This window comes from Pseudophryne corroboree, chromosome 6, assembly GCF_028390025.1.
Source record: "Pseudophryne corroboree isolate aPseCor3 chromosome 6, aPseCor3.hap2, whole genome shotgun sequence".
Taxonomy (NCBI): Eukaryota; Metazoa; Chordata; class Amphibia; order Anura; family Myobatrachidae; genus Pseudophryne; species Pseudophryne corroboree.
In genome coordinates this window covers 123,985,425-124,273,782 of record NC_086449.1, presented here as the reverse complement: position 1 = coordinate 124,273,782, position 288,358 = coordinate 123,985,425, and the positions used below count along the sequence as shown (strand labels likewise).

Below are 288,358 nucleotides of genomic sequence, written 5' to 3'. Positions count from 1 at the left end.
CTGGAGGGTGCAGGATCACACACACACACACAGCTTGGGGGGGGGGGGCAGATATCGTGACACACCGGGGTCTGGGGGGTACAGGATCACACACACACACACACACACACACACACACACACACACAGATTGGGGAGGGGGATATGGTGATACACTGGGGCCTGGAGGGTACAGGATCACACACACACACACACACACACACACACACACACACAGATTGGGGAGGGGGATAGGGTGATACACTGGGGTTTGGAGGGTGCAGGATCACACACACACAGCTTGGGAGGGGGGCAGATATCGTGACACACCGGGGTCTGGGGGGTACAGGATCACACACACACACACACACACACACACACACACACACACAGATTGGGGAGGGGGATATGGTGATACACTGGGATCTGGAGGGTGCAGGATTGCACACACACACACACACACACACACACACACACACACACACACACAGATTGGGGAGGGGGATATGGTGATACACTGGGGTCTGGAGGGTACAGGATCACATACACACACACAGATTGGGGAGGAGGTTATGGTGACACCCTGGGGACCGGAGGGTACAAGATCTCACACACACAAACACACACAGATTGGGGAGGGGGATATGGTGACACACTGGGGCCTGGAGGGTACAGGATCACACACACACACAGATTGGGGAGGGGGATATGGTGACACACTGGGGTCTGGAGGGTGCAGGATCACACACACACACACCGCTTGGGGGGGGGGCAGATATCGTGACACACCGGGGTCTGGGGGGTACAGGATCACACACACACACAGATTGGGGAGGGGGATATGGTGATACACTGGGGCCTGGAGGGTACAGGATCACACACACACACACACACACACACACAGATTGGGGAGGGGGATATGGTGATACACTGGGGTCTGGAGGGTGCAGGATCACACACACACACACACACACACACACACACAGCTGGGGGGGGGGGCAGATATCGTGACACACCGGGGTCTGGGAGGTACAGGATCACACACACACACACACACACACACACACACACAGATTGGGGAGGGGGATATGGTGATACACTGGGATCTGGAGGGTGCAGGATCGCACAACACACACACACACACACACACACACACACACACACACACACACACAGATTGGGGAGGGGGATATGGTGATACACTGGGGTCTGGAGGGTACAGGATCACATACACACACACAGATTGGGGAGGAGGTTATGGTGACACCCTGGGGACCGGAGGGTACAAGATCTCACACACACAAACACACACAGATTGGGGAGGGGGATATGGTGACACACTGGGGCCTGGAGGGTACAGGATCACACACACAGATTGGGGAGGGGGATATGGTGACACACTGGGGTCTGGAGGGTGCAGGATCACACACACACACAGCTTGGGGGGGGGGGCAGATATCGTGACACACCGGGGTCTGGGGGGTACAGGATCACACACACACACACACAGATTGGGGAGGGGGATATGGTGATACACTGGGGCCTGGAGGGTACAGGATCACACACACACACACACACACACACACACACACAGATTGGGGAGGGGGATATGGTGATACACTGGGGTCTGGAGGGTGCAGGATCACACACACACACACAGCTTGGGGGGGGGGGGGGGCAGATATCGTGACACACCGGGGTCTGGGAGGTACAGGATCACACACACACACACACACACACAGATTGGGGAGGGGGATATGGCGATACACTGGGATCTGGAGGGTGCAGGATCGCACACACACACACACACATACACACACACCTTGGGGGGGGGGGAGATATGGTGACACACCGATGCCTGGAGGGTACAGGATCACACACGCACACACTCACTAAAACAGATTGGGGAGGGGGTTATGGTGACACATTGGGACCTGGATGGTACAGGATCACACACACACACACACAGCTTGGGGGCGGGGGGCAGATATGGTGATACACAGGGGCCTGGAGGGTACAGGATCACACACACACACAGATTGGGGAGGGGGATGTGTTTTTTACATACTGGGGCCTGGAGGGTACAGGATCACACACACACTCACACACACATACAGCTGGGGGGGGGGGGGGGGGGCAGATATGGTGACACACTGGGGCCTGGATGGTACAGTATCACACACACACACATAGTGACACACTGGGAATTGGAGGGTACAGGATCAGACACACACCTTGTGGGGGAGGGGAACATAAAGTGACATATAATTGGGAGAGAAGAGACTGCTGTACAGTGCTATACCGTATTAAGGGCGGGATGTACTAATGTACATCGCCGCCCATCGCCGCCCTGCGCCACGATGCTGATCGCATATGTACTAACATATGCGATCAGCATTGCGGAGGACAGCTCTTCCGATAAGAGCTGTCCTCCGCGATGCGCAGCGGCAGCCTGACTTCCGGGATTCGGCCCCGGGAGTCAGTGTGTGCATGCGCGGGGTGACGGGGGCGGCCGCAGGGCATGCTGGGAGGGATCCGATCGGATCCCTCACACAGCGCCGCGGAGAGAAGCCCAAAGGCTTCTATGGACTATCGCCAGCTAAAGCTGGCGAACCCCGCCGCGGCGCTGACCTGCCGGACGGGGCTTAGTACATCAGGAAAATGCGGTAAACAGGGGGTTTACCGCATTTTCCGCTTAGTACATCCCGCCCTAAAGGAGCAGAGGGCACAGCAGCATTGCAGCTTGTATTGAGTACTCAGTGAAGGACAGGGAACAGTTTGTCCTGGCTCCGAGTCCTGACTCCTGAACATGGGTGGGACGCTACCATTGGCTCCACCCATCCGTTTTCTGTTAGCCAGCGGGACTCGGGCAGCCCTGTTTCCCAATGCCCCAATATACTGTAGGCTGCAGCAGCAGCGCTGAGGAGCTAGAGAAAGGACGGGCAGCAGTGTGTAATCCATCACTGCTGGAGCTCGCACACACATCTCATCGGCATTAGCCACTCGCGGCTCCTGCTCCTCTTGCACACCATACCCCCGCCCCACATGATCGCCATGGTGAGATTGGATATCCGTCATTGGATACGCAGTGATCGGCTGCACTGCCCCACACGCGCCCCGATGCCCGCCCACTTACCGCACAATTATTAATTAAAAAATAAAAGCCTTCAATACAGTTTTCTTGCAGTGAGACCCGGGCTTGGGATGCCCCTTAGCTCTGTGGGGCCCCTCTCAGCTCTGGGCCCCATAGCAGCTGCACTTCCTGCACCTATGGTAGCTACGCCCTTGGCTGTCACATCATTAGGTCCCGCCCCCACTCTGAGAAAAATAGTGTGAATTTCTCCCCATCCTGCCTACTTCACTAGGAAGCGGGTGGGGTACAGGAACTACACCTACTCTCTCATGGGTGCGGGCAGTCTCCCGCAACTTGCAGGAGAGTAGACAATTATGTTTCAAATGCATACAACTCTATCGGACAGTACGTAATGCCATCCGAGTTGGCCGGAGGTGCAGTTTGCTGGATCAACTCAGACAGTTTTTTAAAGTGGCAATCATTTACAAGGCATCCAAGTTCGGCTGGCAACCCGCACCGACAGACAACTCGGACTTCTTTACATCCGGCCCTGTATCTCTTGTAATTGCATACGCTTGGTTCACACCAATTTTGCATTGCCATGCGCTTGTAGAAAGCTAGGGCCACTTGTATTTGTCCCACAGACCAGTGGTTCCCAAATGCGGTTCTCAAGGCACCCCAACACATACTTACCTACATTGTAAGTCTCCTCTCCGTGAGAAGCCCGGAGAGGAGACGCAGCAGGTGTCTTCGGGGGCGGGGCCGGACTGTGACATCACTAAGCCCCGCCCCGCATCGGGAAATGCCGCGATTCGCTGGTCCGCGGGAAGGGGGCGGGGCTAAAATGACGCGATTTGCGTCATTTTAACCCCTTCTCCACCCGACGGACCCGCGAATGCGGGAAGTTATCTCCATCCTGCTCGCATCACTAAGATGCGAGCAGGATGCGGGAGACCTGCCCACTCTTCCGGGGGTGCGGGTGGCTACCCCAAAAAACGGGAGCCTCCCGCAGCTTCCGGGAGAGTAGGTAAGTATGCCCTAACTGTCCAGGTTTTAGGGATATTCCTAATTGTGAACATATGGTATAATCAAACTAACTGAGGTACTAAGTAAGTCATCTGTGCCTAAGCATGGATATTCTTAAAACCTGAACTGTTGGGGGTGCCCTGAGGGCTGCATTCGGGAAACCACTGCCCCAGGCTAAAAGTTGCCAGCCAGCCCCTGTCTACAAGTCAGCAGAAACAGATGGAGCAAGCAAGACGCTTATGTTATGCTTAATTCGGTTTCATCTGCATTTGTTTTCAATTCCGTCAGGTTATTACCTTTTCTGGTGCCAACAAGTGTCTGCCAGATGTATTAGCGCAGGTTTTCCCAAGCTCGGTCCTCAAGGCACTCTAACAGTCCAGGTTTTAAGGCAGGGGTGGGGAACCTCCGGCCCGCGGGCCGTATAAGGCCCGCAAAGCCAACTGATCCGGCCCGGCCACCCGCTGCTGTGTGTGACAGGGGAGGAGAGCACAGCGTGCACCTCTCCTGCCCCTTTGAGCTCAGTCCGGCCGTGGCGGCGTGTGTCATCTGCAGGGAGGAGAGTGCAGCTACAGTATGTCCACTGTCCAGTGGCGGCGTGTAGGATCTCAAACCAGCCGCCGGTTCGTGAGCCAATCAGGAGCCGCGCTGCCGGTCTGTGAGTTCTTATTGGCTTACGAACTGGCGGCTGGTTTGAGATCCTACACGCCGCCGCTGGACAGTGGACATAGCTGCGCTCTCCTCCCTACAGATGACACACACCGCCACGGCTGGACTGAGCTCAAAGGGGCAGGAGAGGTGCACGCTGCGCTCTCCTCCCCTGTCACACACAGCAGCACAAAGGGGCAGGAGAAGGCCAGCAGCAGTGGTGAGCAGGGCGGGGGTATATCTGTATCTGGCACTGTGGGGGCATACTGTATCTGGCACTGTGGGGGCATACTGTATCTGGCACTGTGGGGGCATACTGTATCTGGCACTGTGGGGGCATACTGTATCTGGCACTGTGGGGACATATCTGTATCGGGCACTGTGGGGACATGTGTGTACCTGGCACTATGGGGGCATTTCTGACACTGTGGTGGCATATCTGTATCTGGCACTGTGGGGACATATCTGTATCTGGCACTGTGGGGACATATATGTATCTGGCACTGTGGGGACATATATGTATCTGGCACTGTGGGGACATATATGTACCTGGCACTGTGGTGGCATATCTGTATCTGGCACTGTGGGGACATATCTGTATCTGGCACTGTGGGGACATGTGTGTACCTGGCACTGTGGTGGCATATCTGTATCTGGCACTGTGGTGGCATATCTGTATCTGGCACTGAGGTGGCATATCTGTATCTGGCACTGTGGGGACATGTCTGTATCTGGCACTGTGGGGACATGTGTGTACCTGGCACTATGGGGGCATATCTGTATCTGGCACTGTGGGGACATGTCTGTATCTGGCACTGTGGGGACATGTGTGTACCTGGAACAATGGGGGCATATATGTATCTGGCACTGTGGGGGCATATCTGTATCTGGCACTGAGGTGGCATATCTGTATCTGGCACTATGGGGACATATCTGTATCTGGCACTGTGGGGACATATCTGTATCTGGCACTGTGGTGGCATATCTGTATCTGGCAATGTGGTGGCATATCTGTATCTGGCACTGTGGTGGCATATCTGTATCTGGCACTGTGGGGGCATATGTATATCTGGCACTGTGGGGACATATCTGTATCTGGCACTGTGGTGGCATATCTGTATCTGGCACTGTGGTGGCATATCTGTATCTGGCACTGTGGTGGCATATCTTTATCTGGCACTGTGGGGGCATATGTGTATCTGGCACTATGGGGACATATCTGTATCTGGCACTGTGGGGACATATCTGTATCTGGCACTGTGGTGGCATATCTGTATCTGGCACTGTGGTGGCATATCTGTATGTGGCACTGTGGGGGCATATGTGTATCTGGCACTGTGGGGACATATCTGTATCTGGCACTGTGGTGGCATATCTGTATCTGGCACTGTGGTGGCATATCTGTATCTGGCACTGTGGGGGCATATGTGTACCTGGCACTGTGGGGACATATATGTACCTGGCACTGTGGTGGCATATCTGTATCTGGCACTGTGGGGACATATATGTACCTGGCACTGTGGTGGCATATCTGTATCTGGCACTGTGGGGACATATATGTACCTGGCACTGTGGTGGCATATCTGTATCTGGCAATGTGGGGAAATGTCTGTATCTGGCACTGTGGGGACATGTGTGTACCTGGCACTATGGGGGCATATCTGTATCTGGCACTGAGGTGGCATATCTGTATCTGGCACTGAGGTGGCATATCTGTATCTGGCACTGAAGTGGCATATCTGTATCTGGCACTGTGGTGGCATATCTGTATCTGGCACTGTGGGGGCATATGTGTATCTGGCGGTGCACTACTGGCGGCATATGTGTATCTGGCACTGTGGCGGCATAGGTGTATCTGACACTGTGGCAGCATATGTGTATCTGGCACTGTGGCGGCATAGGTGTATCTGACACTGTGGCAGCATATGTGTATCTGGCGGTGCACTACTGGCGGCATATGTGTATCTGGCACTGTGGTGGCATATCTGTATCTGGCGGTGCACTACTGGCGGCATATGTGTATCTGGCACTGTGGCGGCATAGGTGTATCTGACACTGTGGCAGCATATGTGTATCTGGCGGTGCACTACTGGTGCATATGTGTATCTGGCACTGTGGCGGCATATGTGTATCTGGCAGTGCACTACTGGGGGCATATCTACTGGGGCAGGCTAATTTTAAGTTGATAATTTTTGTATGGCCCCCGAAGGATTTTATAAATGTCTAAATGGCCCTTGGTAGAAAAAAGGTTCCCCACCCCTGTTTTAAGGGTATCCACTATCCATGCTTAAGCACAGATGGTTAAATGAAACTTACTTAGGGACAGAGTAAGTCACTTGTGCATATGCATGGATATCCTTAAAAGCTTGGACTGTTAGGGCTGAAACACACTACACGGCTTTTGCCGGCCGGGAAAAAGCCGGACGGCTTTTTCCCGTGCCGGCATTGTAGTTAACAGTGTGAGGGCTAGGGTGCCTTCACACTGCACGGCCCCGGCCCGGCTGCCGGGTTGCAGCCGGGTCTCACCACTGGAAGGTCCGGCGGCCGGGCGGCCGCCGTGCCGTCTTTGGAGCCAGTAAACCGTGTGTGTGAAGGGGAGCTTTCACACACAACGGTTTTTACTGTAGCCGTGTATGATGCTGCGCATGCGTACAGCATCACACACGGCTAAAAGCCGTCCTGTGTGACAGACACTGCCGGTTTCTCCCGGATGGCAAAAAGCCGGACAAAGTTTGTCCGGCTTTTTGCCATCCGGGAAAAACCGGAGTGTGTGTTACAGCCCTTAGGGCTAAAACACACTACCCGGCTTTTGCCGGCCGGGAAAAAGCTGGACGGCTTTTTCCCGTGCCGGCATTGTAATGAACAGTGTGAGGACTAGTGTCCTTACACACTGCACGACCCCGGCCCGGCTGCCGGGTTGCAGCCGGGTCTCACCACTGGAAGGTCCAGCTGCCGGGCGGGCGCCTGGCCGTCTTTGCAGCCAGTAAACCGTGTGTGTGAAGGGGAGCTTTCACACACAACGGTTTTTTCCCAAGCCGTGTCTAATGCTGCGCATGCGCACAGCATCACACACGGCTCAAAGCCGTCCTGTGTGACAGACTCTGCCGGTTTCTCCCGGATGGCAAAAAGCCGGACAAAGTTTGTCCGGCTTTTTGCCATCCGGGAGAAACCGGCCAGTGTGTTACAGCCCTTAGGGTGCCTTGAGGAACTGCCTTCGTGATTGAAACAACACAGATTACAGGTACTTGTGAACTCGCAGGGTTAAAGATGGGAAAAAAAATACTTAATGCCTAATTGACTTCAGGTGCCTGTCCTCGGTTATATACCCCTCCACCTGCTCTGTCTTTCCTATCATCTGTCTTATTTGGGATTGCTGGTATCCTGTGTGTAGGCTGTGAGAGTAACTTGGTCCCCTGAGTGGTAAGAAAAAATCTTTGTTAAAGCTTTTTGTGTTTCTTTTTCTCTAAAATTCCAGTCTGGCTGTGTGTAGCGTGTGTGCTAGATATACCTGTGTGTGCTGGCTATACCCGTGTGCAGTAGCATGTGTGCTGGCTATACCCGTGTGCAGTAGCATGTGTGCTGGCTATAACTGTGTGCAGTAGCATGTGTGTGCTGGCTATACCCGTGTGCAGTAGCATGTGTGTGCTGGCTATACCCGTGTGCAGTAGCATGTGTGTGCTGGCTATACCCGTGTGCAGTAGCATGTGTGTGCTGGCTATACCCGTGTGCAGTAGCATGTGTGTGCTGGCTATACCCGTGTGCAGTAGCATGTGTGTGCTGGCTATACCCGTGTGCAGTAGCATGTGTGTGCTGGCTATACCCGTGTGCAGTAGCGTGTGTGTGCTGGCTATACCCGTGTGCAGTAGCGTGTGTGTGCTGGCTATACCCGTGTGCAGTAGCGTGTGTGTGCTGGCTATACCCGTGTGCAGTAGCGTGTGTGTGCTGGCTATACCCGTGTGCAGTAGCGTGTGTGCTGGCTATACCCGTGTGCAGTAGCATGTGTGTGCTGGCTATACCCGTGTGCAGTAGCTGTTTGAGTATGAATGTGTTTATAAGGTGACCTTCCCCCTCCCCCCCCCCCCCCCCCCCCTTACTGGCCCTGTACTAGGTGTAACTGTGATCATCTTTGGATCTTGCGTTTTACAGAAGTCTAGATATGGCCTCCACAGCTAGTAACACCAGCAAGGTTGAGAAAACCGTGTCTCTTATATGGGGTAAGTTAAATTGCTCTTCATTCCTTTGGGGTATGGTGTAAAGGCTCCAACTGTCTGACACTGCATTGCTCCCTTACAGTAATCGGTGGTGATGCTGTGAGGTGTAGTGTTCTGATCGTCTCTCTGCCACTAACATACCTTCCAACATGACCCATGCCCCATAGGAGTACTTGGGGATATTGCAATAAGCCTGAGGCTATGCAGTATATCTGTTCCGCGCTGATGTAAAGCATGTAGTGCTACATTGTCATTATGATGGGCATTATTAATTGGTGTTAGTAGGAGAAACAATATGGAGAAGCCCAGTGTTTGCCGCCTCCTATTGGCTTGTGCAGTGTTCCCCCCACATGCAGCTTTCAGATGGCACTATGGGGCAGATTCATTAAGCTCAGTGAAGTGATAAAGGACCAGCCAATCAGATCTTAACTGCCATATCACAGGCTGGGCTTGAAAAATGAGTTAGGAGCTGACTGGCTGGTGTCTTATCACCTTCCACTTTATCACTTCACCAAGCGTAATAAATCTGCCCCTGTGTTCCCAATGACAGAACCCTGGGATAAGTCACTACATGGCACATCTCCTGCAGGATGAACTGAGTGGTAACTATTAGGAGGCTTCCTCCAGATGAGATCACTATGAGCATTTTCAGGGTCAGGTCTGTACTGTGCACAAGGATACATGTGGGAGGGAAATCGTTGCTGGTGGACCAGTGGTCGAAACCACAATGGTAAAGCTACACTGAATCTTGATGGGTTGTGTGTGGTTTTTTTGTTTTGTTTTTTTAATATCTGATATAGTTTGCCATATGCTCAATTTTTCTTAAGTGTAAAGGCCCCCATGCACTAATACGATTTTGGCCCTCTTCTACACTATTTCCATACCCATTGGTATTCCTTCCCTTTCTGATGCGCGGTCCCGTGCACTTCGGATCTGGGATTGTCACTGCTACACCAAGGATACATTGTACCCCAGAGCAGTGAATGGGATTGCATGTGACACATTGTATGCACAATAACCAAATATGATGTATCATGTGCGATATTGCCGCCAGTGGGGAGTTGCCGAGGCATTGCATGCGAGGCTGCGTGTAATAGCTCGGCTTAATGTATGGATACCTTAAGACTTGCCTTGGACAATGGGCATGGACTGCGATGAGGTAAATGGGTGAGGCACTGGCTAGTACCAGACTTACACACTATTTGAGTCAAAGGGTACATGTGGGCATTATACACAGGTGCAGCAGTATATGCATGAGGGCATTATACACAGGTGCAGCAGTATATACTGCTGGAAATTGAGTTTTGACTAGATGTGGGGGGAAAATAGGTACTGCCTCACCTGCCATAGACTGTGTTCAAGAGACTTTTCTATAAAAATGATTAGGATAATACAAAGAATATATTTCTGATTCTTTTCATTTTTCATATATTTCATAAAGTAAAAATTCTGGTGAATTAGTTTGTGTGACTGGAAAGGCTCTGCCTCACCCCACCCCACCGCACGTCACTGAAATGGGCTAGTTAAATCAATGGGGATGAAATAGACCATTACATGGTGCAGTGACTGTATGCCAGACCTGATCAGGAATCGGAGTTACAAAGCTTGGAGAGGTCAGAGGTGATATGATGGGTGCACACTGCTCTGGTTAGGGTCATGTATAGGTCTGTGTAGTCTGTATTTTAACTTCTAATCAATTGTCTATAGAAATGTTCTGTGTTTGTCCTAGAGACCTACCATAAGATATATAAGGAGTCCTACAATGGTTTAAGTGACAACTAAAATAACTTCTAGATTGTATGTAAACAAAACTAGTTTCTGCCCCTGAACAGTTGGATATAAGACTGGTCTTCATACAGTGTTCTCCATCCATAGGGTGTGAGCTGAGTGAGCAGAATAAGACATTTGAGTTTAAAGTGTCAGATGAAGGCAAGACTGAGCATCAGCTGGCCCTGAGAACGGTGAGTATGGCAGCACTGTTGGTATCCTCTAGTATTCTGGCTGGGGCATGTCTTGTACAGTGGTTGCTGTGAGAGAAGGGACAGGCATGTGGCTATTGCTGTAGTGTTGCGGCACTTGCTTGGCGCACACTTGGACCTGCCAAGGGCTGAATGAGTCCTTGAAATGCCTTATGCCTTAGTGAGCACAAGTTAGGCGTTAAGAATGTTCTATTCCATATGTGCCCTACTTCATGCAGCTGTAATATTGTGGCTGTCCCTTAGATATGCCTGGGTGATAAGGTGAAGGATGAGTTTCATATAGTAGAAATAGTTCCTCCTGAACAAGAAGGAAGTGATGCAAAACCCGTTCCAATTGCCACCCTCAAGCCATCTATTCTCCCTATGGTGAGCTCTACCGACAAACCCTAGAAGACATATCTAAATATCTGGTGTTCTGCTCTAATGATGTGTTCTCCCATGCAGGCTACTATGGTTGGCATTGAATTGGCTCCTCCAGTCACTTTCCGGCTGAAATGTGGTTCTGGGCCAGTGTTTATCAGCGGTCAGCACGTTGCATGTGAGTATTGTTCAAGCAATGGCCATCGGCTGATGACTGATTATCACTGTCTGGAAAGATAATATCTCAGACTTTCTTAACACTTCTATCAATCACTCACGGCAAATGCTCATTTTCCTAATGTTAATACTATTGGAGTCAACTTCTGCAGTGGTTTATCTGGGAGTATTTGTAGATATTCAGTAATCTCCAATAGATGGCCTAGTGAAGGGCTTGTATTAAGGGACATTGTTACTCCTGCTACCTTAGTGGAGGACGATTATTCCTGGGCTGAAGAAGAAGTTGAAGAAGAGGTGGAGGAAGAGGAGGATGAAGATCCAGAGTCTCCACCAAAAGCTGTAAAAAGACCAGCAGCCTCCAAGAAAGCTGGCCAGGCAAAGGTACAGCCATAACTAGTTCCCACCATATTATGTGCTAGCCATGGGATTTCTGACTATCTGAGCCTGGGAACAATGAGTTTGAACCCATAATGTAGACATGATCATAATGCGATTTCAAGTACTATTATAGTACTGGCTTTACCATCAAGTTTGATGTTGTTGTTTGAGGGTTTTTTTCTTCTCTTACCCTAGCTATGTCTGAAATGAGCAGAGTAAATATTAATACTTTTTACCATAAAGTTTGGAGTTTAAAAAAAAGATATCTCCAAATTTGACCAGCCCTCCACTTATACAAAGGGGATACCTGGGTGCCATCCCACGATCCATGAGAACATGGGTATACGGGCGGCACTCCTTGGGTCTTCAAAGAAGCAGAATCGCTACAACAGCATATGATCAACATTTCAGATGCATTTATTCAAGCCTCTTTCGTCAGGATACAACAAAGTAACAATTTCTTATTGTATGTAACACCAGGGCACACAAACATTGCCATGGCTTCCCCCTGCACTTCTGGATGTGGGTGTAGCCTGTTACCAAATGAACAAACACCGAAACAATAAGAGGAGTGTAAGAGCTGTTGGTTTTTTAAAATCACAAGTTCAAGTTAAGAGGGATGGAGACACGTACTGTTGATTAGCCCCTAGTATTACCGCATGTAACATCAACTATATGCCTGTTATGGGCAATGGCATAAAGCTACAGCTTATTGGTATAATATCCCCACTCTGCTTCTCCTATATTAGACCTTAAGTACACAAAACTGTCCTAAAACAATATCCAAGTAATGCTGAAGTGATTATGCACACAAGATGGGATTGCACTACCTGATATAGTGTGCTGTTTATAATGTGCATTACCGCCAGCAGCTTACACTCCTCCTGTTATTGTTTAGGTGTTGTTTCACTTGGTAACAGGTCACACCCCTGCCACAGGTCGTGAGACATCATGCCACCCTCATCAGGAAGTGCAGGGGGAAGCCATGGCCACGTTTGTGTGCACTGGTGTTATATAAGGTAAATTACTTTCTGTTGTATCCTGACGAAAGATGCTTAAATAAACGCATCTGAAACATTGATGTATGCTGTTGTAGTGATTCCACTTCTTTGAAAACCTGAGGAGTGTCTCCTATATACACTGTAAAAAAAAAATAATATATATATATATTTTTTTTTTTTTGTAGTAAAATGGGGTGGACAGTTTGCTTTTGTTACAGCTGATGGCCCACTCAAGAGTATAGATCAGCTTAGGGACTTTAGTTTGGTAACGTAGATGTCCATTAGGATGGGGCTAGTGACAATGTTGTGGATCCATTGTGACTTGTGAAACTGTACTAACATGACTGTTTGCCCTAGAAGAAGAAGATGGATGAAGAGTAAGTATTCTGGACTATAGCTGGGAATAAATAGGATCATAGTGTTGCACACTGGTAGTTGCTAAATGAATTGCTCTGGTAACTGGCTTGGTCTCTAACTTCTGTACACTAGGGTGGTTAAGTTCTTTTCCTGCTAGCTTCCTCTTCCTCACATGGTAGCTGGTGCTTTGTTATGGGCATCCTGAATAACTGGGCAGGTAAATGTGTACAATGTCTTCTCTGCAGGAGCTCTGAGGAGGACAGTCCTGTGAAAAAGGTATGTAACCTCGGCTGTGTAGCCAAGCGTACATTAAGTAACCTCCTAAATACACCGCCTCCAGTAGTCTTCCTTTGTCTTCTTGGGCTTGTCTGAGTATATGTTATAGCACTAACTACTGGGGAAGGGGGGTTGTAACACTTCTAATATCTTAATACTACTAAAGTACCTCCTGGACTAATGGTTTTGGTATTTGACTTTCAGGGTAAAGGAGCAGGACGGGGGAGGAAACCAGCTGCCAAGAAATAGATACATGGACTGCCTTCACTTGCCATATGGCCTACAACCTAGCTGTACAAGGACCTATCCAGACTCTCTTCTCCTTGCTGCTATTAGGCTTCCCTGTGACCTGTTCTCTCTGTCCCACCTGATGCATCTGCACCACCTGGAATGTGTTCCACTTGTGGAGGAACAGGAGGATGGAAATTCTCTGTAGTTCAATGTGAATAACATGACACTGTCTGGAAATTTTGTGAAATAAAATCCCTTGTCAATGGGAAGTGAGACATGGCTTGTTTACTTCTGCTAATGCACGCACATATGGCCTAAAAGCTCTGTTTTCTGAATGGCGATGTAGCTAATGTATTTGAGGAAACACTCCTCCATTTTGGCACTTTACGTTCTCTCTAGGGCTGGGTAGTTCTGGTCTTTACACAAAGCCCTATGTAGTAACACAATGGCTGTACATGTCCTGTATGATCCCACCCTGTCTATTGGCTATGTAACTGGGATCTCTCCCACTAAAACCCCTTTAACACCGCAGCTTGTACCCGGTAATTTGCTGTTTTTTTTACTGGCTTCCTAAACGGTTCGAGCTGCGATGTGAAAGGGTCACCTTCAATTTACCGTTTACAAAATACTGGTATGTTGAAACGGTAAAAAAAAAGCAGGGACCTACCCGTTTCAGACACGTTTAATTGTGCAGTGTGAAAGGGTCTGAAACGGTATTTGCAAGCCCCAGAAGGTGATAGGCTGTCTCCATGTGTCTTCTTACCAGGCAGAAGCAGGAAATAAACATTTCAAATGACAACCACTGTTTTGTATGGGTGAAATGGGTTCAGTGTGAAAGGTACCAAAACGGTAATATACTGGTTACAACATGCGATGTGAAGGGGGTTTAACTGCTCAGACCCATTTAAAGAACTGTTTCACATCGCAAAACCTGCTTTTGAAAGCAGCATAATATAGAGTTTCCCAGTATGCCTGATGTACTACGGTTAACAGACTAATAAGCCTCCTTTGGTGTATCCTAATAATGTAGGGTTCCTCACAACATAATCTGCCGTTTAGAATTCGCCTGTAGCCAGGGCCGGTGCAAGGTTTCTCGGCACCCTAGGCAAAACTTCTGCCCCTTCCCCCGGGTGGTCTTCTGGTTGCCGAATGTTGGGATCCTGGCACACAGTATACCGGCGCCGGAATCCTGACACCCGGCCTACCGACACATATTCTCCCTCGTGGGGGTCCACGACCCCCCCCTTGAGGGAGAATAAATAGCGTGGCGTGCTTAGTGTGCCTGCAGCGCGGCGAGCCTGCAAGGGGCTCATTTGCGCTCACCACGCTGTCGGTATGCTGGGAGCCCGGCCGTCGGCATACCATACTACACCCCCTTCCCCCTATCCACCCTTCAGATGAAAGGCATGTTGCTCTCACCCCCTCCCCCCCCCTACTCTGGTAAATGTCTGCTGTTCTATCCCCCCAAAATCTGTGTGCATGCTGCTGCTCATCCCCCCCCCAGACTGTGTGCATGCCTGCTCCTCATCTCCCCCCCCCCTCACCACACTGCTGCTCTCGCCCTCTTTCCTTATCAATGCAGAGAATGCACGGTGCAGCCACCTTACCTGCAGAAACTGAGCATACCCTCCAACTGTACCTTTTTTCATGGTCTGTACTGATTTTTGCCTCTCCAAACTTCCATTGAAAGTATAGGAAAAGGGGTGTGACCACGCCCCCCTTTACACGTGGCCACGCCCCTTTTTCGGATTTGTACCGATTTTTCTGTGTAAAATGTTGGAGGGTATGACTGAGTAGTCTGTGAAAGAGCCTGGAATGAAGAGCAGTGCTGCAAGTCACCCCCAGCCAGGACTCCAGGAGCTGTCAAAGTTACTGCCTGTGCGAGGTGGAGCTAGAGGCTGCAATACGGAAGCTTAGCAGTCACGGCTACTGTAAGATATGCATTCTGGGGGATTGCAGTGGCTGTAAAAGGTAGGGCAGCTGTAGCAGGCCGCCCCCTCAGGTCTCGGCGCCCCTAAGCAGCTGCCTAGTGGAAGCTCCGGCCCTGCCTGTAGCCCTGTACACTGAAGTAGCTGCACTGTCTAAAGGTGGCAAATCTGGTTTAAAAATCAACTTTGAGTACATTGTGACAGAAGAATAATTGCGTCAGGTTTTGGCTACAGGGTGAGACGAACAGGCTCACATATACAATACTGCCACACTGGAGACTATAGAACAGGGGCTCAGATCTATGTACTAAGCCTTGGAGAGAGAAAGTGGATGGAGAGTACCAACCAGCTCCTAACTCTCATTGTACAGGGTGTGTTTGAACAAAAAGGCACTTTGGATCAAATTGGCTGGTACACTTTCTCTCTATACTAAGTACGTAGACCCCTAAAATAAGGGATGAGGCACTGGACTGCTGTGTTGGGGTTTTGTTTGGATCTTGAATGATACTCAGTGACTTCAACCAAACTGCAGCCAGCATTGCATAAGGGCATCTCTTGTATGCCCAGCATAGATGTAGGATCACACAAACAGAATTTGATGACGGTTAAGAACCACTTGGCCCATTTATTTTATTTACCATGTCTCAAACCTTGAGAAAAAATATATCTGCCCCATGATGCAGAGTCTCCCTCCACATCAGCTGCCCATTAATAAACCATTGTGTGTGTGTCTGTAAGGGCACCAAATGTACATTTAACCGTTTGTATTGAAGTCATCAGACAATAAAAGTTCCCATCTACAGTACAACTGGAAAGTGTAAGGTATAGGATGGCACCCCTCCTTAGCCTCAGATGTGGTGGCTTGGTATGTGTGGAATAAGCCCTTTAGGGAGAGGGATGAACATGATGTAGCTCACCTGCCAAAGCAGGAACCTTCCCCTCCTACCAGTCTTTCAAATGGCTTTCTACCGTAAGTAAGGGGGCCTATATATATATATATATATATATATATATACAATGAGTGTCTATTCCTGATTTAAAGTAATCTGACAGCTATTCTGATCTGACTTCCATTAGTATATTAGAACTGTTTTGTATAATGAGGCATTTATAACAGTAAAGATTAAAAGATCCTGAAACTACATTGCCTCTTCTACTTGCTGCTCAAAATATTTGTGCAGTCGTGCTGTGAAACAACACGATCGGCGATTGTGCAGAAACGAGAGTCTGTAAACCAATAAAGAAAATTAAATGTCATACAGGGATTTACAATTGGTAGATAAAGAAAACATGATTGTTACACATATACTCTGGCATTGACAAACTGACCTGCCCTAAGGAGAGGAGTGCTGGACAATGATCTGGTCATATATCTCAGCAGATGGTGGTTAGAGGTGTGGGCACTAACAGAACTTATAACCAGCTGTTCCAACTGCAGAAATGTCCTATTGGACCTGGAATGGGATTGCATAAATTGTACAGTAATCTTCATGTTTGGGTTGAATGACAGGATCAGCAGGTGTTTGGCCTGGTCAAGGCTGAACATGCAAAAAATAAGCACATACGCAGGCTAGAGATTGCAAAGAAACTGGGAAATAAACACAGATTACAAATATGTAATGATGGCACACTGACTATGTTATTCATTGGTGCTGTGCAAACTACAAAAGAGCAGGTGTAAATCATAGGAAGATTGGATGCAGATACAGTATAAAGGGCCCCATACACTACAACAATATGTCAGAGGCGATTTCCCTTGAAGTTTCCCAGGAGTGGTTCCATACGATTCGGTACATTTTACATGCGATATCTCTTATGCGAGCCCAACCATGTCTGTGGGAACCGACATATCACGAGTGCAGCACTAACGATCTAGGGGAGCCGATCCAACCCTCACGGGAACGCGGATCGGAAACACATCCAAAATGCCCGAGTTCACCCGATATATCGGCCCGAATGCTCGAAAATTGGATGAAATCGGGCATTATCGTTCTAGTGTATGGGGCCCTTAAGACAAGCCAGTGTTGCAGAATATTCTTCTCTGAAACATCAACACATGTATGCTTAAGCAAGTCGTGCTTTCTTAAATCTGATGTGGTATTGTTTCCACAGCAGAAATTTCTTAGAGTGGATCTTTTATACAGCTTCTGTAATGCATCCCATGTGCCTTTTGGCGATACTTATGTGATTTAGCTGGCCAATGTCAACTAAAACTTCTAATTGCTTGTGGTTCCTCTGGTCTGTCTGTAGTAATAAAGTCACACAAGCCTTCTCTGGATAGCAGCATTTCAACTGCTGGCCATTTTCTGTTTATTCATTAACAGTTTCTTATATAATGCAGCTTATTCCGTTGCGCTTTACAATTGGAATAACCGTAATAGAACAAATCTGGGAGAAAACAGATGTATGAGATACAGTGATTTGTTCAAATGTACTTTGCAGATTTCTCTGGGCGATTCCTTGTAACTTACGTTATGCTTGGATCAGTAACCTGTTACAAATTGTGTCTCTGTTCAAGCGTCAAAATGCAGGTAAAGCTTGCAGAATAGTTTTAATGGAAATATATGTATTTGGGACATTGTGCCTGATTCATGTTTGTAAGTTGAGCAAATTCTCAACCAACTGGGCAAAACGTTGGTGCACTGCAGGTGGAGCAGATGTAACAAGAAACAGAAACATAGAATGTGACGGCAGATAAGAACCACTTGGAGCATCTAGTCTGCACCTTTTTAAACCTCAAACCTTAATTGATCCTTATTTCTTTGTAAGGATATCCTTATGTCCATCCCATGCATGTTTAAATTACTCTACTGTCTTAGCCTCTACCACCTCTGATGGGAGGCTATTCCACTTGTCCACCACTCTTTCTGGGAAGTGATTTTTCCTCAGATTTTCCCTGAACCTACCTCCCTCCAGTCTCAGTGCCATGGTGCCCACACACAGTGCGATTCTCGCATGCTATGTGATCTTTTTAGTTCAAATAGCATTGCGTCTAGTTCAACGTGTGTGCTGTCTCTTGCAATGCGATGCGCGCTCCTGTCTAGTCCATATCTCAAGGCAAAATAGTTAGTGCAGGCAGGTATATTTGTACAGCATCGCATATAGGGGGTCATTCCGAGTTGCTCGCTAGCAGTTTCTAGCAGCCGTGCAAACGCTATGCCGTCGCCCACTGGGAGTGTATTTTAGCTTAGCAGAAGTGCGAACGAATGTATCGCAGAGCGGCTACAAAGTTTTTTTGTGCAGTTTTAGAGTAGCTCAAAACCTACTCAGCGCTTGCGATCACTTCAGACTGTTCAGTTCCTGTTTTGACGTCACAAACTCGTCCAGCGTTCGCCCAGCCACGCCTGCATTTTTCCTGGCACGCCTGCGGTTTTCTAAACACTGCCTGAAAACGGTCAGTTGACACCCAGAAACGCCCACTTCATGTAAATCACTCTGCGGCCACCAGTGCGACTGAAATGCTTCGCTAGACCCTGTGCAAAACTGCATCGTTCGTTGTGCCAGTACGATGCGCGTGCACATTGCGCCGCATACGCATGCACAGAACTGCCATTTTTTAGCCTGATCGCTGCGCTGCGAACAAATGCAGCTAGCGATCAACTCGGAATGACCCCCATAGTACATTGTAGTGTATTTAAAATTGGATGTAGTTCAAATAGCATACCCACTTAGTCCAAATCGCATAGCACACATTGTATAGGCTCAAATCGCACCTAGCACACATAGCACTGTGAGTGGGCCCCACATGTCTTCATGTTCTAATACTTCTCTTCATTTGAAGACTGTTTCCCTCCTGGACTTTGTTAAAACCGTTGATATATTTGAAAGTTTCTATCATGTCCCCCCTTTCCCTTCTCTGCTCCAAACTATACATGTTGAGATTTTTTTAGTCTTTCTGGGTAAGTTTTGTGATGTAGGCCATGCACCATTTTAGTTGCCCTTCTTTGTACAGTCTCTAATGTATATTAATATATCCTTCTGAAGATATGGCCTCCAGAATTGTACACAGTATTCTAGATGAGGCCGTACCAATGACCTATGCAGTGGCATTATTACTTCTTCCTTTTTGCTGCTGATTCCTCTCCCAATGCAGCCAAGCATCTGACTAGCCTTCTTCATTGCTTACCTGCCTTTAAGTCACCTGAAATAGTGACTCCTAGATCAGGGCCGGTTCTGGGGCTCTGTGCGCCCCGGGCGGCAATAGGGGGCGTGGCTTCGTATAGGGGGCGTGGTCATTTACGCCCCCTGTACAGACTGAAATGATGTGCAGTGCGCGATGACGTCATCGCGCACCGCACAGCAAAGGTCCTCTCCACGAAGAGAAACTAGACGCGTAGCGTCTAGTTCCCTTCGTGGAGAGGACCTTTGCTGTGCGGTGCGCGATGACGTCATCGCGCACCGCACAGTAAAGGACCTCTCCACGAAGGGAAACTAGACACGTACGCATCTAGTTTCCCTTCACAGCGGCAGCGGGGGGCACAGCAGCAGCGGATCTTGCCCTGGTGCGGCGCCCTCCGGATGGCGCCCTGCGCCCTCCGGAAGGCGGCTCCCCGGGCAAAAGTCCTGCTTGCCCGTGGCAAGATCCGCTACTGTCCTAGATCCCTTTCCTCCTCAGTAGTTTCCAGTATAGTGCCATTATTACTATATTTAGCCTTTGGATTTTTGAGACCCAAGTGCATGATTTTGCATTTCTTGGCATTGAACTGTAATTGCCATGTGCAGAGAGATTTGGTTTTACTCAGTTGCTTGATAATTTGCTTTACTTACAAACACAAATCGGGACCATTGTGCTTGATATATTTATATTGTGATATGTATTTCACAGGCATAGGGAATTTAAGAATAGTCACAGCACAAGTGAGGATAATTCTGCAAAATGATTTGTCTTTTAAGACATCTCACTCATAATAAACATAGAAACATAATAAATGCGCTTTTATATCCTCAAGGTGCGTTTAATGTGGGTAGATTAAACGAATATCTGTAATAAAAATCAACACAAGGGAAAGGTTTTCTTATGGTGGGTACACGCTAGGCGACGTGCTCTATGTTTCCCCTCCTGGGCCGGGGAGCTCAGCGGCACGGCATATACACTGAGTGATATGAAGACCATATTGCTCAGTGACGTCACGCCGACACGGAAGACAGCGAGGGTCGTTAATGACCCACGGTACCGCACATCTCTCATCGTCGCCGGCATACACACTTGCCAAGAAAATTAACAATGTTGCTCAGGAAACGTGAAAATGAGCGAAGTTGTTCATTTTCTCAACAAGTGTGTATGCACTTTTACTCTCATCAAGGCCATTTTATGTATGGACACAATGGGCAGCTGCCCAGGGCCCCGTGATTTTAGGGGTCGTCCAGCAGGTTGGTGTGATCAGTTAGCAGAGTGCAGAGGCGGGATACAGGGTTGGGGTATGGCAGACAGGCTGAATTCTGTAAATGATTGACAAGCATATAATAATAATAACTTATTATTATTATTATTTTTATTATTATTATTAAAGCCAATACTAATCAAGAGACATTTACTTATTGCTTGTACAAAAGTTCTTTAATATAAAAACAACTAATCAGCTAATGTCAGCATTATCATTGTACTTAAAATGATCTGTAACAAAACTTCCATTCATATAATGGGACATTTCTGGTTGGTTTTGCAGCTTAATGTTCCTCCCTCCCTTTGCTTTCTCGCTCTCTCTCCCTGGTATTTGCTGACCTTGTGGATCCCAACCTTTCCTTTTAACAATTCCAAATAGTGTTTTTGTATCAGGTTTCTCCCACTGTAAGCACTATTCTAGCAAAGGTTTAAAATAGCCTCTAAAAGGGGTTATACCACATGCATGGAACAAGGTGATATTGTCGGGCACTGCCTTATACAGTGAGTATAGTAACAAACTATTACTGACACAATTTATTTGACTCATGTAGATTTTGCTCTTATTAATTAAGAATAAAATCTACATAAGTTGCCAACATTTTTAAATATTTAACATGTACATTTTAAAACTGAGTAGATGTCAGGCGTTGGGTGGGAAATGCCGGCATCCCGATGCTTAGAATCACGACATGGGGAAGGTAAGTAAACTTACCTTACCCCAATGCCCCCCTAGCCCTAAACCTCCCCCCCCCCCCCCATCCCACACAGTCTGACCCTAACCATCCATGGTGGTGTCTAAACCTAACCCCCCTCCTTTTCGCAGCCTAAATCTAACCCTTCCTCCCCCTCAGCCTAACCCTAATCCTCCCTGGGGTGCATACTGTGAATGCTGATTATTTTACAGGACAAAAGCAATACCTTAATACACTTAAATTCGAGCCGCTGCAGCTGCTGTATGTAATCCTCACCCTATGTACTTTTTACACAGCGTACAAAGGCCCGTACTCTGTACGCACTTTGCGAACTCACGCCGCGATGGACGTACAAAGTACATGCAGTGCATACACACACACGGACACGCTGAGAGCACAATGCAGCTACACGTGTGATAGAAATACACCTTGAACCTTAGCAGGAAAGAAGACACGACACCAATTGTATTTCAAAAACTATGTTGGGGTCCAACCCACCAACGGTTATTTTACTAGCAGGGGGTTACAAGAATAATACAATACAATAAGAGAAAAAGGCTACAGTCAATTGTACATACGTTTGTTCGCCTGTGCTTCCCTGTCTGGTCCTCAGTCATCAAGATAGATGACCTTCAGAGATTGTGTGTGACAGGACCTGCAGCTGGCTTTTTATACATTTGTCCAAAACCTAACACAATGGAAACTGTAATCTCTTTGTCTATTGGTCACTGGGATGGTCATTTACAGTACAGGAGAGGTCATAGGTCGGTTTGAATAGGTGGGCGATGTCTGGTCCAGGTCTACTTGCAGTTGGTCTCCACTGGGTTCCCGCCGAATATCAGGAGTACAGTAAATACAGTTGATATTAATATTCTGCTCCTGCGCATAACTATTCGCAGGAGTGTGCGATCTTCCGCAAACCAACAACGGAATATTGCTCTTAAAATACCCTACGGCTGGATACCAAACACCACCTCCTAACCTAATTCTGTCCCCTCATATCCTGTAAAGGTGAATCCCTTTGTTATTATACCCTTTAAGCAAGTGTAACTCGCTGGTGTGGTGCATGTAGACTATGTGTACATTGTGCACTATGTGGGTTAAATATGTAATGTGTTTTTATGGCTTTTCCATGCGATTACAAATACCACCATAATTACTCATACCACGCGCTAATACGCAGGACCACGGGAGCGGTCATATGCAACTTGCGAATATGTGCACGCACGGCAGAACAAGCACGTGATCGGAGGCCATCTGTGTGTAGTTCGTATGTGATGTGTGTACTGCAATATTTTCAACTTCGACAGTCCACCCTTTGGCAGTCATCAATAACTGCCACACTTTACTACTAAACAGAAAATATTATCTACACAATATATACAAGTTTGGATGATCGGGGGAGAGTTGTAGGTGGGAAATGTATAGCCTAGTGGGATAGTAAAAAAGCATGCATGTATGAATCAATGTCTGAGGGGCATGTATCATCGTGCCGTATATGTTCTAAGTAAGCTTCAAGGTATTGCGAAGTATACATTAAATCCTTCTTATCCCGTATTAAGGGTCTCTACTTGGGCAAACAAACACAACTGAGCTTCTTTCGGGCAAGGGCTTTTAATCCCTCGCCTCTTCGGCTTCTAGTACCAACAAATAGGGAGCACATTTAGTTGATGATACATGGAGGGGGAACATATGTGAGTGCTAGTATATGTGGATAACACCTGTCGACTATGTGTGCCATTAACTGGAGATTGCAGAGATGAAGATAAGACACATATATAAAAATGCATTCACATAAACATTGGGTAGGGCTGACGTCTTTTCCGGTTGGATGTTTTCTGGGTAAAAATGGAAACAGAGAAAAATGGTGAAAGAAACAGGCCATGAAATTCATTTGCAATCCTTATCATAACACTGTCTCTATGGATGGATCATAAATCAAATCTGCTGCTATAGCAACGCCCTCGCTCCTTAGACTCATCAAATTTGTGCTGTGCTTGCGCCGCGTCAGAATTCGAACACACCTAAATACCAAACCAATAATTATGACGACACCCAGGATACAAAAGAGAAACTTTCCTACACTTGCAATTACATTCTGCACCCACTCTCCTAATCCAGAAAACCATTTGAGTGGGATTAACCATGAGACCCAGCCGGTCAATTCATTACCCACAGCTGTCAAGGTAAGATTGTGTCTCCTCCAGAACTTCAACTGCAAGATCTCGTCCATTCTTTGATCGATGATCTCCGTGGGGTCGTCAGAGGTGTTCGTAATGTACGTACAGCACTTCACACAATATTGAGTTGCCAAAGTGACACAGTACCCACCCGTCACAGCCGTGACATAATTCAGGACCATCCTGTGCTGGACCAACTCTGTCTTGTAGGCTTGTAACTCCCTACCCATATACCTAAAGGTGCCATCATACATCTCAGTGATATTATCTATCAAGTTCGCTAGCGCATGGATGTACCTATAATTTATAGTTCCTCTGGCAGTACGGGTGATATCTAATGCGAGAAGGAACTGAATCCCGGTGGATTCATGGATCAAATTAGAGGCTGCATGCTCTGCCCTATCTATGATGTGTCTCTTGATGATGTGTTCATAGTGGGTATGAGTATAAGGAGTCTGAGTGTTGCGGTGAATGTCTTTCATTTTATCGTGCTCTAAGGTCATGACCTCTGGTAGTACTCTTCCAATGTAACACAATCCCTCAGAGCTCGGAGTGAGCCACTTGTACGCTTTCCTCCCACATATGAAATAGGAATCATCTGGGAGAACATAGGGGACAGAATGTAACAACACCATATTGCAAATTTTCCAGGTAATGAAACCAATCCCTAGTTCTCTCATCTGCTCAGTACAAGTATCGGGCTGGATGACATGGGCACAATACCCTGGTGATACTTTTCCAACCCACATGGTCTTGCTCCCACGTGTATACCTATACCAAAAATACCTCCCACTGTTGGCTATCTTGCGTACAAGTTCAGAGTCAATAGGTATCCTATCAGCTCTGTGTGAGAAGGTCATTGTCTCGTTATTCTAGGTTACTTGCCAATTTCCGGGTTTTCGGAAATTGGAGACATTAAAGCATATTAGTGATCTATCTACATGATACTGGTGGAGCTTCAAGCTAGGGGGCCTAGATATATTGAATTTCTTGTCCACCGGTCTCCCACCCCGTAATTCGAGTACCTCATCTAACGTTAAAGGATATGGCACTAATCCCGACTTACTCTGTCCTTGAGGTACTTGGGAGCACACCCAACATTCTGTCTAGTTTAAGACCTTACCCACTAATGAGTGGTAATCTTTCAACGGATGTCGGTCCATGTCGATATTAATGTTGGACTGACATCTCTGGATGCACCCATCTTCGACTATGTTCTCGCAATATCTACAAATACAATATTCATCAGACAATAACCCCTCACATTGTCTCCGAGCTCCATGACTACCAGAGTGCTTACTGATACAAGCCTTTACTCGAGTGATGTGCTGCTCCTGAGATCCTACAAATTCGTACTCGCCATCAGAACCCATTCCAGATCCTTGCTCGACCTCTCTGGGACCCTCACCAAAACAAATTGTCCTGAGCAAAAACAGTATTACTAGCAGAACCCGAAACGTAGTCTCTTGTGATAGATCCATTTCGTTAGGGGAAAGAAGGAAAATAGGGAGGAGAAAAGAAAGGAAAATGCAGGGGGGGGTGAAAAAAGAAAATGGTGCGACAACCGTCCTTGATCTTGTTGCTCTCCGCGCTCAGGTGCCGTTCAACAGTCCTGCCTCTCAACTTTCCCGGAATAGACTCTCTAGTGATATGAGGTTCTCTTCACCTTGCTCTTTGTCACGAGTTTTCTCCGGGTCAGCGACCTTCTTGCAGTGGGACAAGTGGACCCAAGTCTCTCTTTTGGCAACCTTTAATGCAGTTGTGCTGGTTAACAAGACTTGTTACGGTCCTTCCCACCTGTCTATGAGGCAACCTGAGTGTAGAAAATTTCGTATCATCACATAATCCCCAGGCTCAATGTCATAACAATTACTGTTCGGTAGGTCAGGAATCAGCAGTTTTAGATTTCTTTGTTGATTTCTCAGCTGCTGGCTCATCCTAACCAAATATTTCACAGTTATTTCGTTATTGCATTTCAATCATCCTGGGGGTCTATCATTACATGCGGTTGTCGACCAAAAAGAATTTCAAGTTAAGCGGTGACCTGGGAGTGGTTCTGATGCTGTACAACACTAGTGGCAAAGCTTCTGGCCACAACAATCCAGTTTCAGCGATCACTTTGCTCAGCTTGTTCTTAATAGTGGTATTCATTCTCTCCACCTTTGCACTTGCCTGTGGCCGGTATAGAGATTGTAGCTTGCTATTAATTCCCATCAGTTTGCACATGACCTGAAAGACTTCACCTGTAAAATGGGTACCCCTATCACTTTTAATCATTCTAGGGATACCATATCTGCACACAAATTCCTGCACGATTTTCTTTTTAGTGAACGTAGCAGTATTTGTGGCAGCAGGGAACGCTTCTATCCAGTTGGAAAACACATCAGTACATACTAACACATATTTCAAATTCCTACAGGGTGGTAACTGTATGAAGTCGATTTGTATTACCTGAAAAGGTCCGTCTGTAGGAGGGATATGGGATGGCTCTGTTGGTATTGCCTTACCAATATTCTTCCTCAAGCAAGTAAGACATGTCATTGCTCTCTTACCTGCATGAGAAGAGAATCCCGGCACACTCCAGTAGGCTCTTACCAGCTTGCACATACCCTCTTTGCCCAGATGAGTCAGACCGTGTGCCGCCTCAGCTAGACTTGGAAGATATGCTCTGGGGGCCACTGGCTTACCGTGTCCATCTATCCAAAGTCCTGAGGACTCCTGACCATACCCCTTCGCCTTCCAGGCCGCCTTTTCCTGTAGGGAACACAAATTTTGCATTTCAATTTACTGTTGTGTGTTATCAGTTGTGTGAAGTAGAACATCTGTGGAAAGCGAAAAGAGGGGAAATAAAAAAAAAAAGAAGAAATTGTCAGGTTTGTGCTCACCATCAGGCTGTCACACCATCATGCCTATCGGTGTCTGCACACAGTCTCCCTTCACCAGTATTCTCATTCTCCACCCTTTGTGCCTGACCAGGCACACTGGTGGCATTGTGCTGGTGAGATATACTGGGTTTGGGCAGCACTTTGAAGGACCGAGTAGGCATGTGGTGTTTGAACTGTATTCGGGTCCATGTATTGTACCCTCCTGTAGGTGAACGTAAGAGATGAAGAGGAAACTGTGAAGAAAAATCACATAGAGGTTAGTAACAGATAAGTTTGTAGAGGCAAAGAGAATTTAACAACTGGATTGGGCACTGTGGGGAATGACTTCTCTACTTGGTCTACTCCCCTTAAAAAAAAAATATATATGTGTGTTGTATCTCTACTGGGACTATCCCAGCCATCAATCCAGTGTCCTGTCCATCCTAAGTTCATAGGGAACCCGGTATCTGTGAGATAATTTCCTCTACCTGTGATGGGGTGGTCTTCAGCATGCCGAATGTTGGGATCCCGGCGCACAGTATACCGGCGCCGGGATCCCGACACCCAGCATACCGACAGCTATTCTCCCTCGTGAGGCTCCACGACACCCCTGGAGGGAGAATAAATAGTGTGGCGCGCGTAGCGCGCCACCGTGCCCACAGCGTGGCGAGCACAGCGAGCCCGCAAGGGGCTCCTTTGCGCTCGCCACACTGTCGGTATGCTGGCGGTCGGGCTCCCGGCGCCGGTATGCTGTTTGCCGGGAGCCCGGCCGATGGCATACCGTACTACACCCCTGTGATGGACATGAATCTAGAACAGTGAAATGTAACATTAGTCTTCGTGGGTGTCTAACATACTTTGTACTTCCTTAGCGGGAGCACATTATATGTATATTATCTCTTAACAAAGCTCCTGTTAAGTTAATCAGGGGCCATTTCTGCTAGAGAAAGAAGCAAAAGTTTAGAGGCCCCATCTTAACCCCAGCAAGTTTTGTCAAAGGATAACGTTGCATTTATTCCGTTCTTCCCATTAACCGAATCTGTGTTTTCTATATGGCTCGTGATTCCTTACTATATGTCCCTTGGTCCCGTCTATGTGTTTAATAATGTGGCTTGTGTTTTTTTTTCTAGGGGGTCTATATTGACTATGTGTCCTACTACTCCTACAATCTCTGGCAAAATGCCCTTCCTTCCTACAAGTGTAACATATTATTGACCTTGACTTACCATTAGGGGTCTGGGGTTTGGGCTGATAAGTCTTTCCTGTATGTGCCTGTATACTTACCATCCTCAACCTCTCCTCCTGTTGTTCTCTGCGCCTAGCAATATTCTTGTGTTGTTCAATAACGCACTCTCTAAGATAAGCTATTGTGACCCCTCTCCAATTAGGCAAAGATGTTTGCACCCTGTCCCTTAATGCCTTATTGAGCCCGTCCATTAGCACAGAGACAGCCACCTCCCTGTAATTCTCATTGTTCCCTATATCCGATACCCCAGTGTATCTAGCCATTATTTGCAAAGTCCTATGGAAATATTAAGATGTCATTTCATTTTCTCTCTGTTTTATGGAGAAAATTTTGCTCCACTTATCAGCAGTGGGGAAATACAATCCTAGTTGTATGTTAATTCGTTCCACATTGGATTAATCAGTCAGAAGATCGTCTGACTCTATTTTACACTCTGTTATAAAGTTTTGGGTGACAATATTAGGGGGTAGGCACGCTCTCAAAAGTATCCGCCAATCTTTGTTTGCAGGTTCATAGGCATTACCCAGATCCTTTACATACTTCTGACATCTGGCTAAATGCTTCCGGGGATCGGGGAATTCTGAAATGATTGACCACAGCTCTGATCTGGACCACGGGCAATACATTGCATTGTTCCTGGTGAGGATTATTCCCTGACTATCGGTCCTCCTATTGGGAGTTACTATTTCCAAGACGGGATGTAATCCTACCATTCCATTCCTAATCTGCTCACTGTGAGGTGTTAATGTCTCTGTGTAATGAACAGTCTCACACTTACCAATGTCTGTGATCTCACCAGTCCTTTCAGTGGGGGATACTGTTACTGCTCTTACTGGTTGGACAGGGCCCACCTGAATTTCCTGTAAGGTGACTGCCTGGATAAGGGCTGAGAGTGGGATGGATGCATCATTTTCCTCTGACCTATGACCTTGGAGAGAGTTCAAAACAGGATACAACTTGCAAGGGTTAAGGTTAACACATTGATTCTGTATTTTTCTATCATTTACAGATATACCATTGATTGTAGCCATTTTTTCCCCTTCGACCTGTGTCGGTAATGGTGTGTTCGTGCCCACACTCCTGCTATGTTTGGAATTTGCTGTGAGAGCCAATTCCGTCTGCACATTCCCCTCTTGCTGCCACAAGTTTAAACAATCATTATGTCTGATCCTTTGTTTTCTGGATTTTATCAGACATATTCTAATCTTTACGTTCTGCAGTACCTCTGGCTCAAAGCTGCCCATCCTGGGGATTGATGCCCTATCTTCAGCAGTCATACGTACCCATACATCACAATAAGCTTCAGCGTGTGGACCATATTTCCCACACATAATAAACCTCGCTGACCCCTTGGGCAGCGACTCTTCAGCCTGAACCCTGGCTACCATACGTCTCTTACTTGAGCAACTGGCTCCCATTGTGGGTCCTTTCTTACAAACACCACCAAAATACACAATGTAAGCAGATGGTGAGAGTTCTCCGAGCGCTCTTCACCCGCTCTCGCCCACGTTGGCCAGTACTACGATACACTGTTGATAGTGTAAGGCAATGTACCCAACTTAGGGCCCCTAACTGGCTTCTATTCACTGGAAGTTTTTAGGAGTGACTTACCTTTTCCAGTGAATATCTACCGTTGGAGGTTTTCCTGAGAGAGACTAGCAAAAATTCCCTATACACATATACACGAATCATGCTTGTGTATGCTTTACACGGCGCTAATGATACCACGGTTTTGTGCAAAAAGTTCGCACAAGGGTATCAAGTTGCATCACGTATCGCACCCACAAACGCGTGGTCCAATCACACAGCGTATAGGTACTTGTTACCTATCTGCTCTACGACCACTGGAGTCGAATATACAAGCTGGGCTCCTCAGCCGGAGCGTAACAAAAAACCTTTACTTCAATACTACACAATGCACAATTCCCTATTACGCTCCTCTGCAAATCTCCTCACGATTTGCGTACTTCACTATCTGTATTCAGCGTGAGTCAGCCGCCTCATGCCGCCAAGCCTCCACTTACTTGGTGTACCAACGACGGGATCCCAAATTCACAGGGTTCAATACACTCACTCCTACTTTCAGCTCACACAAATACACAGTGTTTTTCTGTACAGAAAAAATTTCCACTCTTTCTGATCGGCAGCTTTACCCCAGAGGCAGTACAGTTTAGACAAAAGTCTTATACTAATCTGCTTTTGAAATCGGATAGTACTGTGCTATTGTATTAACTGTATACTATCCCACCTTTAATTGAACAAACTATCGTGTGATTTGTAGTACTTAGCGTCTGCACTCTTACGCAACCTTGTGTAAACAAGCGACCGTGCGTGCCTTTTACGCCGCGTGTGCGGTCCTGTACTTTGTCCGGCCCACGTGTACAAAACGTGCGTCCGCAATAATACAAACCACACAATCTCTATAAATGTGAGCAATACAAACTATGGGGGTGATTCTGAGTTGTTCGCTCGCTAGCTGCTTTTAGCAGCATTGCACACGCTAAGCCTACGCCTACTGGGAGTGTATCTTAGCATAGCAGAATTGCTAACGAAAGCTTCGCTAATTTTCTCGTAACGATTACCCCGCAGTTTCTGAGTAGCTCCAGACTTACTCAGCCATTGCGACCAGCTCAGTCCTTTTCGTTCCTGGTTTGATGTCACAAACACACCCAGCGTTCGCCCAGCCACTCCCCCGTTTCTCCAGCCACTCCTGCGTTTTGCAACTCGAACGCCTGCGTTTTTCCGCACACTCCAATAAAACGGCCAGTTTCCGCCCAGAAACACCCACTTCCTGTCAATCACACTACGATCAGCACAGCGATGAAAAAGCTCAGTTATGCCGTGAGTAAAATACCTAACTTTTGTGTAAAATAACTAAGCACATGCGCTCTGCGAACCTTGCGCATGCGCAGTAAGCGACTAATCGCAGTATAGCGAAAATCGGCAACGAGCGAACAACTCGGAATGACCCCCTATAATCGCTCACAAACACAACCCACACTTGTTCTGTGTAACCCTTTACAACCAGGCCAGAACTGCGTTTTGTGTTTTTTATAATTACTCCCATAACACACTCATTTAAATTTATCTATATAGCAAACAAATGTATCCGATTTCACACAGATCTAAACTGAACTAAAAATCTATACCTTGTGGCAGCAATATGTGAGAGGGTATGCAAAGTATCGGTACGCCCTGTGTGTGCTATTTCGCGCCAAAAATTACACTGAGATTTTTAAACAGCTTTTTTCCTGTATCCCTCCGGGTTCTTCCAGCACCTTTGCAGACCAGACAGAGCAGACGCAATCTAACAGCACACAAAACAGCAAATTATATTTACGGATAATTTAATTTCTTCAAGATACTTCATGGCAGCCATTACTCTGGGATTGCATCCCATCCACCTAGTTCTAGACAGGAAGTTTTTTTCACACTTCAGGGACCACCCACTTAGAGTATATAGAGCTACTCCTCCTCTTCCTCCTCAGTCTTTTGAGTGTCTCCTCACATTCGGTTCCTGTGAAAAAAAACACACTAAAAAAGGGAGGGATATTATAGGCTACCATGAAGTATCTTGAAGAAATGAAATTATCCGTAAATATAATTTGCTGTTTTCTTCTGCACTACTTCATGGCAGCCATTACTCTGGGATATACCAAAGCATAATATAGGGAGGGTAACAAATAGTCCAGCAAGCAGAAATTCATGCTTAATTACCCAATTTTATTCATTCATCGCAATGCCCCTTCAAAGGACATCACTGTCAAAGTGGGCGCCAGCCAAATCTAGAGCATAGTGACTAGAGAAAGTGTGAACAGACTGCCAGTTGGCTACTGTACATGTCTTTCATTGATACCAAAGCGTCCTTAACCCAGGAAACTGCAACACTGGTTGAGTGTGCCTTCAGATTTTATGACTAATTTCTTCATACACAAAAATAATTAACTCCTTGATCCACCTGGCAAAAGGTTGCTTCATGGGTGCTCCACCTTTCTTTATGCCTACATGTAAAACAAATACTTTGGTTTACCAAAAGTTTTTAACTCCTATCCAAATAGACAAAAAGTGCTTGTCAAGAGTTCTTTCTTCTCACTTTTAGGTTTAATGAAACGCTGCACCATCTTTGGTAAAGAAGCTGTATTTGTTCTTTGAACATCCTTATCTGCAAATATTAAGATATGGGCAGAAAGGCCCATAACACTTGTAATTCACTGACCCTTCTGACTAAAGTTCAGTATCAGATTCAGATCCCATAGGGCTAGGACCTTTTCATAGCTTGACAGAAACCTTTGACAAAATTGTCTTCAGACCGTTTCCTATCCATCAACATGCTCAAGGCTGCTATCTGTATCTTAATGGTTGATACAGTCAGACCCTTCTCAACCCATCATATAGAAACTGTAATATTTGGGGTGTTTCAACTCTCATGACATCAAATTCAGATTCGGCCCATGAGATAAAAGGTATTCCAGATCCTATAATAAATTAGAGGATAACTTCTTTCTTGCTTGAAACTGAACAACTTGTTCAGACAATTCTTTTTCTTAATAATTCATTCAATTTCCATATCAAATGAAAATGTTCAAGTTTAGATAGAATATTGGACCCGGGCATAATAGACCTGGTGTGAGTGGTAACATCCATAGAGTCTCTGCTGCCATACTCACCATTGTTGGTAACCACTCTCCTTGGCCGGTAAGGAGAATTACTTGCTTTTTTTTTTTTTTTTTTTTAAATGACACAAGCAATAGTAGGAATAAAGGAGGGAACATATATTCCAGTGTGAAATTCCATGTTAGGGAGAAACATGTCTAATCCGCTTGTTCACAGCAGGTGGAACCTATAAAAGAGGGTTTTTTGTTTTTGTTTTTTTTTTGGAATGTGTCCATTAGATCCACCTGCGATCATCCAAACCTTATTACAATCTCTTGAAATATCTTTGCGTCCACCTCCTATTCTCCTGGCAACACCTCGTGTCTGCTGAGAAAGTCTACAACGAAGTTGTCTTTCCCTGGTACATACAGAGCTTACAGAGAACAGAGATGACACTCTGCCCAGTTTAAAAATTCTTGTCACTTCTAAAGCATTCGACTCTTGGTGCCGCCTCTTTGATTTAAACACTGTGCCACCGCCACGTTGTCTGAGAATAATTTTAGACAGCTTTATGCGTTCCAAATTGCCCTTATGTCTCGCCGGTTTGAAGTACTCCTCTTCTCCTGACAAGTCCAGAAACCTTGACAACCTTATTGCAATAGACGCACTACCAAACCTGTTGCACTTGCATCGATTGTAAATACCAAGCAGTGGTGTTCTGCCAAGGAAGTTCTAGAATTAGATCCGGACCTGTTTGTCAAGACAAAGTCTCTTGTAGCCTGACATAGCTTTAACTGGTAATTCAGGAAGGTTCCTTCTTGGCTGTACTTCAGCAAGTTCTATTATAACTTTCTCATTCTCCATCGTGCTCAAAGGATAGGTCTATGTTTGAGGATATTAGTCCCAGCAAACGTAGTCCAGTATGTATGTCACATGCTTGTACCAATGCGGCCAGTTCTTGAATCTTTCCACATCTCGTTACAGAGGGACTACTTACTGTAGTATCCACTTGTACACCCAAGAACTGTATTTGTCGAAGTGGATTTAACTGAATTCTCTCCCAGTTTATTATCCTTCTGTAATACTGAGGGATCTGTAAAGTTCTGTACACAGCATAACTCATTGATTATTTTGGACTTTTCAGCAACATAGTAAGTTGTTCAAATACTGTCAAACTTCTATTCCTTTTGTTCTTCTAAGCATTAAGTGACACAAAGGAGCTTTGTAAATGTTCTTGGGGATGTTGTCAACTTTAAAGGGAAGACATGTGAACTGAAGATGTTTTGCCTTGGATGCAGAATCTGAGATATTTATAATATATTCCCTGCATACCAGCACATGAGAACAGGCATCTTTCATATGTATTGATACCATAGAATGCTCCTCTTGATAAATTACTTGATGGGTAATATCCACCCCATCATAAATGATCCCAAGTATATATCATTTTTATTGCACACAAAGTGACTTGTACCACATTTATAACAAACAATAGTAAAGGGAATTGGTACTTTAATTTAGATTTGACATCTTCAGTAAAAACGTCTTAAAACAGTCAAAATAGATTTCAGTGTTTCCATAGGAAACCTTATCTTCACCAAGCTGTATTGAGATCCAGATTAGTTCTGAACCCCCTGTATACTTTTTTTAAAAGAAATATACGAGAGTAAAAACTCTAATTTATCTTGGATGACTTGACAAAATCTCCACAGCCTTTGAGCTAATTTCTGTATACTGTCATAGCACCATGACTTTCAAATTCACAACTGTAACCTCATTTTTCACAAAATGATTCCTACTTAGAACCCCAGCAATTCCATCTGATACCTTTGAGATACTACATCCTGAACTCATCTGTTCTGCACCGATTCCTGCCAATGCCTGACAAATATCAGAAGACTGCCCCCTATTGGCATAGATGCAGGAGACCCATAGTAGTTATCGACTGCTTATTCTGAAGGTTTGGCAAAAGGACTGCCTCAGCATTCATGTAGAATATCTACCACAGTAGTACCATGCTGGCACAAAACATCTGGCTTCTAGAAAAATTGCTGCATAGAAGATGGCATAGGAGACCTACTTCTATCCTGAGGTCACTTTCAGCCTGCTACCAAACAGCAGGGAACTTTCATAAGCTAAGAAAGCAGACTTTCCCTTCTATGTAGATCTGCCCATAAATGCACCACAGCGCTGTAATTCCAACATATTCTATGAGAAAACATACAGCTATTATATATATGTATATAAAGTCCTGAAATTTTCTCTTCCAAGACTGTTCATCATAGTCCAAGTCTCAATGCACTAAACCTACAGCACCTTGTAATTCCCAGATGGTCTCTCATCCAAATACTAACCATGCCCAAAGCTGCTTAGCTGCCAGGAACTGAAGAGATTGGGCATGTGCAGTGTATTGAAGCTGTGACAATGAAGCTTTAGTAACATCAGTTTTAGAAAGAAAACTTGCTGTATACAGTATATGCATACTATAATATTATATATATCCACACTAATATATATATATATATATATATATATTTTTTTTTTTTTTTTTTTTTTATGTTATTGATTGATTTATTTCAATGCTACAATACAGTCCTGCTCTCTGTGGGGGACTGCGAGGACCAGTTGCCGGGATCGGCTCTCCCAGTGGTAGCTTATGAAACAGCCTCTGCTGCTGCAGTATCAGCTCTAGGAATTGTTCATCAGTTTAGGAACTGCTCATCATAAACAGATACACATGATAAATTCTCTTGGCATCACCCAACATTCTGCCATCATAATCAAAGTCCACACTAGCAATGTAGGTTCAGACTTTTTATAATATACACTGCTTAGCTTCAAAGATCAGACAGATTAAGGATATCCAGTTTGGCATATTTTACTTGATGGGCCGAACACATACTGGTGCAGATAAATTTAACAAGTCCAGGGTGTAGCCCACAATTCCTTAATTGGCAATTAGACAACACACAGAATATGAGGTGTGCTGAATGCACTATCAGGAGAGTGACCTTTAACCACTTCAATACAGGTACAGCTTCTTGCATCCTGACAGCACAAATAAATGGGGTTTCTTATAAGTTTTCTTCTTCGTTCCAACGCAGGAGACACAATGCAGCATAGGACTGTAACCAGACTATATCCTGACTAACACTATATTAATAAAGTGCCCTCTATGAGGACTTACCTCTCCTTTTTGGGCACATACAGGCTTTTGGGGAGAAGGCTCTCCTTCATATTGTCAGAGGCTTGTAGCATAAATTGGAGGGACCAGCAGCTCCATTATTTCTCGGTGCACGGCGCCACTCTGCCTCTGACCCCTAGCTTAGGGCGGGCATATGTTCGAACCATCTTCCTGGGACAGCCACCAGCCATCACTCATCACATGCACCTCTGCCGGCTGCTCTGCAGGGCCAGGGAGCATAAAAACACATGTGGCTGCAAATGGAGAGAGGAAAGCCAGCAGCGATCCGGCTTTGTGAAACATACAGACAGGCACTAACTTGACTGGCCGTAAAAACTGCCGTGCACCAGCCTCTCCCCAGGGTGCCACCCCATCCAGATCGCGGCTACACAGAGGCGCATTTACTGGGTATAGATAATGAGGTAAGCCCTTGGAACAAAATAACAAACAACTACACTGTCCTGACTAGGAGACAGGAAAAAAGACTGAGGAGGAAGAGGAGGAGTAGCTCTATATACTCTAAGTGGGCGGTCCCTGAAGTGTGAAAAAAACTTCCTGTCTAGAACTAGGTGGATGGGATGCAATCCCAGAGTAATGGCTGCCATGAAGTAGTGCAGAAGAAATAGGGTTTTAAAACATCCAAGCAACCAGAAAAAGGTTTAACTTAAAGCTGCATTTCCACCCTTTGCTGATAGATTAAAGTCTGCTATGATCTGCTAGCCCTTGAGTGTGTGCAAAACCGGATCGAGCCCCCAATTGTGAATGCTGATTATTTTACAGGACAAAAGCAATACCTCAATACACTTAAATTCGAGCCGCTGCGGCCGCTGTATGTAATCCGTAACCTACGTACTTTTTACACAGTTAGCGTACAAAGGCCCGTTCCCTGTACGCACTTTGTGTACTCACGCCGCGACGGACGTACAAAGTACACGCAGTGCATACACACACACACGGACACGCTGAGAGCACAATGCAGCTACACGTGTGATAGAAATACACCTTAAACTTTAGCAGGAAATGGGACACGACACCAATTGTATTTCAAAAACTATGTTGGGGTTCAACCCACCAACGGTTATTTTACTTAGCAGGGGGTTACAAGAATAATACAATACAATAAGAGAAAAAGGCTACAGTCAATGGTACATACGTTTGTTTGCCTGCGCTTCCCGGTCTGGTCCTCAGTCATCAAGGTAGATGACCTTCAGAGATTGTGTGTGACAGGGCCTGCAGCTGGCTTTTTATACATTTGTCCAAAACCTAACACAATGGAAACTGTAATCTCTTTGTCTATTGGTCACTGGGATGGTCATTTACAGTACAGGAGAGGTCATAGGTCGGTTTGAATAGGTGGGCGATGTCTGGTCCAGGTCTACTTGCAGTTGGTCTCCACTGGGTTCCCGCCGAATATCAGGAGTACAGTAAATACAGTTGATATTAATATTCTGCTCCTGCGCATAACTATTCGCAGCAGCGTGCGATCTTCCGCAAACCAACACCGGAATATTGCTCTTAAAATACCCTATGGCTGGATACCAAACACCACCTCCTAACCTAATTCTGTCCCCTCATATCCTGTAAAGGTGAATCCCTTTGTTATTATACCCTTTAAGCAAGTGTAACTCGCTGGTGTGGTGCATGTAGACTATGTGTACATTGTGCACTATGTGGGTTAAATATGTAATGTGTTTTTATGGCTTTTCCATGCGATTACAAATACCACCATAATTACTCATACCACGCGCTAATACGCAGGACCACGGGAGCGGTCATATGCAACTTGCGAATATGTGCACGCACGGCAGAACAAGCACGTGATCGGAGGCCATCTGTGTGTAGTTCGTATGTGATGTGTGTACTGCAATATTTTCAACTTCGACAGTCCACCCTTTGGCAGTCATCAATAACTGCCACACTTTACTACTAAACAGAAAATATTATCTACACAATATATACAAGTTTGGATGATCGGGGGAGAGTTGTAGGTGGGAAATGTATAGCCTAGTGGGATAGTAAAAAAGCATGCATGTATGAATCAATGTCTGAGGGGCATGTATCATCGTGCCGTATATGTTCTAAGTAAGCTTCAAGGTATTGCGAAGTATACATTAAATCCTTCTTATCCCGTATTAAGGGTCTCTACTTGGGCAAACAAACACAACTGAGCTTCTTTCGGGCAAGGGCTTTTAATCCCTCGCCTCTTCGGCTTCTAGTACCAACAAATAGGGAGCACATTTAGTTGATGATACATGGAGGGGGAACATATGTGAGTGCTAGTATATGTGGATAACACCTGTCGACTATGTGTGCCATTAACTGGAGATTGCAGAGATGAAGATAAGACACATATATAAAAATGCATTCACATAAACATTGGGTAGGGCTGACGTCTTTTCCGGTTGGATGTTTTCTGGGTAAAAATGGAAACAGAGAAAAATGGTGAAAGAAACAGGCCATGAAATTCATTTGCAATCCTTATCATAACACTGTCTCTATGGATGGATCATAAATCAAATCTGCTGCTATAGCAACGCCCTCGCTCCTTAGACTCATCAAATTTGTGCTGTGCTTGCGCCGCGTCAGAATTCGAACACACCTAAATACCAAACCAATAATTATGACGACACCCAGGATACAAAAGAGAAACTTTCCTACACTTGCAATTACATTCTGCACCCACTCTCCTAATCCAGAAAACCATTTGAGTGGGATTAACCATGAGACCCAGCCGGTCAATTCATTACCCACAGCTGTCAAGGTAAGATTGTGTCTCCTCCAGAACTTCAACTGCAAGATCTCGTCCATTCTTTGATCGATGATCTCCGTGGGGTCGTCAGAGGTGTTCGTAATGTACGTACAGCACTTCACACAATATTGAGTTGCCAAAGTGACACAGTACCCACCCGTCACAGCCGTGACATAATTCAGGACCATCCTGTGCTGGACCAACTCTGTCTTGTAGGCTTGTAACTCCCTACCCATATACCTAAAGGTGCCATCATACATCTCAGTGATATTATCTATCAAGTTCGCTAGCGCATGGATGTACCTATAATTTATAGTTCCTCTGGCAGTACGGGTGATATCTAATGCGAGAAGGAACTGAATCCCGGTGGATTCATGGATCAAATTAGAGGCTGCATGCTCTGCCCTATCTATGATGTGTCTCTTGATGATGTGTTCATAGTGGGTATGAGTATAAGGAGTCTGAGTGTTGCGGTGAATGTCTTTCATTTTATCGTGCTCTAAGGTCATGACCTCTGGTAGTACTCTTCCAATGTAACACAATCCCTCAGAGCTCGGAGTGAGCCACTTGTACGCTTTCCTCCCACATATGAAATAGGAATCATCTGGGAGAACATAGGGGACAGAATGTAACAACACCATATTGCAAATTTTCCAGGTAATGAAACCAATCCCTAGTTCTCTCATCTGCTCAGTACAAGTATCGGGCTGGATGACATGGGCACAATACCCTGGTGATACTTTTCCAACCCACATGATCTTGCTCCCACGTGTATACCTATACCAAAAATACCTCCCACTGTTGGCTATCTTGCGTACAAGTTCAGAGTCAATAGGTATCCTATCAGCTCTGTGTGAGAAGGTCATTGTCTCGTTATTCTAGGTTACTTGCCAATTTCCGGGTTTTCGGAAATTGGAGACATTAAAGCATATTAGTGATCTATCTACATGATACTGGTGGAGCTTCAAGCTAGGGGGCCTAGATATATTGAATTTCTTGTCCACCGGTCTCCCACCCCGTAATTCGAGTACCTCATCTAACGTTAAAGGATATGGCACTAATCCCGACTTACTCTGTCCTTGAGGTACTTGGGAGCACACCCAACATTCTGTCTAGTTTAAGACCTTACCCACTAATGAGTGGTAATCTTTCAACGGATGTCGGTCCATGTCGATATTAATGTTGGACTGACATCTCTGGATGCACCCATCTTCGACTATGTTCTCGCAATATCTACAAATACAATATTCATCAGACAATAACCCCTCACATTGTCTCCGAGCTCCATGACTACCAGAGTGCTTACTGATACAAGCCTTTACTCGAGTGATGTGCTGCTCCTGAGATCCTACAAATTCGTACTCGCCATCAGAACCCATTCCAGATCCTTGCTCGACCTCTCTGGGACCCTCACCAAAACAAATTGTCCTGAGCAAAAACAGTATTACTAGCAGAACCCGAAACGTAGTCTCTTGTGATAGATCCATTTCGTTAGGGGAAAGAAGGAAAATAGGGAGGAGAAAAGAAAGGAAAATGCAGGGGGGGGTGAAAAAAGAAAATGGTGCGACAACCGTCCTTGATCTTGTTGCTCTCCGCGCTCAGGTGCCGTTCAACAGTCCTGCCTCTCAACTTTCCCGGAATAGACTCTCTAGTGATATGAGGTTCTCTTCACCTTGCTCTTTGTCACGAGTTTTCTCCGGGTCAGCGACCTTCTTGCAGTGGGACAAGTGGACCCAAGTCTCTCTTTTGGCAACCTTTAATGCAGTTGTGCTGGTTAACAAGACTTGTTACGGTCCTTCCCACCTGTCTATGAGGCAACCTGAGTGTAGAAAATTTCGTATCATCACATAATCCCCAGGCTCAATGTCATAACAATTACTGTTCGGTAGGTCAGGAATCAGCAGTTTTAGATTTCTTTGTTGATTTCTCAGCTGCTGGCTCATCCTAACCAAATATTTCACAGTTATTTCGTTATTGCATTTCAATCATCCTGGGGGTCTATCATTACATGCGGTTGTCGACCAAAAAGAATTTCAAGTTAAGCGGTGACCTGGGAGTGGTTCTGATGCTGTACAACACTAGTGGCAAAGCTTCTGGCCACAACAATCCAGTTTCAGCGATCACTTTGCTCAGCTTGTTCTTAATAGTGGTATTCATTCTCTCCACCTTTGCACTTGCCTGTGGCCGGTATAGAGATTGTAGCTTGCTATTAATTCCCATCAGTTTGCACATGACCTGAAAGACTTCACCTGTAAAATGGGTACCCCTATCACTTTTAATCATTCTAGGGATACCATATCTGCACACAAATTCCTGCACGATTTTCTTTTTAGTGAACGTAGCAGTATTTGTGGCAGCAGGGAACGCTTCTATCCAGTTGGAAAACACATCAGTACATACTAACACATATTTCAAATTCCTACAGGGTGGTAACTGTATGAAGTCGATTTGTATTACCTGAAAAGGTCCGTCTGTAGGAGGGATATGGGATGGCTCTGTTGGTATTGCCTTACCAATATTCTTCCTCAAGCAAGTAAGACATGTCATTGCTCTCTTACCTGCATGAGAAGAGAATCCCGGCACACTCCAGTAGGCTCTTACCAGCTTGCACATACCCTCTTTGCCCAGATGAGTCAGACCGTGTGCCGCCTCAGCTAGACTTGGAAGATATGCTCTGGGGGCCACTGGCTTACCGTGTCCATCTATCCAAAGTCCTGAGGACTCCTGACCATACCCCTTCGCCTTCCAGGCCGCCTTTTCCTGTAGGGAACACAAATTTTGCATTTCAATTTACTGTTGTGTGTTATCAGTTGTGTGAAGTAGAACATCTGTGGAAAGCGAAAAGAGGGGAAATAAAAAAAAAAAGAAGAAATTGTCAGGTTTGTGCTCACCATCAGGCTGTCACACCATCATGCCTATCGGTGTCTGCACACAGTCTCCCTTCACCAGTATTCTCATTCTCCACCCTTTGTGCCTGACCAGGCACACTGGTGGCATTGTGCTGGTGAGATATACTGGGTTTGGGCAGCACTTTGAAGGACCGAGTAGGCATGTGGTGTTTGAACTGTATTCGGGTCCATGTATTGTACCCTCCTGTAGGTGAACGTAAGAGATGAAGAGGAAACTGTGAAGAAAAATCACATAGAGGTTAGTAACAGATAAGTTTGTAGAGGCAAAGAGAATTTAACAACTGGATTGGGCACTGTGGGGAATGACTTCTCTACTTGGTCTACTCCCCTTAAAAAAAAAATATATATGTGTGTTGTATCTCTACTGGGACTATCCCAGCCATCAATCCAGTGTCCTGTCCATCCTAAGTTCATAGGGAACCCGGTATCTGTGAGATAATTTCCTCTACCTGTGATGGGGTGGTCTTCAGCATGCCGAATGTTGGGATCCCGGCGCACAGTATACCGGCGCCGGGATCCCGACACCCAGCATACCGACAGCTATTCTCCCTCGTGAGGCTCCACGACACCCCTGGAGGGAGAATAAATAGTGTGGCGCGCGTAGCGCGCCACCGTGCCCACAGCGTGGCGAGCACAGCGAGCCCGCAAGGGGCTCCTTTGCGCTCGCCACACTGTCGGTATGCTGGCGGTCGGGCTCCCGGCGCCGGTATGCTGTTTGCCGGGAGCCCGGCCGATGGCATACCGTACTACACCCCTGTGATGGACATGAATCTAGAACAGTGAAATGTAACATTAGTCTTCGTGGGTGTCTAACATACTTTGTACTTCCTTAGCGGGAGCACATTATATGTATATTATCTCTTAACAAAGCTCCTGTTAAGTTAATCAGGGGCCATTTCTGCTAGAGAAAGAAGCAAAAGTTTAGAGGCCCCATCTTAAGCCCAGCAAGTTTTGTCAAAGGATAACGTTGCATTTATTCCGTTCTTCCCATTAACCGAATCTGTGTTTTCTATATGGCTCGTGATTCCTTACTATATGTCCCTTGGTCCCGTCTATGTGTTTAATAATGTGGCTTGTGTTTTTTTTTCTAGGGGGTCTATATTGACTATGTGTCCTACTACTCCTACAATCTCTGGCAAAATGCCCTTCCTTCCTACAAGTGTAACATATTATTGACCTTGACTTACCATTAGGGGTCTGGGGTTTGGGCTGATAAGTCTTTCCTGTATGTGCCTGTATACTTACCATCCTCAACCTCTCCTCCTGTTGTTCTCTGCGCCTAGCAATATTCTTGTGTTGTTCAATAACGCACTCTCTAAGATAAGCTATTGTGACCCCTCTCCAATTAGGCAAAGATGTTTGCACCCTGTCCCTTAATGCCTTATTGAGCCCGTCCATTAGCACAGAGACAGCCACCTCCCTGTAATTCTCATTGTTCCCTATATCCGATACCCCAGTGTATCTAGCCATTATTTGCAAAGTCCTATGGAAATATTAAGATGTCATTTCATTTTCTCTCTGTTTTATGGAGAAAATTTTGCTCCACTTATCAGCAGTGGGGAAATACAATCCTAGTTGTATGTTAATTCGTTCCACATTGGATTAATCAGTCAGAAGATCGTCTGACTCTATTTTACACTCTGTTATAAAGTTTTGGGTGACAATATTAGGGGGTAGGCACGCTCTCAAAAGTATCCGCCAATCTTTGTTTGCAGGTTCATAGGCATTACCCAGATCCTTTACATACTTCTGACATCTGGCTAAATGCTTCCGGGGATCGGGGAATTCTGAAATGATTGACCACAGCTCTGATCTGGACCACGGGCAATACATTGCATTGTTCCTGGTGAGGATTATTCCCTGACTATCGGTCCTCCTATTGGGAGTTACTATTTCCAAGACGGGATGTAATCCTACCATTCCATTCCTAATCTGCTCACTGTGAGGTGTTAATGTCTCTGTGTAATGAACAGTCTCACACTTACCAATGTCTGTGATCTCACCAGTCCTTTCAGTGGGGGATACTGTTACTGCTCTTACTGGTTGGACAGGGCCCACCTGAATTTCCTGTAAGGTGACTGCCTGGATAAGGGCTGAGAGTGGGATGGATGCATCATTTTCCTCTGACCTATGACCTTGGAGAGAGTTCAAAACAGGATACAACTTGCAAGGGTTAAGGTTAACACATTGATTCTGTATTTTTCTATCATTTACAGATATACCATTGATTGTAGCCATTTTTTCCCCTTCGACCTGTGTCGGTAATGGTGTGTTCGTGCCCACACTCCTGCTATGTTTGGAATTTGCTGTGAGAGCCAATTCCGTCTGCACATTCCCCTCTTGCTGCCACAAGTTTAAACAATCATTATGTCTGATCCTTTGTTTTCTGGATTTTATCAGACATATTCTAATCTTTACGTTCTGCAGTACCTCTGGCTCAAAGCTGCCCATCCTGGGGATTGATGCCCTATCTTCAGCAGTCATACGTACCCATACATCACAATAAGCTTCAGCGTGTGGACCATATTTCCCACACATAATAAACCTCGCTGACCCCTTGGGCAGCGACTCTTCAGCCTGAACCCTGGCTACCATACGTCTCTTACTTGAGCAACTGGCTCCCATTGTGGGTCCTTTCTTACAAACACCACCAAAATACACAATGTAAGCAGATGGTGAGAGTTCTCCGAGCGCTCTTCACCCGCTCTCGCCCACGTTGGCCAGTACTACGATACACTGTTGATAGTGTAAGGCAATGTACCCAACTTAGGGCCCCTAACTGGCTTCTATTCACTGGAAGTTTTTAGGAGTGACTTACCTTTTCCAGTGAATATCTACCGTTGGAGGTTTTCCTGAGAGAGACTAGCAAAAATTCCCTATACACATATACACGAATCATGCTTGTGTATGCTTTACACGGCGCTAATGATACCACGGTTTTGTGCAAAAAGTTCGCACAAGGGTATCAAGTTGCATCACGTATCGCACCCACAAACGCGTGGTCCAATCACACAGCGTATAGGTACTTGTTACCTATCTGCTCTACGACCACTGGAGTCGAATATACAAGCTGGGCTCCTCAGCCGGAGCGTAACAAAAAACCTTTACTTCAATACTACACAATGCACAATTCCCTATTACGCTCCTCTGCAAATCTCCTCACGATTTGCGTACTTCACTATCTGTATTCAGCGTGAGTCAGCCGCCTCATGCCGCCAAGCCTCCACTTACTTGGTGTACCAACGACGGGATCCCAAATTCACAGGGTTCAATACACTCACTCCTACTTTCAGCTCACACAAATACACAGTGTTTTTCTGTACAGAAAAAATTTCCACTCTTTCTGATCGGCAGCTTTACCCCAGAGGCAGTACAGTTTAGACAAAAGTCTTATACTAATCTGCTTTTGAAATCGGATAGTACTGTGCTATTGTATTAACTGTATACTATCCCACCTTTAATTGAACAAACTATCGTGTGATTTGTAGTACTTAGCGTCTGCACTCTTACGCAACCTTGTGTAAACAAGCGACCGTGCGTGCCTTTTACGCCGCGTGTGCGGTCCTGTACTTTGTCCGGCCCACGTGTACAAAACGTGCGTCCGCAATAATACAAACCACACAATCTCTATAAATGTGAGCAATACAAACTATGGGGGTGATTCTGAGTTGTTCGCTCGCTAGCTGCTTTTAGCAGCATTGCACACGCTAAGCCTACGCCTACTGGGAGTGTATCTTAGCATAGCAGAATTGCTAACGAAAGCTTCGCTAATTTTCTCGTAACGATTACCCCGCAGTTTCTGAGTAGCTCCAGACTTACTCAGCCATTGCGACCAGCTCAGTCCTTTTCGTTCCTGGTTTGATGTCACAAACACACCCAGCGTTCGCCCAGCCACTCCCCCGTTTCTCCAGCCACTCCTGCGTTTTGCAACTCGAACGCCTGCGTTTTTCCGCACACTCCAATAAAACGGCCAGTTTCCGCCCAGAAACACCCACTTCCTGTCAATCACACTACGATCAGCACAGCGATGAAAAAGCTCAGTTATGCCGTGAGTAAAATACCTAACTTTTGTGTAAAATAACTAAGCACATGCGCTCTGCGAACCTTGCGCATGCGCAGTAAGCGACTAATCGCAGTATAGCGAAAATCGGCAACGAGCGAACAACTCGGAATGACCCCCTATAATCGCTCACAAACACAACCCACACTTGTTCTGTGTAACCCTTTACAACCAGGCCAGAACTGCGTTTTGTGTTTTTTATAATTACTCCCATAACACACTCATTTAAATTTATCTATATAGCAAACAAATGTATCCGATTTCACACAGATCTAAACTGAACTAAAAATCTATACCTTGTGGCAGCAATATGTGAGAGGGTATGCAAAGTATCGGTACGCCCTGTGTGTGCTATTTCGCGCCAAAAATTACACTGAGATTTTTAAACAGCTTTTTTCCTGTATCCCTCCGGGTTCTTCCAGCACCTTTGCAGACCAGACAGAGCAGACGCAATCTAACAGCACACAAAACAGCAAATTATATTTACGGATAATTTAATTTCTTCAAGATACTTCATGGCAGCCATTACTCTGGGATTGCATCCCATCCACCTAGTTCTAGACAGGAAGTTTTTTTCACACTTCAGGGACCACCCACTTAGAGTATATAGAGCTACTCCTCCTCTTCCTCCTCAGTCTTTTGAGTGTCTCCTCACATTCGGTTCCTGTGAAAAAAAACACACTAAAAAAGGGAGGGATATTATAGGCTACCATGAAGTATCTTGAAGAAATGAAATTATCCGTAAATATAATTTGCTGTTTTCTTCTGCACTACTTCATGGCAGCCATTACTCTGGGATATACCAAAGCATAATATAGGGAGGGTAACAAATAGTCCAGCAAGCAGAAATTCATGCTTAATTACCCAATTTTATTCATTCATCGCAATGCCCCTTCAAAGGACATCACTGTCAAAGTGGGCGCCAGCCAAATCTAGAGCATAGTGACTAGAGAAAGTGTGAACAGACTGCCAGTTGGCTACTGTACATGTCTTTCATTGATACCAAAGCGTCCTTAACCCAGGAAACTGCAACACTGGTTGAGTGTGCCTTCAGATTTTATGACTAATTTCTTCATACACAAAAATAATTAACTCCTTGATCCACCTGGCAAAAGGTTGCTTCATGGGTGCTCCACCTTTCTTTATGCCTACATGTAAAACAAATACTTTGGTTTACCAAAAGTTTTTAACTCCTATCCAAATAGACAAAAAGTGCTTGTCAAGAGTTCTTTCTTCTCACTTTTAGGTTTAATGAAACGCTGCACCATCTTTGGTAAAGAAGCTGTATTTGTTCTTTGAACATCCTTATCTGCAAATATTAAGATATGGGCAGAAAGGCCCATAACACTTGTAATTCACTGACCCTTCTGACTAAAGTTCAGTATCAGATTCAGATCCCATAGGGCTAGGACCTTTTCATAGCTTGACAGAAACCTTTGACAAAATTGTCTTCAGACCGTTTCCTATCCATCAACATGCTCAAGGCTGCTATCTGTATCTTAATGGTTGATACAGTCAGACCCTTCTCAACCCATCATATAGAAACTGTAATATTTGGGGTGTTTCAACTCTCATGACATCAAATTCAGATTCGGCCCATGAGATAAAAGGTATTCCAGATCCTATAATAAATTAGAGGATAACTTCTTTCTTGCTTGAAACTGAACAACTTGTTCAGACAATTCTTTTTCTTAATAATTCATTCAATTTCCATATCAAATGAAAATGTTCAAGTTTAGATAGAATATTGGACCCGGGCATAATAGACCTGGTGTGAGTGGTAACATCCATAGAGTCTCTGCTGCCATACTCACCATTGTTGGTAACCACTCTCCTTGGCCGGTAAGGAGAATTACTTGCTTTTTTTTTTTTTTTTTTTTAAATGACACAAGCAATAGTAGGAATAAAGGAGGGAACATATATTCCAGTGTGAAATTCCATGTTAGGGAGAAACATGTCTAATCCGCTTGTTCACAGCAGGTGGAACCTATAAAAGAGGGTTTTTTGTTTTTGTTTTTTTTTTGGAATGTGTCCATTAGATCCACCTGCGATCATCCAAACCTTATTACAATCTCTTGAAATATCTTTGCGTCCACCTCCTATTCTCCTGGCAACACCTCGTGTCTGCTGAGAAAGTCTACAACGAAGTTGTCTTTCCCTGGTACATACAGAGCTTACAGAGAACAGAGATGACACTCTGCCCAGTTTAAAAATTCTTGTCACTTCTAAAGCATTCGACTCTTGGTGCCGCCTCTTTGATTTAAACACTGTGCCACCGCCACGTTGTCTGAGAATAATTTTAGACAGCTTTATGCGTTCCAAATTGCCCTTATGTCTCGCCGGTTTGAAGTACTCCTCTTCTCCTGACAAGTCCAGAAACCTTGACAACCTTATTGCAATAGACGCACTACCAAACCTGTTGCACTTGCATCGATTGTAAATACCAAGCAGTGGTGTTCTGCCAAGGAAGTTCTAGAATTAGATCCGGACCTGTTTGTCAAGACAAAGTCTCTTGTAGCCTGACATAGCTTTAACTGGTAATTCAGGAAGGTTCCTTCTTGGCTGTACTTCAGCAAGTTCTATTATAACTTTCTCATTCTCCATCGTGCTCAAAGGATAGGTCTATGTTTGAGGATATTAGTCCCAGCAAACGTAGTCCAGTATGTATGTCACATGCTTGTACCAATGCGGCCAGTTCTTGAATCTTTCCACATCTCGTTACAGAGGGACTACTTACTGTAGTATCCACTTGTACACCCAAGAACTGTATTTGTCGAAGTGGATTTAACTGAATTCTCTCCCAGTTTATTATCCTTCTGTAATACTGAGGGATCTGTAAAGTTCTGTACACAGCATAACTCATTGATTATTTTGGACTTTTCAGCAACATAGTAAGTTGTTCAAATACTGTCAAACTTCTATTCCTTTTGTTCTTCTAAGCATTAAGTGACACAAAGGAGCTTTGTAAATGTTCTTGGGGATGTTGTCAACTTTAAAGGGAAGACATGTGAACTGAAGATGTTTTGCCTTGGATGCAGAATCTGAGATATTTATAATATATTCCCTGCATACCAGCACATGAGAACAGGCATCTTTCATATGTATTGATACCATAGAATGCTCCTCTTGATAAATTACTTGATGGGTAATATCCACCCCATCATAAATGATCCCAAGTATATATCATTTTTATTGCACACAAAGTGACTTGTACCACATTTATAACAAACAATAGTAAAGGGAATTGGTACTTTAATTTAGATTTGACATCTTCAGTAAAAACGTCTTAAAACAGTCAAAATAGATTTCAGTGTTTCCATAGGAAACCTTATCTTCACCAAGCTGTATTGAGATCCAGATTAGTTCTGAACCCCCTGTATACTTTTTTTAAAAGAAATATACGAGAGTAAAAACTCTAATTTATCTTGGATGACTTGACAAAATCTCCACAGCCTTTGAGCTAATTTCTGTATACTGTCATAGCACCATGACTTTCAAATTCACAACTGTAACCTCATTTTTCACAAAATGATTCCTACTTAGAACCCCAGCAATTCCATCTGATACCTTTGAGATACTACATCCTGAACTCATCTGTTCTGCACCGATTCCTGCCAATGCCTGACAAATATCAGAAGACTGCCCCCTATTGGCATAGATGCAGGAGACCCATAGTAGTTATCGACTGCTTATTCTGAAGGTTTGGCAAAAGGACTGCCTCAGCATTCATGTAGAATATCTACCACAGTAGTACCATGCTGGCACAAAACATCTGGCTTCTAGAAAAATTGCTGCATAGAAGATGGCATAGGAGACCTACTTCTATCCTGAGGTCACTTTCAGCCTGCTACCAAACAGCAGGGAACTTTCATAAGCTAAGAAAGCAGACTTTCCCTTCTATGTAGATCTGCCCATAAATGCACCACAGCGCTGTAATTCCAACATATTCTATGAGAAAACATACAGCTATTATATATATGTATATAAAGTCCTGAAATTTTCTCTTCCAAGACTGTTCATCATAGTCCAAGTCTCAATGCACTAAACCTACAGCACCTTGTAATTCCCAGATGGTCTCTCATCCAAATACTAACCATGCCCAAAGCTGCTTAGCTGCCAGGAACTGAAGAGATTGGGCATGTGCAGTGTATTGAAGCTGTGACAATGAAGCTTTAGTAACATCAGTTTTAGAAAGAAAACTTGCTGTATACAGTATATGCATACTATAATATTATATATATCCACACTAATATATATATATATATATATATATATATATATATATATTTTTTTTTTTATTTTTTTTATGTTATTGATTGATTTATTTCAATGCTACAATACAGTCCTGCTCTCTGTGGGGGACTGCGAGGACCAGTTGCCGGGATCGGCTCTCCCAGTGGTAGCTTATGAAACAGCCTCTGCTGCTGCAGTATCAGCTCTAGGAATTGTTCATCAGTTTAGGAACTGCTCATCATAAACAGATACACATGATAAATTCTCTTGGCATCACCCAACATTCTGCCATCATAATCAAAGTCCACACTAGCAATGTAGGTTCAGACTTTTTATAATATACACTGCTTAGCTTCAAAGATCAGACAGATTAAGGATATCCAGTTTGGCATATTTTACTTGATGGGCCGAACACATACTGGTGCAGATAAATTTAACAAGTCCAGGGTGTAGCCCACAATTCCTTAATTGGCAATTAGACAACACACAGAATATGAGGTGTGCTGAATGCACTATCAGGAGAGTGACCTTTAACCACTTCAATACAGGTACAGCTTCTTGCATCCTGACAGCACAAATAAATGGGGTTTCTTATAAGTTTTCTTCTTCGTTCCAACGCAGGAGACACAATGCAGCATAGGACTGTAACCAGACTATATCCTGACTAACACTATATTAATAAAGTGCCCTCTATGAGGACTTACCTCTCCTTTTTGGGCACATACAGGCTTTTGGGGAGAAGGCTCTCCTTCATATTGTCAGAGGCTTGTAGCATAAATTGGAGGGACCAGCAGCTCCATTATTTCTCGGTGCACGGCGCCACTCTGCCTCTGACCCCTAGCTTAGGGCGGGCATATGTTCGAACCATCTTCCTGGGACAGCCACCAGCCATCACTCATCACATGCACCTCTGCCGGCTGCTCTGCAGGGCCAGGGAGCATAAAAACACATGTGGCTGCAAATGGAGAGAGGAAAGCCAGCAGCGATCCGGCTTTGTGAAACATACAGACAGGCACTAACTTGACTGGCCGTAAAAACTGCCGTGCACCAGCCTCTCCCCAGGGTGCCACCCCATCCAGATCGCGGCTACACAGAGGCGCATTTACTGGGTATAGATAATGAGGTAAGCCCTTGGAACAAAATAACAAACAACTACACTGTCCTGACTAGGAGACAGGAAAAAAGACTGAGGAGGAAGAGGAGGAGTAGCTCTATATACTCTAAGTGGGCGGTCCCTGAAGTGTGAAAAAAACTTCCTGTCTAGAACTAGGTGGATGGGATGCAATCCCAGAGTAATGGCTGCCATGAAGTAGTGCAGAAGAAATAGGGTTTTAAAACATCCAAGCAACCAGAAAAAGGTTTAACTTAAAGCTGCATTTCCACCCTTTGCTGATAGATTAAAGTCTGCTATGATCTGCTAGCCCTTGAGTGTGTGCAAAACCGGATCGAGCCCCCAATTGTGAATGCTGATTATTTTACAGGACAAAAGCAATACCTCAATACACTTAAATTCGAGCCGCTGCGGCCGCTGTATGTAATCCGTAACCTACGTACTTTTTACACAGTTAGCGTACAAAGGCCCGTTCCCTGTACGCACTTTGTGTACTCACGCCGCGACGGACGTACAAAGTACACGCAGTGCATACACACACACACGGACACGCTGAGAGCACAATGCAGCTACACGTGTGATAGAAATACACCTTAAACTTTAGCAGGAAATGGGACACGACACCAATTGTATTTCAAAAACTATGTTGGGGTTCAACCCACCAACGGTTATTTTACTTAGCAGGGGGTTACAAGAATAATACAATACAATAAGAGAAAAAGGCTACAGTCAATGGTACATACGTTTGTTTGCCTGCGCTTCCCGGTCTGGTCCTCAGTCATCAAGGTAGATGACCTTCAGAGATTGTGTGTGACAGGGCCTGCAGCTGGCTTTTTATACATTTGTCCAAAACCTAACACAATGGAAACTGTAATCTCTTTGTCTATTGGTCACTGGGATGGTCATTTACAGTACAGGAGAGGTCATAGGTCGGTTTGAATAGGTGGGCGATGTCTGGTCCAGGTCTACTTGCAGTTGGTCTCCACTGGGTTCCCGCCGAATATCAGGAGTACAGTAAATACAGTTGATATTAATATTCTGCTCCTGCGCATAACTATTCGCAGCAGCGTGCGATCTTCCGCAAACCAACACCGGAATATTGCTCTTAAAATACCCTATGGCTGGATACCAAACACCACCTCCTAACCTAATTCTGTCCCCTCATATCCTGTAAAGGTGAATCCCTTTGTTATTATACCCTTTAAGCAAGTGTAACTGTAGCTGGTGTGGTGCATGTAGATTATGTGTACATTGTGCACTATGTGGGTTAAATATGTAATGTGTTTTTATGGCTTTTCCATGCGATTACAAATACTACCGTCATTACTCATACCACGAGCTAATATGCAGGACCGCGGGAGCGGTCATACGCAATTGCGAATATGTGCACGCACGGCAGAACAAGCACGCGCACGGAGGCCATATGTGTGTAGTTTGCACGTGATGTGTGTACTGCAATATTTTCGACTTCGACAATACCCTTAACCCCCCCCCCCCCCCCCCGCAGCACAACCTTCCCTACCTCGCAGCCTAATCCTAACCCTTCCGCTGCGGCTAACCTGCCTGGCGGCCTGGTCTATGCTCGTTCGGGATCCTGGTGGTCGGGATTCCAGCGCTTGATGCTGCTCCTTGTTGGGATGCCACCACCGGATCAGTTTTGGGATTCTGCCTCCAGTTTTTCGACTGCCGAGATCACAACCTGATCCCCATGCCAGGTCCGGTATATGGATGGGCAGGTAGGTAGGGTAATTTTTTGTAGTTCTGTCCTAAAATCCCTCTGTAACAAGGTCCCTCCCATAGCCCTGTACTGTATTTCTGCCCCCAGACTGCTCGTTTCTAGTTCAGGTGTGTGGATGTAGTAAATGTACAAGAGTGCCAGGAGCTGTAGTAAGCAACCAGGAGGTGGCTACTATTAGTATTACTAGCTATAGGTAGTCAGGCCACTTTGTGGCAGCCAGTTGGAGTAAAATATACAAAAAGCTTGGCAGGAGATCATGGATGGCACAACATTTTTATGTTTCGGTGCCCCTAAATTTCTGAATGTTGCCCAGTCAGGCTTACCTGCCACAAAACCTACCTCACAGAGATAGATAGATAGATAGATAGATAGATAGATAGATAGATAGATAGATACAGATAGGAAATACATACAATGTGCTAATATAATACACTAGAATTAGTGTTAAAATCGCAAAAATATAAAGTTCTCTTTCACTCCGGCTGCTTCCCCAGAGGCGGTCCTTTGCCAGCTCTGCACCAATACAAATTGGATGCTACCGAGTTGTTAGGGTGCGCCAGATAATAGTCCTTATATATAAGTCCAGTGACCTTTGTGACACCTTTTTCTCTTTATACTCCTTTTGGTAATAGGCACAATGATGGAGGTTTGTGATTATGTCTTCTTAAATTCTACAATGAGACCCTCATACCAGAGGTCACCCAAAAACATAAACAATCAATATATGTAGTATTTGTTTATAAATGATTTAAAATTATTTAAATACATCAGTAAAATCTATAAAACAGGCCCTGTGAGGTTTGATGTTATAGTCTTGCTGTCCCTCCCCCGTAGTGGTGTGAGCTCATGGACACCAAGGGGCATATGTATGAAGTGTCAATATGGGGGAGAAGTGGTATCAGCTGTATCAAATTCTCCCCCATGTATTACTGTGGTGGTGCTTGCTCAGTGACAGGGGTGCAATGCGCCCCGGTCTAGATCGGCCCTGCTATCTAAAAGATAGCACTCTGATATGCGGGGGCAATGTACAAATGGTCAGTGGACCAATCCGACAACTGCAGCTATCAATTTCGACAGCTGCAGGTCTCATTGCCCATACACCACAGCCAGGGACAGTGTTGTCCCTGGATGTAGCGCGTGTCAGCTCCGGGCTGCATGTCAGATCTCGTGAGACTTGCGAGATCTCACGCATGCACAGTGAGCTGACTGGGGGGAGAGACTGATGCGCTGTGGCCGCTGGCAGGCATCACCGGAGGGCGCCAGAGCTTCCCGCTTTGCCTCGGTAAAGTGGCAAAGCATGAAGAGTGATACCGGCAAAATATGTGTTGGTATCATACATTTTCTCCCAAGTACCAAACCACTTCAGGGGAAAGATGTACTAAGCCTTGGAGAGAAATAAAGTTCCAGCTAGACAGCTCCTAACTGCCATGTTACAGGCTGTGTTTGAAAAAATGACAGGAGCTTTATCACTCTTCAAGGCTACATCTGCCCCAGGTCACAATGGCAATCTCCACCACACACACACACACACACACACACACACACACACAAACACACACACATATATATTAGAGATGTGCGGCGGGCACTTTTCGTGTTTTGTGTTTTGATATTGGTTCTAATTCCACCTTCGTGTTTTGGTTTTGGATCTGGATGATTTTTGAAAAAAACATAAAAACAGCTAAAATCCCAGAATTTGGGGGTAATTTTGCTCCTACAGTATTATTAACCACAATAACATTAATTTCCACTAATTTTCCAGTCTATTCTGAACACCTCACACCTCACAATATTGTTTTTAGGCCTAAAAGTTGCACCGAGGTGGCAGTATGACCAAGCTAAGCGAAACAAGTGTGCGGCACAAACACCTGGCCCATCTAGGAGTGGCACTGCAGTTGCAGACAAGATGGCACTATTCAAAAACTAGTCCCCGAACAGCACATGATGTAAAGAAGAAAAAAAGGTGCACCGAGGCTGCTGTATGACTAAGCTAAGAGACACAACCACCTGGCCCATCTAGTAGTGTCACGCAGTGGCTGAATGTCGAGAGTGGGCCGCAATTGTTCGGTCCACTGACAGCATCTCCAGCACGCCCCTGTCATTTTTAAAAAATTCTGCAATTGGTGGATTTATACGGCAGTACCCCAGGACTAATAGAGCAGTACCCCTGGATTTATACGGCAGTGTCAGACAGGATGGCACTTTTCAAAATCTAGGCCCCAAACAGCACCTCATGCAAAGATGTCGAAGAGGTGTAATGAGGTAGCTGTATGACTAAGCCAAGCAACACAAACAATTACCACTGGAATTATACGTCAAAATCACTGGGATTAAATGGCAAAATCACTGGAATTAAGTGGCAAAATCACTACAATTATACTGCAAAATCACTGGAATTATACGTCCAAATCACTGGAATTAAATGGCAAAATCAGTGGTATTAAATGGCAAAATCACTGGAATTATACGTCCAAATCACTGGAATTAAATGGCAAAATCACTGGAATTATACTGCAAAATCACTGTAATAAATAATACTGCAAAATCACTGAAATTATACGTCCAAATCACTGGAATTATATGTCCAAATCACTGTAATTAAATGGCAAAATCACTGGAATTATACGTCCAAATCACTGGAATTAAATGGCAAAATCTTGGTATCGCCTGCCTAGTGAAGTGGAATCTAGATGGGATTTGGTACCGGGGACACAATACCTCCATCAATTGTCTAAATCCCACTGCACTAATGGCGGACACCGGATGCACATCTAACACCAACATAAGTGTCAAGGCCTCAGTTATGAGGGATTCCATCGTCATGTGAAGCTGAACCACTAGTCATGAACATAGGCCAGGGCCTCAGCCGTTCCTTTCCACTCCGTGTCGTAAATGGCATATTGGCAAGTTTACGTTTCTTCTCAGACGATTTAAATTTATTTTTTGGGGTCTTTTTTTAATTCAAGTGTTTTGTATTGTTTTTCAATAACAGCTTAACAAAAAATAAAATAAAACAAGACATGCAAATAAACAATTGCAACATCAGATTTGTGCCTTTCATGTGTCGTCTTCTAATGTAAGCCAGACTGTACAGTAAAGAGACGTAGCTATATAGTAGGCGTATACAGGCTCGGTGCAACGAACTCAGCAAAGGGATGCAAAGCAGGTAGGCGCCGGGTAGAAGAGGCGCTCTGCCTGCCTTGCATCCCTGTGCTGCGCCTGGGACCCTGTTGCCAGCTGCTGTGCCTGTCACACTGACAGGCAGCGGCGCCGGCATGATGAAGCCTCCTCCTTCCCCTGACAATGTCATGTCACAGTCCACGAGTCAGCCCAAAAAAGGGGCGGAGCTACATGGTGCCGAGGGGCGGAGCTACACAGGACCAGGCTGCACAGGAAGACAGTCAGAAACCGCTACAGATCCTGCCTGCCAGGTGGTAAGTTGGGGGAGAGTGATTGAGAAAGTGTGTGTGTGTATGTGTATGTGTATCTACAGTATGTGTGTGTACAGAAACCATACCACAGACGGGGACCCTTATCCAAGCGCTCAGATGTAAACTGCAGCTGTGTTTTTTTAAGGAACGCTGATCAGCCAATCAGCACCACACCACACCACATGCAAAAAACGAAGAAAAAAAACCCAGAAAAAAACCCTCTACAGCGCTGTTCTTAATCAGCCTTTGTATGATAAATGCAATGTATTCTGAAATGGAATATCTTCTTGCGTCTTTTATATGAAATATGATGTGCAATCCAGCAAAAGTTCAAAGTTAAACACAATTATATTTATTTTAAAATATCACTTAAAACAAAGTACTCCTCCTTGTATGTTCACAACAGAGTTTAGCGTTCTTATAGTTCAGCTTATAGGTGTTAGTGTTAAATCAAGGAATTGTTTCACCGGACCTCTCGGACGCCTATGATGGACACGGTTCTGCCTCTCCACCGTGAATCTTATTACCCGGGGCTGTGCACAAAAGACTTTCTTTACCGCTGGTTGTTCACAGGTCCTTTTTCCTGCACACATCTCCTATGCCGCTGATCCTCCCACTGTGCACTCTGTATAATATGAACGTCTCCCGGTTCTAACACGATCTTGACCAAATCCACCTTGTGCCGCCGATGCGTTTCTAACCTATCAGGGTCTTAGTCATGGCATAGGTGGGCTTGGTCTGGTCACTTAATTTATACTATATCCTCTATATAATTAAGTGACCAGACCAAGCCCACCTATGTCATGACAAAGACCCTGATAGGGTAGAAATGCATCGGCGGCACTAGGTGGATTTGGTCACGATCGTGTTAGAACCGGGAGACGTTCATATTATACAGAGCGAACAGCGGGAGGATCAGCGGCATAGGAGGGTATTATGTGTATAAGCGGCACAACTACCGGGGAGATTATGTGTATAAACAGCACTACTATGCGTGGGGTGAAGTGAATAAGATTGTGCTACTGTGTGGCGTAATTTGAAATTGGTGTACTATTGTGTGGCCACGCCCCTTCTTTGTGAGTACACACCCTTTTTTGACGTGCGCTGTCCCTTTGTAAAATATGGGAGGGCGCAAATTAATAGTTTGCAGGGGGGCGCCGGACACCCTAGCACCGGCCCTGGGCGTAGTATCACAATTTGTAGACAAAGAGTAGTAAAGGGTTTTAAACTATAACAGCCAGCGACAATATAAAAGTGATATTATAACACCAATAAATTGAAAGGATATGTCAATAACGTCCATCAGAATATTAAAAAGAAAAAATAATCAGATTACGTGCTTAGATGCGTCGAGTGGGTGGGGGTGGAGGGGGGTAGGCTGGCCCACGCCGGGAGCTGCTCAGCGTTATATACAACACATCCACATAATATGTAGAGCTAAGGATCAATAAAGTGCCGAGAGTTCTTCCAGGGGCCCCATACCTTATCAAATTTCATTGGACATTTACGTTTAGTGAACATATAACGCACATGGGAGAGAGTAGTATTCACCAGGGCAACCCACTCAGCAGATGACGGAGGGGCACGAGCCATCCAGTTGCGGGCTATACACACTCGAGCTAATGCTAAAGTGTTATTGACATAAAGACTAGAATGAGACCGGAGGGATTCCTGTAAATCAAGACCAAATATACAGATACTTGGGGTCATCAACGGAAACTGTATACCTGTGTGACACACTGAGGCCGTGACATCTTCCCAGAAGACATGCACTCGCGGGCACTGCCAAAGCAAGTGCCAGAACCCAGCAGCTGGAGCGGAACACTTCGGACAGTTAGCAGAAGTCGAGCCTCCAAACTTAAGCAACAAGGAGTCCATTAGACCCTATGTAGAATGTACAGCTGTATTTGCTGGAATCTAGCACTCGCCGTGGCCCCACGTGGGGAAGCCAGGATATGGTCCCAGTCTTCATCATCAATTGTGCCCAGATCTTGTACCTATTTATCTCGGAGGGCGCTCAGCCCATCTGACCCAAAAGAGGAGACAAGGGAGGAGTAGAGAACAGAGACCCTTCCACGAGAAGGTAACGTACAAATTATTGTATGAACAGGGGATTCAGATAATTGTGGAGCAGAGCCCCGCCACTGCGCTGTCAGTGCATGTCGGAGCTGTAAGTACCGAAAAAAATAATGTCTAGGAATGGCATATGTAGTAGGTAAGTAGTCAAAAGTATGGAGCACCCCATCCTAATAAAGTTGTCCCACGGTAGACACCCCATAAGAGGTCCAGCCGGAGCTGCCCTCTAAACCATAAGTTTCAGAAAAAGTTATATTGTTCCATAGTGGAGAGCAGGGGTCTATTGTGGAATCACCCAGCAATTTCTCAGTTGCCAGCCACACTCTACGAGCCTGTAGTAATAATGGGGGAAGAGAGGACAATGAAGTATGTGTCAGTAGAAACTGCAACGGAGAAAATGTTAGGCCAGCTGAATCCAAAAGAGCTACTGGGAGATTCCCATAATCCCCCGGGGCAACCCACTCACAAAGAGGTACTAGCTGGGTAGCTAAATAATTAGAGATGAGCGGGTTCGGTTCCTCGGAATCCGAACCCGCCCGAACTTCATGGTTTTTTTCACGGGTCCGAGCGACTCGGATCTTCCCGCCTTGCTCGGTTAACCCGAGCGCGCCCGAACGTCATCATGACGCTGTCGGATTCTCGCGAGACTCGGATTCTATATAAGGAGCCGCGCGTCGCCGCCATTTTCACACGTGCATTGAGATTGATAGGGAGAGGACGTGGCTGGCGTCCTCTCCATTTAGATTAGAAGAGAGAGAGTGAGATTGATTTGAGACAGAGACACTTGATTTACTGGAGCTTAGGAGTACTGTAGAGAGTGCAGAGTTTAGTAGTGACTGACCACAGTGACCACCAGACAGTGCAGTTTTATTTAATATAATCCGTTCTCTGCCTGAAAAAAACGATACACAGTGACTCAGTCACATACCATATCTGTGTGCACTGCTCAGCCCAGTGTGCTGCATCATCTATGTATATATCTGACTGTGCTCACACAGCTTATAATTGTGGGGGAGACTGGGGAGCAGTGCCAGTTATAGGTTATAGCAGGAGCCAGGAGTACATATTATTAAAATTAAACAGTGCACACTTTTGCTGCAGGAGTGCCACTGCCAGTGTGACTGACCAGTGACCTGACCACACTGACCACCAGTATAGTTAGTAGTATACTATATTGTGATTGCCTGAAAAAGTTAAACACTCGTCGTGTGACTTGTGTGGTGTTTTTTTTTTTATTCTATAAAAAACTCATTCTGCTGACAGACAGTGTCCAGCAGGTCCGTCATTATATAATATATACCTGTCCGGCTGCAGTAGTGATATATATATATTTTTTATATCATTATTTATCATCCAGTCGCAGCAGACACAGTACGGTAGTTCACGGCTGTAGCTACCTCTGTGTCGGCACTCGGCAGTCCATCCATAATTGTATACCACCTACCCATGGTTTTTTTTTCTTTCTTCTTTATACATACATACTACATCTCTTTATCAACCAGTCTATATTAGCAGCAGACACAGTACAGTAGTCCACGGCTGTAGCTACCTCTGTGTCGGCACTCGGCAGTCCATCCATAATTGTATACCACCTACCCGTGGTTTTTTTTTCTTTCTTCTTTATACATACATACTACATCTCTTTATCAACCAGTCTATATTAGCAGCAGACACAGTACAGTACGGTAGTCCACGGCTGTAGCTACCTCTGTGTCGGCACTCGGCAGTCCGTCCATAATTGTATACCACCTACCCGTGGTTTTTTTTTCTTTCTTCTTTATACATACATACTACATCTCTTTATCAACCAGTCTATATTAGCAGCAGACACAGTACAGTAGTCCACGGCTGTAGCTACCTCTGTGTCGGCACTCGGCAGTCCATCCATAATTGTATACCACCTACCCGTGGTTTTTTTTTCTTTCTTCTTTATACATACATACTACATCTCTTTATCAACCAGTCTATATTAGCAGCAGACACAGTACAGTACGGTAGTCCACGGCTGTAGCTACCTCTGTGTCGGCACTCGGCAGTCCGTCCATAATTGTATACCACCTACCCGTGGTTTTTTTTTCTTTCTTCTTTATACATACATACTACATCTCTTTATCAACCAGTCTATACTAGCAGCAGACACAGTACAGTAGTCCACGGCTGTAGCTACCTCTGTGTCGGCACTCGGCAGTCCATCCATAATTGTATACCACCTACCCGTGGTTTTTTTTTCTTTCTTCTTTATACATACATACTACATCTCTTTATCAACCAGTCTATATTAGCAGCAGACACAGTACAGTACGGTAGTCCACGGCTGTAGCTACCTCTGTGTCGGCACTCGGCAGTCCGTCCATAATTGTATACCACCTACCCGTGGTTTTTTTTTCTTTCTTCTTTATACATACTACATCTCATTATCATCCAGTCTATATTAGCAGCAGACACAGTACAGTACGGTAGTCCACGGCTGTAGCTACCTCTGTGTCGGCACTCGGCAGTCCGTCCATAATTGTATACCACCTACCCGTGGTTTTTTTTTTCTTTCTTCTTTATACATACTACATCTCATTATCAACCAGTCTATATTAGCAGCAGACACAGTACGGTAGTCCACGGCTGTAGCTACCTCTGTGTCGGCACTCGGCAGTCCGTCCATAATTGTATACCACCTACCCGTGGTTTTTTTTTTCTTTCTTCTTTATACATACTACATCTCATTATCAACCAGTCTATATTAGCAGCAGACACAGTACGGTAGTCCACGGCTGTAGCTACCTCTGTGTCGGCACTCGGCAGTCCATCCATAATTGTATACCACCTACCCGTGGGTTTTTTTTCTTTCTTCTTTATACATACATACTACATCTCATTATCATCCAGTCTATATTAGCAGCAGACACAGTACAGTACAATAGTCCACGGCTGTAGCTACCTCTGTGTCGGCACTCGGCAGTCCATCCATAATTGTATACTAGTATCCATCCATCTCCATTGTTTACCTGAGGTGCCTTTTAGTTGTGCCTATTAAAATATGGAGAACAAAAATGTTGAGGTTCCAAAATTAGGGAAATATCAAGATCCACTTCCACCTCGTGCTGAAGCTGCTGCCACTAGTCATGGCCGAGACGATGAAATGCCAGCAACGTCGTCTGCCAAGGCCGATGCCCAATGTCATAGTACAGAGCATGTCAAATCCAAAACACCAAATATCAGTAAAAAAAGGACTCCAAAACCTAAAATAAAATTGTCGGAGGAGAAGCGTAAACTTGCCAATATGCCATTTACCACACGGAGTGGCAAGGAACGGCTGAGGCCCTGGCCTATGTTCATGGCTAGTGGTTCAGCTTCACATGAGGATGGAAGCACTCAGCCTCTCGCTAGAAAACTGAAAAGACTCAAGCTGGCAAAAGCACCGCAAAGAACTGTGCGTTCTTCGAAATCCCAAATCCACAAGGAGAGTCCAATTGTGTCGGTTGCGATGCCTGACCTTCCCAACACTGGACGTGAAGAGCATGCGCCTTCCACCATTTGCACGCCCCCTGCAAGTGCTGGAAGGAGCACCCGCAGTCCAGTTCCTGATAGTCAGATTGAAGATGTCAGTGTTGAAGTACACCAGGATGAGGAGGATATGGGTGTTGCTGGCGCAGGGGAGGAAATTGACCAGGAAGATTCTGATGGTGAGGTGGTTTGTTTAAGTCAGGCACCCGGGGAGACACCTGTTGTCCGTGGGAGGAATATGGCCGTTGACATGCCTGGTGAAAATACCAAAAAAATCAGCTCTTCGGTGTGGAAGTATTTCACCAGAAATGCGGACAACATTTGTCAAGCCGTGTGTTCCCTTTGTCAAGCTGTAATAAGTAGGGGTAAGGACGTTAACCACCTCGGAACATCCTCCCTTATACGTCACCTGCAGCGCATTCATAATAAGTCAGTGACAAGTTCAAAAACTTTGGGCGACAGCGGAAGCAGTCCACTGACCAGTAAATCCCTTCCTCTTGTAACCAAGCTCACGCAAACCACCCCACCAACTCCCTCAGTGTCAATTTCCTCCTTCCCCAGGAATGCCAATAGTCCTGCAGGCCATGTCACTGGCAATTCTGACGAGTCCTCTCCTGCCTGGGATTCCTCCGATGCATCCTTGCGTGTAACGCCTACTGCTGCTGGCGCTGCTGTTGTTGCTGCTGGGAGTCGATGGTCATCCCAGAGGGGAAGTCGTAAGCCCACTTGTACTACTTCCAGTAAGCAATTGACTGTCCAACAGTCCTTTGCGAGGAAGATGAAATATCACAGCAGTCATCCTGCTGCAAAGCGGATAACTGAGGCCTTGACAACTATGTTGGTGTTAGACGTGCGTCCGGTATCCGCCGTTAGTTCACAGGGAACTAGACAATTTATTGAGGCAGTGTGCCCCCGTTACCAAATACCATCTAGGTTCCACTTCTGTAGGCAGGTGATACCGAGAATGTACACGGACGTCAGAAAAAGACTCACCAGTGTCCTAAAAAATGCAGTTGTACCCAATGTCCACTTAACCACGGACATGTGGACAAGTGGAGCAGGGCAGGGTCAGGACTATATGACTGTGACAGCCCACTGGGTAGATGTATGGACTCCCGCCGCAAGAACAGCAGCGGCGGCACCAGTAGCAGCATCTCGCAAACGCCAACTCTTTCCTAGGCAGGCTACGCTTTGTATCACCGCTTTCCAGAATACGCACACAGCTAAAAACCTCTTACGGCAACTGAGGAAGATCATCGCAGAATGGCTTACCCCAATTGGACTCTCCTGTGGATTTGTGGCATCGGACAACGCCAGCAATATTGTGTGTGCATTAAATATGGGCAAATTCCAGCACGTCCCATGTTTTGCACATACCTTGAATTTGGTGGTGCAGAATTTTTTAAAAAACGACAGGGGCGTGCAAGAGATGCTGTCGGTGGCCAGAAGAATTGCGGGACACTTTCGGCGTACAGGCACCACGTACAGAAGACTGGAGCACCACCAAAAACTACTGAACCTGCCCTGCCATCATCTGAAGCAAGAAGTGGTAACGAGGTGGAATTCAACCCTCTATATGCTTCAGAGGTTGGAGGAGCAGCAAAAGGCCATTCAAGCCTATACAATTGAGCACGATATAGGAGGTGGAATGCACCTGTCTCAAGTGCAGTGGAGAATGATTTCAACGTTGTGCAAGGTTCTGATGCCCTTTGAACTTGCCACACGTGAAGTCAGTTCAGACACTGCCAGCCTGAGTCAGGTCATTCCCCTCATCAGGCTTTTGCAGAAGAAGCTGGAGACATTGAAGGAGGAGCTAACACGGAGCGATTCCGCTAGGCATGTGGGACTTGTGGATGGAGCCCTTAATTCGCTTAACAAGGATTCACGGGTGGTCAATCTGTTGAAATCAGAGCACTACATTTTGGCCACCGTGCTCGATCCTAGATTTAAAACCTACCTTGGATCTCTCTTTCCGGCAGATACAAGTCTGCTGGGGTTGAAAGACCTGCTGGTGAGAAAATTGTCAAGTCAAGCGGAACGCGACCTGTCAACATCTCCTCCTTCACATTCTCCCGCAACTGGGGGTGCGAGGAAAAGGCTCAGAATTCCGAGCCCACCCGCTGGCGGTGATGCAGGGCAGTCTGGAGCGACTGCTGATGCTGACATCTGGTCCGGACTGAAGGACCTGACAACGATTACGGACATGTCGTCTACTGTCACTGCATATGATTCTCTCAACATTGAAAGAATGGTGGAGGATTATATGAGTGACCGCATCCAAGTAGGCACGTCACACAGTCCGTACTTATACTGGCAGGAAAAAGAGGCAATTTGGAGGCCCTTGCACAAACTGGCTTTATTCTACCTAAGTTGCCCTCCCACAAGTGTGTACTCCGAAAGAGTGTTTAGTGCCGCCGCTCACCTTGTCAGCAATCGGCGTACGAGGTTACATCCAGAAAATGTGGAGAAGATGATGTTCATTAAAATGAATTATAATCAATTCCTCCGCGGAGACATTGACCAGCAGCAATTGCCTCCACAAAGTACACAGGGAGCTGAGATGGTGGATTCCAGTGGGGACGAATTGATAATCTGTGAGGAGGGGGATGTACACGGTGATATATCGGAGGATGATGATGAGGTGGACATCTTGCCTCTGTAGAGCCAGTTTGTGCAAGGAGAGATTAATTGCTTCTTTTTTGGGGGGGGTCCAAACCAACCCGTCATATCAGTCACAGTCGTGTGGCAGACCCTGTCACTGAAATGATGGGTTGGTTAAAGTGTGCATGTCCTGTTTATACAACATAAGGGTGGGTGGGAGGGCCCAAGGACAATTCCATCTTGCACCTCTTTTTTCTTTTATTTTTCTTTGCGTCATGTGCTGTTTGGGGAGGGTTTTTTGGAAGGGCCATCCTGCGTGACACTGCAGTGCCACTCCTAGATGGGCCCGGTGTTTGTGTCGGCCACTAGGGTCGCTTATCTTACTCACACAGTCAGCTACCTCATTGCGCCTCTTTTTTTCTTTGCGTCATGTGCTGTTTGGGGAGGGTTTTTTGGAAGGGCCATCCTGCGTGACACTGCAGTGCCACTCCTAGATTCAACGGAAACACCACTGATTTGTCCCAATTAATACAAATGCCTGAGAAAAAGCCAAACTCCTGTACCAATTCAAGAAGGGCAGGTAATGAATGGGATATATCCTTCAAAAATAGTATCATGTCGTCCGAGTATAAACCAATTTTTTCCTCTCGACCCACAACATGAAGTCCTGTAATATTCACGGCAGCCCTAACAGCACAAGCCAAGGGCTCTATTGCAAGAGCAAAAAGTAGTGGAGACAGAGGGCATCCCTGTCGAGTTCCCCTCCCCAGCAGAAAGGACTCAGTGCTGAAGCCGTTGACAATAACCCTCACAGCTGGACAGGAATACAAGAGCCTAACCCAGGACAGGAAACTCGGGCTTATCCCAAATCTCACAAGAATCTCCCAAAGATACACCCATTCTACAGAATCAAAGGTGCGGGAGGCATCCAATGTCCAACTGCATATATGTAAATAATCGTCTGGGATTAACAGTGGTAGATCTGCCCAGCATAAAGCCCGTTTGGTCAAAATGGACCAGCTCCAGCACCACAGTATTAAGCCGGAGCGCTAAAAGTTTGCCAAGAATTTTAATGTCAGTTGACAGCAAAGAGATAGGACGGTACGAATCTAAGAGAAGGGAGTCTTTACCCGGCTTCGGTATCAACACCACCAGTGCCTCAGCCATAGATGGGGGGAGAGTACCACCCTGCAATAGAGATTCAAAAATCAACAAAAGTTTGGGGGCAAAAAAATCCAGATGTGTTTTAAATAGTTTGATAGGCAGACCATCTACCCCCGGGGCTTTATTACTGGGAAAGGATCTAATGGCATTTTCAACCTCCTCCAACGTGATGGGCGCTTCCAAAAGTTGTTGCGAATCTGGACTCAGGGCAGGAACCTCTATCATGTTCAAATAATCAGATATCGAAGGCGTATACTGCACCCTGGACCTATAAACATCTAAAAAGTGTGCATAAAAACTAGAAGCTATAGAAGGGGTATCTGTACAAATAACACCAGACATGTCCCTTATACTATGCACAGTGGTGAGGGTCAGCTCCTGTCTAACCAAATAGGCCAGGAATTTTCCTGACCGATCTCCCTGAGTATAAAAGTCATGGGCGCGAAACAATAAACATCTCCTCGATTTATCAAAAAGTAGATCCGTCCATTGTTTATGAACAATCAGCCATTCCACTTGATCTACCGGGAGGCCGCTGCGCAAATAAATCTGCTCAAGTTCACCACTCCTCCTCTCTAACTCCTCCACAGATCTCCTATTAAATATCTTCAACTGGGTGACTCTGGAAATTAATGAACCACGCAGAAAAGCCTTATAGGAACCCCACACCAATGGGGCATTATTGCTAATAGGGTTATTAGTAAAGAACTCCTCCCAGAGCACAATTAGTTCAGAGGCAGCACCCATCTGTGTCAACCAAAAAGGGTTAAACTTCCAAAAGGACACCCCTCTAGGTATATCAAAGCCCAGCGATAGCAATATAGGGGAGTGATCAGATATCCCGCGGGAAAATATCCCACTGCGGATACACAGGGAAGTAATGAGCGGGTAAGCAGTGCCATATCTATACGGGAAAATACGCCATGCGAACTTGAAAAACAGGAGAAACAGCTGACAGAGGGGTTTCGTAAACGCCAGATGTCCACAAGTCCTAACTCAGAGATCAGGCGTGCAAAGGGAGAGGGTCCACATTTGCGCTCTGGGTAGCAGGCCTCCACCTATCGGTAGACTCATCCATAACAGCATTAAAGTCACCAATGCATATAGCTGGGACAGAGGGAAATTCCTGCATAAAGGCACACGCCTTCACAAGAATGCCAGAGTTGTGGGGGGGGGGGGGGGGGGGAATATATACAGCAAGCAGTAGAAATGGAGAACTATGAATTGTGCCAGCCAGAAACACGTAACATCCCAACGGGTCGATTTGAACCTTGGTACACACAAAATTCTAATTTTATGTAACAGCAGCAATACGCCCCTAGAGTTAGAATGAAAGGTGGAGTGAAATGCCCATCCCACCCAAGGCTTCTTAAGTGAAAGAACTCGGCCACCAATAAGATGTGTCTCCATAAGGCAAACCAAACCCGGATTTGGGTCTTAATATATTTTAAAACCAGGGAACGCTTGATCCTATCATTAAGGCCACGAACGTTCAAGGAGAGAATGTTTACCATGGTGACGCATAGAATCAGAGTACAGAGACACTAAACCAGCATTGCCCCAGCACGGCAGCAGCCGCCCCCCACGCAAAAAAATCACAAACACAGAGCAGCACGTATAATACAAAACAAACAAAAAACAAAACAAAAAACACATGTAAGAAAAATAACAAAATCCAACCATCCCCACCCCGTATACCAACCCAAACACAGGTACACCTAATCCCGAACAGTACAGAGACTCTAGAAGAGAGTCAGACTATAAAGAAAAATTAACCAACTACGGGGCAACAAAACCCCATAACCTATATGACATGGAGTCCCCAGCCTAACAGCAGAAACCTGCCACTATCAAACATTGAACAGCCCTAGCAAGAAGCAGTACTGCAGGTATCAATCAAAGAGATGCTTTACAATAAATGCTAGAAAAGAAAACCATAAGCAAGGAAGGTACATAAAAGTCTCTCAGGGCGGAGCAGCACGGTGGTGTTGAGGCTGTAGATCAATCCAAGCAAATGCTTCCCGTGGTGTGTCAAAGAAGAATGTGCGGTTGCCAGACACCACCCGAAGCCTCGCAGGGTATAACATGGAATATTGTAACTGAAGATCACGCAGCTTCTGTTTAACCTGTGTGAACTGTGAGCGGGATTTCTGAACCTCAGCCGAAAAGTCCTGAAACACAGCCACCCTCTGATCTCCATGTTCCAGTGGGCCTTTAATCCTAGCAAGAGGCAGAATAGTATCTCTGTCCTTGTAGTGAAGGATCTTAGTGATGAAAGTTCTGGGCTGTGCCCCCTGAGGGAGGGGGCAGGTGGTAACTCTGTGGGCCCGCTCAACGGCAAACTGCGGAGTAAATGAGCCCTTTCCAAATGCGGACAATAACCAGGTTTCCAAAAAGATTTCCGGCTGTGAACCCTCTGCCTTTTCGAGGAGGCCCACAAAGCCCTTGATATCCGTCAATTTGAGTTTACACGCAGACATCTGTGATTCCAGGGAGGTTAGTCGAGCAGGAATAGGTGTATAGGAGTCTTCCAGCGTAGAAATGTGATTCTCCGTCTCCCCAACCCTATCCCTGAGCTTTTGCATATCTTGGCGTATGAAAGAAATGCCAACATGCACCTCTGCCACTTTATCAGTAGGACGCTTCTCAGAATCCGTAATGTAATAGTTGAGACAAAGTGACTTCAGCAGCTTCCGCCATGTTGGGAGATGGGGGAGAGGAGGCAACGTGAGATGGAGATGAAGAGGAAATGCAGAGGAAACAGTAGTCCGTTGTAAACTTTGCCAGGTGGGCAGCAGCAGAGTGGCGGTTACGCTGGATGTAGTATGGCTGACTGGCGGTCAGGAGACTGCCGGTCAGCATACCGAAGCCGGGATCCTGGCAGCATACCGACGCCGGGGTCCCGGCGGGGAGGGGCGAGTGCAGCAAGCCCCTTGCGGGCTCGGTGGCGACCTGCAGTCGCCACGGGATCTATTCCCACTCTATGGGTGTCGACCATCGGGATAGTGAGGGGTCGGGATGCTGGAGGAGGTCATGTGACTGTCGGTCTCCCGACCGCCGGTCACATGAATACCACCCGTTACGCCGGACCATCAAGCTGACTCAGGAAATAGAGGTTATGTTATAAATCTCCCAGCAAGTAGGAATAGGAGGCACAAGTATAGCAGCGTCGGGTCAGTAGCATGTAATAGATCCAGAAAGAATGAAAGGGAGGGGGAATGGAGAGACGGTCCCAGCTCCTGCACAGTCCTTCCCACAAATTAGAGATGTAACAGTGTCCCAATTACAGTGCCTCTCTCAGTGTTAGAGACTCACAAGATATAATATTTTATGGCCACCAACAGCAGTGGGGAGAGTGAGGAGCATCCAGGGCCCATTGCAGGACTAGCAAGTCCAGGGCGCCACAATCCAGGCAGCAGAGGCAGACTCTGTGCACATAGGCAGCCCCAGGGGACAGCAAATGGGAGCAGAGAGGGAGAGGAGCTCCCACAGTGGTGTCAGCGGCAGATAGGACAGGTGGGAGCATCCGAGGAGTGCAGTGAAATCACCAGGGTCCGCAGCCATGTCTCCAAAATGGCGGCCAGCACCCCCACAGATCAGCAGCAGGGGCAGCGCAGCAGCAGAATGGTCACGGAAGGGGGGGGGGTCCCCGGAGCAGTGTCAGTGGCAACCCCACAGCAGATAGACAGCCGGAGTGGACGGGAGAGCCGCCGAAGCCCGCACCCCCGTGTCCAAAATGGCGGCCGGCAGCTCCATAAACCAGCAGCGGGCAGCGGCACGGGCCACAGCAGAGAAGGTGATCTGCTCGAGCAGGCACCAGCAGGGCAGCAGCAGGGGACCCCGAGGAGACACCAACCAAAACAGAAGAGTCGGTGAGTAGGCAAGAAAGGCGGGGAGGGCACCGGATCACGCTGTCTCACCTCCAAAATGGTGCCGGGCACACACGAACGGGACACAGCCTCAGCTTCAAGAGATACTGTGCACCCAGGGAGCACTCCAAACACCCCTTGCTCAGCACAGGGGAGGCTAAAGCACCTCTTGCTTTTGTTTAGGCAGGAGAAATTTGCGTCTCACAGGGCTGCAGGAGAAATAACAGGATTAGTAGGCTGGGGAGCTTTCAGACCCACGTCCTACTCCATGTACAGCTAGGCCATGTTCCCCCATCCCCCCCCCCTTCTCTTTTTGGGTCTTTTTACTTAACTTTGGCTTTTTGGATTTTACATGCCCTCTACTATGATATTGGGCATCGGCCTTGGCAGACGACATTGATGTCATTTCATCGTCTATGTCATGGCTAGTGGCAGCAGCTTCAGCATTAGGAGGAAGTGGTTCTTGATCTTTCCCTATTTTATCCTCCAAATTTTTGTTCTCCATTATGTTTCTGGAGTTATATAACACAATATGCAGCACAGGAATGACTGATGGCTGATGCACAGGACACTACCACTGGTCTGATGCAGCACAACACAGCAACACTGTAAGGGACTTGTTGTTATTATTATACGGCAGCAGTGGACATATAGCAGGAGTGTATACCACTGTGACTGCCTGGTCACTGGAATGACTGATGGCCAGGACACTACCACTGGTCTGATGCAGCACAACACTGCAACACTGTAAGGGACTTGTTGTTGTTATTATTATACGGCAGCAGTGGACATATAGCAGGAGTGTATACCACTGTGACTGCCTGGTCACTGGAATGACTGATGGCCAGGACACTACCACTGGTCTGATGCAGCACAACACAGCAACACTGTAAGGGACTTGTTGTTATTATTATTATACGGCAGCAGTGGACATATGGCTGCAGAGTATACCACTGTGACTCAGTGGCGTAAGTTCGCCCCAGTCGCCCGGAGACATGATAAAATGCTGGTGCCCCCCCCTATACATATAGGAATATATATATATATATATATATATATATATAATGAAGAAGTGGCACTCACGGGACTTGATTGATAAAATAAGACTCAGGACACGGCGGTCTCAGATGAAAGATCTTTCAGCTGAGACCGCCGTGTCCTGAGTCTTATTTTTATCAATCAAGTCCCGTGAGTGCCACTTCATTGATTTAGCTACAAGGTCCCACAGACCTGTTAGGAGGCACCTGGGCATTAACTGGAGGAGGAGAGAGTGCCGGCACTTTTATATATATATATATATATATATATATATATACACACACACCATATGTAGATATCTGGTACTTGGGGTGAACAGTAGCAGCGTACTCACAATAGTACTTTCACAATAGTAGTATAGATACGGGATGCGGTCAAGATGCCGCCGGCCGGAATCCCGGCGGTCGAAATACCGACGCCGGAATCCCAACCGCCACAATCCCGACATATTCTCCCTTCGTGGATGTCCACGACACCCATAGAGGGAGAATATAATAGTGTGCCGAGCGTAGCGAAGCACCGTGCCCGCAGCGTGGCGAGCGAAGCGAGCCCGCAAGGGGCTGCGTTCCGCTCGCCAACCCTGTCGGGATTGTGTGGTCGGGATTCCGGCATCGGTATTTCGACCGCCGGGATTCCGGCCGGCGGCATTTAGTACTGATCCCATAGATACACATACCTCTTTCACTTACACAAACCTCTTTCAATTAAACAGACACACACATGCCTCTTTCAATTACACACACACACACACACACACATGCATCTTTCACTTACACACACACACGCCTTTCACTTACACACACGCATCTTTCACTTACACACACATGCATGTCTTTTACTTACACACACTTACATGCCTCTCACGTAAACCCACACTCACATGCCTCTTTCACTTACACACATATGCATCTTTCAATTACACACACACAATTACACACACACACACGCCTTTTTCAATTACACACACACACACAATTACACAAACACATGCCTCTTTCACTTAAACAGACACACCCATGCCTCTTTCAATTACACACACACAATTACACACACACACACACACACCACGCCTCATTCAATTACACACACACACACTCACATGCCTTTCACTTACACACTCACATGCCTTTCACTTACATACACACACGCCTATTTCAATTACACACAAACACACAGTTACACACCCACAATTACACACACATGCCTCTTTCAATTAAACAGACACACACATGCCTCTTTCAACTACACACACACACACACACACACACACAATTACACACACACACCTCATTTAATTACACACACAATTACACACACACACTTACACACAATTACACACACCACGCCTCATTTAATTACACACACACACACACACACACACGTCTTTTTCACTTAAACACACAACTTTCGTTAAAACACACAGACACACACACACCTCCCTTAAAATTATCAACACACATAAACAGTCAGTGTTGCCAATATTTATTAAAGATACCCCCAGTAATTAACCCCATACACACACATACACCACACACACCACACATACACAGTGCAGCAGCATGAGGCAGGTGGTGCCAGTGCCTACCTTCGGCTAGCAGCAGGATGGAGGAAGAGAGAGCTATAGACGGCCAGCTCTTCTGGAAGTGCCTGTGATCAGCTGTGCGCTGGAGCTCCCCCTAGCTGCAGCCAGCTGCCAGCTCGTCTCTGTGGATACGAGGAGGCAGCTGCTGCAGCCGTGTCACGACACTGACACCGATCCTCCATCCACATTCGGCAGAGCGGCGATTGATTGTCGGGCAGTGGGAGGCAATGGAGGACAGGTGCCCCCTTGAGGTCAGGAGCCCGGCGGCAGCCGACTCCACTGCCTCCCACAGTTCCGCCACTGCTGTGACTGCCTGGTCACTGGAATGACTGATGGCTGATGCACAGGACACTACCACTGGACTGATGCAGCACAATACACCACCACTGAACTGATGCAGCACAACACAGCAGCAATGGACATATGGCAGCAAGAGGACACAAACACTGTGACTGGACAAATACAGCACAAGACACACTGAGGATGGAGACACGTTCTCTCTCTACACTTTCCAATGCCGGAGTGAAAATGGCGGGGACGCGCGGTTCCTTATATGGAATCCAACCCCCGCGAGAATCCGACAGCGGGATGATGACGTTTTGCCTCGTGCTGGTTTCCGAGTCAGGTGGGAAAACCCGAGCCTGGCTCGGAACCGGACTCGAATGGGGAAGTTCGGTATGGTTCAGTTCTCTGAGAACCGAACCCGCTCATCTCTAATATATATATATATATATATATATATATATATATATATATATAAACCCAAAAAAGCAAAAAAGTTATGGCCAATCGTGAATTCAGATATAGAACTACCTTCATTACTAAACACTAAGCTACTTTCCAGTTACACTAGAGGCCCTAACCTTAAGGACATGTTGGTTAGGACTGATGTCACTGGGGTAGGTAATGAAAGGCCACAGCATTTTCTTAGTAGAAAAGGTGGATGCTACCGTTGCACGGGCTGTACAACCTGTAGAGCTTTGATTACTGGGAACAAATTCCCACATCCATACACAGGTAAAATGTACGAAATTAAAATTCCCTTGACATGCACATCCAAGTTTGTGGTTTATCTTCTGTCTTGCCCATGTGGTTTACACTACGTGGGCAAGACAGAGAGACAATTTAAGGAGCATATTGCCCAACACAGGGCAGCTATTAGAGCTGCACTAATATCGGGCAATAGTGATCAAGCAGTAGCCAGGCATTTTGCACAGGCTAGACATAATATGGCAATGCTCAGATACAGAATGATTGCTCAAGTACCTAATTCTTTAAGAAGAGGGAACAGATCAAAAAAATTGCTCCAGTTGGCAGCCAAGTGGATCTTCACCCTGGACACGGTCAGTCCGAGGGGTTTGAATGAATCGCTTGGCTTGACATGTTTTCTTTAAACATGTTTCTTTGAACATGAGACTAACCATCTGTATTTGCATTCAAAGTGTTCTAGTTCTTTATCCATTTGAGATAAGTAATAGAGGGGTACGGTAGTCTCTTGTTTTGGTATTTTTTCAGAGATAATAGCCCTGGACGGAGCTGTATGTTAATATATATTTAGTTGTGACAAGAGGGGTGGCTTAGCAGAAGATTTGGTCACCCAGCATCCTGTGCAGGGTAGTTCTCTATTTATATATGCACTGTGCACTTTATGCCACATTATAGTTTACTAATATTTGTACTGTATAGTATGTCTTATTATGTATGTTATCATTATTATGATTTTTATTCATATCACTTTTTTGACTATGCACTTACAGTATAATATTGATTGCTATGATGTTTTTCCATGATGTTGTCATGGTAACTAGCCCTGTGTTTCCCCCTCCTAGCCCGTTTGCAGTGCTGCTCCTTGGATGACGCCGCTTCCGGTACACGTGACAGGAAGATTGGCAGGGCTCGAGGACGGCGCCCGGTGGTGGCTGGCGGTGCTGTCCATGTGACGACGTCACTTCCGTCAGACGTCACCGGAAGTGCGGCGGAGTCCCGGACCGGCGTGCGGCAGCGGGCTTGTGAGCGCGGGATCTTGTAAGTATAAATTTGTTTGTTGTTTCACCCACTTGTTATCCTGATGATGGGGTGTCATGTCCCGAAACGTTGATACCATGCACTAATTTCTGTGCACTAAAGTTCATTTATTTCTAAGCCTTGGAGTGCCGCCTTCGTTTTTTTGTTTTTGTTTTTTTTTGTATATGGGGTTGCTGTACCCCAGGAGGGCACACAAGCAAATATTCCATTTGGGGGTTCTGCTGCCCTGTAGGAGTGCCAGGTTGGATATACTTTATATATATATATATATATATATATATAAACAAACAGTTTTTAGAACCGCACTCACTGCATATCCTGAATAACTTGCCCCGTTGCTCTCCGTAGATAGGAGCTAGTCAAAGCCAAAAGTCAAAAGGTGCAAAAAAGGCATGGGAAGCCAAGACACCAGCTGAAATCTATGAGTAATTAGAATGCAATCTTGCCTCTTTTCAGTACAAATTAATATAAACTGGTTCAATCCCAACTGATGTCACACAAGAAACATCTCATAATGGGTAAAAGCAAAGAGCTTTCTCAAGACCTTCGCAACCTTATTGTTGCAAAACATACTGGTTACAGAAGGATTGCTAAACTTCTGAATGTTCCAGTGAGCACTGTTGGGGCCATAACCCGGAAGTGGAAAGAACATAATTTCACCATGCACCGACCATGGCCAGGTGCTCCTCCCAAGATTTCTGAGGAGTGAAAAGAATTATCAGAGGAGTTGTCCAAGAGCCAAGGACCATTTGTGGAGAGCTTCAGAAAGACCTGAAATTAGCAGGTACAATTGTTTGGAAAACAATAAGTAATGCACTCAGCCGCCATGGCCTGTACACATGCTCACTACGCAAGACTCCATTGCTGAAGAAAAAGCATGTTGAAGCTCATTTAAAGTTTGCTGCACAATATTTGGACAAGCCTGTGAAATACTGGGAGAATATAGTCTGGTCAGATGAGACCAAAACTGAACTTTTTGGATGCCATAATACACACCATGGGGTATATTTATTTACTAATATTCGTGTTTTTGCCGTTTTTAAGGGTGTTTGAACTCGAATGGTATCGGGTGCATTTTACTGCAACTTTTTGAATCCTGATACGGTCAGTTACTAAGCTGCCGAGTTTTCCACATTCGTCTTTTCCGATGTCGATGTGATTCGTAAATGTCAGGCAGTGTTTTACGGGAGTGATGAGTAAAACACTGCCTAACAAAACACAAGGAATCCCGGCCGGATCTGTGAGATCCGTGCAGGGCTTCATTGTGCACCTTTTAAAAAAAAATTAAAGTGTTAAAAATCAAGAAAAAAATTGCGTGGGGTCCCCCCTCCTAAGCACAACCAGCCTCGGGCTCTTTGAGCCGGTCCTGGTTGCAAAAATATGGGGGAAAAATTGACAGGGGTTCCCCCATATTTTAACAACCAGCACCGGGCTCTGCGCCTGGTCCCAAAAATATGGGGGACAAAAAGCGTAGGGGTCCCCCGTATTTTTAACACCAGCACCGGGCTCCACTAGTCAGAGAGATAATGCCACAGCCGGGGGACACTTTTATATAGGTCCCTGCGGCCCTGGCATTAAATCACTAACTAGTCACCCCTGGCCGGGGTACCCTGGAGGAGTGGGAACCCCTTAAATCAAGGGGTCCCCCCCCTCCAGACACCCAAGGGCCAGGGGTGAAGCCCGAGGCTGTTCCCCCCTGTCCAAGGGCTGCGGATGGGGGGCTGATAGCCTTGTGAAAAAAATAGAATATTGTTTTTTGTAGCAGTACTACAAGTCCCAGCAAGCCTCCCCCGCAAGCTGGTACTTGAAGAACCACAAGTACCAGCATGCGGTGGAAAAATGGGCCCGCTGGTACCTGTAGTACTACTACAAAAACAATACCCAAATAAAAACAGAACTCACACACCTTGAAAGTACAACTTTATTACATACATGCACACCTACATTCACACATACTTACCTATGTTCACACAAGGGTCGGTCCACTTCTCCAAGTAGAATCCACGGGTTACCTGAAATTAAAATTATACTCACAAAAATCCAGTGTAGATCGGTCCTCTTCTGAGCTTGTAATCCACGTACTTGGCAAAAAAACAAACCGGAAACCCGACCACGCACTGAAAGGGGTCCCATGTTTACACATGGGACCCCTTTCCCCGACTGCCAGGACCCCCCTGACTCCTGTCAAAGAGGGTCCCTTCAGCCAATCAGTGAGCGCCACGTCGTGGCACTCTCCTGATTGGCTGTGCGCTCCTGAGCTGTCAGTCAGGCTGCGCACGGCAGAGATACAATGTAGCGCATAGGCGCTACATTGTATCCAATGGTGGGAACTTTGCGGTCAGCGGTGAGGTTACTCGCGGTCAACCACTGACCGCAAAGTTCCCACCATTGGATACAATGTAGCGCCTATGCGCTACATTGTATCTCTGCCGTGCGCAGCCTGACTGACAGCTCAGGAGCGTACAGGCAATCAGGAGAGTGCCACGACGTGGCGCTCCCTGATTGGCTGAAGGGACCCTCTTTGACAGGAGTCATGGGGGGTCTCGGCAGTCGGGGAAAGGGGTCCCATGTGTAAACATGGGACCCCTTCCAGTACGTGGTCGGGTTTCCGGTTTGTTTGTTTTTGCCAAGTACGTGGATTACAAGCTCAGAAGAGGACAGATCTACACTGGATTTTTGTGAGTATAATTTTATTCACAGGTACCCCATGGATTCTACTTGGAGAAGTGGACCGACCCTCGTGTGAACATAGGTAAGTATGTGTGAATGTATGTGTGCATGTATGTAATAAAGTTTTACTTTCAAGGTGTGTGAGTTCTGTATTTATTTGGGTATTTTTTTTGTAGAAGTACTACAGGTACCAGCGCCCCCCCCCCCCCCCCCCCGAATGCTGGTACTTGTGGTTCTCCAAGCACCAGCTTGCGGGGGAGGCTTGCTGGGACTTGTAGTACTGCTACAAAAAAACAATATTCTTTTTTTTACACATGGCTATCAGCCCCCCATCCGCAGCCCTTGGATGGGGGGGACAGCCTCGGGCTTCACCCCTGGCCCTTGGGTGGCTGGAGGGGGGGACCCCTTGATTTAAGGGGTTCCCACTCCTCCAGGGTGCCCCGGCCAGGGGTGACTAGTTAGTGATTTAATGCCAGGGCCGCAGGGACCTATATAAAAGTGTCCCCCGGCTGTGGCATTATCTCTCTGACTAGTGGAGCCCGGTGCTGGTGTTAAAAATACGGGGGACCCCTACGCTTTTTGTCCCCCGTATTTTAGGCACCAGGACCAGGCGCAGAGCCCGGTGCTGGTTGTTCAAATATGGGGGAACCCCTGACAATTTTTTCCCCATATTTTTGCAACCAGGACCGGCTCAAAGAGCCCGAGGCTGGTTTGGCTTAGGAGGGGGGACCCCACGCAATTTTGTTTTTCAAGTTTTTACAGTAAACAGACCCTTTCCCATAGATAACCATGCACAGATCTCACTGATCCATGCATGATTATCCAAACTCGCCTGGAAAAAGCAGGTCTATTTTTTTGCTGCTTTTTTTAACGAATCGCAAAAAAATACACCCGCACTTGAGCACTCAGAGACTAATACGAATGAATAGTGAATACCCGTGTTGTAGGAAATAACAGCCGCGTTTGACCGATGGTCTATTCATTCGTATTTCTGAACTTTGTCATTCAAACCATCACGAATAGTCCAAACACTGCCGAGATTTGTGCTTAGTGAATTCCCGTGTTGGGACTTAGAAAAAAAAACACAAATCGGACAAACTCGATTTTTTAGTACATTTTGGCCCATGTTTGGAGGAGAGCTGGGACTGCACATCATACCATACCAACAGTGACGTTTGGAGGTGGGAACATCATGGTGTGGGGCTGTTTTTCAGCATACAGTACTGGCATACTTCATATAACTGAAGGAAGGATGAATGGAAAAATGTACCCAGATATTCTTGATAAAGATCTGCTGCCATCTACCAAGATTCTGAAGATTAAACGAGGGTGGACAGTTCAGCAAAACAATGATCCCAAACACACAGCCCACACTCTTAATTGGTTTCGGAGAAAGAAAATAAAGCTGCTGGAATGGCCGAGCCAATCACCTGACTTAAATCCAATTGAAAATCTATGGAAAGAACTAAAGATCAAAAATCATAGAAGAGGCCCACGGAACCTCAACATTTGAAGACTGTTTGTGCGGAAGAATGGGCGGCCAAAATCACACCTGGGCTGTGTCGGACTGGGGCATGAAGGGCCCACTGGGGGAATGCTGTTATAGGGGCCCATGCTTAAGGTTGTGGGGGCGTGTCAGCAACTACAAGGTTTGGCTAACCATTAAAGAGTACATGTTCTTTCTCCCTTGGTAAATCTCCTATATAATTGCCCAGATCTGTCACTCTGTCTGTGAGGATAACGCTGGGAGTGGCTAGGAGCTCTCATTGGGTTAACAGCAGGTCTATCACACCCAGTCCACAGCTGATTGGGTGAAAAATGCCCTCCCAAACAGGTTACATCCAATGGGAGGCTCTGCCCTTTGGCTGCTGTGTGTTCCCAGAGTAGGATTAACAATGGGGCTGATTGAGCTGCAGCTCCAGCTCCACACCCCAAAATAGGCCCACTGCATCTGCAGCAACATAGCCTCAAACTATTTACACATAAAAATCGGGACAAATTCGAAAAGGGGGTGTTACCATGGGTACAATGGCGTGGCCACGCCCCTTTCCCTTTCAATGGAAGTTTGATGATGCAGTATAACTACCGTGTGTCTTATTGCTGTGCTCAGTCTTGCCCAGAGGTTAAAGTGAGCCGGAACGGGGCAGAACTGCATTTCGTCAGTTCTATTTGAAGACGGAACCAGTTCCGTCTTCTCCGGCTCACCTAACCTAGTGAGACACCCAGAGCCCAGGGAGATGTCGGCGCCCGCTAAGATTGGGAGTTGGCTCCTTCCCCTCAGCGGCAGCCGGAGGCAAGAGCTCATTCCTGAGCCGCGACTTCCGGCTTAGGCAGTGTGCGGCTGGGCGGCGCTATGGGAGAGACGTCATGACATCTCTCTCATAGTTCCTAGGAGCGGGCGGCCAGGCGGAGGGCAGCGGTCCGGAAACGGGGGGGCTGGTGAGTATTTTTTTTATGTGTGTGTGTGTAAGCGGTGCTACAAGGGGGGGGACCAACTGGGGGCATATATCTACTGGGGGCATAACTTTAAGGGGTATAACTACAGCGGGTATGTATACTGGGGCAGACCTGCAGTGGGCATATCTACTGGGGGCATAACTACAGCGGGCATATCTACTGGGAGCATAACTACAGGGGGCATATATACTGGGGGCATAACTACAGCGGGCATATCTACTAGGGGCATGACTACAGAGGGCATATATACTGGGGGCATATCTACTGGGGGCATAACTACAGGGGGCATATCTACAGGGGGCATATCTACTGCGGGCATAACTATGGGGGCATAACTATGGGGGCATTACTACTGTGGGCAATACTACACGGGGGCATTACTACTGGGGGCACTACTAATGAGGGCATTGCATAGGGGACACTTAATAAGGGGCATCACTCCTGGTGACATAAAGGGCACTACTACTGGGGGCACTATATAAGGGAGCACCAATACTAAGGGCTCCACATATGGGGCACTGCAACTGTGGACACTACCACTACAGTGTGCATTGCATAAGGGGCACTACTACCGAGTGCATTGTATAAGAGGCACTACTGTGGCATACTGGAATGTTAGGAGACAAGAGCTATTGGAAAGTTCCAAAAGCCATTTAATTCTTATCAGTGAGTGGGGGAGTTTTATGGCCCCAAACCAGTTCTGGCAGACCCTGCCACATCTAGGGGGTTAGAAAAGGAAGTGCAGGGGGATTTTAGCAAAAGGAACAAAGCACAGGACAGTGCAGTGTGAGCGGAGGACGGAGGGCACAGGCTAGTGTCCAGGAGAAACGCAGTCTGGGGACTGTGGAACAAGAATGGCACTTCACAGTCCCTGGCATGATGGAGAGAAGAGCAGCGTGTGGGTGTTGCTATGAAGAGAGGGAGAGCCCATATCTGCAGTGTAACAGGAGAGCCAGCAGCTTCAGTGAGAGATGGAGAGTGCAGTGTGAGAGCTACAGTATGCAGAGTACAGTGGAAGGAACCAGGAACAAAGGACCTTCAGGTGTACCCAAGAAGCAGGACGGGAGGTGTGAGTCTGCGGGAGAGGACGAGCTGGGTGAGTGATAGGAAATCACGTTTGGCGGAAGGCCCCCAGTAACGTGTCCATGAGAGATCCCGTTTAGATAGAGCCCCTAGCGAATGGGGGAGAGCACACTGAAATGAATTTCAGTTTGCGGAAGCCGCACTACTGATTCCCAGAGACTGCGCTGGTATGTACTGTACTGTAATGCTGCCACATCACTGTAAATGCTGTTATTGCCAGTGAAGCAAATGAAAGGAGATGTAACCTGATGTAACCCATATGAATATTATGCTGGAGAGAAGAAAAAGAAGTTAAATGTTACTGTCGTGATAACCCTGTCTGAACTGTGAATAAACTGCTTGCTTATGTGATGAGACGGCCTGGCGTGACAATGCTTCTTAAAATCACTGATGGCCCGGCCGCTGCCCGGCTATCACACTACTGCTGTGGGCATTATGTGTATTTGGGGTGCTACTATTGTGAGCTTTGTATAAGGGGCACTAATGTGTGTCATAATATGAATAAGGGACACTACTATGTGGTGTAATGTGAATAAGATTGGGCTACTGTGCGGCTTAATTTGAATTGGGGATACTATTGGGTGTCCACGCCCCTTTCTTTTTGAGACCACGCCCCTTTTGTGTCACGCGTCTGCGTCACACGCAGTCCCTTTATTGCACAAGCATGGGGAGTTGGGGGGGGGGGGGGGGTGAGTTCCACCACCTCTCTAGGACTACTTTAAGCACTGGTCTTGCCATGGTTATGACCTGTGACATGAAACTGTCCTAACCTCACCTTTGTAGCAGAGTTTGTCTGTTCCTCACACCGATTGTGTTTCAACCTACATATTAAACTGATGATCATTATCAATTGTTTGGTATGATTGGTTAATCATACACCTGACTACAGTCCTACAAAATCCCTGACTTTGTGCAAGTGTACCTAGCAGAATTGATGTTGTTTTGAAGGCAAAGGGTGGTCACACCAAATATTGCTTTGATTTAAAATTCAATTCTGTTTATTGACTTTGCATTTTATCCATTGATAAAAATAAACTATTGACACTTCTAATTTTGAAAACATTCTTACTTTGCTGCATTTATTTCACACCTAACTAAAACTTTTGCACAGTATATATATATATATATATATATATATATATATATAAATAAAATACAATTTACTAGTGTAGACTAAGGAATAAAAAAAGTTATTCCAGGTAATACTGAGTAATTATCACAGCATCAGACTGGTCAGGGAGAGATGCCAGCCCCCACTATGCCACGCCGCTGATGTGTGAATGTGCGCGTATGTATACTACAGCTGGAATGTGAATAAATATGTTTGTATTAGTAATAATATTATGTTAGTGACCCCCTCCAGACAGTGTTAGGAGGAGTGCAGTGTGATGCTGGCTGTCAGTAGATGGGGGATGGTATTGTACCACCGGAGTGATTTAATAAGATGAAAGGTCATTTCATTGTGCACTACCGTTAGGCCAGGACATGGGATGTAATGCTCAGCAGTCAATGAGCTTTAAAACAAGTGATTATTTTAATCTTGACATTTCATCTGCCCCGCTTTAATCTAGTAAGTATTGCTGCGGGTGAAATGATAATAGCACAGAGAGAGCGAGAGAGAGAGAGAGAGAGAGAGACAGTCAGCAGGTAAGGTGAAACCACTGATAGGTCTGCTGATGCTCTGCTGACTGGGAGGAAGGGATGGGATGTGCTGCAGGGAGGGGCTGCTGGTGCTCTGCAGGCAGGGAGGGGACCGGCCATGTCCCTGGTGATGCTGAGGATTAGCTGTTACCATAGTTACAGGAATCAGGACCAGCAGATGATGCTGACACTGCCTGTACTGCCCGGGATCCCACGGTAATACAACGGAGGGATGCATGGGGGGAGAGCGGGGGGCTGTTAGGCACGGGGGAGCAGGCAAGGTGAATGGGCAACAGCAAGAGGAGAGTTTAGGGTGTGTAACATGTAGGGGGGAGGGGGGGTTGTGACTGTGCATCTTGTGACTGCGTAACAGGGAGCTGGGCCTGGTTATGCTGTACGTATATATCTATATATATAGGTATCTGTACAGAACTGCATGCATAGTGTGCTGGTACCCCACAGTGGATATTATAAACCATATGTGATTAGTTGTGCTTATATACCTGTATTATAAGAGTATGTTCCACATGTGTGTGATATGCATGTTTATGTAACTATATACAGTATGATGCATGAGCAGATTATAAAATCAGTCTGAGATGGTGTAAGCATATATACAAGGTGGAAACCCCACAAAGCACTCTGTCAATGATTGCTCTTAGATACAGTATGTGCTATTTTGTCCTGGTCTGTGTGCGCTGTGTACAGAGATGGATCCTGCTTATGTCTAGCTGTGATTTATGGGAATCCTCCTCCCTGGTCAGTTCAGGATTTGCAGAATGTGATCAGTTGCAGCAATTGTCATGGTCTGTAATACAGTGTAATCTCTATATAATACTAGACAGAAATGCCTTTATTTGCCCAGCCTGGCAGAGACAAAGGATAGAGGGTACGAGAGGCACATCCATGTAGCGACACACGTGCACGAGGCATGCTTAGAAGTTTTGCAGTATGTGACAGTCCTGCTGGAAAAGCGATTGGAAGAAATAGGAATTGCTGAGTGTGGTGGACGGCTCAGGAGTACCCAGTGTGTGATGCACATACAGCATGTATATTCTGATATTATTGTGTCAGCAGAATTAGTGTACTATTATGTGGATGTTTGTGTAAGCTATAAGTATATACAGTATTCTGTCGGTGTGCTTTGAGCATCCAGTGATGTTGCTATGTGTATATAATGCATGGTACACTGTATATGTGATATACTGTATCAAAATTGATGTAAGGCAAATATAGCAATTGTTTTCTCGCATCCTGAACTGCAAACAAACTAATTCTAGCCAATCAGGGAGCTGCTCCAGGGAGGAAACAAAACATTTACTGGCACCCAGCAGGCAGACAGGGGCATGTCACCAGACTGGCAGACACTGTATGATCATATCTTATAAGCAGTGCACTCAGCACCTACACTGCAAACTGTTTCTACCACTAGTTACACAAATGTAATGAGAAAAATTGTTACTTTTTTCTAAAGCAGATACAGGTTGAGTATCCCATATCCAAATATTACGAAATACGGAATATTCCGAAATACGGACTTATTTGAGTGAGAGTGAGATAGTGAAATCTTTGTTTTCTGATGGTACAATGTACACAAACTTTGTTTAATACAAAAAGTTATTAAAAATATTGTATTTAATGACCTTCAGGCTGTGTGTATAAGGTGTATATGAAACATAAATGCATTCTTTGCTTAGACTTAGGTCCCATCACCATGATATCTCATTATGGTATGCAATTATTCCAAAATACGGAAAAATCCGATATCCAAAATACTTCTGGTCCCAAGCATTTTGGATAAGGGATACTCAACCTGTATACTGTATTTACATCATTCTGTTAACATGTCCATAGCAAATACAGGGCCTGATTCATAGTTACATGGTATGCCGATGTTTCACAGATAAGCGATTATCGTCTGACTGCATGCGTCAAAGTCTAGGAGCGCAGTGGCTCGCAGAGAGGATTAATTCGCAAAGATATACGAAAGGAAGGGACTGCTTGGGGGTGGTAACGGAGAGTGGCAGCAGTAATTCAGGCGTGTTGCGGACGTTTTAGGGGCATGTTGCTGCCTGCGACCCCGAACATATTAAAGGGGATACGGTCGTTAGGTTGACACAGCTTAGGTGCACAGTCATTAAGTCGACCATTGAAGGTCGACATACATTAGGTTGACATGGTCATTAAGTTGACATGTACTGGGCCGACAGGTCAAAAGGTCGACATGAGTTTTTTTTTAAAAAAATCATTTTTTGGATTATTTCATATTTAACGATCCACGTGGACTAATAACTAATAACAATAACCTGTGCCGAGCGAAGCGAGCCACGCGAGGGGACATGGTGCACTCATTTGGATTCCCCGTCACTTTCCGAAGAAAACGACGCCAAAAACAGTCAAAAAACCCATGTCGACCTTTTGACCTGTCGACCTAGTACATGTAGACCTAATGGCCCTCATTCCGAGTTGTTCGCTCGGTAAAAATCTTCGTATCGCAGCGATTTTCCGCTTAATGCGCATGCGCAATGTCCGCACTGCGACTGCGCCAAGTAAATTTGCTATGCAGTTAGGATTTTTACTCACGGCTTTTTCATCGTTCTGGCGATCGTAATGTGATTGACAGGAAAAGGGTGTTACTGGGCGGAAACAGGCCGTTTTATGGGCGTGTGGGAAAAAACGCTACCGTTTCCGGAAAAAACGCAGGAGTGGCCGGAGAAACGGAGGAGTGTCTGGGCGAACGCTGGGTGTGTTTGTGACGTCAAACCAGGAACGACAAGCACTGAACTGATCGCAGATGCCGAGTAAGTCTGAAGCTACTCAGAAACTGCTACGAGGTGTGTAATCGCAATATTGCGAATACATCGTTCGCAATTTTAAGATGCTAAAATTCACTCCCAGTAGGCGGCGGCTTAGCGTGAGCAACTCTGCTAAAATCCACTTGCGAGCGAACAACTCGGAATGAGGGCCAATGTCCATGTCGACCCATTGTCCCTGTCGACCTAATGCATGTCGACCTTCCATGGTTGACCTAATGACTGTCGACTTAAGTTGAGTCGACCCAACGACCCATACCCCATTAAAGATAGCTGAGGCATCTCAGTATACACAGCCATTCTGTGTGACCATAGAGGGACGATTATGGAAGGATCTGCGTCTTTGTACAAAGTTGCTGAGATTAGAAAAGCTGCCGGTGGGTTTCTCAATCCTAGCTGCCGAGACATTTGTATATTTTCTCTCATCCGCTGTGTACAGGGCGGCAGCTGGTAATGCATTAGCGATTTAGCGTACACCATACTTGCCTACTCTCCTGGGAGGTACGGGAGGCTCACGATTTTTGGGGTAGCGCCCCGCACCCCAGGACAGCAGACAGATCTCCAGCATCCTACCTGCACCCTAGTGAAGTGGGCAGGATGTAGAGATACTTTCCGGTATTCGCGGGTCTGTGGGGTGGGGGAGGAGCTAAAATGACACGAATCGCTGCATTTTACCGATGTGAGGAAGGGGGTTGCTACGTTTTCCCGAAGTGGGGGTGAGGCTTGATGATGTCACAGCCCAGCCCATCCCCCAAAGTACCCTGCAGCGTCTCCTTACCGGGCTTCTCCCGGAGAGGAGAAATGTAAAGTAGGTAAGTATGCGTACAACTATGAATCAGGCCCATAGTGCAGTATTAATAAGCAACAAGAGCAATAACAAGAGAGGGATCTGCACTTATACTGTACGATTCTGTCTGTGCAGCCTATGGGGGTGTGACCACAAGTGCCAGAAGGAAGCTATTGGTCTCTTCTGTCACTTGCTGTCAGTATAACAGGGGCTGTTTCCCTGGCTGTGTGGGGTTGGACCCCCTACTTGCTGTACAGAGGAGACATTATTCCCCCCCCCTAGAAATAGTTCTAAAAAAACTGGAAAGTACTTTTCAGACAATCAAAACAATTCCTTATTTGTTTTAAAGGAACCAGCAGTGTGGGGTTCTCTATTATCCTATATTGGGGTAGTTAGCAGGAGTATATTGTATTAAATGCTCTTTTGGTTGGGTTGAGGTTACCAAATGGTAAAAAAGGGGCAGACTAGATGGACCAAGGGGTGCTTATCTGCCTTCAATTTCTATATTTCTTCATTTCTGTGCCACAAGTCAGGGGGCGTGGACTCGCGGTACACCTCAATTTCCATGGAGATGGGCAGGGGGGCGGGGGGAGCGCCAGACTAGAGAGCCAGAGGCTACGCTGCGTGCAGTCTACCCGGCTCTCTGTGTGACAGGACCGGCCTACCAGTCCATCGGTGCCCTGCCCAGCTCCCACACCCCAACCTGCCCAGATACTTCTCCCCGGGCTTCGAGTATAAAAAAGTTGGCAAGTATGAGTATAGGGCTGGTGATAATGGGTATCAGATCAGGGCAGTTTGGCCACACAGATGCATGGAAAGAAATGTTTTGTGTATGCCAGGCCAACCTGCGTTTGACAATGCATCGGCCCTGCATGTGTTAACGTTACAGCGGCCAGGCTATTCATTCATTGTGTAGTCTTATGAAATAATTGCAGTGATATCTGCAGCAATCCCTCCATTCCCGGGAGCAGAAGATGGTGTTAGCCCGTTTCTAACCTATGAGGGGTATTCAATTCTTGTCGGAAACTGCCTTCTTGTCGGAAAGACGTCAGTTTCTGAGAGGTTTAGGTCGGAAGGGGTTCCGACCTATTCAATGCTGCCCCCTTTTTTCCGACAAGTCAAGAAATCTGACTTGTTGGAAGCCTGGCGGAATGCACGCGGATCGGCGGCTTAAGCCGTTGATCCATGTGTATTGTCTGAAGCGCAGCCAAACCCGACAGGTTTTAGCCCCGTTTCCGACAATGTCAATCTGACTTCAAAAAAAGTCGTATAGGCATTATCAAGAATGGGCCAAACCTGTTGAGTTTGGCCGGCCATTGAATACTCATGTCGGAAAGGATCTGACGTGAATTGAATACCCCCCTATGGCCTACACTTGGCAGGAAGCACCAGGAGAGGGTTTATCTGGAACCCTCCCTGGCATTGGCCCTCATTTCGAGTTGATCGCTCGCTAGCTGCTTTTAGCAGCAGTGCACACGCTAGGCCCCCGCCCTCTGGGAGTGTATCTTAGCTTAGAGAAGTGCGAACGAAAGGTTAGCAGAACTGCTCGTAAACATTTTCATGCAGTTTCTGAGCAGCTCCAGACCTACTCCTACCTTGCGATCACTTCAGTCAGTTTAGTTCCTGCTTTGACGTCACAAACACGCCCTGCGTTCGGCCAGCCACTCCCCCGTTTCCCCAGGCACGCCTGCGTTTTCACCTGTCACGGCTGCGTTTTTTAGCACACTCCCGGAAAACGGCCAGTTACCACCCAGAAACACCCACTTCCTCTCAATCACTCACCGATCAGCAGAGCGACAGAAAAGCGTCACTCGACCTTGTGTAAAACTGCATAGTTTTGTGTGAAAGTACTTCACGCGTGCGTACTGCGGCAGAAATGCCGCTTTTTCACCTAATCGTCGCGCTGCGACCGAAAGCAGCTAGCGATCAACTCGGAATGAGGGCCATTGGGCGCTGCAGATGCATGGTCAGCGGGCCGCGCATGTGCAGGAATCCCAGCACTGAAGTGAGCACATCACGGGACGCAGCTGCCACTTCATACATTTGGGCGGTGTAATTACATTTTGGGAGACAATAATCATGCCCAGATCAAATTGCAAACGCGATTATTGATAAATGGGCCCTTCTAGGAGAGACAAGGTATAATACTTGGGTCAGGTTTACAGGGGGTGGCCTAGGGTAGGATACTGGCAAGATCAGTGCTGGTGCTAACAGTTGTCACATGCATTTATGGCTGTGGTGTATTGAATGTAATGTTCCTGAAGTTGTTAGTTATGTTTTTGCGCACGACCTGTGTGACACTGGAGGACAGATTCAGAGGTGGACACAATGGCAAATGTGCGCAGATGATTATTTGCTAGTGCACATGCGCAAAAAGTCCAGAAAACCCCTACAGCGTATGTGTGCCACTGAGTGTAGGCAGACAATGCTGTGGGCTAGGGAGATGTTGTAATACAGCCAGTAGTGCACCACCATGGGCGTTCCAGGGCAGTTACTGGGAGCTGGCCTGAAGTGTTTCGCAAGAAAAGGACATGGGTGTGTTAATGCAAGCGGCTGCATTCCCAAACGCAGGGCCACACCTACAGAGGCCATGTTTAGAGGAATATGAGAAGAGAACTCACAGCAGGCCATAGGTTGTTGTGAGCGATGGTGCACTGATGGTGAAGTGTTCAGAACTGCTATCGCAGTTTCACTGGCCGCTGACACTAAAAATGGGCATCTCAGGGCTTGTACTGTCTGCCGCAGGCTGGTACACAAGGGGAAGGCTGACATATTATTGCTCCCTACAGTCTGACAGTGGCCATTTTTGTGAATGCAGTAGTCGCCACCTCTGAATCCCGCCCAGAGTTATTATGGTTTAGATTAGCCTGATGGAGCTGTGTGGTGAGGTTATAGTGTACATTTTCAATAATGACAGCGATAAATGCATTATGGACAACAAGATTCACTATGGAAATTGTCAGAGCTTCATTAATAAATAAGCATACAAATTGAACGATCAATTTCCCGGCACTGGTTCAGGCCATTATTTTTTTGTATAATCAGTTTTTATTAAGGATTTTAGAAGACGTTAACAAAGAAAGAAAAACACAAATATAATCACAAATATAGAAACACCTATACAAGTAAGTCTACTCCACACAAATCTGTCCGTACAAATGTCTGAGTAACCAGTGGGCAGGCAGATAGAGCGGAACATCCGAGGAGCAAGAGATACTCTAATAAAATAACGCAAGTATGTCAGCAATGAAAGGTGTTTACAAACATATAAAACTATAAGAAAAGCACAACTAGAAAGCCAACTGGCTTCAGGGATAGGAGTTAGAAGCAGAAGGAAGGAAGAAAAGGAGAGAAAGGAGAAGAAGGGAGGGGGGGGGTTAAGAGAAATAAGAGGTACCACTTAGAAAGCAATGGAAACAGAGAAAAAGGGAAACTAACTACTATCCAAGGGAGTGGCCATATAGGCCTGGAAGGCCTTGTATTCTAGCCAGGGGGACCACGTGGCGTTACATTCATGAGATTTGCCTATCGATGAGAGAAACAGGTCTTCCATTCTCATAAAGTAGTCCAGTTTAGTGAACCATGTACGATTCGTGGGAGGGAGGTGGGACCTCCACATGGCCGGGATTACAGCACGCGCTGCGTTACTGAAATGTCGCAGCAATGAATGTGTGTGTTGGGACACTGGAATATTGGAGTGATTAATAAGCCAGAATGCTGGGTCCTGCGGGATTAGAGTTTTTAGAATAACCTGGGAGATGTGTATGACCTCCCGCCAAAAGGGTTGGATCAGGGGGCATGTCCACCAGATATGTATAAGGGTGCCGGATGGGGAAGAGCAGCGCCAGCAATGGGCTGATGAAGAGGGATACATAGCATGGAGGAGGGAGGGGTGTCTGTACCACCGTGTCACCACTTTATATTGAGTCTCCCTGATCTGGACACAAACAGAACTCGTGTGGGCTTTCAAGAAAATTTGTTCCCAGTCCCTAGGTGACAGGGAAGTACCCAAGTCCCTCTCCCAAGCCACAGCAAAGGATGGAGTAGCGAGAGGTTGGGAGTGGCAAACAATTTTGTACAGGGTGGATATGGCGTGGGTCGGGTCAAGGACAGCAATACAGAGTTTCTCAAATAGAGTCAATTCTCTAGCAGCGTTCCGAAGTCTAGAGCCAGTCACCAAGAAGTGTCGTATTTGTAGGAATTTCCAAAAGTCCCGTTGGGGGACGTCCCACCGCTCCCTCAAGTCTGAGAATTGTTTGACTCCAGTCGGTGATACCATCTGACCGACCCTGAACAGTCCCACCACAGCCCAGCGTGAAAAGTGGGCGGGGTTAATACCCGGCACAAAGTCAGGGTTGGCCAGAAAGGAGGTCAAGGGGCCGAATTTGGAAGAGATATAAGGAAGTTCCCTTAGCGATTTCCAGGCGGCATGCGTGGGAGTTATAGTAGGATGGGGAAGAGGCAATTTTGGGGAGGAGGGGAGCCAGGGGAATATCTCCGGGAATTGCTGCACATACAAGCCCTCCAGCTCCACCCATTGTTTATGTTTGCGATATCTTGTCCAGTCTATGATTCTACTCAAAAGAATGGCATGGTAATAACCTTTTATATCAGGAAGTTGGAGGCCTCCATTCTCAATTGATTTAGTCAACTGGGAGCGTTTAAGCCTCGGTCTCTTCCTCTGCCAGACAAACTGCTGGATCAAAAGTGAAATAGATCGGAACCAGGACTCTGGGATGCGGATCGGGAGGGCCTGCATTACATACAATAATCTAGGGAGGGTGTTCATTTTAACTATATTTATCCTCCCAAACCAAGAAAGATATTTCATATTCCATCTAGAGTAGTCATTCCGAATCGTTTGTGGAAGAGGTAAATAATTCAACAGGAACAACCGGGACAGCTTAACACCAAAATAAGTTATGTGAGACGATTGCCATAAGAAAGGGAAAGAACGTTTAAGGGCCGCAACGGATTCTGCAGGGGTGGAAATATTAAGAGCGCTGGATTTAGAATAATTCATTTTGAAATTAGAAAGCTGTCCAAAGAGGTCAAATTCCTTCATTAGGTGCGGTAGAGAGTCGGTGGGATGGGATTCTATGGCCAAGAGGTCGTCGGCAAACAGGGCTAACTTATATTCACCGCCTCCCACGGCAAAACCCCTGATGGCACGGATAGCTCTAGCTAGCGCTTCAATACATAGCACAAAGATCAATGGAGATAGTGGGCAGCCTTGCCTAGTGCCGTTGCTTATGGTAAATGGGACAGATAAAGTGCCATTTACACGCACCTTCGCCGTCGGGGAGTCATAAAGGGCCAGTATCCAAGCAAGTGCATTGGGACCTAAGCCTATATGCTCCAAAAGTGCTTTCATAAATTTCCAACTGACCCTATCAAATGCCTTTTTGGCATCGGTAGATAGTAACATAGTGGGGGTAGAACCGTGGGAAGCTAAATGGATGAGGTTGAGGATTTTGGTTGTGTTGTCTTTAGCCTCTCGGCCAACAACAAATCCCACCTGGTCGTTGTGAACTAAGAGAGGAACCAGCGCACTAAATCTATTTGCCAAAATCTTGGCATAGAGTTTGAGATCCACATTTAGGAGGGAAATGGGTCTGTAGCTGGAGCAGACCGAAGGGTCTTTGCCCTGCTTCGGTATCACCAAAACATGGGCCTCCAGAGAGTCACGGGAGAAATGAGAACCAGAGGCAATTGAATTAAACGCTTGTAGGAGTAAGGGGATTAGCTTGTCCTTAAACACCTTGTAATACGCTATAGTGAATCCGTCAGGGCCCGGGCTCTTCCCAGATGGCATAGAGGAGATGGCCTGATCTAGTTCTTGGGCAGTGAAAGGGGCTTCTAGTAAACCGAGCTTCAAGGGCGGAAGAACGGGATAGTTTATGAACGTCAAATAGTCCCTTATTTTTTGGATTGAAGATGGGGATCCGCATCTGAGGGAGCATTTTCTAGGTTATATAGCAAGGCATAAAATCATGCAAAGCAAGTCCCAATCTCAGGTGATTTAAATTTGGGGATTCCTCTGTCGTCCTTTACTGAGCTAATGAACGAAGCCGAGTGTTGGGCACGTAGCGCATGAGTCAAGACTCGGCCAGGTTTATTGCCCCATTGATAATATTTCAGTTTACATTTACGGATGGAATGGACTATATTATCAGAGAAGAGTTTGTTCAGCTGTGAACGGGCTACCGACAACTCCACAAGGGTCTCCTCTGACAGTGATGCCTTGTGGGAGGTCTCGAGGGCATGGATTTTAAGTAGAAGACCGGAGATCAGGGCTTGCCTCTGTTTCTTTTTGTAAGTGCCTAGTTGTATCAATTTGCCGTGGATTACACATTTATGTGCTTCCCACACAGTTAGGTGGGAGACATCATCTGTGACATTCGTGGCAATGTAATCGTCCAGAGTCTTATCTAAGGCTTCTTTACAAAGTGCATCGTAAAGAAGAGACTCGTTAAGTCTCCAGGTCCATTGTTTGTGGGGGCCGTGAGGGAGGTCTAAAGTCAAAGTCACCGGGGCGTGGTCCGACCATGTGATAGAGCCAATGGTGGCATCTATGAGAAGTGGGAGATGTCTATGGCTAAGGAACAAGTAGTCAATACGGGAGTAAACCCGGTGAGGGTGTGAGTAAAAGGAGTAGTCACGTCCTGAGGGGTTAAGGGTCCTCCAAGAGTCAGCTAAGTGTGGCGTGTGGAGTAAGCGTTTAACACGGCGATACTTGGATGCAATAAATCTAGAGGTTTGGGATGATGTGTCCATGCTGGGGTCTAATGTCCAGTTGAAGTCCCCACCCAGAACAGTGACACCCTGAAATAAAGAGTCCAACTTCGGGAGATGGGAATTGAAGAAAGACAATTGGTCCTGGTTAGGGGCATAGATCACTGCAAAAGTGAACATTTGCTCAAAGATTGTACAGGTCAAGAGGAGGAGCCTACCCGGTACCACCCTGTGTATGGAAACGTCAGAAACGTGCAAGTCTCTGGAGAAGACAATAGCCACTCCCTTGGATTTGCTACCCGGGGTGTTACTATAGTATCTTGTGGGGAAGTAGCGATTCGTAAGAGTAGGGTTACGAATTCCAACCTTAAAATGGGTCTCCTGCACTAGCGCAACATCCGCTCTTTCAGATCTCAGTAGACGTAGAAGGCTAGATCTCTTCTCCGGCGTGTTAAACCACGTGCATTGAGGGACAGCACTTTAATCTTCCCCGGGGGACTCATGGTGGGGTGAAGTAAAACGAATTCACATAAATCTAGAAGTGGACAGAAAGAGGAGGGGGAGAAGGAAGAGCAGGCATGGAAAAGAGACAAAGAAGAAAGGAATACAACAACAATAAAATAACATCAGCAAAAGACCCGCAGGAGAGAGACTGAACCATAACATCGTCAGCCTCCCTACCGGCCTGTAGCCAAAGGCGGGTTTAATGGGGGGGAGCGGGAGTGAACCGCAACAGGAACCATGGTGAAAAACATGTCTGGAACTGACACAAAGATAACCTGTAATAAAAGGAGTAGCCGGTGGGCGACAAGGGCAGCAGAAAATCCACAACCCTCACCACCCAACAACCAGCATTAGCAAACAAGGTAAACAATTATCAAAAACATCCGTTAGCAACTAGAAAATTAACTCAAGGCATATGTGAAAACTCTTCATAAAGGGAAAAAAATACCCTCCAACACTTCAGTAGCAGCATGAGTCCCAAGAAATGTAGAACAAGCAGGGACAACAAAAGTATACAGAAGGGTCCTTCACAGCAAGTCAGTCTTGGAGGGAGAAGCAGTCGACTGGGCTCTTTTCTTGGCGCCCCGAACCTCGTGCCATGGCTGTGAGCTAGGAGCTCGTCTAGGGAGAGGAACATCAGGGAGGGGAAATTCCCAGTCCGGAATGGCCAACGGAGGCAGACCCAGTGAAGAGCAGAATGAGGAGAGGTCCGCGTGGGAAGACAAGACGTACCATTTTCCAGAGGAACAGGCTTGGAGGTTAAAAGGGAAACCCCAACGATTACGAAGCTGACGTTTCCGTAATTCGTCTGTTAGGGGTTTCAAGAATTTCCTTTGCTGGAGCGTGTACCAGGAAAGATTTTGGTATAGGCTTATTGCAGAGCCATTAAAGGTGATACCGTCCAATTGACGGGCTTTGGACATAATTTCCTCTTTCTGGGCGAAATAATGGAGCCGGCAAATAACGTCACGAGGTCGGTCAGTGGCGAGGCCTCTCGGCCTGAGGGCTCTGTGGGCTCTATCAAAAGTTATAACGTTGTCTGAGTCCTTATTCAAGAGTTCGTTAAATATCTTGGTCAGAGCATCCACTAATCCGGATTGGGGAACGTCCTCCGGAAGGCCACGGATGCGAATGTTATTCCGTCTGCCCCTGTTATCGATATCCGACATTCTGGACTGTAAGGCACGGATTTCCTTGGATTGAGCAAGGATGGAGTCTCGCATCACAGACATACAGGAAACGTTAGCCTCCTGGTCTTCTTCCAAATTCACCAAGCGATCAGATAGGTGTGAGATTTCGCTTTTAATGGAGGCAAGTTCAGACCTAATAGTATCTTGAAGGTCTTGCTTGGTAGGAAGGGACCTCATGAAGGTCAGGATTTCCCGGAGATCACGGCCGCCCGTTGACGGAGAGTCGGCCATATCATCAGCCGGATTCGAGATCGAGGAGGCAGAAGGAGATGTCGGAGGACGGGGAGAGGAACGGTTTTCCATCTGTGGGGAGGTCATAGGATGTAGAAAAGGCCTCAGGTCCGTTTGAGACCTCATGACTTTTCGAGATTGGTTGTTATTGCTCCGTCTAGAGGATTTCGAGGTACGCCCCATACTCCGGGGGGGACAGCAGGAAGATGTTTGCAATTAGCTCAGGATGTGTCAGGATCAGTTAGTTACATACAACAGCATAGCTCCTGGGGAGCGGTCACTCCCCGCGACCTGGTCTCAGATGGCCATCAGATGGCTCCAAGCAAAGTAGTAGAGAACAAGAGCTCAGAGCGGTGCATCACTGCAAGAGGCAGCAACGCTAGTAGGTTGTGTTAAGGTTGCAGGGGGCCCCGGAAGGGGACTACACTCCAATCAGTTGAGGGGGAAAAATGGAGGAGGCAGGAGGCCTCTATAACAAAGGAGGGACCTGGCAGCTGGGAGCAAGGGTGGGTGGCGAGCAAATCCTGTCTGGAAAGTCCCTTGTGGGGCCTTATCATAGCCCGGGGAAACAGGATGGTGCTCTATATGAAGCTAAGGGCAGCAGCTGGGAGACCCCTGTCCATGCAGCTCCCAGCACAGAAGGTAGGGGGAGGCTGTGTGGGATGCAGCAGCAGAATAAAAAATAAATATAAATAAAAAATAATAATATAAAGGAAGAAGAGTGAAAGCAAAAGTAACTAGGCGTCAGTGGGAGCCCCCAGGGGCACAGGAGCGCCACTCCAGAGGACCACCAAACCTGGCAGGGGGGGGGCCGCGGCCGACCTGGCGGCCCACCCGTAACGTTAAAGTGCGCTCACCAGCAGTTAGGACTGGCGGGGGGGGGGGGGGGAGCGCGCATTAGGCGGGCCGGAACGGCGTGAGAGAGTAACCTGCGTCCCGAGGAGCACCGCCGCTGGGTTTCCACCTTCACTCCCCCCGCACCCGCAATCAAAGATGGCCGCTGCCGGGACTTCAAATTTCTCCACTCGGCTCCGGCTGGGTCTCCAGATGCCTCCACCGCTCGTCTGTGTTAGCGGTGTGGAGAGGGGTGAGTCCAAGGCAGGGGGGAAGGTCCGGGGGCCTCCTTCAGGCGCTCCGGGGAAGTTCGGAACACAGCAGGGGGACGTTCACTAATTGAGGCCCCGGCTCAGGGCAGTGAGTAGGCCGCAGTCCGCGGGAGCCAGGAGACCGGCTCCCCGACTCCGCAGCACAGGCTCACCGCGATCCCAGGAGGATAATGCAGCAGGGCAGGGCAGGGCAGGGCAGGTAATACTGACAGCTGACGTGGGAAAGCTTTATAAATCAATAAGAACTCCCAGGTCCCTGGGAGCTCATGTGAAATGCTGCCTGCCAGTTCAGCCTCCAGGCCACGCCCCAGGCCATTATTTTAATCTGAAAATAAAAATCCTAGTACAACATAAATCACCATCAGAACACACTGTGCACTGATAGTGCCCATTCCGGTGGGACAATACTGCTTTTCATTAGTGATGAGCGGGTTCGGTTCCTCGGAAACCGAACCTCCCCGAACTTCACCCATTTTACACGGGTCCGAGGCATACTCGGATTCTCCCGTATGGCTCGGTTAACCAGAGCGCGCCCGAACGTCATCATTCCGCTGTCGGATTCTCGCGAGATTCGGATTCTATATAAGGAGCCGCGCGTCGCCACCATTTTCACTCGTGCATTGGAAATGTTAGGGAGAGGACGTGGCTGGCGTCCTCTCCGTTTATTAATGTTGCTGCAAATATTTGTGCTTATTGCTTAATTGTGGGGGCTGGGGAGCAGCTGTATTATATAGGAGGAGTACAGTGCAGAGTTTTGCTGATCAGTGACCACCAGTTTTATCCGTTCTCTGCCTGAAAAACGCTCCATATCTGTGCTCAGTGTGCTGCATATATCTGTGCTCACACTGCTTTATTGTGGGGACTAGGGACCAGCAGTATTATATAGGAGGAGTACAGTGCAGAGTTTTGCTGACCAGTGACCACCAGTATTATACGTTGTCTGCCTGAAAAATGCTCCATATCTGTGCTCGGTGTGCTGCATATATCTGTGCTCACACTGCTTTATTGTGGGGACTGGGGACCAGCAGTATTATATAGGAGGAGTACAGTGCAGAGTTTTGTTGACCAGTGACCACCAGTATTATACGTTGTCTGCCTGAAAAACGCTCCATATCTGTGCTCAGTGTGCTGCATATATCTGTGCTCACACTGCTTTATTGTGCGGACTGGGGACCAGCAGTATTATATAGGAGGAGTACAGTGCAGAGTTTTGCTGACAGTGACCACCAGTATATATAGCAGTACGGTACGGAAGGCCACTGCTCTACCTACCTCTGTGTCGTCAAGTATACTATCCATCTAGATTCTATACCTGTGGTGCATTTTAGTTTTGCAGTTTGCTGACAGTGGCCACCAGTGTATATAGCAGTACGGTACGGAAGGCCACTGCTCTACCTACCTCTGTGTCGACAAGTATACTATCCATCTAGATTCTATACCTGTGGTGCATTTTAGTTTTGCAGTTTGCTGACAGTGACCACCAGTATATATAGCAGTACGGTACGGAAGGCCACTGCTCTACCTACCTCTGTGTCGTCAAGTATACTATCCATCTAGATTCTATACCTGTGGTGCATTTTAGTTTTACAGTTTGCTGACAGTGACCACCAGTATATATAGCAGTACGGTACTGAAGGCCACTGCTCTACCTACCTCTGTGTCATCAAGTATACTATCCATCTAGATTCTATACCTGTGGTGCATTTTAGTTTTGCAGTTTGCTGACAGTGACCACCAGTATATATAGCAGTACGGTACGGAAGGCCACTGCTCTACCTACCTCTGTGCCGTCAAGTATACTATCCATCTAGATTCTATACCTGTGGTGCATTTTAGTTTTGCAGTTTGCTGACAGTGACCACCAGTATATATAGCAGTACGGTACGGAAGGCCACTGCTCTACCTACCTCTGTGTCGTCAAGCATACTATCCATCTAGAGTCTATACCTGTGGTGCATTTTAGTTTTGCAGTTTGCTGACAGTGACCACCAGTATATATAGCAGTACGGTGCGGAAGGCCACTGCTCTACCTACCTCTGTGTCGTCAAGTATACTATATACTATCCATCTAGATTCTATACCTGTGGTGCATTTTAGTTTTGCAGTTTGCTGACAGTGACCACCAGTATATATAGCAGTACGGTACGGAAGGCCACTGCTCTACCTACCTCTGTGTCATCAAGTATACTATCCATCTAGATTCTATACCTGTGGTGCATTTTAGTTTTGCAGTTTGCTGACAGTGACCACCAGTATATATAGCAGTACGGTATGGAAGGCCACTGCTCTACCTACCTCTGTGTCGTCAAGTATACTATCCATCAAGATTCTATACCTGTGGCGCATTTTAGTTTTGCAGTTTGATGACAGTGACCACCAGTATATATAGCAGTACGGTACGGAAGGCCACTGCTCTACCTACCTCTGTGTCGTCAAGTATACTATCCATCTAGATTCTATACCTGTGGTGCATTTTAGTTTTGCAGTTTGCTGACAGTGACCACCAGTATATATAGCAGTACGGTACGGAAGGCCACTGCTCTACCTACCTCTGTGTCGTCAAGTATACTATCCATCTAGATTCTATACCTGTGGTGCATTTTAGTTTTGCAGTTTGCTGACAGTGACCACCAGTATATATAGCAGTACGGTACGGAAGGCCACTGCTCTACCTACCTCTGTGTCGTCAAGTATACTATCCATCTAGATTCTATACCTGTGGTGCATTTTAGTTTTGCAGTTTGCTGACAGTGACCACCAGTATATATAGCAGTACGGTACGGAAGGCCACTGCTCTACCTACCTCTGTGTCGTCAAGTATACTATCCATCTAGATTCTATACCTGTGGTGCATTTTAGTTTTGCAGTTTGCTGACAGTGGCCACCAGTGTATATAGCAGTACGGTACGGAAGGCCACTGCTCTACCTACCTCTGTGTCGACAAGTATACTATCCATCTAGATTCTATACCTGTGGTGCATTTTAGTTTTGCAGTTTGCTGACAGTGACCACCAGTATATATAGCAGTACGGTACGGAAGGCCACTGCTCTACCTACCTCTGTGTCGTCAAGTATACTATCCATCTAGATTCTATACCTGTGGTGCATTTTAGTTTTACAGTTTGCTGACAGTGACCACCAGTATATATAGCAGTACGGTACGGAAGGCCACTGCTCTACCTACCTCTGTGTCATCAAGTATACTATCCATCTAGATTCTATACCTGTGGTGCATTTTAGTTTTGCAGTTTGCTGACAGTGACCACCAGTATATATAGCAGTACGGTACGGAAGGCCACTGCTCTACCTACCTCTGTGTCGTCAAGTATACTATCCATCTAGATTCTATACCTGTGGTGCATTTTAGTTTTGCAGTTTGCTGACAGTGACCACCAGTATATATAGCAGTACGGTACGGAAGGCCACTGCTCTACCTACCTCTGTGTCGTCAAGCATACTATCCATCTAGAGTCTATACCTGTGGTGCATTTTAGTTTTGCAGTTTGCTGACAGTGACCACCAGTATATATAGCAGTACGGTGCGGAAGGCCACTGCTCTACCTACCTCTGTGTCGTCAAGTATACTATATACTATCCATCTAGATTCTATACCTGTGGTGCATTTTAGTTTTGCAGTTTGCTGACAGTGACCACCAGTATATATAGCAGTACGGTACGGAAGGCCACTGCTCTACCTACCTCTGTGTCATCAAGTATACTATCCATCTAGATTCTATACCTGTGGTGCATTTTAGTTTTGCAGTTTGCTGACAGTGACCACCAGTATATATAGCAGTACGGTATGGAAGGCCACTGCTCTACCTACCTCTGTGTCGTCAAGTATACTATCCATCAAGATTCTATACCTGTGGCGCATTTTAGTTTTGCAGTTTGATGACAGTGACCACCAGTATATATAGCAGTACGGTACGGAAGGCCACTGCTCTACCTACCTCTGTGTCGTCAAGTATACTATCCATCTAGATTCTATACCTGTGGTGCATTTTAGTTTTGCAGTTTGCTGACAGTGACCACCAGTATATATAGCAGTACGGTACGGAAGGCCACTGCTCTACCTACCTCTGTGTCGTCAAGTATACTATCCATCTAGATTCTATACCTGTGGTGCATTTTAGTTTTGCAGTTTGCTGACAGTGACCACCAGTATATATAGCAGTACGGTACGGAAGGCCACTGCTCTACCTACCTCTGTGTCGTCAAGTATACTATCCATCTAGATTCTATACCTGTGGTGCATTTTAGTTTTGCAGTTTGCTGACAGTGACCACCAGTATATATAGCAGTACGGTACGGAAGGCCACTGCTCTACCTACCTCTGTGTCGTCAAGTATACTATCCATCTAGATACTATACCTGTGGTGCATTTTAGTTTTGCAGTTTGCTGACAGTGACCACCAGTATATATAGCAGTATGGTACAGAAGGCCATTGCTCTACCTACCTCTGTGCCGTCAAGTATACTATCCATCTAGATTCTATACCTGTGGTGCATTTTAGTTTTGCAGTTTGCTGACAGTGACCACCAGTATATATAGCAGTACGGTACGGAAGGCCACTGCTCTACCTACCTCTGTGTCGTCAAGTATACTATCCATCTAGATTCTATACCTGTGGTGCATTTTAGTTTTACAGTTTGCTGACAGTGACCACCAGTATATATAGCAGTACGGTACGGAAGGCCACTGCTCTACCTACCTCTGTGTCATCAAGTATACTATCCATCTAGATTCTATACCTGTGGTGCATTTTAGTTTTGCAGTTTGCTGACAGTGACCACCAGTATATATAGCAGTACGGTACGGAAGGCCACTGCTCTACCTACCTCTGTGTCGTCAAGTATACTATCCATCTAGATTCTATACCTGTGGTGCATTTTAGTTTTGCAGTTTGCTGACAGTGACCACCAGTATATATAGCAGTACGGTACGGAAGGCCACTGCTCTACCTACCTCTGTGTCGTCAAGCATACTATCCATCTAGAGTCTATACCTGTGGTGCATTTTAGTTTTGCAGTTTGCTGACAGTGACCACCAGTATATATAGCAGTACGGTGCGGAAGGCCACTGCTCTACCTACCTCTGTGTCGTCAAGTATACTATATACTATCCATCTAGATTCTATACCTGTGGTGCATTTTAGTTTTGCAGTTTGCTGACAGTGACCACCAGTATATATAGCAGTACGGTACGGAAGGCCACTGCTCTACCTACCTCTGTGTCATCAAGTATACTATCCATCTAGATTCTATACCTGTGGTGCATTTTAGTTTTGCAGTTTGCTGACAGTGACCACCAGTATATATAGCAGTACGGTATGGAAGGCCACTGCTCTACCTACCTCTGTGTCGTCAAGTATACTATCCATCAAGATTCTATACCTGTGGCGCATTTTAGTTTTGCAGTTTGATGACAGTGACCACCAGTATATATAGCAGTACGGTACGGAAGGCCACTGCTCTACCTACCTCTGTGTCGTCAAGTATACTATCCATCTAGATTCTATACCTGTGGTGCATTTTAGTTTTGCAGTTTGCTGACAGTGACCACCAGTATATATAGCAGTACGGTACGGAAGGCCACTGCTCTACCTACCTCTGTGTCGTCAAGTATACTATCCATCTAGATTCTATACCTGTGGTGCATTTTAGTTTTGCAGTTTGCTGACAGTGACCACCAGTATATATAGCAGTACGGTACGGAAGGCCACTGCTCTACCTACCTCTGTGTCGTCAAGTATACTATCCATCTAGATTCTATACCTGTGGTGCATTTTAGTTTTGCAGTTTGCTGACAGTGACCACCAGTATATATAGCAGTACGGTACGGAAGGCCACTGCTCTACCTACCTCTGTGTCGTCAAGTATACTATCCATCTAGATACTATACCTGTGGTGCATTTTAGTTTTGCAGTTTGCTGACAGTGACCACCAGTATATATAGCAGTACGGTACGGAAGGCCACTGCTCTACCTACCTCTGTGTCGTCAAGTATACTTTCCATGTAGATTCTATACCTGTGGTGCATTTTAGTTTTGCAGTTTGCTGACAGTGACCACCAGTATATATAGCAGTATGGTACAGAAGGCCACTGCTCTACCTACCTCTGTGCCGTCAAGTATACTATCCATCTAGATTCTATACCTGTGGTGCATTGTAGTTTTGCAGTTTGCTGACAGTGACCACCAGTATATATAGCAGTACGGTACGGAAGGCCACTGCTCTACCTACCTCTGTGTCGTCAAGTATACTATCCATCTAGATTCTATACCTGTGGTGCATTTTAGTTTTGCAGTTTGCTGACAGTGACCACCAGTATATATAGCAGTACGGTACGGAAGGCCACTGCTCTACCTACCTCTGTGTCGTCAAGTATACTATCCATCTAGATTCTATACCTGTGGTGCATTTTAGTTTTGCAGTTTGCTGACAGTGACCACCAGTATATATAGCAGTACGGTACGGAAGGCCACTGCTCTACCTACCTCTGTGTCGTCAAGTATACTATCCATCTAGATTCTATACCTGTGGTGCATTTTAGTTTTGCAGTTAGCTGACAGTGACCACCAGTATATATAGCAGTACGGTACGGAAGGCCACTGCTCTACCTACCTCTGTGTCGTCAAGTATACTATCCATCTAGATTCTATACCTGTGGTGCATTTTAGTTTTGCAGTTTGCTGACAGTGACCACCAGTATATATAGCAGTACGGTACGGAAGGCCACTGCTCTACCTACCTCTGTGTCGTCAAGTATACTATCCATCTAGATTCTATACCTGTGGTGCATTTTAGTTTTGCAGTTTGCTGACAGTGACCACCAGTATATATAGCAGTACGGTACGGAAGGCCACTGCTCTACCTACCTCTGTGTCGTCAAGTATACTATCCATCTAGATTCTATACCTGTGGTGCATTTTAGTTTTGCAGTTTGCTGACAGTGACCACCAGTATATATAGCAGTATGGTACGGAAGGCCACTGCTCTACCTACCTCTGTGTCGTCAAGTATACTATCCATCCATACCTGTGGTGCATTTCAGTTGTGCGCAGTATATATAGTAGTAGGCCATTGCTATTGATACTGGCGTATAATTCCACACATTAAAAAATGGAGAACAAAAATGTGGAGGTTAAAATAGGGAAAGATCAAGATCCACTTCCACCTCATGCTGAAGCTGCTGCCACTAGTCATGGCCGTGATGATGAAATGCCATCAACGTCGTCTGCCAAGGCCGATGCCCAATGTCATAGTAGAGAGTATGTAAAATCCAAAAAACAAAAATTCAGTAAAATGACCCAAAAATCAAAATTGAAAGCATCTGATGAGAAGCGTAAACTTGCCAATAGGCCATTTACGACACGGAGTGGCAAGGAACGGCTGAGGCCCTGGCCTATGTTCATGGCTAGTGGTTCAGATTCACATGAGGATGGAAGCACTCATTCTCTCGCTAGAAAAATGAGAAGACTTAAGCTGGCAAAAGCACAGCAAAGAACTGTGCGTTCTTCAAAATCACAAATCCCCAAGGAGAGTCCAATTGTGTCGGTTGCGATGCCTGACCTTCCCAACACTAGACGGGAAGAGCTTGCGCCTTCCACCATTTGCACGCCCCCTGCAAGTGCTGGAAGGAGCACCCGCAGTCCAGTTCCTGATAGTCAAATTGAAGATGTCAGTGTTGAAGTACACCAGGATGAGGATATGGGTGTTGCTGGCGCTGGGGAGGAAATTGACAAGGAGGATTCTGATGGTGAGGTGGTTTGTTTAAGTCAGGCACCCGGGGAGACACCTGTTGTCCGTGGGACGAATATGGCCATTGACATGCCTGGTCAAAATACAAAAAAAATCACCTCTTCGGTGTGGAATTATTTCAACACAAATGCGGACAACAGATGTCAAGCCGTGTGTTGCCTTTGTCAAGCTGTAATAAGTAGGGGTAAGGACGTTAACCACCTAGGAACATCCTCCCTTATACGTCACCTGGACCGCATTCATCAGAAGTCAGTGACAAGTTCAAAAACTTTGGATGACAGCGGAAGCAGTCCACTGACCACTAAATCCCTTCCTCTTGTAACCAAGCTCCTGCAAACCACACCACCAACTCCCTCAGTGTCAATTTCCACCTTACACAGGAAAGCCAATAGTCCTGCAGGCCATGTCACTGGCAAGTCTGACGAGTCCTCTCCTGCCTGGGATTACTCCGATGCATCCTTGAGTGTAAAGCCTACTGCTGCTGGCGCTGCTGTTGTTGCTGCTGGGAGTCGATCGTCATCCCAGAGGGGAAGTCGGAAGACCACTTGTACTACTTCCAGTAAGCAATTGACTGTCCAACAGTCCTTTGCGAGGAAGATGAAATATCACAGCAGTCATCCTGCTGCAAAGCGGATAACTCAGGTCTTGTCAGCCTGGGTGGTGAGAAACGTGTGTCCGGTATCCACCGTTAATTCACAGGCAACTAGAGACTTGATTGAGGTACTGTGTCCCCGGTACCAAATACCATCTAGGTTCCATTTCTCTAGGCAGGCGATTCCGAAAATGTACACAGACGTCAGAAAAAGAGTCACCAGTGTCCTAAAAAATGCAGTTGTACCCAATGTCCACTTAACCACGGACATGTGGACAAGTGGAGCAGGGCAGACTCAGGACTATATGACTGTGACAGCCCACTGGGTAGATGTATTGCCTCCCGCAGCAAGAACAGCAGCGGCGGCACCAGTAGCAGCATCTCGCAAACGCCAACTCGTTCCTAGGCAGGCTACGCTTTGTATCACCGCTTTCCATAAGAGGCACACAGCTGACAACCTCTTACGGAAACTGAGGAACATCATCGCAGAATGGCTTACCCCAATTGGACTCTCCTGGGGATTTGTGACATCGGACAACGCCACCAATATTGTGCGTGCATTACATCTGGGCAAATTCCAGCACGTCCCATGTTTTGCACATACATTGAATTTGGTGGTGCAGAATTATTTAAAAAACGACAGGGGCGTGCAAGAGATGCTGTCGGTGGCCCGAAGATGCGGGCCACTTTCGGCATTCAGCCACCGCGTGCCGAAGACTGGAGCACCAGCAAACAGTCCTGAACCTGCCCTGCCATCATCTAAAGCAAGAGGTGGTAACGAGGTGGAATTCAACCCTCTATATGCTTCAGAGGATGGAGGAGCAGCAAAAGGCCATTCAAGCCTATACATCTGCCCACGATATAGGCAAAGGAGGGGGAATGCACCTGACTCAAGCGCAGTGGAGAATGATTTCAACGTTGTGCAAGGTTCTGCAACCCTTTGAACTTGCCACACGTGAAGTCAGTTCTGACACTGCCAGCCTGAGTCAGGTCATTCCCCTCATCAGGCTTTTGCAGAAGAAGCTGGAGACATTGAAGGAGGAGCTAAAACAGAGCGATTCCGCTATGTATGTGGGACTTGTGGATGGAGCCCTTAATTCGCTTAACCAGGCAATCTGTTGAAATCAGAGCACTACATTTTGGCCACCGCGCTCGATCCTAGATTTAAAACCTACGTTGTATCTCTCTTTCCAGCAGACACAAGTCTGCAGAGGTTCAAAGACCTGCTGGTGAGAAAATTGTCAAGTCAAGCGGAACGTGACCCGTCAACAGCTCCTCCTTCACATTCTCCCGCAACTGGGGGTGCAAGGAAAAGGCTAAGAATTCCGAGCCCACCCGCTGGTGGTGATGCAGAGCAGTCTGGAGCGAGTGCTGACATCTGGTCCGGACTGAAGGACCTGCCAACGATTACTGACATGTCGTCTACTGTCACTGCATATGATTCTCTCACCATTGAAAGAATGGTGGAGGATTATATGAGTGACCGCATCCAAGTAGGCACGTCAGACAGTCCGTACGTATACTGGCAGGAAAAAGAGGCAATTTGGAGGCCCTTGCACAAACTGGCTTTATTCTACCTAAGTTGCCCTCCCTCCAGTGTATACTCCGAAAGAGTGTTTAGTGCAGCCGCTCACCTTGTCAGCAATCGGCGTACGAGGTTACTTCCAGAAAATGTGGAGAAGATGATGTTCATCAAAATGAATTATAATCAATTCCTCCGTGGAGACATTCACCAGCAATTGCCTCCAGAAAGTACACAGGGATCTGAGATGGTGGATTCCAGTGGGGACGAATTAATAATCTGTGAGGAGGGGGATGTACACAGTAAAAGGGGTGAGGAATCGGAGGATGATGATGAGGTGGACATCTTGCCTCTGTAGAGCCAGTTTGTGCAAGGAGAGATTGATTGCTTCTTTTTTGGTGGGGGCCCAAACCAACCAGTCATTTCAGTCACAGTCGTGTGGCAGACCCTGTCGCTGAAATGATGGGTTCGTTAAAGTGTGCATGTCCTGTTTATACAACATAAGGGTGGGTGGGAGGGCCCAAGGACAATTCCATCTTGCACCTCTTTTTTCTTTCATTTTTCTTTGCATCATGTGCTGTTTGGGGACTATTTTTTTTATGTGCCATCCTGTCTGACACTGCAGTGCCACACCTAGATGGGCCAGGTGTTTGTGTCGGCCACTTGTGTCGCTTAGCTTAGTCACACAGCGACCTTGGTGCGCCTCTTTTTTTCTTTGCATCATGTGCTGTTTGGGGACAATTTTATTGAAGTGCCATCCTGTCTGACACTGCAGTGCCACTCCTAGATGGGCCAGGTGTTTGTGTCGGCCACTTGTGTCGCTTAGCTTAGTCACACAGCGACCTTGGTGCGCCTCTTTTTTCTTTGCATCATGTGCTGTTTGGGGACTATTTTTTTGAAGAGCCATCCTGCCTGACACTGCAGTGCCACTCCTAGATGGGCCAGGTGTTTGTGTCGGCCACTTGTGTCGCTTAGCTTAGCCATCCAGCAAATTTTAGGACTAAAAATAATATTGTGAGGTGTGAGGTGTTCAGAATAGACTGAAAATGAGTGTAAATTATGGTTATTGAGGTTAATAATACTATGGGATCAAAATGACCCCCAAATTCTATGATTTAAGCTGTTTTTGAGGGGTTTTTGTAAAAAAACACCCAAATCCAAAACACACCCGAATCCGAGAAAAAAATTTCAGGGAGGTTTTGGCAAAACGCGTCCGAATCCAAAACACGGCCGCTGAACCGAATCCAAAACCAAAGCACAAAACCCGAAAAATTTCCGGTGCACATCTCTACTTTTCATACACTGTCCCGCTGTCTATGTGCCGGCCTCAGCGCCCCGCGGGCAGGGGTGGATTTCTTATTAGGCATGTGTGAGGCTATGGGTATCCGGTCTTTAGGACGATCACACTTAGGTCGACAGTCATTTGGTCGACCACTATTGATCGACATGCATTAGGCCGACGTGGTCTTTAGGTCGACATGATCAGTAGGTCAACATGACAAAGGGCAACACATGAAAAGGTCGACATGAGTTTTTTATTGTAATCTTCATTTTTTTTTTACTTTTTCTTTCTTTACGATCCACTTAGACTACAACTGGGAATAGTAACCTTGCGAGTGAAGCGAGCCGTGCGAGGGGACACAGTGCACTAATTGGGGTTTCCGGTCATTTTACAAAGAAAACATAAAAAAAACCCTTATGTCGACCTTTTCCATGTTAACCTAATGACCGTGTTGACCTATTTCAGGTGTCAACATAGTCACTGTCGACCAATAGTGGTCGCCATAATGTCTGTTGACCTAGTTACTGTCGACCCAATGATCCCCACCCCTTATAAGGTATTGCAGGATATTACAGAAAAGCGAGCCATGCGTGGGGACACGGTGCACTAATTGGGGTTCCCGGTCACTGTGCGGAGAAAATGACACACCCCAAAAAAATGACAACTTCATGTCGACCTTTTTCCATGTTGTCCTTTTCTGTGTCGACCTCATGGCCATGTCGATATATATTTCAGGTGTCAACCTACTCACTGTTGACCAATAGTGGTAGACCTAATGACTGTCGACCTAGTTAGGGTCGACCCAATGAACCACACCCGTGGCGATGGCCAGATGAGGACAGAGGCCAGGTGACTTTTATTTTGTTTTTGTTATTACAAGTTATTTTTTTGTTTTGTAACTGGTGAGGGAGGAGGGGGCAATAAACAGTAAATTGTTGGTGGATGGGCGGTGCGGTGGTGCTACTGTGGCAGTAGGGAGGCCCCAACATGAAGGGGGCAGTGTCCTGATGGGGAGTAACTAATAATGTTGTGCTTACGGGCAACCTAAACCCTAAATTCACCCCTGCCCGCAGATGGGGGGACTTGTCCCCAGCATGACGATAAACGTGGGGGTGACGCACCGGGTTCACACCCCTAAAATGTCACACCAAAGGTGTGGCCCAGCGGGACATAATACCACCCACCCTCTTTTTGGAGCACACACAAAGTCCTGACTTTATGATTTCGGAATGTTGGGTGATATGCTGTGGGCCTGAGTCTGTGGTGGGGGTAAATAAACATAAAACAGCGAGTAACTGTGTACCTGGACAAAGCATGTTGCAATACAAGCGGTTTATTGCATTTAGGATTTTTTGCATGCACGATAAACAGTGGCTGCTTTTGTATGTAACCCACAAATGGTGAACTAGGGATGGCCATCAACCATCAATGAATCAAAAATCTTAGCTCTGCCCTCTGTCATCTGCAAAGCCCTGCCTGATTGTCCCACGGCCAGTCAGTGAAATAACAGGGATGACCATTGGTTGGTGAAACCATCAAAGGTCATCTATAGCATATTATGCAACCATCGACACCTGCCATGTCACTATTGATGCTAGGCACACCGATGGCCATCTTTTTGGTGGACAGCTTTATTTTTACACTGTAGATTTGTGCTAGAACACGCCCCTCCCACATCAAAATCTCTCTGCACATGTTACATCTGCCCACCTGCAGTGCAGCATGTTTTTGCCAAAGTTCCCATGTACTTGCTGTTTTTTTGCTTTACTCCCACCACAGAATCAGGGCCCTCATTCCGACCTGGTCGCACGCAGGCAGATTTTTGCACTGCTGCGACCAGGTAATCGCCGCCTACAGGGGAGGGGGTTAGGGCTGTGCAGGGGAGCGATCGCTTGTGCAGAGAGCTGCACAAACAAAAAGTTTGTGCAGTCTCTGCACAGCTCAAGACTTACTCAGCCGCTGCGATGATTCTTCTTGGAGCTGACGTCAGGATCCCTCCCTGCAAACGGCCGGACACGCCTGCGTTTTCTTCGTCACTCCCAGAAAACGGTGAGTTGACACCCCCGGCCGGCCTCTTCCTGTCAATCTTCTTGTGTTCGCCGATGCGAACGCTTTCTTCGTTCTTGTCGCTGCCCGGCGATGGCAGTGACGCGCCTGCGCATTGCGGCCCACACGCATGCGCTGTTGATAGCCGATCGCACGGCTGCACAAAAACTGCAGCGTGCAACCGGGTCAGAATGACCTCCAGGCCCTTTGTGCCTGTCACAGAGCTAGGAGCAAATAATAAAGAAGCAAAACAGGAGCAATTTGCTCCTGAAACAAACCGTGATGCAATGAAAGGGGTTCAAATGCATTTTTTATTTTTTTTGCACGCAGGGAAAATACAGGCTGCTTTTGTATGTAGCCCACCAATACTGTACCAGCAGCTTTGTTGTTGCACTAATATGAAGAATGAACCTAGGAAATATCCCTTCCCAGCTATAACTCTCTCTGCACATTCTCTGCCTACCCCACCTGCAGTGCAGCATGGTTTTGCCAAATTACTCTGAATCAAGCCTTGCATATTATATGTGTGAATATCCTAATTGTAAAGCAGAATATACTGGCGCTATATAAGTAAATGTTAATAATAATATAAAGCTCCAGCAGTCTCCAGAATTATTTCTGTACTCCTAAACACACAACACAATCTCAGCTGGGTGGAAGATCTTGACCTACTGAGCTGACGCTCTGTTTGTTGGGTAGAGCAGAAGGATCCTCGCCCTGTGCTGGAATTCACTGCTCCTCATTCCAGGCTTTATTCAACAGGACATAGGAAAAAAAACATCACATAATGTAACTGCATTGTACGGAGTCTAATATCCTCTGTGCATTACTAATATATATATATATATATATATATATATATATATATATATATAAAACAGTTTTTAGAACGGCACTCGCTGAATATCCTGAATAGCTTGCCCCGTTTCTCTCCGTAGATAGGAGCTAGTCAAAGCCCCTCCAATGCACAATAGGATGTATACGGTGGCATTCGGGAATAAAGACACGTATACCAGCCAATTACTGACAACGTTTCAATGCATCCGGCCCTGACAAAAATCAATGGACGTATGTGTGTATGTTCCAGCATAACTCTGGAATACCTGGAGCAATTTACACCAAACTTGTTACACATATGATTTACAATCTGGGAACAAATACTGTGGGGGTAAGACACCCCTAGCACCCCTAGGGGTGGGGGTGGGAAGGGGGTGACATGTAAAAATCCATAGTTCTTGGCATAACTCTGGAATGCCTGGAGCAATGTACACAGAGGCACACATGGGTAGGGGCAGAGGCACCACGTGTAAAGGCAGAGGCACCCACGGGTAGCGGCAGAGGCACCAATGTGTAAGGGCAGAGGCACCCACGGGTAGGGGCAGAGGCACACATGGGTAGAGGCAGAGGCACCCACAGGTAAGGATAGAGGCACACACGGTAGGGACAGAGGCACCCACAGGTAGAGGCAGAGGCACACAAGGGTAGGGGCAGAGGCACCCACAGGTAAGGATAGAGGCACACACGGGTAGGGGCAGAGGCACACATGGGTAGGGGCATAGACATACAGGTAGGAGCAGAGGCACACACGGGTAAGGGCAGATGCACACATGGGTGGGGGCAGAGGCAGAGGCGGAACTACCGCCAGTGCAACCAGTGCGTTGCACTGGGGCCCGCCGCTGTCCAGGGGCCCAAAGCATGTAATGAGTCAAACTGACTCATTACATGCCGCTGCGTGCTGCGGGCAACCGCTGTCCGCAGCGCACAGCCGCCCGGAGAGGAGAGGAGCAGCGGTACGTGGGAAGGAGGAGGAGGGAGGTGGAGGAGGGAGCCGCAGCAGCGCTTTGTTACTGGTGGAGGCGCTGCTGCTGCTGCCCCTCTGCTTCACTATAGGCTGTCTTCCGAGAACAGCCTATAGTGAAGCAGAGGGGCAGCAGCAGCAGCGCCTCCACCAATAACACATCGCTGCTGCGGCTCCCTCCTCCACCTCCCTCCTCCTCCTTCTCTACTGCCCGGGAATCGTCAAGCTGCACCGAGGAGCCTGAGCCAGCAGAGAGGGTAAGTATAATTCTTCTTTCTTTCTGTCTCTTTCTTTCTTTCTTTCTTTCTTTCTTTCTTTCTTTCTTTCTTTCTTTCTTTCTTTCTGTCTTTGTTGGGACTGCCTGCCGCTATGTGTAAAAATGGGGAATCTGCCTGCCGCTATGTGTAAAAATTGGGAATCTGCCTGCCGCAATGTGTAAAAATGGGGAATCTGCCTGCCGCAATGTGTAAAAATGGGGAATCTGCCTGCCGCAATGTGTAAAAATGGGGAATCTGTCTGCCGCTATGTGTAAAAATGGGGAATCTGCCTGCCGCAATGTGTAAAAAGGGGGAATCTGCCTGCCGCAATGTGTAAAAAGGGGGAATCTGCCTGCCGCTATGTGTAAAAATGGGGAATCTGCCTACCGCAATGTGTAAAAAATAAGAATTTACTTACCGATAATTCTATTTCTCATAGTCCGTAGTGGATGCTGGGGACTCCGTAAGGACCATGGGGAATAGCGGCTCCGCAGGAGACTGGGCACATCTAAAGAAAGCTTTAGGACTATCTGGTGTGCACTGGCTCCTCCCCCTATGACCCTCCTCCAAGCCTCAGTTAGGATACTGTGCCCGGACGAGCGTACACAATAAGGAAGGATTTTGAATCCCGGGTAAGACTCATACCAGCCACACCAATCACACCGTATAACCTGTGATCTGAACCCAGTTAACAGCATGATAACAGAGGAGCCTCTGAAAGATGGCTCACAACAATAATAACCCGATTTTTGTAACAATAACTATGTACAAGTATTGCAGACAATCCGCACTTGGGATGGGCGCCCAGCATCCACTACGGACTATGAGAAATAGAATTATCGGTAAGTAAATTCTTATTTTCTCTAACGTCCTAAGTGGATGCTGGGGACTCCGTAAGGACCATGGGGATTATACCAAAGCTCCCAAACGGGCGGGAGAGTGCGGATGACTCTGCAGCACCAAATGAGAGAACTCTAGGTCCTCCTCAGCCAGGATATCAATTTTGTAGAATTTTACAAACGTATTTGCTCCTGACCAAGTAGCTGCTCGGCAAAGTTGAAAAGCCGAGACCCCTCGGGCAGCCGCCCAAGATGAGCCCACCTTCCTTGTGGAGTGGGCATTTACAGATTTTTGGCTGTGGCAGGCCTGCCACAGAATGTGCAAGCTGAATTGTACTACAAATCCAACGAGCAATAGTCTGCTTAGAAGCAGGAGCACCCAGCTTGTTGGGTGCATACAGGATAAACAGCGAGTCAGATTTCCTGACTCCAGCCGTCCTGGAAACATATATTTTCAGGGCACTGACAACGTCTAGCAACTTGGAGGCCTCCAAGTCCCTAGTAGCCGCAGGCACCACAAATAGGTTGGTTCAGGTGAAACGCTGTAACCACCTTGGGGAGAAACTGAGGACGAGTCCTCAATTCCTCCCTGTCCGAATTGAAAATCAGATAAGGGCTTTTTCAGGATAAAGCCGCCAATTCTGACACGCGCCTGGCCCAGGCCAGGGCCAACAGCATGACCACTTTTCATGTGAGATATTTTAACTCCACAGATTTAAGTGGTTCAAACCAATGTGACTTTTGGAACCCAAAACTACATTGAGATCCCAAAGTGCCACTGGAGGCACAAAAGGAGGCTGTATATGCAGTACCCCTTTTACAAACGTCTGAACTTCAGGGACTGAAGCTAGTTCTTTTTGGAAGAAAATTGACAGGGCCGAAATTTGAACCTTAATGGACCCCAATTTCAGGCCCATAGACACTCCTGTTTGCAGGAAATGTAGGAATCGACCCAGTTGAATTTCCTCCGTCGGGCCTTACTGGCCTCGCACCACGCAACATATTTTCGCCAATTTCGGTGATAATGTTTTTGCGGTTACATCCTTCCTGGCTTTGATCAGGATAGGGATGACTTCATCCGGAATGCCTTTTTTCCTTCAGGATCCGGCGTTCAACCGCCATGCCGTCAAACGCAGCCGCGGTAAGTCTTGGAACAGACAGGGTCCTTGCTGGAGCAGGTCTCTTCTTAGAGGTAGAGGCCACGGATCCTCCGTGAGCATCTCTTGAAGTTCCGGTTACCAAGTCCTTCTTGGCCAATCCGGAACCACGAATATAGTGCTTACTCCTCTCCATCTTATCAATCTCAGTACCTTGGGTATGAGAGGCAGAGGAGGGAACACATACCCTGACTGGTACACCCACGGTGTTACCAGAGCGTCTACAGCTTATTGCCTGAGGGTCCCTGGACCTGGCGCAATACCTGTCGAGTTTTTAATCATGTGGAAGACTTCTGGGTGAAGTCCCCACTCTCCCGGGTGGAGGTCATGCTGAGGAAGTCTGCTTCCCAGTTGTCCACTCCCGGAATGAACACTGCTGACAGTGCTATCACATGATTTTCCGCCCAGCGAAGAATCCTTGCAGCTTCTGCCATTGCCCTCCTGCTTCTTGTGCCACCCTGTCTGTTTACGTGGGTGACTGCCGTGATGTTGTCCGACTGGATCAACACCGGCTGACCTTGAAGCAGAGGTCTTGCTAAGCTTAGAGCATTGTAAATGTCCCTTAGCTTCAGGATATTTATGTGAAGTGATGTCTCCAGGCTTGACCATAAGCCCTGGATATTCCTTCCCTGTGTGACTGCTCCCCAGCCTCGCAGGCTGGCATCCGTGGTCACCAGGACCCAGTCCTGAATGCCTAATCTGCGGCCCTCTAGAAGATGAGCACTCTGCAACCACCACAGGAGGGACACCCTTGTCCTTGGTGACAGGGTTATCCGCTGATGCATCTGAAGATGCGACCCGGACCATTTGTCCAGCAGGTCCCACTGGAAAGTTCTTGCGTGGAATCTGCCGAATGGGATTGCTTCGTAGGAAGCCACCATTTTACCCAGAACCCTTGTGCATTGATGCACTGAGGCTTGGCTCGGTTTTAGGAGGTTCCTGACTAGCTCGGATAACTCCCTGGCTTTCTCCTCCGGGAGAAACACCTTTTTCTGGACTGTGTCCAGGATCATCCCTAGGAACAGAAGACACGTCGTCGGAACCAGGTGCGAATTTGGAATATTGAGAATCCAATCGTGCTGCCGCAACACTACCTGAGATAGTGCTACACCGACCTCCAACTGTTCCCTGGATCTTACCCTTATCAGGGAATTGTCCAAGTAAGGGATAACTAAAATTCACTTCCTTCGAAGGAATATCATCATTTCGGCCATTACCTTGGTAAAGACCCGGGGTGCCGTGGACCATCCATACGGCAGCGTCTGAACTGATAGTGACAGTTCTGTACCATAAACCTGAGGTACCCTTGGTGAGAAGGGTAAATTTTGACATGAAGGTAAGCATCCTTGATGTCCCGAGACATCATGTAGTCCCCTTCTTCCAGGTTCGCAATCACTGCTCTGAGTGACTCAATCTTGAATTTGAACCTCTGTATGTAAGTGTTCAAAGATTTTAGATTTAGAATCGGTCTCACCGAGCCGTCCGGCTTCGGTACCACAACAGTGTGGAATAATACCCCGTTCCCTGTTGCAGGAGGGGTATCTTGATTATCACCTGCTGGGAATACAGCTTGTGAATGGCTTCCAAAACTGTCTCCCTGTCAGAAGGAGACATCGGTAAAGCCGACTTTAGGAAACGGCGAGGGGGAGACGTCTCGAGTTCTAATTTGTACCCCTGAGATATCACCTGAAGGATCCAGGGGTCTACTTGCGAGTGAGCCCACTGCGCGCTGAAATTCATTGAGACGGGCCCCCCACCGTGCCTGATTCTGCGTGTAAAGCCCCAGCGTATACTGAGGGCTTGGCAGAGGCGGGAGAGGGTTTCTGTTCCTGGGAACTGGCTGATTTCTGCAGCCTTTTTCCTCTCCCTCTGTCACGGGGCAGAAATGAGGAACCTTTTTGCCCGCTTGTCCATGAAAAGACTGCGCCTGATAATACGGCGTCTTCTCATGTTGAGAGGCGACCTGGGGTACAAACGTGGAATTCCCAGCTGTTGCCGTGGCCACCAGGTCTGAAAGACCGACCCCAAATAACTCCTCCCCTTAATAAAGCAATACTTCCAAATGCCGTTTGGAATACGCATCACCTGACCACTGACGTGTCCATAACCCTCTACTGGTAGAAATGGACAACGCGCTTAGACTTGATGCCAGTCGGCAAATATTCCGCTGTGCATCACGCATATATAGAAATGCATCTTTTAAATGCTCTATAGGCAAAAATATACTGTCCCTATCTAGGGTATCAATATTTTCAGTCAGGGAATCCGACCACGCCAACCCAGCACTGCACATCCAGGCTGAGGCGATTGCTGGTCGCAGTATAACACCAGTATGTGTGTAAATACCTTTTAGGATACCCTCCTGCTTTCTATCAGCAGGATCCTTAAGGGCGGCCATCTCAGGCGAAGGTAGAGCCCTTACAAGCGTGTGAGCGCTTTATCCACCCTAGGGGGTGTTTCCCAACGCACCCTAACCTCTGGCGGGAAAGGATATAATGCCAATAACATTTTAGAAATTATCAGTTGTTATCGGGGGAAACCCACGCATCATCACACACCTCATTTAATTTCTCAGATTCAGGAAAACTACAGATAGTTTTTCCTCACCGAACATAATACCCCTTTTTTGGTGGTACTCGTATTATCAGAAATGTGTAAAACATTTTTCATTGCCTCAATCATGTAACGTGTGGCCCTACTGGAAGTCACATTCGTCTCTTCACCGTCGACACTGGAGTCAGTATCCGTGTCGGCGTCTATATCTGCCATCTGAGGTAACGGGCGCTTTAGAGCCCCTGACGGCCTATGAGACGTCTGGACAGGCACAAGCTGAGTAGCCGGCTGTCTCATGTCAACCACTGTCTTTTATACAGAGCTGACACTGTCACGTAATTCCTTCCAACAGTTCATCCACTCAGGTGTCGACCCCCTAGGGGGTGACATCACTATTACAGGCAATCTGCTCCGTCTCCACATCATTTTTCTCCTCATACATGTCGACACAAAAGTACCGACATACAGCACACACACAGGGAATGCTCTGATAGAGGACAGGACCCCACTAGCCCTTTGGGGAGACAGAGGGAGAGTTTGCCAGCACACACCAGAGCGCTATATATATACAGGGATAACCTTATATAAGTGTTTTCTCTGACGTCCTAAGTGGATGCTGGGGACTCCGTCAGGACCATGGGGAATAGCGGCTCCACAGGAGACAGGGCACAAAAGTAAAAGCTTTAGGATCAGGTGGTGTGCACTGGCTCCTCCCCCTATGACCCTCCTCCAAGCCTCAGTTAGATCTTTGTGCCCGGCCGAGAAGGGTGCAATCTAGGTGGCTCTCCTAAAGAGCTGCTTAGAGTAAAAGTTTTGTTAGGTTTTTTATTTTCAGTGAGTCCTGCTGGCAACAGGCTCACTGCATCGAGGGACTTAGGGGAGAAGAAGTGAACTCACCTGCGTGCAGGATGGATTGGCTTCTTAGGCTACTGGACACTAGCTCCAGAGGGACGATCACAGGTACAGCCTGGATGGGTCACCGGAGCCGCGCCGCCGACCCCCTTGCAGATGCTGAAGAGAGAAGAGGTCCAGAAATCGGCGGCTGAAGACTTCCCAGTCTTCTTAAGGTAGCGCACAGCACTGCAGCTGTGCGCCATTGCTCTCAGCACACTTCACACCAACGGTCACTGAGGGTGCAGGGCGCTTGGGGGGGCGCCCTGGGCAGCAATGAAAGTACCTATGCTGGCTAAAAATACATCACATATAGCCCCTGGGGCTATATGGATGTATTTAACCCCTGCCAGGTTGTAAAAAAAAACGGGAGAAGAAGCCCGCCGAAAAGGGGGCGGGGCCTATTCTCCTCAGCACACAGCACCATTTTCCCTCACAGAACTGCTGGTGGGAAGGCTCCCAGGCTCTCCCCTGCACTGCACTACAGAAACAGGGTTAAAACAGAGAGGGGGGGCATTTTTGTGGCGATATTATTACATATTAAGATGCTATAAGGGAAAACACTTATATAAGGTTGTCCCTGTAAAATTATAGCGTTTTGGTGTGTGCTGGCAAACTCTCCCTCTGTCTCCCCAAAGGGCAAGTGGGGTCCTGTCCTCTATCAGAGCATTCCCTGTGTGTGTGCTGTGTGTCGGTACGTGTGTGTCGACATGTATGAGGACGATGTTGGTGAGGAGGCGGAGCAATTGCCTGTAATGGTGATGTCACTCTCTAGGGAGTCGACACCGGAATGGATGGCTTATTTAGGGAATTACGTGATAATGTCAACAAGCTGCAAGGTCGGTTGACGACATGAGACGGCCGGCAAACCAATTAGTACCTGTCCAGGCGTCTCAAACACCGTCAGGGCTTTAAAACGCCCATTACATCAGTCGGTCGACACAGACACAGACATTGACTCCAGTGTCGACGGTGAAGAAACAAACGTATTTTCCATTAGGGCCACACGTTACATGTTAAGGGCAATGAAGGAGGTGTTACATATTTCTGATACTACAAGTACCACAAAAAAGGGTATTATGTGGGGTGTGAAAAAACTGCCTGTAGTTTTTCCTGAATCAGATAAATTAAATGAAGTGTGTGATCCCCGATAGAAAATTAAAGGCGCTCACACGCTTATCAAAACAAGTGGCGTTACCGTCTCCAGATACGGCCGCCCTCAAGGAGCCAGCTAATAGGAGGCTGGAAAATATCCTAAAAAGTATATACACACATACTGGTGTTATACTGCGACCAGCGATCGCCTCAGCCTGGATGTGCAGCGCTGGGGTGGCTTGGTCGGATTCCCTGACTGAAAATATTGATACCCTTGACAGGGACAGTATTTTATTGACTATAGAGCATTTAAAGGATGCATTTCTATATATGCGAGATGCACAGAGGGATATTTGCACTCTGACATCAAGAGTAAGTGCGATGTCCATGTCTGCCAGGAGATGTTTATGGACACGACAGTGGTCAGGTGATGCAGATTCCAAACGACAGTATTGCCGTATAAAGGGGAGGAGTTATTTGGGGTCGGTCCATCGGACCTGGTGGCCACGGCAACAGCTGGAAAATCCACCTTTTTACCCCAAGTCATATCTCAGCAGAAAAAGACACCGTCTTTTCAGCCTCAGTCCTTTCGTCCCCATAAGGGCAAGCGGGCAAAAGGCCTGTCATATCTGCCCAGGGGTAGAGGAACGGAAGAAGACTGCAGCAGGCAGCCCCTTCCCAGGAACAGAAGCCCTCCACCGCTTCTGCCAAGTCCTCAGCATGACGCTGGGGCCGTACAAGCGGACTCAGGTGCGGTGGGGGGGTCGTCTCAAGAGTTTCAGCGCGCAGTGGGCAGGGGTACAGATTGGAAATTCGAGACGTCTCCCCCTCGCAGGTTCCTGAAATCTGCTTTACCAACGTCTCCCTCCGACAGGGAGGCAGTATTGGAAACAATTCACAAGCTGTATTCCCAGCAGGTGATAATCAAAGTACCCCTCCTACAACAAGGAAAGGGGTATTATTCCACACTATTTGTGGTACTGAAGCCAGACGGCTCGGTGAGATTTATTCTAAATCTGAAATCTTTGAACACTTACATACAAAGGTTCAAATCAAGATGGAGTCACTCAGAGCAGTGATAGCGAACCAGGAAGAAGGGGACTATATGGTGTCCCTGGACATCAAGGATGCTTACCTCCATGTCCCAAATTGCCCTTCTCACCAAGGGTACCTCAGGTTCGTGGTACAGAACTGTCACTATCAGTTTCAGACGCTGCCGTTTGGATTGTCCACGGCACCCCGGGTCTTTACCAAGGTAATGGCCGAAATGATGATTCTTCTTCAAAGAAAAGGCGTCTTAATTATCCCTTACTTGGACGATCTCCTGATAAGGGCAAGGTCCAGAGAACAGTTGGAGGTCGGAGTAGCACTATCTCAAGTAGTTCTACGACAGCACGGGTGGATTCTAAATATTCCAAAATCGCAGCTGATTCCGACGACACGTCTGCTGTTACTAGGGATGATTCTGGACACAGTCCAGAAAAAGGTGTTTCTCCCGGAGGAGAAAGCCTGGGAGTTATCCGAGCTAGTTAGGAACCTCCTAGAACCAGGCCAAGTGTCAGTGCATCAATGCACAAGAGTCCTGGGAAAAATGGTGGCTTCTTACGAAGCGATTCCATTCGGCAGATTTCACGAAAGAATTTTTCAGTGGGATCTGCTGGACGAATGGTCCGGATCGCATCTTCAGATGCATCAGCGGATAATCCTGTCTCCAAGGACAAGGGTGTCTCTTCTGTGGTGGCTGCAGAGTGCTCATCTACTAGAGGGCAGCAGATTCGGCATTCAGGACTGGGTCCTGGTGACCACGGATGCCAGCCTGAGAGGCTGGGGAGCAGTCACACAGGGAAGAAATTTCCAAGGAGTGTAGTCAAGTCTGGAGACTTCTCTCCACATAAATATACTGGAGCTAAGGGCAATTTATAATGCTCTGAGCCTAGGAAGACCTCTGCTTCAAAGTCAACCGGTGCTGATCCAGTCGGACAATATCACGGCAGTCGCCCACGTAAACAGACAGGGCGGCACAAGAAGCAGGAGGGCAATGGCAGAAGCTGCAAGGATTCTTCGCTGGGCGGAAAATCATGTGATAGCACTGTCAGCAGTGTTCATTCCGGGAGTGGACAACTGGGAAGCAGACTTCCTCAGCAGGCACGACCTCCACCCGGGAGAGTGGGGACTTCACACGGAAGTCTTCCACATGATTGTGAATCATTGGGAAAAACCAAAGGTGGACATGATGGCGTCCCGCCTGAACAAAAAACTGGACAGGTATTGCGCCAGGTCAAGAGACCCTCAGGCAATAGCTGTGGACGTTCTGGTAACACCGTGGGTGTACCAGTCGGTGTATGTGTTCCCTCCTCTGCTTCTCATACCTAAGGTACTGAGAATTATAAGACGTAGAGGAGTAAGAACTATACTCGTGGCTCCGGATTGGCCAAGAAGGACTTGGTACCCGGAACTTCAAGAGATGCTCACAGAGGACTCAGGGCCTCTGCCGCTAAGAAGGGACTTGCTTCAGCAAGTACCATGTCTGTTCCAAGACTTACCGCGGCTGCGTTTGACGGCATGGCGGTTGAACGCCGGATCCTAAGGGAAAAAGGCATTCCGGAAGAGGTCATTCCTACCCTGGTCAAAGCCAGGAAGGAGGTGACCGCACAACATTATCACCACATGGGGCGAAAATATGTTGCGTGGTGTGAGGCCAGGAAGGCCCCACGAAGAAATTTCAACTCGGTCGATTCCTGCATTTCCTGCAAACAGGAGTGTCTATGGGCCTCAAATTGGGGTCCATTAAGGTTCAAATTTCGGCCCTGTCGATTTTCTTCCAGAAAGAATTGGCTTCAGTTCCTGAAGTCCAGAAGTTTGTCAAGGGAGTACTGCATATACAACCCCCTTTTGTGCCTCCAGTGGCACTGTGGGATCTCAACGTAGTTCTGGGATTCCTCAAATCACATTGGTGTAAACCGCTCAAATCTGTGGATTTGAAATATCTCACATGGAAAGTGACCATGATGTTGGCCCTGGCCTCGGCCAGGCGAGTGTCAGAATTGGCGGCTTTGTCTCACAAAAGCCCATATCTGATTGTCCATTCGGACAGGGCAGAGCTGCGGACTCGTCCCCAGTTTCTCCCTAAGGTGGTGTCAGCGTTTCACCTGAACCAGCTTATTGTGGTACCTGCGGATACTAGGGACTTGGAGGACTCCATCCCTCATGTACTTTTCTTTCTCTTACTTAAACCATCTTCTACTCCCTTTGATGGCACCAAATCCCATCATTTTCTACTTCCCTGATACTTATTTCAGTGTTGTCTGCTGATGCAGCAATGTTTATATACCCTGTACTTGTCCTATATTGTCTTGAACTGTGAGTCACTGTTCTGCTTATTTGTGTATGTACTCTGTAATTGGTTGCTGCAGATCCCTTGTGGCGTCATATAAATAAAGTCTACTAATAATGATAATATTGATAATGTACCAAATTAATAACATCAAAGCACTGTAGAAAATACATCATAGCTCTGTGCAGTATAAGGAACCTGATCTTAAGCCCCCCCCCCTGTTATCGCATCCCTAACTGTACCCGTTATCTGCCTACGTATTTCTTCTTCACCCCTGATCCGCAGCAACTCCCTGACTTCCTCATCACTCCAGTTTGCCATAGCTAATGAGGTCCAAAGGAGTGCAGAACTAGGTCCAAAAGAGTGCAGAACTGGTCCAAAGGAGTGCAGATTACTTTCCAACACTTGTGCTCACAGTGCACAGTAGCGGATCTTGCCACGGGCAAGCAGGACTTTTGCCCGGGGCGCCGCCTTCCGGAGGGCGCCGCACCGTGGCAAGATCCGCCACTGCTGCCCGCTGTGTCCCCCGTCCGCCTCCGCTGCCCGCTGTGTCCCCGCCTCCTGTGAAGGGAACTAGACGCGTAGCGTCTAGTTTCCCTTCGTGGAGTGTACCTTTGCTGAGCGGTGCGCGATGACGTCATCGCGCACCGCACAGCAAAAGGTCCTCTCCATGAAGGGAAACTAGACGCTACGCGTCTAGTTTCCCTTCGTGGAGAGGACTTTTTGCTGTGCGGTGCGCGATGACGTCATCGCGCACCGCTCAGCAGTCAAGCGGCGCTAGTAATGTACAGGGGGCGTGACTGACCACGCCCCCTGTATTAGGCCACGCCCCATTTCCTGTCCGGGGCGCCGAGCGGGCTTGAACCGGCCCTGACAGTGCAGTACAGTAAACAGGCCTCAGCTGACTGGAAACAATCAATCAGCGCTATTTCTTCAGAGGTGGGTCAAATATCCCGGGACTGTAGCTTTTTAGTGCACAATAATCCGGGCCCAACACGTGTTCAACCCATACTTGCCTACCCTCCCGGAATGGGCGGGAGGCTCCCAAAATTCGGGTGACCCTCCCCCCCCCCCCCCCCCCCCGGAAGAGCAGGCAAGTCTCACGATTTCAGGGGTCACTCCCTGCCCGGCCGCACACTTAGCGAGTAAAGTGAGCGGTCCAGGCAGGCGGTGACGCGATTCTTGTTGAATCGCGTCATCATAGCCACACCCCCTGCTGTATAATGCCAGTAATAGCGGCATTACACAGTGGGGCGGGGCTTACATGACGCGTCCAGCAGCCACGCCCCCGTTCCACCTCTGGCCCGCCTCCCGTTCCGCCTCTGGCCCACCCCCTCAGAACGTCACCACACTGCCCGCCTGCCCTGCTGAGCCGACCGGCTGCTCTCTCCCGGAGAGAGCAGACCAAAAGTCGGTAAGTATGGTTCAACACTTCTTTTAACCCGGGTTGAAATACCGGGTTGGACATCCCGGGATATTCAGTTTGGCGCTTTCACACCGCACCTCGACCCGGGTCGACTCGGCAACAACCCGGTAAAAAGCTGTGTTATTTTGGCGATGTGAAAGGGGTAATAGACTCACATATCCCCCTCTGTACAAGTGTCATACTCTCACATATACCCCTCAGTACAAGTGTCATACTGGCTTTCTTCTGGCGACTCGACTATGCAGCCCATTTTTCTTCAAATGCCTCCTTATTGTGCATCTTGAAACAACCACGCCACTTTTTTTCAGAGAGTCCTGTATTTCACCTGAAGTTATTTGTGGATTTTTCTTTGCATCCCGAGCAATTTTCCTGGCAGTTGTGGCTGAAATTTTTGTTGTTCTACCTGACCGTGATTTGGTTTCCACAGAATCCCTCATTTTCCACTTCTTAATTAGAGTTTGAACACTGCTGATTGGCATTCTCAATTGCTTGGATATCTTTTTATATCCCTTTCCTGTTTTATACAGTTCAATTACCTTTTCCCGCAGATCCTTTGACAATTCTTTTGCTTTCCCCATGACTCAGAATCCAGGATCGTCAGTGCAGCACTGGATGAAAGATGCAAGGGTCTTTCAGGAGTCCAGAAACTCACTGACCTTTTATACACACACACTGATACAAGCAAACAGATCACAGTTGAGGATGGTTACCTTTAGTAGCCATTCAAATCCGTTTGTGTCAACTTGTCTGCATCAGGAGTTAAAGTGGGCCGGAACGGGGCGGAACTGCGTTCCGTCACTTATAATTGGAGGCGGAACCTTGTTCAGGCACTGCAATTATCTAATAAAGGCACCGGCGGAAACTGCGGCCACCTGAAGGAGGAGGCCGGCGTCTCTCTTGCAGCGCTGGTGTGCGCCGCTGCTGCTACAGACCGCCTCCTCCAGTCCCCCTCCATTGCCTCCAGTAGCTGCGGTGCCGGGCATGAGAGTGCGTCTGTCTCTATTGAGTCCGGCCACATGAAGCAGAACACAGAGCAGCCCGAGATTCTGTACTGCAGTGCAGCGGACTCACTAGCCACAAGGTTGTGCAGGCAATCAGTATGTGTGTGAGGCATTCAGTGTGTTTGTGTGTGTATGTATGTGTGACATCAAGTGTGCGTGTGTAGCATCCAACGTGTGTGTGCACCTAGTGTGTGTTTGTGTATGTGGCATCTGGGGTGTGTGGTATCCAGTGTGTGTGTGTGTGTGTGTGTGTATGTGGCACCCAGTATGTGTGTACATAATTCGTCACCCAGTGTGCTTGTGTATGTGTGTGGCACCCAGTGTGTGTGGGGTGGGGGAGGGATCAAGTATGTGTGTGGGACCCAGTGTGTGTGTGGGGTGGGGGAGGCATCAAGTGTGTGAGTGGCACCCAGTGTGTATGTGGCACCCAGTGTGTGTGTGTGTGTGGGGGGGGGGGGGGGAGGTGGAGGCATCAAGTGTGTGTGTGGCACCCAGTGTGTGTGTGTGTGGGGTGGGGAAGGCACCCAGTGTGTGTGTGGGGGGGGGAGGCACCCAGTGTGTGTGTGTGTGTGTGTGTGTGTGTGTGTGTGTGTGTGTGGCACCCAGTGTGTGTGTGTGTGTGTGTGTGTGTGTGTGTGTGGCACCCAGTGTGTGTGTGTGTGTGTGTGTGTGTGTGTGTGTGTGTGGCACCCAGTGTGTGTGTGTGTGTGTGTGTGTGTGTGTGTGTGTGGCACCCAGTGTGAGTGTGTGTGTGTGTGTGTGTGTGTGTGTGTGTGTGTGTGGCACCCAGTGTGTGTGTGTGTGTGTGTGTGTGTGTGTGTGTGTGTGTGTGTGTGTGTGTGTGTGGCACCCAGTGTGTGTGTGTGTGTGTGTGTGTGTGTGTGTGTGTGTGTGTGTGTGTGTGTCTGTGTGTGTGGCACCCAGTGTGTGTAGTGTGTGTGTCTGTGTGTATGTGACATCCAGTGTGTGTGTGGGGGTTGGGGAGGCATCAAGTGTGTGTGTGTGTGTGTGTGTGTGTGTGTGTGTGTGTGGCACCCAGTGTGTGTGTCTTTATGTATGTGGCATCCAGTGTGCGTGTGTGTGTGCAGCATCCAACGTGTGTGTGCACCTAGTGTGTGTTTGTGTATGTGGCATCTGGTGTGTGTGGTATCCAGTGTGTGTGTGTGTGTGTGTGTGTGTGTGTGTGTGTGTGGCACCCAGTGTGTGTGTGTGTGTGTGTGTGTGTGTGTGTGTGTGTGTGTGTGTGGCACCCAGTGTGTGTGTGTGTCACCCAGTGTGTGTGTGTGTGTGTGTGCGTGTGTCACCCAGTGTGTGTGTGTTTGTGTGGCACCCAGTGTGTGTGTGTGTGTGTGTGGCACCCAGTGTGTGTGTGTGTGTGTGTGTGTGTGTGTGTGTGTGTGTGTGTGTGTGTCACCCAGTGTGTGAATGTGTGGAACCCAGTGTGTGTGTGTGTGTGTGTGGCACCCAGTGTGTGTGTCTGTATGTATGTGACATCCAGTGTGTGTGTGTGTGTGTGTGTGTGTGTGTGTGTGTGTGTGGCACCCAGTGTGTGTGTCTTTATGTATGTAGCATCCAGCGTGTGTGTGTGTGTGTGTGTGTGTGTGTGTGTTGCACTCTGTGTGGGGGGTGGGGCATCCAGTGTGTGTGTGTGTGTGTGTGTGTGTGTGTGTGGTACCCAGTGTGTGTTTCACACACTGAGCAAATCATCTTTTCTTATTAAGAATGCCCGCCAGGTGGACATGAAGGGGAGGGGCTAGGGTGTGGCTTCAATGAGGGCGTGGCTGGGGGGTGAGTTCCACCACCTCCCTTGTACCACTTTAAGCACTGGTGTGCATGTTATCAGGCTAAAATCTCCAGGGTATGCAAACTTTTGATCAGGGTCATTTGGGTAGTTTCTGTTGTCATTATGATTTAAAAAGAGTAAACACAGTTGTTTGACAATAAATGACTTCACCCAACCACTAACCATGAGTGAAAGAAAAGTTTGTGAGTTATCATTCATATTCTCTAACAAATAGCCAGAAAATCACAAATTCTGCTAGGGTATGTAAACTTATGAGCACAACTGTACATAAGCACACATACATACAGTACCTACAAATACATACAGTACATTCAGAATACATATATGGTGGTAGTGGCCCTCTAGTTACCCTTCCACCAGGGGCCGGGAGGCGGAAGCAGCAGACTGGCGGTCCTGTGAGGAGAGAGGGAGCTGCTGCTGAGCACGCGCAGCCAGCAGCTTCCCCCGGACTTTCGCTGTGCAGAGAGCTACGTAGCTGCTGCTCCACGATCGCGGCTTTTGCTGAGACGGAGACACTGCTATCTCCGTCTCAAGAATTAAACATGTGGTTCATCAGGGGGGGTTTCCAGGTACTCGGAAACCCCCCCTGCGTGCGCTACTGCTCACATATCCCCCTCTGTACAAGTTTCATACTCTCACATATACCCCTCAGTACAAGTGTCATACTCTCACATACCCCCCTCTGTACAAGTTTCATACTCTCACATATACCCCTCTGTACAAGTGTCATACTCTCACTTATAGCCCTCTGTACAAGATGTTTTCACAATGATGGAATATCCAGTGGTGATATATAGGAAAATAAAAAATCACAAAATAGTGTAATGCTGTATAAAAATTCAGTTACACCCAATTGGTGTGTTTCAGGGGAAGAAGGTGATGTAGAAATAGTCCCAATCCAATTAAAGATTTTCTCCCTTCTCCACGTTAACACCAGAAGTAGTGATGAATGTAACACTTGACCAGGATGCTTACATGAATGCTTACTTGTAAACAACAGATGCGAAGCTTATAAAGGTTTCTTTTGTCTTCTATGTAGTCCTCACCAAATATATTGTGGACTGGTGTCTCATAACATATGTGTATAAAACCAGAGATTGACCATATTAAAATCCAAAACTATTTATTTAAAATGACATACATATATGGGACAATACAACCATACCATAAAGATGTTAGACAGGTATTCCACTGAAAGATATAACCCGAGTATGAATACACAGTGGGTACAGGAATATGGAATAGGTTGTTTGACCGATATAACAGCATTGCCTTCTACGCGTTTCAACGCTCTGTGGCGTCTTTATCAAGTTGACAGCAGTGTGATAAACACTGATATCTCAGGATAGTTCACAGTTGGTTTGTCTGTAAGGATGCGTTTTTGCTACCCTGCGATCAGATAGTCGCCGCTAGGGAGGCCAATCCCGGGCCGTTTTTTTAAATCCTGGGTATCGGGATTGAAAAATTATCAATCCCAGGATTGGGTTGAAGATTTTAAAATTAAAATCTTAATTGCCCCCACCCCCTTCCCGTACTCGCCCAGCCGACAGAACTACACACCATCCTCTGGGAGTGCGGTCAGGTTAATTCGCTGAAGGCAGTGGGCGGTGAAGTGCGATTCGGGCAGCACGGGCAGCTGGCGTCAGACTGCGCAGCATGCCCTCTGACTTCAAGTCACACTGCTGAGTGCGCACAGCTGGGGGCAGGGGCAGCTGGGAGGAGGGAGCTGGGCAGCGTCTGAGCCTCCTGAGGACGCTCAACGCTGCCTGGCATTGAAAAAACAAGGTGGTTTTCTAATCCTGAAATCCCCGGGATTAGGCCTAAATCCTGGGATCCCGCCAATCCTGATCCCGGGATTGGCCACCCTAGTCGCCGCCTACAGGAGGAGTGTATAATCCCTGTGCAAGTGTGCAATCGCTTGTGTTGCAGAGCTGCACAAAAATCAGTTTGTGTAGTCTCTGCGCAGCCCAGGACTTACTTTTCCAGTGCGATGAGAACAGACTGATTGGGGCCGGAGCTGACGTCAGACACCCTCCCTGAAAACGCTTGAGCCCGTCTGCGTTTTTCCGGGCACTCCCTGAAAACGGCCAGTTGCCACCCACAAACGGCCTCTTCCTGTCAATCTCCTTGCGAACGCCCGTGCAAATGGATTATTTACACCATCCTGTTGCAGGCCGCCGACGCCCGCTGCAGCCGTGCAACGCGCCGACGCAGTGCGGTGAATACGCATGCGCAGTTCGGATCTGATCGCTCACTGTGCGAAAATGCACAGCAGCGATCAGATCTGAATTAACCCCTTTCACTGCTGTGCTCAGTGGCGAAAATACAGGGTTTAGCTTGTTGGAGCAGCTGTCCCGGCATGACTACATTAATAAATAGTTCCCAAAAAACATTCCTAATCCCTGCTATAAGGATTGTTAATTTTTGGGGCCACATTGCCACTAATAATAAACAGACCCCTTAGTATAGATGCTTGTAGCTGGTAGTTAGAGATTCATTCTTGTTTGTAGCTTAGTAACTATTGAGGTGTGAAATCTTCTATGCATATAATATTATTGTCTGCCCCAGGGAGACGCAGTTTGTCCCATCAGAATATTTCTTTCGTCATTCTCCTCCTGAGGACTGCCAAGGTTGTTTCCTGTGCTCTCGTCTACTCCTCCCTCCTGCTATCTCCAGTCTCTCCATCTAATTCTCTCCCATGCTGACCTCTACTGCTTTCTCTTTCTCTTCCTCCTTCACTTTTCCATCTGTTGCACTTTCTACCCGCACCACTGTCCATGTCTCGCTCATTGTCTGCCTTTCTCTCCATCTAATCAGAAGAGACACCCTATGCTCCTTATGCATCCCCTCCCTGGCCAGGACAGTTCTTGCAGAGCGTTGCCTCTGAGTGCAGGGAGGGGCACTGTGAGACCGCCTGGAATTCTGCAAACAGAGACGAAACCCTACAAATAGACTGCTGCACCTGCAGGAGACACCAAACAACCTGACTAAGGTGCATGCTCACAGCGGAGGGGGGATTGGGTCTGGTGTAGGAATAGTCACATGGAGAGCAGTGACAGAACGGTGGGTGTAAGGAGGGGGCAGTATAGCTGGGGTGCTGGAGGGTTACAGGACTGATAGGATATAATTGTGAGCTATATGTGCAAGAATAAGAAAGGGGACAGTGACATGATGGAGATTAATTTGTGTTATGTTTGTGTCTGGGGGGGGGGGGGGGTTATGTCTAAATGCATGTGGGAATATGACAGTGACACTGCAGTGTGTGCAGGGGTCTGTCACTCTGTGCATGTTATAGAGCTGGACTAGACCCTGCTGGAAGGGCAGTGTATGGTGTGTCTATAGGGTATGGTGTGCCGTGTCTATAGTGTATGGTGTGTTGTGTATATAGTGTATGGTGTGTCTATAGTGTATGGTGTGTCGTGTCTATAGTGTATGGTGTGTTGTGTCTATAGTGTATGGTGTGTCTATAGTGTATGGTGTGTCTATAGTGTATGATGTGTCTATAGTGTATGGTGTGTCTATAGTGTATGGTGTGTCTATAGTGTATGATGTGTCTAGTGTATGGTGTGTCTGCAGTGTATGGTGTGTCTATAGTGTATGGTGTGTCTGCAGTGTATGGTGTGTCTATAGTGTATGGTGTGTCTGCAGTGTATGGTGTGTCTATAGTGTATGGTGTGTCTATAGTGTATGGTGTGTCGTGTCTATACTGTATGGTGTGTTGTGTCTATAGTGTATGGTCGTCTATGGTGTATGGTGTGTCTGCAGTGTATGGTGTGTCTATAGTGTATGATGTGTCTATAGTGTATGGTGTGTCTATAGTGTATGATGTGTCTGCAGTGTATGATGTGTCTATAGTGTATGGTGTGTCTATAGTGTATGGTGTGTCTATAGTGTATGATGTGTCTATAGTGTGATGTGTCTATAGTGTATGGTGTGTCTATAGTGTATGGTGTGTCTGCAGTGTATGGTGTGTCTATAGTGTATGATGTGTCTGCAGTGTATGGTGTTTCTGCATTGTATGGTGTGTCTATAGTGTATGATGTGTCTATAGTGTATGATGTGTCTGCAGTGTATGGTGTGTCTGCAGTGTATGATGTGTCTATAGTGTATGGTGTGTCTATAATGTATGATGTGTCTATAGTGTATGATGTGTCTATAGTGTATGGTGTGTCTATAGTGTATGGTGTGTCGTGTCTATAGTGTATGGTGTGTCGTGTCTATAGTGTATGGTGTGTCGTGTCTATAGTGTATGGTGTGTCTATAGTGTATGGTGTGTCTGCAGTGTATGGTGTGTCTATAGTGTATGATGTGTCTGCAGTGTATGGTGTGTCTGCAGTGTATGGTGTGTCTATAGTGTATGGTGTGTCTATAGTGTATGGTGTGTCTATAATGTATGATGTGTCTATAGTGTATGATGTGTCTATAGTGTATGGTGTGTCTATAGTGTATGGTGTGTCGTGTCTATAGTGTATGGTGTGTCGTGTCTATAGTGTATGGTGTGTCGTGTCTATAGTGTATGGTGTGTCTATAGTGTATGGTGTGTCTGCAGTGTATGGTGTGTCTATAGTGTATGATGTGTCTGCAGTGTATGGTGTGTCTGCAGTGTATGGTGTGTCTATAGTGTATGGTGTGTCTATAGTGTATGGTGTGTCTATAATGTATGATGTGTCTATAATGTATGATGTGGCTGCAGTGTATGGTGTGTCTATAGTGTATGATGTGTCTGCAGTGTATGGTGTGTCTATAGTGTATGGTGTGTTGTGTCTATAGTGTATGGTCGTCTATGGTGTATGGTGTGTCTGCAGTGTATGGTGTGTCTATAGTGTATGATGTGTCTATAGTGTATGGTGTGTCTATAGTGTATGATGTGTCTGCAGTGTATGATGTGTCTATAGTGTATGGTGTGTCTATAGTGTATGGTGTGTCTATAGTGTATGATGTGTCTATAGTGTGATGTGTCTATAGTGTATGGTGTGTCTATAGTGTATGGTGTGTCTGCAGTGTATGGTGTGTCTATAGTGTATGATGTGTCTGCAGTGTATGGTGTTTCTGCATTGTATGGTGTGTCTATAGTGTATGATGTGTCTATAGTGTATGATGTGTCTGCAGTGTATGGTGTGTCTGCAGTGTATGATGTGTCTATAGTGTATGGTGTGTCTATAATGTATGATGTGTCTATAGTGTATGATGTGTCTATAGTGTATGGTGTGTCTATAGTGTATGGTGTGTCGTGTCTATAGTGTATGGTGTGTCGTGTCTATAGTGTATGGTGTGTCGTGTCTATAGTGTATGGTGTGTCTATAGTGTATGGTGTGTCTGCAGTGTATGGTGTGTCTATAGTGTATGATGTGTCTGCAGTGTATGGTGTGTCTGCAGTGTATGGTGTGTCTATAGTGTATGGTGTGTCTATAGTGTATGGTGTGTCTATAATGTATGATGTGTCTATAATGTATGATGTGGCTGCAGTGTATGGTGTGTCTATAGTGTATGATGTGTCTGCAGTGTATGGTGTGTCTATAGTGTATGGTGTGTCTATAGTGTATGGTGTGTCTATAATGTATGGTGTGTCTATAATGTATGATGTGGCTGCAGTGTATGGTGTGTCTATAGTGTATGATGTGTCTATAGTGTATGGTGTGTCTATAATGTATGGTGTGTCTATAATGTATGATGTGGCTGCAGTGTATGGTGTGTCTATAGTGTATGGTGTGTCTATAGTGTATGGTGTGTCTATAATGTATGGTGTGTCTATAATGTATGATGTGGCTGCAGTGTATGGTGTGTCTATAGTGTATGATGTGTCTGCAGTGTATGGTGTGTCTATAGTGTATGGTGTGTCTATAGTGTATGGTGTATGATGTGTCTATAGTGTATGGTGTGTCTGCAGTGTATGGTGTGTCTATAGTGTATGGTGTGTCTATAGTGTATGACGTGTCTGCAGTGTATGGTGTTTCTATAGTGTATGGTGTGTCTATAGTGTATGACGTGTCTGCAGTGTATGGTGTGTCTATACTATAGTGTGTGATGTGTCTGCAGTGTATGGTGTGTCTGCAGTGTATGGTGTGACTACTATAGTGTATGATGTGTCTGCAGTGTATGGTGTGTCTGCAGTGTATGGTGTGTCTATAGTGTATGGTGTGTCTATAGTGTATGACGTGTCTGCAGTGTATGGTGTTTCTATAGTGTATGGTGTGTCTATAGTGTATGACGTGTCTGCAGTGTATGGTGTTTCTATAGTGTATGGTGTGTCTATAGTGTATGACGTGTCTGCAGTGTATGGTGTGTCTATACTATAGTGTGTGATGTGTCTGCAGTGTATGGTGTGTCTGCAGTGTATGGTGTGACTACTATAGTGTATGATGTGTCTGCAGTGTATGGTGTGTCTGCAGTGTATGGTGTGTCTATAATGTATGGTGTGTCTATAGTGTATGGTGTGTCTGTGTGAAGTCAGTGCTGAAGAGAATAATGGGAGTGTGAGACAGGAGAAATACACCTATAGGCAATGTACTATGGGGGTAATTCTGAGTTGATCGCAGCAGGAACTTTGTTAGCAGTTGGGCAAAACCATGTGCACTGCAGGGGGGGCAGATATAACATGTGCAGAGAGAGTTAGATTTGGGTGGGTTATTTTGTTTCTGTGCAGGGTAAATACTGCCTGCTTTATTTTTACACTGTAATTTAGATTTCAGTTTGAATACACTCCACCCAAATCTAACTCTCTCTGCACATGTTACATCTGCTCCTCCTGCAGTGCATCATGGTTTTGCCCAACTGCTAAAAAATTTGCTGCTGCGATCAACTCAGAATTAGGCCCCATGTGTATTGTGGCAGGACAATATCGCTAGCAGTGACAATGCTATTTTTTTCTGTGTCTGTAATAATTATATACAGCTGGTGATATAGGTATCTACAGTCTACTGTACAATATTGTGTATTTATTTTGATTCACGGAACCTGTGGCCTCATTCCATGTTAATTATTAATAACGGATTTCCTGCACATATTATTAACCCTTCTTTTACCACAACTTTCCATAATACTTTATATATTTACCAACAAAACTACTGCACGTTACTCATTTACCACTTTGTGCCAGGGGTGGGCATAGCAGTGGGAAAGTATCATGGTTGTGACTAACAGAGCGTTACGCCATTAACTCTTTATCAACAAACCACCTCAGAGAACCACAGATGGCTGGGCTGATAGGCTTCACTACCAGGTAATGTGCTGGGTGAGGCACAGCATGCTGTGCGAGATAAGGGACCCAGCAACCTGCGTGTACACATGTTCAGCGGGCGGCCTATAGTCCATTCCATGTACAGGCGCCAAACACATGTAGATGCCTTATTTATCATACAGGAAGTTACCTGGCTTGTGTCTATTTATTCAGCATGATGTTTCTCTGGTCTGTATCTCAGTATATAGGGCGCAGTCCCCAGTGTATATATCCATACTTGTCTACTTTTGAAAAAGCACTTCAGGGAGATGTGAAAGTAACACCTATCAGCGCGAACATGTACTGCTACATCTGAGAGGCGTGTCATAAAAATGACATATCCAAATGTAAATGAGTCCCAAAGTTAGTAAGATCTACTTGTTGAAGAAAAGACACTGATATTTTTCAGCATTTGTTCACGTATTGAGCCGGATGTACTAAGCGGAAAATGCGGTAAACTCCCTGTTTACCGCATTTTCCTGATGTATTAACCCCCAACCGGCAGGTCAGCGCCGCGGCGGGGTACGCCAGCTTTAGCTGGCGATAGTCCATAGAAGCCTATGGGTTTCTCTCCGCTGCGCTGTGTGAGGGATCCGATCGGATCCCTCCCAGCATGCCCTGCGGCCGCCCCCGTCACCCCGCGCATGCGCAGACTGACTCCTGGGGCCGAATCCCGGAAGTCAGGCTGCCGCTGCGCATCGCGGAGGACAGCTCTTATCGGAAGAGCTGTCCTCCGCAATGCTGATCGCATATGTTAGTACATATGCGATTAGCATTGTGGCGCAGGGCGGCGATGTACATTAGTACATCCCGCCCATTGTGTTTTACAAAAGGTTCCATATACTGTAAGTGCCATCAGAAACCTTATTTAAAAAGCCTGTAGACATAGGGGTATATTCAATTGAAGTCGGACATTCATTTTGTCGGAATGGATCCGACCTGACCTATTCAATGGACATCTCAATTCGACTTTTACAAAAGCTCTCCCCTGTCCCTCCTGTCTCACAGCCGCCGCTCCGTCCCCCGTCACAGCCGCCGCTGCTCCCCGTCTCCCCCTCTCTCACAGCCACCGCTGCTCCCCGTCTCCCCCTCTCTCACAGCCGCCGCTCACGGCAGCGTCCACCCGGCACCAGCAAGCGAGGTCTCGCTTGCTGGAGCCGGGTGGACGCTGCTGTGATCGGCGGCTGTCCTCCAGCGCTGCTCACCCCGTCCCCACCTCGGCTCTCCTCGTCTCTGGCGCTGCAGTCCCCATCTCAGTTCAACTTTTTTTAAAGTCGAACTGAGATGGTCGAAAAGGGGGCCAAAACCTGTCAGTTTTGGCCCCGTTTTCGACACAAGCACGTGGATCGGCAGCTATACCGCCGATCCACGTGCTTTTCGTCAAGTCGAATTCCATGACTTGTCGAATAGGACTGAATAGGTCGAATCACGATTCGACCTTAAAAAGTCGAAAACTGACGTCTTTTCGACAGATGGCAGTTTTCGACACCAGTTGAATACACCCCATAGAGATCATTGTGCCTTATAATAACCAATGCAGGGAAATGGTTCTGATGATCCCATCTGAATGTATTTATCTAATTTATTCCCCCCCCCCCCCCCCCCCCCCCCAATAATGTAACAACTACATAATGGGGGTAAGGTGCAATCAGGGAGATTGCTGGTCTACTCAGGGGGGAGTCATTGCTACTATTTTAGGGAGTCTCCTGCAAAATGTGGGAGGGTTGGCAACTATCTCATTTATACAATAGAATGTATCTCTGGTCTGTATCTCAGTATATAGGACGCAGTCCCCAGTGTATACATCACATTTATACCATAGGATGTATCTCTGGTCTGTATCTCAGTATATAGGGCGCAGTCCCCAGTGTATATATCTCATACCATAGGATGTATCTCTGGTCTGTATCACAGTATATAGGACGCAGTCCCCAGTGTATATATCTCATTTATACAATAGGATGTATCTCTGGTCTGTATCTCAGTATATAGGACGCAGTCCCCAGTGTATATATCTCATTTATACAATAGGATGTATCTCTGGTCTGTATCTCAGTATATAGGATGCAGTCTCCAGTGTATATATCTCATTTATACTGTACCATAGGGTGTATCTCTGGTCAGTATATCAGTATACAGGACGCAGTCCCCAATGTATATATCTCATTTATACCATAGGATGTATCTCTGGTCTGTATCTCAGTATATAGGATGCAGTCCCCAGTGTATATATCTCCATACCCTCCAATTGTACCTTTTTGGCAGGTACAGTACGATTTTTGTCTCTCCAAACTTCCATTGAAAGTATAGGAAAATGGGCGGGCCACACCCCCTTTACCGTGGCCACACCCCCTTTTCGAATTTGTACCGATTTTTGTGTGTAAAATATTGGAGGCAGGGGCGTAGCCAAAACTTTGTGGGCCCCATAGCAACATTTTGAAGCGGGCCCCTCCGTGTCCCATTGCTTCTAGAGAGACACCTCTCTGCAGCAGTTGTTCATTTTATACCCCATAATAGTGTTCTAGTTCATTTATTAAACCATAGTAGTGCCTAAAATAATCTTATACCCATAGTAGTGCCCTAGTTTATTTTATGAAGCATAGTAGTGACATATGTCAAATTATGTTACATTGTACACATTATGCAACACAGTACACAGTTCATATTATGCCACACTATAGTGCCTCCACTTTATATTGTGCCACATTACAGTGCCCAAGTGTACATTATGTAACATTATAATCCCTTCCAGTTCATTTTATATTACAATGAGCAGGTCCAGGGGCATACCTATATATATTGTAGGAGCCCAAGGCAAGAGTTTGTAAGGCCCCCTATGTACCTCCCAATGGTGAAAAATGTATATAAAACATGTAACTTTGACAGAGAACATGGGCCCCATAGCAGCTGCACTATCTGCACCTATGGTAGCTACGCCCATGGTTGGAGGGTATGTATCTAATTTATACCACAGGGTGTATCTCTGGTCTGTATCTCAGTATATAAGACGCAGCCCCTAATATATATATCTCATGTAAACAATAGGATGTATCTCTGGTCTGTATCTCAGTATATCCACTTAACTGACGATTTTTCCCTTCAAAAGCATTAAAAACATTGGTTTTTAAACTTTATTTTATTTAATAAAGTTGAAAAAGTATTTTTTTAAATATTTAAACATATTATGTACATCTGCAGAATGGATCTCCTCATCAAAAACGGGGGGACAGGGTGGGACGACGCATGCCAGTTAAGTGGTTAAAGGACACAGTCCCCAGTGTATATATCTCATTTATACAACAGGATGTATCTCTGATCTGTATCTCAGTATATAGGACGCAGTCTCCAGTGTATATATCTCATTTATACAACAGGATGTATCTCTGATCTGTATCTCAGTATATAGGACGCAGTCTCCAGTGTATATATCTCATTTATACAATAGGATGTATCTCTGGTCAGTATATCAGTATATAGGACACAGTCCCCAGTGTATATATCTCATTTATACAACAGGATGTATCTCTGATCTGTATCTCAGTTTATAGGACACAGTCTCCAGTGTACTGTATTTATCTCATTTTTGGGTGGTGATGGGACGGGACGGACTAGTCACGTCATAAGGCCCCGCCCCCTTACAGTACAGAGCCTGTGACCTCATTCCATATTAATTATCAATATCGGATTTACGGGAGACGTGACTAAAGTGACATAATGAAAATAATAGATAACGGTGACAGTGAGGGGAGGAATGACAGATAGCAGGAGCGCAGTGAGAATGAAGTGTAGCTGGTGTGAGAATGCAGCACCTGTGTTACTGAATGACCTCTTGCTCTCTTTCCATGTATCAGTCTGAGTATACTTCCCCCTGCGCACACTCACTTCCCTTCCCAGGGCCAGACCTTACAGGACACACTCTGCTTCCTCTCACACGGTATAGGACAATGTAGTCAGTGAGGAGGGGGAGAGCTGGAGGCCAGCATATAGACACACTGAGGAGTAATAGGAGATGTTGACCTGATACAGAGTTGGACGCTATGCTGGGTTACGCAGTTCAGCGATGTTTCTCGTACTGGCATGTGTTAGATTCGCAGTGCGCACGTGCAGCAATAGATTAGCGATGGCAGACACACAGTGACGATTTATACACAAGCATACTTCCCTACTCTCCCGAAACCTGTGTGAGACTTCAGATATTTTGGGTAGTCTCCCGGAAATGTGGGTGCCTCTCCCGCATCCCACCGCTTTCCTAGTGAAGTGGGGAGAATACGGACATAGATACTGTAATTCCGCTGTCCATCAGGGGAAGGTAGGGGGGATGGGGCGGTAATCATGTAATATTGAACTTATGTCGCCTATACTTATAAATATCCCCCCTTATTTAGATTTGGGCAAAACACAACTCCTGCCTTTTTTTTTTGTTCCCCCGCAAGTTGCGTCTTATTCAACTGCACATGCACAGAATCCTGACACATCGGTTTCCATGGTGACTGAGATGCATTTTGGGTTGAAGGGGATGTAGGCGGGGCCAAAGTACAATAAGGACATGTGCGCGCAACATGTGTCTCATGCTGATATGAAATGCACTTGTAGGGAAGCAAATAATGTGCAGGTGCTCGCCTCCCGGTGAAACATTCACATTGATAATGATGATGACAATTGATGGTCACTTTCTAAATGAATCATAATCCCTCACACTTCTGCTGATATTAGAATTATGTGGCTGCTGCAATCTATTTGCAGTATTACAGTGATATTAGCATTTGTGTAATGATTTCTTCTATTTTAATATTCCATTGTAAATGTAACTTTACTAGTTATGAACAACACTGAGTCTGAGCCAAATTCAGATCTCAAAGGATCTGTGTCGCATGATGCAAAGTACCGATGTTCAGTCTTCTGTGCATGTGCCAGAGCCGTACTGCGCATTTGCGGAACTGCGCACTTGCAATTTAGACACAAATTCCATCCAACTGTAGATGAGGCTCATTATAGAGCACACATACCATTTGGTACCTGTGATATAGAGGTATAGATAAATGTGGGTCCTCTCTGTAACTGACAATAAGAGATTGGAATGTGATGGAGCATTGTGTTTCCTGTATATCTCACATATACTTACTGGCTGCTTTAATGACTGACTGTAGAAATGTAACACTAGCGGAAGTTATTTTGCTAAATGTATTCTCTGGCAAATTTACAGTCATTCTTTATAAATATATCCAAAATATCTGGTGTTTTTAATGTTAATAAATATTTAGAAATGAATGTGTTGGTGACTTTATGCTGAAGCTGAACAGGGTCACAATTTGAAACTAATACTAACAGCAAGAAAGGTTGTTTTAGGCAGAATTACACAAAATGAACCACCAAATAATAGATATTTGATCTTACATGAATGTGTTATGATTAGTTCTCTGTCATCCAATAAAAGTGATTTGTTTATTCTTCCTACAGAGACGGAGCAGAACCTAAGAGGTCACGTGATGCAGAGCAACGCACAGACTGGTGAGAACTGCAGAGCATCTTGCATTTGAGCAGAGGCACTGAGCTTACATTTTAGCTGCTGCATACAAATTTTCAGCTGTGAATGCATTTGCATACATCTCAGAATCATGCCCATTATTATTACAAACTAAAACTAAATTAAAGCATTTGTCACATAACAACAAACACATGATCATATTTCAAAACATTTTGAGGTGCTTCAATTAGCCCCGATTATTTACCAGGTGTGAAAAAGGGTGGTATCCTCTGGCTTTAAAAGTCTGTTCAGTTAGAGTCCCTTTCTCTTGCCTTGTAAATGACCTGTTAATGGACATTCACACATAGAATCCGGGATAAATTCCTGGACCTATGTAGTAACATGGTCGCGGCAACCGAAAATAAAATATTTATGGGGGGGGGCGGGGTTTCTTTTCGGGTCTCTTCAGACCGAAAAAGAAATCCCTGTTAAGTGCAGCAGTCTAAAAGAATAGCCCCGGGGGATCAATTGGAGCCCCAGGCTACCACCCTTTTTCACACCGGTAAATTATCGGGGCTAATTGAATTCCCCCCTTAGAGATCTCAAATTAACACACTGTACTACTCTCACTGTACTTATAATAAGTGTACAGTATAACTTACTTAGAACAATGTATGTCAATACTAAATGATCCAATATTCAATATTCTAAGGTAATGACTATCATTATCCAGACCATATTATAATGAAATTTATTACAGTCTATAATATAATACCCAGGTACAATTATATTGATACATTGAGCACACTGTAAAGTGCGCGAGTGGTAAACCATAGACATGTATCTATATCCTCATCTCCTACTGCATATGGTGATCTTATCTGCCTGCTCCAAATGGATTTATAGTTAATAAGCCTACACAATGCCTACTTATAAGAAGAGACATTTGTAGGCTAACTGCATTACCAGCTGCCCCTTACCCACTCCTCACACCCCAGGCCATCTATCTTCTTGCTTCTTTGCCTTTCTGAGTTATCTTATCCACACATTCTTTAAGTACTGACCCAAAATATACATACAGTAGCCCAGGAAACAGCAAGTGCACAAGCGAGATGGCAGTACTATTAATGCAATGCATAACATCAAACCTGAATGCCTGCTCTGCCTGTAGGACAACAGTTATAGAACAAAACTGGGCAAAAACAGACAGACATAGAGGTAGGATGGCCCTGCTCGCAAGCTTACAATCTATAGGGAAATAGGCATTGATACACAAGGATAGATGCTACCTATTGCATAATGGTCCACCAGATTGCTAGATTCTTAATGGGTTGAATGATATGATCACCCAGCAATGTTGGAAGACAAAATAAGTGAGGTTATGTGGACTGTATAGAGAGGATGTAATTAGATAGGGAAGCATTGAAGGTTATGTGGTTGGGTCTGGAATGTGATAGGTTTGTCTGAAGAGGAACGTTTAAAGGTTTGGAGACTAGAGGTGAGTCTTATTGTGCATGGGAGGGCATTCCACAGAGTTGGGGAAGCCCGGATAAAGTCCTGTGATTTTGAGTGGGAATAAGTAATGCGTGTGGATGAGAGACGTAGATCTTGAGCGGAGAGGTCTGGTATGGAGATATTTTGAGATGAGTGAGGAGATGTATGATGGTGCAGTTTTGTTAATGGCTTTGTATGTAAGTAAAAGTATTTTATATTTAACACGGTAGAATACTGGTAGCCAATGGAGGGACTGACAGAGCGGATCAGCAGACAAAAAACGTCTAGCAAGGAAGATTAGCCTCGCAGCTGCATTTAAAATGGATTGTAGTGGTGAGAGAAGACCAGTAAGGAGACTATTACAATAATCAATGCGGGAGATAATGAGTGCATGGATTAGAGTTATTGCAGTGTCTTGTGTAAGATAAGGGCGGATTTTGGATATGTTTTTTAGGTGCATGTAACATGATTTAGAGACAGATTGAATGTGTGGAACAAAAGACAGTTCAGAGTCAAGGATGACACCTAAGCAGCGAGCTTGTGGGGTAGGGTGGATAGTCACATTGTCAACAGTTATGGAGATATCAGGTTGGTAACTACTCTTGGCTGGCGGGAAAATAATTAATTCTGTTTTGGAAATGTTGAGTTTGAGGTGGCGAGATGACATCCAAGATAAAATGGCAGACAGGCATTCAGTGACACGAACCAATACAGATGGTGATAAATCTGGGGAGGATAGGTAGATTTGAGTATCACCAGCATATAAATGATAATGAAATCCGAAGGAGCTGATTAGTTTACCAAGAGATGAGGTATAGATTGAGAAAAGCAGAAGACCTAAGACTGAGCCTTGTGGTACTCCAACTGATAGAGGTAGAGAAGAGGAGGTAGAAACAGAGAAGTGAACACTGAAAGAGCAATTAGATAGGTAGGATGAGAACCAAGTAAGAGCTGAGAGTTGTCAACAGTGTCAAAAGCAGCAGAGATATCTAGAAGAATAAGACGTGTGTAATGGCCTTTCGATCTAGCAGTGACCAGATCATTCACTACTTTGGTCAGTGCCGTCTCTGTGGAGTGTTGGGGACGATAGCCTGACTGAAGTTGGTCCAGTAAGTTGTGGGAGTTAAGAAAGTGGGGTGCTTGGGATGCAGGACAGTTCATCCTCAGATGTCCGATTTTCCCACAGCCGTAGCACTTCTTCTCCAGTCGTGGCACCGATGATCTCTGATCACTTGCAGGGACTCTGCGGTGCGGTTGCTGGCCAAGAGCACCAGGGTTGGAGGATGCTTGTCTTTGGGGGTGATGAGCTGAAGAGGGGTGTCCCCCTGATGGTACAGTCTTTTGGGGCTGGCTGCTGGTTGGGCGCTTCTGCCACTGTGGCCGAATTGCCACATACTTGTCGGCTAACTGGGCAGCCATCTTTAAGCTGGGTGGCTCCCGGTCTAGCACCCATTCCTTCACTTCTGGGGCGCACCTGCGGTAGAACTGCTCCCTGCAGATCAGGTCGATCAGTGCGTCCCATGTAGTGGCTTCAGAATCCTTCACCCACTTCACCACGTACTGCCGCAGCTGGGTGGTGAACCTGAATGCCTGCTCTGCCTGGAGGACAACAGTTATAGAACAAAACTGGGCAAAAACAGACAGACATAGAGGTAGGAAGGCCCTGCTCGCAAGCTTACAATCTATAGGGAAATAGGCATTGATACACAAGGATAGATGCTACCTATTGCATAATGGTCCACCAGATTGCTAGATTCTTAGTGGGTTGTATGATATGATCACCCAGCAATGTTGGAAGACAAAATATGTGAGGTTATGTGGACTGTACAGAGAGGATGTAATTAGATAGGGAAGCATTGAAGGTTATGTGGGTGGGTCTGGAATGTAAGTTGTGGGAGTTAAGAAAGTGTGTAAGGCGATGTGGCCGGAGAGAGCCCTCCGCCACATGGTTAATGGCGGCCATGGCACTGAAGGGGTTAATCCTCAGCTGCCAGGCACCATTTGGACAATAGGCGCTTGTCGTCACTGTTAAACGTACTTACGGCGCTGGTCGCGGACTGTTTAAAAATATGTTTAATGATGTGTTTTAACATGTCATATGTAGTGCTCTGTGCACAATTGTAGGATTGCATGTTTAAATGTCTTTATATTTAAGATGTGGTCACCTGTATTTTAAAGGGAAAAATGCACTTACTATATCTGAATAAGCATCTCCTATCTTCTGGGAATAGGAAGTGGCATGCTAATCGCCTCTGCTAGCAGAGGTGTGAATGACAAAACCCTTTTGATGTGCATGGCAGGTAATGGCTGTGAGTGTCAGATTGGGTTGGGAACCTGTATTTATATATGTAGCTGGTTTCATTGATATACGAATTCTGAATGGTAGATGCAGGAAGGAATAACATTTGTTTGGGAAATAAAATACAAACCGTATTTGAAGCTATGTGATAAATTTATCAATAGTGAATGTTAAACTGATACCAAACGTTGTCTGTGTGACAGGAAGGAGGATATTGCTTCATGCACTTATCTCCTGTTGAAATGTAATTATTTATTTGTATTTTGTAAGATATCCTGATTGGATAGAAAGGACTCAGGGGGGACATGACCCCTTGTTGTACTGTGTGGAAAATTGACATAAAAAGGAGGCCTGCGAGCATCCAGAGTGTATTATACCATTTTCTTTCTACTGTAACATCTTGCTGTATTGCTGAGTTCTTTTCAGAACTATTTGTTGGCATTAAAACATCATCCGCCTCAAGAAGTCTGCTTCATCTTGTGACCTACAGGGCTATGCGAAACCTAGTCCCGTTCACCGGCTGTCCAGGGGGAACCAGCGTCTCCAAGTTCCGCCTTCCGCCAGCTACTGGTAGAGGCACATGCAGAGCAGAACCGTGGTTCCAAACGCCACGGCAGGTTAGGAGTTAGGAGTTTGGTGGTGGCAGCATAAACCCGCCCACTGCGCAGTGGGTGGAGTCAGTAACAGGCGGTTACTGATGGTAAGCGGGAATCCCCTGTGTGGCCAGGTCCCGTGTGACCTAAAAATCCATTCTGTGTACTGGGGACGGGACGCGAAAGCGGTGAGGGCTTTTCGTACGGGACCGTCCGGTCACAGGCGAGTGTAGGCAAGTCTCTCAAGTAGCTTGGAGAGACATGGTAGTTGAGAAATGGGACGGTAGTTAGAGAGAGTGTTTGGGTCAGAATTGTGTTTTTCTTTCAGAATGGGAGTAATCACTGCATGCTTAAACAGAGAAGGAAAGATACCAGTAGAGAGAGAGAGAGATTACAGATTTTAGTTAAGGTTGGGATAACTGACTTGTAAGGGTACAGGATCAAGAGGAAAGGTAGTGGAATAGGAGGATGAAAAGAGTGTTGATAGTTCATCTTCACTTGTGGGATCAAATGAAGAGAAAGTGCCAGAGGGTTCAGCTAGGGAATTGAGCAAGTCACTGGCTGAGTTAGAGCATACCATTTCATCTCAGTTTTAGCAATCTTATCCTTGAAGTAGGAAGCAAGTTCTTGTGCACAGATAGTAGCTGGTTGGGGAGGTGAGGGAGGGTAAAGAAGTGATATAAATGTATTAAAAAGTCGCTTGAGGTTGGTGGCATTAGAAGAGATGAGAGATTGGAAATATGTTTGTTTGGCAGTGTCCAGGGCCTGACGATAGGAGTGGTACGTGGTCTTATATGTGAGAAAGTCACTTGGATTCTGAGATTTACGCCACTGACGTTCTACTTTTACGTGACAGTTTTTGTAGGTGTCTTGTTGATTTAGAGTGCCACGGTTGCCATCTAAGCCTACGTGGCGTGTGATGGGTAGCTGGAACCACTTCATCAAGGGCACGCTCTAGAGTCTGGTGCAGGTGGGATACAGCAGTCTCAGGTGTGGTAAATGTAGAAATTGGTGAGAGCAGTTGTTGCAGAGAAGTGAAAAGTTGTTGAAAATTTATATTGTTAGTTTTTCTGCAGGTTAGTGGAGGCTTTCTTGTTTATAGTGTCACAGAGTTTAGAGTAATGGAAGAGATTGGGCATGCTGGGATGTGTTCCAGAGCAGCTGGAGAGCCGCAGGTTGCAGACCCATGGCCTAGTTAGCTACAGCAGGAATTTACACAGCAGTCCCAGCCCAATGGGACTGCAGCCCCTAGTCAGGAATCACAGGAATGACTCTTTCCATCCCAGCTTTCCATCCAAGCTTTTAAATCCTTGTATTTCCTATACTTCCTCTATTAAATGTTAGACTTGCCAGCCACTGAGAGAACTCTGATGTGTCCAGGAGTGGACTCCGGAGAACAAGAAGGCAAGATGAGAACCCCAGGCATATGCAACATGGAATTAAAGCAATCCAATGCACTGAGGACAGCCTGGGTGGAGGAACATTTGGGGAACATAAGTCTAAAAGCAAAACTATGGAAAATACAAAGCTATTGTTCCTTTATTCTAAAGTGGTGGTATCATGTCGGCTTGATCTTTATTAACGCTGCCCAAGCACCCCAGTTTGTCAAAGCAAGAGACTCTGATGTATCCGCCATTCAGCACTGCAGCACATAACATATTTTAAGGAACCAGAAGGAAACATGAGAGCAAGCGCAGCCTGGCTGCACATCAATGTACAGTATTCTGGCAGCGGTTTTATTCAGACATTACTGAGGATACAAGGAACATCCATGTAGTTTCGGCAACACGTGTAAAAACGTCAAACCGTTGCATTGTTGTTATGGAATGGATCTGGTCTTGGTGATTGCAGTGAATCGTAGCAGAGCTGAGAGGAGCTGGGTCTCCTTCAAAGGTTCCTACTGTTGCCGGCAATTTCTCGTTACGTCCCTGGTCAATTCCATAATACCATGTGACCCAGCTGCCAGACAGGCACCACTGAAGATCATTACTTAGCTGAGTTTTCTACAAATTATTGTTCTAAAAGCCAAGGATTAATTCAGATTATCAGTGCTAAATCCAGGGTAATATCTACATAATTACTCATGTAGCCTCTACTTGTTTATCTTCTGAGAAAATGTAAATCCCCCCACACTAACCCATAATGCTCTGCTGCATCCAGTTGTACATAAGCATATATTCAAACCGTATGCAGATAATCCACAAAACATATGAATTGATTGTATTGTTTATCAATTCTAGATCTCCGGTATACACACAGGACACTGACGCACGACAGCTGAATGGAAAAGCTGCCAAAGGTAATACACGGTTACACTTTCACGTATGTACGGTCGCATAAAGGAACTGATTTTTAAGAAAACATTTGTTATTTTGCTCTGTGTGTATTTAATTAGCTTTCATAAGACAATTTTAGCATATCTGGTGAAAAACCTGTGACTATATACCATTTATTTATTTATTTATTTATTTATTTATTTATTTATAACTAGCATTTTATTTGAACTTGACACTATTTTATATTTTTAATCTTCTTTGTCCACTTTTTATCTGTGGACCTTTATATGCTAGTCTTCTTACCATGTTGTATAAGGGTCACCAGGAAGCTGGAGAATCCAGATGAATGTCAGCTGATCTCTGGGAAAAAGAGCATACTCTAGGATAGCAGCAAAAGTGGGCCCGATAACCTTCAACATATAGGAGCCTCATTTCTCCAATGGTCAGGGAATAAAGGGAGCCCCCTAACCTCGCAGAAAAATGAGACCTGGAGACTTTGCCCTCCTATGGGAGTTTATATTCCTGGGGAATTATATTGATGAGGACCCAACATCTCCTGTACACAGAGCACTGTTCTGATGTTCTGCATCACACTTGAGTAAAGTGTGCACCTCAGGTTATCAATAAAGAAATGTAAAAAAAAAAGTCTGTACTTGAGGACATGCACCAACTCAGAGCAAAAAGTGATGATAGCGGCAGTATGATAGAAAACTGGATGTATAATCACCAGCACAAACGGCACGTCTTGTCTCTCAGCAGTCTAGTCTTTCAGTAATTCATTTTTGTTTGCCCATATTGAACAAGATGAAAGTTGGCATATTACCATTACATGTGACCAGGCCCATACCCAACATGTGCCCTCCGTCATCTCTGTATAGCTCTGTATAGGCCCTCACACTTTTATGTCAGGGCACAGCTGCTGTGATAAAATGGCTTTAGTATGTTGACTGACTTTCTGGACTTTTTGAGGCTGTATTCCTCCTGCTTTTCCTCAGTACAATGCAGAAACATATAGGGGCTGCATATGTGTTCATTATATAAGCTGCAGCTGTGACCATAACAGCAGCCTATGTGCCTCATTTACACTACGCAAACTTCACAAACACTTATGTCACACGTGTTCCAAAGTTTCATTTAATTGTAAGAAATGCATTTGCTATCAGGCATCATTAACACTGATACAACCTCTCCGATGCCGCAAAACAACTCACCTCCCATCTTATATACAGGAGACAAAACACAAAACAAAAGAGTGACTAAGAAATGACAGAGAGGTTTATGGGGCTGTTCCCAAAGGCACCTCAACATGCGCCAAGACATATTGTAAATGGCCACTTGTATCTGATTATATGCACATATGATGTATCTTGGTATTGTTCTATATCTCTGCAGACACCCCTCACATTTCCTGGTAGTGTCACCTCCTCCAGAGGGCCAAGTGTGCCGGGTTCCCCTTCTGCTATCACTGTAAGTAATCCGCTGTCGGGCCCTTCTCTCTACAAAACGTATGTGTGTATTTGTATATGCTCATAAACCAGAACTCCTAAAGCTACCAACTCTATGGGGTAAATTTACTAAAGTGGGAGTTTCTTTTAGCAACCAATCAGATTCTATCTATTATCTTCTAGAAGCAGCTTGATAAATGTTAAGTAGAATCTGATTGGTTGCTGTGAGCAGCATCACCAGTTCTAAGAAAAACTCCCACCTTAGTAAATTTATCGCCATGTGTCTAAAGTGATGTTTATGACAAAACGCCTCCTTATTCACCATGTGCCCTATGTCTCGCTGATATCAGGAGTCCCTGGTGACTGATAGGCCTAATATTGGTCCAGCCTCCGCTGAGTGTAGGTGATGAATGTACTGTTAAGGAAAACAGGTTTATTTTAAGTCTGAGTGGTTTGATAATCTGACAGATTTATCTGTACAACTGATCTATAGTGACCACACTTTTTCACTATTGTGTGTACACTTAAAGGTTGCTGTGCACATAAATCCCGTTGTCTTCTTTATGGACATGCAATGAGATCTGAATGACAAACAGCCATTGCTAAATGTATGCAGACATCAGGCAACTAGCGGTTGATGTTTTCCCTGTGATCACTGAATAGCTGGACGGACCCAGATATGGGATGCAAAAGATCTAATTGTTTAGTACTCTAGCTAAATAAACAGAACTAATGATAGTATTAAAAGATTCATATAACTGTTATGGAAAAAGTTTGTTCTTTGCAGGCAGCCAGGGTTTATAGTAAAAACAAAGCACTTGGAAAGTCTGTCCTGGTATAATGGCGTCACCTGGGTGGTGCGCCGCACCTGGGTGTCACAAAATTCTGACTCCTCGTCAGTGACAGCATCCAGGTGCTGCACTGTGACATTATTTGCAGCACTCGGCTCCTGTTACAGTGTTAGAGCTAGCAGTGCAGCCAGACATGTGTCTGGGGACAGCCCAGCTGTACAGGGAATGATGAAAATGAGGTTGGGCCATGATGTCACGCCCCTTCACAGGAAGACACGCCTCCTTTTCAGCTGCGTTTGGGGCACAAAGTATCACTGCCCCCAGTGACACACCTGTCCTAGTGCAAGTTCCATATGTCTACAATTGGACTGAATGTGCTGTTATTTTTACAAGAAACAGATATTTACAGTTAAATATAAATTAAACTGATGTAAGAATTGGATATAGCATTTTTAATCCCAAAATATAGACTACCAACAATTAAAATAACATCGTTACTATGATCCCTAGGTCACAACACCTTCATCTATTAAAAAAATATATTTTTCTTTTATCCAAAGGGGACGCTGGAGTATAGTACCATATTTCAGAAAATCTTCATCCACTCGCCATATATTAACATTTATTTATATCGCAGCAGCATATTCTGTTGTGCTTTACAATTGGGAAACAAACAGTAATAATAACAGACAGACAGAGCGGTACGAGGGCCCTGCTCACAAGCTGGCAATTTATAGGAAAGTAGGCATTTGATACCTAAGAACAAGTGCTACTTATTGTACGTTTATCCAGCCAGATTGCTGTATGATCCAGTCACACAGCAATACTGGCCTGGTGTCAGAAGGTTGCGTGAGTGTAGAAATAGAAAGAGAACATATGTAAGTTTTGTGTGAACTGTGTAGAGGGCAGGTGATTGGGTAGAACTGCATTATGCGGGTGGTTCTGGAACAGGACAAGCTGACTCTACAGAGGTAAATTTTCAGGGTACGCCTGAAAGTTTGGAGGCTAGAAGTCTTGTTGTGAGAGGGAGAGCATTCTGCAGAGTGGGTGCAGCCCGATAAAATTCCTGCAAACAGGAATGGGCGTGGATGAGAGGCGCAGATCTTGTAAAGAGCTATCCGCATAACCCACAGAACCTTTTCTGGGCAAACGGGGGAAGAAATCAATAGTGTTTTGCTACATGCATTGAATAGTTAATTAATAAAAGGGAGAGAGGTGACAGGTGCTCTGCAATATGCCGACCCCCGCAGTTGTAATACCTATTTATTTATTTATTTATTTATTTATTTATTACCAATTATTTATATAGTGCCTATATATACGTGCTTTACGGAGAATATTTGGCCATTCACATCAGTCCCTGCCACAACTGTCCCCAAACAAAATGAACCCTTTCGTGAATGTGTGCGCGTGTACATGTGGAAGGGAATATAGACTGTAAGCTCCACTGGGGCAGGGACTGATGTGAATGGCTAGATAGTCTCTGTAGAGCGCTGCAGAATATGTGTGCGCTATATAAATAACTGGTAATAAATAATATAATCTACACAGGTCCTCTAATTTATGGCAATGGGGCAGACTGAAAAGGAAGCTCATCCAACCTAAAAGCATCTTTTTGTAACCATGCATCACCTATTATGGAAAAGAGATTTCATTAACTGTCTCTGTGTCTGAACTCATTATTTTTGTGTGCATGTTTCTCTTACGTCCTAGGGGATACTGGGAATCCATTTAGTACCATGGGGTATAGACGGGTCCACTAGGAGCCTTGGGCACTTTAAGAATTTTACGGTGTGCGCTGGCTCCTCCCTCTATGCCCCTCCTACCAGACTCAGTTTGGAAAATGTGTCCGGAGGAGCCGGTCATGCTTATGGAAGCTCCTGAAGAGTTTTCTGCATTTATTTGATATATTTGTTATTTTCAGGCAGGACTGGATGTCACCAGCCTGCCTCCTTCGTGGGACTTAGGGGGAAGAACGGCGCAACCTCTTGAAGGGTTAATGGACCCGTTCTCTGCTGACAGGACACTAGCTCCTTAAGGAACTATTCGCAAGCCCCACCATGGCGAGCGTACATTCCTGCAGCACGCCGCTACCCCTAACAGCCAGAAGAATGAAGAGTGGTGAGTACTAAGCCAGCTTCCCGGTTAGCGGGTCGCCGGCCATTATAGCGGCACGAGGGTACGGAGACGCACGGCTTCTTCATGGAGCGGCTGGGTCTTCAGACTCAGTACACAGTGCAGAGAGACGCACAGCTTCTGAGGGGGCGAACTGAGTCTAAGGGTGTGTACACACGGTGAGATATTTTCTTGAGATTTTGACTATATAGTCAAAATCTCAAGAAAAGTTAGTGCAGATCGCAAGGTGAAAGTCACCTTGCGATCCCGATGTGCGGTCCCGCCAGGTCGGCATCGCAAGAATAGATAGACTGTGCAGGCAAGTCAGTCCTTGCTAGATCGGTGTACTATCTAGTTCATCTCACATGTCAATGACATCTCACATAAGCCAAAATCGTAAGCACACATAGTCCATATCTCAAGAAAAGTTATTCAAAATCTGTGCTATCTGGGCTCCGAGGAGTTCAAGGGAAATCGCAAGTGAAAATCGGGAATAGCAAATATCTCACCGTGTGTACACACCCTAAGTTCACTATACGTGTACACAGGGGGTAATTCAGGGGTAGTATGAGGCCGCGATTCCTGGGGTTGATGTCAGCAGTGGGGAGTAAGATGCTCCCCTGGTCGACCCTACCCCCGGTTCAAGACCAGTTACCTCCGAGTTTCCTGCCATGAACTGATTTCCCGCTTCCGTCTGAGACGCTGTGTATGTAAAAGGACCCAGTCGGAGCATAGGCGGCTGTATGACTGGTGTGTCGGTGTTCACTGTAGGTTCACACATGGTTTTGCCCAACTGCTAACAAATTTGCTGCTGCGATCAACTGCGATTAGGCCCACAGTACCCAGACTGGCATCACAGACTTCAAAGGGGGCTGACTCCATTTTAAGCACTAAATTTACCTCAGCCAGTATAACTAAAAAGCGAGAAGACCATGCACCATTGCAGGGGCGGGGCTTCACTATGAGCGGATCCAGTAGCTCACAGGCGCCATTTTCCTTCTGCAGCGGACACAGACGCTGACTGACAGGGAAGCGCAGCTCCTCTGGAGACACTCCAGATTACCTCAGCGGTACCAGGGGGTCATAGCAGGGGAGGAGCGATCATTAGTGTACTAAGGGGTATATTCAATAACTGTCGGAAGCTGCCGTCTTGTCGGAAAGACGTCAGCTTCCGACAGTTAGGTCGGAAGGGGCTCCGACCTATTGATTACGGCCCTGTTTTTTACGACAAGTTGGGAAACCCGACTTGTCGGAATGTTGTTGGAATGCACGCTGATCGGTGGCTTCAGCCGCCAATCAGTGTGCATTGTCGGATGCGGGGCCAAACCCGACAGGTTTTAGCCCCATTTCCGACAATCTCAATCCGACTTCAAATAAAGTCGGATTGAGATGAGGGAGCTGAGAGCAGGAGATGGGGGGGGGGGGGGGAGCAGCGGGGAGAGCAGGAACCCAGCGGCAGCATCCACCCGGCTCCAATAGCGAGGTCCCGGCCGTAGCAGGAGGATGGGGCACCGCCTCCGCTGACAGCAGCGTCCAGCATGGCTGGACTCCATAAGGGGTATGATTTCCAATATGTCTACAAAATTGTCCCGCAATGAGAAAGAGACGCAATTCTTAAGACAATCTATGACTGAGCTTATGAAAAGAGACTCAGTACCCAAATCAGCGTCTCAGTCCCCTGCCATTTGTCCACAATAACGTACTTTATCCCATATCCTGCAATCTGAATCTGAGGATGAGGGGTCAGACATGGAGGAGGGGGAGGTGGACTCAGAGGTGGGGGAGGGTACTCTGTCACAGGGAATAGAGGCTCTCATAGAGGCTATAAGAGAAGTTCTGCATATCCCTGATAAGGTGACAGAGGACAGTGAGGAATCTTATTTTAATCCTCCTGTTCAAATTCAAGATGGAGTCTCTGAGAGAGGTGATCTCAAGTCTGGAGGAGGGGGAATTCCTAGTGTCTCTGGATATCAAGGATCCGTACCTTCACATTCCGATCTGGCCACCTCATCAGGCTTATCTACGGTTTGCACTGCAGGACTGTCACTACCAGTTCCAGGCCCTGCCATTTGGTCTCTCTATGGCACCGAGGGTGTTCACCAAGGTGATGGCAGAGATGATATTTCGACTCCGCAAACAGGGAGTGAACATAATTCCGTACCTGGACGATCTTCTGATAAAGGCACCATCCAGGGAGTGGTTGTTGGACAGCATTGCCCTCTCAACCTGACTACTCCTGGATCACGGGTGGATTCTGAACCTTCCGAAATCTCACCTAGAGCCAACACGGAGGCTTCCTTTCCTGGGAATGATACTGGGCACAGAGTCTCAGAAGGTGTTCCTTCCTTTGGAAAAGGCATTGGTAATCAAGGCGATGGTTCGGGCTGTCCTGAAGCCAAGCCGGATATCGGTGCATCTGTGCATTCGCCTTCTGGGGAAAATGGTGGCCTCTTACGAGGCGCTTCAGTATGGAAGATTTCATGCAAGACCCTTCCAGCTCGATCTGTTAGACAAATGGTCCGGATCGCATCTTCACATGCACCAGAGGATCCATCTGTCGTCAAAAGCCAGGATCTCTCATCTATGGTGGCTTCAGACTTCCCACCTAATCGAGGGATGGCGGTTCAGGATTCAGAATTGGATTCTGCTAGCCACAGACGCAAGCCTCAGAGGTTGGGGAGCAGTCATGCAGTTTCAGGGAAGATGGTCAAGTCAGGAAGCCGTCTTTCCTATAAACATCCTGGAACTCAGGGCTGTCTACAACGCCCTTCTGCAGGCCTCATCTTTACTTCAGAATCAGGCCATTCAAGTCCAGTTGGACAATGTGACGGTGGTAACGTACATAAACCAGCAGGGCGGAACCAAAAGCAGAGCAGCAATGTCAGAGGTGTCAGGAATTCTCCTCTGGGTGGAGTGAGGCCTTCACCCAGAGGTGTTCAGGTGCTTGACACGTCGGTGGGGATATCCACAAATCGACACGATGGCCTCTCGTCTCAACAAGAAGCTCAGGCGGTATTGTTCCAGGTCGATAGACCCACAGGCAGTGGCGGTAGACGCTCTGATGACTCCATGGGTCTATCAGATGGTGCTCGCCAGGCATGTCCAAAACTGCGGCCCTCCAGCTGTTGTAGTTTAGTTTCTCAACAGCTGGAGGGCCGCAGTTTGGACATGCCTGGTGTACGCGTTTCCTCCACTTCCTCTGATCCCAAGAATTCTAAAAAGAATAATAAGGGAAAAGGTTCAAGCAATCCTCATTGCTCCGGACTGGCCAAGAAGGGCCTGGTACGCGGATCTTCTGTAGATGCTGATCGAAGATCCTTGGCCTTTACCTCTTTGAGAGGATCTTCTGCAGCAAGGCCCGTTCGTCTATTAAGACTTACCATGGCTACGTTTAACGGCATGGAAGTTGAACGGCTGATTCTAGCCAGGAGAGGGATTCCTGACAAGGTCATCTAGACTATGATCCAAGCCAGAAAGGGGGTAACGTCTAAACATTACCATCGTATCGGTGGAATTTCATCTGGGATGTTTCCTGCTTTTTCTGCAGTCAGGAGTGGATGTGGGCCTACGTCTGGGCTCCATAAAATTCCAGATTTCGGCCTTGTCTATTTCCTTTCAGAAATAATTGGCTTCTCTCCCTGAGGTCCAGACATTCTTGAAAGGTGTTCTGCACATCCAACCTCCCTTTGTGCCTCCCACGGCACCTTGGGATCTCAATTTGGTGCTGCAGCTCCTTCAATCGGATTGGTTTGAACCGTTACAGGAGGTTGACGTAAAATACCTTACGTAGAAGACCGTCACACTGTTGGCCTTGGCCTCAGCAAGACGTGTGTCGGAGCTAGGGGCGTTGTCTCATAAGAGCCCCTACTTAATTTTCCTTGAGGACAGAGCTGAACTTAGAACTTGTCAACAATTTCTTCCTTAGGTGGTGTCTGCTTTTCACATCAACCAACCTGTTGTGGTTCCGGTTGTTAAGGACACCTCTACTACTTCAAAGTCTTTGGATGTGGTCAGAGCTTTGAAGGTGTATGTAAAGAGAACAGCTCGTCATAGGAAATCAGACTCGCTGTTCGTTCTCTATGATCCCAACAAGATTGGGTGTCTTGCTTCAAAGCAGTCAATTGCACGCTGGATCAGGCTCACTATCCAGCATGCTTGTTCCTCTGCAGGATTGCTGGTTCCAAAATCTGTACAGGCCCACTCTACTAGGTCAGTGGGTTCTTCTTGGGCGGCTGCCCGGGTTGTCTCGGCTTTACAGCTCTGCCGAGCAGCTACTTGGTTGGGTTTGAACACGTTTGCTAAATTTTACAAGATCGATACCTTGGCCTCTGAAGACCTTCAGTTTGGTCAGCTGGTTCTGCATGAACCTCAGCACTCTCCCACCCGGTTTGGGAGCTTTGGTACTTCCCCATGGTACTAAATGGATTCCCAGTATCCCCTACGACGTAAGAGAAAATAGGATTTTAATTACCTACCGGTAAATCCTTTTCTCGTAGTCCATAGGGGATACTGGGCGCCCGCCCGGTGCTTCGTTATTCCTGCACCGTTACTTGGTTAAGTAATGTTGTTTGGTTCAGCTGTTGCTGTTCCTGTTTTCAAGTTTGGTTAGTATGGCTTTCCTCTTGTTTTGTGTGTGCTGGTTCGTAATCTCACCACTTTCCTTATCCTTCTCTCAAAGTATGTCCATCTCCTCGGGCACAGTTTCCTAGACTGAGTCTGGTAGGAGGGGCATAGAGGGAGGAGCCAGCGCACACTATCAAATTCTTAAAGTGCCCAAGGCTCTTAGTGGACCCGTCTATACCCCATGGTACTAAATGGATTCCCAGTATCCCCTATGGACTACGAGAAAAGGATTTACCGGTAGGTAATTCAAATCCTATTATCTCTGCCCAGGCTCGCATGGACAGTCGCATCGTGGGTTATAAGGATCTAGCCGCCCTTCCACGTGACAAGGCTATATTGGATATTGAGCGTCCAGACCTGATGATTTACGAACCACACTTCACGTACACTCTCCTGGAGAACACAGAGACTCTCCGCAGCAGAGAGGTACAGATGGAGCCTTCCTCATCATTGCTATTTCTCTGCCTAAACGGAGGATTAGTCATCCCTAAGCGATCTCTCAGGTTGTTCAGTTGTTGCACAGACAGGCGCGTTGAGGCATGACTACATATGCAGCATGCAATACACATCTTCACCACTGGGTGGCTAATACTCCACTAATCCAGTACTGTAGAGCGAATAGCGGTGGATTGATCTACAAGTTCTGACAAATGGCCAGTGACGACTGTAATGTTACTGTATACTGTACACACAGACCAATGGTCAGACGGAGAGAGTCAATAAAAAAAAAAAGAAACCAATAAATCAATCAATAAAATTAGTGTATACAGATGAAAGCGAATGTGTTAAAGCAATGGTCCATTGGCGGGTTATGTCAGTGTCCAAGTCCCATAGACTAATAAAAATAGTCTATACAGACACAAACGAACGTGTTAAAGCAATGGTCCATTGACGTTAAGCATACAGTACTGTATGTGAGCATCCAAGTCTCGTAGCCAATGCAGCAAAACCCATGGGAAGGGATCACTGCTTACATTTACACATGAGCTTGTGTCTCTATCACTAGGCGTTGTGGCCAAGCTGTGAAGTGTCCCACACCCCATGCACAAAGTCCCGGTTTCGATTCCCAAAGTGCGAATGCCTTTGTTTTTTTTTCTTCTTGACACTTTATTATTATTTTTTTATAACATTCATATATTTAAGACCCTTACATTCAATAGAATTATGCATACAGGAAAAGACCTGTTTTGATAACTAACTGTGGGGCGTCTGACACGCAGATCCATAGCACAGTACTGTACTGTTTAATGTACATTCGCTCTGGCCCTCTCTAGTCCTTTCCCCCAACCAAAGCGACTGTAGTATCAGCCCTTCATTTACATACAGTGTTGGCCTCTTTGTCTGAAAAGATCAGTCTTTCAGGGGAGGGGGATGGGTGAGTGGGGAGGTGGTGAATTCAGAGACGCTGTCAAAAATATTCATTCTCTGTCAGGACCCCAAATAAAGAAATAAAAATAATGTATACAGACGCAAACGAACGTGTTAAAGCAATGGTTCATTGACTTTAGGTTTATGTGAGCTATTAAATTAAATTAAAATGGGCTTAAAGCTTAATATCTCCAGTTCTGGGGTCCCAATCTGCTCAGAACTGTGTTGGTATGGAAGGGGAGATGATTATCTACCAGAGAATGCCGACCCCAAGTTTCTATGACCCCCACAAGGCTAACAGCAAGCGTTGGTGGGTCTGAATTAACGGCCCATTATAGTCTATGGGAAAATGGGTCCATTTTGAGCCCCAATATATCCGGTTCTGGAGACTCGAGACTGATACCATAAGACAGAGGAGACTCTTGGCTTTCAGAGAAGACCGGCCACTAGTTTGTGACACGGCAAAGGGAAACGGCAAGCATCTGTATGTTGGATCCCCTCTAATTGTCCACCCAGCTTGAGTGGGGTGTGGGACTCTGGCTAGATAGAAAATACTGTACAGAGACACTAAGCACAGTGTTTTGGCATCCAGGAACTTAGGGAGTAGCTTTTATCTCTCCCCACTATACTTATAAAGATAACACTTGCCGCTGTAGCCTTTAGAGCGTCTCTGTACAGTATTTTGCTGTGTAACATAAACAAAGTGGAGCCATTTTCCCATTGACTATAATGGGCCCGTTAAGTCAGACCCACCATGGTTTCTGAGGCTTGCTGTTAGCCTTGTGGGGGTCACAGAAACTTGGGGTCAGTATCCTCTGGTAGCTAATTGTCTCCCTTTCCACACCAACCCACTTCTGAGCCGATTGGACCCCCAGAACCATAGATATTAAGCTTTAAGACCATTTTAATTTCATTTAATAGCTCACATAAACCTAACGTCAATGGACCATTGTTTTAACATGTTCATTTGCGTCTGTATACACTATTTTTATTTGTTGGTTTTGTCTATGGGACCTCATTGCCGCAGTGTATTTTAAATAGCGTAATGATACGCGCGTACAGCATTGCCCATACAGTGTACAGTAAAGTAGTTCTTGCTATAGTGTACTGTATTTCAATGGAGACCACACGCATGTTCAATGGTGATTTTAAACGTGACATCTGGTGGATGAGCGCAGGTATTACACTCACTGGTAACGCCAAACGCCATGATAAGCTCTGTGAGCCTCCCTACAACTAGGCACGCCGCCTTGCGCCCAGGCACGCTGCGACTCCGTGATCGGGACTAATGCCATAGACAGGACAGCATAGATGAGCGAGGCGCCATCTATACAGTCCTCACATCCCAGATCCAATCTCCTATCTTTCCTGAAAGCTTATGCATGTATACCATCTGTTCCTATTCCCGAGACTTTCCTTATGTCATAATATCTGTATACTAAACCTTTAATGTCACTTCTGAATGACTCTTCTACTTATTTGTCTTGCAGAGATCTCTGTCTCCCAAGTCAATATCACCTCCTCCGTCACCTGAGGTGAGATTTGTGTGAGGAATTCAACTTGAGGTGTAGGATAAATGTGGGGCTTGACAATTCTAACACCTACAATTACTTATTGAACAGGTCTCTGCACTCTGGGCCGATAATAAGTCTGTTGGAAGTAGCTCCAATGTACAAGGTCCCCGTGGGGGAAGTAATTCACCTAGAGGAGGAGTTCAGCACTTCCACTGTCCAGGTACAAGACGGCAGGTTTGATCTGATCATTGCTGGCTCTGCTGTCCGATTATAGCTGTCACCCTGTTTATTGGTCAATTTGGATGAGTTTTGAAGCCGCACAATGGTTGTGCAGATGCTATAACATTTCTAGAATTCCTAACATTTACCTTCTCCATAGCTAAAAGTTGTGTCTATTAAATAACGAGACTGATGCTATAATTTACGGTTAATTATATTAAATACATTTTAACTCCATTCCACTTCTATGTACTCCCTGTCTGCATCCACACACCACTGCATTCATATATTTTCATTGGGCAAAGCTGTAGCTCATTATCAGTCAGCTATGTCAACAGCTTTGTTGTTTTCTTCTGTACCTCAGTAACTGATTGTCACAACTGAGGGCCTGAGCTGACGGGAGGCAGCCTCAGTTGTAGGGGCTGAGATGTACCGGAACCTGGGAGGTTGTATCAGACCCCTGGACATGTAAGTAACATGAATAATAACTGCCCGAAGGCGTGACCACGACAACTTGGATAAAAGTCAATGATGTTTATTATGACAACTCCGCAACACAGCAGCAGTAAAAGAAAACGTAAAAGTCAGCAAAGAATAAATACAGTTCCTGGGTACTACAGGATGGCAGGAGCCACAGGGCACTGGTAGTGTGAGATAGTTCTTATGATCTTCTAGATGGAAAGTCCTTACCAGGCCCGACTGTAGCAATGGAGATAACCCAGGATTGTGCCAGCTGGTGTTCCAGGAAAAGCTGGGTTGCTGAAGATAAAACAGCTGCTGTGGATACTGGCTGGAACCAGACTGTTGTTAGCACGGAGTGGATACTGGCTGGAACCAGTTAAATAATAAATGAACTTGGGAGCGATGAAATATGAACTGAAATGTAGAACTTGAGAGCGGAGAAATAATAATACCGGTGGAGAGTGGTAAAGTGTAGAAAGGACACCGGCCCTTTAAGGGAAGCTGTACTCTGCTGGAAGCTGAGCTGGAAGCAGGTAATGTTGTAGCTGGAAACAGATGAATCCACAATGGATTGGAGAGTCAGGCTACACCGCAGGTGGAATGCTGGTGCGGGTCTCTATGGTGGAAGTCTTGAGACAGGAGCTGGAACCTGGAAGACAATCACAGGAGAGAGACAAACAGGAACTAGGTTTGACAACCAAAGCACTGATGCCTTCCTTGCTCAGGCACAGTGTATTTATACCTGCAGCAAGGAAGGGATTGGCCAGGCAATTATGCAGATTATCAATACTGACAACAGATTGGTGGAAATGATCAGCTGACAGAATCCAAGATGGCTGCGCCCATGTAGACACTTGGAGGGAAGTTTGGTTTGTAATCCATGTGGTAATGAAAACAGTAATGGCGGCGCCGGCCACCGGAGACAGGAGGCGCCAGGCTGACAGATGCACATCCAACCACGCGGACAAAGCGGAGGCCGCGGCTAACGTAATCGCCACTCAGACACTCTGCATGCAGAAGTTCAGGGACGGCGGCGGAGGCCGCGGGAGACGCCATGCCAGGTGTAATATGGCGTTTACTGTGACAGCGTCCCAGAGTGACAGGAGAGGATACAGGAATGTACACATCAGGATAACAGATGGGATCCGGTCCTGGAGCGCTGAGCCAGCCTTAGGAGGCATCTGATGGGTAAGAAATGGCGTCCAGATACCCGGATCGTGACAGCACCCCCCCCTTTAGGAGTGGCCCCAGGACACTTCTTTGGCTTTTGAGGAAACTTGGAATGGAATCTCCGGACCAAGGCAGGAGCATGGACATCAGAAGCATTGGTCCACGAACGTTCCTCAGGACCATAACCCTTCCAGTCAATAAGATATTGTAGTTGACCGTAACGGTGACGTGAGTCCAGGATCTTGGCCACTTCATACTCAACGCCTCGTTGAGTTTGGACTTTCGGAGTTGGAGGAAGTGAGGAATGAAACCGATTCAAGATCAGCGGTTTCAACAGGGAAACATGGAATGTCCTGGGTATTTTTAAGAAGGGAGGCAACTGGAGTCTGTAAGCAACAGGATTGATGACTTGTTCAATCTTGAAAGGACCGATATAGCGAGGTGCAAACTTCATACTGGGAACTCTTAACCTCAAATTCTTCGTGGATAACCATACCCGATCACCCACCTTGAGAGCAGGAACTGCTCGACGCTTCTTATCCGCAAACTTCTTGTACCTGAACGATGCCTTGAGCAGAGCTGATCGTACGCTCTTCCAGATATTGGCAAACTGATGCAAGGTGATATCCACTGCGGGAACAGAAGTTGCTGGAAGCGGTTGGAACTCAGGGACTTTAGGGTGGAATCCAAAGTTAGTGAAGAATGGTGTTGAAGCAGATGAAGAATGATACTGGTTGTTATGACAGAACTCGGCCCAGGGAAGTAATTGAACCCAGTCATCTTGAGAGGAGGACACATAGATGCGGAGGAAGGCCTCCAAGTCCTGATTCACCCTCTCGGTTTGACCATTGGTCTGAGGATGGTAAGCCGTGGAAAACTTTAGCTTGACTTGGAGGACTTGACATAAACTTCGCCAGAATTTGGCTGTGAATTGAACTCCTCGATCTGAGATAATTTCTTCAGGAAGACCGTGGAGTCGGAAGATCTCTTGTATGAATACTTGAGCCAACTTGAAAGCTGACGGAAGACCGGTGAGAGGAATGAAGTGTGCCATCTTGGTGAACCGGTCAACTACCACCCAGATGGTATTGAACTTGTTGCACATGGGTAAGTCTGTAATGAAATCCATCGACAAGTGGGTCCATGGTCGACGGGGAACGGATAGTGGAACCAGTTGCCCCGCAGGCGACTGGCGGGATACTTTATGTTGGGCACACTTTGGGCAAGATGCAATAAACTCCAAGACGTCCTTTTTCAGAGTTGGCCACCAATAGGACCTAGAGATAAACTCCAGGGTTTTTTGGATACCTGTATGTCCGGCAAAACGGGAAGCATGGGCCCAATGCATGAGCTTCTTCCTTAGCATCGGCTTCACAAAACTTTTCCCTGATGGGGGCGTAGAGTCCATCCCTACCGTGGAGAATGCCAACGGATTTATAATAGGATGCTTGTCTGAAGACTCTGACTCATTTTCTTGCTCCCATGAGCGGGAAAGGGCATCGGCCTTGCGATTCTGAGAGCCCGGACAGAACTGGAGTTTAAAGTCGAACCTGGAAAAGAAAAGTGCCCATCTGGCCTGACGAGGGTTGAGACATTGTGCGCCTTTCAGATATAAAAGGTTCTTGTGGTCTGTAAGTATGGTGATTGAATGAGAAGCTCCCTCCAACAGATACCTCCACTCTTCTAGAGCGAGCTTGATGGCTAGCAACTCCTGGTCGCCAATGGCATAGTTGCGCTCAGCTGGGGAGAACTTCCGGGAGAAGAAACTGCAAGGGTGTAAATGGCCATCTTTAGCCCTCTGAGATAACACCGCTCCTACTCCAACGGAGGAGGCATCCACCTCTAAGATGAAAGGAGAGTCGATGTCAGGCTGTTTCAGAACAGGCGCAGAGATGAACCTTTGTTTTAAAAGATGAAATGCTTGCATGGCTTCTTCAGACCACTTGGACGGGTTAGCACCCTTCTTAGTGAAAGCAGTAATAGGCGCCACAATGGTGGAAAAGTCTCGTATAAACTTTCGGTAATAGTTGGCGAACCCTAAGAACCTCTGGACCCCTTTGAGGGTTAAGGGTACCGGCCAATTTTGGATTGCTTGTAGTTTCTCAGGATCCATCTCTAGTCCGGAACCGGACACAATGTACCCTAGAAACGGAATGGACTTGACTTCAAAGACGCATTTTTCTAATTTGCAATAGAGATGATTGACACGGAGACGGGACAGAACCTCTTTAACCCAAAAACGATGTTCCTCTAAATCGTTGGCAAAAATGAGGATATCGTCTAGATAGACCACGACATGACGGTATAGAATGTCTCTGAAGATCTCATTGACAAAATGCTGGAAGACAGCTGGAGCATTGCTCAATCCGAAGGGCATGACGAGGTACTCATAATGTCCCTCACGGGTGTTAAAGGCGGTCTTCCACTCGTCACCCTCACGGATCCGGATGAGATTGTATGCACCTCTCAAGTCCAGCTTTGTAAAGATGGTAGCTCCGCTAACTCTGTCAAAGAGCTCAGTAATCAGGGGTAAAGGATAACGGTTCTTGATGGTAATGTCGTTCAAACCTCTGTAGTCGATGCACGGCCGCAGACCACCATCTTTCTTTTTTACAAAAAAGAAGCCTGCGCCGGCTGGAGAAGAAGAAGGTCGAATGAACCCCTTTGCTAGGTTCTCTTTAATATATTCCTCCATAGAATGCGTCTCAGGCAGAGACAACGGATAAGTTCGGCCTCGAGGTGGAACCTTCCCTGGAACGAGATCAATCGGGCAGTCCCATTCTCTATGAGGAGGAAGGATATCAGCAGAAGCTTTACTGAACACATCCGTGAAATCTTGATATGGAGGAGGTGGAACATCAGACGACCTGGGGGAGGAAGAACAGACAGGCAATACTTTAAACAAACATGTCTCAGCACAGGAGGAACCCCATGCCAGGATTTGCGTAGTCGTCCAATCAATTGTAGGATTGTGAAGACGGAGCCATGGAAGGCCCAGGACCACAGGATGTGTGGCTCTTGGAATCACTAAAAAAGAAATAAGTTCGGAATGAAGAACTCCCACTCTCAGACGGATTGGTAGAGTCCTTAAAGAAATAACTGCATCAAAAATTTTGCTGCCATCCACGGCAGTTAAAGAAATGGACGAAGGAAGTCTCTCGGTGGGTGGGGTTATAGCTGGAGTCACTGTGGTTGACGCGCCTGATCCACGGAGAGTTGTCTGAATCCCATCCAGCCGAGTAGAGAGATCCTGGAGACAGCGGATGATGTGGCCCTGTGCAGCCTCCTGATGTTCTAGTCGGGCTGCCAGTTCTTGCATCGGCCTGGCCGCTTGATCCTGGTCTCCGGCTGGATTCATTAGGTCAGTGCTTACTGTCACAACTGAGGGCCTGAGCTGACGGGAGGCAGCCTCAGTTGTAGGGGCTGAGATGTACCGGAACCTGGGAGGTTGTATCAGACCCCTGGACATGTAAGTAACATGAATAATAACTGCCCGAAGGCGTGACCACGACAACTTGGATAAAAGTCAATGATGTTTATTATGACAACTCCGCAACACAGCAGCAGTAAAAGAAAACGTAAAAGTCAGCAAAGAATAAATACAGTTCCTGGGTACTACAGGATGGCAGGAGCCACAGGGCACTGGTAGTGTGAGATAGTTCTTATGATCTTCTAGATGGAAAGTCCTTACCAGGCCCGACTGTAGCAATGGAGATAACCCAGGATTGTGCCAGCTGGTGTTCAAGGAAAAGCTGGGTTGCTGAAGATAAAACGGCTGCTGTGGATACTGGCTGGAACCAGACTGTTGTTAGCACGGAGTGGATACTGGCTGGAACCAGTTAAATAATAAATGAACTTGGGAGCGATGAAATATGAACTGAAATGTAGAACTTGAGAGCGGAGAAATAATAATACCGGTGGAGAGTGGTAAAGTGTAGAAAGGACACCGGCCCTTTAAGGGAAGCTGTACTCTGCTGGAAGCTGAGCTGGAAGCAGGTAATGTTGTAGCTGGAAACAGATGAATCCACAATGGATTGCAGAGTCAGGCTACACCGCAGGTGGAATGCTGGTGCGGGTCTCTATGGTGGAAGTCTTGAGACAGGAGCTGGAACCTGGAAGACAATCACAGGAGAGAGACAAACAGGAACTAGGTTTGACAACCAAAGCACTGATGCCTTCCTTGCTCAGGCACAGTGTATTTATACCTGCAGCAAGGAAGGGATTGGCCAGGCAATTATGCAGATTATCAATACTGACAACAGATTGGTGGAAATGATCAGCTGACAGAATCCAAGATGGCTGCGCCCATGCAGACACTTGGAGGGAAGTTTGGTTTGTAATCCATGTGGTAATGAAAACAGTAATGGCGGCGCCGGCCACCGGAGACAGGAGGCGCCAGGCTGACAGATGCACATCCAACCACGCGGACACAGCGGAGGCCGCGGCTGACGTAATCGCCACTCAGACACTCTGCATGCAGAAGTTCAGGGACGGCGGCGGAGGCCGCGGGAGACGCCATGCCAGGTGTAATATGGCGTTTACTGTGACAGCGTCCCAGAGTGACAGGAGAGGATACAGGAATGTACACATCAGGATAACAGATGGGATCCGGTCCTGGAGCGCTGAGCCAGCCTTAGGAGGCATCTGATGGGTAAGAAATGGCGTCCAGATACCCGGATCGTGACACTGATGCAAAACGGGTGCCCTTAATAACTTTATTTTAAAGAATTCGAATCCTCTTGAATTTGTTCCAAAATGTCTGTGTAAATTTGCTTTCTGCTCGGCAGTGAGAAGCCTTGGAACCATCTTGGCACAAACTTTTGTCATGTTAAGATCTTGATGCAAAACTTGCCTAACAGTTTCTGTGTCGGTGTTCTGCTATCGTTCTGATGCTGAGTCGACGGTCAATTCGAGCAATTTTCTCAGTTTTTGTGAAATTTTTTGTTTTGGATGTGCAAGGCCTTCCAGGATTTTCATCATGTTCGATATCTTCACAACCGTCACTTAATCTTTTGTGCCACTGAAACACACGTGCACAATGACATACAATATGCCCCATAAGCCTCGGCTAGCACACGGAAAGATTTGGTGGTTGATTTTTTAAATTTATAAAAATTTTAAGTTATCACGTTCGTCCTCTCTTGAACTAAGCTTTATTATGACACATGGGAAAAACACAACTTCTGTGACAGCAAACGATCTGTGCGAGAGGGGTGAAACTTACAAAACCATCATGCAGTATGGTTTATTTTTTACAAGTACAGTCTCGTTATTTAATGGTCACATATAAAATCTAGAATGTCTCATGATCACACAGATATTAACTAGTGAATTCCAAAATCAGACGTGTAAATAGTAATAACCCCAGTACCATGAGGTATATGGCGGTGTACAAAAATGAAGAGTTAAAGCATCAGCCAATAGAATGGTCCAAGGGATAACCATAAGAAAGGAGCCAGATGGGTAGCCATCCAAAGCCAATAGGTCAAAGAGCCTGAGGGGTGATCATCCGAAATCAAATAATCTAGTGCCAAAGAGTTAATGGCACAAGGCTAAATAAGAGCCAAAAACATAGTCATTCAAAGCCAAAGGTCAAAACAATGTAACAATTAGCATGGGACGGGAGACCGGTTAACAGAAGCTGGTTCAATAAACTGCCAATTTGTTGCTGATCAGCCTGAGGGGGGTGGCCGCAGAAAATGCGATCGCCCCTGCTTGTCAATCAGGCAGAGGCAGTCGCAGGGCAGGGGAAGCGGCAACGCTCCGTTTCCTAGGCGGGGACGGAGGCCGGCAAACGGGGGTGCGGTGTGGTTGGAACAGGGGCGTGATCGCGGTGGCTTCGTGACGTCACATGCAGCTGCCGCAATCGGAAACATGACTGCTGGAGGCATCCTTAATTTCCGCTAAGAAGCAGAAATTGCGATGCTATCACAATTTCTGCTTGTTGAAGGGGGGTTTGGCAGTCAGCATGCTGGGCGGCCTTGCCCTGCGATGGGCGGCCCTCAGCATGCGAACAGAAAGATTGCAAATTCTGCTAATTACCAGAATTTTCAATCCTTACTGAATTAGGCCCATAATGCGTCCTTCTCTTACATATGACCAGGCAACGCAATATGTGTGTGAACTTGTGACACCAAAGGATTTGTGACCCATGCTTGCATACAAAAGTGTCTTTTTGAGCATACATGGCTTCGGGAACCCCTGGTCAGGAGCTGTGTTACAAAGGACCAAGATAGATTACTTATTTGGTATTAACTGTGAAAGTTAAAACAATTAATTTTGGAAGGCCTGTTCATTTAGCATGTAAGACGCATGAAACACGCTTTTCTGTAATATCCTGCAGTACCTTATAAGTCCTGTCTTCAAATATGTTTCTTACAAGCTTTGGTCCAGTCTCAATCTCCCATTCACTCTATTTCTCTCTACATCAATAGAGCTTTCTCAGAAGGAGCCAAACCTCTACAAGAAGCCTCCAATCTACAGACAGAGAGGTGAGGGGACCGGACAATCACTCAGTCTCCTGGTTTCTGTCCTGTTTAAGCTCCCATACTCTGGTGCTTCTAAGTCTCTCGGTCTTCATGTTATCTCTCAGACTGAACTCCCTCTAATGCAACCCCTCGGACAATAAGCCGACAGTGCCTCATCTTCATAATGTCACGTTCTGCTCCTCTACTAATCTCATAGACGCCTTCTTGTTTCCCACCAGAATCAGCACTCGCCCACAGGCTGTCCGATGACCCTATAGTTGAGTCCTCAAAGTTTCCAGCTGCGAAACCGCCAGATCCAAACCAGCCAGCAAAGATCGAGACTGATTACTGGCCATGTCCTCCTTCCCTGGCGGTTGTAGGTAGGGTTGATATGCTCATTAGGGGCAGCGTGCCTGTGTGGAGACCAGGGCAGTTGCTTTTATACTGACATTTATTTTTAATCATAGAGTCTGAGAGACGCTATCGCAGAGAATCCAAACATGGAGAGGAAGAAAGCGAAGAAAGTGAGGATGTGAAAGAGCTGAGACAACGTCAGATAGTGGAGCTTAACAAGGTGAGTGACTCTGCAACATAAAGCGTGTGTGTGTGTGTGTGTGTGCATGTGTGTGTGTGTCTGTGCTGCCAATAAGACTTCTGCCTGTTCGCGTGTTCCCTTACACCTATCACTATGTCTCCTCCTTCACATACAGATCCAGTCTAATCTGGGAAAACTCATACTAAAAGAAGAAATGCAGAAAGGCGGTCCTCAAAGGAGAAAAACTCGCTCTCTGCCTGACCGGACCCCAATCTACACACGTAAGTGTTCTTTTCTTATCACATCCAGCTCACTGCAGTTCTGCGAGGTCCACCAAATCCAAGATACTGTAACACACATGTCCTTCTAAGAATTTAAGTGTCGCCCGAATGTATTCAGAATCACATGCGGGGGATTGGATAGGACCCTGTCCCAGTGATGTGTTAGAAGTGAAGTGATTGCTAATGCCATCACTTCATCTTCGAGACCTCACTACCTTACTATGCATACGCAGTCTGCTAGCCACACGTGCGAATGCCCATTGCCAGTAACTATTGCAGTTATAGGCTACAAAGGCCAAGGGCCAGGTACCAGTATGGCTTTGTAAACCCCGCAATTAAGCAGCTTTTATAGTAAAAAATGGGGAACACCCTACATACATCCAGGTGATACTTAATATTTGTGGGTACTCCACTAAAAGGGTCACCACAATATGCTCCATTCACCAGAAAGAGAAGGGCACATTTATTGTCCAGTGCACATTTCTGAGGTACCTTCCCACATTGTCTCACTCCGAAACTTTCTGTAACCTTCTCTGAAAGGGGGAGGTTTAAACCTTGGGGAGAGAATGTGGAGAGTGAAAAAGTACCACCAACCAATCAGCTTATGTCATTTTACAGGCTGTGTTTAAAAAAAATAAAGGATGTGATTGACAGTGGAGGCCGTGGGGGGGGGGGGGGCCATTAATGTGGCATTGTGGGGGAGTAGTCTGGATAACAGAGATGTGTCCAGACCGTTTTCGGGGCGTCTGCGTGATGTCACATGTCAAATTTGAAACAGCACTTTCAGAGATGATAAGGCTCTCTCAAGGTATACTGTAACGTTCAGATAATAATTCTTAACACAACCACATGCCAATGTGTAAGAAAGTTACACTGGCAGTCTTTCAGATGAGAGGAGACTCATGTGGGCTTAGCCAGAGTACAGCTGAATGTGGAAGAGCTGTCAGCTGACCTCACCAGAGGAAAACAACGCAGGCTTGTCCACTATCTCACAGAACAGCTGTCATGTATGGAGAATGTCAGACATGGGGCTAGGCGCCGGCACAATTTCAATATGAGTGAAAAACCAACCTGATTTGACCTTTTAAGTTATTTCCACTTTAAATCTAGTGGTTATATTGCCACAATCATGCCTATGCCCGCAACTCCTATTACATTTGGGCATTATGTACAGTATTTCACATGTTCACAGCAAGAATGGGAATGGCTGATATAAACCTAATGGCATCCAAGGTCAGAGACAAAGTACAGGAGATCTCTCTGTGTGCCCAGGACCCAGCACTGGGAGTTCCTTCCGTCTTATGTGTGTTTCCTCCTCCTCTTATCCTCTGGAGAGTGTCCAGACAATGCATTATGAGGGGATTGCAATGCTCCGTATGACTTGTTTTTGGCCCAAGGGTTCTTGCTTAACTGACCCATTGAAATAAGCAGTTGAGCAAGGCCCAGCGTACTACCCAGACTATAAGGTACTGGCTCTAATGGTCTGGAATATATGTGGTGGGGAACACATAAACCTTAATGGGTAGTAAACATAAGAAGGAGGGCGACTTCTGTGATATATCTAAATGTCTGGGGCACATACTTACACTAGCCTAAAATATTGCATTAGAGATTGCTGAAACTTTTAGGGTGAGAAATATCAAACCTTGGGGACAGATAAATTGGAAAGAGAAAGTACCAATCAGCTCCCAACTGTAATAGCGGATTGGTTGGTACTTTATCTCTCACCAAGGCTTGATACATCTCCCCTTAGAGAAGGCAGCGTTTCACAGATCATAGACACTATTCTGCTTACACTTTGTCCCTCTTGTAAGAATGATAGAGAGCAGCCTCCTCTATTTAATGTCAAGAGGTGATTGCTGGTCTACATAGGGAGGCCCAGCGGTCTATTTGTGTGTTCTCAGAAGACAGCAGTGACTTGGCTAAACCCAGCCATTTCTGAAGCTCACAGCAAAGTGGCTGCAGTGCTTGGAGTAAATAGTAAAGCACACTTAGAAGTTGATTCAAATAGCAAAGAGCTGCCAATTTATAAGCAGGTTCAGTATGATTTGCCGATGGACGGGATGCTGGCTGTCAGTATGCCGACAGCGGCATCCCATCCATCAGAATCCCGACAGACCCCCATTAATCCCCCTAACCCTCCCCATCTAAGTGCCTAAACCTAACCCTCCCTCCCTGGTCCCTAACCCTAACCTTCCGTGCTCCCTAACCCCCCCCACCCCCCTTTCCCCTTCTCCTGCCGTTTTAGGGGCACGGTCCAGGCAACGCAGGTGTACCCGGACCGTGCCGGGGGCGGGCCGCGGCGGCTGTGTGACGTCACACGCAGCCGCTGCGACCCTCACAGTGATGAGTAGCTCCCTGCCAGCGCGCAGGAGCTGTGCTAGTAGGAAGCTACTCTTCAAGTACAGAAGCATCGCCACTGCGCCATGCTTTTGTAGTTGTGCGGGGGTAATCGGGTCTGACATGCGGGGTGGACTAGCCCTGTGCTGAGCGTCCCCCCGCATGTCAGTGTGGATGATCGTAACATCTAGGATCAGGTCTGAATTAGGCCCATAATGGAATATGAAAGTTAAGTTCAGGCTTTTCAATGGACCAGATATGCAGAGCACATGCTACATTTACCAAAGGTACCTTTATCAACATTGGAGTGTCTATAATGGGTGCAGGGGTTGGGTCCAGGGCGCGCACCCTGCAGCCATATAATTATACTTAACCCTCTGGAGTCCCGCGGTGGCCGTTTTCCCGTTGATTCGCGTATGCGTAGTAGATATGTCCCTGAGAATACAGCGAGGGGACCATTTTCCCGGAGACACAAAGCCAGGGTCTACAGTGCTACAGCAACTGACTAAGAGGAGGGAGCCTGCAAGGAGCCTGCACATGGGCCTAACCTCTCTTAATCCATCCCTGCTTATCAATCGTTATCATGTAGACATTATGGACTATTGCAGGCAGCATTTTAATTCCACCTTGATATGAATAGTGGTGAAGCTCTCAGGAGTACTGTTGAAGGGATTAATATTTACTAAGTGTAAGGTTCTAAAGTCAGGCACCTCAGATTGTGGTTATGGCCAAAATATAAACGGCAATGCTTTTACTAGCTGTGTTTAGGTAATAACACCATTGGCCATTTTACATTTTTTTGCATAAACACAGAGAGTTTTATTCTAATCTGAAAATGTCCTTTCCTCCCGTCTTGTGAGACAGAACACATCTGTTCCTTTCCTATTTGCTGCTATTACACTGCACCTAAATATTACACAGCTCTTTGCAAGAATAATTATCACTCACATCAGTCTCTGCCCCAGTAGAGCTTATAGCGTAAATTCTCTCCTACACCAAAGCACATACACACTAGGGTTCATTCTGTTAGAAACCAATTATCTTACCAGTATGTTTTTGGAGTGTGGGAGGAAACCAGAGCACCCGGAGGAAACTCGCACAAACACAGTGCCTAGTTATGTACTGACCTATGTCCCTAAAAGTAGTTTCTGCAGTATTATGTGTATTGTCTCTTTTTAATAAGACAACTCTGCCTGAGAGACAGTACAATTTATAGATTGGTTTTGGTGGAAAGTAAATTTCCAGGTGAGTTCAAAATTAATTCTTTCTGTTTCCAAAAGATGTTACATGCTCAGTTTTGTTATAAACCCAAAAGTGTAATACACTTCCACCCCCGCTATCTCATTTTATACACCCACATGTGTACTGACCATGGAACCTTACTACATCACTCCATACACCCACATGTGTACTAACCATGGAACCCTGCTACGTTACTCCACAGACCCACATGGGTACTGACCATGGAACCTTACTACATCACTCCATACACCCACATGTGTACTAACCATGGAACCCTGCTACGTTACTCCACACACCCACATGGGTACTGACCATGGAACCTTACTACATCACTCCATACACCCACATGTGTACTAACCATGGAACCCTGCTACGTTACTCCACACACCCACATGGGTACTGACCATGGAACCTTACTACATCACTCCATACACCCACATGTGTACTGACCATGGAACCTTACTACATCACTCCGTACACCCACATGTGTACTAACCATGGAACCCTACTACGTTACTCCACACACCCACATGGGTACTGACCATGGAACCCTACTATGTTACTCCACACACCCACATGTGTACTGACCATAAAACCCTACTATGTTACTCCACACACCCACATGTGTACTGACCATAAAACCCTACTACGTTACTCCACACACCCACATGTGTACTGACCCTGAAACCTTACTACGTTACTCCATACACCCACATGTGTACTGACCCTGGAACCTTACTACGTCACTTCATACACCCACATATATATTGCCCATGGAACTCTACTACGTCACTTCATACACCCACATGTGTATAGAACCCTACTACGTCACTTCACATACCAACATGTGTACTGACCATGGAACCTACTACATCACTCCTACACCCACATGTGCACTGACCATGGAAACCTACAACATCACTCCATACAGCCACATGCGTACTCGCCATGGAAACCTACAACATCCCTCCATACACCCACATGCGTACTCGCCATGGAAACCTACAACATCACTCCATATACCCAAGTCGAGATGAAGTGTTAAAAGCAAAGAAAATCCCATGTTGCACTGTAAGTAAGGCAGATTTAAAGTGTCAACGTTCAAGGAGTGTAACGATTTTCTCTGACTGCGTATGAGCAAAAATACCTTGAAACTCCTACAGCGCATGTGTTACACAAAGCGTATGCACAGAGGTGCAGTTACGATTAAGACGCACGGTATCAAAAATGTATTGTAAAAGTACTAGCTGTTCAGACACATAGAGATCATGGACATCTTATGGGAGTGTTGCTCAAGAGGTTGCTACACAGACACATAATAGCTCGGGTTTAGTATGAAATACCTACAATCAAAATACCGACAGTCAAAATACCGACAACAATTAAGCAACGGTCAAAATCCTGACAAGGTCAAAATACCGATATTTAAAATACTGACAAGGTCAAAATACCAACATTTAAAATGTCAACAGGTCAAAAAGTTAACACAAGTTTTCAATGGGTGTTTTGGTATGTATGTCAACATAGGTCGACATGGACACCGTATAAGTGTACTGCGTCCCCTCGCATGGCTCGCTGCGCTAGTCATACTTCGGGCACACTATTATATTCCCCCTCCAGGTCCACTGGGATGGTGAAGTATGAACAAGTTGGTTTCAATTAAAAAATCATGAAAAACTCATGTCGACTTTTTGACCTGTCGACATTTTCAATTACAGTCAGTATTTTAACCGTCGGGATTTTGATTTTAGGTAAATTGACCGCATCCCAATAGCTCACATTGGAGGCCATACTCAAATGGCGAATATGCACCTAGGGCTGCTGCAAGTTTTGACGATGCGACTGACTGTGGTATCTAAAGACGCACCAAGCGGCATTACAACATCTGAAGGTGCTCAAAGTGAACATCTCGATCCTTGCATAATCAGATACACAGCTGTACACCAGGGGAAGGCCAGATACTAGCATTAGCATACAGTCACAGACCCTCCAGTCACACCCTCTCACCCCACACACCCCGTACAGAACTGCCAACTCCAGTCACACCCTCTCACCTCATACACCCAGTACGGAACTGCTCCCTCCAGTGGCACCCTCTCATCCCATACACCAAGTACGGAACTGCCCCCTCCAGTCACACCCTCTCACCCCATACACCCAAGTATGGAACTGCTCCCTCCAGTCACACCCAATACACCTAGTGCTGGACTGCCCCCTCTAGTCACACCCTCTCACCCGATACAAACTAATACCTGTACACATGTAGCCATCAAGGAATGATTTTGGGCCACCTACTGTATGCAGTGCTCTGCTCCATGACCCCACACTCCCCAGGGTGCAGCCTTTCCCTTCCGCCACTCACCTATCCCTTGTCTCTCTCCACAGCCATACATTCTGGATTCAGTAGGAGCAGCTTATCGAGGGTATGTATGTATTTACTGCTCAATATGTGTGCACAAAGACATGCAATATATTTACTGGGGTTACCGTTAATGTCATGTAAGTATTCCTATTTTCTACTGAAAAACTAATTATTATTTACTGATTAAGTTAGCATCAAAATTATGGTCACTATTCCACCCTAAATACAAAACCGAATCTGGAATCTACTGACATTCAGGATCTTCCTACAAAAGTGTATATTATTTCTTCTAGTAACAGGACTCAGCACTGTACATGAGTGGCAGGCACATCAATTAGTGTATAGTATACAAAGCCTACTTACTGTAGCACAAACTGTAGAAGGATACAGCTACATATTACATGTTATTACAGTATCTTAGTGGCCATTCCTAGGACTATGAAATATTCAGCTTCATATTATACAGTGTGTTATTATATTAGTGGTCATTTGTAAGAGTATAAAATATACAGCTAGATATCTACAGTATGTAATAATTGCAGAAGGTCTGTCCCGTCTCCTCAGTGTCTGTGCAGTGGAAGCCTTGGCACCAGCTTCCGAATGGCTTCTACTGTGAGGGAGACAGGCCATAACGAAAAGGGGAGTACCAGCTGCCAGGGTAGGTATGGTAGCGGGGGGAGGAGGGATGAATGTCCAAGGGTGAACTTGGGATGGAGCTGGTGGAGAGGGCGGGAAACAGCAGAGTAGGGATGGGGCACATTAGAGTGGGGGTGAGCAGGGGCGGAAACTGAGGCCAAACTAGTTATATGTTATCATATCAGTCGTCATTTCTAAGGCAGTATACAGCTACATATTATATTTACAGCTGTCCACACACATTGATTTTATAAACAATCTAATTCATAATGAATGTTATTATATAAAGTGTTGGATGCGTATGGAACAGTGAGTGGGTGGGAAGATTTCTTAATTCTGCATACTCGTTACTCAGTAGCGGGCAATCAGACTCAGCTGATCACACTTTTCCACAAGGTATTTTGGATTAGATTGCATTGTTTTCAATACATTTGATGAGAACTGTATAATTATCAGTGGAAATCAACCGGCATCTTAAGGATCCCCAAGAATCTCATGCAGCTAGTGTAGCGCAGCATGGCCCTCATTCCGAGTTGTTCGCTCGCAAGCTGCTTTTAGTAGCATTGCACACGCTAAGCCGCCGCCTACTGGGAATGAATCTTAGCTTAGCAAAATTGCGAACGAAAGATTCTCAAAATTGCGAATAGAAATTTCTAAGCAGTTTCTGAGTAGCTCGAGACTTACTCTGCCACTGCGATCAGTTCAGTCAGTTTCGTTCCTGGTTTGACGTCACAAACACACCCAGCGTTCGCCCAGGCACTCCCCCGTTTCTCCAGCCACTCCCGCGTTTTTCCCAGAAACGGCAGCGTTTTTTCACACACTCCCATAAAACGGCCAGTTTCCGCCCAGAAACACCCACTTCCTGTCAATCACACAACGATCACCAGAACGAAGAAAAAACTTTGTAATGCCGTGAGTAAAATACCAAACTTCTTAGCAAATTTACTTGGCGCAGTCGCAGTGCGAACATTGCGCATGCGCAGTTTGCGGAAAATCGCTGCGATGCGATGAAAACGAACGAGCGAACAACTCGGAATGAGGGCCCATATGCTGTACGGAACAGGTGTGAGTGCAGTACGGAGCTGGGGAGAGTGATCTAGCCAATAGAGTGATTTAGCCAATAGAAATGCCTAGAAACAGGACTCAGAGTGGAGGAGCAAAGCAATCACATGACAGTGCTAGCAATGGAGTTAGTAACGTGGGAGCACAGAGGCGTAGCAGTAGGAGCTATCATAGGGAGTGTCCTACTTATGTAATTAGGATGTGGATCCTTCCCAAGAACTCTCTCCTCTGTATTGTTGGGTCTATGATTCTCTGATAGCCCCAGAACGTAGGCCACAAACCAACCCAATGTAGGCCCCATGTCCTGGTATCATCATCACTTTAATTCTGGTCATGGACTTTCAAGGACCTAGCGCCAATAATACAGTGCAGACACCGCCTGTCATCACCTGTAAGTGGTGTAACAAGAGAAGCCAACATGGAGCTCAGACTGCAGCCTATTTGTAGGACCCAGTGGAAACAAGGACCCCGACAGCACAGAGGAGGCTGTCCTGTGTAAAGGACCCCCAGAGTTCAAGTGAAGGCAAGCATGGATAACTTTTCTAAATATCTACTACAGATGGGTCCACATTTATCTTGACCTTTAATAGGATTAACTGAGACTGGCCAATCGGACTTAATCCCCTGCTGTATTGTCCTCTGTATTGTATTGCAGCTGAGAACAATAGATGAATAGTTTATGCTAATAAGTCATGTTGTGCCTAGGCGCAGAAAACTAGTCAAGATAACCGTGGACCCATCTGTATAAAGACGGTTTCGGGAATGTCTACTGCAGAAGCCCACCAGCTCAGGCTCAGGTGTAATCCACAGCAACCAATCAGATTGCTTTCAGTCTTTAGAATGTACTGTAGCAGAATTTGATTGGTGCCTATGAACAAAATGTGTTTCTCCTTCGTCCTAGAGGATGCTGAGGACTCCAAAAGGACCATGGGGTATAGACGGGATCCGCAGGAGACATGGGCACTTTAAGACTTTAATGGGCGTGAACTGGCTCCTCCCTCTATGCCCCTCCTCCAGACCTCAGTTAGATTCTGTGCCCAGAGGAGACTGGGTGCACACAAGGGGAGCTCTACTGAGTTTCTCTAAAAAAGACTTTTGTTAGGTTTATTATTTTCAGGGAGCACTGCTGGCAACAGGTTCCCTGCTTCGTGGGACTGAGGGGAGAGAAGCAGACCTACTTCTGTGAGTTCAAAGGCTCTGCTTCTTAGGCTACTGGACACCATTAGCTCCAGAGGGTCTGATCACTTGGTGCGCCTAGCTGCTTGTTCCCGGAGCCGCGCCGCCGTCTTCCTCACAGAGCCTGAAGAGAGAAGCCGGGTGAGTAGTAGAAGCAAGAAGACTTCAAAGGTGGCAGAAGACTTCAGATCTTCCTGAGGTAACGCGCAGCGGTCGCGCTGCGCGCCATTGCTCCCTCATACAAGCGGCTCTATATGGGTGCAGGGCGCAGGGGGGGCGCCCTGGGCAGCAATATATCCTCATTTGAGACTGGCATGAAGGTATACATTGCATAGGCAATGTATACAGACCCCCGCCAGTATAAATAAAAGCGGGAACGAAGCGCGCCGGGTAGGGGGCGGGGCTTCCTCCTTTAGCTCTAACCAGCGCCATTTTCTCCACAGCTTGCTGCAGAGACGCTGCTCCTGGCCCTTCACTGCTGTACACAAGTAACAGGGTGCACGAAAAGAAGGAGGGGCACAACATTTTGGTGTTGATTATTTGGTATAAAAGCGCTTACAGGTCTGGGGCGTTATTTCATTCCTTCAGACCGGTGAGGCGCTGGGTGTGAGCTGGCAAACTCCTTTTCTGTCTCTCTGAAGGACCTTACTGTGGCTCTGTCCCCTATACCCTATAGCCCAGTGTGTTTGGGGGTGTCGGTACACGTGTGTCGGCATGTCTGAGGTTGAAGGCTCTTCCCAGGAGGAGGCTGGTGCGGAGACTGAACAGAATGTGGGAGTGACTGCGTCGGCACCGCTGTATGCTGATTGGGTAGATATGTGGAGTGTTTTAAATGCAAGTGTGGCTTTATTGCATAAGAGGTTAGACAACTCTGAGTCTCAGAACCAAGCATGGAGACAATCCATGGGAGGTGGTTTGTCACAATCTCAGGCCCCCTCGGGGTCGCAGAAACGTTCATTTACCCAGATAGCAAACACTGATACCGACACGGATTCCGACTCCAGTGTCGAGTATGATGATGCCAAGTTACATCCTAAGGTGGCCAAGAGTATTCAGTACATGATTGTGGCAATTAAAGAGGTGTTACATATCACAGAAGATCCCACTGTCCCTGACACAAGGGTCTGTATGTTTAAGGGAAAGAAACCAGAGGTAATGTTTCCTCCCTCTCATGAACTGAACGCTCTTTTTGAAAAAGCTTGGGAATCCCCTGACAAGAGACTGCAGATTCCCAGGAGGATTGCTATGGCGTATCCTTTTCCCTCGCAGGATAGGTTACGGTGGGAATCCTCACCCACGGTGGACAAAGCTCTGGCGCGTTTGTCCAAAAAGGTGGCGCTACTGTCCCCTGACACGGCGGCCCTAAAGGATCCTGCGGATTGTAAGCAGGAAACTACCTTCAAATCTATTTATGTTACTACGGGTACGCTGCTCAGGCCGGCTGTGGCGTCGGCATGGGTGAGTAGCACTATTGAAAGGTGGGCAGATAACTTGTCATCTGACATAGACACCCTGGATAAGGATAACGTGCTTTTGATGCTGGGTCATATATCTAAGGGAAGCGGCGAGAGATATTGGCCTTTTGGGATCAAAGTCCAATGCCATGGCAGTCTCGGCTAGGAGGGCGTTGTGGACTCATCAGTGGAATGGTGATGCTGACTCTAAAAAGGCTATGGAGGGCCTGCCCTTCAAAGGTGAAGTTTTGTTTGGTGAGGGCCTCGTGGACCTGGTTTCTACAGCTACCGCAGGTAAGTCTTCTTTGTTTGCCTTTTGTCCCTCCACAGCAAAAGAAAACACCTCAATACCAGATGCAGTCCTTTCGGTCTCATAAATTCAGAAAAGGACGTGGATCTTCCTTCCTCGCGGCCAGAGGTAAGGGAAGAGGAAAAAGATCGCCGTCTGTGGCAAGCTCCCAGGAGCAGAAGTCCTCCCCGGCTTCTACCAAATCCACCGCATGACACTGGGGCTCCTCTGCGGGAGTCCGCACCGGTGGGGGCACATCTTCAGCTCTTCGGTCAGGTCTGGGTTCACTCGTGCCTGTATCCTTGGGTGCTGGAAATTGTGGCCCAAGGATACAAACTGGAGTTCCCAGACGTGCCTCCACACCGATTTTCAAATCGGCCTTGCCAGTTTCTCGCCCAGAGAGAGAGGTAGTGTGTGCTGCGATACAAAAGCTCTGTCAACAGCAAGTCATTGTCACGGTTCCCCTGTTACAACAGGGGAAAGGGTTTTATTCAACCCTGTTCATGGTCCCGAAGCCGGATCTCGGTCAGACCTATTCTGAACTTAAAATCCCTCAACCTGCATTTAAAAGATTCAAATTCAAGATGCAATCTCTCCGAGTTGTGATCTCCATTCGGGAGGGGGGAGGTGGGGGGGGGATTTTATGGTGTCAGTCGACATAAAGGATGCAGACCTACATGTCCCCATATATCCTTCTCATCAGGTTTTCCAGAGGTTCGCTGTTCAGGATTGTCACTACCAATTTCAGACGTTGCCGTTTGGTCTTTCCACGGCCCCGAGGATTTTCACCAAAGTAATGGCGGAAATGATGGTGCTCCTGTGCAAGCAAGGGGTCACAATTATCCCATACTTGGACGATCTCCTGATAAAGGCGAGATCAAGGGAGCAGTTACTAAAAAGCGTTGCGCTCTCCCTGAAGGTTCTGCAACAACATGGCTGGCTCCTAAATTTACCAAAGTCGCAGTTGATTCTGACAACTCGGCTGTCGTTTTTGGGCATGATTCTGGACACGGAACTGCAGAGGATCTTTTTCCCGTTGGAAAAGGCTCAGAAACTCCAGAACATGGTCAAGGAACTTCTGAAACCGCCAAGAGTGTCGATTCATCACTGCACTCGAGTGCTGGGGAAAATGGTGGCGGCCTACGAGGCCTTTCCGTTTGGCAGATTCCATGCAAGAACTTTTCAGTGGGACCTGCTGGACAAGTGGTCCGGGTCCCATCTGCACATGCACCGGACAAGCCAGGAAGCTTGTCTGCACATAAATGGGCTGGAGTTAAGGGCCATCTACAACGGCCTTCGGCAAGCGGAACATCTTCTTCGCGACCTGCCCGTCCTGCTTCAGTCGGACAACATTACAGCCGTAAACTGCCAGGGCGGAACAAAGAGCAGAGTGGCGATGGCGGAGGCCTCCAAGATTCTTCGCTGGGCGGAAAAGCATGCAAGCGCTCTGTCAACGGTCTTTATTCCAGGAGTGGACAACTGGGAAGCAGACTTCCTCAGCAGACACGATCTCCATCCAGGAGAGTGGGGTCTTCATCAAGAGGTCTTTGCAGAAGTGACAAGTCGTTGGGGACTTCCTCAAATAGACATGATGGCGTCTCGCCTCAACAAGAAGCTTCAGACATATTGTTCCAGGTCAAGGGACCCTCAAGCAATAGCAGTGGACGCACTGGTGATACAGTGGGTGTTTCAGTCGGTGTATGTGTTCCCTCCACTTCCACTCATCCCAAAGGTGATAAGGATCATAAGAAGAACAAGGGTTCAGGCAATACTCGTTGTTCCAGATTGACCACGGAGGGCCTGGTATCCGGATCTTCAGGAATTACTCACAGGAGATCCCTGGCCTCTTCCTCTAAGAGAGGACCTGTTACAGCAGGGGCCGTGCGTGTTCCAGGACTTACCGCGGTTGCGTTTGATGGCATGGCGATTGAACGCCAAATCCTAGCTAGAAAGGGTATTCCCGGGGAAGTCATCCCCACTCTACTTAAAGATAGAAAGGAGGTAACGGCGAAGCATTATCACCGTATTTGGAGAAAATATGTGTCTTGGTGTGAATCCAAAAAGGCTCCTACGAAGAATTTCAGCTGGGTCGTTTTCTCCACTTTTTGCAAGCAGGTGTGGATGTGGGCCTGAAGTTAGGCTCCATTAAAGTGCAGGCTTCGGCCTTATCAATTTTCTTTCAAAGGGAATTGGCCTCACTTCCAGAAGTACAGACTTTTGTGAAGGATGTGCTGCACATCCAACCTCCCTTTGTGCCCCCAGTGGCCCCTATCTGATTTTCCATGTGGATAGAGCGGAATTGAGAACTCGTCAACAATTTCTGCCTAAGGTGGTTTCGTCGTTTCACATGAACCAACCTATTGTGGTGCCTGTGGCTACTGAAGCCTTGGCGGATTCCAAGTCTCTTGAAGTGGTCAGAGCTTTGAAAATTTATGTAGCCAGAACGGCTCGTGTTAGGAAAACAGAGGCGCTGTTTGTCCTGTATGCGGCCAACAAGGTTGGCGCTCCTGCTTCTAAGCAGACTATTGCACGCTGGATCTGTAATACGATTCAACAGGCTCATTCTACTGCTGGATTGCCGTTACCGAAATCGGTGAAAACCCATTCCACTAGGAAGGTGGGCTCATCTTGGGTGGCTGCCCGAGGCATCTCGGCATTACAGCTTTGCCGAGTAGCTACTTGGTCGGGTTCAAACACTTTTGCAAAATTCTACAAGTTTGATACCCTGGCTGACGAGGACCTCATGTTTGCTCAATCGGTGCTGCAGAGTCATCCGCACTCTCCCGCCAGGTCTGGAGCTTTGGTATAAACCCCATGGTCCTTTTGGAGTCCCCAGCATCCTCTAGGACGAAGGAGAAAATAGGATTTTAATACCTACCGGTAAATCCTTTTCTCTTAGTCCGTAGAGGATGCTGGGCGCCCGTCCCAGTACGGACTATATCTGCAGTAATTGTAAATAGTTATTGCTTATGTTGCACAAAGGTTGTGTTTTGCTAAAGGTCAGCCTGTTGCTGATCTCTTTGGTTCACGCTGTTAACTGGTTTTAGTTGTATACCATGTTGTACGGTGTGTTGTGGTGTGAGCTGGTATGTATCTCACCCTTGGTTTAACAAAATCCTTTTCCTCGAAATGTCCGTCTCCTCTGGGCACAGTTCCTATAACTGAGGTCTGGAGGAGGGGCATAGAGGGAGGAGCCAGTTCACGCCCATTAAAGTCTTAAAGTGCCCATGTCTCCTGCGGATCCCGTCTATACCCCATGGTCCTTTTGGAGTCCCCAGCATCCTCTACGGACTAAGAGAAAAGGATTTACCGGTAGGTATTAAAATCCTATTTTTTCTATAGTAACGTTTGTTTTAATATAATATACTTCATCTTATAGCTCCTACATCTCTGGGTACTGGGGAGCTGTGACTTGCCAGTCTCTGTGTGCCCACTATCACCCAGAGAGCTACAGGCTCCCCCTATGTCTATCTGTCATTACCTAGTTTTGTTTTGTTACTGCTGTTTCCAAATGTAAAGCGCAATAGAATATCCTGGTACTATATAAGCAACTGTTAATAAATAAATGTTCTATAGCTAGCGGGATCAGTGATTGTTCTCTTTGTCTCCAGCTTCAATCTGCAGAATTCCACTCTCCAGAACGGCAGAGGGAAAGAGCAGGTGAGGAGGGGCAGATTTTTGGTTGCTTTTCCACGTTCTTTAGGGCGTGCAAAGGGTGTATTCTGCTTGACTAGCATGATGGGATTATGAGGGTCAGTCAGACCCGGCCGCTGGCGGCAAACAGCGCCTGTGCAGCGGACAAACAGCGGCTGCACGGACACACACATTGCGGTTGCATCCCCGATGGATGCAACCGCAAAGTGATTTACAACAGTGGGCGTTTGCGGAGCGGCGAGGCGGCTTTGAGGGGCAAACGGGGGCAGGCTGGGATCGTTGTCGGGGTGGCTGCGTGATGTCACACGTAGCGCTCCGATTAAAAGAAAAGCCGCTGACAGAGCAGCCAACCTGCGCTGCCAGGGGTCCACCTTAGATCCGATGCGTTTGAAATTAGATTGCGGATGTATCGGGAGGCGGCCTCATGCATGCTGGACGGCCTTGCCTTGTGCTGGGTGGCCCCCAGCATATGCAGAGATGAACGCAGCTCTGGCTACATATGCAACCATCTGCGTTCATCTCTGAATAACCCCCTATAGGCGAAGCAAAAAATGTTGTCTGGATCCATCACAGAATATAAAACATTAGATAAAACTGGGCAGATCTCTCCGGGAGGCATGAGGCTACACAGGCATTTTCTGCTTGTTATGCTATTTATGTTGTATATTAGGGGTAAACAGAAAGTGCTGAAGGAACTGGTTTCTACTCTTTTTACTATGGGTTTTTGGTTTTCTTTGATTTTTATTTTTACTTCTTTCTTATACTAATTACATTATTTATGTACACCGTCTGTACCTTGATGGCTCAACAAAACGTGGGGATGATGTTAAAATTGGTCTGCAAAAAAGTGATTATGAAAAGAAGGCATGAAATTGGTTATAGTACATTATATAGAATTCTGTGTCATACTATTTTAGTACTGGTAACAGCCATATAATACGCAGGGATAATAACCAATACAGCTGACATCAGAACTGAATAAGCCAATCAGGGTGACTGCACTATGCTCTAGATGTCATGCAGTATAAGGCACAATATGGTCACTGGGAGCCACCCTTGCTGTACTTGCTATGCAGCCCTGGCTACTTATTTCTCTTTATATATAAAGAAAACGTAAAAAGAAAAGAAAAAAAGTAATTATAAACAAACACCTTTGCTAACTGCTATACTTTTCTGTTTCTGTAGGGTTTCAGGTAAGCATCATTAGGGAAGGGGTTGGGAGATTGTCAGCTCCAGGACACAGATCCGCTAGACTTGTCTTTGTGTCCCACAGAATGGTGAAGGGCAGAGGTCCAGGATGGACAGAGGAAACTCCCTACCCAGCATGCTGGAGCAGAAGGTGCGTGGTTGACGATCGCAGACATTGATTTAATCTTACAGTGCATCCACTTGACGATATGCTGGGCAAATTACAGGACATACCTGGGAAAACCTGAAACACCAGCACTCCGGAACTACCAGGGAATGAGATTTATGATACATGTTGCAGCATACTGTACAACATAATAGTAGTAATAAATAATACACAAGAGCAAAAAAAACCATAAAATGTAACACATGGAGGTTAAACCAAACTACAGGGTGAGCTAGAAAAATAAATGTTAAACATATATTTTGATAATTAGAGGCAAAAAGAGGGTCACATGACTATGGGGGGGGGGGGTATACATTTAGCTCTGGCATTTTCAGAGCTTTCAAATTTACTCCCCGGCGTATTGAATTGTGGGCCGTTTTCGCACGTTTTTAAGGCATTTTCGCCAATGCCTTTTCACTTCTTTTTTTTTAGTGAAAAGGCACTGGCAAAAAATGCCTGAAAATCGTAAAAACGGCCCTGCTATTGCTTAGGGCAAATCCCCATTTGCTCTAAAAAAATAGCTAAAAGTGCCATTTTTTCGCCTAGGTGAAAAAATGGCACTAATTGAATCCCCCCCCCCCCTATATGTCTAAAGAGTTCCGCACACAATTAAGGGAATTCAATTGTTTGAAAAGTCAGTTGGGTGTCTGTTTTTTTCCTGTCTATTAGATACTGTAGGTAAAAACAGACACCCAACTGACTTTTCAAACAATTGAATATCCTCCAATGTGTCTCATTAGAAGTGCAGTAATACAATAAACTTCATTAACACATTGCTGGAAGTCTGACACCATTCACGGTTCCACTTAAACATCGCAGAACACAAAGCATGGAGCTTCCACAATATTGACAGAAGATGTCTTTGGCTCCACATCACAACAAAAATGGCACTGATTTTCTCCCTAGGCATGCCTTGCTGGCATTCCCTGGAGTTAGAGACTGGCAGGGAGAACACAAGGTCACTAAAGCGGACATAATGGCCCTTTAGATAAAAAATGCTTAGCGGGACATTCAAGCAGGTATTGTAGACGTGAGCGAGAGGACCAGTAAGATGGAAAATAAACATACGCTGTATCACACCTGCCTTGGCAGACATTTTGGAAAGAAATAGATCACCTTATGTCACGGTTCGGGTAACTGGTCATCATTTCTTACCCGTCAAATGTCTTCTGAGGTTGGCTCTGCGTTACAGGCTCGGGGGTCCCAGCGGTGTTGCTGATGTATGTATTCCGCATCGCTCCACTGTTAACCCGTAGCACTGGTACAGGGTCCTCTCCCAGTATACTTGTCAGGTCCCTGAATGGCGTTCTCATCCCGCCGCGACCGCTGCAGCCGTGCCTGTGCCTTCAGTGTGCAGAGAGCTGGGTATGACATCTCATGCTCACTTGCGCTCTCTGTCACGGTCCCTGTGGCCTTGCTGCACGGGTGAGCAGGTGTGGCGTCTCCTGCCCGCCGCGATCTCCGTTGCCGCCGGTCCGTGCAGAGAGCTGGGTATGATATCTTCTACTCACTGCGGTCTCTGCCGCTGTCCCTGTGGTCTGGCTGTGCAAATGGATGGGTGTGGCGTCTCCTGCCTGCCACGGCCTCCGCCGCCATTACCGTTGTTTTCCACATGTTTCTTCCCAAGCTGACTTTCCCCCCAAGTGGTAACATGAGCGCAGTCATGTTGCTTGGGGTCACATGTTGCTGTTTCCTCCAATCAACTATGCTACAGAACACTACCTAATTGCTTAGCCAATGCCTGCATACCAGCAGGTATAAATATCCTGTTCCTGTGCTGGAGGATTGTCAGTGCTTCAGTTGTCATCCCAGTGATACCAGTCTCTTCCCATTGTGGTGGTTCCTGCCTGCAAACTCCACTAGAGACTCGCACCAGTTCCACTCCTTCTGGTGCAGCCTGACTCCACAGTGTCCCAAAACTGCAACCTGTGTTTGCCAGAATACCAACACCGGCTCCCAACACTCCAGGTTCCAGCGGTGTCCTGTCTCTGTTTCTGGTCATCTGTGCTCCCAAGCATCTCCCGTATATATGCTCCCAAGCATTACCTGTCTGTACCTCCGCTCCCTAGCTACATTAGTGCTCACTAGCACTATCCACACAGCTCATCCATTGGACAAGTCCCATCTGGTAAAACCTGGCAGTTACACAGTCACCCGCTTCTGTTCCCAAAGTCACCACTCTGTGCATCGGTGTTGGTAAGGACATACCCTCAAGGTCCTCTAAGACTTTCTCCAGTTAAAACCACACCTAGAGACTTCCACTGCACTCTAAGGAACTGCGACTTATTGCCTGTGACTTCTACATTGCAACTACTAATGAACCTGTGAGCTGTGTACTCAATAAAACCTTTGAAACATATCCTCTGGTTGTCGTGGTCACGCCTTCGGGCATTGGTACTACAAGTGTACACGCATGTTCAGGAATCCTATTCTGCCTCCTAAGTTTAGGTATTCCTCAGCCCCTACAACTGAGGCTTCCTGCCGTCAGCACCAGCCCTCAGTTGTGACAGTAAGCACTGACCTAATGGATCTGGTCGGAGATCAAGTCCAAGCAATGAAGCCTATGCAAGAACTGTCAGTCCGCCTCGAACATCAGGAGGCTGCCCAAGGCCATGTTGTCCGCTGTCTCCAGGACCTCTCCTCCCGGCTGGATGAAATTCAAGATACCCTCCGTGGGTCAGGGGCGTCCACTGTACCAACTACAGTACCAATGGTGGTGTCCCCACCCACCATGCCCGTTTCAGTTCCACGTCTCCACTTGCCGACACTCACTAAGTTTGACGGATCTCCAAAAGCCTGCAGGGGATTCCTTAACCAGTGTGAGATTCACTTTGAGTTGCAACCTGGCAGTTTTCCTACAGACCGCACCAAAGTTGCCTACATTATCTCCCTCCTCAGTGGCCGCGCCCTCGATTGGGCATCACCTTTATGGGAGAAATCAGATCCTCTGTTGTCCTCCTATTCTGACTTCGTGGCAACTTTTAGGCACATCTTTGACGAGCCAGGTCGTGTGACATCCGCCTCTTCTGAAATCCTCCGGCTACGTCAGGGGACACGAACTGTCGGCCAGTATTTAGTTCAATTTCAGACTTTGGCTTCCGAAATTTCCTGGAACGATGACGCTCTTTATGCAGCCTTTTGGCAAGGCTTCTCTGAACGCATTAAGGATGAGCTTGCAACCAGAGACTCACCTTCCAAGTTGAACGAGCTTATTTCACTCTGCACTAAAGTTGACCTACGGTTCCGTGAAAGGGCTAATGAGCGAGGCAGGTCGACATCTTCCAAGACCTCTACTCCTCCTCCTTGTCAGCCATCTCCGCCCAAGGATGAACCTATGCAGATAGGTCATTCTCGTTTATCCCCAGCAGAGCGAAGAAGACTCCTCTCAAAACGTCTCTGCCTGTACTGCGCTGCACCTTCCCATGTCATCACGGCTTGTCCTGAGCATCCGGGAAACTCCAAGTCCTAGCCCGCCAAGGAGAGGGTCGGCTAGGAGTAATGTCCTCCTCTCCAGCTTCAAGTGATTGCAATCTCTCAGTCTCACTTCAAGTGGCTCAGCGTGCCAGGAATCTTATAGCTTTGTTGGATTCTGGGGCGGACGGAAACTTTATGACTGAGAAATATGTAAAGCAGTAGTCCCTACCCACTGAAAGACTGTCATCTCCCATATCCATGACTGCCGTGGACAGTAGTAGGATTTCCGATGCAGTTGTTACGTCCAAGACTCTACCTATCCGTCTGAAGGTGGGATCCTTGCATTCAGAACTAATTTCTTTCCTAGTAATTCCAAAGGCCACTCATCCCATGGTCCTGGGCCTCCCATGGCTCCGTCTTCACAATCCTCAGATCGACTGGAGGACTACCCATATCCTGGCATGTGGTCCCTCCTGCTCTGAGACTTGCCTGTCTAAAGTGCTTCCAGTGTGCACATCATCCTCCAAGTCTTCTGATGTTCCGCCTCCTCCTTACCAAGGTTTCTCAGATGTTTTCGTGAAGAAGAAAGATGGCGGCCTGTGGCCATGTATTGATTATCGGGGCCTGAACGACATCACGGTGAAAAACCGGTACCCTCTGCCGCTTATCACCGAGTTATTTGACCGTGTCAGTGGAGCCACCATATTCACGAAGTTAGATTTGAGGGGTGCCTACAACCTCATTTGGATCCGGAAGGGTGACGAGTGGAAGACCGTGTTTAACACCCGTGACGGACATTATGAGTACCTCGTCATACCTTTCGGACTCAGCAACGCTCCAACTGTATTCCAGCACTTCGTGAACGAGATCTTCAGGGATATTCTCTATCGTCATGTGGTGACGACATTCTTATCTTTGCAAATGACCTAGAGGAACATTGATTCTGGGTGAAAGAGGTCCTGTCCCATCTCCGTGCCAACCGCCTTTACTGCAAGTTGGAGAAGTGTGTCTTTAAAGTTAAATCCATCCTGTTCCTGGGGTACATTGTATCCGGTTCCGGTCTGGTGATGGACCTGAAAAACTTCAAGCGATCCAAGATTGGCCGATTCCTGTAACCCTCAAAGGTTCCTAGGATTTGCTAATTATTACATGAAATTTATTCGGGACTTTTCCACTATTGTAGCACCTATTACTGCTCTTACCAAAAAGGGTGCCAATCCCTCCAAATGGTCAGAAGAAGCTACCCAAGCCTTTCATTTGTTGAAATAAAGATTCGTCTCTGCTCCGGTTTTGAAACAGCCAGATACCAGTTCGCCCTTCATCCTCGAGGTGGACGCCTCTTCCGTTGGAGTGGGCGCAGTTCTGTCTCAAAGAGCTAATGATGGTCATCTTCATCCCTGTGGCTTCTTCTCACGAAAGTTCTCTCCTGCCGAGCGCAACTACGCCATTGGCGATAAAGAACTTTTGGCGATCAAACTCGCTTTGGAAGAGTGGAGATATTTGTTAGAAGGAGCTTCTGATAACATCACCATTATGACGGATCACAAGAATCTCCTGTATCTAAAAGGCGCTCAATGTCTTAACCCTCGCCAAGCCAGGTGGGCACTTTTCTTTTCCAGATTTGACTTCAAGCTACAGTTTTGTCCAGGGTCACAGAATCGTAAGGCTGATGCCCTTTCCCGCTCATGGGAGCAAGAAAATGAGTCTGAGTCTACTGACAAGCATTATGTTATTGATCCAGTGGCGTTCTCCGTAGTGAGGATGAACTCTATGCCCCCGCCAGGGAAAATTTTCGTTAAACCGGCTTTCAGAAGGAAGCTCTTGCATTGGGCACATTCCTCTCGCTTCGCCGGACACGCTGGCATACACAAGACCTTAGAATTCATTTCCAGATCATACTGGTGGCTGACCCTAAAGAAGGACATTGCTGAGTTTGTGGCCTCCTGCCCAAAATGTGCCCAACACAAAGTACCCCGCCAGTCACCCGCTGGGCAACTGGTTCTTTTATCTGTTTCTCATCGTCCGTGGACTCATATATCGATGGATTTCGTCACGGATCTCCCTGTGTGTAATAAATTCAACACCATCTGGGTGGTAGTTGACCGGTTCACCAAGATGGCTCATTTCATTCCTCTCACCGGTCTTTCATCAGCTCCTAAGTTGGCTCAAGTCTTCATTCAAGAGATCTTCAGATTACACGGTCTCCCTAAGGAGATAATTTCCGACAGAGGTGTTCAGTTTGTAGCCAAGTTCTGGCGAAGTCTTTGCCAGGCTCTCCAAGTCAAGTTGAACTTTTCCACAGCTTATCACCCTCAACCCAATGGTCAAACGGAGTGGGTGAATCAGGACTTGGAAGCCTTTCTTCGCATCTATGTCTCGTCTTCCCAAGATGATTGGGTTCAGCTCCTCCCATGGGTTGAATTTTGCCACAACAATCAATACCATTCTTCATCTTTCTCCACGCCATTCTTCACCAACTATGGGTTCCACCCAAAAGTTTCAGAATTTCAACCGCTTCCAGCAACATCGGTGCCTGCAGCTAATATCACTCCGTCAGTTTTCAAATAACTGGAAGAAGGTACGAGCAGCTCTATTAAAAGCATTCTCCAGGTACAAGAGTTTTGCGGATAAGAAGCGTAGAGCAATTCCCGCTCTTAAAGTTGGTGAACGTGTTTGGCTGTCCACAAAGAATTTAAGATTGAGGGTCCCAAGCATGAAATTTGCTCCCCGTTATATCGGACCTTTCCTGATTGAGCAAGTCATCAACCCAGTGGCTTACAAACTTCAGCTACCTCCTTTTCTGAAGATTCCCAGGACATTTCATGTGTCCCTCCTGAAACCCGTGATTCTGAATAGCTTTCATTCAGTGCTTCCCTCTGCTCCCAAGGTCCAGACTCAATGTGGTGTTGAGTATGAGGCCGCCAAGATCCTGGATTCTCGCCTCCGTTATGGCCATCTTCAATACCTGATCGATTGGAAGGGATATGGTCCCGAAGAACGTTCCTGGACGAACGCATCTGATGTCCATGCTCCAAAATTGGTCCAGAATTTCCATACCAGATTTCCTCAGAAGCCTAAGAAGTGTCCTGGGACCACTCCTAAAGGGGAGGGGGGTGCTGTCACGGTGCGGGTAACTGGTCGTCATTTCTTACCTGTCAAGTGTCTTCTGAGGTTGGCTTTGCATTCCAGGCTCGGTTCCCAGCGGTGTTGCTGATGTATGTATTCCGCATCGCTCCACTGTTAACCCGTAGCACTGGTACAGGGTCCTCTCCCAGTATACTTGTCAGGTCCCTGAATGGCGTTCTCATTCCGCTGCGACCGCTGCAGCCGTGCCTATGCCTTCAGTGTGCAGAGAGCTGGGTATGACATCTCATGCTCACTTGCGCTCACTGTCACGGTCCCTGTGGCCTTGCTGCGCGGGTGAGCAGGTGTGGCGTCTGCTGCCCGCCGCGATCTCCGTTGCCGCCGGTCCATGCCCTCAGTGTGCAGAGAACTGGGTATGATAGCTTCTACTCACTGCGGTCTCTGCTGCTATCCCTGTGGTCTGGCTGTGCAAATGGATCGGTGTGGCGTCTCCTGCCAGCCGCGGCCTCCGCCGCCATTACCGTTGTTTTCCACATGTTTCTTCCCAAGCTGACTTTCCCTCCAAGTGGTAACATGAGCGCAGCCATGTTGCTTGGGGTCACATGTTGCTGTTTCCTCCAATCCACTAGGCTACAGAACACTACCTAATTGCTTACCTAATGCCTGCATACCAGCAGGTATAAATATCCTGTTCCTGTGCTGGAGGATTGTCAGTGCTTCAGTTGTCATCCCAGTGATACCAGTCTCTTCCCATTGTGGTGGTTCCTGCCTGCAAACTCCACTAGAGACTCGCACCAGTTCCACTCCTTCTGGTGCAGCCTGACTCCACAGTATCCCAACACTGCAACCTGTGTTTGCCAGAATACCAACACCGGCTCCCAGCACTCCAGCTTCCAGCGGTGTCCTGTCTCTGTTTCTGGTAATCTGCGCTCCCAAGCATCTCCCGTATATGCTCTCAATGCATCATCTATATATGCTCCCAAGTATCTCCTGTATATGCTCCCAAGCATTACCTGTCTGTACCTTCGCTCCCTAGCTACATTAGTGCTCGCTAGCACTATCCACACAGCTCATCCATTGGACCAGTCCCATCTGGTAAAACCCGGCAATTACACAGTCACCCGCTTCTGTTCCCAAGGTCACCACTCTGTGCATCGGTGTTGGTAAGGACATACCCTCAAGGTCCTCTAAGACTTTCTCCAGTTAAAACCACACCTAGAGACTTCCACTGCACTCTAAGGAACTGTGACTTATTGCCTGTGACTTCTACATCGCAATTGCTAATGAACCTGTGAGCTGTGTACTCAATAAAACCTTTGAAACATATCCTCTGGTTGTCGTGGTGACACCTTCGGGCATTGGTACTGCAAGTGTACACGCATGTTCGGGAATCCTATTCTGCCTCCTAAGTTTAGGTATTCCTCAGCCCCTACAACTGAGGCTTCCTGCCTCAGCACCAGCCCTTAGTTGTGACAACTTAAAAACAAATTGCCCCTGATGAAGATCTAGCAGACCACAGCACGGGAAATATTTATGTGTTGGTAAGGATGGTAGTTTCTTATACTATGGACACAATCATCTCAGGCAGCAGAATCCACCCCAGTGATGAAGACCAAACACGACAAATATTCAATGAGCTAGCATTACATCAGCCAATAAGGTGCTGAGACTGGTTACTACAGTCCTCACTGACCACAAGGTGTCCTACAGATGGAGCTTTTGTTACAGTCTCACTGCGTCAGATATGACAGGGGACTCAGGACTAATATAGAAGCCGAGACTAAAACTAGGGCACCAAAGCATGGTGGAAGGGGCTGTCACTAAGAATGGACAACAGGGAAGTCATCTATGTTTCAGCAGAGGCCTGTGGATTTACAAGACACTCTCTCCATAGGACAGAGCAGTTCACTCCATCAAGTTTAATTCCCTGCTGCCTCAACGGGGATACCGAAAATTTCCAAGTTTGGTTACGCTGGACTTTCCTTGGCCACCGTTATGCCGGGACGCACCATTCTTTTCACACACTTCAGTCCCTAAATGAACACTGGCATCTATAAGGGACTATGGGGTCTAAGGCTTTACTAAGCCTTAGATGGAGATAAGTGCATGGAGATAAAGTAGCCAATCAGCACCTAACTACCATGTCACAGGCTGGGTTTGAAAAATGGCAGTTAGAAGCTGGTTGGCTGTACACTTTATTTAAGGCTTGGTAAATAGACCCCTATGAGTTCCCCTTCTGGAACTGGTAATGGGGTCCTTATACAGATGAGTACTCTTACATCCTTGTTGCAGTCACACTAAACAGCCCTTGAAGTCGCACCATGCCGTGGCGGGACTCGGTAGCGCCAAGCGTCCTTTTTTGCATTTTTGTTCTGCGAAAATGCGTCTTAGATGCACAGTAATGTAATAGGACGCACAAGCAGCTTCTGTATCCGAAATACCACGTTACAGTGTTTTCCATAAAAACTCTGTAGCATAGCATTTTGTATGCAAATACAGTCGCAGTCACACATAGAATATGGGCATGCTGCATATCATTTTAATCAGCAGACACTGCTTGTGCGTCCTATTACATTACTTTTTAAAGATGCATTTTTGCGGGGGAAAACACAAAAAAGACACTCAGCGCTACCGACGACACACGGCACTCACGCGTTATGTGTAACGCGACTTGTAATGCGTGGAGCAAAGATGTAAGAGGACACATCTGTATGTCTTTTATTTATAATTACTATTTTTGTAGTAGCTATAGAGCTTGTCTCCTAGTTTACAATTGTTATAATGTAACCAATGGGCTATATATGTACATTATGACCAGATAGTTTTACTAGAACTGTATTATCCTGTCCTTCCTTGTTCCTTTGTTGGTGCACTCTTGAACTTTTCTCCCACGAATATGGTTTATACACCGACGTATCCCTCAACCTTCACTCCATAATCTGACAGCAGCCGTTCACATCAGTCTTAGGCACTGACATACCTGTACATAGCTATAACTGTACTGTATGCTTAGCTAGAATGCCCTCACTGATGCACAATAAAACAAGATGGCCTACAGGTACTGCAGTATACTAGGTCCACATTCTATAAAGCTTAAATGTGGTCCTCTCTCTTTATTCCTGGAAAACAAATGCTTATTCCAGTTCTCATTTCAAGATAGGGAAACGCTCTGTATAATAGATATATCTGAAATGCAATCTAGAACATTACAGTGTATCACAGAGACAGGAGCTGGGCACTGAAACATACTCATCCACCCAGCAAACTCATGCAGTCAGCTGAGATGTTCTGTAAATACTTTTATGAATTAATTAGAACACAATTTATGACATTCTGGACTAGATGGATCTGTGTCCTGTTTTCAGATGTTTTTATCTCATACAGTAATTTCAATTTTACCTTTTTCCAGATTTTTCCCTACGAATTGCTGATAGTGACAAACAGGGGGCGCCAAAAACTGCCCCCTCGGGTGGACAAGACTCAGCTGGAGGTGAGGGAGAGGCACATGCTGGTGCATGATATATTATATTCTGAAAGTACATATACTGTGGTGTAGGCAGTGAATAACACAAGATAGGACGGTCATGGGCAGTGTTGCACAATGTGGCGCTGATACATAGTAGCATAGTATTTGAGGTTGAAAAGAGGCAAAATGCCCATCGCGTTCAACCAGTTATTGTATTAACTTGAGTTGATTTTAATGTATCTGCAGAAGATGTTTTAGGACTAGTTAACAACTACAAATCACGTTACACCCGGATTAACAACTTCAATATTTTAATTGTTGTAACCTTGGATATAATTTTCAATCAGAAATTCATCTAATTCCCTTTTAAATGCATTTACAGTGTCCACCATTACCAGCTTCCCTGTCAAGGAATTCCAAATCCTTATTGCCCCAACAGTGAAGAACCCTTTCCTCCGTTGCGTGCAGAATTTTCTCTCCTCCAGCCTCAGCGAGTGCCCATGTGTCCTAAACAGAGTTCTTTTAATAAATAATTCCTCTGATAACTCTTTGTAGTGCCCCTTTACATATTTGAAGATATTAATAATGTCTCCTCTTAGATGCCTCTTTTCTAGTGTATGCATATCCAACCTAGTAAGCCTTTCCTCGTAATCCAGTCCCTCTAGCCCTTTAATCAATTTAGTAGCTCGCCTTTGAACGCTCTCTAGTTCACCGATATCTTTTTTATACAGTGGTGCCCAAAACTGAACACAATATTCCAGGTGCGGACGTACCAATGATTTGTACAGAGGCAGAATTACATCCTCGACCCTTGTCTCAATTCCCCGTTTTATGCACGCTAACACCTTTGCTTGCCTTCTTTACTGCGCTTTGACATTGTATACGGTTATTAAGTTTATTATCAATGAGTAGCCCCAAATCCTTTTCCAAAACTGTTACCCCTAGACTTTCCCCATTTAATATATAGGATGCAAGTTTGTTTTTAGTCCCAAAATGCATAACCATGCATTTCTCTATATTGAACCTCATTCTCCATTTAGACGCCCAGATTTCAAGTTTATATAAGTCATTCTGCAGAGACTCCACATCTTTTTCTGATTTAATTACCCTACACAGTTTAGTATCATCTGCAAAGATTGACACTGTGCTTTCCAGGCCTATTTCTAGGTCATTGATAAATATGTTGAACAGTAGTGGCCCGAGTACTGACCCCTGTGGTATTCCGCTGAACACCGGTGTCCAGCTTGAGGACTTCCCGTTGACCACTACTCGCTGTACCCTGTTTTCCAGCCAGTTGCTTATCCATGTACAAACAGTTTTCCCTAGGCCAAGCTCTTTTAATTTGATGATTAATCTCCTGTGAGGCACTGTATCAAAGGCTTTTGCAAAATCTAAGTAGACCACATCTACTGCTTTTCCTTGGTCGAGATTGTCGCTTACTTCCTCGTAGAAGTTAACTAAGTTAGTCTGACATGATCTGTCCCTCACAAACCCGTGCTGGTTCTTGCTAATAATCTCAGTGGTCTGCAGATACTTCTGTATGCTATCCCTAGGAATTCCTTCCAATATTTTCCCCACTATAGATGTCAAACTAACCGGTCTGTAGTTTCCCGGATGATTTTTGGATCCCTCTTTAAATAATGGCACTACCTCCGCTATATGCCAATCCTTCTGTACCATGCCTGATCTAATTGAACTATTGAAAATCAAGTATAGGGGTCTTGCTAATTGTGACCTAAGCTCCATAAGAACCCTCAGATGAAGTCTGTCCGGGCCAGGTGATTTATTAATCTTTATTTTACGATATTTGTCTTTCTGCAGCGATACCTCTCCCCGGAGGAGTTCCTGCGCCTCTTCTCCATGCCCATGGACGAGTTTGTAAAGCTGCCATTGTGGAGGAAGAATGAGCTGAAACGAAAACTGCTTCTGTTCTAACTTCTCTGGGGACAGAACTGCCCTCTCAGCGCTGGGGAGGAGCGGAGTCAGTGGGGTGAATGGGGGGAATGGACTCTTCATTCCTCTGCATCTAGAGGGGGGAATATAAAGAGTGTGACTAGCATGTCTGACAAGGCTTTATGCGGAAAGGATATCAACCCAAACATCTATCAAGGACCCCACATCATCTGAGGCACCCCAGACTCTTTACTTAGGACCAAATTAATAGACATTATATATCCCTTAATTATGCAAGGTCAGTATTTTATTATACCAAATACATTTCTATATGACACCGGATACCATATACAATTCTATATGACAGATCATTTCTACACACCGGATGCCATATATAATTCTATATGATAGATCACTTATACACACCGGATGCCATATACCATGGGTCTTCAACCTGTGGCCCTCCAACTGCTGTGAAACTGCACATCCCAGCATGCCCTGCCACAGTTTTGCTATTAAGGTTTGCTAAAACTGAGGCAGGGCATGCTGGGATATGTAGTTCCACAGCAGCTGGAGGGTTGCAGGCTGAAGATCCATGCCATATACAATACTTTATGATGGATCACTTATACACACCGGATGCCACATACAGTACTTTATGTCGGATCACTTATACCAACTGGATACACTGCCATATACAATTCTATATGATGGATCACTTATACACACCAGATGCCATATACAATTCTATATGACCGAACACTTACACACTGGATATCGTATACAACTCTATATGACCGATCACTTATACACACCATCCTATACTATCCTTCATAATAAAGGTCTTACACACTAGACAACCTACACAACTCCTGAATACCCCGCACACATTACACACACCATTATTATCAGAGCGGACATATCAGATTACCTGCCCCTGTAGGGCCTCCTATATGCCGCATCCCTCACTGCAGTGACCCCCAGACCTGGCTGCAGAACTGTACTCTCAGCAATTAGTGAGTAGGAGGTGCTGCTACACCATTGTTATACGCTGCCAGCGCTGTGTGTGTGTTTCATGGGTGAGTGCTATCAATTTACTGCGTTCCCCTCTTCTTTTATTGCCCAATCAACAACTTGGCAGTTACCTAACAAACAAATGGCACTTTCTATCACTCCTTCTGCTGTGCGTGGTTTGTGATATGCTGAATTTTTGGTACATGTTCTTTCCTCGCCACGTGTTCCAACTTCTTTTTTCCCACAAGCCTCGTCCCATCTATATACATATCTCACCTTCACCACATCTTGTAGTCCAAACTATCACGTTATCTCCCACTCAGGCTTCCTACGTCTTCTCACAACTCATCCTCGTGGCTGTGACCTTCCTCCAACCCTTATGTGACTCTAATCTTTCTTTTCACTCCCACCTACTATCTCTGTGTCTACCTTCCATGTTGATTTTTTTTTTCTTTTCATTATTTTTGGCTTCTGATGTGTAATTATTAATATTATTAAAAGTAATTAAATATTCTGACTTGTCGGTGCATGATGTTGATGTTCTCTGCGGAAGCTCACTAGAGGACACCAGAACTGGAATTGATGAGCATTAAAAACAGCATTTTTCCTATTTGAACAATAATTCCTGTCAATTAGGCCTCTATAGGGGATGTGTTCAGCATCCCAGCGCACTGGATGCCGGTGGTCAGGTGACTAGCGCCGGAATGCCAACTGACGGCATCTTGAAGGTAAGTATTAGAGTGAGAGTTAGGGTTAAGACCCAGGGGGTTAGGGTTACATACCAGAGGGAGCGTTAGCCGTAGCCGCCACCAAATGTCTCCTTAGCCCTGGCTGCCACCCCCTGGGATTAGCTGTAGCGGCCAACAGCTGTGTCCTTACCCATAGCAGCCACCTCCTGGAATTAGAGGTAGCTGACATTCCCGTGTCCTTAGCCCTAGCCGCTAACTCATGTGGGTTAGTGAAGAGGGCAGGGGAGGGGGTAACTTAATTACCCCGTCCCCTGTCAGCATTCTAAAAGTCATGTAACCACCGGGATAGTGTATCTCACCCCTCTAAAGCACATACAGTAATAGTCATCCTATGTTGGCCTAAAATTAAAAAAACTGAGTAAAATAGATTAAAATATAGTTTCAATGTCAGACATATTACATCCTGTCAAAGTATATAAACTATTATATTTCATTTGCCTATTTATACAGTGTTCATTTCCATTTTGCAATTTTGGACCCTTAAATCATGTGAGCAGTCTAACATACCAGTATTACACAAACACTACTATGTCTGTCTGGATACCAGTTGCGTGCAACAGACAACTGGTTTTAAAGGAAATATTGTAGGGGCAAAATTATATCATTTAAGAATAATCAACAGGACAATAATATAAGGTTAGGACTTTTCTTTGCCTTTATGGTTTGCAACGTCCTCCCCTGAGGCATAATAGATGATATTTGACAATAGCAAAAATAAAGCAACATGGGACCCCCCCCCCCCACCAGCTACTGTGGAACTACATGATCCAAAGTGTCCATGTAGTTCTGCAGCAGCCTGAGAGCCACAAGTGGTCCAGGCCTGCACAATATCGGAATTACACGCAAGAAGATTCAAGAGTAAAAAGAGTATTTACAAGTGCGCTGTCAACAGCAGCTGGTATGGGGATGGTCAATCCCCCGAAATACAATGGCAAAATAAATAATGAAAACCAGCGCTGGCTGTATAAAGTTATATATAGAAAGTTATAAAAACGGCTTGTTATAATCAACACATTTATTAAAAATAAGAATTTACTTACCGATAATTCTATTTCTCGTAGTCCGTAGTGGATGCTGGGGACTCCGTCAGGACCATGGGGTTTAGCGGCTCCGCAGGAGACAGGGCACAATAATAAAAGCTTTAGGATCAGGTGGTGTGCACTGGCTCCTCCCCCCATGACCCTCCTCCAAGCCTCAGTTAGGATACTGTGCCCGGACGAGCGTGCATAATAAGGAAGGATATTGAATCCCGGGTAAGACTCATACCAGCCACACCAATCACACCGTACAACCTGTGATCTGAACCCAGTTAACAGTATGATAACAACGAAGGAGCCTCTGAAAAGATGGCTCACAACAAGAATAACCCGATTTTTGTAACAATAACTATGTACAAGTATTGCAAACAATCCGCACTTGGGATGGGCGCCCAGCATCCACTACGGACTACGAGAAATAGAATTATCGGTAAGTAAATTCTTATTTTCTCTAACGTCCTAAGTGGATGCTGGGGACTCCGTCAGGACCATGGGGATTATACCAAAGCTCCCAAACGGGCGGGAGAGTGCGGATGACTCTGCAGCACCGAATGAGAGAACTCCAGGTCCTCCTCAGTCAGGGTGTGCCCCTGACCAAGTAGCAGCTCGGCAAAGTTGTAAAGCCGAGACCCCTCGGGCAGCCGCCCAAGATGAGCCCACTTCCTTGTGGAATGGGCTTTTACTGATTTTGGCTGTGGCAAGCCTGCCACAGAATGTGCAAGCTGAATTGTACCACAAATCCAGCGAGCAATCGTCTGCTTAGAAGCAGGAACACCCATCTTGTTGGGTGCATACAGGCTAAACAGCGAGTCAGATTTTCTGACTCCAGTCGTCCTGGAAACATATATTTTCAGGGCCCTGACAACGTCAAGTAACTTGGAGTCCTCCAAGTCCCTAGTAGCCGCAGGTACCACAATAGGTTGGTTCATGTGAAAAACAGAAAACACCTTAAGGAGAAATTGAGGACGAGTCCTCAATTCTGCCCTGTCAGAATGAAAAATTAAGTAAGGGCTTTTATATGATAAAGCCGCCCATTCTGACACACGCCTGGCTGAAGCCAGGGCTAATAGAATCTTCACCTTCCATGTGAAATATTTTAATTCCACAGTGGTGAGTGGATCACCAATGTGACTTTAGGAAACTCAAAACAACATTGAGATCCCAAGGTGCCACTGGGGGCACAAAAGGAGGCTGTATATGCAGTACCCCTTTTACAAACGTCTGAACTTCAGGCACTGAAGCCAGTTCTTTCTGGAAGAAATTTGACAGGGTCGAAATTTGAACCTTAATGGACCCTAATTTTAGGCCCATAGACAGTCCTGTTTTCAGGAAATGTAGGAAACGACCCAGTTGGAATTCCTCTGTAGGGACCTTCTTGGCCTCACACCACGCAACATATTTTCGCCAAATGCGGTGAAAATGTTTTGCAGTTACATCCTTCCTGGCTTCGACCAGGGTAGGGATGACTTCATCTGGAATGCCCTTTCAGGATCCGGCGTTCAACTGCCATGCCGTCAAACGCAGCCGCGGTAAGTCTTGGAACAGACAAGGCCCCTGCTGGAGCAGGTCCTTTCTTAAAGGTAGAGGCCACGGTTCTTCCGTGAGCATCTCTTGAAGTTCCGGGTACCAAGTCCTTCTTGACCCATCCGGAACCACGAGTATCGTTCTTACTCATCTCCTTCTTATGATTCTCAGTACTTTTGGTATGAGATGCATAGGAGGGAACACATACCCTGACTAGTACACCCACAGTGTTACCAGAGCGTCCACCGCTATTGCCTGAGGGTCCCTTGACCTGGCGCAATATTTGTCTAGTTTTTTGTTCAGGCGGGACGCCATCATGTCCACCTTTGGTTTTTCCCAACGGTTTACAATCATGTGGAAGACTTCCTGCTGAAGTCCCCACTCTCCCGGGTGGAGGTTATGCCTGCTGAGGAAGTTTGCTTCCCAGTTTTCCACTCCCGGAATTAACACTGCTGAGAGTGTTATCACATGATTTTTCGCCCAGCGAAGAATCCTTGCAGTTTCTGCCATTTCCCTCCTGCTTCATGTGCCGCCCTGTCTGTTTACGTGGGCGACTGCCGTGATGTTGTCCCACTGGATCAATACCGGCTAACCTTGAAGCAGAGGTCTTGCTAAGCTTAGAGCCTTGTAAATTGCCCTTAGCTCCAGTATATTTATGTGGAGAGAAGTCTCCAGACTTGATCACACTCCCTGGAAATTTTTTCCTTGTGTGACTGCTCCCCAGCCACTCAGGCTGGCATCCGTGGTCACCAGGACCCAGTCCTGAATGTCGAATCTGCGGCCCTTTCATAGATGAGCACTCTGCAGCCACCGCAGAAGAAACACCCTTGTCCTTGGAGACAGGGTTGTCCGCTGATGCATCTGAAGATGCGATCCGGACCATTTTCCCAGCAGATTCCACTGAAAGGTTCTTGCGTGAAATCTACCGAATGGGATCGCTTTGTAAGAAACCACCATTTTTCACAGGACCCTTGTGCAATGATGCACTGATACTTTTCCTGGTTTTAGGAGGTTCCTGACTAGCTCGGATAACTCCCTGGTCTTCTTCTCCGGGAGAAAACATCCTTTTCTGGACTGTGTCCAGAATCATTCCTAGGAACATTAGACGTGTCGTCGGAAAAAGCTGCGATTTTGGAATATTTAGAATCCACTCGTGCTGTCGTAGAACTACTTGAGATAGTGCTACTCCGACCGCCAACTGTTCTCTGGACCTTGCCCTTATCAGGAAAGCGTCCATATTTCTTTTAGGAAGAATCATCATTTCGGCCATTACCATGGTAAAGACACGGGGTGCCGTGGACAATCCAAACGGCAGCGTCTGAACTGATAGTGACAGTTCTGTACCACGAACCTGAGATACCCTTGGTGAGAAGGGCAAAATTTGGACATGTAGGTAAGCGTCCCTGATATCCAGTGACACCATATCGTCCTGGTTCGCTATCACTGCTCTGAGTGACTCCATCTTGATTTGAACCCTTGTATGTAATTGTTCAAATCTTTTAGATCTCACCGAGCCGTTTGGCTTCAGTACCACAATATAGTGTGGAATAATACCCCTTCCCTTGTTGTAGGAGGGGTACTTCGATTATCACCTGCTGGGAATACAGCCTGTGAATTTTTTTCCAATACTGCCTCCCTGTCGGAGGGAGACGTTGGTAAAGCAGACTTCAGGAACTTGTGAGGGGAAGACGTCTCGAATTTCCAATGTACACCTGGGATACTACGTGTAGGATCCAGGAGTCCACTTGCGAGTGAGCCCACTGCGTGCTGAAACTCTTGAGATGACCCCCCACCGCACCTGAGTCCGCTTGTATGGCCCCAGCGTCATGCTGCGGACTTGGCAGAAGCTGTGGAGGACTTCTGTTCCTGGGAATGGGCTGCCTGCTGCAGTCTTCTTCCCTTTCCTCTAACCCTGGGCAGATATGACTGGCCTTTTGCCCGCCTGCCTTTATGGGTACGAAAGGACTGAGACTGAAAAGACTGTGTCCTTTTCTGCTGAGATGTGACTTGGGGTAACAAAAGTGGATTTTCCAGCTGTTGCCATGGCCACCAGGTCCGATGGACCGCCCCTTTATACGGCAATACTTCCATGTGCCGTCTGGAATCTGCATCACCTGACCACTGTCGTGTCTATAAACATCGTCTGGCAGATATGGACATCACATCTACTCTTGATGCCAGAATGCAAATATCCCTCTGCGCATTTCGTATATATAGAAATGCATCCTTAAAATGCTCTATAGTCAATAAAATATTGTTCCTGTCAAGGGTATCAATATTTTCAGTCAGGAAATCCGACCAAGCCCCCCCAGCGCTGCACATCCAGGCTGAGGCGATTGCTGGTCGTAGTATAACACCAGTATGTGTGTATATACTTTTTAGGATATTTTTCAGCTTCCTATCAGCTGGCTCTTTGAGGGCGGCCGTATCTGGAGACGGTAACGCCACTTGTTTTTATAAGCGTGTGAGCGCCTTATCCACCCTAAGGTGTGTTTCCCAACTCGCCCTCACTTCTGGCGGGAAAAGGTATACCTCCAATAATTTTCTATCGGAGGAAACCCACGTATCATCACACACTTTAATTTATCTGATTCAGGAAAAACTACAAGTAGATTATTCCCACCCTACATAATACCCTTATTTGTGGTACTTGTAGTATCAGAAATATGTAACACCTCCTTCATTGCCCTTAACATGTAACGTGTGGCCCTAAAGGAAAATACGTTTGTTTCTTCACCGTCGACACTGAAGTCAGTGTCCGTGTCTGTGTCGACCAACTGAGGTAAATGGGCGTTTTTACAAGCCCCTAACGGTGTCTGAGACGCCTGGACAGGTACTAATTTGTTTGCCGGCCGTCTCATGTCGTCAACCGACCTTGCATCGTGTTGACATTATCACGTAATTCCTAAATAAGCCATCCATTCCGGTGTCGACTCCCTAGAGAGTGACATCACCAATACAGGCAATTTTGCTCCGCCTCCTCACCAACATCGTCCTCCTACATGTCGACACACACGTACCGACACACAGCACACACACAGGGAATGCTCTGATAGAGGACAGGACCCCACTAGCCCTTTGGGGAGACAGAGGGAGAGTTTGCCAGCACACACCAAAAACGCTATAATTATACAGGGACAACCCCTTATACAAGTGTTTTCCCTTATAGCATTTTCACATATGTAATCATATCGCCAAATAAGTGCCCCCCCTCTCTGTTTTAACCCTGTTTCTGTAGTGCAGTGCAGGGGAGAGCCTGGGAGCCTTCCTCACAGCAGAGCTGAGCAGGAAAATGGCGCCGTGTGCTGAGGAGAATAGGCCCCGCCCCCTAAAACGGCGGGCTCTTCTCCCGGAGTTTGTGAGATCTGGCAGGGGTTAAATACATCCATATAGCCTCAAGGGCTATATGTGATGTATTTTAGCCATAAAAAAGGTATAATACATTGCTGCCCAGGGCGCCCCCCCCAGCGCCCTGCACCCTCAGTGACCGCTGGTATGAAGTGTGCTGACAACAATGGCGCACAGCTGCAGTGCTGTGCGCTACCTTATGAAGACTGAAAGTCTTCTGCCGCCTGTTTCTGGACCTCTGGACCTCTTCAACTTCGGCATCTGCAAGGGGGGTCGGCGGCACGGCTCCGGGACGAACCCCAGGGTGAGACCTGTGTTCCGACTCCCTCTGGAGCTAATGGTGTCCAGTAGCCTAAGAAGCAAATCCATCCTGCACGCAGGTGAGTTTACTTCTCTCCCCTAAGTCCCTCGTAGCAGTGAGCCTGTTGCCAGCAGGACTCACTGAAAATAAAAAACCTAACTTAAACTTTTATTCTAAGCAGCTCAGGAGAGCCACCTAGATTGCACCCTTCTCGGCCGGGCACAAAGATCTAACTGAGGCTTGGAGGAGGGTCATGGGGGGAGGAGCCAGTGCACACCACCTGATCCTAAAGCTTTTATTATTGTGCCCTGTCTCCTGCGGAGCCGCTAAACCCCATGGTCCTGACGGAGTCCCCAGCATCCACTTAGGACGTTAGAGAAATAGGAATGCCCTTGGATTGGTGTTGGTTGACATTAACAGGCAGAGAGGAGCATCTTGTGGTGCTGTAGGTATAAGCATACTGAGACAGGACCTTATTGAGTAAGGATTGCAATTTCTGCTAAAAAAACAGTTAATGGATCAATTAGGAGATACGGTTGTTTGGTCGACACAACGTAGGTCGACAGTCATTAGGTCGACTACTGAAGGCCGACATTGGCAGTAAGTCGACATGCACTAGGTCGATATGTCAAAAGGTCGACATGCGTTTTTCAAAAAAAAATCCCAATTTTTGGACTTTTTCATATTTTACGATCCACGTGGACTACAATTGGGAACGGTAACCTGTGCCGAGTGCAGCGGTAGCGGAGCGAGGCACCTTGACCGAAGCATGGCGCGCAAAGCAAGCCATGCGAGGGGACACGGTGCACTAATTGGGGATCCTAGTCACTTTACGAAGAAAACACCACCACAAAAAGTCCAAAAACTCATGTCGACCTTTTCATCTGTCGACCTAGTACATGTCGACCTAATGCCCATGTCAAACTTCAGTGGTCGACCTAATGACTGTTGACCTAAGTTTAGTCGACCTAACGACCCATACCCATAAAATAGTTGCCGCCCAGAAATAGAGAAAAAAATGTGCATTGCATTGCAATGTGCAGTCTGATCGCAAAACCATAAGCAATTATCGGAACATGGAAGATTTTTCCTATCTGCGCCAGGCAAGGTCATCCACAATTCTTGCGACACAAGAGGCTGGAAGTAGTCATCGATGATGTCAGAGACCCTCCTTAAAAATGCCTGGACACGACTGCGTTTTTTCAAGACACACCTAGAAAATAATAGTTATGGTAGACTTACCGTTGACAACTCTATTTCTTCTAAGTCCACAGTATCCACAGGATAAACATTGGGATATGAGGTAACGACAGCGGATTGGCACCAACGATCAAAGCTTTCGGCCTCTCAGAATGCAACAGGCCAGTCCCCTATATCCCCGCCTCCTGGCTCAGGCAATTCAGTTGTTTTCCAAAGCTCAAGGCATGAGCATCATAGAGAGCCCTAATCAGGTGAGAAGAACACACATGCACACCCTTCCGTACAAGAAGGAAGAGGTTAGTAGGTGAAAGGATCCCCAAATCAGGTGCATCAGGGTAGAATCCCTGTGGATACTGTGGACTTAGGAGAAATACAGTTATCAACGGTAGGTCTACCATAAGTATTATTTCTCCTGCAGGGTCCACAGGTTAACCACAGGATAAACATTGGGATGTCCCAAAGCAATTTTAGTGGTGGGGATGCACCTGATTGGATAGGAGAATCCTTCGCCTGAATTCAGCGTCCTGAGAGAGGCAAAGGTATCAAAGGCATAATGTCTAATTAATGTGTTAATGGAAGACCATGTGGCTGACAAACATATCTGTTCAGCTGAAGCACCATGTTGTGCTGCCTATGACGGACCTACCTTACAAGTAGAGTGGACAGAGACATTAGCCGGAACAGGGAGATCAGCTTGAGAATATGCTTCTGAAATAGTATCTCTGAAGCCATCTCGCCAGTGTCTGCTTGTCAGCAGGCCATCCTTGCTTGTGAAATCTGTAGAGAACAAAGAGAGTGTCTTTCTGATGGCACTGGTACAATCCACGTAGATCCTTAAGGCACAGACTACGTCCAATGATGCATCTCCCGAAGAAAGGTCCGCCCTTGGAAGGCCGGGACAACAATTTCTTAGTTATGGTGGAATTTAGACACCACCTTAGGAAGATAACCAGATTTGGTTCTAAGAACCGCTCTATCTGGATGAAAAATCAGAAAAGGAGGGCGACATAACAATGCCCCTAAATCTGAAACTCTTCTAGCTGAAGCAATAGCCAGTAGAAAGAGAACATTAGCTGTCAACCATTTAAGATCCACTTGTTTTAGTGGTTCAAATGGAGCAACTTGAAGCGCCTTTAGGACTAAACTTAAATCCCAAGACACTGCAGGAGGAACAAAGGGAGGTTGGATGTGAAGCATTCCCTGAAAGAAAGTGCGAACATCCTGTAGATAAGCAATTTTCTTTTGCAACCATAAAGTCAATGCTGACACCTGCACTCTCAAGGAAGCAACCCGTATACCCTTGTCCATTCCTGCCTGAAGGAATGCTAAGACTTGGGAAACTCTGAAAGACTTAGGGTCAAATTTCCGGTCACTGCACTGATAAAGCTAAATATTTATCTTATATAAAACCCTTTATGAGGTCTAAGAACACTGTACGCTATTTACGTATGGAGTACCGTAAGGGTACGCTCGTTGCGTAACGATCGCTTAGCCGTGGTCGAGACGCTCAAGCGTCACGTTCGCTCACGGCCGAGAGATCACAGGCAGGCACGCTATTGGCTGCCGGCTAACGTAATGATTCGCTATAGCGTAGCGGACGCTCGGGACCACGAGGAGATCACCAGCGGCGCTGACGCTCACAATGTTAAACCTTTAAATCTAAACCAAAAACAATGTAATATGCTGTAAAACCTTAGTGTAGAGATAGGGTGTAGATGCAACACAGTGTAACCTTATTAACTTAAAAGCTGTTTGAGCGTCACCGACGCTCTGTGAATACTTAACACTATAAGAAATACACAGATACCGTGCTTAGGGTCCAACGCCTAATATATATATTATGAATGTTATACTTGCAAAAGAATTAATACAATACAAGTCATACACTACAATATAACATAGACTACCTAACCAGATAACTACACAGGTAATACAATACAATACTATTACGTTTAAGAGAGTACGAGAGAAAGAGAAGAAGAGAGAGAGAGAGAGATATGGCCCATAACATCAAGAAAGACAATATGATTGCGGAGAAAACTTACGCACAAAGGAAACGATCGCATGCGCCTCTGGACATCCAGCTCCCGATTTTCAGCAATGATAACCGTTGAAGAGTGAGCTGGATGTGATCGGCTTGTCTATTTATGCCCCACACACAATACAATTCAATGGTCCCTACAATCTCATTGTTCATTGGACACAGGAATTCCTCCTCGCATTATAACAAAAGGTCATAGGTTGATTCATACAGGTGGGCTGTGACTATTTCCAACAGCTCAGGTGGGAGGGAAACTGGGTTTCCCGCCGCATGGATAAGTAAGTGCAAATACAGTAAATGTTCATAAACTTCTTATGTCCATAACTATTCGCACGAGCGATTAATCCGCTTCAAACCAACACCGGAATATTGCTAATTAAATACTCTTCCGATGGGTACTAAACACCACTGTATTACTCCTGTCTGACCCTTCGTATCAAACAAAGGGGGATTTCTCTGTTCATGAACATTCTATATTAACCAAACTTTCAGAATCTATCAAAGGGACCATGATCTACAAAATACATTATATAGTGGAAATATGTAATGATTGGGTCGCACGCTACGAACACATGAACTCTACCGTAAATGCACATACCGCGCACCCGCGGGTGCCCGCAACAGCGAGTATGCGCACGCACGGGAGAGCGCACGCATGCGCAGCGCAGACCTGTGTGAGGTGCAAATATGGCAGTGTGCATAGAAATATTTTTCTGACTTTGACAGTCCACCCTTTGGCAGTCAACAATAACTGCCACTTCCTAAAACATTTCAAAAAGAGAAAAATATATGTCAGGGGTTAATACATTTACATGGTTGGGTAGGGGAGGAGAGGAGAAGGTAGGAAAAGGGTATGACCTAGTGTGATAGCAGAAGCATGTGTGTATGAATCCGTGCTTGGGGGTCATGTATCATCGTGCCGTACGTGTTTTAAATCAAGCTTCGAGGTATTGCGAAGTATACATTTGAATTCCTTCTTATCCCGTGGTACGGGTCTGTGGATGGGCTGTCAAACTTTACCGAGCTCTTTTCGGATTTTGAACAAAATGGGGAGCACATTTTAGTTGATGATACATGAATGGGGGAATATGTGATTGCTGATATCTGTGCCTGTATTCCCTATACTATGTGTGTAATTACCTGAAGGTTGTAGAGATGAAGAAAAGACATCGGTAAATGCAGTGGTATTCTATGTCAGGTAAATGAACATTTGTCGGTTGAAGTCTTGTTCGGTGTCTGTTGAATGCAGTCTTCTTTGTGCTTTTGCCCATAAGGTGCGAGCAAAAGCTTTGCCAATGTCCATAGATTTACAAAAGTGTTGGGCTAGCGTAATTTTAAAATTTCTAGGGAAACTGGGGATCTATGGCAAAGTTCATCAAAAATCTGCGTATCAGGTTGTCAAAACTTCTTCTTTAATCCATCTGTTGTCTGTATATCGGCTCATCAAATTCCTCGTTCAAGTGGGTCTTTTTACCTTAGAGAAAACGGAAAAACAGGTGAAAGAAACGGACCGTAGAAATCGCATTTTCATCACATCATTGTTTCTACATTTGGGTCATAAATCAAATCCATTGGAATTACAGTTTCCTCACTCCTTAAACTCATCACCCTGGTACTTCGTTTGCACTTCGTTAAAGCCTGACCGCATCTAAATATCAAGCCAATCGTTATGATAACACCTAAGATACATAGGAGAAACTTCCCAACATCCATTATGACTCCTTGAGCCCATTCTCCTAAACCGGAGAACCAATTTCGCGGGTTCAACCATGACACCCAACCAGTCAGCTCATTACTCACAGCAGCAAGGGTGAGATTGTGTCTCCTGCGAAATTCCCACTTCAGTTGGAGAATATCGTCCATCTTTTGGTCTATGACCTCGACCGGGTCCTCGGTACTATTTGTAATATATGTGCAACATTTCACGCCGTACTGCGTTGCCAGTGTGACACAATATCCACCTGTTACTGCCGTGAGATAATTGAGAATCATTCTATGCTGAACCAGTTCTGTTTTATAAGCTTGAAGTTCTCTTCCAGTATACCTAAACGTGTCATCATACATTTCTGTGATATTGTCTAACAAATTTGCGAGCGCAGATATGTATTTATAATTAAACACTCCTCTGGCGGTGCGAGTGAAATCTAACGCGATTAGAACCTGAATCCCGGTGGATTCATGGATCATGTCAGAGGCCGGATGCTCTGTTCTTTCTATCAGGTGCCGTTTAACTACGTGCTCGTAATGGGTGTGAGTATAAGGAGCTTGGGCAACACGGTGTATATCCTTCATTTTGGCATGTGATACAGTCATTACTTCAGGCAGTACTTTTCCAATATAACACAATCCTTCAGAGTTTGGGGCAAGCCACTTATACGCCTTCCTCCCGCATATGAAATATGCATCATCGGGGAGAACATATGGGACGGAGTAGGACATAACCATATTACACATCTTCCATGTGAAATCTCCTAACCCTAATTCTCCCATCTGTCTAGTACACGTATCAGTTTGTACGATATGTGCACAGTATCCTGGTGATACCTCTCCAACTCTCGTAATCCTATTTCCTAGGGTATACCTATATCGGAAAGATTTTCCTCTACTGGCTATGTGGCGTACAAGCTCTGTATCTGTCGGCATTCTATCTGCTCTATATGAAAAGGTCATGGTTTGGTTACTCCATGACACTTCCCAATTTCCCGGCTTTCGGGGATTGGAAATGTTAAAACATATGAGGGATCTATCCACATGATATTGGTGGAGCTTCAAACTAGGAGGACTGGAGATATTAAACCTCCTGTCCACCGGCCTCCCACCACTTAGCTCAAGTACCTCCCCTATCGTTAAAGGAAATGGTACTAGTCCTGATTTGCTATGACCTTGAGGTACTTGAGAGCATACCCAACAATCTGTTTGATTTAACACACTACCCACTAAGGAGTGATAGTCACTCAAGGGATGCCGGTCCATGTGGATATTAAAACTGGATTGGCATTTCTTAATGCACCCATCCTCAACTACGTTGTCACAGAGCCTACAGATACAGTTTTCTTTAGCTAACAATCCTTCACAATTCCTTCTATGGTCAATGCTATCGGATCGTTTTCGGATACTCGCCTTTGCTTGTTGATTATGTTGTTCTTGGGAAACTACGCCTCCATCTCTGTCATCAGAACCCATTCCAGAACCTCTCTCGACCTCCATGGTACTCTCGCCGGAACAGACTGCTCTGGTCAACATCATGGTCAACAGGAAAATCCGGATCACAGTCTCTTGGGGCAAGTCCATCTTATAGGAGGAAACGAAGAAGAATGAGAAGGGGGAAAAATAATTTGAGGGAGGGGGGATGGGAAGTGGAGAAAAACAATAAAAGGGAACAGGGAATCGACAACTGCTTTTGATCTTGTGATTCTCAATGCTCAGGTGCCGCCTCAGTCCTCCTGGAACAGACACTCCAGTGATACAACTTCCTCTACCGTCTGTTCCTTATCACGGGACCTCTCTGGATCAGCAACCTTCTTACAATGGGACGAATGAACCCAAGTCTCTCTCTCGGCAACTTTCAATGCTGTAGTGCTAGTCAATAAGACTTGGTACGGTCCTTCCCATCTGTCAATAAGGCAACCTGAGCGTAGAAAATTCCGTATCATTACATAATCCCCAGGTTCAATGTCATGACAATTACTATCTGGTAAATCAGGAATCACCAACTTCAAATTATCATTTTGATTCCTTAGCTGTTTACTCATGTTAATCAAGTACTTTACAGTCACTTCATTGTTACACTTCAAATCATCCTGAGGGTTAATCATAACATGCGTTTGTCGACCAAACAAGATTTCAAAGGGAGACAGATTAAGAGGGGACCTGGGAGTGGTTCTGATGCTGTACAGTACAATGGGTAGAGCTTCTGGCCATGTCAATCCTGTTTCTGCCATAACTTTGCTCAGTTTATTTTTAATAGTGCTGTTCACTCTTTCTACCTTCGCACTCGCCTGTGGACGGTATGGAGTGTGCAGCTTGCTATCAATTCCCATCAACTTACACATTCCTTGAAAGACATCACCTGTAAAATGGGTACCCCTATCACTTTCAATTATTCTAGGGATACCATATCTACATACAAATTCCTGCACAATTTTCTTAGCAGTAAACATAGCGGTATTTGTGGCCGCAGGAAATGCTTCGACCCAATTTGAGAAAACATCTATACAAACAAGTACATATTTCAAATTTCGACAAGGGGGTAATTGAATGAAGTCAATCTGTATTACCTGGAAAGGGCCGCCTGCAGGTAGGATATGAGATGGTTCTGTTGGTATTGCTTTTCCGATGTTCTTTCTCAAACAGGTAAGGCATGACATTGCTCTCTTACTTGCATGAGATGAAAATCCTGGGGCGCACCAATATGCTCTTACCAACTTGCACATTCCCTCCTTGCCCAGATGAGTCAGCCCGTGAGCTGCCTCAGCTAAACATGGGAGATATGCTCTGGGGGCCACCGGTTTACCTTGTCCATCCGTCCAGAGTCCTGAGGACTCCTGGCCATATCCCTTTGCCTTCCAGACTGCCTTTTCCTGTGTGGAACACAAATTTTGCATTTCACACAACTTCTGTGTGTTGATGGTATTAAATACCATCAGTTGCGTGGTGTCTGTCTGTCTGGGGGTACCAGCTGCTAACTTAGCTGCTTCGTCTGCTCGGCTGTTACCAAGTGATACTGGGTCTTGGCTATATGTGTGTGCTTTACACTTGATAACAGCCACTCTGTCGGGTTCCTGTATCGCTGTTAGAAGCCTTTTGATGTGAGCTGCATGCGCTACCGGTGTACCAGCTGCCGTCATGAAATTTCTGAGGCGCCATAGGGCTCCGAAATCATGGACTACCCCGAATGCGTATCTAGAGTCGGTGTAGATATTGGCTGATTTGCCCTTAGCCAATTCACATGCTCTGGTTAGGGCGACCAGTTCAGCAACCTGGGCTGAGTGAGGTGGGCCTGGCGGTTCCGCTTCTATGGTGCCTTGGTCATCTACGACTGCGTATCCAGTACACAAGTCTCCCGAGTCTGACTGTCTGTGACAACTACCATCCGTGTAGAAAGTTAGATCTACATCTTCCAGTGGATTGTCACTGATGTCAGGCCTTGCGGTAAAATTTTGGGTCAAATATTCCATACAATCATGTGTGTCTTCCTTTGTGTTAAATTCTCCTTCCCCACCACTCTCATCCTCCACCCTTTGTGCCTGTCCAGGCACACCTGGGAGATATGTTGCAGGATTTAATGCACTGCATCTCCTTATGGTGATGTTTACGGGGGCCATTAGTGCCAATTCCCATCTTGTAAACCGCGCTGATGAGACGTGCCTGGTTTGGGCAGAATTTAGCAAGGCTGACACTGCATGTGGTGTATGAATTGTGAGGTTGTGACCTAGCACTACATCTTCGCTTTTCGTTACTAGCAATGCTATCGCAGCAACGCTTCGCAAGCATGTGGGGAGGGATCGCGCTACCGTGTCTAGCTGAGCGCTGTAGTATGCTACCGGCCTGCTGGCATCACCGTGCTTTTGGGTTAAGACGCCTGCCGCGCAACCAGCACTTTCTGTTCCGTACAGCTCAAAGGGTTTCCCATAGTCAGGCATACCTAATGCTGGTGCCTGCGTTAGGCACTGTTTAAGTCTCTCAAATGCCATCTCGGACTCGTCTGTATGCGAAATCCGCTCAGGTTTGTTTGAGGAGACCATCTCCTGCAAAGGTAATGCTAGAATGGAAAACCCTGGGATCCAGTTACGGCAATACCCACACATTCCTAAAAATGTTCTGATCTGTTGCTGGGTTTGTGGCAGAGTCATGTCTCTAATTGCTTGAATTCTATCAGCGGTCAGGTGTCTCAGTCCTTGTGTTAGACAGTGTCCCAAATATTTTACCTTAGCTTGGCATAATTGCAACTTGTCTTTGGAAACCTTGTGTCCTGTGTCTGAAAGATGAAACAGGAGCTGTTTCGTATCCTTCAGGGATGCTTCCAATGAATCAGAACACAGTAGTAGATCATCCACGTACTGTATTAATACTGATCCACTCTCTGGTTGGAAAGACTGTAAACAATCATGCAAAGCCTGGGAAAAGATACTTGGACTGTCTATGAAACCTTGTGGTAATCGAGTCCATGTGTATTGGACTCCTCTGTATGTGAATGCAAACAAATATTGACTGTCAGGGTGCAGAGGTACCGAAAAGAAAGCGGAGCAGAGGTCAATAACAGTGAAAAATTTCGCAGTGGGAGGGATTTGCATAAGGATGACAGCTGGATTTGGCACTACGGGGAACTGACTCTCAACTATTTTGTTAATCCCCCTTAGATCCTGCACTAGCCGGTAACCCCTCCCCCCACTCTTTTTCACAGGGAAGATGGGACTATTGGCAGTGCTGGACGTTCTTACCAGAATGCCCTGTTGTAGCAAGCGCTCTATTACGGGATACACTCCTAACTCCACCTCTGGCTTCAGAGGGTACTGTGGGATTTTTGGAGCTATCCTACCATCTTTTACTTGTACAACTACCGGAGCTACGTTTGCCATTAATCCAGTGTCCTGTCCATCTTTAGTCCAAAGTGACTCTGGTATCTGGGATGTCATTTCTTCTACTTGGGATGGAGTCCTATTTGTCATAATGGTATGTGACATTAATTTTGACGGGGAGTCTAACATGTCTCGTACTTCCTGAGCGTGATTCTCAGGTATGTCCAAGAATACACCTTCAGGAGTACAATAAATGACGCACCCCATTTTGCACAATAAGTCTCTTCCCAGGAGATTAGTCGGTGCCGATGCAGCTAGCAAAAAGGAATGCTTGGTATGTAACGGCCCTACTGTAATCTCGGCTGGTTTGCTAACAGGATAGTGCTGGACTACTCCCGTTACCCCTATGGCTGGAATTGTCTTACCAGTGGTTCTCATGCCCACTGTCGAATTTATCACTGATTTGACCGCCCCTGTATCTACAAGAAAGTTTAATGATTTACCAGCTACATTGATTGCAATTTCTGGTTCACTTCCAAGATTTGCAATCAATTTTACTGGCTGCAGATTACAGGTATGGCCACACCCCTATTGGGTATGGTGACCTCCCTGAATCCCGCTGGCAGCAACTACTTGTGAAGGGGTGAAATGGGAACTACCAGTGGCTTGCCAGTCTCTGTTCGGGGGGTATCTTTTTGTTTCCCCTGTATGTGGCTCATAACTCCGTCTCTGCGGACCTTGCTCCCAATGTCGTGTGTCGTGTCGTTGTCTAGGGGGTTGATATGAGTTTTGTGAATTTTTCACTCTACAGTCTCGTGCCATGTGTCCCTGTCTATGACATGAAAAACAAGTTACCACATTTGACTTACCCACAGGGTTTGGTGATTTATACAAAGGCTGCCTTGTGGTCAGGGCCTGTATACTTACGGCCATTAACTTATCACCTTGGGACTCCCTGTGTCGGGTGATATTCCGGTCGTGATCAATAGCAGCTTCTCTCAAAGTAGCCACCGACAGACCTCGCCAACATGGTTGCGTGGTCTGTACTCTTGTCTTTAATGTCTCTTTTAAACCATCCATTAGTACAGATACTGCTACTTCTCGATGGTTTATGTTTGTTTTAATGTCCTCTATACCTGTGTACTTTGCCATTTCTAGTAATGCCCTGTGAAAATATTCTGCAGCAGTTTCTGACTCTTTCTGTCTAATGGAGAAAATCTTGTTCCACTTAACTACCGCTGGGAAATACTCTTTTAACTGTAAACTTATTCTTTTTACGTTATCTTTGTTGTACACATCTAATCCACAGTCAGCCAAAAATTGAGCTGCGTCGACATTTGAGGGTAAACATGCCCTCAGCAATACCTGCCAGTCTTTGTTATTGGGCTCTAAAGTGTTCCCTAGGTCTCTGATGTATTTCTGGCTGGCAACTAAGTCTTTCCTAGGGTCAGGGAACTCAGACACTATGGTTCTTAATTCCATTCGGGAAAATGGGCTGTACATGGCAATGTTCCTAACAGGAGTGATTCCTGTCGTGTCAGTTTTCCCATTTGGCACTGCTATTACCCTAACAGGATTAAGTTTACTAACATCACTCTGTGTAGGTTCTACAGCCTGTGGTGAAATGGTTTCAGCATAGTGTATGGTGCCGTACTTACCTGTAGATACGACCTCACCTATCCCTCCGCTAGGGGCTTTTGTTACTAATCTCGTGGGTGGAGCCGTGCCTACTGTTGTCTCTGCTATGGTGGCTGCTAGAGAAAGCGCCGATATTGTTGCCTATTCGTCTTCTTGATCACACTCCTGGGGAAAGTTCAAAACAGGGTACAACTTGCACGGGTTAATACTTGCATTAGTTAACTTATTAACATTTACACTGTTGCTAAGTGTTTGTTTGTTACACCCTAGTGCGTCATTCTCCGCAACCAATTTCTCTCCCGATATGTATGGTGGCGGCGGGGCTGTCGCTATCAATTTCTTGATAGGATTAGATCCTGCCGCCAGAGCCAATCCTCTCTGTATTTCACCCTCCTGTTGCCATAACTGCAAATAATCATAATGTTGGATTCGTCTCTTTGTTGATTTAATGAGACATATCCTCCTCCTTAAATTTTGCAACACTTCTGATCTAAAGCTACCTACTCTTGGGAATTTCTCCCCGTCATGCACTGTCATTCTCTCCCATTCATCACATAAAACCTCTGTATGTGAGCCATATTTTTCACACATTACGTACTTTGCCGACCCGACTGGTCGGTTTACTGAATCAACCCGAACCGAGGTTGATCGCCCCCTTCCTGAACAATTGGCCCCCATAACTTGCAGGCGTTGCTTTCACCACCTCTGACCTTATTTCAGGGTCTTCAGCGAACCCTTACAAAAACCAAAATGTTCACGATAGGCTGACGGTGGCGGTTTACCGAGTACCCCACTCACTCGCCCACGCCGACCAATACGACCCACACACTGCCTTAGTGCTGGCGTACTCGACCCAGGGCCCCTATGAACCTCTATTTACTTGGAACATGCGAGGGATATCCGCAGAACACTTACTCTTTCCAGTAACTATTGGTTGTTGGACAATTCCTGAGTGACCAGCGAACTTCCCTTCAAAAAATAAAAAATTACACAAATCACATCAGAGTGTACAAATAGTTTTACGACCGGGTTTGTACACAAATGGTACTGGTCAGATTAACTAATGTACACAATTACGTGCGGTACAATCGTTCAGCACATAAGCAACTAATCTTATGTACTGAGCGACCAGTGGAATCGAAAATTTCGGCTGCGAATTCCTTCAGCCAGAGCTTTATTGGCCTATATGGGTTTTGCACCAACCCCCTGGGTTGTGCCCTTTTCTCTTTTATGGCAGACTTCTTAGTCTGCTGTACCTGGACCTCCCGGTCTGTAGTATGACCTCCTGGTCTACTATTCTCTACTGCTCAAATTTTATGTTTAACCAGAGATGCCTCCCCAGCCACCATGCACGTCACTTACATGTATGTACCTCTGCGAGAACTCGACTTCTTGTGGTTCAACCTGTAAAATTGTATAAACTTATATATACAAAACACTCACTCACCACACGTACTCTTTTGCTTCTATTTCTATTTCTGCGCAGAAATTTTCTTTAGACCAGATGTGTTGTGAATTTGGAGAAGGATCTGTTAATCTAAATTTCGGATTTAAAATAGATTTGCGCTATTTATCGCCTGATGCGCTACTTATCGCCTGTTGCGCTACTTATCGCCTGTTGCGCTACTTAAAAAACAACTGTCGTGTGACTTGAGTTACGTGGGCGTACCCAGACGCTCCGTTGCGTAATTTACGCTGCGTGCGTCGGCCTTGGCGTACGCGAGTCTCAGCCCTTTGTTAGAGACACGTGTACACAAAACCAATGTCCACCGCAACACAACTAACACTTTTATCAATGTAGATGATCCTCGATCGTCTACCGCGCAACACACCAATCTCTCCTTTTACCTTAGGTAGAGTTGCATGTGGGTTTTACACTTTAACTATGAAATAGCGACAAATCTCTCTTAGCACGTTTTATCAATTATAAAATGGCAAACAGGAGAGTGATATATGAAAATACACGAATGAAAAAGAAATGCAGATATGTGCGTGTGTACGCAAGACAGAAATAAACAGTTTTAAAAGACACTAGCGTGTTGTTCTTACCTCCGGTTCCGGATTCCTTCAGCACCCTTTACTAAGCGAAGCAGACGCTTATCCAAACAGCACTACGAGGAATATGACCTCCCGCCCTTTGCTGCTGGATAATGTCTGCTGAATTTACCTAGCAGAGATATGTGAAGGACAGGACGAGCCGCCAATTGATAAAGCTAAATATTTATCTTATATAAAACCCTTTATGAGGTCTAAGAACACTGTACGCTATTTACGTATGGAGTACCGTAAGGGTACGCTCGTTGCGTAACGATCGCTTAGCCGTGGTCGAGACGCTCAAGCGTCATGTTCGCTCACGGCCGAGAGATCACAGGCAGGCACGCTATTGGCTGCCGGCTAACGTAATGATTCGCTATAGCGTAGCGGACGCTCGGGACCACGAGGAGATCACCAGCGGCGCTGACGCTCACAATGTTAAACCTTTAAATCTAAAATAAAAACAATGTAATATGCTGTAAAACCTTAGTGTAGAGATAGGGTGTAGATGCAACACAGTGTAACCTTATTAACTTAAAAGCTGTTTGAGCGTCACCGACGCTCTGTGAATACTTAACACTATAAGAAATACACAGATACCGTGCTTAGGGTCCAACGCCTAATATATATATTATGAATGTTATACTTGCAAAAGAATTAATACAATACAAGTCATACACTACAATATAACATAGACTACCTAACCAGATAACTACACAGGTAATACAATACAATACTATTACGTTTAAGAGAGTACGAGAGAAAGAGAAGAAGAGAGAGAGAGAGAGATATGGCCCATAACATCAAGAAAGACAATATGATTGCGGAGAAAACTTACGCACAAAGGAAACGATCGCATGCGCCTCTGGACATCCAGCTCCCGATTTTCAGCAATGATAACCGTTGAAGAGTGAGCTGGATGTGATCGGCTTGTCTATTTATGCCCCACACACAATACAATCCAATGGTCCCTACAATCTCATTGTTCATTGGACACAGGAATTCCTCCTCGCATTATAACAAAAGGTCATAGGTTGATTCATACAGGTGGGCTGTGACTATTTCCAACAGCTCAGGTGGGAGGGAAACTGGGTTTCCCGCCGCATGGATAAGTAAGTGCAAATACAGTAAATGTTCATAAACTTCTTATGTCCATAACTATTCGCACGAGCGATTAATCCGCTTCAAACCAACACCGGAATATTGCTAATTAAATACTCTTCCGATGGGTACTAAACACCACTGTATTACTCCTGTCTGACCCTTCGTATCAAACAAAGGGGGATTTCTCTGTTCATGAACATTCTATATTAACCAAACTTTTAGAATCTATCAAAGGGACCATGATCTACAAAATACATTATATAGTGGAAATATGTAATGATTGGGTCGCACGCTACGAACACATGAACTCTACCGTAAATGCACATACCGCGCACCCGCGGGTGCCCGCAACAGCGAGTATGCGCACGCACGGGAGAGCGCACGCATGCGCAGCGCAGACCTGTGTGAGGTGCAAATATGGCAGTGTGCATAGAGATATTTTTCTGACTTTGACAGCACCATAGAACAATAAGATTTTACTTACTGGTAAATCTATTTCTCGTAGTCCGTAGTGGATGCTGGGGACTCCGTAAGGACCATGGGATAGACGGGCTCCGCAGGAGACATGGGCACTTTAAGAAAGAATTTAGGTTCTGGTGTGCTCTGGCTCCTCCCTCTATGCCCTTCCTCCAGACCTCAGTTAGAGAAACTGTGCCCAGAAGAGCTGACAGTACAAGGAAAGGATTTTGGTAATCCAGGGCAAGATTCATACCAGCCACACCAATCACACCGTATAACATGAGTTTCTAACAACCAGTCAACAGTATGACAACAACAGAGTATCAGGTCCAACCCTGATGCAACCATAACATAACCCTTATTGAAGCAATAACTATATACAAGCATTGCAGAAGAAGTCCGCACTTGGGGGGTCATTCCGAGTTGTTCGCTCGGTAAATTTCTTCGCATCGCAGCGATTTTCCGCTTATTGCGCATGTGCAATGTTCGCACTGCGACTGCGCCAAGTAAATTTGCTATGCAGTTAGGTATTTTACTCACGGCATTACGAGGTTTTTTCTTCGTTCTGGTGATCGTAATGTGATTGACAGGAAGTGGGTGTTTCTGGGCGGAAACTGGCCGTTTTATGGGAGTGTGTGAAAAAACGCTACCGTTTCTGGGAAAAACGCGGGAGTGGCTGGAGAAACAGAGGAGTGTCTGGACGAACGCTGGGTGTGTTTGTGACGTCAAACCAGGAACGACAAGCACTGAACTGATCGCACTGGCAGAGTAAGTCTCGAGCTACTCAAAAACTGCACAGAGAAGTATTTTCGCAATATTGCGAATCTTTCGTTCGCAATTTTGATAAGCTAAGATTCACTCCCAGTAGGCGGCGGCTTAGCGTGTGCAAAGCTGCTAAAAGCAGCTTGCGAGCGAACAACTCGGAATGACCCCCTTGGGACGGGCGCCCAGCATCCACTACGGACTACGAGAAATAGATTTACCGGTAAGTAAAATCTTATTTTCTCTAACGTTCTAGTGGATGCTGGGGACTCTGTAAGGACCATGGGGATTATACCAAAGCTCCCAAACGGGCGGGAGAGTGCGGATGACTCTGCAGCACCGATTGAGCAAACACAAGGTCCTCCTCAGCCAGGGTATCAAACTTGTAGAACTTTGCAAAAGTGTTTGAACCTGACCAAGTAGCCGCTCGGCAAAGCTGTAATGCCGAGACCCCTCCGGCAGCCGCCCAAGAAGAGCCCACCTTCCTAGTGGAATGGGCCTTAACTGATTTTTGGCAGCGGCAATCCAGCCGCAGAATGAGCCTGCTGAATCGTGTTACAGATCCAGCGAGCAATAGTTTGCTTTGAAGCAGGAGCACCAAGCTTGTTGGAAGCATACAGGAGAAACAAAGACTCTGTTTTCCTGACCCTAGCCGCTCTGGCTACATAAACCTTCAAAGCCCTGACCACATCAAGCAACTCGGAATCCTCCAAGTCAGTAGTAGCCACAGGCACCACAATAGGTTGGTTTATATGAAAGGATGAAACCACTTTCGGCAGAAATTATGGACAGGTCCGCAATTCTGCTCTATCCGCATGGAAAACCAGATAGGGGCTTTTATGTGACAAAGCCGCCAACTCTGACACACGCCTAGCCGAAGCCAAGGCTAATAGCATGACCACCTTCCACGTGAGATATTTCAACTCCACCGTTTTGAGTGGTCCAAACCAGTGGGATTTCAGGAAACTCAACACCACGTTAAGATCCCAAGGTGCCACTGGAGGCACAAAAGGGGGCTGAATATGCAGCACTCCCTTTACAAACGTCTGAACTTCAGGTAGAGAAGTCAACTCCTTTTGAAAGAAAATGGATAGGACCGAAATCTGGACCTCAATGGAACCCAATTTTAGGCCCAAATTCACTCCTGACTGTAGGAAGTGAAGGAACGGCCCAGCTGGAATTCCTCCGTAGGGGCATTCCTGGCCTCACACCAAGCAACATATTTTCGCCATATACGGTGATAATGTTGAGCTGTTACGTCCTTCCTAGCCTTTATCAGCGTAGGAATTACCTCATCCGGAATGCCTTTCTCTGCTAGGATCCGGCGTTCAACCGCCATACCGTCAAACCAGCCGCGGCAAGTCTGGGAACAGACAGGGCCCCTGTTGCAACAAGTCCTGTCTTAGAGGAAGAGGCCACGGGTCCTCTGTGAGCATTTCTTGCAGATCTGGATACCAAGTCCTTCGTGGCCAATCTGGAACAATGAGTATTGTTCTCACTCCTCTTTTTCTTATTATCCTCAGCACCTTGGGTATGAGAGGAAGAGGAGGGAATACATAGACCGACTGGAACACCCACGGTGTCACCAGGGCGTCTACAGCTATCGCCTGAGGGTCTCTTGACCTGGCGCAATACCTCTGTAGCTTTTTGTTGAAGCAGGATGCCATCATGTCCACCTGTGGCAGTCCCCACTGACTTGTAATCTGTGCGAAGACTTCCTGATGAAGTCCCCACTCTCCCGGGTGGAGGTCATGTCTGCTGAGGAAGTCTGCTTCCCAGTTGTCCACTCCCGGGATGAACACTGCTGACAGTGAACTTACGTGATTCTCCGCCCAGCGATGAATTCTGGTGGCTTCCGCCATCGCCACTCTGCTCCTTGTGCCGCCTTGTCGGTTTACATGAGCCACTGCAGTGATGTTGTCTGACTGAATCAGAACCGGTTGGTCGCGAAGCAAGTTCTCCGCTTGACGCAGGGCGTTGTATACGGCCCTTAGTTCCAGGATGTTGATGTGAAGGCAAGTCTCTTGACTTGACCACAGACCTTGGAAATCTCTTCCCTGTGTGACTGCTCCCCACCCTCGGAGGCTTGCATCCGTGGTCACCAGGACCCAGTCCTGAATGCCGAATCTGCGGCCCTCTAGAAGGTGAGCGCTCTGCAGCCACCACAGAAGAGACACCCTGGCCCTGGGAGACAGGGTGATTAACCGATGCATCTGAAGATGTGATCCGGACCACTTGTCCAGTAAGTCCTATTGAAAGGTCCTCGCATGGAACCTGCCGAAGGGAATGGCCTCTATGATGCCACCATCTTTCCCAGGACTCGAGTGCAGTGATGCACTGACACCTGTTTTGGTTTTAATAGGTTCCTGACTAGTGTCATGAGTTCCTGAGCCTTCTCTATGGGGAGATAAACCCTTTTCTGGTCTGTGTCTAGAATCATGCCCAGGAAAGGCAGACTAGTCGTAGGAACCAACTGCGACTTTGGAATATTTAGAATCCAGCCGTGTTGCCATAACCCTTCCAGAGAAAGTGCTACGCTGATCAGCAACTGCTCTCTTGATCTCGCCTTTATGAGGAGATCGTCCAAGTATGGGATAATTGTGACCCCTTGTTTCCTCAGGAGTACCATCATTTCCGCCATTACCTTGGTAAATATTCTCGGTGCCGTGGAGAGACCAAACGGCAACGTCTGAAATTGGTAATGACAATCCTGTACCACAAATCTGAGGTACGCATGATGAGGTGGATAAATGGGGACATGAAGGTATGCATCCTTTATGTCCAGAGACACCATAAAATCCCCCCCTTCCAGGCTTGCGATGACCGCTCTCAGCGATTCCATCTTGAACTTGAACCTTTTCAGGTATATGTTCAGGGATTTTAAATTCAATATGGGTCTGACCGAACCGTCCGGTTTCGGGACTACAAACATGGTCGAATAATAACCCCTTCCCTGTTAAAGGAGGGGAACCTTGACCACCACCTGTTGAAGATACAATTTGTGAATTGCAGTTAACACTATTTCCCTCTCGTGGGGGGAAGCTGATCGGGCCGATTTGAGGTATCGGTGAGGGGGCATCTCTTCGACTTCCAGCTTGTATCCCTGAGACACAATTTTTATTGCCCAGGGATCCACCTGGGAGTGAACCCACTTGTGGCTGAAATTTCGAAGACGTGCCCCCACCAGGCCTAGTTCCGCCTGTGGAGCCCCAGCGTCCTGCGGTGGATTTTGTAGAGGCTGGGGAGGACTTCTGTTCCTGGGAACTAGCTGCGTTGTGCAGCTTCTTTCCTCTGCCCCTGCCTCTGGCAAGAAAGGACGCACCTCGGACTTTCTTGCTTTGTGATCGAAAGGACTGCATTTGATAATGTCGTGCTTTCTTAGGCTGTGCGGGAATATAAGGCAAAAGATCAGAATTACCAGCTATAGCTGTGGAGACCAGGTCCGAGAGCCCTTCTCCACACAATTCCTCAGCCTTGTAAGGTAAACCTTGCATATGCCTCTGTTAGTCGGCATCACCTGTGCATGTTCCACAGGACACGTCTAGCAGAAATCGACATAGCATTGACTCTAGAACCCAGTAGACTAATGTCTCTTTGGGCATGTTTTATATATATATATATATATATATATATATATATATATGACAGCATCTTTTTATATATATATGTATATATACATACATATGTGTACACATACTAGGGTCTCCATGTCCACGCTGCTACAGCGCTATAACCCCATGCCGACACAATCGCCGGTCTGAGTAGTGTACCAGCATGTGTGTAAATGGACTTCAAAGTACTTTTACTGCATGCTATCTGCAGGATCCCTGAGGATAGCTGTTAAGTCAGCGCTACCTTTTGGGTAAACGTGACAAGCTTTGTCCACCCTAGGGGAAGATTCCCATCGTATCCTGGCCCTAGTAGGGAAAGGATACTCCCTGAGAATTCTTTGTGGGAAGCTGCAGCTTCTTGTCTGGAGATTCCCGCTCTTTTTCTTCATGAGAGGAGGGAAATTTACCTCAGCTTTCTTCCCCTTAAACATGTGTACCCTCGTGTCAGGGACAGAGGAGTCAGTGATATGCAAAACATCTTTTATTACAATAATCATATATTAAATACTTTCCTGCCATTTTGGCTGTAACTTTGCATTATCGTAGTCGACACTGGAGTCAGACTCCGTGTCGATATAAGTGTCTATTATTTTGGATAGTGAGCGTTGTGAGACTCTGAATGTCTCTGCGACATAGGGACAGACATGGGTAGATTCCCTGTCTGTTCTCAATCTTTTGTGCAATAAATTTACCTCAGCACTTAATTTCACATATCCAATCAGGTGTCGGCATTGTCGACGGAGACACCACACACACACACACACACACACACATTTGCTCCATCACCTCCTTAGGACAGCCCTTTACCTCAGACATGTCGACACACACGCACCGACACACCACACACTCAGGGAATGCTCATCTGAAGATAATTCCCCCACAAGGCCCTTTGGAGAGACAGAGAGAGAGTATGCCAGCACACACCCCAGCGCTATATGACCCAGGAAAAAACACAGCAATTTAATGTTTACCCAGTAGCGCTGTTAATATCTGCGCCGAATTATGTGCCCCCCCTCTTCATTAAAACCCTCTCTTCTACCGTGGTATAAGCAGGGGAGAGACCGGGGAGCTTCCTCTCAGCGGTGCTGTGGAGAAAAAACATGGCGCTGGTGAGTGCTGAGGAAGAAGCCCCGCCCCCTCAACGGCGGGCTTCTGTCCCGCTTAAATATACATTTTCTTGGCGGGGGCTCATACATATATACAGTGCCCAACTGTATATATGTTTACTTTTGCCAAAAGGAGGTCCAAATGCTGCCCAGGGCGCCCCCCCCCTGCGCCCTGCACCCTTACAGTGACCGGAGTATGTGAGGTGTGTGGGAGCAATGGCGCACAGCTGCAGTGCTGTGCGTTACCTCAGTGAAGAACGGAGTCTTCTGCCGCCGATTTCGTAGTCTTCTTGCTTCTCATACTCACCCGGCTTCTGTCTTCCGGCTCTGCGAGGGTGACGGCGGCGCGGCTCTGGGATCGGATGGCGAAGGTGAGATCCTGCGTACGATCCCTCTGGAGCTAATGGTGTCCAGTAGCCTAAGAAGCAGGACCTAGCTTCAGAGAGTAGGGCTGCTTCTCTCCCCTCTGTCCCACGATGCAGGGAGTCTGTTGCCAGCAGAGCTCCCTGAAAATAAATAACCTAACAAAATACTTTCTCTCAGCAAACTCAGGAGAGCTCACTGAAAAGCACCCAGCTCGCTCTGGGCACAGTATCAAACTGAGGTCTGGAGGAGGGGCATAGAGGGAGGAGCCAGAGCACACCAGAACCTAAATTCTTTCTTAATGAAAGACACCAGAACCTAAATTCTTTCTTAATGAAAGAATTTCCTGCGGAGCCCGTCTATCCCATGGTCCTTACAGAGTTCCCAGCATCCACTAGGACGTTAGAGAAATAGGCTTGCCATATTCGGTGATAAATGCGAGCTGAGGATGGTATCATACATAGTAACTAAGGTTGAAAACATAGTAACTAAGGTTGAAAAAAAGACAATTGTCCATCGAGTTCAACCTATTTGTGGTCTCCTATGCAGTCATATTATAGGACTAGTTATTTTTGTGTTAGGACTAGTTATATTAACTATAATGCTTGCCTACGCACCATAACCCTGAATATCTTTACCCAATAGGAATTTATCTAACCCATTCTTAAAGGTGTTGACTGAGTCCGCAGTTACTACTCTCAGGCAGGGAATTCCAAACACGTATTGTCCTTACTGTGAAAAAACCTTTTTGCCTCAATGTGCGGAAACTCCTCTAACCTAAGCGAGTGACCACGTGTTCTCTGTGCTGATCCTATAGAAAACTGTTCCCTCCTAAGCTCTGTGTATTGACCCCTTATATCAGAGGTTCTCAAACTTGGTCTTCGGGGGCACACACAGTGCATGTTTTGCAGGTAACCCAGCAGGTGCACAGGTGTATTAATTACTCACTGACACATTTTAAAAGGTCCACAGGTGGAGCTAATTATTTCACTTGCGATTCTGTGAGGAGACCTGCAAAACATGCACTGTGTGTGCCCCCGAGGACCGAGTTTGAGAACCTCTGCCTTATATATTTGTAGATGTTGATCATGTCCCCTCTTAGTCTCCTCTTTTCCAATGTAAACATGCCTAGCCTTGCAAGCCTTTCCTCGTATTCCAGCGTCTCCATGCCCTTTATTAGTTTGGTCGCCCGCGTCTGAACCTTTTCTAGCTCCAGGATATCCTTTTTGTAATATGGTGCCCAAAATTGCACACAGTATTCAAGATGAGGTCTCACTAGTGATTTATATAATGGGAGTATAATACTCTCGTCCCTTGCATCAATTCCCTGTTTTATGCATGCTAATATCTTATTAGCCTTCTTTGCTGCACTTCTGCGTTGGGTACTGCTGTTTAATTTGTTATCTATGTGAACCCCTAAGTCTTTTTCCAGTACAGAATCCCCTAATATTACCCCATTTAGTATGTAGGTGTTATTTTTGGTCTTGCCCCCACAGTGCATTACCTTACACTTGTCTGTGTTGAATCTCATTCTCCATTTTGCTGCCCATGCTTCCAGTTTAGTTAAGTCGTTCTGAAGAGACTCAGCATCCCCCTCCGTATTTATAACCTTACACAATTTGGAATCGTCTGCGAAAATTGATACCATGCTCTCTAGACCTACTGTTAGGTCGTTGATGAAAATGTTGAACAAAAGTGGTCCAAGTACAGACCCTTGTGGCACACCACTTAGTACTTTAGTCCAATTTGAAAAGTATCCATTGACCACAGCGCGCTGCTCTGAGTATTGTTTGAATTACCTGTTGTGAGAATCCTCTTGCTTTCAGAATGGAAGTCTCAAGACCCATGCCATCGAAGACAGTCGATCCAGGTGCTTATAATAGCAAGGACCCTGTGATAGTAAATCTGGATGTTGAGGAAGTAGAAATGGAGCATCCATCGACAGCCTCTGCAGATCTGTGTACCAATGCCTTCAGGGCCAAGCTGGAGCTATAAGGGCTGTTTCACACACTCCGGTTTTCCCCGGATGGCAAAAAGCTGGACAAACTTTGTCCGGCTTTTTGCCATCCGGGAGGGTCTTTCACACACAACGGTTTTGTGCCGTGTTTAAGGCTGTGCGGATGCGCCGAAAGCAGCAGCACGGCACAAAAAACCTGTTGTGTGTGAAAGCGCCCATTCACACACGTAACTCACTGCCTGTAAGGATGGCACGGCAGTCGAACCTTTCAGTGGATATTTCCGTCTGCAAGCCGGGGCCGTGCCGTGTGAATTGACACATTGCTCTGCATGTGTCTCAGCAGCACGGCCGCGTCAAAAAGCCGTCCGGTATTTTGACGTTCCGGTGCTGCCCGGAGCGTGTGTAATAGCCCTTAGTATCATGGTGCCCTTTCCTTGTTTTACCTTTCGCATCACCCTGGGCAACAGGGCGATCGGTGGAAACACATAGGCCAGACGAAATTTCCATCTCATTGACAGGGCATCCACAAAGGTCGCTCTGGGATCCTTTGTTCTTGACCCATATGCGGGAACTTTGTTGATATGACGGGATGCCATGAGATCTATCTCCGGTAACCCCCACTTGTCTACCAGAGTCTGGAAGACCTCGGGGTGTAAAGCCCATTCGTTTGCATGAAGGGCGTGTCGACTGAGAAAATCCGCTTCCCAGTTTAGGACTCCCGGAATAAACACTGCAGACAAGGGTGGATGATGAAGTTCTGCCCACCTTAACGTGCGGCTTACCTCCTTCATTGCTTTTTGGCTGCGAGTTCCTCCTTGATGATTGAGGTTCACTACAGCCGTAGCATTGTCCAAGCGAATTTGAACTGGTTTCCCATGAAGAATGTCCTTTGCCTGAATGAATGCCATATAAATGGGCCGAAGTTCCAATATATTTATTAGCAGGCAACTTTCTTCCTTGGAAGCAAATTCTTCCTGACACTGCTCCCCAGCCCTGAAGACTGGCATCTGTTGTCAGAATTTCCCAATCTGATATCCAAAAGGGTCTCCCTTTGTACAGATGAGATGTCTGTAGCCACCAGGCTAATGACCTCCTTTACTTCCAGAGGAAGGACCATAGTCTGCGTTTTTATTGTCTGATGAAAACCACTCCATATGGAAAGGATCAGACGTTGCAGAGGCCTCAAGTAGAACTGAGCATACTCCACCATGTCGAATGTCGACACCATCAATCACACCCATTGACTGTGTAGCAGCTCCTGAATCTTTGACTGACTTTTGTATATTTTGTTCAGAGGTAAGATTACTCTCTGAAGACCCGAATCCAACACAGCCCCCAAATGAGTCATCCATTGTGACGGAACCAGGGACAACTTTGCCCAATTTATGAGCCAACCGTGTCTCTGCAAACAAGCTATTGTCTGTTGCAGATGACACTGAAGCAATTCCTGAGATTGTGCCAAGATTAATAAGTCGTCGAGGCATGGAAAAATCTGTATCCCCTTGCTGACGGAGATAGGCTGCCATTACCGCAGTCATTTTGGTGAACACTCTGGGAGCTGTGGCCAGTCCAAACGGTAGGGCCTGAAACTGAAAATGTTGCTGGAGAATAGCAAACCTGAGATAGTGCTGATGGGACAGTGCTATAGGAACATGTAGGTAAGAATCCTGGATATCCAGGGATACTATAAAATCCTCCGGCTCCATGGCCAAAATAATGGAACGTTAAGTCTCCATATGAAACCGAGGCACCCAGATGTATTTGTTCAGCACTTTGAGACTGAGTATGGGCCGGAACTAAACATTTGGCTTCTTGACTAGAAACAGGTTGGAATAAAAACCTTGTCCTCATTGTGCAGGTGGAACCGGAATTATCACTTCTGACTGAAGCAACTTCTGAACTGCCTCTTGCAAAGCCCTGACCTTCGTTTCCACTGAAGACGGGCTGGTACAAAAAAAACCTTTGTGGAGGGTGTTTCTTGAAAGCAAGCTCATAACCGTGAGAGACCGCTTCTTGCACCCAGGCATCTGATGTAGACTGCTGCCAGATCTGTGCAAACTGAAGTCGGCCTCCCACCTTGGGGTCCCCCAGATGGAGGCCCGCACCATCAGGCTGATGGCTTATCTTCTGACTTAGAAGCCGGACCTCTGGTAGCCCAATGCTTTTTAGTTTTACCAGACCTGTCAGATTGAGACTGTTTGCCATAACCCTTTCCTTTTGCTTTTCCTTGAGTCCGAAGGGGCCAAAAAGCTGGAAACCTAGGTTTGGATTTGTGTGTGGAAGGAAACTTCACTTTCTTGGAGTCTGCTTCTGACTCCAAAATACTGTTTAATTATTTACAAAAAAAAATATCTCCAGTAAAAGACAAAGACTCCAGAACCTTCTTGGATTCTGAGTCAGCATTCCATGTACGTGGCTAAACCACTCTGCGAGCTGGTACTGCTGAGGCTGATGCCTGAGAGCCAATTGTACTCATATCTAAGGCTGCTTCTTCCATAACAATAGCTGCCTGTTTGATATGTGCAATATGGGATTTGCCCACTGCTTTTGCCATCAGGCTGTAGCCATGGCTGGTCTTATGATTGCCCCAGACATTTAGAAAATGTAGATTTCTGCACCAATCAAATTACATGTGTATCTACTTTGGGAGCCACCTCCCTTTTTAAACAGTCCCCAGCCAGAAAAGGATAATGGGAATTCCATTTCTTTGGAAATCTAAACTTCTTACTGGGTGCTACCCAAGCCTCTTGCATAATTTCCGTCAGCTGTTCTGACCCAGGAAATTCAATCCTAACTGTTTTGGGACATTTAAACACAGGTGCCTTAGATTTTAACAAAGGCTCTGCTGCTTAATCTAAGGGTAGAATGGCTTTCATAGCACTGATTAGCTCAGGTATGTCCACAGAGCTAAGACATTCATCCTCATCTCTGTATGCAGACTCGGAGTGCAATGAGTCCTCATCCTCCGACGAGTCCTCATCTGAAACATGTGTAGACTGTGAATATGTAGTTTCATGTCTATGTGGTTTACTTTCCATCGGTCTTACAGCCTATTTTTGTTAAAAGGTTGCAGATTCCTGTACTGGATGTGACAAACCCCAGGTGGAATGTTGCATTTAAGGGTTAATAGGGTAACCTATCCCTGGTATAGGAGCTGGCATTATCAGCTCAGCTATACTGGATAATGTCTGTGCAAACCTAGCCCATGGGGGTTCCATTTGAACCTGTGCCTGCCTTGGTTAATTCGGGAAGCTTTGGTGAAAATTAAAACAGTTTGCACATAATCTATTTTGAACCAGATCCTGAGAGGTTAGCCCAGCTTTGCAAGACAAACATGAAGTGAGTGTTGGTGCTGTTGTGGCGACTGTATCCTCCTCAACCTTGCCTCTCTTAGGCATGATAAAGAAATCACACACCTGTACAGTGTTAACTACACATTTGTGACTGAAATCACTTTAAAACTTGTTAAAGTGACATACAATCCAATCCCTCCCTGCTTTGCACCAGCACTGAGGATCGGAATACATAGAAACTGACAGAAATAGTAAAGTCAGCAATCACACTAGCAATCAGTCACAGGTTATACATTAGTATAATAAGCAACATGAGCACATATTCAACTACAGATACATTTCAAGTATGTAGGAAAAACATTACTGCATTACCTTATATAGGACTTTAAACGTATTCAGTCGCACAGCAAAAGAAACAGCAGCAATAGTTTACAGACTCATATGCATCAGGCACTTATCCAACTATTCGTACTCAATGGTAGATAGAGACTTAGGGCCTAATTCTGAGTTGATCGCAGCAGCAAATTTGTTAGCAGTTGGGCAAAACCATGGCCCTCATACACTTGCTAGCTACTTTTAAAACCTGACCAGGGGAGCGTCTAACTCCCCACTGCCGACATCAACCCCAGGGATCGCGGCCTCATACTACCCCTGGAGTCTATGATCCCTGAGGCCTAGCGCTGATGCACCTGAGTTGGCAACCGTGTCAGCGACTGTTTGGTAGTCTCCATCCCAAAACAGTGCGGCTCTGTCTCAAGTTTCCCCTCTAAGCAGAACCGATGCCTTACCTTCTCCAAGTGCTCCGGCCATAGCCTGGCAACATCCGATGGACTTGCTAGTACATCCTACACAGACGCCCACCGAAACAACACTGTACACGTGGGTAAGCGTTGTCGCGACCCTGCGAGGAGTTGTTGGAGCGACTCTTTCTGAGGTACGTATAAGACGCTTTTTAGAAAGATCGCTTAAAAAAAAAAAAAAAGAGTAAGACTATAAAAATAAAAAGCTTATGGCTGCTAAAAACCAGCAGCCCACTGACCATGGTCCGGCTCCTGCCGCATCAAACAAAAAAATGAATTGCCTGAGCCAGGAGGCTGGGATATAGGGGACTGGCCTGTTGCATTCTGGGAGGCCGAAAGCTTTGATCGTTGGTGCCAATCCACTGTCGCTACCTCATATCCCAGGTGAGGGAGCCGCAGCACGATATGTCAGTATGGCATATAGCACCAAGTGCCTATGCTGCGGCCCTAGTTGAAGTCTTCTTTCTTGTCAGAAAAGCTCTTTTCAGGGCTGTCTAGCACAGCCCTCCCTGTTAGCTGCCTGCACTGCAGGCACCAACTTACAAACTGAGCTCCAGTGCCTGGAGGCGGGGATATAGAGGAGGCGGTGCAGTGCATCTTGGGAACAGTCAAAGCTTTAGCCTGTTGGTGCCTCGGATCAAGATCCAACTATACACCCCGATGTTATTCCCTGTGGAATACCAGTGTACCACGCTGCAGAAATGGCAGGTTTCCGCCCAGAAACGCCAGCTTCCTGTCAAACAGAGGCTGCAATGCGATCACGCTGTGTACGCATGAGCACGATGTGTACGTCAGAGAGCAGAGCTTAAGTAAAGCTAGGTACACAATTGTACACTCATACTTCAGATGTGATTTTACTTTTGATTACACTAGATACCAGACGTACCGACCAAAGTGACGATTTGTACATATACATCTTTACAATCAAACTTGTGATCCACAAAACTCATCTGTCTAAAAATAGGATTTTAATTACCTACCGGTAAATCCTTTTCTCGTAGTCCGTAGAGGATGCTGGGGTCCCTTTTAGTACCATGGGGTATGTATAGACGGTTCCGCAGGAGCCTTGGGCACTTTAAGACTTTTCAACAGTGTGAACTGGCTCCTCCCTCTATGCCCCTCCTCCAGACCTCAGTATAGGAACTGTGCCCGAGGAGACAGACAACTTCGAGAGAAGAATTAAACTAGTGGCAAGATTCATACCAGCTCACACCTTACAAGACATGCCGCCTAACATGGCTTTCAACATAACCCATGCTAACATGCATGCATAACGTAACAGCAACTGCTCTAAAACATCTTAACACATGAGAACCTGTGTAAAAAGACAAAACGTAATTTGCAGGAAAAATGAGCACTGGGCGGGCGCCCAGCATCCTCTATGGACTACGAGAAAAGGATTTACCGGTAGGTAATTAAAATCCTATTTTCTCTTACGTCCTGGAGGATGCTGGGGTCCATTTTAGTACCATGGGGATGTACCAAAGCTCCCAATACGGGCGGGAAAGTGCTAATGTTCCTGCAGAACTGACTGACCAAACCGAATGTCGTCAGCAGCCAAGGTGTCAAACCTGTAAAACTTAGCAAACGTGTTTGCCCCTGACCAAGTAGCTACTCGGCAAATTTGCAACGCTGAGACCCCCCGGGCAGGCGCCCAGGAAGAACCCACTTTCCTTGTAGAGTGGGCCTTTACCGAACTCGGTAATGGCAATCCTGCCATGGAATAAACGTGCTGAATGGTACCTCTGATCCAGCACGCAATAGTCTGCTTAGAAGCAGGACCCCCAATCTTGCTGGGGTCATAGAGGACAAACAAAGATTTTGTTTTCCTTATCCGAGTTGTTCTTGCAACATAAGTCCTCAACGCTCTGACGACATCCAAGGACTTTGAAATGGCTGAGGTGTCAGAAGCCACTGGCACCACCACAGGTTGGTTGATATGGAAATAAGACACAACCTTTGGAAGAAAATGCTGATGCGTCCGCAGTTCAGCTCTATCTTCATGAAAAATCAAATAAGGACTCTTGTGTGACAGAGCCCCTAATTCAGACACTCGTCTGCCTGAGGCCAAGGCCAACAGCATGACCACTTTCCAAGTGAGAAACTTCAACTCTACCTCTTGTAGAGGCTCAAACCAGTCCGACTTAAGGAACTGCAACACCACATTAAGAACCCATGGTGCCGCAGGAGGCACAAAGGGAGGTTGGATGCGCAGAACCCCCTTCACGAACATCTGGACCTCAGGAAGGGAAGCCAACTGTTTCTGAAAGAAAATGGACAAGGCCGAAATTTGGACCTTGATAGCCCCTAATCTCAAGCCAGCATCCACACCCGCCTGTAGAAATAGAAGACATCCTAAATTAAACTCCACCGCAGGAGACTTCTTGGATTCACATCAAGATACATATTTTCTCCAAATACGATGGTAATGTTTGGACGCTACCCCTTTCCTGGCCAGAATAAGTGTGGGAATGACTTCATTGGGAATACCCTTATAGGCTAGGATCTGGCGCTCAACAGCATGCCGTCAAACGCAGCCATGGTAAGTCTTGATAAACAAACGGCCCCTGCTGAAGCAGGTCCTCGCGAAGAGGAAGAGGCTGAGGATCTTCCAGTAATAACTCCTGAAGATCTGGATACCAAGCCCTCCTTGGCCAGTCTGGAGCAATGAGAATTGCTCAAACCCTTGTTCTTCTCATGATCTTGAGAACTTTTGGTATTAGTGGAAGTGGAGGGAACAGATACACCGACTGAAACACCCACTGGGTCACCAGTGCATCCATTGCTATTGCTTCTGGGTCTCTCGACCTGGAACAATATTTCTGAAGCTTCTTGTTGAGACGTGATGCCATCATATCTACTTGAGGAACGCCCCAACTATCTGCTACCTCTGCAAAGACTTCTGGGTGGAGGCCCCATTCTCCTGGATGGAGATCGTGTCTGCTGAGGAAGTCTGCTTCCCAGTTGTCCACTCCCGGAATGAAAATTGCCGACAGAGCTTTTGCATGTCTTTCTGCACAGAGGAGTATCTTTGTCACCTCTGCCATTGCTGCTCTGTTTTTTTGTTCCACCCTGGCGGTTTAAGTAATCTACTGCCGTTACACTGTCTGACTGGATCTGTATGGGACGACCTTGAAGAAGGTGTGCCGCTTGATGATGGCTGTTGTACACAGCTCTCAATTCCAGAATGTTTATGTGAAGGAGTACTTCTTGACTTGACCATCGTCCTTGGAAGCTTTCCCCTTGCGTGACTGCTCCCCAACCTCGGAGGCTTGCATCTGTGGTCACCAGGATCCAAGTCTGAATCCCGAACCTGCGTCCCTCCAGGAAGTGAGATCTTTGAAGCCACCACAAGAGTGAAATACTGTTAGGCGCCGAGGGTCCGCCCGTCAGTGCGGCCCGGCGCCTAGCAACTAGGGACGCCGCATGCGGACAGCCGCCGGCTCCCTAGCAACGCTAGACGCCGGGCGCACGGAGCCGCTCAGACCCTAGCAACGGGGACGCCACTGTCGGACCGCGTTCCCCGTTGCTGGGTCTAGATTAATCACCTCATTGGTATCCTGGCCGTGCAGCATGCAGCTGCACGGCATGATTGTTAATTACCCTGTCTGGCTCCTGATTGGAGAGCTCCCAGTTAAAAGCACTCTCTGGACTTCTCACAGACGCCGGTAATAGCTTCCTGTTTGCTGTGTCTGTTGCAGAGAGTTTTCCAGTCCTGTCTATCCGGTCGTTCCTGTCCTCAGTGGTCCAATACTCGGAAGTTGTCATCTTTTCCTGGAGTCCTGACCGAGCACCTTTAACATCCTGTGGTGTTCGTGAGTCGCGGCGTAGCCGTGTGTTGCGGCTTGACCGCTTACTATTTATTATTTGGTTATATTGTGTTTCGGAGCTTTTGCGGAGGATTCCGCTCCCACGAATCCACTCTGGTATCCAGCGGTGCTGGATAGGAGTAACGGATTCGTGGATTTTTGGTTGTCCTTTTCCCTGGCGGTTTGTCCGCACATACTTCTGGTTTAAGTTAGTTAGCTTGTAGCCCCTGGCCTGGTTGCTTAGTCATAGGGCCCCTTGTTATCACCCTGTCTCGGATTTCCCTTTGTCTCCCATTAAGACCTGAGGGGGCATCGGAGTTGGGCAGACATAATCCGCCCTTCAAACGCGGCTGCCATGGGCTCAAGCAACCATAGTCTCGCAGGGGATTTCTGATAACACGGGCGAGACAACGGAGTTAGGGCGCCAGGGGTTACTAGGCTTTCCTGCTCCCGTAACCAGCATTCCATTCCAGTACTCTGACCTCCGTCATAAGATCACCTCTGGTCAGACGTACTGGTACCATAACATTATTACCGGCCAGACTAAAATTTAAAATTAAACAGGGTTTGATTTTTTCCCTTATTTCAGTTTGGAAGATTTGTCGGCCTCATGAATCCCACTGGTGTAGGGCCAAATCCTGGCCAGCTTCTAGTTAGTCAGATTCAAGAACTTACTCAGATGGTTCAGGATCTATCCCTTCGGGTGAGGTCACAGGAAGATCTGTTACGGACTTCCCCGAGGGTCGTTCCTGAACCAAAAATGCATTTGCCTGACCGTTTTTCTGGGGATAGAAAGCAGTTTTTTAATTTTAAAGAGTCTTGTAAACTTTATTTTCGTCTAAGACCAGTCTCCTCAGGTACGGAATCTCAGCGGGTCGGAATTATTATTTCTTTACTTCAGGGGGATCCCCAGACCTGGGCTTTTGGTTTAAGAACTGACGATCCGGCATTGTTGTCTGTAGACGCCTTTCTGGGGTCTTTAGGGCTATTGTATGATGACCCTGATAGAGAGGCATCCGCCGAGAGTCATTTGCGTGCTCTCAGACAGGGTAAGAATCCCGCAGAGATTTATTGTACGGAGTTTCGCCGTTGGTCGAACGACTGTGGATGGAATGACCCAGCCCTGCGCAGTCAGTTTCGCCTCGGCTTATCTGAGTCTATAAAAGACAGTCTCCTTCAGTATCCCGCTCCTGAGACTCTTGATAAACTCATGGAGCTTTCTATTAAGATCGATCGTCGTCTCAGAGAGCGGAGGGCTGAAAAAGGAGCATCTGTCGGGTCTACTCCTGGTGTTTTTTCCATTCCTGTGGACATAGAGGAGCCCATGCAGATAGGTCTCTCCAAGCTGTCTCCTGAAGAAAGAACCAGAAGGCAAAATTCTGGTCTTTGTTTGTACTGTGGGAGTAAGGGACATTTTGCCCGTAATTGTCCGAACAAGTCGGGAAACGCCTCGACCAAGTGAATTGTGAGGGGGTTCACTTTGGTCTGCAGCTTATCTCCTCAAATAATTCACTGTTAGTCCCAGCTAAAGTTTCCTTTGGCAGCCTCTGTTCCTCGGTGTCGGCTTTTGTTGACAGTGGAGCTGCAGGGAACTTTATGGACTTAACGTGGGCCAAGGCCTTAGGTATTCCTCAGTTAGCCTTGGGTAGGTGTATCACCATGCATGGTTTAGATGGGAGTCCCTTGTCCAATGGGGTTATTTCTCTCTGTACACCTCCTGTACTATTTTCGGTAGGAGCTCTTCATTCCGAAAAAAATTGAATTTTTCCTTACCCATTGCCCAGCAGTTCCAGTGGTTCTGGGTCACCCTTGGCTGGCCTTTCATAATCCCATCATTGATTGGCAGTCGGGGGAGATCTCACAGTGGGGTACCATCTGTAATAAGGAATGTATTACGCTTCCCATCAGAATAGCTGCTGTCATTCCCGCACCCATTCCTGTGGAATACCAGGATTTTGTTGATGTATTTTCCAAGGGCAATGCGGACATTCTGCCTCCCCATCGGCCTTATGATTGTGCTATTGAGCTAATTCCTGGTGCCACTTTGCCTAAGGGAAGGTTATATGCATTGTCCGGACCAGAAACTGTGGCCATGAATGAATATGTTAAAGAAAGCCTAGGGAAAGGATTTATCAGGCCGTCTAAATCCCCTTTAAGTGCAGGCTTCTTCTTTGTGGAGAAGAAGGATGGATCACTCAGACCTTGCATTGACTTTAGAGCCTTGAATAAAATCTCAGTAAAAAATACTTACCCTTTGCCGCTGATTTCTGTCCTCTTTGATCAGCTACGTTCGGCTGTGATTTTTTTCTAAGATTGACCTGAGAGGAGCATATAACCTCATCCGAATCAAGTCAGGGGATGAGTGGAAAACGGCATTCAGTACTCAGTCGGGTCACTATGAGTATCTGGTTATGCCATTCGGCCTGTCTAACGCTCCGGCAGTTTTCCAGGATCTCATTAACGATGTGCTCCGTGATTTTCTTGGAAGATTCGTAGTAGTCTATTTAGACGATATCTTGATATATTCTGACTCTATTGAACAACACGTTACCCAGGTGCGTCAGGTTCTAAAAAAATTACGTGAAAATCACCTATATGCCAAGCTGGAGAAGTGTGAATTTCATGTCACGGAGGTATCCTTTTTAGGGTACATTATTTCCCCTCGGGGATTCTGTATGGAACCGAAGAAGCTCCAAGCCATCCTTAGTTGGGCGCAACCCACCAACTTAAAAGCAATTCAGCGCTTTTTAGGGTTTGCGAATTATTATAGAAGATTTATTCACTCTTTCTCCGACCTAGTTGCTCCCATTGTGGCACTGACTAAGAAGGGAGCGGATCCAACCAACTGGTCACGTGAAGCTGAGTTATCTTTTCAGGCCTTGAAACAAGCCTTTGTCTCAGCCCCGGTCCTCAGACATCCCAACCCAGAATTGCCTTTCATTGTTGAGGTTGATGCCTCGGAGGTTGGAGTAGGGGCTATCCTATCTCAGAAGGATCCGGATTCTCTAGAATTACATCCTTGTGCCTTTATGTCCAGGAAATTCTCATCTGCTGAATCCAACTACGATGTTGGTAACCGGGAATTACTGGCTATTAAATGGGCTTTCGAGGAGTGGAGGCATTGGCTTGAGGGAGCAACACATACCATTTCAGTTTTGACTGATCACAAAAATCTTCAGTACATTGAATCAGCTAAACGGCTGAATGCCCGGCAAGCTCGTTGGGCTTTATTTTTTACTCGTTTCAAGTTTATTATCACCTTCAGGCCAGGTTCCAAGAATGCCAAGGCGGATGCCCTGTCACGCAGTTTTCTTCCAGTTCATGATAACAGTCCTGTTACTCCCATACTTCCGTCTTCAGTCATTCGGGCAGGCCTCACACAAGATTTATTTACCCAGTTAAAGCAGCTTCAACATCAAGCTCCTGGAAATACTCCTGCTGGTCGTCTTTATGTCCCTGAGTTTTTGAGAGCAACTGTTTTGACGGAGTTTCATGATAGCAAAGTTGCCGGGCATCCGGGGATCGCTAAGACTTTGGAATTAGTCTCCCGCTCAGTATGGTGGCCTGGTCTTTCCAAAGACATTAAGGAGTTTGTTTTTTCGTGTCAGGTCTGTGCACAGCATAAAGTTCCCCGTTCCTTGCCTATCGGTCAACTTATGCCCTTGAATGTTCCTCTCAGGCCATGGTCTCATATTTCCATGGATTTTGTGGTGGACCTCCCTCTGTCAGCCGGATGCCGAGTCATATGGGTGGTAGTTGACCGTTTTAGCAAGATGGCCCATTTCATTGCTCTTCCCCGATTGCCATCTGCCCAGGGATTGGCAGTTTTGTTCCTCCGCCATGTTTTCAGACTCCATGGGTTACCCACTGATATTGTTTCTGATCGGGGTCCACAATTCATTGCACAATTTTGGAAGTCTTTTTGTGCCTCTTTAAAGATGAAATTGTCTTTAACGTCTGGCTACCATCCCCAATCCAACGGGCAGACTGAGCGAGTTAATCAATCATTAAAACAATATTTGCGTTTGTACTCGGCCAAACTCCAAAATGACTGGTCCGAGTTTCTTCCGTTGGCGGAGTTTGCTTACAACAATGCCTGTCATTCCCCCTCAATGTGTCTCCATTTTTTACAGTTTTTGGTTTTCACCCCAGAGCTAATTCCTTTTTTCAACATTCCTCTGTCTCCTCACTGACCTTGACCGCTCATCTCAGACTCATTTGGAGAAAAGTGCACCTTGCTCTCAGAAAAGCGGCATTTCGGGAGAAAAAATTTTCTGACAGGCTCCGGCGGCCGTGCACTTTTAAAGTTGGAGATAGGGTGTGGTTGTCGACTCGCAACATTAGACTTCGACAAACCTCAGCCAGATTGGGCCCTAAATTTATTGGACCATTTCATATTATAAAAAAAATCAATCCAGTTGCTTTCCGGTTACGTTTACCGAGAACTCTCCGGATCGGAAATACTTTCCATTGCTCCCTGTTGAAACCATACGTTTCTTCCAGTAGATTTCCTCGGAAGATCTCTCAGGGGAAATCACCAATAGATGTACAGGGTCAGCAGGAGTTCTTGGTGGAGAAGGTTCTCGATTCCAAGTTGTCCCGGGGTCGGCTTTATTTTTTGGTACATTGGAGAGGTTATGGTCCAGAAGAAAGGTCTTGGGTCCTGGATGAGGATCTCCATGCCCCGAGGCTCAAAAAGGCATTTTTTCGAGAATTTCCTCAGAAACCTGGCCTTAGGGGTTCCTTGACCCCTCCTCAAGGGGGGGGTACTGTTAGGCGCCGAGGGTCCGCCCGTCAGTGCGGCCCGGCGCCTAGCAACTAGGGACGCCGCATGCGGACAGCCGCCGGCTCCCTAGCAACGCTAGACGCCGGGCGCACGGAGCCGCTCAGACCCTAGCAACGGGGACGCCACTGTCGGACCGCGTTCCCCGTTGCTGGGTCTAGATTAATCACCTCATTGGTATCCTGGCCGTGCAGCATGCAGCTGCACGGCATGACTGTTAATTACCCTGTCTGGCTCCTGATTGGAGAGCTCCCAGTTAAAAGCACTCTCTGGACTTCTCACAGACGCCGGTAATAGCTTCCTGTTTGCTGTGTCTGTTGCAGAGAGTTTTCCAGTCCTGTCTATCCGGTCGTTCCTGTCCTCAGTGGTCCAATACTCGGAAGTTGTCATCTTTTCCTGGAGTCCTGACCGAGCACCTTTAACATCCTGTGGTGTTCGTGAGTCGCGGCGTAGCCGTGTGTTGCGGCTTGACCGCTTACTATTTATTATTTGGTTATATTGTGTTTCGGAGCTTTTGCGGAGGATTCCGCTCCCACGAATCCACTCTGGTATCCAGCGGTGCTGGATAGGAGTAACGGATTCGTGGATTTTTGGTTGTCCTTTTCCCTGGCGGTTTGTCCGCACATACTTCTGGTTTAAGTTAGTTAGCTTGTAGCCCCTGGCCTGGTTGCTTAGTCAGAGGGCCCCTTGTTATCACCCTGTCTCGGATTTCCCTTTGTCTCCCATTAAGACCTGAGGGGGCATCGGAGTTGGGCAGACATAATCCGCCCTTCAAACGCGGCTGCCATGGGCTCAAGCAACCATAGTCTCGCAGGGGATTTCTGATAACACGGGCGAGACAACGGAGTTAGGGCGCCAGGGGTTACTAGGCTTTCCTGCTCCCGTAACCAGCATTCCATTCCAGTACTCTGACCTCCGTCATAAGATCACCTCTGGTCAGACGTACTGGTACCATAACAAATACTGGCTTTTGTTGACAGGATTATCCTCCACTGCATGTGTAGGTGCGATCCGGACCACTTGTCCAGTAGGTCCCATTGGAACGCCCTGGCGTGGAATCGGCCAAATTGTAGAGCCTCGTAGGCCGCTACCATCTTCCCCAGCAGGCGGATGCACTGATGAATCGATACGCGTGCTGGTTTTAAAACTTGTTTGACCATCCTCTGGATCTTCAGAGCCTTTTCCACCGGTAGGAATACTTTCTGTGCTTCTGTGTCCAATATCATTCCCAGAAATGATAACCTCATTGTGGGTTCCAATTGTGATTTTGGAAGGTTTATGATCCAACCGTGCTGTTGAAGCGTCAGGGAAAGTTCAATGTTCTGCAGTAGTTTCTCCCTGGATCTCGCTTTTATGAGGAGATCGTCCAAGTATGGGATGAGTTTGACTCCTTTCTTGCGAAGAAGAACCATCATCTCCGCCATCACCTTGGTGAATATTCTCGGAGCCGTGGAGAGCCCGAAAGGCAATGTTTGGAACTGGTAGTGGCAGTCCTGCACCGCAAACCTCAGGTATGCCTGATGCGGCGGGTAGATGGGAACATGCAAATAAGCATCTTTGATGTCCATCGATACCAGAAAACTCCTTTTCCTCCGAGCTGGAGATCACCGCTCTCAGGGATTCCATCTTGAATTTGAACCTTTTCAAATAAAGGTTCAGAGTCTTTAGGTTTAAAATCGGTCTGACCGAGCCATCCGGTTTCGGCACTACAAACAGGCTTGAATAAAACCCTTTTTCCTGTTGTGACACAGGAACTAAGGAATTTACGTTGTCTTGACATAATTTCTGTATTGCGTTCAGCACTTTTGCTCTGTCCTGAACAGAAGCTGGTAAGGCTGATTTGAAAAATCGACATGGGGGAAGGTCCTGAAATTCCAATTTGTACCCTTGGGATACTATCTGCAATACCCAAGGATCCAGATCTGAGTGAACCCAGGCCTGGCTGAAAGACAGTAGACGTGCCCCCACCCGATCGTACTCCCGCAGGGGAGCCCCAGCGTCATGCTGAGGTTTTAGCAGAAGTAGCTGTTGACTTCTGCTCCTGCGAGCCTGATGGTGTTGTAGATTTTTTACCTCTTACTCGACCTTTTCCTGCGAAGAAGGGGGTACCCTTTGCCCCTTTGCCTTTTTGGACTTGTTGGACCGAAAGGATTGCATCGTATGAGAATAAATAAGATTTTAAACCTACCGGTAAATCTTTTTCTCCTAGTCCGTAGAGGATGCTGGGGACTCCGTAAGGACCATGGGGTATAGACGGGCTCCGCAGGAGACATGGGCACTCCAAGATTTCAAATGGGTGTGAACTGGCTCCTCCCTCTATGCCCCTCCTCCAGACCCCAGTTATAGGAACTGTGCCCAGAGGAGACGGACATTACAAGGAAAAGGATTTTGTTAATTAAGGGTGAGACACATACCAGCTCACACCACAAACACACCGTACAACATGGTATATAAGTAAACCAGTTAACAGTATGAACAACAAAAATCAGCAACAGCCTGATCTCAACTGTAACACAACCCTTGTGTAACCGTATCAATAACTATTGATAAAGCTGAATATTTATCTTACTTAAAAACCCTTTAAGAGGCCTAAGAACACTGTACGCTGTTTACGTCTGGAGTACCGTAAGGGTACGCACGTTGCGTAACAATCGCTTAGCCGTAGTCGAGACGCTCAAGCGCCACGTTCGCTCACGGCCAAGGGATCGCAGGCAGGCCCGCTATTGGCTGCCGACTAACGTAATGATTCGCTATAGCGTAGCGGACGCTCGGGACCACGAGGAGATCACCAGCGGCGCAGACGCTAACAATGTTAAACCTTTATAACTATACCATAAAACAGTGTATTATGCAGTAAACCTTGGTGTAGAGATAGGGTGAGGATGCAACACAGAGTAACCTTATTAACTTTAAAAGCGCTCTGAGAATACTTAACACTATAAGAAATACACAGATACCGTACTTAGGGTCTAACGCCTTATGTGATTGTTATACTTGAGAAAAGAATAATACAATACAAGTCATACACTACCAATATAACATAGACTAACTAACCAGATAACTACACAGTGAATACAATACAACACAATTACATTTAAGGGAAAATGAGAGAAAGAGGAGAAGAGAGAGAGAGAGAGAGAGATATGGCCCACAATAACTAGAAAGACAATATGATTGCGGAGAAAACTTACGCACAAAGGGGAACGATCGCATGCGCCTCTGAAAATCCAGCTCCCGATTATCAGCAATGAGAACCGTTGAAGAGTGAGCTGGATGTGATCGGCTTGTCTATTTATGCCCCACACACAATACAATTCAATGGTCCCTACAATCTCATTGTTCATTGGACACAGGAATTCGTCTTCGCATTATAACAAAAGGTCATAGGTTGATTCATACAGGTGGGCTGTGACAATTTCCAACTGCTCAGGTGGGTGGGAAACTAGGTTTCCCGCCGCATGGATAAGTAAGTGCAAATAATAGTAAATGGACATAAACTTCTTATGTCCATAACTATTCGCACGAGCGATTAATCTGTTTCAAACCAACACCGGAATATTGCTAATTAAATATTCTTCCGATGGATACTAAACACCACTGTATTACTCCTGTCTGACCCTTCGTATCAAACAAAGAGGGATTTCTCTGTCCATGAACATGCTACATTAACCAAACTTTCAGATTCTATCAAAGGGACCATAATCTACAAAATACATTATATGGTGAAAATATGTAACGAAAGATTCGCCCGCTAGACGCATACAATCTCTACCGTAAATGCGCATACCGTGCGCCTGCGGGTGCCCGCAACAGCGAGTATGCGCACGCACGGGAGAGCGCACGCATGCGCAGCAGGGACACATATGAGGTGCAAATATGGCAGTGTGCATCGTGATATTTTTCTGACTTTGACAGTCCACCCTTTGGCAGTCAACAATAACTGCCACTTCCTAAAACATTTCAAAAAGAGAAAAATATATGTCAAGTGTAAATACATTTCCATGGTTGGGTAGGGGAGGAGAGGAGAAGGTAGGAAAAGGGTATGACCTAGTGAGATAGCAGAAGCATGTGTGTATGAATCTGTGTTTGGGGGTCATGTATCATCGTGCCGTACGTGTTTTAAATCAAGCTTCGAGGTATTGCGAAGTATACATTTGAATTCCTTCTTATCCCGTGGTACGGGTCTGTGGATGGGCTGTCAAACTTTACCGAGCTCTTTTCGGCTGTGGTTGTAACAAAATGGGGAGCACATTTTAGTTGATGATACATGAATGGGGGGATATGTGATTGCTGATATCTGTGCTGGTATTCTCTATCGACTATGTGTGTAATTACCTGAAGGTTGTAGAGATGAAGAAAAGACATAATTACGGTAAATGCAGTGGTGTTCTATGTCAGGTTAATGAACATTTGTCGGTTGAAGTCTTGTTCGGTGTCTGTTGAATGCAGTCTTCTTTGTGCTTTTGCCAAAATGGTGTGGGCAAAAAGCTTTGTCAATGTCCATAGACTTACAAAAGTGCTGGGCTAGCGTAATTTTAAAATTTCTAGGGAAACTGGGGGTCTATGGCATAGTTCATCAAATATCTGTGTATAAGGTTGTCAAAACTTCTTCTTTAATCCATCAGTTGTCTGTATACAGGATCATCAAATTCCTCGTCAAAAGTGGGTCTTTTTACCTTGGAAAAAACGGAAAAACAGGTGAAAGAAACGGACCGTAGAAATCGCATTTTCATCACATCATTGTTTCTACAGTTGGGTCATAAATCAAATCCATTGGAATTACAATTTCCTCACTCCTTAGACTCATTACCCTGGTACTACGTTTGCACTTCATTAAAGCCTGACCGCATCTAAATATCAAGCCAATCGTTATGACAACACCTAAGATACATAGGAGAAACTTCCCTACATCCATTATGACTCCTTGAGCCCATTCTCCTAAACCAGAGAACCAATTTCGCGGGTTCAACCATGACACCCAACTAGTCAGCTCATTACTCACAGCAGCAAGGGTGAGATTGTGTCTCCTGCGAAATTCCCACTTCAATTGGAGAATATCGTCCATCTTTTGGTCTATGACCTCGACCGGGTCCTCTGTACTATTCGTTATATATGTGCAGCATTTCACGCCGTACTGCGTTGCCAGTGTGACACAATATCCACCTGTCACTGCCGTGAGATAATTGAGAACCATTCTATGCTGAACCAGTTCTGTTTTATAAGCTTGAAGTTCTCTTCCAGTATACCTAAACGTGTCATCATACATTTCTGTGATATTGTCTAACAAATTTGCGAGCGCAGATATGTATTTATAATTCAACACTCCTCTGGCGGTGCGAGTGATGTCTAACGCAAGTAGAAACTGAATCCCGGTGGATTCATGGATCATGTCAGAGGCCGGATGCTCTGTTCTTTCTATCAGGTGCCGTTTAACTACGTGCTCGTAGTGGGTGTGAGTATAAGGAGCTTGGGCAACACGGTGTATATCTTTCATTTTGGCATGTGATACAGTCATTACTTCAGGCAGTACTTTTCCAATATAACACAATCCTTCAGAGTTTGGGGCAAGCCACTTATACGCCTTCCTCCCGCATATGAAATATGCATCATCGGGGAGAACATATGGGATGGAGTAGGACATAACCATATTACACATCTTCCATGTGAAATCTCCTAACCCTAATTCTCCCATCTGTCTAGTACACGTATCAGCTTGTACGATATGTGCACAGTATCCTGGTGATACCTCTCCAACTCTCGTAATCCTACTTCCTAGGGTATACCTATATCGGAAAGATTTTCCTCTACTGGCTATGTGGCGTATAAGCTCTGTATCTGTCGGCATTCTATCTGCTATATATGAAAAGGTCATGGTTTGGTTACTCCATGACACTTCCCAATTTCCCGGCTTTCGGGGATTGGAAATGTTAAAACATATTAGGGACTTATCCACATGATATTGGTGGAGCTTCAAACTAGGAGGACTGGAGATATTAAACCTCCTGTCCACCGGCCTCCCACCATTTAGCTCAAGTACCTCCCCTATCGTTAAAGGAAATGGTACTAAGCCTGATTTACTATGGCCTTGAGGTACTTGAGAGCATACCCAACAATCTGTCTGATTTAACACATTACCCACTAAGGTGTGATAGTCACTCAATGGATGCCGGTCCATGTGGATATTAAAACTGGACTGACATTTCTTGATACACCCATCCTCAATTACATTGTCACAGAGCCTACAGATACAGTTTTCTTCAGCTAACAATCCTTCACAATTCCTTCTATGGTCTATGTTATCGGATCGTTTTCTGATACTCGCCTTTGCTTGTTGATTATGTTGTTCTTGGAAAACTACGCCTCCATCTCTGTCATCAGAACCCATTCCAGAACCTTTCTCGACCTCCATGGTACTCTCGCCGGAACAGACTGCTCTGGTCAACATCATGGTCAACAGGAAAATCCGGATCACAGTCTCTTGAGGCAAGTCCATCTTATAGGAGGAAACGAAGAAGAATGAGAAGGGGGAAAAATAATTTGAGGGAGAGGGGATGGGAAGTGGAGAAAAACAATAAAAGGGAAACAGGGGATCGACAACTGCTTTTGATCTTGTGATTTTCAATGCTCAGGTGCCGCCTCAGTCCTCCTGGAACAGACACTCCAGTGATACGACTTCCTCTACCGTCTGTTCCTTATCACGGGACCTCTCTGGATCAGCAACCTTCTTACAATGGGACGAATGAACCCAAGTCTCTCTCTCGGCAACCTTCAATGCTGTAGTGCTAGTCAATAAGACTTGGTATGGTCCTTCCCATCTGTCAATAAGGCAACCTGAGCGTAGAAAATTCCGTATCATTACATAATCCCCAGGTTCAATGTCATGACAATTACTATCTGGCAAATCAGGAATCACTAACTTCAGATTGTCATTTTGATTCCTTAGCTGTTTACTCATGTTAACCAGGTACTTTACAGTCACTTCATTGTTACACTTCAAATCATCCTGAGGGTTAATCATAACATGCGGTTGTCGACCAAACAAGATTTCAAAGGGAGACAGATTAAGAGGGGACCTGGGAGTGGTTCTGATGCTGTACAGTACAATGGGTAAAGCTTCTGGCCATGTCAATCCTGTCTCTGCCATAACTTTGCTCAGTTTATTTTTAATAGTGCTGTTCACTCTTTCCACCTTCGCACTCGCCTGTGGACGGTATGGAGTGTGCAGCTTGCTATCAATTCCCATCAACTTACACATTCCTTGAAAGACATCACCTGTAAAATGGGTACCCCTATCACTTTCGATAATTCTAGGGATACCATATCTACATACAAATTCCTGCACAATTTTCTTAGCAGTAAACATAGCGGTATTTGTGGCCGCAGGAAATGCTTCGACCCAATTTGAGAATACATCTATACAAACAAGTACATATTTCAAATTTCGACAAGGGGGTAATTGTATAAAGTCAATCTGTATTACCTGAAAAGGACCGCCTGTAGGTGGGATATGAGATGGTTCTGTTGTTATTGCCTTTCCGATATTCTTTCTCAAGCATGTAAGGCATGACATTGCTCTCTTACTTGCATGGGATGAAAATCCTGGGGCGCACCAATATGCTCTTACCAACTTGCACATTCCTTCCTTGCCCAGATGAGTCGGCCCGTGAGCTGCCTCAGCTAAACATGGAAGATATGCTCTGGGGGCCACTGGTTTACCTTGTCCATCCGTCCAGAGTCCTGAGGACTCCTGGCCATATCCCTTTGCCTTCCAGACTGCCTTTTCCTGTGTGGAACACAAATTTTGCATCTCACACAACTTCTGTGTGTTGATGGTATTAAATACCATCAGTTGTGTGGTGTCTGTCTGTCTGGGGGTACCAGCTGCTAACTTAGCTGCTTCGTCTGCTCGGCTGTTACCAAGTGATACTGGGTCCTGGTTATATGTGTGTGCTTTACACTTGATAACAGCCACTCTGTCGGGTTCCTGTATCGCTGTTAGAAGCCTTTTTATGTGAGTTGCATGCGCTACCGGTGTACCAGCTGCTGTCATGAAATTTCTGAGGCGCCATAGGGCTCCGAAATCATGGACTACCCCGAATGCGTATCTAGAGTCGGTGTAGATATTGGCTGATTTGCCCTTAGCCAATTCACATGCTCTGGTTAGGGCGACCAGTTCAGCAACCTGGGCTGAGTGAGGTGGGCCTAGCGGTTCTGCTTCTATGGTGCCTTGGTCATCTACGACTGCGTATCCAGTACACAAGTCTCCCGAGTCTGACTGTCTGTGACAACTACCATCCGTGTAGAAAGTTAGATCTACATCTTCCAGTGGATTGTCACTGATGTCAGGCCTTGCGGTAAAATTTTGGGTCAAATATTCCATACAATCATGTGTGTCTTCCTTTGTGTTAAATTCTCCTTCCCCACCACTCTCATCCTCCACCCTTTGTGCCTGTCCATGCACACCTGGGAGATATGTTGCAGGATTTAATGCACTGCATCTCCTTATGGTGATGTTTACGGCGGCCATTAGTGCCAATTCCCATCTTGTAAACCGCGCTGATGAGACGTGCCTGGTTTACCGAGTACCCCACTCACTCGCCCACGCCGACCAATACGACCTACACACTGCCTTAGCGCTGGCGTACTCGACCCAGGGCCCCTATGAACCTTCGTTTACTGGAACATGTGAGTGTGTTCCGCAGAGCATTGACCCTTTCCAGTAACTGTTGGTTGTTGGACAATTCCTGAGTGACCAGCGAACTTCCCTTCAGAAAATAAAAAATTACACAAATCACGTCAGAATGTACAAATAGTTTTATGACTTGTTTCGTACACAAATGGTACTGGTCAGATTAACTAATGCACACAATTACGTGCGGTACAATCGTTCAGCACATAAGCAACTAATCTTATGTGCTGAGCGACCAGTGGAATCGAAAATTTCGGCTGCGAATTCCTTCAGCCAGAGCTTTATTGACCTATATGGGTTTTGCACCAACCCCCTGGGTTGTGCCCTTTTCTCTTATTTATAGCGGACTTCTTTGTCTGCTGTACCTGGACCTCCTGGTCTTGTTATGGACTTCCTGGTCTGTGCTACAGTATGACCTCCTGGTCTACTACACTCTACTGCTCAAATTTTATATTTAACAAGGGATGCCTCCCTAGCCACCATGTACGTCACTTACATGCATGTACTACTGCGAGAACTCGACTTCTTGTGGTTCAACCTTGAAAATTGTATAAACTTATATATACAAAACACTCACTCACCACATGTATACTTTTGTTTCTATTTCTGCGCAGAAATTTTCTTTAAACCAGATGTGTTGTAAATTTGGAGAAGGATCTGTTAGTCTAAACTTGCGCTATTTATCGCGTTGCCACCTTTTCGCCTGTTAAAATAACACTAGCGTGTGATTTGAGTTACGTGGGCGTACCCGGGCGCTCCGTTGCGTAATATACGCTGCGTGCGTCGGCCTTTGAGTTGCGTACGCGAGTCTCACCCTTTGTTAGAGACACGTGTACGCAAAGCAAATATCCACCGTAACACAATGTACACGTTTATCAATGTAGATGATCCTCGATCATCTACCGAACCCCACACCAATCTCTCCTTGTATCTTTAGGCAGAGCTGCGTGTGTGCTTTTCACTTTATCCCTTAATGTGTTACTTTTACACTTTAACTATGAAAATAGCGACAAATCTCTCTTAGCACGTTTTATCAATTATAAAATGGCGAACAGGAGAGTGATATATGAAAAATACACGACTGAAAAGGAAATGCAGATATGTGCGTGCGTACGCAAGACAGAAATAAACAGTTTTAAAAGACACTAGTGTGTTGTTCTTACCTCCGGTTCCGGATTCCTTCAGCACCCTTTACTAAGCGAAGCAGACGCTTATCCAGACAGCACTACGAGGAATATGATCTCCCGCCCTTTGCTGATGGATAATGTCTGCTGAAATTACCTAGCAGAGATATGTGAAGGACGGACGAGCCGCCAATTGCTAAAGCTGAATATTTATCTTACTTAAAAACCCTTTAAGAGGCCTAAGAACACTGTACGCTGTTTACGTCTGGAGTACCGTAAGGGTACGCACGTTGCGTAACAATCGCTTAGCCGTAGTCGAGACGCTCAAGCGCCACGTTCGCTCACGGCCAAGGGATCGCAGGCAGGCCCGCTATTGGCTGCCGACTAACGTAATGATTCGCTATAGCGTAGCGGACGCTCGGGACCACGAGGAGATCACCAGCGGCGCAGACGCTAACAATGTTAAACCTTTATAACTATACCATAAAACAGTGTATTATGCAGTAAACCTTGGTGTAGAGATAGGGTGAGGATGCAACACAGAGTAACCTTATTAACTTTAAAAGCGCTCTGAGAATACTTAACACTATAAGAAATACACAGATACCGTACTTAGGGTCTAACGCCTTATGTGATTGTTATACTTGAGAAAAGAATAATACAATACAAGTCATACACTACCAATATAACATAGACTAACTAACCAGATAACTACACAGTGAATACAATACAACACAATTACATTTAAGGGAAAATGAGAGAAAGAGGAGAAGAGAGAGAGAGAGAGAGATATGGCCCACAATAACTAGAAAGACAATATGATTGCGGAGAAAACTTACGCACAAAGGGGAACGATCGCATGCGCCTCTGGACATCCAGCTCCCGATTATCAGCAATGAGAACCGTTGAAGAGTGAGCTGGATGTGATCGGCTTGTCTATTTATGCCCCACACACAATACAATTCAATGGTCCCTACAATCTCATTGTTCATTGGACACAGGAATTCGTCTTCGCATTATAACAAAAGGTCATAGGTTGATTCATACAGGTGGGCTGTGACAATTTCCAACTGCTCAGGTGGGTGGGAAACTAGGTTTCCCGCCGCATGGATAAGTAAGTGCAAATAATAGTAAATGGACATAAACTTCTTATGTCCATAACTATTCGCACGAGCGATTAATCTGTTTCAAACCAACACCGGAATATTGCTAATTAAATATTCTTCCGATGGATACTAAACACCACTGTATTACTCCTGTCTGACCCTTCATATCAAACAAAGAGGGATTTCTCTGTCCATGAACATGCTACATTAACCAAACTTTCAGATTCTATCAAAGGGACCATAATCTACAAAATACATTATATGGTGAAAATATGTAACGAAAGATTCGCCCGCTAGACGCATACAATCTCTACCGTAAATGCGCATACCGTGCGCCTGCGGGTGCCCGCAACAGCGAGTATGCGCACGCACGGGAGAGCGCACGCATGCGCAGCAGGGACACATATGAGGTGCAAATATGGCAGTGTGCATCGTGATATTTTTCTGACTTTGACACTATGTACAATTATTGCAGATTTCAGTCCGCACTGGGACGGGCGCCCAGCATCCTCTACGGACTAGGAGAAAAAGATTTACCGGTAGGTTTAAAATCTTATTTTTTCTTACGTCCTAGAGGATGCTGGGGACTCCGTAAGGACCATGGGGTTTATACCAAAGCTCCAGACCGGGCGGGAGAGTGCGGATGACTCTGCAGCACCGATTGAGCAAACACGAGGTCCTCATCAGCCAGGGTATCAAACTTATAGAATTTTGCAAAAGTGTTTGAACCCGACCAAGTAGCTGCTCGGCAAAGCTGTAACGCCGAGACACCTCGGGCAGCCGCCCAAGAAGAACCCACCTTCCTAGTGGAATGGGCCTTTACCGATTTTGGTAACGGCAATCCAGCCGTAGAATGAGCCTGCTGAATCGTGTTACAGATCCAGCGTGCAATAGTCTGCTTGGAAGCAGGCGCGCCAATCTTGTGCCTCTGTTTTCCTAATCCGAGCCGTTCTGGCTATATAGATCTTTAAAGCCCTGACCACATCAAGGGACTTGGAATCCTCCAAGACCTCCGTAGCCACAGGCACCACAATAGGTTGGTTCATGTGAAACGACGAAACCACCTTGGGTAGAAATTGAGGACGAGTTCTCAATTCCACTCTATCTTCATGGAAAATCAGATAGGGGCTCTTGTGAGACAAGGCCGCCAATTCGGACACCCGCCTTGCAGATGCCAAGGCCAATAACATGACCACTTTCCAAGTGAGAAATTTCAAGTTAACAGTTTGAAGAGGTTCAAACCAATGTGATTTAAGGAACTGTAACACCACGTTAAGGTCCCACGGTGCCACAAAAGGAGGTTGGATGTGCAGTACTCCCTTCACAAAAGTCTGCACTTCTGGAAGAGAGGCCAATTCCTTCTGAAAGAATATTGATAAGGCCGAAATCTGCACCTTAATGGAGCCTAACTTTAGGCCCATATCCACTCCTGTCTGTAGAAAATGGAGAAAACGACCCAGCTGGAAATCCTCCGTAGGAGCATTCTTGGATTCACACCAAGACACATACTTCCTCCAGATACGGTGATAGTGCTTCGCCGTTACCTCCTTCCTAGCTTTAAGTAGAGTAGGGATGACTTCCCCTGGAATACCTTTCCTAGCTAGGATCTGGTGTTCAACCGCCATGCCGTCAAACGTAATCGCGGTAAGTCCTGGAATACACACGGCCCCTGTTGTAACAGGTCCTCTCTGAGAGGAAGAGGCCAAGGATCTTCCGTGAGCATTTCCTGAAGATCTGGATACCAGGCACTTCGAGGCCAATCTGGAACAATGAGTATCGTCTGAACAGAGCCGGCCCTAACCAATATGATGCCCTAGGCAAGATTTTGGCTGGTGCCCCCTAGCACCGCCGCTAGTTCTGCAGGAGATTCCTGGCATGAGTCAGCTGGCAGCTCTGAAAACGTTGGGCACCTTTTGTTTATGAAAATGCATCTTATTTGCATTACTATGTGGATAGGACGCACAAGCAGCTTCTGCTGATTAAAATGATATGCAGCATGCCTATATTCTGTGTGCGACTGCGTACGAAATGCTACGTTACAGTGATTTCCAGGAATACACTGCAACATAGCATTTCGTATGCAGATACAGCCGCAGTCACACACAGAATATAGGCATGCCACATATCATTTTAATCAGCAGAAGCTGCTGGTGCCCCTAAGCATACCAAATGCCCTAGGCATTTGCCTAGTTTGCCTATGCCTAAGGCCGGCTCTGCGTCTGAACCTTTATTCTTCTTATGATTCTCAATATTTTTGAGATGAGTGGAAGCGGAGGGAACACATAGACCGCCTGATACACCCATGGTGTTACTAGCGCGTCCACTGCTATCGCCTGAGGGTCCCTCGACCTGGAACAATATGTCCGAAACTTCTTGTTGAGGCGTGATGCCATCATGTCTATTTGAGGGAGTCCCCAGCAACTTGTCACTTCTGCAATGACCTCTTGATGAAATCCCCACTCTCCTGGATGGAGATCGTGCCTGCTGAGGAAGTCTGCTTCCCAGTTGTCCACTCCTGGAATGAATACTACTGACAGAACGCTCACATGATTTTCCGCCCAGCGAAGAATCCTGGTGGCTTCCACCATTGCTGCTCTGCTCCTTGTTCCGCCCTGTCAGTTTACATGCGCCACGGCTGTGATGTTGTCTGACTGGATCAGAACGGGTAGGTTGCGAAGAAGATGCTCCGCCTGTCTCAGGCCGTTGTATATGGCCCTTAATTCCAGCACATTTATGTGCAGACAAGCCTCCTGGCTTGACCATATTCCCTGAAAGTTTTTTCCCTGTGTGACCGCTCCCCATTCTCGGAGGCTCGCGTTCGTGGTCACGAGAACCCAATTCTGAATTCCGAACCTGCGACCCTCTAGAAGGTGAGCACTCTGGAGCCACCACCGGCGAGAGATCCTGGCCCTGGGGGACAGGCTTATCATCTGACGCATTTGGAGATGGGACCCTGACCACTTGTTCAGTAGGTCCCATTGAAAAGTTCTTGCATGGAACCTGCCAAACGGAATGGCCTCGTAGGCCGCCACCATCTTTCCCAACACTCGAGTGCATTGATGAATCGACACTCTTTTTGGTTTCAGCAGATCCTTGACCATGTTCCGGATTTCCTGAGCTTTTTCCACTGGAAGAAAAACCCTCTGTCTTTCCGTATCCAGAATCATGCCCAAAAAAGACAGCCGAGTTGTCGGAATCAACTGCGACTTTGGCAAATTTAGAAGCCAGCCGTGTTGTTGTAGCACCCTCAGAGAGAGTTCCACGCTTTTCAGTAATTGTTCTCTTGATCTCGCTTTTATCAGTAGATCGTCCAAGTACGGGATAATTGTGACACCCTGCTTGCGCAGGAGCACCATCATTTCTGCCATTACATTGGTGAAAATCCTCGGGGCCGTGGAAAGCCCAAACGGCAACGTCTGAAATTGGTAATGACAATCCTGCACAGTGAATCTCAGGAACGCCTGATGAGGAGGGTATATGGGGACATGAAGGTATGCCTCCTTTATGGCTAGTGACACCATAAAATCCCCCCCGTCCAGACTGTAGATCACTGCTCGGAGAGATTCCATCTTGAATTTGAATCTCTTCAAAATACAGGTTTAGGGATTTTAGGTTCAGAATCGGTCTGACCGAGCCGTCTGGCTTCGGAACCACGAATAGAGTTGAATAAAAACCCTTTCCCTGTTGTAACGGGGAACCATGATCATCACCTGCTGTTGACAGAGCTTTTGTATTGCCGCTGAAACTATTGTTCTCTCTGGGAGAAGCTGGTAAGGCAGATTTGAAAAATTGGTGTGGAGGCACGTCTTCGAACTCCAGTTTGTACCCTTGGGTCACAATTCCTAGCACCCAAGGATCCAGGTCCGACTGAACCCAGACCTGGCTGAAGAGCTGAAGACGTGCCCCTACCGGTGCGGACTCCCGCAGGGGAGCCCCAGCGTCATGCGGTGGATTTGGCAGAAGCCGGAGAGGACTTTTGCTCCTGGGAACTAGCCGTAGCTGGTGTTCTTTTTCCTCTACCTCTGGCGAGGAAAGATGATTCACGCCCCTTTCTGAATTTATGAGACCAAAAGGACTGCATCTGGTATTGAGGCGTTTTCTTTTGCTGTGGGGGAAGAAAAGGCAAAAAAGAAGACCCGCGGTAGCTGTGGAAACCAGGTCCGCGAGGCCATACAAAAACAAAACTTCACCCTTGTAAGGCAAAGCCTTCATAAGTCTCTTGGAGTCAGCATCACCAGACCATTGACGGGTCCACAGCGACCTCCTAGCTGAAATTGCCATGGCATTGGCCCTTGATCCCAAGAGGCCAATATTTCTCGCAGCCTCCCTTAGGTATAACGCTGCGTCCTTGATGTGACCCAAAGTTAACAGAACAGTATCCCTGTTGAGGGTGTCCATGTCAGATGACAAGTTATCTGCCCAACCTGCAATTGCGCTACTCACCCATGCCGACGCAACCGCCGGTCTGAGCAGGGCTCCCGTAGTCGCATAAATTGATTTTAAAGTGGTTTCCTGCTTGCGGTCCGCAGGATCCTTTAGGGTCGCCGTGTCCGGGGATGGTAGGGCCACTTTTTTTGGATAACCGCGTCAAGGCTTTATCCACCGTGGGTGATGATTCCCACCGTAACCTGTCCTGTGAGGGGAAAGGATACGCCATAATAATTCTCTTGGGAATCTGCAGCCTCTTGTCTGGAGTTTCCCAAGCCTTTTCAAATAGAGTGTTCAGTTCATGAGATGGGGGAAACGTTACCTCACGTTTCTTCTCCTTAAACATTCAGACCCTTGTGTCAGGGACAGAGGGGTCCTCTGTGATATGTAATACATCTTTTATTGCTATAATCATGTACTGAATACTCTTGGCCACCCTTGGGTGTAACCTCGCATCATCATAGTCGACAATGGAGTCGGAATCCGTGTCGGTATCAGTGTCTGCTATCTGGGTAAAGGGACGTTTCTGGGACCCTGATGGGTTCTGTGACACAGTAATATCCATGGATTGACTCCATGCTTGGTTCTGAGACTCAGATTTGTCCCACCTTTTATGTAATGAAGCCACACTTGCATTCAAAACATTCCACATGTCTACCCAATCAGCAGTCGGCGGTGCCGACGGAGTCTTTATTATTACATTCTGCTCCGCTTCCTCCCTCAACGAGCCTTCCGCCTCAGACATGTCGACACACACGTACTGACACCCCCAAACACACTGAATTATAGGGGACAGACCCACAATGAGGTCCTTTGGAGAGACAGAGAGGGAATTTGCCAGCTCACACCCAGCGCCGCCACAGTCTGAAATATTAACAATACCTCAGACCTGTAAGCGCTTTTATATATAAATATATATCAAATCAGCACCAAATTATTGTGCCCCCCTTTCCCCCCCTCGTTTTGCACCCTGTTACTTGTGTATAGCAGGGCAGGGTCCGGGAGCAGCGTCTCTGCAGCAAGCTGTGGAGAAAATGGCGCTGGTTAGAGCTGAGGGAAGAAGCCCCGCCCCCTTGATGGCGGGCTTCGGTCCCGCTATTATTTATACTGGCGGGGGTTTGTATACCCTGCCTATGCAGTGTATATACTATGCCAGTCTAGTATCTGAGGTAAATTTTGCTGCCCAGGGCGCCCCCCCCTGTGCCCTGCACCCTTGTAGTGCCTTGTGTGTGTGTGGGAGCAATGGCGCGCAGCGCGACCGCTGCGCGGTACCTCACGAAGATCTGACGTCTTCTGCCGCCTCTGAAGTCTTCTTGCTTCCTATACTCACCCGGCTTCTATCTTCCAGCTCTGTGAGGAGGACGGCGGCGCGGCTCCGGGAACGAACAGCTAGACGACACCAGTGTTCAGACCCTCTGGAGCTAATGGTGTCCAGTAGCCTAAGAAGCAGAGCCCATCAGTCTAGGAAAGTGGGCTTGCTTCTCTCCCCTCAGTCCCACGAAGCAGGGAGCCTGTTGCCAACAGTGCTCCCTGAAAATAAAAAACCTAACAAAGTCTATTTTCTAGAGAAACTCAGTAGAGCTCCCCTAGTGTGTGACCAGTCTCCTCTGGGCACAGGATCTAACTGGGGTCTGGAGGAGGGGCATAGAGGGAGGAGCCAGTTCACGCCCATTTGAAATCTTGGAGTGCCCATGTCTCCTGCGGAGCCCGTCTATACCCCATGGTCCTTACGGAGTCCCCAGCATCCTCTAGGACGTAAGAGAAAAATCCTTTCCTAGGTGGAGCAGCTGGGGAATGCAGAAATGCTGACTTGCCTGATGTAGTTGTTGAAATCATGGCATCCAGCTTGTCTCCAAAGAGGGCTTCTCCATTGTAAGGAAGCGCCTCAATATTCTTTTTTGATTCCGCATCAGCATTCCATTGGCGGATCCACAGCGCCCTACGGGCTGAAATCGCCATAGCGGAGGATCTTGAACTCAGCAACCCAATATCCTTCATAGCTTCAACTAAGTAACCTGCAGCATCTTCGATATGGCCGAGAGTTAGGACTATTTCATCCCTGTCAACTGTGTCTATGTTAACAAACAAGTTGTCAGACCATTTTTCCACAGCGTTACCTACCCACGCACAAGCAATGGTGGGCCTGAGCACCATTCCGTTAGCCGTATATATGGATTATAAGGTTGTTTCTAATTTACGGTCAGCTGGATCTTTTACGGAGGCTGAACCAGGGGCAGGCAAAACAATTTTCTTAGACAGCTGAGAAACTAAGGTGTCTATCATTGGGGGTGTCTCCCATTTGTGCCTGTCTTCCTCAGGGAAAGGGTACGCTACACGTATCCTTCTGGGAAGGGTAAATTTCTTCTCAGGGTTAGCCCAGGATTCTTCAAAGAACGCATTCAAATCCTTTGAAGGAGGAAAAGTCACAACCTGCTTTTTATTTAATTTAAAATAATCCTTTTCCTCTGGGACCAGTGTTGTTTCAGGAAACTCCCAACACTTCCTTTATAGCAACTATCATACATTGTATGCTTTTGGCTAATTTGGGGTCTAACCCTCTCAAATCCCCAGTGTCGACGTCAGAGTCGGAATCTGTGTCTGTGTCCCCTTGCATTATCTGGGCCAGAGACCTTTTCTGGGAACTGGATGGGACCCGAGTGGATGATATGGAGGGGTCAGTAAACAGTGCATCCTCCACAGACGGCCTCCAATATTTATTCTGTTGTTCAGACTCAGAGAATTTCTTTGCAAGCATTGACATATTCTTTTGCAACATTCTCACCCACTGCAGCTCCTTCTGAGAAGGAAGGGCCACCACATTACCCTCTTGTGCATCTAAAATGGATTCTTCCTGGGAAGAACCCTCCCCAGTGTCTGACATGTTACTCACTTGTACACACACACACACACACACACACACACACACACACACACACACACACACACCCTCCCCCTATCACACAGGGGAGCTATTGGGGACAGACCCACACTAAAGTCTGTCAGAGAGACGAAGAGGAATCTGCCAGTCCACACACTGCGCCTTATTGTGAATTGTGGACATACTACCCACTTACAGAGCATATACCAATAATAGGCCCACAGACCTAATTATATTGAACACTCTCTGCCCCTTCTATAACACCCTGTACATGTATCAGCGTTGTCATGAGGAGAAACAGCGTTCAGGAACTTCACACTGGAGTTTCTGCAGGAGAAAATGGCACCCAGTGAGTGTTTTGGCAAGTCTGCGGAGAAGCCCCACCCTTCAGCCTCAGCAATGTAATGTTTATACTGGCTGGGGATGGCACATCAGCGGCTGTACATGTATGTACCCTTTTTGCCAGTGAGAGTAAGGTTTTAAAACATGCCCTCAGAGCGCGTCCCGCCCGCGCGCTCTGCACCCTTGTGCTGAGAGACATGGCGCGCGCTGCGCGTGTACCTGTATGCCGCCAACGATGACCAGAGGATTCCCTCTCTGCAGGACTCCAGTAATATACTCACCAGCCTTCTGACTTCTGGCTCTGTTAGGGGGTGGCGGCAGTGCTGTGGGAGTGAACGCTGGCCAGGCTTGGGCTGTGTTCAGTACCCTTTAGGAGCTAATGGTGTCCTGTCAGTGGAAGCAGAACCATTAACTAATTGAGAAGTTGGCTTCTACTTCCCCCCCCTAAGGCCCATGAAGCAGGGAAGCTGTTGCCAGCAGCTTCCCTGTAAAATAAAAAACCTAAGAAAGTATTTTTCCAGCAAAGCTCTGTAGAGCTCCACTAGTGTGCATCCAGTCTCCTGGGCACATTTTCTAAACTGAGGTCTGGAGGAGGGGCATAGAGGGAGGAGCCAGTTCACACTGTTGAAAAGTCTTAAAGTGCCGAAGGCACCTGCGGAACCATCAACCCCATGGTACTAAAATGGACCCCAGCATCCTCTAGGACGTAAGAGAAATATCTGCTGAAAAAACACTCAGGCGGCACGGCTGCAGGAAGAGCACGGGCAGAAGCATGAGCCAGAATTGGTGAAAGTGTGTACACACTGTATATTTTGCCCTGTACTGTTCCATTGCATCTGATGACTATTAGGAAGCCCATAAAACCTGACCTTGAGATGCGACCAAGATCTGATCAGCGTACAAGATATCTCATGAACAGGACGGAAATTGAAAGAACTGTTCAACGATTGCAGAAGTGTGTACCCAGCTTGACATGAGACGGAGGAGAGTGCTAGAGACTGAGTGGAACGGAGATGCATATTGGAGGGGAAGATCAGATTGATAAGAGAATAGTGACACTGACAAAAGCAGATAAGTGCTTGTGAAGAATATTTACTAATTATCGGATTTTAGACCCTATAATTTTAATTCCCTATCACCTCTATTTGCGGCAATAAGAAATGATCGCCTGGATGTACTATGAATCACCCACAGGGACACGGGCTCCTGTGATATGTAAGAAGTGAAACAATTGGAAAAGCAGTTATTTCCCTTCTCCTTTGGGAGCCGGGTCTGTTATGTGCAAACGCGGCCCTCTGACCGCACGTGCAATGGCTACTGCCAGGGAAGAACCCTCTCCTGGTAATTTTTGTAGAATGTAAGCCATAGGCTACAGCTGCTAATGCCATCTTCAGATGGCCTTAGCTTCCAGAGCCAAACTCCAGAATGGTAAATCTGACAGCTGCGCAGTCCCCATAGAACCCACGGGGGTGCTGCTGACATAAATGTAGGGACCGTAGCAGATATGGAGATATCTACTTAATACATTTGGGAGATCCTCATTATATTATATTTGTGGGTACCCGGGTGTCTTTATCCATGTTGAAATGTTAATAGCATGTAAAGCAGGAAAAGGAGATTTATGGTAAGACTTACCATTGTTAAATCTCTTTCTGCGAGGTACACTGGATAACATCGGGGTGTAGTGTTGGATCTTGATCTGAGGCACCAACAGGCTAAAGCTTTGACTGTTCCCAGGATGCACTGCACCGCCTCCTCTATATCCCCGCCTCCAGGCACTGGACCTCAGTTTTGTTAACCAGTCTAATGCAGTAGCAGGTAAGAGAGACGACAGTATTTAGTAGCCACAAATAATCACATTCTCACGACAAGAGAAGGTACCAGCAGCTAATGCCATACATACCCAAAGAAGCTAAGTGCGTCAGGGTGGGCGCCTTGTGGAATCCAGTGTACCTCACAGAAAGAGATTTAACAATGGTAAGTATTACCACAAATCTCCTTTTCTGCAGCGGGGTACACTGGTATTCCACAGGGAATAACATCGGGGATGTCCTAAAGCAGTTCCTCATTGGAGGGCACAAGAACCCGACGTCCAAAGGAAGCATCCTGGGAGGCGGAAGTATGAACGGCATAGAACCTGATGAACGTGTTCACTGAGGACCACGTAGCCGCCTTGCACAATTGTTCCAGGGACGCGCCACGGTGGGCCGCCCATGAAAGTCCAACAGACAGAGAAGAATGGGCCTTGATAGTAGTAGGAGCTGGAAGTCCAGCCTGTACATAAGTTTGTGCAATCACCATTCTAATCCATCTGGCCAAGGTTGGCTTATTCGCAGGCCAGCCACGTTTGTAAAAACCAAAAAGGAAAAATAGAGAATTGGCTCTCCTAAGAGAGGCGGTTCTCTTCACATATATACGGAGAGCCCGTACCACATCCAAGGATCGTTCTTTGGAGGACAAACCAGGAGAGATAAAGGCTGGACCCACAATCTCTTGGTTAAGATGGAAAGACGACACCATCTTAAGTAGATAACCAGGGCGAGTTCTAAGAACCGCACGGGCACGGTGAAAAATCAGAAAGGGTGACCAACAGGATAAGGCACGCAAGTCTGAAACCCTTCTAGCAGAGGCAATAGTCAGCAAAAAAAGACCTAAGTGTAAGCCATTTAAGGTCCACAGACTCAAGAGGTTCAAACGGAGACTCTAGTAGGGCATCCAGAACAACTGACAAATCCCAAGGAGCCACAGGAGGAACATAGGGAGGTTGAATCCGTAAAACACCCTGAGTGAAAGTATGAACGTCAGGCAGAGTCGCAATTTTTCTCTGAAACCATACCGACAAGGCCGAAATATGAACCTTGAGGGAAGCCAGACGAAGGCCTAAGTCCAGGCCCTGTTGCAGAAAAGCCAAAAGTTTGGCAGTACTGAACTTGTATGCATCATAATTCTTAGCCGCACACCAGGTGAAGTAAGAATTCCAGACCCTATAATAAATCTGAGCCAAAGCCGGTTTACAGGCTTTCAACATAGTTTGAATGACCGCCTCCGAAAATTCCTTGGCCCTCAGAACTTAAGCTTCAAGAGCCACGCCGTCAATGCCAGTCGGGCCAGATCTTGGGAGACTCAAAGGCCCTGAACTAGGAGGTCTGGGCATTGCGGAAGTAGAAGAGGACGCTCTATTGAGAGACCCTGCAGGTCTGAGACCCAATGCCATCTGGGCCACGCTGGAGCGATTAGAAGTAGTAATACTCCTTCTTGCTTGAACTTCCGTATTACCCTGGGCAGGAGTGACACTGGAGGAAACACGTATGGCAGCCGAAAGTTCCACGGAATTTCCAGGGCATCCACGAACGCTGCTTGAAGATCCCTTGTCCTTGCTCCAAAGACCGGACCTTGTAATTGGGTCTAGACGCCATCAGGTCTACATCTGGTAGGCCCCACTTGTCCACTAAGAGCTGAAAGACTTTCGGATGAAGGCTCCACTCTCCAGCATGTACGTCCTGACGACTGAGGAAGTCCGCTTCCCAGTTGAGGACCCCCGGAATGAACACTGCCGATATGGCTGGCAGATGGCGTTCCGCCCATAGAAGAATCCTTGACACTTTCATCATTGCCATGCTGCTTCCAGTGCCGCCTTGATGATTTATGTACGCCACCATGGTGGCGTTGTCTGACTGTACTTGAACAGGCCTGTTCTGTACCAAAGGCATTGACAGTTTCAGAGCATTGAACACTGCCCGCAACTCCAGAATGTTTATCGGAAGGAGAGATTCCTCCCTGGTCCACCTACCCTGAAGAGAGTGTTGCTCCAACACCGCGCCCCAACCCCGCAGACTGGCATCCGTCGTTAGGAGGACCCAGTTGGAGATCCAGAAGGGATGGCCCCTGCTCAACTGTTGGTCCTGTAGCCACCAGTTCAGTGACAGACGAACCTCCAGAGTCAAAGAGATCATTTGAGACCTGACCTGATGAGGCAGGCCGTCCCACTTGGAAAGGATTAACCTCTGCAGAGGGTGGGAATGAAATTGAGCGTACTCTACAATGTCGAAAGCCGACACCATGAGGCCTAGTACTTGCATTGCCGAGTGTATCAACACACGAGGGCAAGAGAGGAAGCATCATATCCTGTCCTGAAGTTTCAGGACCTTCTCCGGAGACAAGAACAACCGTTGGTTTTGTGTGTCCAGTAACGCCCCCAGGTGTACCATGCTCTGAGCAGGAACCAACAAGGATTTCTTCCAGTTGATGAGCCACCCGTGGGCTTGCAGGAATTGGACCATCAGTTCCAGATGATGGAGAACCTCTGGGGAGTTCGCTGGGATCAACAAGTCGTCCAGATACAGCAGGAACCTGATACCCTGACGGAGGAGAAGGGCCGTCATGACCGCCATGACCTTGGTGAAGATTTGCGGAGCCGTGGTCAGTCCATAAGGCAAGTGTCACTGACCTAGGTTGGGGGTGTTGTGAACTCGGGGGTTCTCCCAATGGCAGGGGAGAGGAACCGCAGTTGGGTCGGAACAGGGATTGCTTGATATAGGTCTTCCTCATACAGGACTCTGACAGAAAAGCTTGGTGAAAATATTAAGGACTTTATTGCAGGAAGAGAGCAACACAATGTCACATAACAGAGAAGGAGCGTATGGAGAAATGTCCAGGAAGTACTTGTGAGTGATGGTAAAAGATACTGGTGACTGAAGAACTTGAGAGCGGTGGTTAAAAGACACTGATGATTTGAAGAACTTGAGAGCGGTGGTTAAAGACACTGATGATTTGAAGAACTTGAGAGCGGTGGTTAAAGACACTGATGATTTGAAGAACTTGAGAGCGGTGATTAGAGACACTGATGATTTGAAGAACTTGAGAGCGGTGGTTAGAGACACTGAAGATTTGTATAACTGGAGAGCGGTGGTTAAAGACACTGAAGACTTGTATAACTTGAGAGCGAGGGTTAAAGACACTGAGGACTTGCATAACTTGAGAGCGAGGTTTAACCTGCAGCCCACGCTGACTCCAAGCACTGGTGGCTCAGAGCGCAGTGGAACCCAGCAGCGGCTGGGAACACTGGAAGCTGTGCAACAACTGACACCTGGAAATGCCGGAGACACTGGGGTATGCTGCAGAGAGATCCGCCGAGGACAGAAGCACTGGCATCCACTTCAGGGGAAAAGACAATACTCAGGCGCCGAGGCGCTGCCCGGCGTCTGCCTTTGAATCTCCCGCCTCCGCTGGATTGGCGGAACAGTCTGATGACGTCACCTGCTCCCCGCCCACGTGATGCCGGGTGTCATGGCGGCGCCCCTGCCCCGGGGAACCGCCGGGAGCCGCGCCAGCCAGGCACCGGAGCCCGTGGACCACCGAAGGCGGAGGCCACAACACAGACCAGCAGGCACGCAGGGGTAAGCGCGGTGAACGCCGCCTATGGCGTGTGACAGTTCCCCCTCCTCCAGGAGTGGCTCCCGGACACTTTCCAGGTTTTGTTGGATGTCTGGAATGGAAAATCCGCACCAGTCGGGGAGCCATAACTTCAGTAGCCTTGACCCAGCTCCTCTCCTCGGGGCCAAAACCTTTCCACTCCACTAAATACGGTAGATTCTTGTGAAGATAACGAGAGTCAAGAATAGCTTTGATTTCAAAGTCCGTTCCAGCTTCAGACTTTGCAGAGGTTGGACTCGGGGACTTTAAATGGAACCGGTTTAAAATAAGGGGGCGAAGGAGAGAGACATGAAAGGAGTTTGGTATCCGGAGGAGGAAAGGCAATCCCAATTTGCAGACAACCGGATTCAGGACTTGTAACACGGGGTAAGGACCAATAAACTTTGGGGCGAACTTCATAGTGGGCACCCTTAACCGGAGGTTGTGGGTGGAGAGCCATACCCTGTCACCAACCTTGTATTGGGGAGCTGCTCGTCACTTCCTATCCGCAAAGAACTTATAGCGGCCGGAGACTCTCTTGAGATTAGCATGAACTCGACTCCAAATTTGGCTGAAGTGCCGAAGAGTAGAGGCCGCAGCAGGAACCTCCTCCGGAGGACAAATGGGTAATTCAGGAACTTGAGGATGGAACCCATAATTAATGAAAAATGGGGACTCACCAGTCGAAGAGTGGTACAGATGATTATGGGCAAACTCGGCCCATGGCAACAGTTCCACCCAATCATCTTGCGAAGGAGAAAGATAAACACGGAGAAAAGTCTCTAAATCTTGATTGACGCGTTTAGTTTGCCCATTGGTTTGTGGATGGTAAGCGGATGAAAACTTGAGTTTTATTTGTAAGGCCGTACAGAGAGCTCTCCAGAATCTTGCAGTGAATTGTACCCCCCGGTCAGAGACGATTTCCTGTGGTAAGCCGTGCAGGCGGAAATGTTCTCGGATAAATAACAAAGCCAACTTGGGAGCTGATGGTAACCCAGTCAAAGGTACAAAATGTGCCATCTTAGAGAAACGGTCGATAATTACCCAGACAGTATTGTGACCCTTGGAGAGGGGCAATTCGGTGACAAAGTCCATAGAGATATGGGTCCAAGGCCTCTGAGGAATGGACAGAGGATGCAATAACCCCGCAGGAGGCAATGAGGAATTTTGTGCTGAGCACACTGAGGACATGAGTTGACATAATCTTGAATATCCTTCTTCATAGTGTCCCACCAGTAAGACCTTCGTAGAAACTCCCACATCTTTTGAACTCCAGGATGACCGGAAAACTTGGAAACATGAGCCCACTGCAACAACCTTGGTCAAAATTTAGCTGGCACAGACATTCTCCCAGGAGGAGGACCCAAAGCGGTGGGAGCCGCTGACATAGAAACTGGACTGAGAATCAAAGCCTTCTCAACGGAATTCTCCTCATCTGAAGCTGTTAAGGAACGGGATAAAGCATCAGCCTTGGTGTTAAAAGTCCCAGCCCGGTACTTAATAACAAACGAAAACCGGGTAAAGAAGAGCGCCCATCTAGCTTGACGGGGATTCAAGCACTGGGCCATCTTGAGGTACAGCAAATTCTTATGATCAGTGAAAATTGTAATTAGGTGTTTAGCACCTTCCAAAAGATATCTCCATTCCTCCAAGGCAGATTTTATTGCCAAAAGCTCTTTGTCTCCAATGGTGTAATTCTGTTCCGCAGGAGAGAATTTGCGAGAATGGAAACCACATGGATGTAACGTCCCACTTGGAGCTTACTGCGAAAGCACGGCACCTATGCCTACCGAAGAAGCATCAACCTCCAAGAAGAATGGTTTTGAAAAATGTGGTTGTTGAAGGACTGGAGCGGACATAAAGGCTGCCTTTAACTGAGCGAACGCTGCTACAGCTTCGGAGGACCAATGACTTGGGTCAGAACCCTTCTTGGTTAGGGCAGTAATGGGTGCCACGATGGTAGAGAATCCCTTTATGAATTTCCGGTAGTAATTTGCAAAGCCCAGAAATCGTTGTACCGCTTTCAAGGAAAGAGGCTGAGTCCAGTCCCGGATGGCAGTGAGTTTTTCTGGATCCATACGAAGCTCCGTGCCCGAAATGATGTAACCAAGAAATGGAATAGAAGGAACCTCAAAAGTACATTTGGAAATATTGCCATAAAGATGATTCTCTCGCAATCGAAGAAGTACCTCTTTGACCTGTATTCTGTGCTCTGTGAGATTTTTAGAAAATATCAGAATGTCATCCAAATATACCACTACACTTAGGTATAGCATATCCCGAAAGACTTCGTTAATGAATCCCTGGAAGACGGTAGGGGCATTGCTGAGGCCAAACGGCATTACCAGATACTCGTAATGCCCGTCCCTGGTATTGAAGGCCATCTTCCATTCGTCCCCCTGTCGGATACGTATCAAATTATAAGGTCCCCTCAAATCAAGCTTGGTTGAAAACTCGGGCTCCGCGAACTCTATCAAAAAGCTCCGTAATGAGCGGCAAAGGATACTTATTCTTAATAGTGACATCATTTAGACCACGATAGTCAATACATGGTCTCAGCCCTCCGTCCTTCTTCACAAAAAAGAAACCCGCCACCGCCGGAGAGGTAGAGGGGCGGATTAATCCTTTCTGTAGATTAGACTTGATATAGTCTGACATAGCTTGGGTCTCGGGCAATGATAAGGGATAAGCGCGACCCCGAGGTGGCATCTTCCCCAGAATGAGCTCAATGGGGCAGTCCGAGGGTCTATGCGGTGGTAGCTGATCGGCCGCTTGCTCTGAGAACACGTCAGAAAACTCCCAATAGGCCTCCGGAATGAGCCCTTCATCTGACTTGGAAGATACACGGAGCGGATAGACTGGGGTGAGACAATTTGAATGACAAAAAGAACTCCAAGATGTTATTTGTGTCGAACTCCAGTCGACGTGAGGGTTGTGAAGTTTAAGCCAAGGAAGGCCAAGAACCAGATCGTGGGGCATCTCCCGAATCACTAGGAACTCTAGGTGTTCTTGATGCAGAGCTCCCACTTGCAGTTTGATTGGTACTGTACAACTTGAAATCAGACCGTTAGAAATTTGGGTACCATTGATAGCAGTCAACGTATTAGGTTGTTCGACCGACCGTAACTGACAACCCAGATCCTGGGCACAGGAAAGGGAAATAAAATTCCCTGCAGCCCCTGAGTCCAGCAGAGCCTTAACGGGTTTGGCTATTGACTCGGAGAACAGAGACACGGAGAGCAAACAGTCCACTGGTGGAGAAGGTTTAGAAGAAACTCCTAGCTCGACTCCTCCGGAACAAGCTAGGACTGCCCGTTTCCCGGGCGAGACTTGCAAAACTTGAGAAAGTGATCCGCGGCTCCACAGTAGAGGCAGAGTCTACCCTCACGACGACGCTGACGTTCTTCTGGGGACAGCCGGGATCGATTAATCTGCATGTGTTCATCAGGACTTGGAATAATCGTTTGCTTAGACGGAAGAGATCAGACCCTTGATCGATCTGACCGACTAGGTTTGCCACCTCGTTCCTGCATGCAAAGATCCACCTTTACACAGAGCGAGATCAACTGTTCTAAAGAATCCGACAAATCTCTAGTGACCAACTCGTCCTTTAGACGATCGGAGAGCCCATTCAAAAAGGCAGCCCGACGGGCATCATTATTCCAGCGCAGTTCTGAGGCTATGGTCTGAAAATTAATCACATACTGTCCCACTGAACGAGAGCCTTGTCGGACACGAAGCAAGTCTGCAGAGGCAGCGGTCGTCCTGCCGGGCTCATCAAAGATCCTCCGGAATGACGTAATGAAATTGGTGTAACTAGAAACCAATGGATCAGATCGCTCCCATAACGGAGACACCCAATCCAACGCTGAACCCTCGAGCAAAGAAATAATGTATGCCACCTTGGACCGATCAGTAGGGAAGTTATGTGAAAGCAGTTCAAAATGTACCTCGCACTGATTGAGAAAACCACGGCAATTCTTTGGATTCCCATTATAGCGAGAAGGAGTAGGGAGCTGAAGGCGTGACCTGGTTCCAGAGGAGGATGGAATATTACTAGAGACAACCACTGGAGCGGGTACTGGAGCTGGGGCCGGTACTACTGAAGCCAGAGAAGTTTGAATTTGATCCAGCCGGCCAGATAATTCCTGGAGATAATGCATCTGGATGGTACTTGCCTCTGGGCTCCGATCCCCCGGGTCCATGAGGCCTGAGTATACTGTCACTGACCTAGGTTGGGGGTGTTGTGAACTCGGGGGTTCTCCCGATGGTAGGGGAGAGGAACCGCAGTTGGGTTGGAACAGGGATGGCTTGATATAGGTCTTCCTCATACAGGACTCTGACAGAAAAGCTTGGTGAAAATATTAAGGACTTTATTGCAGGAAGAGAGCAACACAATGTCACATAGATAAGGAGCGTTTGGAGAAATGTCCAGGAAGTACTTGTGAGTGATGGTAAAAGATACTGGTGACTGAAGAACTTGAGAGCAGTGGTTAAAAGACACTGATGATTTGAAGAACTTGAGAGCGGTGGTTAAGACTCTGATAATTCGAAGAACTTGCGAGCGGTGGTTAAAGACACTGATGATTTGAAGAACTTGAGAGCGGTGGTTAAAGACACTGATGATTTGAAGAACTTGAGAGCGGTGATTAAAGACACTGATGATTTGAAGAACTTGAGAGCGGTGATTAAAGACACTGATGATTTGAAGAACTTGAGAGCGGTGGTTAAAGACACTGATGATTTGAAGAACTTGAGAGCGGTGGTTAAAGACACTGATGATTTGAAGAACTTGAGAGCGGCGATTAGAGACACTGATTTGAAGAACTTGAGAAAGGTGATTAAAGACACTGATGATTTGAAGAACTTGAGAGCGGTGGTTAGAGACACTGAAGATTTATATAACTGGAGAGCGAGGGTTAAAGACACTGAAGACTTGTATAACTTGAGAGCGACGGTTAAAGACACTGAGGACTTGTATAACTTGAGAGCGAGGGTTAAAGACACTGAGGACTTGTATAACTTGAGAGCGAGGTTTAACCTGCAGCCCACGCTGACTCCAAGAAGCACTGGTGACTAAAGCGCAGTGGAACCCAGCAGCGGCTGGGAACGCTGGAAGCTGTGCAACAACTGACACCTGGAAATGCCGGAGACACTGGGGTATGCTGCAGAGAGATCCACCGAAAACAGAAGCACTGGCATCCACTTCAGGGGAAAAGATGATACTCAGGCTCCGAGGCGCTGCCCGGCGTCTGCCTTTGAATCTCCCGCCTCCGCTGGATTGGCGGAACAGTCTGATGTTGTCACCTGCTCCCCGCCCACGTGATGCCGGGTGTCATGGCGGCGCCCCTGCCCCGTGGAACCGCCGGGAGCCGTGCCAGCCAGGCACCGGAGCCCGTGGACCACCGAAGGCGGAGGCCGCAACACAGACCAGCAGGCACGCAGGGGTAAGCGCGGTGAACGCCGCCTATGGCGTGTGACAGCAAGGCCTGGAATTGATAATGTAGGTTGCCAATAGCAAACCGCAGATATTACTGATGCGACATGGCAATAGGTATATGTAGGTAAGCATCCTGTATGCCCAGGGATACAATATAGTCCTTGGGCTCCAAGGCCAGGACAATAGAGCGAAGAGTTTCCATATGGAATTTGGATACCTTTCACACATTTGTTCAATGACTTGAGGTTGACAATGGGCCATGAGGATCCATTCGGTTTCGGAACTAGGAACAGCGTTGAATAGTACTCCCTGCCTCTCTGAGCCAGGAGGGATTGTACCACCCAAGGTAGAGTTTTGTCTTTCAACAGATCCGAAGGGATATTTTTCGAGCAAAACTGGCGAGGGAGACGTTTCTTGAAAGAGATGGCATAGCCGTGAGTGACGACTTCCCTCACCCAGACGTCTGAAGTGGTCTGTAACCATACCTGGGCGAACCGCAGAAGTCGGCCTCCCACCCTGGGGTCCCCCAAGGGGGGGCCCGTCCCGTCATGCAGCAGGCTTGTCTGGTTTGGAAGCAGGCTGACGGACAGCCCAGGAAAGTTTAGGTTTGGGCTTAGAGGTTTTAGAAGTGCGAGCCTGTTTCGGGTACGCCTGACCCTTTGCTTTACTTGGAGGTCGAAAAGGAACGACAGGTGGTACTTTTAGCCTTCGGAGCCAGAGGATTAATACTCGGCAGACATGCAGTTTTAGCCAGCAACAATCTTATTCAGATCTTCCCCAAAAAGGATGTTTCCCCTAAAAGGGATCACCTCCAAGGTCTTTTTAGAGTCCAGATCCACAGATCAGGACCGTAACCACAAAATCCGGCAAGCCAGAATGGACGTAGTAGACGCTTTGGCTGCCAGCACACCGGCATCAGAGGCCGCTTCCTGAATGTAATGAGAGGCAGTGGTGATATATGAAAGACACTGTCTGGCATTATCAGAAAAATCAGGAGGTAGCTCCGCTTCAACTTCTTGAACCCAGGCTTCAATAGCTTTTGCAGCCCAAGAAGCCGCTATAGGTCTATGCACAGCACCCGCAAGAGTGTAAATAGACTTCAAGTAACCCTCCACACGCTTATCCGTCGGTTCCTTCAGGGAGGTGACGGTAGTGACAGGCAGAGTAGATGACACCACCAGACGTGCGACATGCGAGTCCACCGGCGGCGGTGTTTCCCAATTTTTACTTAACTCTGCAGCGAGGGGATGACGTACCAGTATCTTTTTAGACAGGGAGAATTTCTTTCCTGGAGACTCCCAGGATTTCTGACGTATGTCAACTAAATGGTCAGAATGTGGCAAAACTAATTTAGTAACCTTCTGACGTTTGAACTTATCAGGTTTCTTAGATGTATCTGGAGGTTCAGTAACATCATCGATATGAAGAATCAGTTTGATAGCCTCTAAGAGGTCAGAAGCATCTGCATCAGTGTCTGATGGGTCAGTATATACACCATCTTCATCGGATGAAGGATCCAAAACATGCGTGGATTGTGAGGAAGAAATGGCCCTCTTAGAGGACCCTTTGGTTCTAGGGGGGCGAGGGTCAGGCTTTTGTTTACCCAAAGACTGATATAACTGATGTAACTGAGTAGACAGAGAATCCAGCCATGGTGGATTTACAACAGGGACATTATGTGACTGTACAGGCACAGGAGGTCCCACAGGGGGCGCAAGTCTCGTTACTAGCGTAGTCAGTAAATTAAAAAAAGAAGCCCAAGTTGGGTCTTGGTGTGCCACCGGTGCTGCAGGCTGACCGAGGAGTACAGAACTCCCAATACCTGGACCCTCATCTGGTATATTTTCCTCAGATAAAGCGCGCATCAGCACCGCATGATGCAGGACCAGCCACTGATCTCCCGCCCTGTGACGCAGACATTGTTGGAGAATGTAGCTCTAGGGCACAACAGTACAATATAGCCAGACACAGTACCTGACAAAAAACCCCTGTGGAGTGTGATTGCAATGCAGATCACACACAGAGGATTTAAGTGGTATAAGGTGGCTGAAATACACAGAGAAAAATACCAAACAGTATATCCTGTGAAACACTATATATATAGGACCCTGATGCACTTAGCCCCTGTCAGGGTACAGAATATAGGGATAGCAATATGTATGAGATGCACGGAATAGGAACCACACAGCAGCTATTGGCACACACAGTCACATGTACAATGCAGGAATTATTACAAACAACAATAAAACTGCACAGGACTAGCAATACTAAGTAAAGCTATGTATGTATACAGCTATAACAATGCACAGTAAACACTGGATGTATATCACAGGATACTTGTATTAACTATCCCTGTAGTTATGCACTTGTTCTTAACTAACACTGTCTAAACGACATATAGAATACTTAAATGTCCTGTACATGCACAGCGCTGATGATGCAGGCGGCTTTACAGAGGAGACAGTGCCCAGCAGTCCCAGAATCAGCGCAACTCTGTGTAATGGCGCCCAAACGCTGAAAGGGAGTGATGGAGAGAGAGATGCAGCTCCGGGGCGGGAACATCTGCTGTAGATGGCGCCTGGGGCTGGGGGAGAGGCTTATCCCCTCTGCTGGACTTCACCACCAGGTACTATGGAGCCTGTACTAAACGGATTTTAGTAAATCCGACCTGTGGTCCTTGCCCTGGTGGATATAGTGTGGTCCCTGCACAGTCACAGTGTCCACGCCGGATCACGATTTCGGCGGGTCCCGTCTGGGGGACCATCTTACCTCCTTCCTATCATGTGGCCACGCAATCAAGGAGAGCAGCGGTGGTATGTGTGCCTGATGAGACCGGAGCGCCTCCGCTGTAAGTACCCTGCAACCAGGGCGCAGTAGTATAGAGTGCCGCTGGGGGAGGTGAGGGAGTGTCGAAGTCGAAAAATATTGCAATACACACACCACATGCAAACACCACACAGATGGCATCCATGCATGTACTCAGTCTGCCGTGCATGCGCATACTCGCAAATTGCGTACAATCGCCTCCCACGGGAGTGCGGTGCGGGCATGGTATGAGCAATTACAGAAAGATTCTTACTTGCAATGGAAAATGATTACAGACACATGCCACAGTGCCCAGCCTGTGTCGAGTCACTGTTCACACACACACTAATCTAACCAAACATGCACATCCTTCCAACACAATGTCTTGTTCACTCCAATGTTTGAACAGACCCTCTGGTCTGTGAAGAAAGACAAACACAAACCAAACAAGACATCGTTTGGTGGGGTCCAGAACAATGGGAGACAAATATCCCAATAGATACATACAAGCCTGCGGTTGCAAATTATTAACTACTGGCAGCCTGCAGTCTAGAAAACCTTTGAAAGATAGATATAATAGCAGGGAAACACTTATAAATATATATATATATATATATATATATATATATACACTGCTCAAAAAAATAAAGGGAACACTGAAATAACACATCCTAGATCTGAATGAATTAAATATTCTTATTAAATACTTTGTTCTTTACATAGTTGAATGTGCTGACAACAAAATCACACAAAAATTATCAATGGAAATCAAATTTATTAACCCATGGAGGTCTGGATTTAGAGTCACCCTCAAAATTAAAGTGGAAAAACACACTACAGGCTGATCCAACTTTGATGTAATGTCCTTAAAACAAGTCAAAATGAGGCTCAGTAGTGTGTGTGGCCTCCACGTGCCTGTATGACCTCCCTACAACCCACACAAGTGGCTCAGGTAGTGCAGCTCATCCAGGATGGCACATCAATGCGAGCTGTGGCAAGAAGGATTGCTGTGTCTGTCAGCGTAGTGTCCAGAGCATGGAGGCGCTACCAGGAGACAGGCCAGTACATCAGGAGACGTTGGAGGAGGCCGTAGGAGGACAACAACCCATCAGCAGGACCGCTACCTCCACCTTTGTGCAAGGAGGAACAGGAGGAGCACTGCCAGAGCCCTGCAAAATGACCTCCAGCAAGCCACAAATGTGCATGTGTCTACTCAAACGATCAGAAACAGACTCCATGAGGGTGGTATGAGGGCCCGACGTCCACAGGTGGGGGTTGTGCTTACAGCCCAACACCATGCAGGACGTTTGGCATTTGCCAGAGAACACCAAGATTGGCAAATTTGCCACTGGCGCCCTGTGCTCTTCACAGATGAAAGCAGGTTCTCACTGAACACATGTGACAGACGTGACAGAGTCTGGAGACGCCAAGGAGAACGTTCTGCTGCCTGCAACATCCTCCAGCATGACCGGTTTGGACCGGTTTGGCAGTGGGTCAGTAATGGTGTGGGGTGGCATTTCTTTGGGGGGCCGCACAGCCCTCCATGTGCTCGCCAGAGGTAGCCTGACTGCCATTAGGTACTGAGATGAGATCCTCAGACCCCTTGTGAGACCATATGCTGGTGCGGTTGGCCCTGGGTTCCTCCTAATGCAAGACAATGCTAGACCTCATGTGGCTGGAGTGTGTCAGCAGTTCCTGCAAGACAAAGGCATTGATGCTATAGACTGGCCCGCCCGTTCCCCAGACCTGAATCCAATTGAGCACATCTGGGATATCATGTCTTGCTCCATCCACCAACACTACGTTGCACCACAGACTGTCCAGCAGTTGGCGGATGCTTTAGTCCAGGTCTGGGAGGAGATCCCTCAGGAGACCATCCGCCACCTCATCAGGAACATGCCCAGGCATTGTAGGGAGGTCATACAGGCACGTGGAGGCCACACACACTACTGAGCCTCATTTTGACTTGTTTTAAGGACATTACATCAAAGTTGGATCAGCCTGTAGTGTGTTTTTCCACTTTAATTTTGAGGGTGACTCCAAATCCAGACCTCCATGAGTTAATAAATTTGATTTCCATTGATAATTTTTGTGTGATTTTGTTGTCAGCACATTCAACTATGTAAAGAACAAAGTATTTAATAAGAATATTTCATTCATTCAGATCTAGGATGTGTTATTTTAGTGTTCCCTTTATTTTTTTGAGCAGTGTATATATTTGTGTGTATCTTGAGAATGGTTGGTCATTTCATGTGTAGGATCATGTTGCCTGGAGATAACATAACAAAGTAACCTAATGAACATGGAAATATCTCTCACACATTACATATTTCCCAAACTTAGTACACACATTACACATAGTCTCTCCTTTCCCCTCATGCAACTTTTACTTATTTACAAGGCACAACAAGGGAATTATACACCTTTACAGTATGCGAGGGGACAGTAACTGATCAGAGCATCATGCATGGTATCTACGTGTTCGGATAATTATGAGTAATAATCCGGTGTTGGTTTGGAGAAGATCGCATGTCGTTGCGAATAGTTATTCGCAAAGGCAGATTAAAGATATATTTGTGTTTTATTATGTACTTGGTATGCGGTGGGAATCCAGAGCTGACCAGCTGTACACACCCCTGGACCAAGGCATCGCCCATCTCTTCAAACCGACCAATGACCTCTCCTGTACTGTAAACGACCATCCCTCCAACCAATCAGTGGAGAGCATACAACCCCATTGTATTGTATTTTGGGCAAGGGTATATAAACCTTGCACCTGGGCCGGTCACTCTCTCTCTCTGCTTTTTAAAGACTCATAGGTCGTCTCGCCAGATGACTGGGGGCCGGATCCGGGTGGCGCAAGCGACAAAGCGTACGTATCATTGGGTGTGACTCTCTCTCTGTGATTGAATTGTATTGTGTTGTACCATTTATATTGTAACTTATTGTAACCCCCTTTTTCAAATATATTATTACTTGTTGCTGCTTTGGACCACAACTTACAATCAAATACTGGTGTCGCATTCAGTTTCTGTTGAGCGTTTGTATAGTGTAATTGCCACACCTAGAGCTTCCTCGTGCTCTCAGCGTGTCGGTCTGTGTGTATGCACTGAGTGTAAGCTGCACGGCTATTCCGGCGTGTGTACGCAAAGTGCGTGCACAGTACGGGACTGTATACGCTAACTGGGGACAGAGTACGTAGGTAAAGGATTTATTACAGCGGCCGCAGCGGCTTCAGTTACAGTGTGCAATAGGGGTTAGTGGCTGCTTTCCAAGAAGTCTATCGAACTTCTCAGTTGGGGGTATCGTCCGGCTCGTCTCATACCCGGCTTTTGCACAACATTGCAGGCGCTTGCCAGCAGCAAAGGGTGGATTAGCATTATTATATTGTGTTGAGCTATCTTGTGCTGCTGAACCGCGCCTGTACTGCATTGGTTAGGGATGCTGGCGTGAACCGCAAGGACAAAGGAAAAAAAAAGCCATTTAAAAGTTTTTTGTTTCTTTTCTTTTGCACATGTAACCTTGCGTAAAGGCGCACACAGCGTACCCATACTTTGCATCCATCCCACATATTGTTGCCATAGGTTATAACGGTCATTTATAGGTTTGTGTGAAACCGGATACATCTGTGTTGCTATATACATTTGAAGTAACTGTGTTAATGATATAGTTGTAAGAACACAAAACGCACCTCTGGCCTAGTCCTTTAGGTTAAACAGAGCAATTGTGGGGTGTGTTCGTGAGCGACAATAGTTTATATCGCTCACATTTATACTGTGTGATTTGTTTTAGTGCGGGCACACTTTTGTACGTGAGCGCACACAAGCATGAAAAGGCACATGCGGTTGCGTAATTACGCAAGTTGCGTAAGATCGCTAACGCCAAGGACAAACCACACAATAGTTCAATTTAAAGCGGAGTAGTAGATGTTTATCTACAAATAGCACATAACTATCCGGTTTCAAACGCAGATTAGAATAACATTGATAAAGTGTGTTACCTCTGGGGAAAGCTATCAGTTTACAGGAAAGGATATTTTTCTGATCAGAAAACTATAGAGTGTTAGTGTGGGCTGAAAAAGGTGTGAATGTATTGAACCCCGCTTGGTGGACTTGGTGAACTCGGTGAAACTCTGTGAACTTGGTGAGCACGGTCTAGGTGAACACGTGCAACGGAGTGTGATAAAGCTTTGTGAAGTTGTTGTTTTAAAGGTTTTTTTTCTTGGTATTACACTCCGGCTATTTTGGAGCACAGTGTGAAGACTCCAGTGATCCTACAACTTATAGATAGCAAGTGTCTATAAGCGGTACGATTGGACCGCACGGTTGTGTGAGCGATACGTGGCGCAACGTGATACGAAGTTTTGCATATTTGTGCGTAAATCTCGTCATCATACGCGTTGTGTAAAGCACATGCAAGCGTGATTTGTGTAAAAATTGTCTTTTAGGCAGATATTCACTGGGTACGGTAAGCTACTCCTAAAGGCCATGGGGATATAGGCCGAAGTAGGGCCTGCACTGGCTACGCGTGTCTGCTAAATAGGGCGGATCCGTGGTACTCGGAGCAGAAGAAGTTAGTGGAAGAACTTTGAGGACTTCCACCGTTAGACTACTGTGTTTGGAGCATTTTAGGAAGTTTTCCCGTGTTAAAAGGGTCCACAATGGGAGCCAAGTGCACAACACAGGGACGTTCCTCAGTCAGGGTTCAGACAGCAGAATTGAGACCCAGGGGGTCAGCTCGGTTGGTAATGTGGGGGAAGTATGGTCCCCACACTGAGACCTTTTGTGATGAATGGACACGAATGACTGTGGGGGATAAAGCATCATTTCCTGGGATAGGTAGTTTTGATCCAGAGGTACTACAAAATGTAAGGATTAGAATATGCCTGCTCAAATTCAGAAAGCAAAGGGTAAGGCATACAGATTGTTTAAACTTGTGGCAACAAGAGGGGGATGTGCAAAGGGAGCTTGCTCGCACAGCAAGTTCCAAACCAGGCAGAAGCGTGAATGCGACAGCACCACCACCACCATATGTTGATGGAGAGAAGAGTGTCACCACCAATGATACAAAGATAGAGGTCAGGGAAATGCGCAGCGAATGTATTAAAACTAATGCTTGTACCTTGTACCCTGTTTTACCTTCTCCCCAAGATTACAGCAACGTAGAGGATGAGCGTAGCATAATCTCAGCCCTTGCCCTGGCTGCCACCATACACGACACAAGTGTGGGCATTGCCCAACCACCAAGGGCAGTGGCCACATCAGCCAGTGAGGGGGCAGATGAGATCGTGGCGACTGGTAAGTATGGTACCGTCCATTATGCAGAAACAGTGACTCCCCGAATTGTAGAGACAAACAAGAAAAATGTGGTTGAGTTGCATCCAGTTAGGGTGATTACAGTCCCTAACGGGAGAACTGACACTCAGGGGGTGACCCCAATCAGGAACATTGCAATGTACTGTCCCTGGTCCCGTATGGAGCTGAGGTCAATTATGGCAGAATTCCCTGACCCCAGAAAGGATTTAGTCGGATGCCAGAAATATATAAAAGATTTAGGACTTTCCCAATTACCCACAAACAAAGATTGTCGGACGGTGTTGCGAGCGAGTCTCCCCTCTAACGTTGACATCCCAAAATTTATTACAGACTGCAACCTAGATGCAGAAGTGCCACTCACTGATGCTTACAATCAGGAGAATGTCAGGCAAATCAATATACAACTAGGTTTGTATTTCCCAGCCGTAGTTAGATGGAATAAGATTTTTTCCATAAGACAGAAAGAGAATGAACTGGCATTCGAATATTTCCACAGAGCTTTGATGGAAATGGCTAAATTCACTGGGGTTGAGGATATTAGAGACAATGTCAACCACAGGGAAGTAGCTGTCTCTGTATTAATGGAGGGATTGAAGGAGGCACTAAAAACCAGGGTGCAAACTTCTCTGCCAAACTGGAGGGGTATTACGGTGACTGCACTTAGGGAATCAGCACTGGAGCACGACCGTAATATCTAGAAAACCAGGGAGGCACAAGGGGAGCGGTTGATGGTGATGAGCATCCAAGCACTGGAAGGAGCACCAACTCGACCAAAACCCCAGGCCCCTGACACATGGAAAAAGTCAAGAGTTTGTTATCTGTGTAAAAGGGAAGGGCATTATGCCAGCAATTGTAACAGCACACAAAAATTCAGACCCCCTAGACAAGAACACGAGCAAAGTAATTATACACATAGAGGAGACCAGGGATCATACAGGAGAGAGTACGAGCTGCATAGAGGGGAAACAAGGAGGTACCCATCACGGGAGGACTGGCGAGCCCCCGAAGACTTACCGTTATCCCCCTCACATATCATAGCCGCCAACGCCCAAAGGGTGGGTCCACGGCCCCAATAGAGGTTAGGCCACACCTGTAGTCTGCAGCCTGTGAAGCTGATCGCTGGCCCTGGGAATGAACCTGAGGTCTTGGTGAAAGTAGCAGGAACACTACAACCATTTCTTGTAGATACAGGGGCGGCCAGATCTGTACTCAAAGCTCCAACCAATTTACTGACCACGGGCAAAACCATTTCGGCTATGGGAGTGACGGGAAGAGTGCAGCAGTATCCTTTGTCTAGACCTGCAGAGATTACGATTGGGCCCTTGCAAACCAGACATTCATTTTTGTTGGCTGCGTCAGCTCCGACTAATCTACTAGGCAGAGACCTACTGTGCAAAATGCGATGTGTCATATATTGTACACTTGAAGGTGTGTTTTTAGATATCCCTGAAAACCACGCACAGGAAGTGCAAGATATGCTAGACACACCGCAACGGCTAATGTTGCACTCTACTGTCCTAGACGCATGTCCATCGCAGGTAGAGGAAATGATCTCACAAATACCGGGTTCCCAATGGACCAAAGATGGACAAGACACTGGAATGATGGCGAATGTAGCGCCAATAGTGGTACAATTATAAGATGGCAGGATAGCTCAAAAAAATCCCCCAATACCCTCTGAAGCCAGAGGTAGAACTAGGAATTTTCCCTGTCATAGAACGGCTGCTACAGCAGGGCATCCTAGTCAGGACGTCCAGCACAGCCAATAGTCCCATTTTCCCTGTCAAAAAGAGCGGGGGGAGGGGTTACCAGCTAGTGCAGGATTTAAGAGGGGTGAACAAAATAGTTGAGAGTCAATTCCCCGTAGTGCCCAATCCAGCTGTCATCTTGATGCAGATCCCCGCAACCTCTTCATACTTCACAGTCATTGATCTCTGTTCTGCCTTCTTTTCTGTCCCTCTCCACCCCGACAGTCAGTACCTTTTCGCCTTCTCTTACAGGGGAGTACAGTACACCTGGACTCGACTACCCCAAGGCTTCATTGACAGCCCAAGTATCTTCTCCCAAGCACTGCATGACTGTTTGCAATCCTTTCAACCTGAAAATGGCTCAGTGCTAATACAGTATGTTGATGACTTATTGTTGTGCTCTGACTCATTTGAAACGTCCAAGAGTTGGGTATCTGCACACTCAATATATATTAACAATACTGATAAAGCTAAATATTTATCTTATATAAAACCCTTTATGAGGTCTAAGAACACTGTACGCTATTCACGTATGGAGTACCGTAAGGGTACGCTCGTTGCGTAGCAATCGCTTAGCCGTAGTCGAGACGCTCAAGCGTCACGTTCGCTCACGGCCAAGAGATCACAGGCAGGCACGCTATTGGCTGCCGTCTATCGTAATGATTCGCTATAGCGTAGCGGACGCTCGGGACCACGAGGAGATCACCAGCGGCGCTGACGCTCACAATGTTAAACCTTTATATCTAAACCATAAACAGTATATTATGCAGTAAAACCTTAGTGTAGTGATAGAGTGTAAATGCAACACAGTATAACCTTATTAACTCGAATGCTGTTCGAGCGTCACCGACGCTCTGAGAATACTTAACACTATAAGAAATACACAGATATCGTGCTTAGGGTCTAACGCCTTATATATATATTATGAATGTTATACTTGCAAAAGAATTAATACAATACAAGTCATACACTACAATATAACATAGACTACCTAACCAGATAACTACACAGGAAATACAATACAATACAATTACGTTTTAAGGGAAAATAAGTGAGAAAGAGGAGAAGAGAGAGAGAGAGAAATGGCTCACAATAACAGTAAGAACAATATGGTTGCAGATAAAACTACACATGTGAGAGACAATCGCTGCGCAGTTAGTCAATGCTGAATACCGCATGGGATGGAAGCTAGACTCCATTTTGAGAAAACTCCCATGATTCCAAAGACTGCAACACATGGTTGAAAGGGGGAGGGGAAAACACCCGGCAGCAGCCATTTTAGATTTGCAGGTCCAAACACATGGCACTCTCTGCTACACCACAATCACATAGCAGAAGACACAAGACTCCATTTTATTCCAAAATGTCCAAGCCTCAAAACAATGCATATGTTCTGATTTTACAATTCCAAACCATCTAAATCACCTTTCACAATTTCAAGCAAACACAGTATCTCAATAACCAGAGCATATGAGCTATCACAAGACCAGACCACCAGGTACCCACAAGTATCAGCCTGCCATTGCTACAAGCACATATTCAAAAGTACTGCATGGTCTTATTCATGATTAACAAGATATATTATAACAAACCAGCACAATCTATTTTAAATCACCATAGGCAAACAAATACCACAAATACTATGCTACAGATTGTCTACTGTTCCAATTCATCACAGACTTCACAGAGTATCAACAGAAACACCCAACAATCACACAACTGCCCAAACCTCGTTAACCTTAAGCCATTTGTATCTCCAAACTAACTAATCTATGCCAATCAGCCATGAGATATTGAGATTATGATACTTAGCCTTTCGTAAGGAGCCTGGTGATGATCCAGCCATGCTTGCTGTGTGTAAGGTAGCTGTGTGAGTGAGTTACAGTATATCTGTCCTCAGAGGCCCCCACAACTGACCCCGACCCCCCCCCCCCCCCCCCCGACAGGAACTATTCTCCTGTGTGTCTGTTCCTGGGGGAGGGGTCTCTCTCTCTCCTTTATGATTGAGTCACTATTCTCTTTGTATATGCTGATCAGGTTCAGCCCTGAAAACTTAGTAAATGGTTGGCTTGATCATTCATTGTTCTAACTAAGTGATCTTAGCTTTTATGCATATAATCATATCTATCCGCTGCAATGTCCCACAACTTCACAACAAGCATCAAACTAACCCACACATCATTCTGCTTGCTTCAATACCAAACATGACGGGCGCATCTGGTTCTGTTCAAATAATACACATTCATGACATCAATTCATCAGCCAATTCTAAATCTCCATGATGTCTGGTGCCCGACATTATTATAACCATGTACTGTATGAAACAAGCGCCGAATCCATCTCCGTGCCATGTCCGAGCAAATGCGTGTGTTACTATATATTGCTGTGCTCGCTGCGCATATTTGCAAGTATAGCTACTTAAATGTGTGCAGTTTGTATGTTCTCTCTATGTAATATTTTTGACTTTGACAGTCCACCCTTTGGCAGTCACCAATAACTGCCACTTCCTAAAACATTTCAAAAAGAGAAAAATATATGTCATATGTAAATACATTTCTATGATTGGGTAAGGGAGGAGAGAAGAGAAGGTGTGAAGAGGGTATGACCTAGTGAGATAGCAGAAGCATGTGTGTATGAATCCATGTTTGGGGGTCATGTATCATCGTGCCGTACATGTTTTAAATCAAGCTTCGAGGTATTGCGAAGTATACATTTGAATTCCTTCTTATCCCGTGGTACGGGTCTGTGGATGGGCTGTCAAACTTTACCGAGCTCTTTTCGGATTTTGGTTGTAACAAAATGGGGAGCACATTTTAGTTGATGATACATGAATGGGGGAATATGTGATTGCTGATATCTGTGCCTGTATTCCCTATACTATGTGTGTAATTACCTGAAGGTTGTAGAGATGAAGAAAAGACATAATTACGGTAAATGCAGTGGTATTCTATGTCAGGTAAATGAACATTTGTCGGTTGAAGTCTTGTTCGGTGTCTGTTGAATGCAGTCTTCTTTGTGCTTTTGCCCATAAGGTGCGAGCAAAAGCTTTGTCAATGTCCATAGATTTACAAAAGTGTTGGGCTAGCGTAATTTTAAAATTTCTAGGGAAACTGGGGATCTATGGCAAAGTTCATCAAAAATCTGTGTATCAGGTTGTCAAAACTTCTTCTTTAATCCATCTGTTGTATGTATATCGGCTCATCAAATTCCTCGTCCAAGTGGGTCTTTTTACCTTGGAGGAAACGGAAAAACAGGTGAAAGAAACGGACCGTATAATCGCATTTTCATCACATCATTGTTTCTACAGTTGGGTCATAAATCAAATCTATTGGAATTACAATTTCCTCACTCCTTAGACTCATTACCTCAGGTAGTACTTTTCCAATATAACACAATCCTTCAGAGTTTGGGGCAAGCCACTTTATACACCTTCCTCCCGCATATGAAATATGCATCATCGGGGAGAACATATGGGACGGAGTAGGACATTACCATATTACACATCTTCCATGTGAACTCTCCTAACCCTAATTCTCCCATCTGTTTAGTACACCTATCAGTTTGTACGATCTGTGCACTGTATCCTAGAGATACCTCTCCAACTCTCGTGATCCTATTTCCTAGGGTATACCTATATCGGAAAGATTTTTCCTTACCGGCTATGTGGCGTATAAGCTCTGTATCTGTTGGCATTCTATCTGCTCTATATGAAAAGGTCATGGTTTGGTTACTCCATGACACTTCCCAATTTCCCGGCTTTCGGGGATTGGAGATGTTAAAACATAATAGGGACCTATCCACATGGTATTGGTGGAGCTTCAAACTAGGAGTGCTGGAGATATTAAACCTCCTGTCCACCGGTCTCCCACCCTTTAGCTCAAGTACCTCCCCTATCGTTAAAGGAAATGGTACTAGTCCTGATTTGCTATGACCTTGAGGTACTTGAGAGCATACCCAACAATCTGTTTGATTTAACACGCTACCCACTAAAGAGTGATAGTCACTCAAGGGATGCAGGTCCATGTGGATATTAAAACTGGATTGGCATTTCTTAATGCACCCATCCTCAACTACATGGTCACAGAGCCTACAGATACAGTTTTCTTCAGCTAACAATCCTTAAAAGAAAAATGTTTACAAATAACATGGCTGCTAGATCGTTTCCGGTACTCGCCTTTGCTTGGTGATTGTGTTGCTATTGGAAATTTACACCTCCGTCTTAGTCATTGGAACCTTTCTGGTGTCAAAACTTCTTTCTCGACCTCACTGGTACTCTCACCGAAACAGACTGCTCGGGTCAACGTCATGGTCAACAGGAAAATCCATATCACAGTCTCTTGAGGCGAGTCCATCTTACAGGAGGAGAAAAGGAGAAATTTGTAATGGGGGTACAGGAAAACAGTTTGAGGGGGAGAGAAACTTGTTACGATAATTAGTTCTCTAGTCTTGTTGTTCTTCTTGTTCTGCTGTCATCTCAAAGGTGTTGTCTCTCAGTCTTCCAAACGAACATTCTGGTGATACAATATTCCTTCCCAACCAGCGATCTTTCTGTAAGGAGCAAAAATCTGGCATTACCATTTGTCTAACTGATGTGTGACATACCATCTTTAAAACATGAAAACATGAGTGAGTAGCGAGAGAACAAAAAAAACAAAAGAGAGAGAGAACAATTCATATATGTATATATATAACATAACACAACATTAAACAACAACAGGAAAAAAAAACATTTTTCAAACATTTTAAAACATTGTCAGATCATCAGGCTGTCATATCTACATGTCCAATGGTTTCCTTGCGCAGTCCCTCCCACCAGCACCTCCATACCCTCTGTATCTGGCCAGAATACATTGGTGCGGATAGGTCATGCTGGGGTTTGGTAGACTTATGCAAAGACCAAGTATATATGCAATGTTTGAATCCTACCAATAATCGTCAGAGGTGGGGAGAGAGAAAAAGAAAAAAACATTTTTCACAAATACATTTACAACGTTTCACCTGATCATTCCTGTGTCTTCAGTGAATGACCTCCCAATTTATTAACTGTTACCTCATGCTTACCATCCGTCCTAGTGATCACCTTTCTTGACTACATATTATGGGTGTGGCCCAAAATTTTTCCTATAAGATCCCTGATTATAATTGTGTGTGTTATAATTTTGCTCATTTCTTGGTCTAGGGGGTCTGACTTTATGTGGGTTATTACAGTTGCTGGCATAATGCCCTTCTCTTCTACAATGATAACAAATCCTTGGCTTTCTCCATGTGCTAGGGGCCTGGGGTTCCGGTCGACTTGATGCCTCCTCAACCGCTTGGATGTTCAGTGCCATCAACCGCTTTCCCTGTACTTCCCTGCTTCCTTGGATATCATGGTTATGTTGTTGTCTAGGGGGTGTATATACCTTGTGTGTGCTTCTAGACCTGCAATCTCTTGCATAATGGCCTTCCTTCAGGCAATTATAACAAACTTCCATATTTGAATTTTTCGCAATGGTGTGGGGCTTTTGTTGGAGTGGTCTTGTGGTTAGGGCCTGTATACTTGTTGTCATCAACTTGTCACTCAGTGACTCTCTGTATCTGGTGATATTCTGATCATGATTAATGACGGCCTCTCTTAATGCGGCCACCGAGATATCTTTCCAGTCTGGGTTGGTGGTCTGTACCCTTGTGCTTAATTCATCCTTTAAACCATTCATTAATACCTTAACCGCTATTCCTTTATGTTGTGCATTTGTCTTGATATCCGTGATCCCAGTGTTTCTAGCCATCATTTGCAGTGCTCGATTGAAATAATCAGAAATACTTTCCCCTTCGTTTTGTCTTATGGAGAAGATTTTGTTCCACTCGACAATGGCTGGGAAATATACTTCTAACTGTTGGTTGATCTGCTTAATACATTCCTGATTGTGTTCCTCCGTACAAGGTGCCTCCGTGTCTAATTTACAATCAGCAATGAACTTTTCAGGGTCAACACTGGAGGGCAAACATGTCCTCAGCACTGCTCGCCACTCTTTGTTGGTGAGTTCTGTGGAGTTTCCTAGTTCTTTAACAAACCTTTGACATGCTACTAGATTTTTCCTAGGATCAGGAAATTCAGACATAATTGATCTCAATTCGGTCCGGGACCAGAGACAGCGCATTGCACTGTCCTTGACGGGAATGATTCCCTGATCGTCAGTCTTCCCATTGGGGACTGTGATCACCCTGACCGGATCAAACTCAACGACATCATTTTGTGTTGATCTTACAATATGGGGTACATCTGTTTGTGCGTGATAGAAAACATTGTACGTACCTGTGGACACGACCTCACCTGACCCTCCGTTAGGGGGTTTGATTATTGCCTTTACCGATTTGGTCGCGTCCACCTGGATGTCTTGTAGGATGGCTTCTGGAAGAGGTGCCGACATTGTTCTGGGCTCACTTTCTTGTTTGTATTCCTGAGGGAAGTTTGACATGGGGTGCAACTTGCATAGGTTAATAGTTGTACATTTAACAGTATTACAATTATCATTGTTACATTTATTACACTTATTCTTATCATCTATACTACAGTTGCTAAGAGCGTTTTTATTGTTCAACCTTGTGCTTTTCTCCGCAACCATAATCCTCTCCATTGCCATGTCTCTCCTCTCAAGATAAGAGTCAGATAAGTCAATTAAATCTCTTTGCAATTCACTTTCCTGTTGCCATAACTGCAAATAATCATAATGTTTGATTCGTCTCTTTGCTGGTTTAATAAGACCTATCCTTCTCCTTAAATTCATTAACACTTCTGGGCTGAAGCTACCTATTTTTGGGAATTTCTCCCCGTCATGCATTGTCATTCTTTCCCATTCATCACATAAAATTTCTGTGTGCCTTCCGTATTTTTCACACATTACGTACCTTGCCGACCCGACTGGTCGGTTTATAGAATCAACCCGAACCGAGGTTGATCGCCCCCTTCCTGAACAACTGGCCCCCATAATTTGCAGGTGTTACGGACCCTTACAAAAAACCAAGATATTCACAATAGGTTGACGGTGAAGTTTACCGAGCACCTCACTCACTCGCCCACGCCGACCAATACGACCTGATCACACTGATATAGTGCTGGCGTACTCGACCCAGGGCCCCTATTAACCTTTGTTTACTGGAACATGTGAGTGTGATCCGCAGAGCATTAACCCTTTCCAGTAAAGGTGTGGTTGTCAGATAGTTCCTGAGTGACCAGCGAACTTCCCTTTTTGAAAAAATAAAAAATTACACAAATTACGTTAGAATGTACAAATAGCGTTTATGACCTTCGTACACAAATAGTACCGGTCAGGTTTACTAATGCACACAATTACGTGCGGTACAATCGTTCAGCACATAAGCAACTAATCTTATGTACGGAGCGACCAGCGGAATCGAAAATTGCGGCTGCGAATTCCTTCAGCAAGAGCTTGTATGGCCTATATGGGTGTTGCACCAACCCTTTTTTTGGTGTTGTGCCTGTGGACTCTATAGCGGACTTCCTTGTCTGCTGTACCTAGACCTCCTGGTCTGTTATGACCTCCTGGTCTGCTACAGTATGAACTCCTGGTCTGCTATACTCTAATGCTCAAATTTTTTTGTTTAACCAAGGATGCCTCCCTAGCCACCGTGCATGTCACTTACACATATGTACCTTCACGAGAACTCGATGATTTCTTTTGGTTCAATCCTCAAAATTGTAAAAACAAACACTCACTCACCACATATACACTTTTGTTTCTATTTCTATTTCTGCGCAGAAATTTCTCTTTAGACCAGATGTGTTACAAATTAGGAGAAGGATCTGTTAATTTAAATTTCGAATTTAAAATAGATTTGCGCTACTTATCGCCTGTTTGCGCTATTTATCGCTTGTTGCGCTATTTATCGCCCGTTGCGTTACTTAAAAATCAACACTATCGTGTGACTTGAGTTACGTGGGCGTACCCAGACGCTCCGTTGCGTAATTTACGCTGCGTGCGTCGGCCTTTGCGTACGCGAGTCTCAGCCCTTTGTTAGAGACACGTGTACACAAAACCAATGTCCACCGTAACACAACTAACACGTTTATCAATGTAGATGATCCTCGATCATCTACCGCACACCACACCAATCTCTCCTTTTACCTTTAGGTAGAGCTGTGTGTATTTCTATACCTTAACTGTATTACCTTTACTCTTTAACTATGAAATAGCGGCAAATCTCTCTTAGTACGTTTATCAATTATACAATGGCAAACAGGAGAGTGATATATGAAAATACACGAATGAAAAGAAATGCAGATATGCGTGCGTGTGTACGCAAGACAGAAATAAACAGTTTTAAAAAGACACTATCGTTTTGTTCTTACCTCCGGTCCCGGATTCCTTCAGCACCCTTTACTAAGCGGAGCAGACGCTTATCCAAACAGCACTACGAGGAATATGACCTCCCGCCCTTTGCTGCTGGATAATGTCTGCTGAAATTACCTAGTGCAGATATGTGAAGGACGGGCGAGCCGCCAATTGATAAAGCTAAATATTTATCTTATATAAAACCCTTTATGAGGTCTAAGAACACTGTACGCTATTCACGTATGGAGTACCGTAAGGGTACGCTCGTTGCGTAGCAATCGCTTAGCCGTAGTCGAGACGCTCAAGCGTCACGTTCGCTCACGGCCAAGAGATCACAGGCAGGCACGCTATTGGCTGCCGTCTATCGTAATGATTCGCTATAGCGTAGCGGACGCTCGGGACCACGAGGAGATCACCAGCGGCGCTGACGCTCACAATGTTAAACCTTTATATCTAAACCATAAACAGTATATTATGCAGTAAAACCTTAGTGTAGTGATAGAGTGTAAATGCAACACAGTATAACCTTATTAACTCGAATGCTGTTCGAGCGTCACCGACGCTCTGAGAATACTTAACACTATAAGAAATACACAGATATCGTGCTTAGGGTCTAACGCCTTATATATATATTATGAATGTTATACTTGCAAAAGAATTAATACAATACAAGTCATACACTACAATATAACATAGACTACCTAACCAGATAACTACACAGGAAATACAATACAATACAATTACGTTTTAAGGGAAAATAAGTGAGAAAGAGGAGAAGAGAGAGAGAGAGAGAAATGGCTCACAATAACAGTAAGAACAATATGGTTGCAGATAAAACTACACATGTGAGAGACAATCGCTGCGCAGTTAGTCAATGCTGAATACCGCATGGGATGGAAGCTAGACTCCATTTTGAGAAAACTCCCATGATTCCAAAGACTGCAACACATGGTTGAAAGGGGGAGGGGAAAACACCCGGCAGCAGCCATTTTAGATTTGCAGGTCCAAACACATGGCACTCTCTGCTACACCACAATCACATAGCAGAAGACACAAGACTCCATTTTATTCCAAAATGTCCAAGCCTCAAAACAATGCATATGTTCTGATTTTACAATTCCAAACCATCTAAATCACCTTTCACAATTTCAAGCAAACACAGTATCTCAATAACCAGAGCATATGAGCTATCACAAGACCAGACCACCAGGTACCCACAAGTATCAGCCTGCCATTGCTACAAGCACATATTCAAAAGTACTGCATGGTCTTATTCATGATTAACAAGATATATTATAACAAACCAGCACAATCTATTTTAAATCACCATAGGCAAACAAATACCACAAATACTATGCTACAGATTGTCTACTGTTCCAATTCATCACAGACTTCACAGAGTATCAACAGAAACACCCAACAATCACACAACTGCCCAAACCTCGTTAACCTTAAGCCATTTGTATCTCCAAACTAACTAATCTATGCCAATCAGCCATGAGATATTGAGATTATGATACTTAGCCTTTCGTAAGGAGCCTGGTGATGATCCAGCCATGCTTGCTGTGTGTAAGGTAGCTGTGTGAGTGAGTTACAGTATATCTGTCCTCAGAGGCCCCCACAACTGACCCCGACCCCCCCCCCCCCCCCGACAGGAACTATTCTCCTGTGTGTCTGTTCCTGGGGGAGGGGTCTCTCTCTCTCCTTTATGATTGAGTCACTATTCTCTTTGTATATGCTGATCAGGTTCAGCCCTGAAAACTTAGTAAATGGTTGGCTTGATCATTCATTGTTCTAACTAAGTGATCTTAGCTTTTATGCATATAATCATATCTATCCGCTGCAATGTCCCACAACTTCACAACAAGCATCAAACTAACCCACACATCATTCTGCTTGCTTCAATACCAAACATGACGGGCGCATCTGGTTCTGTTCAAATAATACACATTCATGACATCAATTCATCAGCCAATTCTAAATCTCCATGATGTCTGGTGCCTGACATTATTATAACCATGTACTGTATGAAACAAGCACCGAATCCATCTCCGTGCCATGTCCGAGCAAATGCGTGTGTTACTATATATTGCTGTGCTCGCTGCTCATATTTGCAAGTATAGCGACTTAAATGTGTGCAGTTTGTATGTTCTCTCTATGTAATATTTTTGACTTTGACAATACTGTGAATGTATGTGAACCATCATCACATCATCACTTGTTTGAACCCCTTTTCCCCTTTATATCAGACAATGCTTAATATGGTAAGGGGGTGCTGTCAATTACAGTATATAAGCGATCAGGTTGAGAGGAAAAATAAGAGGAAACTGTATGGTTGATGCACTAGAACAGAGTTTACTTTATCTTAAAACTTAGCCTTTATTAGATATACATTAAATTATAAGTTATTACCCAGACAACAGTAAAACATAAGAGTTAAAATCAGACAGACTAACATATATGTGATACCTATAAGATAGGAAATTGTGAAGAAAAGAATTTAAAAAGCGTGTCCGCGTGTATTTGATTTGTATAATATTCGTGGGATTATTATATCTATTTAAATATTGCCATTATCTGATCCATTGACAATATAATTCTTACAATGCAATGGCTGTTACTTTAATATTGTTGACCGGCTATCTATGATGTCTATTTATTCAGCAAAATCTTCTGGGGACAAATCCCAATTTAGGGACTAAAAATATCACCAGATTATATAGATGCAGATTGACTACCAATGAGCGAATATAAGAATTATATATAGTCAATTAATGCTACTACATCTCAACATTATGATGCTGGGCCGGAATCAGCTGCAAGAAGAATATCTCTATCTCCAAATTGTTCTCCGGGAAGGTAAGTATTAATTTGCACTCACTGTCTATGTTAGTACACAAATACAGATTTTTCAAGGGTATGTGTAAAAATAAGAATTTACTTACCGATAATTCTATTTCTCGGAGTCCGTAGTGGATGCTGGGGTTCCTGAAAGGACCATGGGGAATAGCGGCTCCGCAGGAGACAGGGCACAAAAAGTAAAGCTTTAGGATCAGGTGGTGTGCACTGGCTCCTCCCCCTATGACCCTCCTCCAAGCCTCAGTTAGGATACTGTGCCCGGACGAGCGTACACAATAAGGAAGGATTTTGAATCCCGGGTAAGACTCATACCAGCCACACCAATCACACTGTACAACCTGTGATCTGAACCCAGTTAACAGTATGATAACAGCGGAGCCTCTGAAAAGATGGCTCACAACAATAATAACCCGATTTTTGTAACTATGTACAAGTATTGCAGATAATCCGCACTTGGGATGGGCGCCCAGCATCCACTACGGACTCCGAGAAATAGAATTATCGGTAAGTAAATTCTTATTTTCTCTATCGTCCTAGTGGATGCTGGGGTTCCTGAAAGGACCATGGGGATTATACCAAAGCTCCCAAACGGGCGGGAGAGTGCGGATGACTCTGCAGCACCGAATGAGAGAACTCCAGGTCCTCCTTAGCCAGGGTATCAAATTTGTAGGATTTTACAAACGTGTTTGCCCCTGACTAAGTAGCCGCTCGGCAAAGATGTAAAGCCGAGACCCCTCGGGCAGCCGCCCAAGATGAGCCCACCTTCCTTGTGGAATGGGCATTTACATATTTTGGCTGTGGCAGGCCTGCCACAGAATGTGCAAGCTGAATTGTATTACACATCCAACTAGCAATAGTCTGCTTAGAAGCAAGAGCACCCAGTTTGTTGGGTGCATACAGGATAACAGCAAGTCAGTTTTCCTGACTCCAGCCGTCCTGGAACCTATATTTTCAGGGCCCTGACAACATCTAGCAACTTGGAGTCCTCCAAGTCCCTAGTAGGCGCAAGGCACCACAATAAGCTGGTTCAGGTGAAACACTGACACCACCTTAGGGAGAGAACTGGGGACGAGTCCGCAGCTCTGCCCTGTCCGAATGGACAAACAGATATGGGCTTTTTTGAGAAAAAACCCACCAATTTGACACTCGCCTGGCCCAGGCCAGGGCCAAGAGCATGGTCACTTTTCATGTGAGATGCTTCAAATCCACAGATTTGACTGGTTTTAAACCAATGTGATTTGAGGAATCCCAGAACTACGTTGAGATCCCACAGTGCCACTGGAGGCACAAAAGGGGGTTGTATATGCAATACTCCCTTGACAAACTTCTGGACTTCAGGAACTGAAGCCAATTCTTTCTGGAAGAAAATCGACAGGGCCGAAATTTGAACCTTAATGGACCCCAATTTGAGGCCCATAGACACTCCTGTTTGCAGGAAATGCAGGAATCGACCGAGTTGAAATTTCTTCGTGGGGCCTTCCTGGCCTCACACCACGCAACATATTTTCGCCCCATGTGGTGATAATGTTGTGCGGTCACCTCCTTCCTGGCTTTGACCAGGGTAGGAATGACCTCTTCCGGAATGCCTTTTTCCCTTAGGATCCGGCGTTCCACCGCCATGCCGTCAAACGCAGCTGCGGTAAGTCTTGGAACAGACATGGTACCTGCTGAAGCAAGTCCCTTCTTAGCGGCAGAGGCCATAAGTCCTCTGTGAGCATCTCTTGAAGTTCCGGGTACCAAGTCCTTCTTGGCCAATCCGGAGCCATGAGTATAGTTCTTACTCCTCTACGTCTTATAATTCTCAGTACCTTAGGTATGAGAAGCAGAGGAGGGAACACATACACCGACTGGTACACCCACGGTGTTACCAGAACGTCCACAGCTATTGCCTGAGGGTCTCTTGACCTGGCGCAATACCTGTCCCGTTTTTTGTTCAGACGGGACGCCATCATGTCCACCTTTGGTATTTCCCAACGGTTCACAATCATGTGGAAAAACTTCCCGATGAAGTTTCCACTCTCCCGGGTGGAGGTCGTGCCTGCTGAGGAAGTCTGCTTCCCAGTTTCCATTCCCGGAATGAAACACTGCTGACAGTGCTATCACATGATTTTCCGCCCAGCGAAAAGTCCTTGCAGTTTTTGCCATTGCCCTCCTGCTTCTTGTGCCGCCCTGTCTGTTTACATGGGCGACTGCCGTGATGTTTTTCCCACTGGATCAATACCGGCTGACCTTGAAGCAGAGGTCTT

General features: G+C 46.4%; 2 protein-coding genes across 4 annotated transcripts; both read left to right on the top strand.

The window, feature by feature from the left end:
- Positions 1–8,049: 8,049 nt before the first annotated feature.
- On the top strand, positions 8,050–13,967 carry NPM2 (nucleophosmin/nucleoplasmin 2). Of its 3 annotated transcripts, none has more exons than XM_063930339.1 (9): positions 8,050–8,142; positions 8,869–8,936; positions 10,809–10,894; positions 11,156–11,278; positions 11,357–11,450; positions 11,700–11,830; positions 13,189–13,205; positions 13,431–13,461; positions 13,666–13,967. In XM_063930339.1, the coding sequence occupies exons 2-9, from the start codon at positions 8,879–8,881 to the stop codon at positions 13,708–13,710; spliced, it is 585 nt and encodes a 194-aa protein (XP_063786409.1). In that variant the 5' UTR covers positions 8,050–8,142; positions 8,869–8,878; the 3' UTR covers positions 13,711–13,967. The 3 variants fall into 3 exon arrangements, with proteins under 3 accessions (XP_063786409.1, XP_063786408.1, XP_063786410.1); XM_063930338.1 differs by having other exon boundaries at positions 13,186–13,205; XM_063930340.1 differs by lacking the exon at positions 13,189–13,205.
- A 67,814-nt stretch (positions 13,968–81,781) lies between these two features.
- Positions 81,782–192,199, top strand: DMTN (dematin actin binding protein). Its single transcript, XM_063931821.1, has 16 exons — positions 81,782–81,913; positions 137,098–137,148; positions 143,731–143,789; positions 145,159–145,233; positions 153,011–153,166; positions 155,599–155,643; positions 155,731–155,842; positions 163,908–163,964; positions 164,180–164,320; positions 164,408–164,514; positions 164,651–164,756; positions 170,724–170,761; positions 178,929–178,977; positions 180,157–180,310; positions 190,233–190,313; positions 192,111–192,199. The coding sequence occupies exons 3-15, from the start codon at positions 143,772–143,774 to the stop codon at positions 190,252–190,254; spliced, it is 1,080 nt and encodes a 359-aa protein (XP_063787891.1). The 5' UTR covers positions 81,782–81,913; positions 137,098–137,148; positions 143,731–143,771; the 3' UTR covers positions 190,255–190,313; positions 192,111–192,199.
- The last annotated feature ends 96,159 nt before the right edge of the window (positions 192,200–288,358 follow it).

Excerpts from the sequence above, each read along its gene's own strand:
- NPM2 (XM_063930338.1), top strand. The coding sequence starts at position 8,879 with ATGGCCTCCACAGCTAGTAACACCAGCAAGGTTGAGAAAACCGTGTCT. Across the intron at positions 11,831-13,185 it reads AGAAAGCTGGCCAGGCAAAG|AAGAAGAAGATGGATGAAGA; the intron begins GTACAGCCATAA and ends TGTTTGCCCTAG. Across the intron at positions 13,206-13,430 it reads AAGAAGAAGATGGATGAAGA|GAGCTCTGAGGAGGACAGTC; the intron begins GTAAGTATTCTG and ends TCTTCTCTGCAG.
- DMTN (XM_063931821.1), top strand. Across the intron at positions 164,515-164,650 it reads AGATAGTGGAGCTTAACAAG|ATCCAGTCTAATCTGGGAAA; the intron begins GTGAGTGACTCT and ends CTTCACATACAG. Across the intron at positions 164,757-170,723 it reads CCGGACCCCAATCTACACAC|CCATACATTCTGGATTCAGT; the intron begins GTAAGTGTTCTT and ends CTCTCTCCACAG.